The 288,358-nt window shown below is 41.6% G+C and overlaps 1 protein-coding gene across 1 annotated transcript; it reads left to right on the top strand.

The window, feature by feature from the left end:
- Positions 1-119,443: 119,443 nt before the first annotated feature.
- SDC2 (syndecan 2) lies at positions 119,444-288,059 on the top strand. The gene is made up of 5 exons (XM_033933326.1): positions 119,444-119,934; positions 268,400-268,511; positions 270,614-270,753; positions 284,149-284,290; positions 286,768-288,059. Exons 1-5 carry the CDS (start codon positions 119,875-119,877, stop codon positions 286,929-286,931), a joined length of 618 nt encoding a protein of 205 aa, XP_033789217.1. The 5' UTR covers positions 119,444-119,874; the 3' UTR covers positions 286,932-288,059.
- Positions 288,060-288,358: the final 299 nt, after the last annotated feature.

Here is a 288,358-nt window from a genome sequence, read left to right as displayed (position 1 = left end):
AAGGTAATGGTGTAAGTGCTGGTCGCTTATTTGTATGTGTTTTTAATGTACTTTTATTGTGCGTGTTTAAATTGTGAGCTGCCTTGGGAAAGGCGGGTTATAAATAAAATAAAACAAAACGAAAAACAAAGGTGACACCCAGGATTTTCATAGATGTGGTGCAGGGGAGAGAGGCCCCTTTAATAGTGAATTGTGGAAAGATATTATCAGATGGTTGAGAATTGAATATTATAACAACAGTTTTAATTGGATTGAGCACCAACACTGAATCCAGCAGTGCTATGTTGGTCAGAGAATAGTCAGTGGTTAAGTGCATATGAACAAGAGAATAGCCATACTGGGTCAGACCAATGATCCATATAGCCCAGTATCCTGTTTCCACAATGGCCAATCCTGGTCACAAACCTGGCAGAAACCCAAATAGTAGCAACATTTCACAAGTACCTGGCAAAAACCTATATAGTATCAATAGTGCATAAGAATTGCCATTCAAGGATTGACTGAAGGTCCATCAAGCCCGCCCAGCATCCTGTTTCCGACAGTAGCCAACCCAGGTTCCAAATACCTAGAGAGGTCCCGAGTAGTAAAACAGATTTTATGCTGCTTATTCTAGGAATAAGCATGGGTTTCTCCAGTTACTGGTAAGTGTTGCTGAATATCCAGGGACTGACTGCAGAGTGGTGTTTAAGTGGATTGAAGCCTCTCATGCCTACTTAAACCTTGTTGAATATTTACCCCAAAGAATACTTACCCCCAAATTAAAAAATATAATGAAAAAATACAAACATCTTAAATAGAAAAATGAAGGCAGAAAATTACCATACGGCCTATCTAGTCTGCCTATACAGCATGCCATCTACTGTATTATCCCTTCCTCTCCCTTAGAGATCCACATGAAGGGCTTTTTTGGAGGGGTGACTGTTCTTAAGTTCAGTTCATCCGTGGCATTCTTGAAGGGCTTTAAGTCTTCTATAGCCCAAATCATAGTTGTCCAATTCTAATGCCTCAGGGTGCTTTCAAAACACCGATTTTTATATCTAGGACTGCTGAGAGACAGAACTGGGCTGGAGGCAAACAATCTTAAAGGGCCACAATCCCTAGGCCCTCCACACAAACCCCAGACCCCCAGACCCCCATACCTTTGTTCCTTCTATTTGGGGGGGTTTCCCCCGCAATAAGACACCCTCCTACTCTGTGTGCCTTTCAGGTTATAACATTAGCGCATTACTGCTGTTCTGCTGCCAGCCATGGGACCTCCTCACTCCTCCGCCTTCCTGCCACATTCCTTTCTTCCATGTGAAGTTATTCCTGTTTCCACATAAGTCAGAGGGGACATGGCAGGAAGAAGGAGGAGCAACAAAAAGAGTGGCCAGTGGCAAAATAGCTTTAATGTGCTAACTGCACAGCAGTTGGAGATCAAGCAGTAGCAAGTTTCTGCCTGTGTTGGCCAGGCCAGGATTTAAAGTTGTCACAGGGAAAAAGTGCTCTTCTATTGCTGGTGCCACTGGGCCCCAGGAAATCTTGCTCCCCCTCTCAGCAGCCATGTCTGTATATGATGCAAATTTGCCCTTTGCTCTGCTAACCTCTCTAGCATCAGATAGGATGCTGGCATCAAGTGGAATCCCATCCGAATAAAGAGATGCTGTGGTGCCCCTACTGCTTCCTGCTTCTAAAAGAGTCTATGCCCACCTTTCATGCTCTGGTAAAAACACCCTGCTATTTTTCTGATCTTATTGATCAGTAGTTTTTTTTAAAAGGCTACGATATTATAAAGACTGTTAAAACAAATTTGTCGTATATATTATCATCTGCCCCTGCAATCGATTATATGTGGGTAAAACCATTAGAAATTTACATACATGGATGATGGAACATAAATTCTGCATTACCCATTTGAAGTTACTTAATCATATTAACTTTGTTTTTTCTTTATTAAGTTTCAGTTCATGAGTTAAGACTAATTTCCTACCAACCTGATACATTCATAAGATAATCATTGTGGATGAAATCATCAGCTGGAATCATGATTAGTATATCATCAGCATAAGAATATACTCTAGGTCCTGAAATCTTCTCCCAAAACTGCTCATATAAACATTAAAAAGAATAAGGGATAGAGGAGACCCCTGCAGTTCTCCGAATAATGACTTCAAACTAGATGTATCTTTCATTTTCACCCTATATTACCTGTTACACAAAAATTCTCCAAATGTTTCAGAACATTCTTGAAACACCAAGTTCACTAAGTTTAATTAACAAAACAGTATATTCTGTAGTGGCAAATGCAGGCAAAGTCAGTTTGTACAAGAATTACTTCAATGCCTCCAGATAAAAATCTTTTATCTCCCGAGATTAGCATAAGGCAGGGGTGTCCAATGTCGGTCCTCGAGGGCCGCAATCCAGTCGGGTTTTCAGGATTTCCCAAATGAATATGCATGAGATCTATTAGCATACAATGAAAGCAGTGCATGCAAATAGACCTCATGTATATTCATTGGGGAAATCCTGAAAATCCGACTGGACTGCGGCCCTCGAGGACCGACATTGGACACCCCTGGCATAAGGAGTAAAGTCTGCTATACCAAGGGGTGCAGAAAAGTTCTCAGCCCAGTCAACCAACTTCCTAAATTCTGAGCATTATTTTGCCACTGTAGCTGAAAAGAATGTTATCTTACTTCGTTAAGTGCCAATTTGCAGAAATGAAATTCTGTGTTTTGACATTATTTCAGATCGTTGATTAAACTATTTCCAAGTCATTCTCTTCTTGGTTGGACTGAGAACTTTTCAGCACCCCCTTATATTCCAGGTGTGGCTGCACCATGGTGTGAAGAAAGGTCATTATAATATTCTCATCTTTATTTTCCATTCCTTTCCTGATAATTCCAATCATTCTATTTGCTTTCTTAGCTGCCGCTGTACACTGAGCTGAGGTTTTCAATGTATCTTCAACAATGACACCTAGGGCCTTTTCCTGGACAGTAACTCCTAACATGGAACCTTGCACCATGTAGCTGTTTCCACTTTGTTGTTCAGTGATTGACCACATACCAGTAGGTTGATCTGGCAGCGACAAGAAAGCCACTTTATTGCAGCGTGAACATGAATGGATATTTCGAATGGGCTTAAAGGAACTCTTAGAATTAAACTCTGAGATAGAGTGGCACCAGTTTTTTTTTTTTACACTAATTTCAAGTGTTTTTAACAATCAGTTGAGTAGCATGTTTTTGTGTTTCAATTACAGGTTTAAAAAAAATCTCAGAAAGTTCCTTATTTGTTAAAACAATGCAGGTATCGCAAATACAAATAGTGAGTTTGATTCAATAACAGCCATCTTTGAGATTCCAGTAGCACTAGAGAGAAGTGCTGACACTGTAAAGTAAGTACTATTCTTGCAGAGAACATTAAGAACATAAGAATTCCCATTGCTGGGTCAGACTAGTGGTCCATTGTGCCCAGCAGTCCGCTCACGCGGCGGCCCTTAGGTCAAAGACCAATGCCCTATCAGAGTCTAATCTTACCTGCATATGTTCTGGTCCAGCAGGAACTTATCTAACCTTTCTTGAATCCCTGAAGGATGCTTTTCCCTATAATAGCCTCTGGAAGAGCGTTCCAGATTTCTACCACTCTCTGGGTAAAGAGGAACTTCCTTACGTTTGTACAGAATTTATCCCCTTTTAACTTTAGCGAGTGCCCTCTCATTCTCTTCACCTCAGAAAAGGTGAACAATCTCTCTTTCTTTACTAAGTCAATTCCCTTCAATATCTTGAATGTTTTGATCATGTCCCCTCTCAGTCTCCTCTTTTCAAGGGAGAAGAGACCCAGTTTCTCTAATCTCTCACTGTATGGCAACTCCTCTAGTCCCTTAACCATTTTTGTCACTCTCCTCTGGACCCTTTCGAGTAGTACCATGTCCTTTTTCATGTACGGCGACCAGTGTTGGGCACAGTATTCCAAGTGGGGGCATACCATGGCTCGGCACAGCGGCATGATAACCTTCTCAGATCTGTTTGTAATCCCCTTCTTAATCATTCCTAGCATTCTGTTTGCCCTTTTCATCGCCGCTGCACATTGCGCGGACGGTTTCATTGACTTGTCTACAAGTACTCCCAAGTCTCTTTCCTAGGGGCTCTCTCCGTGTATTGCATCAGACATCCTATATTCGTGCATGTGATTTTTGTTCTCGACATGAATCACCTTGCATTTATCCACATTGAACCTCATTTGCCATTTCGCGGCCCATTCCTCAAGTGTGTTTTTGTCTCATTGTAGGTCTTCGCAATCCTTCTGTGTCCTTACTATTCTGAATAACTCTGTATCGTCCACAAATTTAATCACCTCACTCGTTGTGCCAATTTCTAGGTCATTTATAAATATGTTGAAGAGCAAAGGCCCGAGCATCGAACCCTGCGGCACTCTACTCGTGACGCTTTTCCAGTCTGAGCATTGTCCATTTATCCCCACTCTCTGTTTCCTATCCGCCAACCAGTTTATAATCCACATGAGTATTTTACCCTTGATTCCATGGCTCACAATTTTTCAAAGTAGACATTCATGCGGGACCTTGTCGAACGCCTTCTGAAAATCTAGATATACGATGTCGACTGGGTCACCCTTGTCTATCTGTCTATCTCCCTCGAAGAAGTGTAGTAAGTTTGTCAAGCAAGATCTTTCTTTGCTGAAGCTATGCTGGCTGGTCCTCATCAATTTGTGTCCATCAATGATGTGGTCCTTTATCATCGCCTCTACCATCTTTTCCGGTACAGACTCACTGGTCTGTAGTTTCTTGGATCTCCCCTCGAACCTTTCTTGAAGATTGGTGTAACATTCGCCACTTTCCAGTCTTCTGGAATCTTTCCTGATTTATCGACAGATTGGCTATTAGTTGAAGCAGTTCAGCTGTAACCCCTTTCAGTTCCTTGATTACCCACGGGTGGATGACATCTGGTCCCGGGGATTTATCATTTTTAAGCCTATCAAGCCTTCTAGACTGACTGTTGACCCTGTCAGATTCCTATCTTCATTTCCTGTGTATAGCCTGTTGGCTTCTGGTATATTGGATATATCCTCTTCGGTAAATACAGACGCAAAAAATATGTTCAGTTTGTCGGCGATGGCTTTGTCCTCCTTTAGTACTTCCTTTATTCCATGATCATCTAACAGCCCCACTGCTTCCTTTGCAGGTCGTTTCCCCTTAATATATCGAAAGAACGGCTTAAAATTTTTTGCCTCCTTGGCTATTTTTTCCTCTTAGTCTCTTTTGGCCCCTCTTACTGCCTTATGGCACTTGCTTTGATGTTCTTTGTGCTTTTACCAGTTTTTGTCCGTTGTTGTCCTTTTCATTCCTTAAACAAAGTCTTCTTGTCTCTGATCACTTCCTTCACTGTTACAGTGAGCAACACCGGTTCCTTGTTCTTTTTCCTCTTGGAACCCTTGTTGATACATGGTATATATAGATTTTGTGCCTCAGTGACTGTGTCCTTAAAAAGGGACCATGCTTGCTCTAGTGTATTTACAGTGCTAATCCTCTTCCTAAACTTCTTCCTCACTATGACTCTCATCCCTTCGTAGTTCCCTTTTCGGAAGTTCAGTGCCATGGCAGTCGTTCTGGATCGATTTTTTGTTCCTGTGTCTAGGTTGAAATGGATCATGTTGTGATCACTGTTTCCCAATACTAAACGCTCAAACAATAGATATATGGGAGTTCAGATTCCACCATTTCTTTCAAAATTGGTAGCAGTGGTACTCTTCATTATTCCCCTCATAACAATTATGGCATATGTTTTTATAACTTTTATAATTTTATATTTTTATATAGTTTCTTCTTAAAGTCAGCGTTGTTAAATTTTGAAATCAAAAGGACTTATCTTTTGTCATGGTGGAATCTGAACTACCATATAGCTATTGTTTGAGCGTTTAGTATTGGATGATTTGTCTATATTAGTGAGTCACTGAAGTTTGGAAGATCACTGTTTCCCAGCATCTCATCTACTTCTATACCTTGTGCTGGTCCTCGTAGTCCATTTAGAATTAAGTCCAGAATTGCATTTCCTCTCGTATTTTCCTTGACAAGTTGTTCCAGGAAGCAATCGCCTACAGCATCCAGGAACTTGGTCTCCCTACTGCAGCTGGAGTTGCCTAGGTTCCAGTCTATCCCCAGATAATTGAAGTCGCCCATGATAACTATGTTACCTCCCATGCATTCGTGTTTAATCTTGTCCATCATTTCTCCATCAGTCTCTATGGACTGCCCTGGAGGTTGGTAGTAGATATCGATTTTCGTATCCATTCTATTTGCTCCTGATATTTTGGCCCATAGACCCTCTACCTTATTGTTCATTTCCGGCATATTCTCTCTAGTAGACTCAATTCCTTCTTTTATGTATAGGGCAATACCCCACCTTTTTGTCCTACTCTGTCTCTGCGGTATAGCTTGTATCCCGGTAGCTTATTGTCCTCGTTTCACCATGTTTCCTTGATGCTGATGATGTCTAGATTATCTTTTTGTGCCATAGCTTCCAATTCCCCCATTTTATTCCTTAGGCTCCTTGCGTTTGTGTACATACACTTAAGTGTACAGCCTTTTACTTTCTTGCATTTCCTTCCTCCTTCTGTCTCTCTCGCTTCCGTCCCTTTCGATCCATTGGGATTTCTATCTTGCCTGTGATCCGGTGAGTCTTCCCTGCAATCTTCTTGCATGGTATCCTCTGAGTATACCGTTTCCCAAACCATCGACTCTTGGTCGACGGTCGGCTTTCCCCTCCTTCTAGTTTAAAAACTTCTCAATTTCTCGCTTGATGTTGTTTGCAAAAGCCTTGTTCCGTCTCCGCTGAGGTGGAGTCCATCTTTCCTGTATTGCTTGCTCTTCCCCCAGAATGCCGTCCAGTTGCGCACAAAGCGGAATCCTTCTTCCTCACACCAGCGTCTCATCCATGCGTTGACTGCTTGCAGTTCCGTCTGCCTCTTCCCATCAGCCCTGGGTACTGCCAAGATCTCTAAGAACGCTACCTTCGGCGTTCTGATCTTCAGCTTCCTTCCTAGCATCCGGAACTGGTCTTTCAGTGTTTCCCTGCTGTAATTCATGTTGCTCACATTATTTGTCCCAACATGGATCACCACCGCCATATCTACCCCTTCCACACTGTCGATGATCCTGTCAATGCGGCTCACTATATCCTCCACCTTGGCTCCTGGTAGGCAGGTCATCAGCCAATCCTTTATTCCTCCTGCAATATGGCTGTTGACTTGCTGGATGATGGAGTCCCCCCTGACGATTGCTGCCTTCTCTATCATCTCTTGTCTCTCTAGCCGCAGGTCCGTGTCCTCAGTGTACGTCCATCTCTCTGTGTCCTCGGTGCACTTCCATCTTTCCTCATCCCAGCGTTGGCTTGCACTGGACTTGTCTTCTTGTGGGTTCCCTCCGCTGTTTCCAGGTCCTGCTGCTGTGTCATCTATTCCTTTCTTGTGATTGTCCTCCAGGTGGTCCTCACTCACTGTAGGGTGTGTCTTGGCATATCCTCTGTTGTTGGTGATTTTCCACGGCCTCTCTGTATGCCTCTTCGATAAACTTCTCTAACCCCCTGATGTCTTCTTCAATGTTCCTCTCTTTCATGAAGTTTTCTGTCTCTCTGATCTCCTCCTGAACTGCTCGAAGTGCTTCTAGTTCTAGTACTCTGCCCTCCGGTAGTCTGACTTGCTTCTTCAGGCCCTCCAGTTCCTTGCATCGAGTGCATACATAATACTGCCTCCCAGAGGGGAGTCATACATATGACAAACAGTGCAGAAAACTGGGTAGCTCAACATCCTGCTTCTATCTGCTGCTTCCATTGCTGTCAGCTTGCCAGTCTATTGTCTGAAGTGGCTTCTCCTTGTGTAGGAATCTGTGTAGCGTCCTTGGTGTTGTTTCTGTGCAGTCCCTCTCCTAATTATATACCTGCTACCCCTGCTGCTTTTGTGTATGTCCTCTGCGTCTGCTGTGTATGTCCTCTGCGACTGCTGTGTTTATTTATCTGCGGTTTGTGTCTGTCCTGTTGCCTTTGTGGTACTTGCCTGCGTAGGTGTCCTTCCCTGGTGTTTCTTCAGTGCAGTGACTTGTCCCTTCTTAAGGCCCTTCGCAAAGGCACTCTCGCTAAGGCGAGAGCCTTTGAACTGCGCCGAACGGCTGAGCACCTTTGGCCCCTCCCCTTTTAAGGGGGAGCACTGGATCTGTTGTAGATGATGGAGGGGTGGCGGAGCTACCTCCCGCCGCAGCCTCTCACTTTCTGCTGCTTTCTCTTACTCTTTTTCACTTTCTCTTGACTCTTCTCTTCGCCTGACTCACTCCTGCTCGCCTGCCTCCTCTTCCTGTCCAACTCTCTGTCTGCCCTGCTCTCAGAGGATGAAAACAAGTATTTTTGTAATATCAGGTCCTTTCCCTGGTGCAGCATTGAACGAAATGCTGGCTGGTCATTGTCGGTGGGACCATTCAGATAATTGATTCTTTCATTTTAGATTAGAGACTGTAAGGAGTACTTTACATTATTATGATACTTTTGCTCACTTGGAAGTTTTTGACAAGCTATTGAAGATTATAGCACAGGGTTTTTTTTAACTGATGAAGTTAGCTACCCTATCCAGTCTGTAAGTAGAAGTTTATTACTGCAGATGAGATTATGAGGTGTTTTTCCCCCTGATTGTTGCAAGTTAACATATTTTTACTTCACTAAGGTCTAATTCATTAAACTCTGCAGGAACAAATTTGCTTTTTTTTGATAGGAATTGTTTCTTGTGGAGTTGTTTTTTTTTTTTTTTAAAAACCAAATCCAGTTCCCCAGGTTCTCAGGCCACTGCAGGGTTACATGGAGAAGGGTAGATGGTGGGGTTTCACTGGGACCAATGCTTTTTTTTTTTTTTTTTTTACATATTTATAAATGTTCTAGAGATGGGAATAACTAGTCAGGCAATTAAATTTGCTGATAATACAAAACTTTTAAATCAAAAGAGGATTGTGAACAATTGCAAGAGGACCATACAGGACTGGTAGACTGGACATCCAAATGGAAGATGACATTTGATGTGAACAAGTGCAAAGTGATACATGTGGGAAAGGAACCCAAACTATAGCTCCAAGTTACAAGGTTCTACATTAGGATTCACTGCCCAGAAAAAGAATCTAGGTGTCATCGTTGATAATCCATTGAAATTCTGCTTAGTGTGTAGTGTTGGCTATGAAAGCAAATAGAATGTTAGGAATTATTAGGAAAGGAATGGAGAACAAAAATGAGAATGTTATAATGCCTTTGTATCTTTCCATGGTGCTACCACACTTTAATACTGTGTAATTCTGGTCACCGCATCTCAAAAAAGATATAATGGAATTAGAAAAGGTACAGAGAAGGGCAACAAAAATGATAAAAGGGGTTGGACGATTCCCTATGAGGAAAAGCTAAAGAGACTAGGGCTCTTCAGCTTAGAGAAGAGACAGCTAAGAGGAGATTTGATAGAGGGCTATAAAATACACAGTGGAGTTGAATGGGTAGAAGTCAGGGCAGGATTAACCAATATGCCAAGTAGGCACGTGCCTAGGGCCCAAAATGATCAAGGGGGCCCGATGAAGGAGAGCATCAACATTGTTTTTCCAAACGGCGATGGGTCCCTCCAGCATCGATTGTTAACACGGGCCCCCCCCCCCCGATCGGCAACACAGGCCCCCCCCGATCAGCAACATGGCCCCCCCATTGACGAAAAGTAAGACAAGCAAGAAACGCAGGTAAGAAAGGCAACAGGAACTGTAATTTTGCAAGCGGTGCTGCTTGCCCAAAGCTTCCCTCTGATGTAGCTTCCTGTTTCCGCCTGGGCGCATGGTGGGGTGGGGCGGGGCATGGGGCCCAGTGTACTTGTGTGCCTAGGAGCCCTCGACGAATTAATCCTGCCCTGGTAGAAGTGAATCATTTGTTTTACTCTTTCCAAAAATACAAAGACTGGGAGGCATGCAGTGAAGCTACTAAGTATTATGGCATGGTTTATGTTCTTAAAGCAATTCTAAATCTAAACAGATTCATGCAGGATCTTAAATAGGTACTGATTCAATGTTAGTGGTGGAAATACCAGGAACAAGAGTCTTAGAAACTATAACTTATATGGGAACATGATTTAAGTGGTGGAGAGTATAAAAGTAAAATCTAAATCTGTTGGATGGTATAATCTTCAGGGATCCTCCAGATGGTTTTGATTTGAAACTAGAATGCTGTTTTTAAATTATTATTATTATGTGTAATGTCTAAAGGAATTTTAAAATCTCCACCCATAATGATAAAATGATGATCAGCTAAATAGATTTATGAGATAATGGGAGAATATTCTCAAGAAATTCTCTTTGGCTTTAGTGATATTAATAATACAAACAGCTAAGAAGGAAGAAAAAGTAATCCGTTCTGGGCTCTTTGGGGACAACGGGATAGAAATATAAATAAATAAATAAATAAATAAATAAAAGAAGAATTAGACAGAAAAAAATGCTTGTTTTGACATCCTATATGATGATTATTAAAAAAAAAAAAAGTAGATTGTTTTCATAAAGAATTGAAAGCTATGGGATGAAACTGATTACAGACCAGGCATAAAAGATAGATATTAAGGGAGGTTTAATTACCAGGACATGAGAAGCTCTACGCCCACACTAGAAAACAGATAATGAAAGAAATAGAAAAGGAGAGTGTAGCAATTCAATGGATTGATATGACCCCTCTGCGTTGATACTTTCCCATCTTGCACTAATATTAACACACAAGTGAAGAGAGAGGTTTTTCAGCTAGGATAACTATGACAGAAGAATTCTACCATGGACAGTCCAGTACAGAGAATGAACTCAAAATCATTCAGAGGAGGAGGGAGGGGAGGGAAAGAAGGAGAGGAAGAGACTTCAAAGCATATTAAATTCAGAACTTCTTACAATCAGCAACATAGGTGGCAGACAAATCCTCTAATGTAGTGAATATATCTAATCACATTCGGACAGAGGCAGAAGACAGGCTATCTGGTAAAAGTCTATCAAGTATACTAACATCAGAATACAATCTAATCTAATCTAATCCTTGATCTTATATACCGGATCATTCCCCAAAGGGTAGAACTATCTAAGGGCTCCTTTTACAAAGCCAAGGTAGCAGCTGCTGCTGTGGTAACCACTACTGCGGCTTTGTAAAAAGGGGGGGGGGAGGGGGAGTTCATTAGACATCTTAAAATTATGGATTATTTTTCTTCTAAGCAAACTATCTGTAGTACCGATCAATCTATTATTAGGGGTGTTTGCTCTGAATAACTACATAAATAGGTTTCATACTCCTCAGCTCTTCCTTCCATCTCTGGTGGAGGCCAAGGAAAAGACTGCCAGACACAATTTGTAGTTGAAACATTCAAGGCCTTGGAAGTTCTTGACATCCTACTAACTGGTAGAATACCAACCAAGAATCTCTCTGGATTACAAGTGACTGGCCATTTTATTGGGTTTATGACATCACTTAATTCATTAGTAAACATCTTAGTACATCTTTCAATTGAATTACAATTGCTTCATTAAGATCCAATGATAAATTGCATACTCCAGCAATGTTCTTTTGGTTAATTTCAATCACATGATTTCTTATCAATCTTATTTCATTAGTAATTTCCCCTAGCAACAATAATGACTTAGTTATCACATGCTACTTAATTTCACTCCTGTCGGCAATAGAAGGGGTGTTTTATTTCAGTACATTGCTCTTCTTGTAACAACATGTTCATTTAGGTCACACTGACCTTAGGCACTTCCTCTGTTCTGTTAATGGAACATCATGTAGCTCGGTCAAACATCTAACCAAGCAATATTCTTTTTACTGTAACTCTGAAGCATTTCTATATCCTTCACCTTCATCTTTTATTTATATATATACTGGTGTCTTTTCAGGTTTCCCAGGCAAGGGGTGTCTTACACATATTGGTTTATTCCCCCCCTTCCTTATATCTTGCTTAATACTATTCTTGCCATCAGGGGTAAAAGTATGTAGAATCTACTGGTTACAACAAATCCTCTCATACATATGCATGAAACTCTTGTTTTAAAAGACATCTTGAAGAGAAGAAATGGATACATTCTATCATGCGCAAAAAAATATATTTTGGAAATCTGAAACTACCTCTAGTCATCATTTTCAATATAACTCATGTGTTCCTGCTACATGTTATGCATAGGGAGGACTTCAAGATCTAAGAAAGTAAGTAAAACTGAACACAGGCATCGACTAGCTACTAAGGGGCTCATTTTCAAAAGAAAAAAAATTCTAAAAATGGCATAAAGTGCAGTGGCATAGCAAGGGTGAGAGACGCCTGGGTAGTGGCACCTGTCCCCATCCTCATCTCCGTCCCTGCTCCTTCCCCAATCCTCCCTGTCACGTGCGTGCCCCCTTCCCTTCTCCCATACCTCTAGTTGTTCACTGCCATGAGCAACAAGAACTTTAATGTGGCTCCATTGGCTCTCCCTCTGATGTCACTTCCTATGCGGGGCACCTGGAAGTGACATCAGCGGGAGAGATTACGTGGTGGCGAGGAGTACAAAGTTGTTGTTTATGGTGGTGAACAACTAGAGGTATGGAGAAGGGAGGGTGTGTACGCATATGGCGAGGGGAGGAGTGGGAAGAGATGGGGTGGAGAGGAGGAGGAGTGCTGGTGCCCCCTCCAACATACCACTTGGGGTGAACTGCTCCCACTGCTCCCCTTACTATGCCTCTGATAAAGTGCCATTTGGACATTTTGTTTGCTAAAACATCCAAATTGCCATTTTTGGAACATATTGTTTAGACAGTTTTCAATGCTGTTTATCTGCAGTTCATCTATATCTCAAGGAGGGGTGATTAGGGTGGACTTATGATTTGGCCATTTTTCTGCAGTAATGAAATGTTGCAAAAAAAAATGTAAAGGGCAAAACTTGGACGTTTAAGACTAGACTTCTTTCAATAATGCAGTGTCCCACAAACTTTTTTTTTTTTTTTACTCCGGCACATCAATGGAGCAAATGTTTTTATGTGAAACATGCACAATTCCGCTCCACTCCACTCCCAGCCTCGCCACACACAAACCTCGTCTCATTTTCCCTGAGCTCAGGGCTGTGTTTGGAGGGCCTCTGAGTATACACAGACATCGACATGGGTATAACATCATCATGTCGACTTCCGCGAATGCTCGGAGGCCCTCCAGACACGGCCCCAAGCTCAGGGAAAATGAGACAAGGTTCATGTGGGGACAGAGAGGAGAGGCACCAACACCAATTCATATGTCCTTCAATCCCTGGCGGTACACCTGGAATCTCACCATGGCACACAGTTTGCGATTCACTGCAATAACTAGTAAGTACCAAAAAGGTGGCTAAACTGACCAGATGACCACTTGCAAAATGAAGACATGGCCTCCCTTACTCCTTCAGTGGTCAATGACCCCCGTATCACCTCCCCAAAAATTTGAATGAAACAGTACATAGCCTGTACAACAGCTTTAGATGTTAAGACCAGTCCTATTAGAGCAGCAAGCAGATTCCTGGAGTAGCCTAGTGGTCATTGCAGTGGACCATATGGGAGGGAACCTAGGCTCATATCCCACTCTAACTAGTACACTTGTGGTGGAAAATGTTAAGTCCTCCAAAAACCACCCAAAACTACTATACCTATATATATATGTGACACCTGCAGGCATAAGGGCTATTGGAGTAGTATACAGTAGGTTTGGGGTACGTTTTGGAGGGCTCCCCATACAACATAAGGGGGTTATGGTACCTGGAACTTTTTAACTTTAGATGTTAAGACCAGTCCTATTAGAGCAGCAAGCAGATTCCTGGAGTAGCCTAGTGGTCATTGCAGTGGACCATATGGGAGGGAACCTAGGCTCATATCCCACTCTAACTAGTACACTTGTGGTGGAAAATGTTAAGTCCTCCAAAAACCACCCAAAACTACTATACCTATATATATATGTGACACCTGCAGGCATAAGGGCTATTGGAGTAGTATACAGTAGGTTTGGGGTACGTTTTGGAGGGCTCCCCATACAACATAAGGGGGTTATGGTACCTGGAACTTTTTATGTGAAGTTAATTGCAATGCCCCACTGCTCTGCTGGGAAGTCTGTGTAGTCAGTTTTCTAAGAATGATGGCATCTCCTATAGCCCAATGTCAGTTTTTTGCATTTTTCATCTGTCATGGTGAGGGAGAGTAAAGACGGTAAAAATGATGACTTTGCCTGTAGTATGCTACCAAATGGGTATGTTGCCAGTTTATTTTCAGGGGTCTTTTTATAAGAAATTAAATAGCATTCTTACCAAATTTATTTGGCTGGGTAAAAATGCGAGAATTGCTTTAGTATTTTTACAAAAAACAATTACGGCGGGTGGGGTAAATTTTCCTAACTTTTATAGGTACCATCAAGCCTATATAATGCATCAGGGTATGTATTGGAACCTCCCTGAGCTCATGGAACATCTCCCAGATTGGTTATATTTAGAATGGAAACTTATGTCCCCTACGCGACTATCTCATGTGTTGAGTATCAAAATACCTAGATATGCTAAGGACAATATTATTCTATTGGACACATGGAAATCTTTGAAATTTATTGATAAATTAACAGATGTACCAATGGAGAAATCTACTTTTCATTCCTTATGGCTAAACTCCAAGATTCAAATAGGCGGTTCTCAGATCTTCTGGAAGAATTGGATGCAGGCAGGCATTCATACATTAGATGATGTTATATCTAAGAGAAAACTGCTTGATTTTTCATGATTGCAACAATTTTTCGGTATTTTGAAGTCTCAAAATTATAGGTGGTTGCAGTTGAAGCAGGCCATTCAGAGTGGGTTCCCTGATTGGCAAAATTTAAAAACTTACTATAGCTTGCAGATCCTATGCTTCCAGATAGATCTTTTAGGACATCAGGCTGACCGGTGATATAAATTAATATCTGATTTCTTGAATAAAAAAACAAAAAATAGTCTAAGGGACATTTGGTGCAGTTCTGTGTCTCGTCGGCCACAAATTTGGACTTGGAGGATGAAATGTACAGCGTCAGCATCTATGAGACAAACTTGTTTTTTCTTGTTGCATAGGATTTTCTGGACCCAGTGTGTTTGCAAAAGTTAGACAGTTCTAAATCTAATAGATGCTGGAATTGTCATATTGATGCAGGGACTTTGGATCATCTGTTGTTCTATTGTCCATTTATACTTAATTTTTGGAAGTCAATATGGGGCCAAATTAATATTGTACTTGGGTCATCAATTCCATTGACTTATGAAGCCATAATTTGTGATACTCTACTACAGTGGTTTCAAACTCGCAGCCCGCCAAGTACTATTTTGCGGCCCGCAGTCTGTACTAGTGTTGCCCGCTCTTTGCCCGCTCCGGCTTCCCCCCTGGCCTCCCACTCTTACCTTCAGATAATTACCGCAGCCTGCAGAGGGGATTGCCGGTGCTGTAGCAAGTTTCAGGCTGCCGTCGTCCTCAGCAGCACGTTCCCTCTGCCATGATCCTGCCCCTGACGTCAGAGGAGGGTCAGGATCACGGCAGAGGGAACGTGCTGCAGAGGCTGATGGTAGCCTGCAAGGAACGCTATAGCACTGGTGATCGTCTCTGCAGGCTGCGGTAATTAGGTGAAACTAAGACTGGAAGGCCAGGGGGAAGATGGAGGACGCTGCAAAGAGAGGGGAACATGCAGGCCTTCGGGGAGGGGGGGAGCAAGAAGGTTATAAACTATAAAGAGTTTTACCTCATGCAAAATTGTCATTTCTTTAATAAGATATTAACTATTTTTTTTCTGCGGCCCTCCAGGTACCTACAAATCCAAAATGTGGCCCTGCAAAGGGTTTGAGTTTGAGACCACTGCTCTACTACATGTTAAACCTTCTTTGGATTGTTATAAAAGCCGGATTTTCTTAATAATGATAGGAATAGCCATGCAGATGATAACGCAATTGGAAGAGTTATGATCGACTTAATTATACTTTCTGGTGGGCGAACTTATGTTCCAGTTAGAAGTATGATAGAATGAACGCTGAATTTTTGGGATATAATAATGCATTTAAAATGGTGTGGAGCCCATTGACATCATTTATTGCATCACATTAGCTGTCATGTACCTTTTCTTTTTAGTTGATTTCCTTGCGCATCCAGGGTGGGAGGGAGGGGGGAAAGCATTATTATTTATTGAAATTATATATGTGTTTTTATTTTTATTGGTGAAAAGGAGAGGAGAAAATTATTGTTTTCAAAATGTTTATATATTTAAAGTGTTTTAATTCTTTGTAATGCACTGTTAATATTTGAAAAATAATAAAGATTAAAAAAAAAAAAAAGATAGAAAAATAAAGTTATTATTATTATGCTATACAGTTAATTTGAAGGTTTTCCAGGATCAATAAAAGAAACTCCCATCCACAAATAAGCCTTTGAAATTGTAATGTTCTTTGGTGTGGACTTCTGAGATCCTTTTCCTTTAATTTTTGAGCCTTTCTTAATTTTACCCCCCTCTTCTATGAAACTGCGCTGAATGGCCCACGCTACTTCCGATGCTCATAGGAACTCTATGAGCATCGGGAGCAGCGCGGGCCATTCAGCGCAGCTCCCCGCGCTAGAAACTGCTAGCGTAGTTTAATAGAAGAGGCTCTTAGTAAACCCCAGTAGAGTATCTACTCAGATCAGCTAGGGTCATCTTTTTCCTAGGAAAAGCAGCATAAAATCTGTTTTTCTCTTTGGGATCTTGCCAGGTACTTGTGGCCTTGATTGGCCACTGCTGGAAACAGGATACTGGGCTTGATGGACCTTCAGTCTGTTCCAATATGGCAATTCTTATGTTCTAATATTGGATTTTTCAATTGTGATAATCAGTAAAGCTCATGAAGTGAAATGAAATTTTATTACTTAAAGAGCATGACATCAGTCTTATATATCTTTATCTCTGTGTCTAATATTTCTGTAGTTTAAGATATTTTACTATTATTGAGAGAGCTTTCTGGTGTTATACAATGTTGCCCTTAAATGCAAAGTTTACCAGACAACTCGGTAAGATGGCATCTTGAATTTTCAATACCAAACATGGGAGCTTGAGTCAATAGTCATGCCAGTCCCTGATTTAGATTATTCAAAAGCTGTTGCCAAGTCAGGCTAAGAGAATGACATCATTGGGAGCACCGAGTAATAATGCATGAGATAAGTAGAAAATGAAAAAAGATTCTTTTTGCTTAGGAATCTTTTTTGCTAGGTCTGGGGCAGTGTGGAAAGAATAGTTGAGAGGAGTGGGTATTTAACAGCATCCTGACCATCTTCCACAGTCTTCCGGAGTCTGTTATAGGGGAAAACACCCTCCAGGGTTTCAAGACAAAGTTAGACAAGTTCCTGCTGAACCAGAACGTACGCAGGTAGGGCTAGTCTCAGTTAGGGTGCTGGTCTTTGACCAGAGGGCCGCCGCGTGAGCGGATTGCTGGGTACGATGGACCACTGGTCTGACCCAACAGCGGCAATTCTGCATCAGTCCAGTGGCCCCTCCATCTGATCCCCAACCCCCCATATATCCTTGGTCTCCTCTCTGTCTCACCCCCTCCCCAACTTGACTGACTCATAAAAGGTCCTGAAGTCTAGTAGAGACTCACCCTCTGCCTACACTTCACCCAGGCTCCCCAGGCTCCATACATTAAATGAGGCAGGAGTGATGCCTACTCGCTCCTTCATCTTCACGATGGTGAATCCCAACTCCACTCTGATCAGGGTCAATCTACCATTTAAAGGATAAATTCCCTTATATGGCAGAGTGACTCTGCCCAGTGCATCCATGGATAGGCAGCCTGGAGCTGGAAGATACCATTTTGAAGATGATAGCATTTGAGGCAGGAGTGAGTGGGCATCACTCCTGCCTCATTTAAGGTATGGGGCCTGGGAAAGCATGAGGGAGGGGTGGTGGGGTATCCATTAGATAAGAGGATCTTTTTTGCATCAGTTAAGGTGTGAGGGAGTGTTGCCTCTAGACACTTAGGATATGTTTAGGGAGTTGGGACAGGAGAGAGCTGGTAATGGGGGGGGGGAGGGGGTGCCTTGAGACACCAGGGATATTTGCCTATAGATTTGTGGGGTTTTTTTTAATGTCTCCTTTCCTTCCAGTGCTTCTGCCAATCACTACTCAAACACAGTGCCTGAACCAATCACCACTCAGTTGACATTTAGCAAATGAACTGTGGATTACTGCTGCAATTTTAATGATTATAGCATGCTGCAATATATTTGTAGTGCTAATTTCCAGGAAGAATGCAGGCTTTACCATGAGGTTTTCTGCATGACTCCTCAGTTACTAAACTGTAGATTGAATATTCACTTTCTTTAGTGACACGAGGAGAGAAAAAAATGTCTTCTTAGCCTAAACATTTTCTATATTGTGCATCAAAAGTGAAATATCTGGGTGGACAAAGGTGACACTACCAATATGTGCTTACAAAAATGATTTTACGTTAGAGAGATACTGGACCACAATTTTGTCACTGTGGTGCACATTAGAATATACGTGACACACTGCACATCACAGCCATCCAGTGCTATGAATGAAGGGCCAACTTCTAACCTTACGCACACTTTTATTGAAGACATTTCAAATGTTCCAATCAGAATGAAAGGAACCTACTTTTTGGGATGCCAGTGTGTGCACACCTGTGATCTGCATATATCTGTGTTATTCTGGGTCTTGTAAATGGCAAAAACAGATCAGGATCAAGGTGGAGTAAGCTTAAATGGCAACTCCAGTAGTTGGGAAGTAGGACTGGTGCCAGATAGACTTTTGTGGACTGTGCCTCCAAATTGGCAGGGAGAGACAGTGGAACAGAGTGCCAGATTCAACTGGATGCACTGTGCAGCTCTTTATTATGTTACTATACTTCATGGTTCCCCCTATCCCAGTGGCTTTTTTTTTTCTCCAATATAAAACAAAGATGAAACCAGATTAAATAAAGGGAATGGTTAAATGTTCATTTTTCTCAATGGAGGAGAGCAAACAGTGGAGTGCCGCAGGGGTCTGTACTGGGACCGGTGCTATTTAACTTATTTATAAATGATCTGGAAATTGGAACGACGAGCGAGGTGATGAAATTTGCGGATGACACTAAACTGTTCAAAGTTATTAAAACGCAAGCAGATTGTGAAGAATTGCAGGTGGACCTTAGGAAATTGGAAGACTGGGCGTCCAAATGGCAGATGAAATTTAATGTGGACAAATGCAAAGTCATGCACATTGGGAAGAATAACCTGAATCACAGTTACCGGATGCTAGGGTTCACCTTGGGAAATAGCGCCCAAGAAAAGGATCTGGGTATCATCGTAGACAATACAATGAAACCTTCTACCCAATGTGTGGCGGCGGCCAAAAAAGCAAACAGGATGCTAGGAATTATTTAAAAAGGGATGGTGAACAAAACTAAGAATGTTATAATGCCCCTATATCACTCCATGGTGCGACCTCATCTGGAGTATTGCGTTCAATTCTGGTCTCCTTATCGCAAGAAATTTATAGGGCTAGATTCACTAAGCAAACCAATCAAGTATCGATTGGTTTGCGACCCGATTTCCCTCTGACTCGATTATCTAACCTCTCCTCCGATCCACTTCCAATCCGTGCATGCAAATGAGGGGAAATGGCATGCAAAGTAGGCACTAAACATATCTGGGACACCGACTAGACTGGCTGATCAACAGAAGAAGCGACTGCTGGGGACCAGTCGCACACATCTCTCCGACTCTCCTTCTCCATTACTGCCCTGCTCTCTGCCCCGAGCTCTGGATCTCTGCCGCCTTCCCTGCAGTGCAAGCCCGTGGGTTTAAAGTGGGGCTGCACGCCACAATGCAGTCCCGCTTTAAACCCGCGGGCTCGCACTGCAGGGAAGGCAGCAGAGAGTAGGAGAGTCGGGCGGGTTAAGGCCTAATGTGTTCTGGCTGATTGCCCCCTTCCCTGCCTGCAAGTGTCTTCCTTGCGTGAAGAGAGCATGCGCAGACCATCGACAGGCAAAGAGATGGTCTGCGCATGCATCGGGATCGCTCAGTAGTGATCCATGCGGTCAGTGGGGGGGGGGGGGTGTTCCTCCGATTGCCCCCATTTAAATATTAGCCTGTAGTGAATTGATCGGCCTACCATGGATTGGACACAGATCGGTCACGATCGTGCAGGTTAGTGAATCTAGCCTATAGTGGTACTAGAAAAGGTTCAAAGAAGAGCGACCAAGATGGTAAAGGGGATGGAACTCCTCCCATATGAGGAAAGACTAAAACAGTTAGGGCTCTTCAGCTTGGAAAAGAGATGGCTAAGGAGAGATCTGATTGAAGCCTACAAAATACTGAGTGGAGTAGAACGGGTACAAGTGGATCGATTTTTCACTCCATCAAAAATTACAAAGACTAGGGGACACTCAATGAAGTTGCAGGGAAATACTTTTAAAACTAATGGGAGGAAATTTTTTTCACTCAGAGAATAGTTAAGCTCTGGAACGTGTTGCCAGAGGATGTGGTAAGAGCGGATAGCGTAGCTGGTTTTAAGAAAGGTTTGGACAAGTTCCTGGAGGAAAAGTGCATAGTCTGTTATTGAGAAAGACATGGGGGAAGCCACTGCTTGCCCTGTATCGGTAGCATGGAATATTGCAACTCCTTGGGTTTTGGCCAGGTACTAGTGACCTGGATTGGCCACCATGAGAACGGGCTACTGGGCTTGATGGACCATTGGTCTGACCCAGTAAGGCTATTCTTATGTTCTTAAAGGCTTTCATGGGGTTAATATTACTGGAAATTATCATGCTCAGAAAAACAAGGGCAGAATAACTCACTGGGAAATTCCTTCCTAGAGTCTGTTTTTATTTTACCAAAACTTTCAGGAGACATGCCATGAAAAGTAACTGCTTGTGCAGCAAATTGAGAATTCTAAGAAAAATCTAGTCTCAAAAACTAACACTTGCTTTTCTCTCTGCTTAGCATGCTCCATGTTAGGGCTCAGAACAACAGGAAACGTCCTGTGTGTTATTCCTCTTCCTTTATGGTACATTTCTCACCCACCAAGCTACATAAACGGTAATTTAATAAAGGCATCTCCATGTGTATATGCCCATATTCAACTCAAAATATTAAATATATGGGATAATCCATATAAATATACAAAATAAATGAATAAAACAAAACAAAAATTTCAAATAATATATATGTGAAGTGTTCAGAGCCCAAATCTCCTGCAAACTAAAGAGATTATTTGGGGACCATCACCACAATTCTGTGTTCCCATGCATCAAGTACGAGGGTCATTTCATAAATAATGCAAATTAATTAAAAAAAATTTATATATTTTATTTTTTTTCAAGTATTTCTTTACAATCCTTCAGTATAGTCTCCCTGCTTTGCAGTGACTAAGTCCCAACATCCGGGAAGCTTCATTATTCCATCCAAGACACCGTTTTTGTTCAGTTGCTGAATGGCTCAGGTAACGGCGGAAGAAAGCTCTTCCAGAGATGCAAAACGAAGTCCACGCATAGGTTGTTTCAACTTTGGAAAAAAGTCAAAGTCTGGTGGATTCATGTCTGGACTGTAGGGAGCATGAGGTAACACCTCCCAGCTGTATTTGCGTAGTTTTTCAATGACGACATTTCCTAGGTGCGGGCGAGTGTTGTCAGGAAGAATGAGTGGCCCAGTCAAGAGCAAGTGCGGTCAGGTTTTGTGCATTTTTCTCTGCATATTTTGCAAAAAAATCAAGATAATACACTGCTGTGACACTTCTTCCACATGGAGCTTTGTCTGTAAAGATGATGCCTTCATGATCATAAGCAAAAATCATCATTTGTTTGACTTTTGATTGAGCTCGTCAAAATTTTATGGGCCGTGGGGAAGATGGAGCTCTCCGCTCGTCATTGAAAAACTACGCAAATACGGCTGGGAGATGTTACCTCATGCTCCCTACAGTCCATACATGAATCCATCAGACTTTGACTTTTTTCCAAAGTAGAAACAACCTATGCGTGGACATCGTTTTGCATCTCTGGAAGAGCTTTCTTCCGCCGTTACCTGAGCCATTCGGCAACTGAACAAAAACGGTGTCTTGGATGGAATAATGAAGCTTCCCGGACGTTGGGACTCGGTCGTTGCAAAGCAGGGAGACAATGGGCTCCTTTTACGAAGGTGCGCTAAGCGTTTTAGCACACGCACTGGATTAGCGCGCGCTAGCCATAAATGCTCAATAGGAGGCAGGAGCGGCTAGCGCACGGGGCAATTTAGTGTGCGCTATTCCACGTGTTAGGGCTCTAGCGCGCCTTCGTAAAAGGAGCTTCATATTGGAGGATTGTAAAGAAATACTTGAAAAAAAATAAAACATGTAAAAAAAAATAAATAAATAATGTGCATTATTTATGAAATGACCCTTGTATATTAACTGTATAAACAATATAAAACTGGATCTAGGCGGAACATTCAGAACCTTTTCAAATGAGCACAGGGTGTGTTTCTCATCATTGAGGTTCTCCTGCTGAGCCGCTTTGAGAACTGATCTTCAAATTAAGCTGGGGGCGTTCAAGTGCCTCCAGTTTTATATTGTTTAGACTGTTAATACTTGATGCATGGGGACACAGAAGTGTGGTGATCGTCCCCAAATAATCTCTTTATCAGCTTGTTTGCAGGAGATTTGGGCTATGAACCCTTCACATATACACTTTATCGTTTGGAATTTTTGTTTTGTTTTATTCATATTATTTTGCATATTTATGTGGAGTATCCTATATATTTTTTGATATTTTGAGTTGGTCAATTCATACAGGGTTTTTTAAAATTTAAACTCCTTGATTTGAAAGATTGTATGCCCATATACAAATGCCATTTATTAAAAAGTATGAGTACCTTCTCGATTGGCTGCTGTGGGATATTTGCTCTCTCTTTGCCTTTCCTGTTACTTGCTGTCCTTTTCCTTGTTACCGATATTGTATGGGGGGGGGGTTACAATTGTATTTTGAACAAATACTGTACCTTTTGCTGCATTTATTGTTCTTTTATCTTTCTGTTCAATAAAAGTTGTTTTCAAGTAAAAAAAAAAAAAGTACGAGTACTTTAAACAAGACTGATGAAGACATGTCTGGGGACAGAGTCTGGGTGGCGTGCAGGCCCCATCACAATTTATATGCATATTTTATTCAAATGACCTATATGCGTCAAGATTTAAGTCTGCTTCTGAGTTTTGCAGCTTTTCTGGGGTAATTTTATGTTTGCCTTTATGCTCATTAAATTACCTTTCAATAACAGTTCAGCAAAGCGGTGGCCCAGGAATAACAACGAAAAAAGACATTTTAATTTAATCATGAAATTGTAAAACATGTAATTTTTAGGGCAGACTGGATGGACCATTCAGGTAAATTTTATCTGCTGTCATTTACTATGTTACTATATGTAAACGCTGGGATAGGAACTAGAGATGAGCAGTGAGGAAAAGAGCAAACAGATTTTCCACTGAGAACCAACCTACACAACCACACCACTGCCAAGCAGCTAAATTTAGCTACTCAGATTCAGGGCAGAGTTAGATCAGAGCTGGAGATGACTTAGCTGGCTTGTGGTGAAACATCAGTGTTTTCTGACAAAGTGCTACTACTATCTTTTGCAGGGACAATAGAGATAGAAACATAAATGCCAAATGGCCCATCTAGTCGGCCCATGCATAGTAACCATTATCTCTTTCTCTCTCCGAGAGATCTCACGTGCCTATCTCAGGCCCTCTTGAATTCAGACACAGCCTCTGTCTCCACCACCTCTTCCGAGAGACTATTCCATACATCTACCACCCTTTCTGTAACCAGCTATTCCAATGATTCTCTAACCCAGTCCTGGAGGCACCCCAGCCAGTCAGGGGCTCATGCTATCCATAATGAATATTCCTGAGAATATTTGCATGCAAATCTCTCCCATGGATATTCATTGTGATATACTGAAACCCTGACTGGCTGGCGTGCCACCAGGACCAAGTTTGAGTAGCACTGAGCTTTGCTATTACCAGTCAATTAAAGACCATTACCAGTTACAGCCTTGCCTGGCTAGTTTGCTGTTCCAAGAGTAACTGAAAATCTCCCTCTAAATAAGAGCAGAAATTGTCACTGTAGAACAGGACTGTCAAAGTCCCTCCTCGAGGGCCACAATCCAGTCGGGTTTTCAGGATTTCCCCACTGAATATGCATGAGATCTATTAGCATACAATGAAAGCAGTGCATTCAAATTAATCTCATGCATATTCAGTGGGGAAATCCTGAAAACCCAACTGGATTGCGGCCCTCAAGGAGAGACTTTGACACCCCTGCTGTAGAGTGAGTGATCTAAGACTTGATTTACTTGCCTTGGCAAATCTAAGTTCAAGTACATATAAAAGGTATAAAAGGCATGGAGAGGCTAGGGCTCATAATAAAAAAATATAAACGTCCAAAAAGCATCCTCAATCAGCACTTGGACATCCTAATTGACTGGATGTCCAAGTGCCGATAATTGAAACTACTGTTCTGGACATCTAGTGAGGTGTCTCAGCCTCTTTGCATCCTGAGCTAGAGATGGGCATGGTGGAGGCGTGTTAAGGGCAGGCTTTGGGTGTGAATAAGAGCGGGCTGGACTTGGACGTCTTGCAACGATAATCAAATGTTTCGCAAGATATTCTGGACAGAACTTAGACGTTCGGAGCTAGACCTGTTTTAGAAGGGTCTAAGTGCCACAAAGGTGCCCAAACTGACCAGACGACCACTGCGTAATCAAGATAAGACACCCCCACACTCCCCGTGCTCACTGACTCCCTTCCACCACGCAAAAATGAGAACAAAAAGGTACATACCTGGCTCTAGAACAGCAGCATCTAGAATGGAAAAACCTAGCAGAGCAGCACATAGGTGCCTTAAGTAGCCTTGTAGGTTGGCTAGTGAGCCATAGAGAGAAGAAGCCAGGCTCATAAGGCATTCTAGCCACAACATCTATGGTATTAAGTATGAGTCCATCGAAACCCACCCAAACCCTACTATACTGCCATTTATGTGCCATCTGTAGCCATAAGAGCTATTGGGGTGGTACACAGGTGGGTGTATTAGGTTTTGGGGGGCTCACCATAAATTATAAGGGAGTTATGGTGAGTTATGGTAACATCCTTCTCCAAATCTTGGATGCAATAGGTATCTCAGATACAGTATATTCTTGGTTTGAAGGCTTCCTAAAATCCAGAACCTACAGAGTAAAATCAAACAAAGAAAAATCTGATCCTTGGTCAAACCCTTGCGGCGTACCACAGGGATCCCCACTATCCCCTACTCTCTTCAACCTATACACTGCCTCTCTCGGGGCATACCTGGATAACCTAGGCATTACCACCTATAGTTATGCGGATGACATCACCATCCTCATACCATATGATCAGCCAAAGACCACCATGACAAACATAATACACCAAACAATAGAAACAGTTACAACCTGGATGAAAGAACACAAACTAAAACTCAACCCAGATAAAACTAAATTCATCCTCCTCGAAAATGACAAAGTCCCAACTATAACCAATTTAGAACTTAACTCAATCAACTATCCAATCCAAACCACCATAAAACTACTAGGAATGACAATAGACAGATGCTGCACTATGCAACTGCAAATAAATAAAACCATACAGAAATCCTTTGCAATAATGAGAAACCTGAGACAAGTCCGGAAATTCTTTGAAAGATCACAATTCCAGCTCATAGTGCAATCCCTAATCCTAGGAGTGCTAGACTACTGCAACATCCTCTACCTCCCCTGCCCTGCCACGATGACCAAGCAACTACAAACAATCCAAAACACTGCTCTGAGACTCATCTACTCACTGAGGAAACATGATCATATCACAGAAGCCTACATCAACTCACACTGGCTACCAATCCAAGAAAGAATATTATTTAAATTCTACTGCATGATATTCAAAACCCTAAATGGAAACAGCCCAGCCTACCTAAACAATCGCCTCATCCAAGCAACCTCAACCAGACATAGAAAAACGCACTCCCCTTTCACACCTCCCCCGATCAAGGAAGTAAAACGGTCAAAACAATACGACGGCCTCCTAGCCACTCAAGCTGCAAGAATGGATAACCAAATCTCCAACCTACTGTTAACCACCCCAGACTACAAGATTTTCAGAAAACAAATAAAAACTATACTCTTCAAGAAAGCCCTGAAACAGTCCTAACCACACCCACCCTTAAAACCTCTTACTCTTAACAACACTTTTACCTATCAAATGCTATCAAAAACCCATAATTTCATCATATTCTTACCTCCTAAAGACCTCCACTTCCCTTTGGTAACTCTTTATCCAATGTTTATTACCTTAAAAAATTCTATGTCATCGCTTATTCTACTCCTTTTAATTTGTATGTAATTCCCGTTTTTTAGTTGGAATGTAATCCGCCTTGAACCGCAAGGTAATGGCGGAATAGAAATCACTAATGTAATGTAATGTAATGTAATATACATCTGATACCTTTTATGTGACATTCACAGCAGTGTCTTCTAAGGTGCCCCACTGCTCTATTGGGATGTCTATGTGGCCAATCTATTACTATGCTGGCCCCTCCCATGTCCAAATGGTCTCGATTAGGACATTTTGAACATGGATATTTTGCTATTTGAAAATGGCCCAAAAAGTTAGATGTCCTTAAGGGTCAAGATATCCAAACAGGTCATTTTCAAAAAGAATTTGGATGTCTAGCAGTTTCAAAAATGGATGTTTCCCTGTACCACTATTTGGACATCTTGCGGGATATGTCCAAAGTTGGACTTAGATGCACTATCAATAATGCCCCCTATGCCTTTCCAAAAACAAACAAACAAAAAAAATGATTGTAGCAAGTTAGAGAAAGCATGGTTATAAATTAATGAGGAGGACTTAGGGGCAATTCAAGAAGGCAAATAAGGACGTATAAAGAAAAATTTTGAGAAAAATCAGTTTATTCATCTAAAAGAGTAGAAAGTTCCCAGTCCTCTAAAGAGCTTTTTAAGAAAGTAAAAAAGAAAACCCAAATATATTAGGATTTTCAGCTCAGGATTTTTTTCCAAACTAACCTTTTACAAAGCTGCAGTAACTTCCCCAAAACCAATAGAGATTTAAAGGGATTTGGGACTTTTGCCACATGGCAGCAGCTAGTGTGGCTTTGTAGAAGGGGGGGGGGGGAGGAGGAGTAAAGCAAAAACATCAAGAGAGAATTTACCACCTGTTATCCAAGGGAAAATAGAGCCCTAGAATTTGAAATTCCAGAATGGTATGGGAGGAGGTTTTGGAGATCACTGTTAGTCATCATTTTCATTAGTATCTCAGCAGACAGTAAAAGGATTAATAAACATGTTTGTCAAGGTTGGTTGTTCTTTAGATCTTCGTTAAGCATATTTATTACAGGGTTTATCTGAGGTTCTGTTAGAAAAAATGTGCTTAATGGTAAACCAATCACTACAGGAAGGGTGCTTTCCTAAAAATATTAGTAATTCTGCATTAAATCCATTAGTGAAGGGAAAGGATTTGGATGAAACCAAATGTAATAATTAGTGCTCTGTGGTTCTCTCTCCAACTCTGACTAAAATGATTAAGGCTGCAATTACAGGATTATTTGGATCACATTCAAATTTTGGACCCTATGCTAATGGGGTATAGGCAAGTATGAGACTTTATTGGCAGTGTTACTTTCAGATCTCAGGTTGACATTAGATAAAAGAAATCAGATCTTTATTATACAACTGGATTTATCAGCTGTATTTGATCTTGTGGACCATGACATATTGATTGGACAACTGAATGAAATGAGCTTGGTGGAGAATGTGTTATCTTGGTTCATAGGATTTTTAAAGAACAGAAAACTTGGTAGACAGATTTATCCTCAACTTGTCTTATAAAACATGGTGTTCCTCAGGGTTCCCCACTGGGTGGATTGAGACATCTTTTAACATCATTGAGTATAAATATTTTTCCTACACTGATGGTATAGTTGTATTGTTTCCAGTTACAACTGACCTCGCTGCATTCTATGTTCAGATGAATGAAACTATTGATTTACTTCTACAATTAGATGGCTTTTCATAAATTCAAAAAACAAATCCAAATAAATCTAATGGTCTGTTCTTGCCTCTTCAGAGACCCCCTCCCCAGATCCTAGAGCTCGCCACAACAAACGGGGGTGGGGGGGGGTGGGGGGGGGGCAGCTGCACTTAAGATGACACAGCTTCTTCTTGCAGGCTTGCCTGCTGGCCTCTGCATTCCCTTGTGCTCTGGGTCCCTGACTACTGAGTGGAAAATTTCCACTGGCTAGGCACCCCTGCTGGCCTGTGCCTTACAGGTTGCTATGGTGGCCCACCACACAACTATTGTGTTCCCTGCCTTCTTCTTCATGTTTTTCTAACCCTTTTGTGTCTAACCATCCCACTCCGTTTCCCCCCTTTAGCTGCAAATATTGACATTAAGAGATCTATCTGTTTGCATACCCTGTTACCTATGAGCTTAATTTCTTCATGTCTATATTGCTTAGCTAAAAGCGTTATCTGTTCGCATTACGTTTGCCATGCTTTGTGATGTCACAGTAGTCACAGCTGTCTGTATTCTTGGAAACAGTTGTATATCTCCTGACAATTGATGTACTGATGTTGATAATTGTATTATGCAGAATATAAGGGGGGGGGGGCATAACCAATATGTATTAGATCCAATTTTAGTTACGACTTTGAAAGACACTAATATTATATGAAAGATGTAGCTGAATAATAGAAATCCTTCGGAAACTTGTGACACAGCAAAGACAGCACGCAGAGTACATATTTTCCTTAACAGAACAAAATATTTTTATTTAATGTCTGGAACAAGATGTTGAAGCCATAACATAACAGGTCCCTGAAAATAAGCTAAAAGTTACACTAACAATGCACATGTTTGTTAACCTCTTCTAGTGCTGACATAGGGGAACCTATAGCGAGTGATAAGTGCATCATCATTGTTTCTAGGGAAACAGACTAAAACATAGGCTGGGGGACCAGGCTGACCAAGAATATCATTAGTTGTTTAGATGGTTTAGAGAGAAAACATATCTGTTTATATGAACATATTTTTCTTCCACTTACGTAGTTAGGGCAAATATTGATGAACTTGTAGTTATAGCATGTGATGAGTTAAGTCATTGTTGCTAAGGAAATGTACTAACGAAGTAAAATTAATAGGAAATCATGTGATTTCAACAGAACCAATAGAATATTGTTGAAGTATGCAATTTGTAAATAGATTGTAATTGGAAGATATACCACCTACGTATGTTTAATAATGAATGAATTAATTACATTACATTAGTGTCTTCTATTCTGCCTATACCTTGCAGTTCAAGGCGGATTACAAAAGAGCTAACTGGACATTTGATGTCAATTCCCAATAAAATGGCCAGTCGCTGATAATACGAGGAGACTTTGACTGTGAGCTCACTAACTTCAATAAGAAGTCAAATACTCCTCAAAGCTTTGACTATGAACCATATTTTTTGTGTGAGATTTCTTTCTTGATCTCCTCTGAGAGAGAATTAAGAACTGAGGAATATATGGAACAATGGGGGGAGGGGCATGTATGTAGCCTGCCAACATAGTTATTTCAACCAAACAGTACCAACTCTTTGCAGTTGGTAACCTGTTTTTCACAACATGACCTTGTCATGTTTGGATTGAGAAACATTCTTAACAGGTCCCTTCTGTCACATGTCCTTCACTGTTACATGGATTTGGGAAATGCATGATTCTGCTGGTTGCATGGTCATGGTCTCTAATAGCTACACAGTGCATTGTTCTTCCTCTTTGGCCAGTATGCTGTTTCAATTGCCTGCTCTGTACTCTCAGGTTCAAGTATTTGAAACTACATGAGTGATGAAAAATAGTCCGTGAAGACATTTGGAATGCCAAGTTTGTATTAATAATAATAGTGATATTTATTATACTGTTTTCATTGTTTAAGTATATAATAATGTTTCCACATTTTGGGGACATACAAATACATTTTGACATGCTAGAATACTTATTAATAGTGTCTCACCTGTTTAAAGAATTTCCTTTCTGACCCTTAAAAAGTTAATTTCTCTTTGGTTGGCACTATTCAGTGAGAATTTTCTCACTGTCATTAATTACTGAGTCATCACATTCCATTCTATGAGGTAACGAATAGCTGTTATTATTTTAGGAGACTTCAGACCTGCTGATAGCCTATAGGTCTATGTAGCTCTGTTTCATAACTCAGGGGAGAGTACCCTACCTTTGTGGGGAACATAGGCCCAGCAAAACCATAGCTTCGTACTGTAGTCATGGGATTGGGACAGATATGTTTTCAAAAAACCATTGCAAATTACAGTCACCTTAAACATCACCTTGTAATTAGCTTTTCAACAGGCAGCAATTATTGGCAGAGAATGTGCAGCATTTAGCATAGCAGCCAGTAACATCACGTAGGCCGATAATGTCCCATCACATATATCTAAATGTCCTGGTGAAATGCACTTGGTAAAGTCCAAAGAATATGGGAAGGATAGGCCTTATAATGTCCTTTTCAGACACTGGCATGTTGCCAGCGACTTAGGAGCTAACAGGGTAAATTTAGGACTGCTTTTGGGCAGCCCTAAATGTACCTGGTTAGCCATTTGGATGCTGGCACTAAGTATCAGCCAGCAGCTACATAAAACACAAGTATGCCTTGTGCTCCTCTGATCACCCCTCCCACTTACAAAACAGATGACAGTAAATGTTCATGTGTTAATTTGTTTTAATAGCACCATTAGCACATGGCCATTAAATTTTTTATTTTTTTTTAAAGGGAAGTTAGCCATTTTACTGCTAAGACCCCACACCTTTGCAAAAGTACCCCTTAAAAGATAGACATAGACACCCCATGTATTTCTAATAATGCCCTAGTCCACCTTGGCACATTAAGTGGCACATTAATAAACACAAGATGGGGCATAATCAAAAGAAATGTCTAAGTCCATTTTTGGCCTAAGTCGCTAATCCAAAGTCAGCTAAGTAAAATGTCCATTCCTGAAAAATACATCTAAAAAAATTTTTTTTTCCCGAAAATCATTTAGTTGGATGACTAGTCGTATATTGTTATACCCCATTCTCATCCAAAAATTTGTCCGTCAAAAACACCCAGAACAAGACCTGGGTGGGGTCAGCAAAGTGATGGACTGGACACCCAAACATTGTACCAGAGTAGCGGGGTACCTTACAGGGCACTGCTGTGAACTTTACAAAAAGGGTGCCACAAACATATCTCATCACATCAACCTTATAGGTCATGGTGAGCCCCCCAAAACTCCCCCAGAACCTACTAGACCACCTGTCTACCACCCCAATAGCCCATATGGTTGCAGGTGCTACTTATATGGCAGTACATAAGGGTTTTGGTGGGTGCACATGCTCACCATGCATGCAGTGGTTAGAGTGGCTTATGGGTCTGGGTCCTCCTTTCCATGGTTCACTAGCCACCCCCCAGACCACTTAAGCCATCTGTGTGCAATTCCACTAGGCCAGGCTGCCAGGTGCTGATGTTCTGGAGGCATATATGTGACGTTTTTATAATGATTTATATGGCTGGGGTGGGGGGGGGGTGTCGGTGATTACTGGGGGAATATGTAGGGGTCTGTATTTTGTCCCTACAGTGGTTATCTGGTCACTTTGGATGCCTTCTTGTGACTTAGACCTGGTTTTAGACGGCCTAAGTCACAACGTCCAAGTTCCATCTAGGACTAGGCAGTGTTGTTAAACTTTCGGTTATATATGCAGTATGACTAAGTCAAGGACGGCCCACGTCCCGCCCAAATCTCGCCCTTGCAACTCCTCCTGAAATGCCCCTTTTAGCTCTGGGCGTTCTGCAGCACTGTGAAGGCCCTGTTCGATTATCGGCACTTGGATGACTTGTCTCACTGATCGTCCAAGTGCCGATTTAGGCCGGTTTTTAAACGTATTTCTGTTTCGATTATGAGTCCCAAATTGTTTAATTGGAAATTCCCATCCTTACTAAATAGGTCAAAATGTATTTGTTCACATTTCTTTAAAGCAAAATGGACTGAACATACAATAAATAATGAAACACACTGGTTGTAAAACTCATTTATATTCTGGAATGTGGCCAAAGCAGTCATTAGAGGTAGGATACTGTTTTATGCTAAACTACTTAATTTATAGAAGGAGCTATTACAAGCTCAAAAATATCAGAGAGAACAGATGATGACATATGAAGGGTCTAAGATGATTTTTGATATTGTGTAAGAAGATAATGCAATGTTGGCATTGTACAAAATGAAACACAGATTCCATTTATATGGTAATAAATTCAGTAAAATGATGGGCAGATTTAGTGACAAGAGCCAGTATATCTAATTATATTCCCATTATCAAGAGTAAGGAAGGGTTGAGAGTTAGCAGAAATATATAAATGAATTGTGTTTTTCAGAATATTATCAGAAATTATACAAAAAGGAAAGTTAAGATAACCATTCAAGAATGAATTTATTTAAAACATGATCTCTAACTGGCAGATTGAGTGGACCATTCAGGTGTTTATCTGACATCATCTAATATGTTACTAAAGGGTCATGGATTTGATATGCTACTTTTCTGTAGGTACAAACAAAACATTATGGGGCTCATAATTGAAACAGAAATATGTCTAAAAACTTGCCCAAATTGGCACTTGGATGACCTAGAAGACAGGTCGTCCAAGTGCCGATAATCAAAATGGGTTTTTAGATGTATCCAGAGACTTTTTAGGTCTCTGAATCCCGCTGTGCACCCAGAGTTGAAAGGGACATTTTTGAAGGAGTGATTAGGGTGGGATGTGGGCGGGATGTCATCCAACCTAGACTTAGTCATACTGCAGGGATAATCGAAAGTTTTACGAGGCTGCCTGGATGGAACATATACGTTGTTACTTAGGCGATCTAAAAACAGGTCTAAGTGCCCAGAAGGTATCCAAAGTGACCAGATAACCACTGTAGACACAAAGTACAGACACCCCCCCACACACTTCCCCAGTGATCACTGACCCCCCCCCCCCCCCCACACACACACACAAATTGGAATAAAAACATACGTACCTGCCTCCAGAACATCAGCACCTGGCAAAGGAAAGCCTAGCAGAGCTGCACAGAGGTGGCTTAAGTAGTCTGGGGGGGGGGGGGTCTAGTGAACCATAGAGAGGAGGACCCAGGCCCATAAGCCATTCTAACCACTGCATTCATGATGGAAAATGTAAGTCCATCAAAACCCCCTATCCCTACTGTACTGCCATATAGGTGGCACCTGCAGCCATAAGGGCTATTGGGGTTTTAGACAGGTGGGTATAATAGGTTTTGGGTGGTTTACCATGACCTGCAAGGGAGTTGTGGTGAGATGTTTATGCAGTACCCTTTTTGTGAAGTTCACAGCAGTTCACTGTAAGGTGCCACCCTACTCTGTTGCCATGTCTGGGTGGCCAGTCCATAACATGGCTGGCCCCTCCCATATCCAAAAGGTCTGGTTCTAGGCATTTGGGACTTGGATGATTTTGTGGTCGAGAATGTAGTATAAAGATAGATTGCACTGACCTGCTATAAAGTATTTAAATATGTGGTCTATACCTCTGTATTATTTCTAATATTATGTAAGCCGCAATGATTCCTAGTCGACATTTGTGGGATACAAGAATCAGTATGGTATAGTACTAGTGGTCTGGATGTAGAAGTAGATGATTTTTGGGATGTATTTTTCGAGAATGGATTTTGGACGCTGATGACTTTGGGCAGGGGTGCACACACTTTTTTGGCTTGCGAGCTACCAAGTCAAAATGATCTACCAACAATAAAATTTAAAAAAAACACAAAGCACACTGTATGCAGAGAAAATGTTAATTATTTGTATTTGGGTTTTTTTTCCAGAGGTCAAGGCAGATGACTTTAAAATATGCAATGTCACCTCAGTAACAACTGTACAAAAATAGACAAATATACCCCCTCCCCTTTTACTAAACCGCGATAGTGGTTTTTAGGTGAATGCCCCTCGCAGCTCTCGACGCTCATAGGCTCCCTGCGCTAAAAACCACTATCGTGGTTTAGTAAAAGGAGGGCCATAGTGCAAAATATAGACAGCAGATATAAATTCTCAAAATGGACACATTTTGATCACAAAATTGAAAATATAATCATTTTGCCTACCTTTTTGTCTGATAATTTCATGAGTTTCTGGTTGCACTTCCTTCTTCTGACTGTAAATCTTTCTTTCTGCCCCCCTTTTCTTTCTGTCTCTCTTTCTTTCTCTCTTCTCCTGCCTGCCTGTCTTTCTTTCTCTCTCCTACTGCCTGCCTGTCTTTCAAACTCTCTTCCCCCCAAGCCATTAAGCCGATTTCTCCACATCCCCAATTCTTTCTTTCCCAGCCTCCCCCAAGCCACCACGCTGATTTCTCCCTGCTTCCCCGAGCCAGGCCTGGCGTGTAGAAGTGCCGGACCCACAAGCCTTCACCTCTGATGTCAATTCTGACATCAGAGAGGAAGTTCCAGGCCAGCCAGGCAGCGATTGGCTGGCCCATAACTTCCTATCCGACATCAGAATTGACTTGTATGCACCTGGCCTGGCTCAGGGAGGCAGGAAGAGCAAGATCGCAAAGGCAATGCAATCGACTCGCATTGCCTTTGTGATCTACTGGTCGATCGCAATCGACCATTTGGGCACCCTTGACTTTGGGCAACTAGCACCCTAGGTCCAAAATGGACTTAGACGTTTGTTTTGATTATGCCCCTCCACATATATATATTAAAGGCAGGCTTTTTTTTTGTCCCTAGTGAGTTCACAATCTCAACACCCCTTTTACAAAACCTTGGTAGTGATTCCCAGCATGGCATATGTAACAGAGCTCATTCAATTCCTATGGGCTGTATATTCCTATGGGCTGTACCACACTAACCGCACTGGGAGTCACTACTGCAGCTTCAGGGCTTGAGGGAGGGAGGAGGGCATTGAAGCTCAGGACTGCTGCCACACTGGTGCTTTGTGGCAGGAGTGGGGAGGGGAAATGAGAATGTGTTAAACAAGGTTTCAAAAAACAAAAAAGAAACTGCAGATTGATATGTACATGATGCAGGCAATGTTTATTTTACCCAATATTAAATGCAGTAACCAATACCACCTTTTTACAAACCAAAAGACCCAACACGGTCTGTGTTTCGGAAAACAAGGTTTCAAACACACTCTCAATTAACCAGAAAAACAGTTATCCGGTATCCACCAATTTCCGTGGGTCCCAGATAACTGAGTACTTTTTTATATTTGTCACTGTTATGTATATTCAGCAAGTAAGGTACAAAAGAATGTCCACAGGTGTTTCCAAACCAAATGGTTCAAAGGCAGTAAGACAGCTCAGGCCTGACCAACCAAACATCCTGACTGATAAAATCCCACTTGTTCAAACAGGAATAGGAAATTTTACTTGAACATAGTTTCCACAGTATTCAAAGGGGAAATCAGTCATTTTTACAGCTGTGAAAGTGAGGACTATTCAGTCTTCAAGTATTCTTTGTATATTTTACGATCCTTCCACAGCTGCTATTAAATATTTAAATTGTCCTACAAGATATGTGTAACCACTTAAAGGGGCATAATCGAAAGGGACGTCTAAGCCCGTTTACGTCCATCTCGCAAGTCGTCCAAAGTTAAAAAGAGCCTAAGACACATTTTCGAAAGAGACGTCCAACTTTTTTTTTACTTTCGAAAATCGTCTATTATACGTCCTGCCGATCTGATCGTCCAAGCCACTAAATCGTCCATCTTTAAACCACATTTCTGTCCAACTTTCCGTCAAAGTCCAAACACCTAGAACAAGCCCTGTTGGACGTGAGAGGGGTCTGTAAAGTGATGGACTGCACACCCAGACATGCCACCTAAATAGTGGGGTACCTTACAGGGCACTGCTGTGAACTTCACAAAAAGGGTACCATGGCTTCTCCTCATTACAGCTCCCTTATAGGTGATGGGGAGCCCCCCCAAACCACCTCCAGAATCCCCTAGACCCACTTATCTACCACCCCAATAGCCCTTATGGCTTCAGGAGCCACTTATATGCCAGTAAAAAAGGGTTTTGGGGGTGTATAGGGGAGTGCACATGTTTAAGTATCAATGCAGTCGTTACAGGGGCTTATGGGCATGGGTCCTCTTCTCTATGGGTCCCTAACCCACCCCCAAGATGACTTAAGCTGCTTCTGGGCTGGACGACTAGGCTTTCCTATGCCAGGCGGCCAGGTGATGATGGTCTGGAGGCTGAAATTTAAAGTTGTGAATAAAATTTTTATGGGGTGGGGGGGTTGGTGATCACTGGGGTAGTGCGTGGGGGTCTGTGTTATGTGTTTGAAGTGCTTATCTGGTGAGTTTAGGTGGGTTTTTGTGACTTAGACCATGTTTTACATGGTCTAAGTCACAACGTCCAAGTTCCATCTAAGCTCTGTTGTAAAACTTTCGGTTTTACATGCTGTACGACTAAGTCTAAGCCAGCCCACGTCCCGCCCAACTCCCGCCTTCGACACACCTCCTAAACCGCCCCATTTAGCTTTGGATGTTGAGTGGCACTATGAAGACCTAGGTCATTTAGAAATACGTCCAAAACCCGTTTTTATTTTCGGCGCTTGGACGTTTTTGAGAAATGTTCATCCAAGTGCCGACTTAGGCTGGTTTTTGGATGTTTTTCTCTTTCGATTATGAGCTCCTTAGGCTATAAGTGGTGTATAAATACTAAAAAACTAAATACTATGTAATACTTTACAGACTTGTACAAAAGATAACTCCTCAGTGGAGCTTCCAGTCAGACCCTGAATAGAGATAAAGACTGTGGACACATGGTTGATAAGAAGAAACATGGATCCTGAAGTGTAGTTAGTGTTATATCAGTGAAACCTCCCTGGGTGTAGGGGGGGTGAGAAAAGGAGAGCATCTCTAACTAAAATGAACTTCAAGCACCAAAGGACAGAACTCACAAATTCCTACAACTTACTATGAGCCATTAGTATTGATGATTAGCAGTGACGTACCTAGCATATGTGACACCCGGGGACCATCATTTTTTGACACCACCCCCCCCATCTATATGAAAAATATGATTTTTAGTAACAATCTACATATCGCACAACAAGAGTGTACCTAGGAAAAGGCAGCATCTTAAACATTGCAGTGAGCACTAGAACACCAACACATACATTGTAAAACAAAACAAGCCAGATCCCGCACAAATAGAAATATGTAGACAAAAGTTAAACTGAACTGCCAAGAAACCAGACTCTGCATACAATGCAACACCACAAAACCAGTAACACATGTCCTCTAATACTGTGCAAAATATAAAGACAGTAGATGTAAATTTGAAAAAAACTGATACATAACAATCACCACTTTACAAACTAACAAATAAAAATAAAACAAATAATGAGAAATAAGAAAATACCATTTTATTGGACTAATACATTTCTCACTTGGCTTTCAGAGATTAAAACCTCTTTCTTCAGGTCAGTAAACTATACTGCTGTTAGAGTATCCCTGTCGTGACCTGAGGAAAGGAGTTATGATCTCTGAATTAGTAATAAAATGTATTAAAATTAGTTCAATAAACAGGATCACCTTATTTCAATTTTCTATTAATAAACGATTATCAACACAGCTACAATAATACTTTATCCTAAAGCAAAAATAAATAAATAAAACAAATAGAAATTTTTTTCTACCTTGGTTGTCTGGTTTCTGCTTTCCTCATCTTCTTATCATTCTCTTCCTTCCATCCATTGTCTGCCCTCTCTCTGCCTCTTCCATACGGCATCTGCTCACTTTCTATGCGTCTTCCAGAAACTGTCTGCCTCTCCCTTCCATCTCTCCCAGCAGATTTTAGCATCTCTCTCTCTCTTTCTTTCCTCCCCTCAGATCTCGTATCTGTCTCCTTCCTCCTTTACTCCTCCCAGGTCTGGTATCAGTCTACTCCCCTTCACCTCTGCTCTGGCATCTCCTTTCCTTCCTTTTCCCTTGGTCTGGCATACCTTCTTCTTTCCCTCCATGCACTTGCATATCCTTTCATTCCTTCCTTTCCCTCCTTTCATTCCTTCCTCATCTTCTTTCTCCCTCTATCTCTCTCCCTCCAGTTGGGTGCAGCAATTCTCTCCCCCTCTGCTCCCTTTCCTTTTTCTGTCACCCCCATCCCCGTTCAGCAGTGCAGCACCTAAGCGGGTGCTCCAAGGCCTGGCGTCATGAACTTTCTCAGGCAGCAGCATTCACAATTTGCTGCTGTTGCAGGCTTCAGGCCTTCTTCTCCGTCGGGTTCTGCCTTCATGGAAACAGAAAGTAGGCAGGATCCGGCAGAGAGGAAGGCCTGAAGCCGGCAACAGCAGCGAATTGTAAACGCTGTTGCTGCTGGAAGAAGTTAATGACACCAGGCCTTGGAGCACCCGGGGCAGACTGCTTCTCCTCCTCTCTCTCCCATCCCCCCAGTATGCCACTTCCCAAATGTTACTTTTCAGCTGCCCCAAAGTTTTCCCTCTGCTGCAACTTTCCATTTCCATCAGGGCAGATTGCCGCAGAGGGAAAGCTTCAGGGCAGCTACCGGCAGCTTGCGAGAGATGGCTGCCATGTCTGGGCCCCAGTGAAAAGTAACAGATTGTGAAGCGAGGGAGATAGAGAGAAGAGGAAAAGAAGTTCAGACTGCGGGGTCCCCTGGATCTGTACATAAGAATAGCATACAGGGTCAGACCAATGGTCCATCTAGCCCAGTATCCTGCCTCCACAGTGGCCAAACCAGGTCACAAGTACCAGTCAGAAACCCAAATAGTAGTTATTTTTCTCAGACTTTCAACTCTACCTCTTTATTTTTTCCTCTTATCTGTTTATAATGTATTCTCTTTATTCTATTTATGTATCTTCCCATTAGAAGTTTGCTCTCCAATTCTTCCTTCCTAACCTGTTACCTTAATTTCCCTCTCCCCCTTACCTCCACTGCCCAACACATTTCTCCTCCTCTCTCCATCCACTGGGGAAGTGAATTGGTATTGTTTTCTACATTAGAACGTAAATATGCACCTGCTTTGATGCCACCTCCCATCAGTAAAAAAACTGGACAGCAGGAGTATCAGGAAACAAAAATTTCTGCTTACCACTGTGAAACTACCCCAACACGTGCTTACACTGACATCGTGGGCAATAAAACTGGACTGTCTGATACAACTGTACTTAATTCTCCATCTTGCTTTTCCCATTCCTTTTATTCGTTTTCTTTGCCTCACCTCTCTTTCCTGTCACCCCTTACTTTTGCTCTGAAGAACCCGGTGGCAAGGCTGAACCCTCAGCCTGTTTTGTCCATTCTGGGGGAAACAACTGCAACAAGAGAATAAAGCACAACTACCGAGATTGAAAGGCATGAAATTAGTGGAAAAACGGAGAGCCCAGGAAAGCTGTTCAGTTTGCCTTCCCCTAACGCTGGCCCGGAGGGGAGGGGGGAGGAAGAGAGTCCTCGCCGTTCTCAGAACTTCTGTCTTTGGCTGTCCGGCATGCACTGCACTGTGTATGCACGAGGTGGGAGGGTGAAGAGGAGAGAGGAGGCTCCAGCGCAGCATCAGGTGACCAGCCGGCATGTGCTGACAAGGCTGTGCATCTGCGCAATGACTGCTATAGCTGGGTCCTCCGAAGCAGCGCAGTGCTGATTTTTAATTTTTGCTCTCCTGCTGCTCCCCCCCCACGTTAAAACCCAGACAAATGAGACCTTCTGAGGGCAAATTCAAAATCTGCCCCAACGTCCTGAGTCATCCGGACATACGGTAACCCCTACGCATTGGGCCCCCCTGAACTCCTTTAATCTGGCCCTGGCCAGCTGTGCACCCCCTTGGACCATGCACCAGGGGTGGACCGCCTCCCCTTGGTATGCCACTGATGATTAGATACCTGCTGAGGGTGTATAGGAAGTGAGAGCAAGAAATGCTAATTCCTGATTACACATATATAGAGTTAGCATACCTCTAGGGTTGAAATGAAAAGAGACGTATGCAGAAGGAAATGACTAGGTATTAGGAAATACATTCATCAGGCAGGTAGACATATTCCATGTATTAAAAAAGGAGGAAGAAAGATCAAACAGTTGGCATGGTTAGCGAGTGAGGTGAAGGAAGCTATTAGAGCTAAAAAGAATCCTTCAGAATGTGGAAGAAGGATCTGACTGAAAATAATTGTAAACAGCACAAGGAATGTCAAGTCAAGCTAATAAGAAAGGTAAAGAGAGATCTTGGAAAGAAGATTGCACTGGAAGCAAAAACACACAAACACATTAAAAACTTTTTTAGATATATTAAAAGCAAGAAGCCAGGAAGAGAATCGGTTGAACTGCTAGATGACCGAGGGATAAAAGAGGCTCTCAAGGAAGACAAGGTCAAAGCAGAGAGATTAAATGAATTCTTTGCTTCGATCTTCACTGAGGAAGACATGGGGCAGTTATCGAAGCCAGAAATTATATTCAATTCTGATGAATCAGAGAAACTCATACAAATATCTGTATCAGTGGATGATGTAATGGGTCAAACTGAACAGTAGCAAATCACCTGGACCAGATGGTATACATCCCAGAGTGCTGATAGAATTGAAAAACGAACTTGCAGAGCTAAGCAGCAGGGAAAGAGAGCTGCTGGCGCCTTGTGATGCCCAGAACCTGTGGTTTCAGGTCCGATTGAGAACTTTTTGAGAAGACTACAAACAGAGACCTTATCTGAGAGTGGCCCGCTGGAGATACCGGCATGGAGTGGAGACTTGGCTGATCTCCCTTGGCTGGATATGATGCTAAGCCCCAATTACAGAGCTCCTCCCCCTCAGCCGCGGATTGCCAACTCACTGCAGCAGGCTCAGGAAAAACCAAGGCTCAAGTAAAATCATCTGCGGGTGTAGAGTTTTCTCTATTGCAGGATATTGTTTCACCTGTGGAATCTGCGAAGTCTTAAACATCCAAGGGGGAAATGGGGGATTCTATTGGTAGTATTCGGGAAGAGTTGCAGGGCAGTGAGCAAATAACAACTTTACAACTGCCAACATTTTCCTTGACTACACCTTCAGAAATAACACTAGGTTCATTATGGGATTTAGTTGCAAATCTGAGGAAATCTTTGTGTCCCTAAATTCAATGTCTGGAGGAAAGAATAAAAAAGCATGAAGAAGATTTAAGCGCAATGAAATTTGAAATAAGATCTTTAAAATCTCAAATTGACAATGTTAGTAAAGATTTAAGAGAGACATATTAGATTCAAGAAGTTATGGTAAAAGATAATACTAACTTGAGGAGAAAAGTAGAATCATTAGAAAATAGTTCTCCAAATAATAATTTACGTTTCCTGAATTTTCCTCAGGTGTTCTCAACAAAGCCTAGAGAAACGTTGAAAAGATATTTCTCAGAAATTCTTTTAGTTCCTGAAGAAACAATTCCTTCTTTTTCTCAAGTTTATTACCTACCAGTAGAAAGCTTGCAAGAACAACAAAATCCTAATCAAGATGAAACATCTCTTGAAATTTCAACTATTTTGGAAACTTCTGATAGAGAGGTGGCTATATCCTTAACATTAGTGGCTTCTGTGGCACTTTTGCCGGACAAGATGTGTATTTTAAAAATGTTCTTTAAAATCAGACAAAAACAATTTTGGGTTATAAGATCCAGATAGTCCCAGATGTGTCTTAAGATACACAAAAATGAAGATATCAGTTTTTGCTTTTGAAACCGGGAGTTACTCAGATTGGTGGAACTTTTTGTTTAAGATATCCATGCAAATGTATAGTGAAATATTAATCTTTGAAATATGTTTTCTTTGAACCATCTCACCTAACTGTGTTGCTATTCACAAAACGTCTTGAAGGAGTACGATAGATGAGCTCTTAGAATTAGATGTTTGTTTTCTCTCTGTTTTTCAGGCATCAGATGATATTTTTCCTCTTTTCCTTTTCTAGATAATCTAGTAATTTCCTTAAATTCTCTACTCTTTGTAATCTTGGATCCAAAATGGAGGATTTGAGACTATTTACCCCCTTTTTTATGAAATTGTGATAGCAGTTTCTAGCGTGGAGAGCCGCGCTGAATGGCCCGCACAGCTCCTGACGCTCATAGGAACTCAATGAGCATCGAGAGCAGTGCGGGCCATTCAGTGCGGCTCTCCATGCTAGAAACTGCTATTGTAGTTTCGTAAAAGAAAGCCTTAGTCTTTTATTTTCCTAAACATTTTTTTTGTTTGTTTTTTCCTGATATGTATTTGACTACAGTGCTCCCCCGGTCATTTGCAGTTGGCGACTCGCAGTCCCAGTCATTCACGGTATTTTACAACTGCGAATGACTGGGCAGGAGAGGGCAGCTGGAGAGGCAAGAGAGAGCAGATGGAGCGCCGGTGAGTGAAGGAAATCACTCGCGGTATGCTCTGACCACCTCTTCCTGCACTAAAGTCGGCCCGCAAGTGATTTCCTTCACTTGCCGGCGCTCCAGCTGCTCTCTTCTGCCTCTCCGGCTGCCCTCTCCTGTCTCCCCCACTAAAAACCGTATTCACGATTTTTCAACATTCGTGGGAGTTCCTGGAACGGAACCCCCGTGAATATCGGGGGAGTACTGTATATTATTCTTTTCTGTGTGAGTGTTTTGCTTGATATAAAGAATGAAAATTTTAATAAATAATAGATACAAAGAATAAAATTTAGCATAAAAAAGAGATGAAGTGGGATTTGAACCTGGTCCCTCAGACCTGCTGTATGGTTTCTTAAGAATGCCTATAATACCTGAAGCTATCATAGGGTCAGATATCACCTTCTGGTTTAATTTTCAGGAGAAAGAAAAGAGGACAACAAGGGGCTTAAGGAGGTATAATGTCTTAATCCCTCAGTGGACATCTGCTCAATCAGAACATTTTTCTGTAACCTAGATGTGCTAAACACCAGATCTAAATAAGGACAACTTTTTTAGACATGGATGTTTCTTTCCCATTTGGTAATTGCTGTTGAATCTCCAGATTTTCAGGCCCTCTCTAGTCCCACCCAAAATACAGCCAGAATATGCCCCCTTTCTATTTGGACATACTACAGTGTTGGATGTCTTTATTCTGCATTTGCAAAGTTAGTATTTGGACATTTCAGCCTTTGGAGGCATCCATATGCCAATAAACCAATAAAATAAATAAAATTATAAAACAAAATATAAAAAATAAATTAAACGTGCAAGGGCTCCTTTTACTAAGGTGCGCTAGCAGTTTTAGCGTGCATGCTAGATGCTAACGCCTCCAAAGAGCTTGCGTTAGTATTTTTCGTTTAGTGCGTGGTTTGCGCACACTAATCTTCAGCATGCGCTAAAAACGCTAGCGCACCTCAGTAAAAGGAGCCCTAAGTGTATCGCATATGGCAGATATTCAAAACAATGAGAAATCTAACTGGTGCTTTATGCTGCATATCTCTAGGCAAGAAAATGTCCCGCCCCCTTGAGTCTTCCAGCACAGTATGTAAGTTCTCCTTGTGTCATTAAAAGAAACAGCTCCTACAAGTCAGTGAGGACAGCCTGAGTGTGACACATTTGTACTAGGCAACCCTTGTGTTTCTTTGGAAAAACATCTTCTACCATTTTTTTTTCTCTGACAGTGTAGCTGTTCTAATGCCTCTTAATCTTCCATCTCCAAGCCTGCTCTCTGGACTAGTGATCTGTCCATTGTGCCAAAGACATGGCGATTTTTTTTTTTTTTAAATGACTATGCTCCCTTTCTTTCACACAACTGTTTTAAATAAACTTCATGCACAATCAGTTTGCAAAGCAATTTTTGAGTTGATTTTCTAAAATCTTTTTTTTTAACCTTGCAAGATAGATATTATAAAAGCTAGAGACCCCAGATACTGAGAATTTCCCACTGAAACAGGAAAAAAAAAGAAACCTCTTACGAAGTCAGACACCAGATGTTTTGTCTTTAATGTCAAGCTACTCCAAGTAGGATGATCCGTGTCTAAAACCAGTGATCTAATTACTTATGGATTCTGGTTTCCTCCCATCTTATTTTTAAACACAGCAAATCCCTTAATGTAATTATTATGGCAACAAATGAATAAATATTCACAAAAGATAATTTTGAAAGTTAAAATGAAAATCCTTCCACTGAATCATTCATTACCTTATCCGCTGGCAGAGTAATCTTGCCTCCCAGATTCTCATGTATCACTTATCTTTAGCTAACAGTTCATTTGCAGTACACATAGAGGGTAATCTTTTAATAGGTCACCTAGGTTAATAGGGCAAGATGGCACCATTCTTAAGTCTATTTTATAAAGACATGAGGAGGGGCATTTTTGATATGACATCTAAGTTAAAATTGGGACATTTTGCTGAAAATGTCTCAATCTAATGTCTGATAGTAGATCAAAAACACCAGTCCAGCATCTCAAAATCACTCAATAATGGTTATACATATCAAGCTGCTCTCTCTATAAATACTTATAAATGTTTACAGGTATATTCTTTAAACTCAATAGAGCCTCAGAAGTGATTTGTTTTTTGGGAAAAATTACCCGATAAATTTTTTAAAAGCCGCAAGCTTCCTCACTGGCTCACCAACAACAAAGTTTCTCAATAAATATATAAAGTGCTCAAATACTATAATACTAGAAAAAATATTTTTACTCATCTTAAATGCCAGATAATGGCGTAGTGCCAAATCCCTTGCCAACATGCATGTTTTGCAATCTGCGTCAGGGCTGGGTTTCAAAAAATTTTCACCATGGCTGTTTTCTTAGATTCATTCTTACAAAATGAAAGTGGACTTGACTTTCATCAGACATTAGTTAATCATCCTTTGCCTGTCTCTGGCTTGGTTTCTGGACTCCAGTAAGTCGACCAGAATGGAGTCCAAGGTCCGTGATACTTTGCAATGCCTCTTAGACATCGGGATGCTGGAACCTGTTCTAGAACATGAATTGGGGATTAGGCATATACTCCTTATACTTCATCGTACCAGAAAGGCTCAGTGGATTGGAGACCCATTCTGGATCTGAAGTCGGTCACCCGCTTCTTGCGAATTCATTTTTTCCAAAAGGCAACGGAGTGCACGATGATAGCTGCTGTCTCTCCAGGAGAGTTTCTAGTATCCTTGGATCTCTCAGGGGCTTACCTCCATATTACAATCTACCCGGAGCATCGGAGGTTTCTGCATTTCCATGTTCTGCAACAGAATTTCCAATTTGCAGCTCTGCCTTTTGGCCTCGCGATGGCACCCACACTTTCATAAAAATGATGGTATTTGTGGCAGCTGGTTGATCTGGGCTCCATCTCATCGGGTATATGAAAGTGCAGTGGAGATGATAGTGTCTGTGCTGCAGACATGGATAAGTTCAGAAAGAGACGCTTGGTGTCCTCCCAGTCCCTGGAGTTTCTGAGGCTTCTCTTTGTCTCCAGATAGGGTTGTGTATTTCTTCTCAAGGCACGTAGACAGAACCTTTGACAACAGATCAGAATTCTCCTGGACCTGGTTTTATCTGAAGGTTCTGGGGTCTCGGTCATCCTCCGTACAGGCGATCCCATGGGCCAGAGCACCCATGAGTCTCCACAGAGTTTTCCCATTCAGATGTAACTCCCCTGGATGGAGCCAGCTAGCAGCAACTCTAGCTGGTGGCTTCAGGGGGAGGCTCTTTGCCAGGGCTGGCTTCTTTGGATTTCCGAGTGGATGATTTTTAGGATGGATGCCAGCCTGTTGGGTTGCAGACTCACTGCGGGGCCCGCTCCAATCAGGAGAAGTGGACTTGTGGTCCAAAATGTTGGTTGACCAATCATCTGGAGCTCTGGGCAATTTGGCTGGCGCCACTCACTTTCCAGCCCTTTCTGAAAAAACCAGCAGTGCAAGTTTCTCTGACGACGCCACAGTGGTGGCGTAAGTACATCACGAGGGAACTCTAGTGCTCTCTCTCTCTCTTAGGCCAGAGAGAGTTTTGTTTTAAACTTTAAAGTACAAGCCACAAGCAGCCATTTTGTTTTGGGATCTGGGGAGGGGATCTTCTAAGCTGATCCATTGAAGGAATTATTGAAGTGGATCCTACCCTTGGGGGCATTAAGCCTATAACCCCCAGGAATTTGGCCTGTCAAAGAAAAACTTTCATTTTTGTTGGAATAAGGCTTTTATGTTTTGGCTTGATCTTGAATTGTTTGACTTGGTTTTGTGTGTGTGGAAAATAAGCACATGAAGATACAAACCTGAGAAAACAACTTATTGAAGTTATGTTTGTGGTGTTTGAACAATAAATTTTACCAAATACATTGCACCAGGTTTTTGAACTCTTTATTAAAGCAGTACCAAGCTACCAAACAACCTTGCATGAATATAGGATGTCCGGTGCTTTAATTGGAGAGAGCCCCCAGGAAAGAGACTTAGGAGTACTTGTAGACAAGTCAATGAAACCGTCCATGCAATGTGTGGTGGCGGCAAAAAGGGCAAACACAATGCTAGGAATGATTTAAGAAGAGGATCACAAACAGATCTGAAAAGGTTATCATGCCGTTGTACCGGGCCAAGTTACGCCCCCACCTGGAATACTGCGTCCAACACTGGTCGCCATACATGAAAAAGGACATAGTACTACTCGAAAGGGTCCAGAGAAAAGCAACAAAAATGGTTAAGGGACTGGAGGAGTTGCCGTACAATGAGAGGCTAGAGAAACTGGGCCTCTTCTCCCTTGAAAAGAGGAGACTGAGAGGGGACATGATCGAAACATTCAAGATATTGAAGGGAATTGATTTAGTAGAGAAAGAGAGATTGTTCACCATCTCTGAGGTGAAAAGAACCAGAGGGCACTCGCTAAAGTTAAAAGGGAATAGATTCCATACAAATGTAAGGAAGTTCTTCTTCACCCAGAGAGTGGAAGAAATCTGGAACATTCTTCCAGAGGCTGTTATAGGGGAAAGCACCCTGGCCTTCAGGGATTCAAGAAAAGGTTGGATAAGTTCCTGGTTGAACAGAACATACGCAGGTAATGCTAGTCTCAAATAGAGCACTGGTCTTTGAGCTAAGGGCCACTGCATGAGCGGACTGCTAGGCATGATGGACCACTGGTCTGACCCAGCAGTGGCAAATCTTATGTTCTTAACCCCTATTCCCTTTCATACCCACCATCTGCAGCATATCCCTTCAACATGCATTTAGTCATGCACACTAAACAACTGCCCACCCAAAACTACACCTACACAATTAACAAAGAATTACTCAATGTTGCTCTTTTAAATACTGTACTACAAAAACAGTACTGAAGTTGCAGCAAATATTAACAGAGAACAATTGTAAGAACGCAGTTGTACTCATCACGTGAGATGCAGACTCCAGTATGAGCTAACCCAGAGTCAGGACGAGGGCATCAGTTTCTGAAATGGATGCCTTTAGTAAAGCTGGATCCTCAAAATTTTGTGTTTGATTAGCATAAGGCACCAGCATGTGAGCAGAGTAAAACATTCCATACTGTGCATCAAGTTGCATAAGTTGACCTCAAAAGCAGAAGGGTTGAATCTTTTCTGTGATGTGGCTAGAGCCAAGTTCTGCAAAACAATTAAAAGAGAACCTTGCCAGGAGATATTAGACATGCTTTTAGCCTTAGCTATGATCTCCATTATCTGGGATAGCTTAAGAACTTTCAGTACTAATGGCCAAGGGTCTGCAGTGTCTCAGGTCTTCTGGGTAGGATTTCATGACCGTTGTACCTCAAAAATCCAGCACATCAGAAGAAATTGTTCAATAAAGCTATGGGGTCCACATCCTTGGTCCACATGTATTATTTCTTCTGCTACGATTATTAGCATCTTCCAAGTCTTGCTGCAGGATTTTTAATATAATATGATGACACTGCCTGTTTTGGGTGCTTTTCTCCATAGTAACATAGTAAATGACGGCAGATAAAGACCTGACTGGTCCATCCAGTCTGCCCAAACATACAGTCTCTATAATCTAATGATTGAATTTAAATTGTCCTTTATCTTAGATATTTCTGGGCCAGAAACCCAGAGCTCTGCCCAGTACTGTGCCTAGGTTCCATCTACTGGAGTCACCATCAAAGCTCATTCCAGCCCATCTAAATCAACCCAGCCCATCCTGAACTGAATAGCCATATATGGAACACAGACCGTGCAAATCTGCCCAGTACTAGCCATTATTTTTTGATTAGAGATCCTCTGTTCTCTTCCCACGCTTGTTTGAACTCTGTCACTGTTTTCTTCTCTACCACCTCCCTCAGAAGTGCATTCCAGGCATCAATTATCCTCTCTGTAAAGAAGAATTTCCTAACATTACTCTTGAGTCTACTACCCCTCAACCTCAGATTATGCCCTTTGGTTTTATTATTTTCCTTTCTCTGGAAAATATTTTGTTCTTTCAAGTATTTGAACGTCTGAATCATATTTTCCCTGTCCCTCCTTTCCTCTAGGGTATACATATTCAGGTCTTCCAGTCTCTCCACACACATCTTTTGGCGCAAACCACCTACCATTTTTGTCGCCTTTCTCTGAACTACTTCAAGTCTTCTTATGTCCTTTGCCAGATACGGTCTCCAAAATTCAACACAATACTCCAAGTGGGGCCTCACCAAAGACCTGTACAGGGGCATCAACATCTTCTTTATTCTTCTGGTTACACCTCTCTCTATACAGCCTTGGATCCTGTAACCCATTAGATTCTAGGAATTTCACTATCCTTTCTTTCAGCAATGTTTCCAATAACTGAAGTGAGGCTTACCAGTCTGTAGTTTCCCACTTCATCTCTATGACCACTTTTGTGAATTGGCACCACATCTACTCTTCTCCAATCCCCAGGAACCACTCCTGTCTCCAAAGATTTGTTGAACAAATCTTTAATAGGACTCACCAGAACCTCTCTGAGCTCCCTCAATATCCTGGGATGGATCCTGCTCAGTCCCATTGCTTTGTCCACTTTCAATTTTTCAAGTTGTTCATAAACTACTACTATTTATTATTTATATAGTGCTGAAAGGCATGCACAGTGCTGTACATTTTAACATACAGTAGACAGTCCCTGCTCAGAAGAGCTTACAATGTAATTTAGACAGGACATTTCAGGGTTGGGGAGGTTATAGTTGGTATAGGTATCCAACAGCAGCAGGGTTGGGGAGATTATAGTGGGTATAGGTATCTGACAGCAGTATGGGGAGTTTAAGAGTTAAAAGCAGTTTCAAAAAGTTGGCCTTTAGCTTGGATTTGAACACTGCAAGGGACGGAGCACGACGTATTGATTCAGGCAACCTGTTCCAGGCATATGGCGTTGCAAGAAAGAAGGGACAGAGTCTGGAGTTGGTAGTGGAAGAGAAGGGTACAGATAAGAGGGGCTTGCCCGATGAGCAGAGATCACGGGGGGGGGGGGAGGGCATAGGGGGAGATGAGTGAGGAGAGATATTGGGGGGGGGTGGGGGGGGGCTTCAGAGCGAACAAGCAAGAAGGGTTCAGAGCAAGAAGGGTTTAAACTGTATTCATAACAGTGAACAATGCGGCATCTACTTCATTCTCGTGTGTAACTTTGCCAGACAATCTCGGTCCTTCTCCAAGATTTTCTTCCGTGAACACAGAACAGAAGTATTTGTTTAGTATGCTTGCTTTTTCTGCATCACTCCCCACATATGGGTTCATAGCAACTTTTAGTCTCGCAGTTCCATTTTTCATCTTCCTCCTTTCATTAATATATCTGAAATTTTTTTTTGTTTCCCTTTTTTACATTTTTAATCATTTACTCTTCCACTTTTGCCAGATGTATCACTCTCTTGACTTCTTTCAATTTCACCTGGTAGTCCTTTCTTTACACTTTATATTTCACAAATGTCAACTCTTATGCCTTTATTTTCTCCGCCACTAGTTTAGAGAACCATATCGGTTTCCTTTTGGTTTTATTTATTCTCTTCACATAAAGGTCAGTAGCCATTTTTATTGCTCCTTTCAGCTTAGACCTGCTGTTCACCAAAAGACTGCACACGGCCAGTCGAAGTTTCTAGATCTGATTTTAGTTCTGCAATATTCTGCACACTAACTTGGAGCAGGGATTTAGTCTGGGGGAGTTCTGCCATGATAGGCTCCAGGAGCTCCATCATCTCCCTCAGTGTTGCCATTTTGTTTGGGGTGGGCAGATCTTGCTTGATGTGTTTGTTGCCTATAGCAGGAGGAAAAACTGTCGATTTTTCTTCTCTTTCAATCCTGACACAATGAAAGCTGCCTCCTACATTTTGTAGGTATGCCAGAAGCTGCAAATCAGCAATTATAGGGCAATGAATCAAGTGATATATGGGGGCTCCATTTCAGGCAGCCAGGTAGATGAAAGACCAGACCAGAAATCCTGCTTTGCACATATTTAATTGATTCTGTCAAAGAAGAATTTAGATAAAGACTGAAATGGCTTATGGATAACTATGTCCTGAAATCGATTATGGATAACAATTGAAGCCATATATGAAGAAAACATTTATAAATTAGAAATAATTTGCTTTTAGAAGCATTTATAGTAAACAGCAACTTGTGTAGTAATGAAGACTTGTAGTCGGGGATAATTTCAACAGCCAGGCTATCAACACAATTACCTTACCTTAATTTGAACAATATTATTTACAAAATGGAGAACCACGTCTCTGATTCTCTAACAACATGTTTTTATTCCAGAACAAATCTGTCTTTGAATGTTGTGCTATCTATTCTAGTTTAGGATGGATTTTTTTTTTTAGGTTTTAAGTATTTTTTAAATAATATATGGTGGTGGGTGGGGGTGTTTCATTTTGCAGTCTTAGTCAGAAATTGGTATTCTTTTCTATTTTCAAGTTAGTCTGAAAACTACTTTGACCTACTTGTCAGAGTGGTATAGCAAATCTAAATAAAATATAAATTAAAAGACAATTTGGAAAGTAATCCAGGAAGCTTAGGCTTCTTATCTTATGATTATATTGTTCCTGTGCTTTGACTGTATAGGAAAGATTTTGAATATTGAAATGTAGAACTAAGACAAGAATAAATGAAGATGATGGAGATTTTTGTTACTCTTTAGTTTCTTAGAGCATTTTCAAAAATACATTTTCCACATTGTTATTAACTCCATTGTTTTGTGCTAGTCATGCCGTCCACATCTGCATCCAGTGAAAGGAGCTTTTCAGTTGTCTACCAAATAAAAGACCATTTGCAGGGCACCATGAGTCATGAGACTTGCTGATTTGACAGTAGCAATCTGACATTCAGAAAGGGTGTTAAGGGCTCAATATGAATGAAACGGTTGACAGATTTGCATCATTATGCAAAACTAGATGAATTATGCTTGTTTCAGTTTTTGTTTTTTATTTATTGATTGATTTTCATTTAAGTACAAAAATGTGCTTAATAGGAAATTAACAGAAATTGATACATCCAATTCACTAATGGATTTAGAAATTAAATTAAGCCAAAATGGCAGTGAAATAATATACCTTGGATACATAGTCCTCAAATTTTGGAGAGAGAAGGCAAGAAAGAAATTCTTCCAGGAAAGAAAACAACTTTTCAATATTAAGGAAATTAGAGCATTAACTTCGGCTTTAATTACAGACGAGTTACTTTATCCTTCACTGGGGTGCAAAAGAAATCCCTTTCCCTTCTAAAAAGAAACGTAGCTGATCGGGATCATAAAATATATACTTATTATCCTGATACAATAGGAAACACTTACATGGAAACTTTAACTGAAAAGAAGCACCCAATGAAATCACTTTATCACGATAACCTAAAAATTATTTTCTTCTTAATTGTGTCCATTTGGAAACATCAGGATATACAAATATTCTTTCTCCTAGATAGGTAACTTGTTTTAAATTATAATAAAGCCTCAAAATTGAGTCTTTATCCTGGTGAAAAACCAAAGAAACTATTAATGTAGCCCGTCCTGTTAATTCAATATCTGATGATTCCAATATTGATGAAATTTCTTTATCTGTAGTTACGTGTAGCTCTCTTAGTGTTCTTTTCAAAAAATAAATCTTCTGTAAAGGGGGCAGATGCCCATCCGGTATTTTCAATGTTGAAGTTAGAAAATCATTAAAAATCTACCTAGGTGTTTTGAATAATTTAAGCTCCTATTTTGATTTTCCAGATTTTCTATTTTACGCAGAAGAAAAGTTTTATCCAATACTTGCTGTTTGGTTGAGGATTTTATATCCGCCATAGTCTTCTGGATCTCTCCCATCTTCTCTTTTTGATCCTGTATATCAGTCTCAAGTTGTTTAACTTTAGTTGAAACATTAGCCATAAGGGAAATGAACCCGGAACATACCAATTGCAAGTTTTCTATGGCTCCCCACTGTGAGTCCAAAGTAACCACTGCCAGTTTGACAAGAGGCTTGAGCTCTGGCAACTGAGGAAGTTCTTGCTTGGGTGTCCTCCTGACTTCCCAGATCGCTCCTCCCCTGAGCTCACCACCGGTTGTCTGCAGTGCTATCTCCTCCAAAGATGCTCCCCCCGGAGTTACCGGCAATGGTATCGCTTCCACACTCAGTTGCTCCTGAGTTCCCTCATCACGGGAGTCGATCACCGCTGCCATAACCGGGGGTGGAGGAGAGTCAGGTCCCAAAGGGCTCAGCGATATCTTGCTGTCCATGCTGAGTCGCTCCTGGGGCTCAGCTAAGGAAACGCCCGACGCCGAAGATAATGAGACTGCATAAGATGTAATAGCAGTTTGTCGCGGTGTTGAAGACGCTGACAGAGAGAGGGATACTTCTCTGCCTTCCCCTTCTCTTAGGCATCAGTATATCGCAGGTAATTATTGTTTTTAGAAAAAAGTTCGCTGCCGAAACAGGAGCTTAAACACACACGTCTGCTCTGGTCGCCATCTTGCCTCCTCAAATGCTCCATGCTTGTTTCAGTTTTGAGACACCTCATCAGGCATACGCTAAAGGTGTGGTCAAATGACACACCTAGCTTGTATTAGAAGGCTTTCTAGAAACACATACTTCCCCTCAGACAAAATGTTGATAGTTTGCATTTTCTGAAATCTGACTGTTAGCTCCAAATGTAGAAAAATGTAGTAGTTTGTACTAAAATTTGTTTAAGCTAAAGAGGGCAGTTTTCACCTGAATAACTATGCAGTCACCTGGGTAAGTGTCAAATTACTCCCTCTGCATCAGACATAAGGGAGCAGTACTAATTGGTGAATGTCACGATGGCCAGAGCTGATTTTCAGCTGCTGCCCACATGAGTTAACCAGGTACAAGCCTCTCTTGTCTGGTTAAATGGCTTTCAATATTAAGGGATACCTGTAGATTGTGACTAGTGAAATCTGACCTAGAAAAATATTTATCATGATCTCCCTTCTCTGAGCTGGAGCACTAGTTAGATTCTTTGCCAGACTTCTGCTTTGGATGAAATCGGTAAAATCTTAAACATAAAGGCCTTAAGATGCTCTCTAAAACCGAGATCACCTGTTTTCTTTCACATATTTTTCCACACAATTCTGTCTTCGGATAAAAAAAAAGCCGAGTTGTACACAGGGCCATAGAGAGCTATGTGTGGGCAGTGTAGCTGCACAGGGTGCAAGGGAGGTAAGGGCTTCAAAATTACTACTACTACCATGTTTCCCCAAAAATAAGAGTGTCATATTAATTTTGGGTCCAAAAAACGCATTAGGGCTTACTTTGGGGGGGGGGGGGTTGTCTTATTTTCACCAGCAGGGACAGCAATTCAAACAGAGCACCAGTTTGCAACAGACCACAGGTATGCAGAATTGCAATGATCCCCACTCAACTCCTACTCTAGCTGAATAATCCTATATAATAAAACGCTAGCCGCGCATGCGCACTCCTACCTGCGTGTTCCGTGATCCGTAGGTCAATGGCAGGCAGGAGAGCGGATGCGCGGTTAGGGCCCACACTCGAGCGCTGTGGCCGACTCAGGATCGTGGGAGGATGCACCACGCAAAGTGCTGCACAGGTACTGGAGGGGGAGGGACATACTGCTTCTGCACATACCGGCACAAACCTCCCTCCAGCATTGGCAGCCGCAGCACGCTAAACAGGCTGCTTCGCGGCTTTCTCCTGCAGTTGAGTCCCTCTGCCGCGTCACTGATGACATCATCAATGACGCGACAGAGGGACTCAACGGCAGAAGAAAGCCACGAAGCAGCCTGTTTAACGTGCTGCAGCTGCCAACGCTGGAGGGAGGTTTGTTATTAAAGTCATCTCACTGGGAGGGTCGCAGAGTCAGCGGGGGTTGGGCTGGGACGGGAGAGAAGCTTCTGCCTCGGGTGCTTCAGGCAGCAGCAGCGTTTACAATTCGCTGCTGTTGCCGGCTTCAGGCCTTCCTCTCTGGCCGGTCCTGCCTACTTCCTGTTTTCATGAAGACAGGATCCGCCAGAGAGGAAGACCTGAAGCCAGCAACAGCAATGAATTGTGAATGCTGCTGCTGTCCGATGAAGTAGTTCAAGGAGGAAAGGGAGCAGAGGGGGAGAGAATGGCTTGGAGGGAAGAAGAGATGGTAGGGCATGGAGGGAAGTAGGAAGGTATGCCAGACCAAGGGAAAAGGAAGGAGGAGATGGAGAGAGGCCATATGGAACAGGGAGAGAGAGGGCGGACACTGGATGGAAAGAGAAGAGAGGGCAGTGAATGGAAGGGGCAAGACAGAGGGTGAACAGTAGATGGAATGGGTAGAGAGAGGGAGACAGACACTGAATGGAAGTGTGGAGGACGGGGGGAGCAGACGTTGAAAGGAAGTGGGGAGGAGAAAGAAAAAGGGCACATGCAGGATTGAGGGAAGAGGATAGAGTTAGAAATACAGATAGACAGACAGGGGGCCAGGGAAAGACACAGACAGAAAGAATGACAGCGTCCAAGGAGAGAGAGACAAATTAAAAAACAAACAAACAAACTGACAGACAGACAGACATCTACTCTAGCACCCGTTAATGTAACGGGCTAAAACACTAGTAATAATCATAATAACTTTATTCTTCTATACCGCCACAGTTGAAAAGACTTTTAGGCGGTTCACATCGAAGAAGGCTGGACAATCAGCGAACTACAGAATGCAAGAAGAGGGGTTACAGCACACTACATAAGAAAGATAAAAGGACAAACATATTACACCTGCTACTAGATCTCAAAGGAACTCAGGAGCTAGGAAACTACAGCTCCCTGAAGGCCAGAGTCATAGCAGGAAGTTTTCACATAGGCAGACACAGCTGCAGAGAGTTTTCTCCCTTCCTCTTCTTCAGAGCAGGGAGGGGCGAATTGGAGGCTGTTAAAAGAAGGCAGCTGAGACCCAGAGATTTCCTTGCCTGACTTCACTGTGAACATTTGACCTATTGTTTTTACCCTAGGCTGTGGCCTAGATAGCCTGAAGGATTCCCTAGTTGAAGGGAACGCGCTGGGAGCAGTAATGGTCGCGGTGAACCTGGCTCGCTGCAGTGATCAGGAGCCCGCGTGTTGCGACACCAGTCAGGATTCTGAGTTACGTATCTTGTTTGCTTCTTCAGGCTCCTATCTACATTTCTGAAAACATCTTTCTTTGTAAGATTTTTGGGACATTAACGATTAAGTCACAAATTCTGTAATTTGCTGTTTTTTTACAGTCTCTTGCTTATGTAAACCGCATCGTTCTGGAAGGTTTTGCGGTCTATAAATGCACTGTAATGTATCCATTCCCCACGTTCCTGTTTCTTCCTTATAAAGGTTTTATTAATAATAATAATAATAATTTTATTTCTTATATACCGCCAAAGCCATAGTAGTTCTAGGCGGTTTACAACGAAGAAGGGCTGGACAATCAGCGAAAATGGTACAATGTTACAATCAGAGAAAATTAGGTGGCAGAGAAAAAATGGATGGATGGCAATTATTCCTTCATCAGTGTTATATCTAACCCCCCCCCCCCTTGAACTGGAGCATCATTACCATGAAGCGACACAGTCCTACACTCCAGCTCAAAGAGATTAGGTGCTAAGCAATGAAGGAAGGAAAATTACTGAACCTATTTTATAATCTTTATTTTGTTTAGTTTCAGAAAACATAAGTTACGCTTGGATTGTGCACACAGAGTATACAGGGAAAACAGATGACAGGTCATAGGTTGCATTAAGCCTGTCGGAAAGCTAGTGTATTATCTCCTCTAAAAATGGTGCCTGAATAATTGGGCATCTTGCCACAAGTTATATTGTTTGTCTGAATCAAAACAAGAGCTTTCAAGGATGTTGTTCTTCTCACAATGTTATGTTACCCTGGGTCCCCTGTGAATCGAACCATTATTATTGAAAAAAAACTAAAGTTCTGCTTATTTGCTCATTTCAGAGTGACTGTGAGTCACTGAGATGAGATACCTACAGAAGTTTTATATTTATTAAAAAAAATACAGTATGGTTTTACGAAGAATACAATATGAAATAAATGTTGTTACAAAGCAAAAAATGGTCCCCAAATACCTTTGACCAGGGGGTTTGAATAGTTAGGGATAATTTTATAAAGCAATTTGGCCCTGATTCTATAAAGTGTCTAACTCCTAGGCACCAATTGGCCACTAGATGCCATTTAAAGAAGCACACCTAATGGCACCTAAGAATTCTTAGATGCTGGTAGGCGGGACATTCTTAGATGCACTCCATTTAGGCCATGGTTTTCTTGGCCATGCCCACCAGTGCCTAATTCAATACATACCCAAACTCCGCCCCAAAACCACTCCTAACAAAGCCTACTTGCCAGTAGGCACCTCAGTGTAGACGCCTAAATTGAAGTGGTAGGGCTTTTACTGAGTTAGGTGCAAATTAAGTTTTTAAATTGGTTTTTAATGGCGTTTTCAGTTATCAGCACTGATTAAGCCAGTGTAACACAAACTGTGTGCCGTTCCAGCAGATTCCAGGTGTGCCGCGAGATGCCCGAGGAGGCATCTCTGCTATCCGCACCTCTCCTTCCTCTCCAGAACATCACCTTAGGCACAAATAGGAGTCTCAGGACTGTGGCTGTGCATGCGCAGACATCTACGTGATGTCACACATCCACATGATGTCATCGCATTGGCATCTGTGCACTTCCAGGTGCCCTCCAGCCGCAGCCCTGCATTTAATGTGCCGCGGCTTTAAAAAGTTTGTGGCATACTGGATTAAGCCAATTAAATAAATGTAATTAGGCGCCTACATTGGCTTGGCGTGCCAATCTAGGCACCTAACTATAGGCGTCTTTTATTGAATCAGGGCCTTTCTCTCTGTGAAACCATGCTGAATATATGTGTATAGGCGAGTGTTCAGACACGATGGTGCATAGCTTACAAAGGGGGGCTGAAAAGTTCTCAGCCCAACCAAAAAGGGAATGATGTGGAACCATGACACTTACAAGTTATTCCACATTTTCACCCCTAAGTTCAACACACTTGGCACATCGTGCCTGAAGTTTCTATTACCCTTCCAAAAAATATTCTATCTGGTCACTGAAATACTGCTCCACCGCTGCAGGCACCTCTGAATGACTCAAAAAATTGTCACCCTTTCAATCTATCTTTAAGGTCTGGAAACAGAAAATAGTCAGATGGAGTCAGATCTGGTGAGTAGGGTAGATGGTCTATGTACTGAAACCCCAACTGCGTCAAAACATCCAGCATTTTGCCAGCCTTGTAAGCAGGTACATTGTCTTGCAAAAAAGAGAATTTCCATTCCGCAGCTTCCCGTTCCTTTGTTCTTTCAATGCCTCCTTTAATCGGCAATTCTGCATTAACTGTTTGTCTCCTTGGAAGATAGTCAGTTATTACAACATCTTCCAGATCCCAAAACCCTGTGACTCTGACCTTTCCTAATGGCTTTTGGGTTTTGAATTTCCGTGGCCTTGGAGAACCTTAGTGCTGCCATTGCATGACCTGTGTTGTCTCAGGTTCATAGTGGCGTAACGATGTTTCATCAACAGTAACTAGTCATTCCAAAATGTTGGCACCAGCTCTCTGAAAATGCTGCAAAATCAAGATGGAAGTGTCCACTTGATGTCATTTCTCATCAGCATTCAAACATTTGAACACTCACTTGGCTGACAGCTACTGCATATCCTGCTTGTGAATTATTCCCCCAAACATGTTCCCTGGATATCTGTAGTATCTCAGGAATTGTTTTAGCTGATATTTTCAGACCTGCCAAAATCAGGTCATGGACATGTTCAACAATTTTGGAAGTTGACACCGTTTGAAGCCTCCCAGACCTTTCTGCATATTTGGTTTCAAAATCTCTGTGCTGAAAGTTTGCACACTATTTCTTCACTGTGGAGTATGATAGGCATTTGTTACTCAATGTTTGCATCATACATTCATGGATTTTCTTTGGAGTTTTCTTCTGCAGGAATAGGAACTTCATGACAGCCAGAGTTTCACACTTAAATTGCACACTTTTCATTGACATGGTTCAACCAGTGATCTGAAACAATGTCATTATTCTGCAAATTGGCACTTTGCAAATAAAATAACACTCTTCAGCTACAGTGGCAAAATAACGCTCAGAATTTAGGAAGTTGGTTGGGTTGAGAACTTTTCAGCACTCCCTCGTATACTTGTGGCATTTATGAACATTGCAGGAAACATACTTTAGGTGGAGCAGAAGATTAACACACATTTTAACCTTATTTTATAAAATCAAATATGTGCCTGCTTATAAAATAGTAGAATACGCGTGATGTAATGCTCATTCATGTAGATGCTAGCATGAAAGAGAAGAACCATCCGCCATAGACATAATAGAAAATGAAGAAAGCAGAGATGGCCAAGTAGTAGAGGAAGAGACCAACAATACAAACTAATGACCCTTGATTAGAAACCAATGGTTTTTTTTCTGATAAAAGTTAATTTATTTGATAGATAATCTTGTCTTCTACTCCTTCACCATCTCTACTCTCTTAGGATGCTAGCACTGACACCACCTCTATGGCTGGTGTAAATATTAGTAAATCAAAAAAGGAACCAAAACCTTCTTGATAAAATCATCTAAGACTTTCAAGTTTCAAGTTTGAGATTTGATAAAATCGCTTTTTCATAGATTACAAAGTGATGAACAATAAAAAGTAAAAATGGGGGAGACAAACAATTATGGGGAATCACAGACGTACTTTCGACGAGAGGAAAAAGAAGGGAGGAACTACAACTTGGTATAGGAAAGACAACTGAGAAAGGATAAAACAGAGGGGCATTTATTTGATCAATGCTTGCCTGCTTCGAGTGGGAATATTGAGTGGACTCCAAAGGCAAATTAATTAAAGGTGTAACTTAACTACTGTTTGAGGAGAAAAAGACTACAGAAGTCAATGACAACACTTTCCCATTTTTCACTGCTGTTCAAAAATTTGACTTCATTTTTATTAATTAATCAAAAAACTCCTCCCTTTTTTGTGCAAAAAGTGAGTGAATGTGATAACAGAATATTTTTTAAATTTTATGAATAATTCCCAATAAAAAATTGTTTACTGTTAGAGCCTACCATATGTCAAAAATATCCCATTACATCTTACCCTGAAGAAGCTTATGGGTGAAATGGTGACCCTGTTAGGATTTTTGAAAAAGTTTATCAAAGATAAGTGCTCATTTTGGATTATGTTAATTTGTGTGTGTGTGTGTGTGTACTGGGGTATTCCAGAAATTGAAAGAGAGGACAATGGGTATAGGAAAATGCCAGAGGGAGTGAAGGAGAAAATGGGCACAGTTGTGTTCTTTTAGCAGGGCACATAGAACCAAACTTAAATATATATATATAAATATATATATATATATATATATAAATATATATATATATATATATATAAATAAATTCAGCCTATAGAGAGGTTCCAGGATCTAGCACAGATGATGGTTGATATTAAAAGAAAACAACTGTGCCCATTTTCTCCTTCACTCCTGTGTCCCTCTGGAGGTGTACAGTCATTTTCCTATTCCCATTCTCACCAATATAGAACAGAGCCTAAGTTGCTATTGTCCCCTCTTTCAATTTCTGGAATACCCCAGCTAAGGCGGCCAGGTATCTCTATCTATTCTGGTTGCTAGGCCTAGATGACTAGGCTAGGGGATTGGGGCTTAATGGGACTTTCTCCTCATATGTATGTCAACCGCTGGAAAGGCAGGATCTAGGATAATAATTGAAGTGTGCTGAGAATTTTTTTACCCTTTGTCAAGTTCCATCCCAAAATAATCTCCTCTGTTTATAATACTGGCTAAGGAGAACCTCCATTTTAGAAGCTAAGTGAAAGTCAAGTCAATCATTCAGTACTCTTGTGGAACCACTAGAGTTTACAGTGGGAATACAATTTATTTAGTTAAAAAAATTATATACAGCTTACAAATCTAAGCAGTTTACAGTCAACATACAAAGTATTTAAAAACGATGCATCTTATATCTAACAAAAAGCTGCTGTTACCCACATTGCTAACCATATTCATACTTATTCACATAATGTCACCAAAACACTGTATCCTCTACTTTGTAAAGATATCACAGATCCCATACAACTATCAATCATACATAATCTTTTCACATAAACACATCAATGAATAATTGTGTTTTGAAAAGCCTCTTAAAGATATCTCTGGATCTACATAAATGCAACTGACCTGGCAGTGTGTTCCAATGACCTGGACCCTAGAGTCACTGTATAATACTTCAGCTGTGGCGGAAAAAAAAACAATGAGTTATTTTATCAAGTCATTTGTTAACTTCCAAAAGATAAGAAGCTTTTCTAGTGTTATGTCATCTGTGAATGGATTCAGATTAGAACTAATATATTATCAAAATTCAGCTACTCACCAAATATTAAAGAGAAATAAAATTCTTAAAACTTGAAATGCAATTGCAAATTTACCAAGATGTATGCAGTATAAGCACAAATCTCTAAAAATGTTTTATTTTTTTTTAACAATAGGAATTTTTATAAAGTGCATTTAAAAATTGAAATGTTTAAAAAGTGCATTTTTTCCAAAAATAGTTTATTACATTTTTTTTTAACAAGCCATAAAACAAACATCTTAAGTTATACCACATAGACCTTGGCAAACTTGCTATTGTGATTCATGGCTATGTGTGTTCTGAGCCCCTTTTTTTTCCTCCTTAGTACTTGGGTTTGTGTTATTTGAGTAGGTAAATTGTAATATTGTATTGATTTTGTTATTCTGATTCACTGTCACTGTATGGATTGTTATGTCCAATTTGGAAAGAATCACAAATAGTACGGTTTTGAAATATCTAAGAATATTCTACAATACTGGAAAGTGTTTACAGTAATATAGATGGTGAAAACTTGTAAATACTGTGTTTCCCCGAAAATAAGACACTGTCTTATATTAATTTTGGTCCCAAAAAAGGCCCTAGGTCTTATGTTTGGGGATGTCTTTTTTTTTTCTTCTTCATATACAATGATTCTCTCCCTTCCTCTCCTCCACCCCAGTTCTTCCTATTTCCTTTCTCTCCCCCACATGTGCATCATCATCCCTCTCACCCATCCCCTTATGTAGTATCTTTTTATCCCTTCCCTTCCCTCCCATTCTCCTGTGCAGCAGAACCCTTGCAGCCTATATCCCTCCTTCCCCTTGTGCAGCAGAACCCTTACATCCTATATCCCTCCCTTCCTCCCATCCCCCAGTGGAATATTTTTAAAATCCCTCCCATCCCCCCTACCACCGCCATGCACCCCCTCTCCCTGCTGACCCTTCCATCAGAACCCCGACTATGAGACCGAAATATAGTACCTTATAACCAGTGGCGTACCTAGGGTATGTGGCACCCGGGGCCCATCATTTTTTGACACCCCCCCCCCCCCCCATGTAAAAAAAATTTTTTTTTTTTTTTTGCAATAACCATGAAATGGAATAAATGGTCAGAATAGAAACAGGCAGTGAAAATTTTCTTTTATTGAACCTCATATATGTAACCATTATTCCAAACATAACATAACATAAATTATGTCTAAATTGTCATGACATTAGAAGTACATATGGAGTAGTTGCAGGTGATGCTTGGGACAGTTCTGATTGTGTTAGTTCGGTTTTATGTGTTTTTTGAATAGAAGGGTTTTTATTTCTTTTTGAAGGTTTTGTAGTCTGTGGTCGATGTCAATTGGTTGTAGAGTTGGGGGTCGAGTGTTGCAGCTCGAATGGCTAGGAGGTTGTCGAACAGTTTTTTTCTTTTGACGTTTTTGGTTGGAGGGTGTGTGAATGGTGCACAAGTTCTCCTATGTCTGTTTGAAGTGGATTGAATTATTTAGCTGAAGAAATTAGTTACCCCCCATTCCACACACATTAATTCTCTTCCATTTTTGTTCCCATTATAAAAAACACTGATAAGTTCCCAGAAAAAAAATACATTAAAATAAGAAGTGAAAACAAAGGCCCCTACAGATGAGAACATAACATAAGAATAGCCTAACTGGGTCAGACCAATGGTCCATCATGCCCAGTAGCCCATTCTCATGGTAGCCAATCCAGGACACTAATACCTGGTCAAAACCCAAAGAGTAGCAACATTCCATGCTACCGATCCAGGGCAAGCAGACACTTCCCCCATGTCTTAATAACAGATTATGGACTTTTCCTCCAGGAATTTGTCCAAATCTTTCTTAAAACCAGCTACACTATCTGCTTTTACCATAACTTCTGGCCACTTCATTTTTAAGTTTAGATCTTTCCTTTCAAACAGAGACCTTGCTAGATGTCAAATACAGCACAAGGTAACTTCACATGGACTTAGCTGTGCAGGAAATGTGAATCTCCTCATACACCCACCATATAGTGCAAAAATGTGCAAAGGTCTGTTTTTTTCTTTCGATCACTACATAGCCTAATGCCACACAAGCAGCGCTGTTACAAACATATTCTGTAGGTCAATGCTAAGGATAACAAAGTTTCCTTCCTTGGACCAGAAGGAGATAAACCACTGGAAGAGATCCCAAAACAACACCCAAAGACCCACTCAGTGTGTGAATCAGTTGAGTGGAGTGGACTAACTGGGGGGGTGGAAATGGGCCCGGAGTTTGCTCAGCAGAATTTCCCAGACCACCTCTTCCTCTCAACACATTGACACAGCTGCCACCATCACCACTAGGAACACCTCACTGGGTAGGCCAGCTATGCTATAAACTTTATAAAACACATTATTATATTTTCTTATAAAGCACATATTTTAACTGACCTCTCTGACATCCTCAGCCTTTCCATTCACAAAAATAGAAGGAAGAAAAGTTCCCATTTCCTGCTGTCTCATGTCCCCGGCCTATACAATATTTTTTTTCTGCAGACCCTTCAAAAGTCTGACCAAATCCTCGTTTCACTTGCATTATAAAGTACTGAGGATGCCATCTCTCCCCAATCCCAGGTCCTAAAGTCTAAGACAGTAGCGCAAACTAATGCTGCCAGATACAGGAAAAAAAAAATTTTGATTCGATTCAGCCCTATTGAATTGGTTTTTCAATTCGATTTTCCTGCCCAGTTGGGTGATTTTTTTCAAAACTCCTGGTGGGTTTTATAGCTTTTTCACCCCCTTTGGCTTCTCCTAACCACACTGGCGCTGTGGTGTAAATAAAATAAAGAAACAAAAAGGACTTTTCCTCTTTCTGTTAAATCCTAGCTCACGTTTGCAGTCCAACACCAGCTCTGGCAGGATACACATTTCAAATCTGACATGTTATAATCACAAAACAGAAAATAAAATTAATTTTTCTACCTTTTGTTGTCTGGTTATATTTCAAATCTTGTTGGTCCAAGGCTCTGGTTTTCTTCTGATAACTTGCTTGCCAGGGTCTCCTTCTTTCTGCATGCTAACCATCCATCTGCCAACTCTGTCCTCCCTTTCCATTTCCCTTCCCTTCCCAGGAAGTCTGGTATCTTTCCTTTTTTTCATCTCCCTCCACAGATCCACCTTTTCTTAAATACCCTTTCATCCGGCATCTCTCCCTCCTTCCCCACCATCCCAGAGTCCACCATCTCTCCGTTTCTTTTCCTAATTACCCTCCTATCCAGTATCTCTATCCCTCCTCCACACCATCCCTTGTGTCCAATTTCTCTCCCTTTCTGTTCCTTCCCTCCCTAAATCCCATGGTCCATCATCTCTCTCCCTCTCCTCTATTTTCAGACCCATTATTTCTTCCCCCCCCCCAAAGTTTGGCATATGCATGTCTCTTTGAACACCCCCTTCCCTCCGTGTACTTCTAAATCATGGTCCCCCCCCAAAGGCCTGTCCCCCCTTAAAGGTCTGCCTGTCCCACCTTGAAGGCCTGCACCCCCCTTGAAGGCCTGTCCCTTCCCCTTGTAGGCCTGTCCCCCCCTTGAAGGCCTGCCTGCCTGTCCCCCCCTTGAAGGTCTGCACCCCCCGAAGGCCTGCACCCCCCGAAGGCCTGTCCCCCCACTTGAAGGCCTGTCCCACCCCCTTGTAGCTTCTCCCCCCCCCCTTGTAGGCCTGTCCCCCCTTGAAGGCCTGCCTGCCTGCCTTTCCCCCCTTGAAGGCCTGTCCCCCCTTGAAGGCCTGCACCCCCTTGAAGGCCTGCACCACCCCCCTCGAAGGCCTGCACTCCCTTGAAGGTTTGCACCCCCCCCCGAAGGCCTGTCCCCCACTTGAAGGCTTGTACCACCCCCTTGTAGCTTCTCCCCCCCTTGTAGGCCTGTCCCCCCCTTGAAGGCCTGCCTGCCTGCCTTTCCCCCCCTTGAAGGCCTGCACCCCCTTGAAGGACTGCACCCCCCCCCCCCGAAGGCCTGCACTCCCTTGAAGGTCTGCACCCCCCCGAAGGCCTGTCCCCCCCTTGAAGGCCTGCCTGCCTGCCTTTCCCCCCCTTGAAGGCCTGCACCCCCTTGAAGGACTGCACCCCCCCCCGAAGGCCTGCACTCCCTTGAAGGTCTGCACCCCCCCGAAGGCCTGTCCCCCCCTTGAAGGCCTGTCCCACCCCCTTGTAGGCCTGTCCCCCCCTTGTAGGCCTGTCCCCCCTTTAAGGCCTGCCTGCCTGCCTTTCCCCCCCTTGAAGGCCTGTCTCCCCCTTGAAGGCCTGCACCCCCCTTGAAGGCCTGCACCCCCCCTTGAAGGCCTGTCCCCCCCCTTGTAGGCCTGTCCCCCCCCTTGTAGGCCTGTCCCCCCCCCTTGTAGGCCTGTCCCCCCCTTGAAGGCCTGCCTGCCTTTCCCCCCTTGAAGGCCTGCACCCCCTTGAAGGTCTGCCCCCCCCCAAAGGCCTACACCCCCCCCCCGAAGGCCTGCACCCCCCTGAAGGCCTGCCTGTCCCCCTTGAAGGCCTGCACCCCTTGAAGGTCTGCACCCCCCCCGAAGGCCTGTCCCCCCTTGAAGGCCTGCCTGCCTGCCTGTCACCCCCCTCCCCCTTGAAAGCCTGCTTGCCTGCCCGCCCGCCCCACCCTGAAGGCCTGATGCCCCGACCCACCCCGAAGGACCGCTCGCCCCCCTGGCTTCCCCGCACCACCTATGAACAGCCGCAGCAGGATCGCGAAGTCAGCGTCAGCGATCCCTGCGCTGCTTCCTGCGCCACGGTCCCGCCCCTCCTCTGACGTCAGAGGAGGGGCGGGATCGCGGCGCAGGGATGCTGACGCTGACTTCGCGATCCTGCTGCGGGCTGCTTCACAGGTGGTGCAGGAAGGTCAGTGGGGCGAGCGGTCCTTCGGGGGTGGCGGGGGACTGAACGGCAAGGCCGGGAACACCCCCTTAGGGCTGGTACCCGGGACGGCCCGCCCCCCCCGCCCCCCCCCTAGGTACGCCACTGCTTATAACAAACCACATCGTCGGCAGCACAGGCCCTATCGAGGCTTTCTCACGCACGGGCGTTCCTCTGCCGTGTTGCTGATGATGTCATCAGCAATGTGGCAGAAGAACACCCATGTGTGAGAGCCATGATGGGGCCTGTGTTGCTGACGATGCGGTTTGTTATAAGGTACTGTATTTCAGTCTCGCGGTCAGGGTTCCGATGGGTGGGAGAGATGGAAAGGTCGTGAAGGGAGCGCTGCTGCCGCCGGTGGACTAAGGCTTATTTTCAGGGAAACACGGTATGTATAGGGCTCCCCTGGTATCTTACTTTGGGGTCATTTTATTAAGATGCGTTAACTGATGTAGCGTGTGCTAAATACTAAGGGCTCCTTTTACCAAGGTGCGGTAGGGGTTTAATGCATGGAATACCGTGCATTAAACCGCCTGCTGCGCTAGCCGCTAACGCCTCCATTGATGAGGCGTTAGTTTTTTGGCTTGCTGCGGGGGTTAGCGTGTGATGAAATGTCCGAAGCGCTAACCCCCATAGCGCGCCTTGATAAAAGGAGACCTAAGGCACCCATATAATATAATGGATGCCTTAGCATTTAGGGCACCTTAATAAAAGGACTCCTTTATGATGTATTAATAGGGGTGTGCAGATGACAGGAAAAATACTTTTCTTACCTTCTGGGCTCATATAGAACTGGGAGGTGGGGGAACAATTCCTTCAGCTTCAAGGTCCTAAGTTCAGTGGATAGTCTCCACATTCCACCCAGCAAATTGAATCTCTCAATCATTTCCAAAGGACTCTAGAATCAAGTCAGAACAAAGCTAGGGCTCTTTATTGGAACAAAAATTAAAAGGTAGTCAGTGTAGTAGAGAATGAAACTCACAATAGCACTCTTAGGTAGACTAGAAGATAAACAGCAGAACACACAGTTGAGAAGGATGCCGGAGATACTACTGCTACTACTAATCATTTCTATAGCACTGCTAGCACTGTACATTAAACAACAGAGCTTACAATCTAATCAAAACAGACAACAGGACAAATAGAGGTTATGGAATGTCTCCTCTTTTGGGCTTATTGGGCTCCTGGGAAGAAGGTCCCAATTCCTCTTAGTTTTTCTCACTTCTCCTCTTATACTTGATCTTGACTTGAGCCATTTTGGCACTCATAACCCTCTCTTGTAATTCAAGAGATTCTGACCTTAAGTCCTGACTTTTCCCAGGAAATACCTAGGTGCATCTCAGTCCAGGGAATACAGCTGTTTGCTCTGAATATCTGCTTATAAACATAGCAACTCCAGCATTGATCTCTAGTCATTAGGACAATACATCTTTTGCCTTTTTCCAAGACCTCTTCTATGCTTTGTCCTAACTCTTTAAATGTAATACTTTTTACTTCTATATAATATTGTCAACATTTCTGTTCAAAATATTTGGAATATTTGATACTTGATTATTTGTTAAGAGTATTTTTTCTTTCTGCTAAACTTTGTATTGCACAAAAATGGAAAGATTCTAGAGAATGGCAAGGGGATAAATTTGTCCCCGTCCCTGCGGGATCTATCTCCCACTGGGTGGGCCTGAGCAAACAATGGGTGGGTTTGTGCCCACCCAGGCCCACCCGCAGGTGTGTGGAGGCTATTTTGCTTAAAGGTAAAATTTGGCTTTTCATTATATAAGGAAAACAAAAAAAAAACCTGAAGGCTATGTACAAGGTGCAGGCAAAATTTATTGTTCTAATATTTAAATGCAGTAATATACAACCTTATTACCAACCAAAGGACCCGACACGGGCCGTGTTTCGGACAACACCTTCCTCAGGGGTCCATGGTAAATAAGGTGTGAAGCAAACCACATGAAAATAAATGATAAACAATTGCCTGTGTAAAACAATCAAAAAAAGAGGTAAATCAAAATCTCAAAAGTGAAAACCGTCTGCGGGATGATCGAAAAACAACCCAAAACTCATGTTCAAATGTGAATGCCTTAGAGCGCTGATACCACATAAGGGACCTTTCGGATCCCTGAGGAAAATGTGCTAATCGAAACACGAACCATGATGGGTCCTTGTTCCTTTATCACAATGGTGGACCACATTAAAACAACGTTTATTGATTGTAATAAAGACTTGGTATCAAGTACATCGTCTCTGCAGTATTTCTCTTTGGTTCTCTGTTGCTCAACGTCTACTGCAGTCTTGTTGGATTCTTTTCCTTGTGCCATAATTTAGGGGCCAGGATGACGCAAGCTAAGTGTGAATTCTATGAGAGTTGTAAGTGCAACCGCTGTTAAAAAAAATACTAGCATAAGCCTGCATTTATACTCCTATGTTTACGTGCAAGCACTTATGCTAGCTCAATGGCTAGCGTAAACGCTTACATTTAATTGTAGTCAAAAGCACAAGAACTTTTAAGCAGATCTCAGAGGATGTCAGTGTCAGACCAAACAACGGGACAAGGCCAAATGTTTGAATGGCTGTATCTTAATTCTTAATCTTCGCACTTGCGTTATAAAAGTTTGAAAAGGTCAACTATAAATTTGTATGATTAGAATACCCTAAGCCAGCTGGAAGCTAAAGAAGCACTGCCTAGATTTTGCAGTCCCCAGTTATGTCTAACACCAGCTCTAGCAGGATATATATTTCAAATCTGATATATTCTAATCACAAAATAGAAATAAAATTATTTTTTTCTACCTTTTGTCGTCTCTGGTTTCTGCTTTCAATCTTCTTTTCACTCTCTTCCTTCCAGCGTCTGCCCTCTCTGTCTCTTCAATCCAGCATACTGTTGTCCTTTGAGTTCTGACGTGTTTCACGGCTGCTGCCTCGGAAAACCTGTAACAGATGCCTCTGACTTTCAAAAGGAATGGTCTGTGAAAAAACATATAAACTGCAAATTACAATCTGCTACATACAAAATTTGCGATAATACAAAAAATAAAAAATAAAAAACCAACAACATAGACAAAGTCATGGGAACTTCAGGAGGTACCTGTCCATCAAACCACCATCACTTCAAAGTTGCAAACAAATGGTAAAAAACTGTTGTCGGCCTTTATAGGGTGCATACCGGAAATGACATCACCCGCTAAGCACGGGACTTTTAACTGTAGGCTTAAATGATAGCATTCTACAACTTGTTCATGTAACTGCCATGGCCCACCTCTTTCTTCTGCCTCTGAACATTAGGAAAGGATTTATACTGATTCTTATAAGTAGGCAAGTTTTTATTATTGTTATTTCTTTGTTAAAGGGTACAATATAAACCACTTTCACATACACACAGTGGCGTACCTAGGGGGGAGCGGGGGGGGCGGGCCGCCCCGGGTGCCAGCCCTAAGGGGGTGTTCCCGGCCTTGCCGTTCAGTCCCCCGCCACCCCCGAAGGACCGCTCGCCCCACTGACCTTCCTGCACCACCTGTGAAGCAGCCCGCAGCAGGATCGCGAAGTCAGCGTCAGCATCCCTGCGCTGCTTCCTGCGCCGCGATCCCGCCCCTCCTCTGACGTCAGAGGAGGGGCGGGACCGTGGCGCAGGAAGCAGCGCAGGGATCGCTGACGCTGACTTCGCGATCCTGCTGCGGCTGCTTCATAGGTGGTGCGGGGAGGCCAGGGGGGCGAGCGGTCCTTCGGGGTGGGTCGGGGCATCAGGCCTTCAGGGTGGGGCGGGCGGGCAGGCAAGCAGGCTTTCAAGGGGGAGGGGGTGACAGGCAGGCAGGCAGGCAGGCCTTCAAGGGGGGACAGGCCTTCGGGGGGGGGTGCAGACCTTCAAATGGTGCAGGCCTTCAAGGGGGGCAGGCAGGCCTTCAGGGGGGTGCAGGCCTTCGGGGGGGGTGTAGGCCTTTGGGGTGGTGCAGACCTTCAAGGGGGTGCAGGCCTTCAAGGGGGGGAACAGGCCTTCAAGGGGGGAAAGGCAGGCAGGCCTTCAAGGGGGGGACAGGCCTACAAGGGGGGGGGACAGGCCTACAAGGGGGGGGGGACAGGCCTACAAGGGGGGGGACAGGCCTTCAAGGGGGGGTGCAGGCCTTCAAGGGAGGTGCAGGCCTTCAAGGGGGAGACAGGCCTTCAAGGGGGGGAAAGGCAGGCAGGCAGGCCTTAAAGGGGGGACAGGCCTACAAGGGGGGGACAGGCCTACAAGGGGGTGGGACAGGCCTTCAAGGGGGGGACAGGCCTTCGGGGGGGTGCAGACCTTCAAGGGAGTGCAGGCCTTCGGGGGGGGGTGCAGTCCTTCAAGGGGGTGCAGGCCTTCAAGGGGGGGAAAGGCAGGCAGGCAGGCCTTCAAGGGAGGACAGGCCTACAAGGGGGGGAGAAGCTACAAGGGGGTGGTACAAGCCTTCAAGTGGGGGACAGGCCTTCGGGGGGGGGGTGCAGACCTTCAAGGGAGTGCAGGCCGTCGAGGGGGGTGGTGCAGGCCTTCAAGGGGGTGCAGGCCTTCAAGGGGGGACAGGCCTTCAAGGGGGGAAAGGCAGGCAGGCAGGCCTTCAAGGGGGGACAGGCCTACAAGGGGGGGGAGAAGCTACAAGGGGGTGGGACAGGCCTTCAAGTGGGGGACAGGCCTTCGGGGGGGTGCAGGCCTTCGGGGGGTGCAGACCTTCAAGGGGGGGGGACAGGCAGGCAGGCCTTCAAGGGGGGGACAGGCCTACAAGGGGAAGGGACAGGCATTCAAGGGGGGTGCAGGCCTTCAAGGTGGGACAGGCAGACCTTTAAGGGGGGACAGGCCTTTGGGGGGGGACCATGATTTAGAAGTACACGGAGGGAAGGGGGTGTTCAAAGAGACATGCATATGCCAAACTTTGGGGGGGGGGAAGAAATAATGGGTCTGAAAATAGAGGAGAGGGAGAGAGATGATGGACCATGGGATTTAGGGAGGGAAGGAACAGAAAGGGAGAGAAATTGGACACAAGGGATGGTGTGGAGGAGGGATAGAGATACTGGATAGGAGGGTAATTAGGAAAAGAAAGGGAGAGATGGTGGACTCTGGGATGGTGAGGAAGGAGGGAGAGATGCCGGATGAAAGGGTATTTAAGAAAAGGTGGATCTGTGGAGGGAGATGAAAAAAAGGAAAGATACCAGACTTCCTGGGAAGGGAAGGGAAGGGAAATGGAAAGGGAGGACAGAGTTGGCAGATGGATGGTTAGCATGCAGAAAGAAGGAGACCCTGGCAAGCAAGTTATCAGAAGAAAACCAGAGCCTTGGACCAACAAGATTTGAAATATAACCAGACAACAAAAGGTAGAAAAATTAATTTTATTTTCTGTTTTGTGATTATAACATGTCAGATTTGAAATGTGTATCCTGCCAGAGCTGGTGTTGGACTGCAAACGTGAGCTAGGATTTAACAGAAAGAGGAAAAGTCCTTTTTGTTTCTTTATTTTATTTACACCACAGCGCCAGTGTGGTTAGGAGAAGCCAAAGGGGGTGAAAAAGCTATAAAACCCACCAGGAGTTTTGAAAAAAATCACCCAACTGGGCAGGAAAATCGAATTGAAAAACCAATTCAATAGGGCTGAATCGAATCAAAATTTTTTTTTCCTGTATCTGGCAGCATTAGTTTGCGCTACTGTCTTAGACTTTAGGACCTGGGATTGGGGAGAGATGGCATCCTCAGTACTTTATAATGCAAGTGAAATGAGGATTTGGTCAGACTTTTGAAGGGTCTGCAGAAAAAAAATATTGTATAGGCCGGGGACATGAGACAGCAGGAAATGGGAACTTTTCTTCCTTCTATTTTTGTGAATGGAAAGGCTGAGGATGTCAGAGAGGTCAGTTAAAATATGTGCTTTATAAGAAAATATAATAATGTGTTTTATAAAGTTTATAGCATAGCTGGCCTACCCAGTGAGGTGTTCCTAGTGGTGATGGTGGTAGCGTGTCAATGTGTTGAGAGGAAGAGGTGGTCTGGGAAATTCTGCTGAGCAAACTCCGGGCCCATTTCCACCCCCCAGTTAGTCCACTCCACTCAACTGATTCACACACTGAGTGGGTCTTTGGGTGTTGTTTTGGGATCTCTTCCAGTGGTTTATCTTCTTCTGGTCCAAGGAAGGAAACTTTGTTATCCTTAGCATTGACCTACAGAATATGTTTGTAACAGCGCTGCTTGTGTGGCATTAGGCTATGTAGTGATCGAAAGAAAAAAACAGACCTTTGCACATTTTTGCACTATATGGTGGGTGTATGAGGAGATTCACATTTCCTGCACAGCTAAGTCCATGTGAAGTTACCTTGTGCTGTATTTGACATCTAGCAAGGTCTCTGTTTGAAAGGAAAGATCTAAACTTAAAAATGAAGTGGCCAGAAGTTATGGTAAAAGCAGATAGTGTAGCTGGTTTTAAGAAAGATTTGGACAAATTCCTGGAGGAAAAGTCCATAATCTGTTATTAAGACATGGGGGAAGTGTCTGCTTGCCCTGGATCGGTAGCATGGAATGTTGCTACTCTTTGGGTTTTGACCAGGTATTAGTGTCCTGGATTGGCTACCATGAGAATGGGCTACTGGGCATGATGGACCATTGGTCTGACCCAGTTAGGCTATTCTTATGTTATGTTCTCATCTGTAGGGGCCTTTGTTTTCACTTCTTATTTTAATGTATTTTTTTTCTGGGAACTTATCAGTGTTTTTTATAATGGGAACAAAAATGGAAGAGAATTAATGTGTGTGGAATGGGGGGGTAACTAATTTCTTCAGCTAAATAATTCAATCCACTTCAAACAGACATAGGAGAACTTGTGCACCATTCACACACCCTCCAACCAAAAACGTCAAAAGAAAAAAACTGTTCGACAACCTCCTAGCCATTCGAGCTGCAACACCCGACCCCCAACTCTACAACCAATTGATATCAACCACAGACTGCAAAACCTTCAAAAAGAAATAAAAACCCTTCTATTCAAAAAACACATAAAACCGAACTAACACAATCAGAACTGTCCCAAGCATCACCTGCAACTACTCCATATGTACTTCTAATGTCATGACAATTTAGACATAATTTATGTTATGTTATGTTTGGAATAATGGTTACATATATGAGGTTCAATAAAAGAAAATTTTCACTGCCTGTTTCTATTCTGACCATTTATTCCATTTCATGGTTATTGCAAAAAAAAAAAAAAAATAAAAATAAATTTTTTACATGGGGGGGGGGGGGGGTGTCAAAAAATGATGGGCCCCGGGTGCCACATACCCTAGGTACGCCACTGCATACACACACACATCTGCATGAAATAATAAGATATTCAGACTAGTATCTGACATAAAAGGATGTGCCTCCAAATTAGAGCTTGTTATACGAGAATACAGTATAGTATTACAGGGTAAAGTGTCATGGATTTGATAAACTGCGTTTCTGTGGTACAACCAAAGTGTTTTACATATTATATACCTGTACAGCTACTTTCACTGTTCCTTGTGGGCTCACAATCTGTTTTGTACTTAGGGTAATGGAGGTTTAGAAACTTGTCCAGGGTCACAAAGGAAAGGGGATGGGCTTTGATATACTGGAAAGGGGTCACGAGTGGTGTCCCACAGGGGTCTGTGCTGGGACCGCTGCTGTTCAATACATTCATTAACGATCTGGAAACGGGCACGAAGTGTGAAGTTATCAAGTTCGCGGACGATACAAAACTCTCCAACAGAGTAGAAACTGTTGAGGAATGCAAAGAATTACAGAGCGACCTGAACAAACTGTGTGAATGGGCAAAAAGATGGCAGATGAGCTTAACGTGGAGAAATGTAAGGTCTTGCACATGGGGAAAGGGATCCCCATGTACAGCTATACGATGGGAGGTAGGGTGCTGGGGAAAGGCACCCTAGAAAAAGACCTAGGGGTATTGGTGGATACAACAATGAAGCCAGCGGCGCAATGTGCAGCGGCCTCAAAGAAAGCAAACAGAATGCTGGGCATTATCAAAAAAGGTATCACTACCAGAATGAAGGAAGTTATCCTGCCATTGTATCGAGCAATGGTGCAACCACATCTGGAATACTGTGTCCAATACTGGTCACCGTACCTTAAGAAAGACATGGCGATGCTTGAGAGGGTCCAGAGGAGAGCAACTAGGATGATAAAAGGAATGGAGAACCTTTCATATTCCGAAAGGTTAGACAAACTGGGGCTCTTTACCCTGGAAAAGCGGAGACTGAGAGGAGACATGATACAGACGTATAAAATCATGAAAGGCATAGAGAAGGTGGAGAGGGGCAGATTCTTCAGACTAGCGGGGACAACAAAAACAAGAGGTCATTCAGAAAAACTGAGAGGGGACAGATTCAAAACGAATGCAAGGAAGTTTTTCTTCACTCAGAGGGTGGTGGACACCTGGAACACGCTTCCAAATGAGGTAATAGGACAGAGTACAATACTGGGTTTCAAAATGGGGCTGGATGACTTCATGGAAGCGAAGGGGATTACAGGGTATAGATAGAAGGTTACTCTACAGGTCATTAGCGAAAAGCGTATGACAGTTTTAGGGTATGAGCACTATCAGGTCTTGGACCTGAGGGGCCGACGCGTGAGCGGACTGCCGGGCACGATGGACCTCCGGTCTGACCCGACAGGGCAATTCTTATGTTCTTATGTACTGCTTTTCTGTGGTTACAATCAAAGTGGTTTTACATATTACTATATAAATAGATACATATTTTGTACCTGGGGCACTGGAGGGTTAAGTGACTTGCCCAGAGTCACAAGGAGCGGCAGTGGAAACCAAATCCGATTCTCCAGAGTCTCAGCACACTGTAACAAAACATAATACAGTATAACATAAATCTTTATTTATATACCGGACAAGCCTTTCGGTTTGAGGTGGCTGAGGAGAGTCAACGAGCTACAGTAATGGAGAAAGAACTGAAAATTGTATAGATTGGATAGAGGGAGGTTAAGCAGCATTATATAAAGAGGGAGATAACAAAACAGGTAGGAATGTTCATCGTCTTAGAGCAACAACGTGGGATAGTCAGTGGGTTGGGAGTCTTTTCATGGAAAATTTGCTAACCATTAGTCTACTTCTCCACTCCACTGTAGATCCTGCTTCATCAAGATCCTTTCCCAAAGAGCCTGATCCAGTAAGAGCGGATAGCGTAGCTGGTTTTAAGAAAGGTTTGGACAAGTTCCTGGAGGAAAAGTCCATAGTCTGTTATTGAGAAAGACATGGGGGAAGCCACTGCTTGCCCTGAATAGGTAGCATGGAATAATGCTACACCTTGGGTTTTGGCCAGGTACTAGTGACCTGGATTGGCCACTGTGAGAATGGGCTACTGAGCTTGATGGACCATTGGTCTGACCCAGTAAGGTTATTCTTACGTTATTAAGACTGCTATTTATGTATTTAGCCATTCTTTCTAAGGTAAAAAAAAAAAAAAAAAGCACAGTGAATCCAACCCAGAGAAAAAGAATGGGAGAAAAATCTTGATGAATCAGGTTTTTAGTGATGAATCATAAAGATGAAAATACATAGCTGGGAATAATTTTGTTTATTTTCAAATGTTACAGTAACCTCCTCCACTTACTTGTATGCCCAGAATCCAATCCAACCAATACAGAATTGCGGTAAACTTTCAGAAACCAAGACAACCAGGAGCAACAAGAATACACAAAACAGAGATTTATTTGCCATAAAACACAATTCAGTGTTAATAATTATGTGCATCCTTTAAGTTGGGGATTAGTAGCAGTAAATCAGACATCATATTTGCACTGAGCTTGAGACAAATTTGTAAAACAGAATACAGTGTAAATTGTTTTAGCCTTTTGCTTTGTATGGCTCTGCCTCTAAACTAGGTTTTTAAATTCCCTCACTCATTCAGATGCATAATATGTTATCTTCTTTAAAATGCTTTCCTGTTTGAAAGAGAGGAAGAGTGATAATTTTGCTACTAAATAGATGCAAATTTATTGTCGTAAGTATAAGATGAGGCGATAGGGAGAGCAAATTTCAAAAGCCTATTTACACATGTAGTGGCTATTTGCCTGAGTGCCAAACTTTTTTGAAAATAGCCTGCTCTCTATATCAGTGGGTTTTTTTTTTAGTTCTTAATCTCTACTAATGTAACTTTACCCCTCTCCCTGTCTTTTCTTTATCATCAACTTTCCAGTTCGTCCTGTCAGCGTCTTCATTGTACACTTCCCTTCCTCTCTTTAAACATTATTCCCTACTAGTATTATTTTTATTCTTATTTTAACATTTTATTGTAAACCGGCTAGATTCACGTAGATGGTCGGTATATTAAAAATTAATAAACTTGAAACTTTCTCAACTTCTTCAAGCCAACTACCCCTTAAGTCTAACAAATATCAACCGAGTACCCCCACTCAAGCTCCGCCCCAGGCTTGCCCAAGCTCCGCCCCTGACCCCACCCCATAATAGTACTAATTGTAATGCAATTTCTTCTATCAATTTTTTCATATACACACAGTATAATCTATACATAATGGTAACCACAAAATAAAAAAAACCCACAAAGCACACTGTACGCAGAGAAAATCTTAATTATAATTTATATTCGGGAGGGTTTCAAAGAGGTCTAGGCAGATGACTTTAAAATATGCAATGTCACCTCAGAAACAACTGTAGAAAAATAAACAAATACAATGCAAAATATAGACAGCAGATATAAATTCACAAAACTGACACATTTTGATCACTAAATTGAAAATAAAATCATTTTTCCTTCCTTTGTTGTCTGGTGATTTAATGAGCCTCTGGTTGCACTTCCTTCTGACTGTGCATCCAATATTTCTTTCTCTTTCTGCCTCCTGCATGCTTCCTCTCCTCTGGACCTCATTCCCTTCCCCAACCAACATCTCTCTATCCCTCCATGAGTCCAACTTTTCTTCCTCTTTCCTCCACCCCCATTGGCAACATGTCTCCCTCTCTCTATCATTATCCTTCTCTCATTCTCTCCCGTGCTGCAAAGGGGGTAGGGGAAAAGAGAGAGAAAGATGCACCCTGGATCTTTCCCACTCCTTCTACTGCCACATTCAACACTTCTCCCTCCTTTCCACCAGTCCAACATTTCTCTCTCTCTGCTTCCTGCACACTTCCTTTCCTGCAGTCTTCATTCTCTCCCCCTCCATGAGTCCAACTTTTTACTCTCTGCCCTCCCCCTTCCCCTGAGTGTGAAATTTATCCTTCCCACCCCCAGTCCATCTCTCCCCAACCCCACTCACAACATGATATTTCCCCATGCCTCATTTCTCCCTCTCCTCCACACCATGTTCATTTCTCCCTCTCTCATCACTCTCACTCATCCTGCAACAATTTTCCTTCTTTCCCTCCCCCCTTCCCACTCACAACTAATATGCTGTCTCCCCATGAACCATCTCACCCTCCCCTCCAGCACCTTTCCTTTCACTCCCCTTCAAGTTAAGCAGCACCTTTCCTTTCCCCTTCCCTTCTGCCAGGTCCAGCAGCACCTCTTCTCCATTCCCTCTCCTTTTCCTCATGTCCAGCAGCACCTCTTCTCCCTAGCGGCAGTTCACTGCATGCTTTTTAACTTCCCCATGCAGCTGCTGCTAGCATTAGTTTAGCCACGACTCCATCAGGCTGCCTCGGGGCCTTTGCTAGGACAAACCGTCTTCAATGATGCAACTTCCTCTTTTATTGGAGGCAGTCCGGCCTAGCAAAGGCCCCGAGGCTGCCTGATGGAACCGCGCCTAAACTAACGCTTGCGGCAGCTGCATAGGAAAATTAAAAACATGCAATGAGCTGCTGCTAGGGAGAGGAGAGGTACTGATGAGCCGGCAATTCCATTAGGCAGCCTCTGGGACTTTGCTAGTCTGGCTCACCTCCGATGATGCAACTTCCTCTTTCATCGGAGGAGAGTTGGCCTAGCAAAGGTCACACAGTGAGCTGCTGTTTGGGGGGAAGGCCAGGGAGAAAAGATGAGTAAGGCGGGAGATACGTGACAGCAGGAGGAAGGGAGACATACAACGCTGGTGCCGCATACTCCCTACAAGCGGCTCACGTACCCCCAAGGGTACACGTACCATGTGCTGAGAAATACTACACTATATGGGTAAATTTTTAGCTGCTGTTTCACAACTTGCATTTTCTCATTAGTGTGTTTTACATTTTTACTGATTTTTTTTTTTTTACATCATTTTTGCTGATTTTCAACAACATAGTAACTCCCATATTATAACAAATTTCTAATGGTCCAAGAATAATAAAGTGCTAAACTCTGTAAACAAAAATGTTACATAGAAACATGATGGGAGATAAAGACCAAATGGCCCATTTAGTCTGCCCATCCACAGCATCTACTATCTCCACCTCTCCTTAAGAGATCCCAAGTGCCTGTCCCATGCCTTCTTGAACTCAGACACAGTCTGTGTGCACCACCTGTACCGGGAGACTATTCCATGCATCTACCACCCTTTCTGTAAAAAAGTATTTCCTTAGATTACTCCTGAACCTATCACCTCTCAACTTCATCCTATGCCCTCTCATTCTGGAGCTTTCTTTCAAATGAAAGAGACTTGCCTCATGTGAATTTATGCCATGTAGATATTTAAACGTCTCTTATCATATCTTCCCTCTCCCACCTTTCCTCCAAAGTATACATATTGAGATCTTTAAGTCTGTCCTCATATGACTTACCATCTGGACTGACTCCATCCCATTTATATATTTTTTTGAAGGTGCAGTCTCCAGAATTGTACACAATATTCTAAATGAGGTCTCACCAGAGTCTTATACAGGGGCATCAATACCTACTTTTTCCTACTAGCCATACCTCTCCCAATGCAATTAAGCATCCTCCTAGCTTTTGCCATCCTCTTTTCAACCTGTTTGGCTACCTTAAGATCATCGCATACTATCACACCCAAGTCCCGTTCCTTTCATACACAAAAGATCTTCATCCCCTAAACTACACCGTTGTCTCAGGGTTTTGCAACCCAAATGTGTGATTTTGCATTGCTTAGCATTAAATCTTAGCTTCTAAATTTCAGACTATTCTTCAAGCTTTGCTTGGTCCTTCCTCATGTTATTCACACAAGGGTGTCTATTGCCGACTTTATCATCCTCAAAGAGGCAAATCTTACCTGAAAGCCCTTCAGCAATATTGCTTACAAAAATGTTAAAAACAGGCCCAAGAACTGAACCTTGAGGCACACCACAGGTAATATCCCTTTCCTCTGAGAGATCTCCGTTGATCACTACCCTCTGTTGCCTTCCACTCAACCAGTTCCTGACTCAGTCCATCATTGTGGAGCCCATCCTGAGGGCATTCAGCTTATTTATTTGATGCATGTGTGGAACACTGTCAAAGGTTTTGTTAAAATCTAAAAATACTACATCTAGCACACTGCTTTTATCCAATTGCCTGGTCACCTGCCTTTAATGAATCCATGTTGCCTAATACCAATTACTTGATATACAGTTTATAGGTTACAGTATGTCAGTCATCCTTACAGTTCAACCTTTTCAATATGTTATTATTCTAACTTGATATACTACTAGGAATATAATACCAATATACATAATGTACAATTTGCAGGTTAAATTTCCATAGTTACTGTAGAAGAATTTCAATTCAAGTTTTTACCCATATACATTTATTTGTAATCCATTGGTCATGGTCAGTGGAGTTAGGTGAAGAAGTATGTTAATTGCTTTCTTAAAATTGAGGAGATCTGATCTGTGGGGGCAGTGGATTCCAGTGGCTCGGTATGAAGTGGGAGTAGGCACGTCTGGCCATAGAAGTCAGCCATACTGGCCTGTAGTTCCCTACTTCTTACTTTCTTCCACTTTTGTGGAGAGGGACCACACACACTCTCTCTTGTCCTCCAGTACCATTTCCAATTCTAGAGAAGCATTGAAATGGTCAGCAAGCAGATTCACCATAACTTTCCTAGGTTCCTTCAGTACCCTTGGATGTACACCATCTGGCCCCAGCACTTTGTTCACCTTTAGTTTAGCTAGTTCACGAACACAATCCTGTGAAAAGTGATCAGGGTCTACCACACCTCCATCCCTACTTGCGTTTTGTCTTCTGTAGTCTTCTTGGCGCTCCAGCCGAGAACACAGAACAGAAATATTTATTAAGCAATTCAACCTTATCTTTATCAACTTCTACATATTTCTCCCATTCACCTTTGAGTCTCACAATGCCACTTTTGCACTTTTTCCTATCACTAATATATCTAAAAAATGTCTTGTTCCTCCATTTTAGCATGTCGACTGCTTTTTCTTCCATTTGCATCTTTTCTTTCTTGACTACTTGAACAGACTCTCTTAACTTTTCCAGATATTTTAGCCTGTCGTCCTCATTCTGTGATCTTTTGTAGTTTATAAAAGCTATCTTCTTTTCCCTTACCTTTTCAGCTATTACTTTTGAGAAATAAAATGGCCTTCTTTTTCTCTTACTTTTACTTACTTTCCTTACAAAATGTTTTTTTGCCCTTACAATAGCTCCTTCCAGTTTTGCTCACTGCTTTCCTACTTCTTCCAGATGTTCCCATCCAGATAATAATTTCTTCACATAATTCCCCATCTGAACAAAGTTAGATTTTTAAAGTCTATAACATTTACTTTTGAATGAGCCCTCTCTACACCCGTCTTAATATTAAACCACACCTTGTGGTGATCACTGGATGGCTGATGATCACCCACTATAATATCAAAAACACTTTCTACATTTGTAAGCACTAAGCCCAGTAGGGTCCCATCCCACATGGGTTCCATTACTAACTGCTAGAACAGTTTTATTGTACAGAATCCACAATAGGGATTCCCCAATCAATATCTGGCATGTTAAAATCACCTATTAGTAATACTTCCCCTTTTACATCTATATTCTATATGTCTACTATTAAATCTCTGTCTACTTCTTCTGTCTTTGAAGAAAGCCTGTATATCACACCAATGTAAACACATTTACCATTCCCTCTTTCCGGATTGTCCCGCAGTACCTCTTCTTTACCTTGCAGATCCTGCAATTGTGTGGCTTTAATATGATCTTTAACATATAACGCTACCCCTCCTTTTCTTCTTACCCTGTCTTTCTTGAACAGATTATAACCCAGTATAAATACATCCCAGTCATGGTTCTCCATGAACCACATTTCTGTGATTGCCACTATATCCAACTCATCTTCTTCCATCACAGCTTCTAGAGCCAGAATCTTGTTTCCCATACTTCAAGCATTAGTATATACTGTTTTTCAGACATTGCCCCCTTTTCCCATCCATGTAATGGTATTCAGTGATTTGCTTACTTGAACAATACTAGTGATGTATAGGAGTGGCCAATATTATGAACTATCTCTGTCTAAGAAGACACACAGGGTTCTATTTGCCAAAAAAAAGAAGAGAAACTCATCATAACCCAATTTCTTGGAGTTGTGTGAAAAGAAAATCAAGTAGTCTAAAGTATCAATGATATATCAGGTAGTGGACTTACCAAGAGAGATTACCATTACTGCCTCTTAGTTGAAATATCTTATACGATATTAAATAATAAGGCTTTTTGAAGCTTAAAGTGTCAAAATATCTCCCACAATGCAGTGCTCCTTTCAGATTTATATTGTCACGTAGAAGTAAAAATTCCTGAAAGCTTCTTTTCCTGCATTCACCAAATCTTTTTCAAACTATTCCTTCTTGTCAAATATATCCCACATATGTGCTTTTCCAACAGTCACATCTCTGTTTCTTTTCCCTCATTCACTTTCTACAGACCAAAAACAATTTGATTGAATTGAGCCATTTTTGAAGTAAGGAAATCTCTGACTGTGTTTAAAGGTTTATTCCATGTAAACAAAAAATTCCCAGGGAAAAACCTGAGGACCCATAACAGAGTTACATGGTCTCCTGGACCACATAAAAGCAAAAAATGTCTGTGCCATCGCTGTGCTATTTAAAGAGGTGTCACAGGTTGTAACAATTGATGATCTACTTTGTCGAAAGAGTTTCTGGACAGTTCTGCATGAAACTACAGGGAAGAAAAGAAAACTGGATTGTAGCAGGTGGTGTTATTCAATGAAAGGAATTAGATTTTAATAAATATTGTTAATGCTATGAAACAGATGTTCATTTTGCACCAAATGTTTTTGAAAGGGCTGGGGAAATGCCAAAGAGGTGCACATGTAGCTTGAGGATGTTGAAAAACAACACACAGCTGGGTCCCATGTCGCAGACTTCTAGAGCAGATGCTTTTGTAAACTATCAAATACTTTGTAGGAAGAAGTGAAAAGAAGCTCTTCAAGGAGCCACCTTTTGTTATTTACAGGGACATATATTCAAACAGAGTAAAGATGACACCAATTGCAGCAGGGCTCCTAAATAAATTATTAACCTTAATATTTATGTAGAAAAAGCATTGAAAATGCTGGGGGGAGGGCAGGGACAGTATCAAATGATGGCATAATTAAAGGGGATGAACATTCAATACGGTGAAACATCATGAAATGCATTCTAAATTAAATGCTTGTAATTAAGCAGAACACTACAGGGCAAATTTTCAAGCTGTATGCACTGGGACAAAAAACATGTGTACCTGTTATCCACAGACCTTGTGGTAGCTCTGAAAATGAAAGTGTGTGCATACTTTCACTTTGAAACTTGCCTCAAGTGCAAGGTACATAATGTAACCTGCATCTGCTTTTCCCGCCACTGGATGTTTCCTGGAAATGGATGCTTAAAGAAATTGAAATGGCATCTACATGAATATTTTTCTTCCCCTGATGTAGAATGTCTCCAGGAGCACCTCCTCTCACTATGGCTGACAGTTCAATGACTGTGAGACACGGCATAGATTGATAGCTGAATTGAGAGAGGGCAATTTTTAGAAAATAGGGGGCGGGAAGATTAAGATGTTGTTTTACTGCTAACTCCGGTTATTAATAACTAGGACTCATTGCATACAATGGAACCTATGCTATAACAGCATGAGTTGGTGATAAAACATGTCTTAATGGTAGCCCATGTTAATGACTGCATCCTGAAATTAATTTGGGAAAACATAGAAATTATTTTAAAAACTAAATTGTACACTGCTTTATTTCCCTGAAAGGTGGTATATCAAGTTTTAACCAACATAAACCTACAAAGGGCCAGTGAAACAATTCGCTCTAAGATACATTGGAGTCTAGCCATCTTCTTAATATTGAATATGATACAGCAATGGGACTCCCTGGGGAATGTGCCTACTTCATATCATTGAAATCACAAGATTGCTGCACCTCCTTCACTAGTAAGAACATGGGTGGTAGGCTCCTGCACAACTTAGAGGGCACATTCAGCTGAAATTAGCCCCTCATCGCTGTCAGTAAAAGTTGAAGATTGTGAAAAGAATGATGCACCCATGTCTCGTCACCAGTGGCAGTTCTCGCCAGCATACTCAGATCTTCCTCATATTGTCTCAGGAACTGGGTTGCAACCTCCACACGCTGTTGCTTGCACAGATCAGTAAGCTGTTTGGGCACTCATCGTGCACAGACTTTCCTAGATCCCAAGTCATCATGCATTATGGCAAATGCAGATCCATAGCTGATATCCAAATAAGTAGCCAATTGAGACACTGTTATCCATCGGTCTTCTCTAATCAAGGCATCTGCCCTGTCAATGTGCTCTGGTATACTTGATGCTGATGGGCGACCTGAACGACCTTCGATGGTTACACCTGTTCTTCCCACTGTAAACCTTTTTACCCATTCATAAACCTTTTGTTGATTCATGGTGCTATGCCCATACTAAGTTAATAGCCAATGGTAAATTTCCCCAGGCTTCATTCACTCACCCAAAGAACGAGCAATACTGCAGGTTGTTCTTCAATAGTGCAATCTTGCAATGGAGTATCTGTTTCTGACCTCGTGGCTCTCACATGACTAAAGGTCAAGCGCTGCACTGTGCATGGACAAACTATCCAACAGGTAATATACGAGTACATATGTTATATTTTTCTAGCTCCATTCCGGTTATTACGTAATTTAACAATTGCTGGGCAAGATGGACCACTGGTCTGACCCAGAAGCGGCAATTCTTATGTAATTTTTGATTCACCTTCGTATTAGCTAGTTCTAAAGTTTGCCTTCCTCTTTGTAATGAAGACTAAGCCAGACTCTGCACTGACTCCCAGAGACTATCTCTAGCAGAAACTTCAAGTTTAAACAAGAAATAAATGCATATATATAAAATGTGAAAAAAGGCAATCTGGTAAATATCTCCAAGCAGCACAATCACATGTAACATGAATAAATGTGACAATCACTACTGCTGCAAATATACAGTATGTTTAATAAAGTGAATTGATTTAATTGGAAATTGTGCTTGGTTGATAGTTTGGGTTTTAAAAAAACAGCTTGGCTATAAGCATCTCCAGTTCGCTTGCTCCTCTTTCTATCTACCTCTTTATGCAGGGAGCCAGTTCTTCTGATGTTTTACTTTAAAATTAATAAATATATGAAAAATACGTGTTTGTAAAATCCGGTTATTAGCAGGGAGACATCCAGGCCATGTATACCAGAAACAAAGCTGACAACACATAAACCAAAAATTGAAACGGAGAAAAAATAAACCTCAATTGAGGGAGGTTGAGACTACACAAGTACCCAGCCCTCCACTCATCATCACGGGTTTATAAAAAAACTCCGCAAACATATATATGAGTCACCGCTTCACTCGTTTTCATACATACAAAATCATATTTTGGTCACTTTTTTTCAAAGTCTTTTTTATGTATAAGCGTCAGTATATAGCAATACAGGCCAGAATCCCAAACTTAACTCAATTAGTTAGCAAGGGCTACAGCTTAATTAAATTAGTGTAAGAGCTCTTGGAGATATGAAGCACACAGTCAAAAACAATATGGAAAAAATGCACTCATCTGGAAAAAGGAGATTTTCACCAAAGGCTTCCAACTCATAATCCCGACAGAAAAGACTTTCTGTTTCGCCCGGCAAGGGCTACTTCAGGGGAAAAAAGCCATCTTCTACTGTCTCCATGTTTCTTACAACTTGTTGGTAGTGAAGCCGACTCCTCTCAGGAAGGTACTTTAAAATTACACAGAATTATTACAAAATACAAAACAGAATATTTTCATTGGTTCAAGCTATCTCAAGAGCAGCTTGTATTTATTAAGATTCACATTCAGCTTTAAGTAAGAAAATCTCTATACTGTGAACCGAAAAACCCACACCAAAATGGTTTTTTTTCATGTCTTCCACAGAACTCAGTCAATTCTTATGAAAGTTAGTGCATCATGTCCTGAATGAAATATGTTGTACATATTTCCCACTGCATCACAACTCTACCTTGTGAAACTGAACTGTGAACTGAATAAAAACACATCATAAAGTTTTATGGCATATCTTGTAGAAAAATGTAAAGTCAAAAAGTAATGTTTCAATTAAGCAGATGTTTGAAATGCACTCCCTTTGCACAAATGCATGCCCTCAGCCTTGGCCGCCACTGATCTATGGATATGTCAATGACTTTCTGCTTCAGCTCAGTCCAAACAGAGATGAGGCGCTATTTAAGGTCTTCGATGTCAGATAGCACTGTCCGGTAGACTTGTTCCTGTATCAGCCTCCAGATCGAGTAGTCAACTGGGTTTAAGTCTGGTGAATTCACAGGCCAGAGTTCTGGACCAATGAAGTCTAAGGTCTCCCGATATAGCAGTTCTGTGGTGTCCTTTGCCCAGTGCTCTGAGGCATTCTCCTGTTGGAAGATAAAGTAGTCTCCTGACATGTGAAGGATCACTGGCAACAGCTTCTGCATCAAGATGACGTCCTGGTATTATGTACCAATGATCTTAACCCCAGGATCAATGAAGAACAGATCTGTGAATCTGAGTTTCGAGATTGCGACCGAAACCGTGACTGGCTGAAGGTAGGGCAGGTCCGTAGAAGGCGTTTGGCATTAACCTCATGCACGTACAGGCAATCATTCTGCATGTTAATCAGTGGAGCTACTGTAAATATCTTTTCATCTGTAAACCAGATGAAGCTGACACTGTGCTCTGGGTACTTGGTAACATAGTAACATAGTAGATGACGGCAGATAAAGACCCGAATGGTCCATCCAGTCTGCCCAATCTGATTCAATTTAAATTATTATTTTTATTTTTATTTTTTTCTTCTTAGCTATTTCTGGGCGAGAATCCAAAGCTTTACCCAGTACTGTGCTTGGGTTCCAACTGCCGAAATCTCTGTTAAGACTTACTCCAGCCCATCTACACCCTCCCAGCCATTGAAGCCCTCCCCTGCCCATCCTCCTCCAAACGGCCATGCACAGACACAGACCGTACAAGTCTGCCCAGTAACTGGCCTAGTTCAATCTTTAATATTATTTTCTGATTCTAAATCTTCTGTGTTCATCCCACGCTTCTTTGAACTCAGTCACAGTTTTACTCTCCACCACCTCTCTCGGGAGCGCATTCCAGGCATCCACCACCCTCTCCGTAAAGTAGAATTTCCTAACATTGCCCCTGAATCTACCACCCCTCAACCTCAAATTATGTCCTCTGGTTTTACCATTTTCCTTTCTCTGGAAAAGATTTTGCTCTACGTTAATACCCTTTAAGTATTTGAACGTCTGAATCATATCTCCCCTGTCTCTCCTTTCCTCTAGGGTATACATATTCAGGGCTTCCAGTCTCTCCTCATACGTCTTCTGGCGCAAGCCTCCTATCATTTTCGTCGCCCTCCTCTGGACCGCAAGTTTCAAGTTTCAAGTTTTATTTAAATTTGATGATTCGCTTAATATTTCTAAGCGAATTACATAAATATATAATTGGGATAAAACATTAAAATTAAATTAACATTACTACATTAAATCAGTAAACAGGGGAATATTAAACTGACAATACAGACATTATAGACAGTACTGGAATACTTTGGTAAAAACGTAAGGGAAAAAGTTACAATATTTTATATCTTAAAAAAAGAAAAAAGAACGTTGGTGGGGGAGGGATAAAACACTAGGGTTGGGTTAAAATACTGTAGTTTTAAATGATCATGAAAAAGGAAAAATTTTAGAGGCTAAATGAAGCTTTGAAGAGGAATGTTTTTAAATTGGTTTTAAATAGATTAAGATCTTTAATGTTTCTAATGTACAAAGGAAGGGTATTCCAGATAAGTGGTGCCTTAACTGAGAAGATATCATGGCGTCTGGTTCCTATTATTTTTAAAGATGGGACCATTAATAATTCTTGTGTATTAGACCGAAGAGAACGATTTGAAGTAAGTGGAATTAGAAGACGGTTAATAAACTGTGGTTCATTAGTAGTAATTGTTTTAAATACAAGTAAAGCTATTTTATAAGTTATTCTTTGATTGATAGGTAGCCAATGTGAGTCTATTAGATAGGGCGTTACATGATCATATTTCTTTCCGTGGTGAATTAATTTAATAGCAATGTTTTGTATTATTTGTAGTCGTCTTTGTTCCTTGCATGTAATATTTAATAACAATGAGTTACAGTAATCTAATCTAGAAATTATGAGAGAATGAACTAAAATATTCAAGGATTTTGACTCTAGATATTTAGACATTGAGCATATTAAACGTAAACGATAAAAACAACTTTTAACAGTATTATTGATGTGCTCCTGATAAGACAATTTTGCATCAATTGTTACTCCTAAGATCTTGAGTGATGTTACTAGTTCAATTGTAGTGTTTTCAATGGAGAAAGGGGTGGAAAGTTTTATGTCCTGTCTAAAAGGAAAAAATAATGCCCTTGTCTTAGATATATTTAAAGCTAATTTATTTTGAGTAAGCCAGTTTTTAATTTTTTCCAATTTTTGATTAATTTGATTTATATCATTAGAATTTTCTGGGTTGAAAGCATGAATTAATTGGATGTCGTCTGCATATGCGTAGGTGGTAAAACCTATGGATTGACTTAAGTTAAGTAATGGAGTCTTCTTACGTCTTTTGCCAGATACGGTCTCCAAAACTGAACACAATACTCCAAGTGGGGCCTCACCAATGACCTGTACAGGGGCATCAACACCTTCTTCCTTCTACTGACTACGCCTCTCTTTATACAGCCCAGAATCCTTCTGGCAGCAGCCACTGCCTTGTCACACTGTTTTTTCGCCTTTAGATCTTCGGACACTATCACCCCAAGGTCCCTCTCCCCGTCCGTGCATATCAGCTTCTCTCCTCCCAGCATATACGGTTCCTTCCTATTATTAATCCCCAAATGCATTACTCTGCATTTCTTTGCTGTTTACACTATTTCAGGCATGTGTCTTTGTTGTGTAAAGTTAACTCTTGGGCATGATGCTTTTTAAGACACTTTAATTTTAGATGGTCATGAATTATCCTAACCACAGTTGTCTCACTTGTGTTTTTTGGGGTTTATTTTCATTTCACAGTGTGTAATATTTTTTCTCACTCATTGAAAACCAAACATAGAAAACTATGGTTCTAACCTTTCCATTGGTCTTTTCACTTCTGGGCAAACTATTGCAGGCCTATTTTTACATCTGACTGTTTGATGAATGACCCAATAAATTATAGGCCTGGGGATACTGGAGGCATGTGTTGTTACTGTTTGAAATTCACCAGGGAGGTATGTTTTAACAGACCAAGTATTGTTAATAACTTTGAGGTCTTCATTTTATTTGTCGAGGCAAATCACATTATTATTGCTTAATAAACTCAATCAATACCCTAAATATCTCTGTGGCTGCAAAGAAATAAATCTTTGTCTTACATGCACATTGTAATCTTTCATTAAAACATTTCTAATAATTTAATACTAATTTTAAGCATAATTAGACATCTTTTGTCATTGCAGTTGGTTTTCATAACAGCACCATTAGCTTACAGATTAAGGGCACTGTGTTATCACAGACTTACTGCTCTAAAGAACCCTAGAGGATTTCCAACAGCACCTCAGATTATATGTTTCCATTAATTTCTGCATTATGCCTACTAAAAATAAGTACCAAAATAGTTGGTAATTTAAGGCCGATGCATAACTGTCCTTTCAATGCTATTAGTTATTCTCTTTGCAAAGTAGATGCTGAATGGACTTTGATTGTTTGTTGATTGACAATCTAGTATAACAGCTTGATAGCTGAAAGACACTTGCATTATATGAAGAAAAGGAAGATCAGATTATATGTCTGAACCTGTATCATAATTACCACAGTGCTGTTGATTCACAGTATGGGATAAACCTGAAACATAGTATTCTGTGCAAAGCAGAGTAACCTGTAACATTGGCTCCTGACTGATGAGGTTTGGAATAAGGTTATGCCACAGTCAGGGCTATATTGTAAAGTGTAGGCACCTATAGGGAATGGGGGGTGGGCGGGCAGAGCAAGGAGTATAACCTTCATCTATGCCAGTGGTCTCAAACTCAAACTCTTTGCAGGGCCACATTTTGGATTTGTAGGTACTTGGAGGGCCTTAGAAAAAATAGTTAATATCTTATTAAAGAAATGACAATTTTGCATGAGGTAAAACTCTTTATAGTTTATCAATCTTTCCTTTTAGCTAAGTCTTAATAATAATATTGTCATTTATAGCTAAAGAGACTTATGATCAAAGAAACTGTTTTATTTTACTTTTGTGATTATGCTAAACATACCGAGGGCCTCAAAATAGTGCCTGGCGGGCCACATGTGGCCCCCGGGCCGCATGTTTGAGACCACTGATCTATGCCATACTGAATCACCCTTGACCAGCTCCTCCTCCCTCTGGGTGATCCCATCTCTGATAAGCGTCCTGGCTCTGATTGTGCTGAAGAATTATGTGAGTCTTCAGTAGCAAATCCAGCAATGAAAATCATCATGAAGTCTGCAACGTCTCATGCACTGACAGACCTTGTAACGCCCTACTTCTCCTCTCACATGGGCTTTCTGTTACCACAGAAAACCATGTAAGTGGTGGGTCAAAGGATCACAGGGCCTGTCAGCACTCAAGGACTTGCAGGCCCTACATTAAATTTCATTGTTGGTGTTACCTTTAGGGCCTGCATTGCTCCAGAGGACAAGCACTGTTACAGCAGCAGGTTTAGACTGAGGCAGCAAACAAGGTGCACCGAAGAGAAGCAGACTGATTGCATTAATTTAAGCACCATACTATGCAAAGGGAGTAGTACTGAATATATGTATAGTGTAGTCACCACACTGGCACTATCCATTTTGCTTAAGCTGAAGAATAGGTCTAGGTTTGTGAGAAATCTTAAGAAATCTAAATATTCCAATGCCTATTGTCCAAAATGGACTAATGGGAAAACCCAACCCCTCCTTTTGCACAGTCAACACAGACCTTCTATATCCCATCATACCTAATCCGAACTCTCACACATACTACAAAATAAAATAAATCCAGTCATACTAATAACAAGTTCACAAATGGTATGTTTCTCCTCCCTCCATTTATAAACTTATGCATGTATGTCTATGGGACTCAACGGGAACAGACAGTTATACCTTCTCTGTTCTGCCCTGCCTGTTTGACCTTGGCACTAGGAACAGACGTCTAATAAATAAACTGTGTGGCTTCTGGATGGGCCGCAAAGTGACGGGCTGGGTCAAGAACTGGTTGAGTGGAAGACAACAGAGGGTGTCCATCAAACAGAAGTTGGGTCTAGACTGAAAAAGGGGCCCACTAACACCAAGCTTTGGGCTTTTGGAGAAAAGTATAAGATGCTGAGTTAAGGAAGAAGCTTGGTCTATCCTCTCCAAAAGAGAGTCCAGTAAGGAGGAAAAGCTGTAACATAAGAGCAAAAGAATAGCCATAGTGGGTCAGACCAATGATCCATCTAGCCCAGTATACTGTTTCTAGTAGTTGCCAATGCAGATCACAAGTACCTGGCAGAAACCCAAATAGTAGAAATATTCCATGCTATCAATCCCAAGGCAAGCAGTGGCTTCCCCCATGTCTATGTCAGCACTCAGACTTAATGGGGTGGGTCAGTAGAGTGGGCAGACTTGATGGGCTGTAGCCCTTTTCTGCCGTCATCTTTCTATGTTTCGATCTCAATACTGAGTGAGTATCTCACTCTGGGGCCCACAGGAGCTTTAGCTCACTGCTCTATGCGCTGAGGAGAAGGAGAGAAAAACACAGTTGTTGTCAGTCTAGTCCACAACAGCTATTCCCTGAGGTTATGAATGCCCTAAAGGAGGAAAGAAATAAGGGAGAGAAAACCAGAGCAAACTGATACCATAAGACAGTCATTTTTAAGAAAAGGGCATGAAAGCTGGAACCAATGGAACCAGCAAGTGCAAATTGTAACACCTTTACTGAAGCTGATGCAAACCACTCAGAACTGACTCCCCAGTAATTAGTAGCGGTATAGAAGTTTCCAATAAACAAACAAATACCTTAAAGCAGGGGTCTCAAAGTCCCTCCTTGAGGGCCGCAATCCAATCGGGTTTTCAGGATTTCCCCAATGAATATGCATTGAAAGCAGTGCATACACATAGATCTCATGCATATTCATTAGGGAAATCCTGAAAATCCGATTGCATTGCGGCCCTCAAGGAGGGACATTGAGATCCCTGCCTTAAAGGAACGGGAGATAGAAACCACCATAGTAACATAATACATGACAGCAGATAAAGACCTGAGCAGTCCATCCAGTCTGCCTTGGAACTACTTGCTTTTCAATGTGATTAAATTGTCTTTTTTTCTTTGTTTCTTCTGGGACACAGACCTTAGAAGTCCACCTGGTACTTTCCTTAGGTTCCAACTACTGGAGCTGCTGTTGAAGCTCACTCATAGAAACATAGAAATAGACGGCAGATAAGGGCCACGACCCATCTAGTCTGCCCACCCCAATGACCCTCCCCTACCTTTCTCTGTGAATAGATCCCACGTGTCTATCCCATTTGGCCTTAAAATCAGGCACGCTGCTGGCCTCAATAACCTGAAGTGGAAGACTATTCCAGCGATCAACCACCCTTTCAGTGAAAAAGAATTTCCTGGTGTCCCTATGCAGTTTCCCGCCCCTGATTTTCCACAGATGCCCCCTTGTTGCCGCGGGACCCTTGAAAAAGAAGATATCTTCTTCCACCTCGATGCGGCCCGTGAGATACTTGAATGTCTCGATCATGTCACCCCTCTCTCTGCGTTCCTCGAGTGAGTACAGCTGCAACTTATCCAGCCATTCCTCGTACGGGAGATCCTTGAGTCCCGAGACCATCCGGAGTGGGCAACTCCAGTCCTCGAGGGCCGGAATCCAATCGGATTTTTAGGATTTCTCCAATGAATATGCCTTGAAAGCAGTGCATGCAAATAAATATAAAATTCACTGGGGAAATCCTGAAAACCCAATTGGATTCTGGCCCTCAAGGACCGGAGTTGCCCATGTCTGCTCTAGCCTATTCAAATCATCTTCTTTGTAGGATTCAGATTGTGAAAGTTTGCCCATTCATATTTTAGCTAGAGATCCTCTGTGTTTATACCAGACTATTAAAAAAACTGTCATCGTTTTTCTCTGCACTACCTCTTTCGGGAGGGCATTCCAGGCATCTGCTACCCTCTCTGTGAAAAACAATTTCCTAACATTACTCCTAAGTCTATCACCCCTCAACCTCAATTTATGTCCTCTAGTTTTACCAATTTCCTTTCTCTGGAAAAGATTTGGTCCTATATTAATACCTTTCAAATATTTAAATGTCTGTATCATATAACCCATGCCCATCCTCTCCTCCAGCATATACATGTTGAGGTTCTCTAGTCTCCTCTTGTACTTCTTTTGGCGCAGAGCTCCTACAATTTTAATCGCTTACCTCTGAACCATTTCAAGTTTTCATATATCCTTGGCCAGATGCAGCCTCTAAAACACAATACTCCAAGTGAGGCCTCACCAAGGACTGTTACAGGGGCATCAACACCTCCACCCAGAATCATAACCACTATCATGTCCCTAACAAAGAAATATAGAGCCACAAAGGAGTGATAGATTGAACACAAAGGAATTATAGTACAGAGAAACTGTTGCTACCCACAAGAGAGAGAGGAAGCGAGAGAGATTTTAGAGAAACTGGGGTCTGTGAAGACATATGAATAATGCTTTAGCTGGAAGTAAATAACACAGTTCAGATGAGACCAAGAGCTATTATTCTGATGAAATTATTTGATTCTTTTTGCAGCTACCTCACCTTAATTTTATGGACAATTTGCCTTATTGTTTTGATATTCCCTGTCTTGCATAGACTTGTACATTATTGGAGAGCCTATTGAAAGGGACTTTTTATTATAAACTTAGAATGATCTTCCTGTTGTCTTTATGCCTTTGACTTACTTTACCTAGTTACTGTTACATCCAACAGTTTAAGATCATTATCAAGAGACCTTTCATCTGTCAGTATGTGGTGAGAAAGAAGGCTGGGAGTGCTGGAGTGCAAATTTGCCTATAGACAATGCTGAAATTGTTATGTATCAGTCTCTGGGATATCCCTCAGCTTTCTCAGTCTGAGAGGATATGCATTTTTCAACCTGGGGAATTTACTCAGCTACCTATTTAGTTATTTGTGCAAATTCCATTGAAAACTGCCCTTCACCCTTTCTTTATATCCTTTCAGAAAGAAAGCTAAGTGGTCGATATTCAAAGCTATTTATCAGTCCAGAAATGACTCCTTGTCCGTAAAATCGCTTGTTCAGGGCTAACCGTTCATATTCCTTGGCGCTTAACCAGTTAGAGCTGCTGAAAATGTTCTGTTAGCACCAAACTCAAAGTCAGCATTTTTTTTTTGGCGGGGGGGAGGGAGGGGGGCCTTCTGGGGGTGGAGTCAGAAGTTGGCCAGTTAAATGCCAATATTCAACAGTTAACTGTCCAAGGTCATTGTATAAATAGGACCGCAAAAAAAGTTATTCTTATCTTTATGCGGTACATCTTAGCTGGTTAATCCCACCCCCCTTTACTAAGCTGCGATAGAGGTTTTTACCACGGCCTGCAGTTCTAAATGCTCCAATGCTCATTGAATTCCTATGAGCATAAGAGCAACGTCGGAACATATAGTGCCCCAGGCTGCGATAAAAACCTCTTTCGTGGCTTAGTAAAAGGGGGGCCTAAGTGATGAATATAGCATTTAACCAGCTATGCATTAGCCTGCTCTGCAAACCTAAAATTTCAATGCTGAAGCCTGGATATGGCCCAGCATTGAATTTCTGGGGATAACATTGACAGCAGTCAACAAAACGCTGAGTGCTGCTGGCTGAGTATTGACCCCCAAATATTTTCTTATATCTCTTTATTTTGTGAAGCTTTTTTCACATATACAGTACAGTAAATAAACTTATTCTCAAATGTTTTGCCTGTAAGTTTCACTTTTTGGGGCTGTCTACCTGTGGCATCTCTTGTTTGTACCAGAGGCAATAAAGGGTGTAAATGACTCACCCTGCTTCCCTTATTCTGATATAACATAACATAACATAACATTGTGCTTTATTAACCGCATAACCGTAAATTCAACACGGTTTATTGCTATCCTGACTAGTAGACCATGCAGATCCACAGGACCGCTCATGTGGAAGGGCATTTTTGAAAGGATGTCCAATTCAGAATAGGGATGTACATGTCAGAATGCCCCAAATGTGTCAAGATTTCCTGTTCAAAAATACGTGACCTGGACATTTGTGTGCAGGGGGCATCCAGCATGAACAGCCATTTTACAAACTGGAATGTCCAATATATGAACAAGGGAAACAAGGGACATGGAAGTCTGTATAGCAGCATTCATAGACAATGACCATATTGATAACCAAACAGAGCAGATGGGCAGCCAAGTGGTTGATGTAGTGGACTGTAATATAAGGGATCCAGGTTCAAACCCTATTTTAACTCTTTTATTTTTTGTAATTATGAGCCCTCCAGGGACAGAAAAAATACCTACTGTACCTGAATGTACATCATTTCAATAGCCCTCAGGCTTGCAGGTGGCTTATATATTTTGGTACAGATATTTTTTCCGTTTCTGGAGCGTACACAAGGTTACTCTTCAGATCTACTTGCTACTTTGTTCAGAATGCCCATAATACCTGAAGCTGTCACAGAGTCCGGTATTCTTTTCCAGTTTCACTTTAAGAGGAGAGGGAGGGGGACAGCAACCATTGGGGGATTAAGGAGATGTCATGCTTTAACCTCTCCAATGACCAGCTGCTCAATCAGAGCACTTTTTTGTACCTTAGATGTGATTGAAAGAGGTCTAACTTTTTAGACTTGGTTGTTTCCTTTCCTTCAGTAATCACTGTTGGATGTCCTAGCAGTGGCGTAGTAAAGGAAGATGGCACTCAGGGTGGGTGGTCCATTCCCTACAGCCTCACCAGCCCCTTACATGCTGCTACCACCAGATCATAGATGCAGGGGCAATGGTAATGATCAGAAGACAGCAGGACCTCCTAGTTGCATGCTAATGACTCTGCAGCATCCTGTCTTTCACAGAAAGTCTATGTCTTAGGGGAGTGGGATGATGCAGAGTCATCAGCATGCACACAGCTGGGAGGTCTTGCGTTGTCTTTTACTGACTTCAGGTCCCCAAGAGTCTAGCTGCTTGCTGCAGCTAGGGTGATCAGGTGACCCATTCCAGAAGGGAGACGTTTTGGCCCATCCTGAATTTCTGCCAACCTCATCCTGGTGCATTATGGGACCTACAGCACTGATTTCAATGGATAGAATCGTGGATTACAAATACTAAACTGTTTTGGGGTGTAATTTTAAAACCAGAACAGGCCAAAAATCTCCCTTCTGGAATGGCAAACCTGGTCACCTTAGCTTTAGCTAAGTCAGAGGGAGTGCACCTACATCCAGTGGCCATCATTAAAACTGGCCCATGATAAGATGGCTGGTTTTCTGTTCTGGGGTTCTCAGGGAGCGGGGCCAGAAGCAGTATATCAGCCAAAGTCAGCATCGCCAGCACCCTTGCAAGGGGAAACCCACCCCCTTACAATGCTACTGCTCTGTAGTCCCTCCTGTAACATCCAAATCCTGCCTTTGCAAAATTGTGATTTGAATGTTTCAAGCACACTGACATCCTTATCAGCATTTCGGGATATTCATATACTTCGAAAATAAGCTCCATAGTAACATAATAAATGATGGCAGATGAAGACCCACAACTTAAGGTCCATCCAGTCTACCAACAATTTGGCTGCAGCATAGATTGATCATAAAATATTATGTGAAATCAACTTATAAAACAACGTGTCATTCTATTCACCCCTACATTGTGCCTAATTATCATCCCTATACAGTTACAAAAACTAAATAATAATAATTTATTTTTATATTCTGCCTAACCAGCAGTTCATAGCGGTTTACACAATAGGTACTCAGCATACAATAGAATAATAACATCATACATAATAAAATTCTATGTAACTAATACAAGCATTAAAACAAATGAATAAAAAAACACAATATAAACTAAAATAAGTATAGATAAAAAGATTAAAAGTACATTATAACTAAATGATAATATGAAAATCAATAATGTATATTATATTGTTTAAATAAGTGGGTTTTAAGATCTTTTCGAAATTGATAGTAAGTAAGAAATGGAGAAACAAGAAGATTCAAACATGAATTCATTAATCCTGCTTGGAATTCTAAGGTCCTATCCAAAATTTTTTTGTAACGACATGCATTTGCTGAAGGAAAATAAAACTAACCAAATCTACAAATATTTTTCTTAGAAATAAAAAACTAAAATGAGAAACAAGGTAAGCTGGCGCTAAGCCAAATAAAACTTTAAAACAAATGCATCCAAATTTAAATAACACCCTAGCCTCAAACAGTAGCCAGTGAAGCTTTTGATAATATACACTGATATGATTGTGTTTTTTCAGATTAAAAATCAAATGAATAGCTGTATTTTGTATGATTTTTAGTCGGCTAGTAGTTACTTTATACGATCCCAGATAAATAACATTACAATAATCCAATATTGAAAGGATTGAAGATTGAACCAGGATTTTAAATGATATAAAATCAAAATATTTCCTAATAGTACAGTTTCCAGAAGACAATAAAACATATCTTAACCAGAGAATCTGTATGGACCTTAAAAGATAAGGACCGATCTAAAATAACCCCTAAAAATTTCAGCGTAGGAGATATCGAATAAGTTTGACCATTTAAAAGTAAAGTTGTTTCAGTAATTTTTTCATTAGGACTAGCTAGAAAAAATTTTTATTTGCCCGGATTTAATTTCAATCTAAATGTAGATGTCCAAATTTCCACTTGTGTATGAATAAAAGCTATATGATTTAACACTTCTGAAGTGATTTTGGTTAAAGGGATGAGTATTGAAATGTAATCTGCGTAAACATAAAATTTTACTTATGTAATAAATAACATAAAGGTGCTAGGTAACAATAAATTGGTAGTCCATGCTGAATGTCACTAGAAAAAGATATACAAGAAGTAGTAGAAGAGAGAATAATCATTACATTTGTACTATGCATTCCTTGATCTTGTTGTATGCCTTTTTGCTTTATTACAAAACCAATAAAAAAATTTTGAACTGAAAAAAAAGGTGCTAGGTAAACATGAAATAAAGGCTGCTAATATAAATGTACTGTCTTCAAGCTATTGAAGTGGTGGTATACATTCAGGTACAGGAAACAGTTTGTATCATGTTAGTCCTATTACTGGGTTTCAATTTGCCATCTTCAGTGTTATCTCACTGATTATATTTGTTTAATGTTATCTTAAACTGTACCTGCTGTACACCTCCTTCATTAAAACTTCATTAAAGCAGTTAATAAATCCCAATAAATCAATAGCTAAAGCAATGGAGGGTTAGGTGGGGGGTGGGGATATATGTGTGGGAGTGGGGGGATGATAAAAGAAGTAAATGAAGATCCATGGTAGGGGCCCACAAATGTATATTTGCTTAGGCCCCAATATGATCATTCCAGCCCTGGAAATGGTGGTGGGATTATTTTCAAAGCAAGTACAAAATGCATTTCAAGAAAGAAGTGTGAATGAACCCCTATAAATTATCAATAAAGTGGAGAAAAAGACCTCAGTGTCACGTTGGATTTTTTTTTTTTTTTTTTTTAAATCTTTATTCATTTTTAAACTTATAATAAGTGTGATAACATATCCATACAAATAACCATAAATATATCACTTAATAATCAACAATGATACATATAATATTCTCTTATCTCCCCCTTCCCCACCCTTATCTATCATATAATCAATACTTATACAACATGTAACAACGTTAATCCTCCGGACAAGTCAGCTTCAAATATCCATTTGAAAGTGAAGAAACATCCTCGGTCGGCAAAAAACTCCACCGCTTCTTTTATGCTTTGCTTGAGTCAAACAATTTCTTAATTATATCACTAGCTTTCCCTTCTCCCAAAGGATGCAAATTCAAAAGATTCCTCAACAGAACACTCTCCTTTCAAGCAGGGGTCTGGAACAACACTTTAAGTGATCTAATCCTGAACTCTCTTAACATACCACTCTTTCAGAAAATCACTAAAAACCCACCTATTCGATAAATTTACCTGATCCTCCAAATCTATGCGATACCTACCTAATCTTACACTCCTCTTCCTCCTATCCTATGCCACCTCATCACACTTTTGTGTTTCTACCCCTCCCCAATTCTAATTGATGTTATCTTACTGTCCTTACAGCACCTCTTGTTGTACACTGTCTTGAACTGAAAAGGTATGACGGGATATAAATAAAGCTATTATTATTATTTTAGACAAATTCAAAAACTCAAAATAAAGAAACACAATAAAGACCTTATCTGCCCCTGGGGTCTTCTTCACACAGCTCTTTAACTCGCTAAGATTTTTTTGAATATTTCTACTGTACACGATGTGAATAGAAAACCGGTATCTCTGGCTACTTTCTGTTAAAGAAGTGTGTGAAGAAGGCCCCAGAGGCAGATAAGGTCTTTATTTTGTTTCTTTGAGTTTTTAAATTTGTCTAAAATCACTGTATCGTTTTTGCTAGTGATATAATTAAGAAATTGTTTGACTCCGAGTAAAGAACAAAAGAAGCAGCGGAGTTTTTTGCAGACCGAGGATGTGTCTTCACCTTCACATGGATATTTGAAGCTGACTTGCCTGGAGGATTAACGTTGTTACATGAAATCCAACGTGACACTGAGGTCTTTTTCTCCATTTTATTGATAATTTATATGGGGTTCATTCACATTTCTTTCTTGAATTCATTTTGTGCTTGCTTTAATTATATAGCATTCAATTGGGTAGGAATATTTTGCCATTTATCTGATACACATATTTAATTCATTACACTGTTTTCTTGGAGCTGATCAGTTGAAACCGAAAAACAGAGGCTCCATTTATACTTCTTTGGCCCCAACAGGGCGTACATCTTTTTGTCTAACTTGGCTGGCATTATTCACCACTGAGCCACCTTTTGTTTAAATAATAATAAATACAGTAGTAATAAAAAATGCTTCCAAGACAAATTCTCATACTGTTTCCATTTCCTTCTTCTCTCTCCTCTGCCTTCAGGGAAGTTGCAGCAGACTATTGGTAAAATGATCCTGAGGGTCAAAACTATATGTTCTCTGTCAAAAACCTTTTCCTGCTTAGACCTGTTTATGCAAGGTAAAAATTATTACTAGTATCAGAGAGCTGGAAACAATAGTGCAATTCTTGATATAACAAGCATGTAACATATAACAATCTGCAGTCTACCCTGATCATTGTATAAAAGCAAGGAATCCATACAGCAAAAATACATAAATTAATAAAAATGAACCACATACACATACTAGATATGAAGTAATGCAGCTGGATGGTTAGGTTTTATTTGTATTTCCTTTGAACTGGAGAAGGGTAGTAGACCTTTACAGCTGGGCTGGGGGTTCAACTGCAGGAACAAATGAGGTGAGAAGTGGGCCCCAAGTAAGCCACATCGGGCCATGGCAATGGCAGTGAAAACTAGGAGAATAGTCCAGCAGCAAGAGGGTTGCTATTCAGTCTTTTTCACTGAGTGTCACATGTATGATTTTCTCCTAATTGGCAAGAAGTTATATGTGTGTGCTCACTGCAAAGAGCTCCTTGCTCTCAAAGAACGAGTATGTTCCCTTGAGGCTAGAGTAGCAGACTTGGAGGAGCTGAGGGAGACAGAGAAGTACATAAAGGAGACCTACAGAGATGTTGTAGAGAAGTCCCACCTCCAGTCTGGTAGCCCCTGTGCTGCCTTGGAGGACAGAGGTCTCCTAGAAGGAGAGCGTCACCCTGGTGAAGTAGGAAATAATCCTGTAGCTCGGACCTGCCCACCAGGGGATGCAATATCCTCTCACACCAAGGATGTGTCTCCAGGGGCTTCTGACCAGGAGGAAAGGGTTAGGACAGCTGCTGTAATTGGTGATTCGATCATTAGGCATATAGATAGCTGGGTGACTCTGGGAGCGAGGATCACTTGGTCACTGCCTGCCTGGTGCGAAGGTGGCGGACCTCACACGTCACATAAATAGGATTTTAGATAGTACTGGGAAGGAGCCAGCTGTCTTGGTACACGTAGGTACCAATGACATAGGAAAATGTGGGAAGGAGGTTCTGGAAACCAAATTTAGGCTCTTAGGTAGAAAGCTGATATCCAGATCCTCCAGGGTAGCATTTTCAGAATGCTTCCAGTTCCACATGCAGGACCCAAGAGGCAGGCAGAGCTCTGAAGTCTCAATGCGTGGTTGAAACAATGGTGCAGGGATGAGGGATTTAGATTTGTTAGGAACTAGGCAACCTTCTGGGAAAGGGAGAGCTTGTTCCGAAGGATGGACTCCACCTTAACCGGGATGGAAACAGGCTACTGGCACTAACATTTAAAAAGGAGATAGAGCAGCTTTTAAACTGAGATGCGGGGAAAGCTGACAGTCATCCAGGAGTGGATGGTTTGGTGGGAGGTATCTTTAAAGTATACTATTGAAACAGGATATTTAGAGAGTCCCAGTAGAGAGGTTTCAATAATGGTGATAGAAAACCAGGAGGATTTAAGAGGAAGGTAGAGTAAAAGACTAAATTTTCCCTGTCTTCTCAGCAGCCGGTGGTTACAAGGAAAAAACACAATTTGAAGTGTCTGTATGCAAATGCTAGAAGCCTAAAAATTAAAATAGGAGAGTTAGAGCAGTGTTTCTCAACTTCTTCAATCCAAGTACCCCCTAGGTCTAATAAATATCAACCGAGTACCCCAGTCCAAGCTCTGCCCCAGACATGTCCAGGCTCTGCCTCAAACCTGACCAAGCACTGCCCCAGACTCCACCCCCATAATAATAGTGCTAATTTTAATGCAATTTCTTCCATCCATTTTTCATATACACACAATATAATCTTAATAAATAATGGCAACCACATAATTAAAAAAACACAAAGCACACAATATGCAGATAAAATGTTAATTATCATTTACATTCGGAGTTTTTTCAAAGATGTCAAGGCAGATGACTTTAAAATATGCAATGTCACCTCAGAAACAACTATAGAAAAATAGACAAATATAGTGCAAAATATAGACAGCAGATATAAATTCTCAAAACTGACACATTTCGATCACTAAATTGAAAATAAAATCATTTTTTCTACCTCTGCTGTCTGGTGATTTCATGAGTCTCTGGTTGCACTTCCTTCTGACTGCGCACCCAATATTTCTTTTTTTCTTTCTGCCTCCTGCATGCTTCCTCTCCTCCAGACCTCATTCCATTCCCCAACCAACATCTCTCTCTGTCCCTCCATGAGTCCAACTTTACTTCCTCTCTCCTCCACCCCCATTGGCAACATGTCCCCATCTCTCTCACATTGTCCTGCTCTCATTCCCTCCCTTGCTGCAAAGGGAGTGGGGAAAGAGAGATCCAGGGTGCATCTCTCCCACTCCATCAACTGCCACGTCCAGTATTTCTCCCTCTTTCCACCAGTCCAACATCTTTCTCTCTGCCTCCTCCAGTCCTCATTCCCTCTCCCAACCAACATCTCTCTCTCCCTTCATAAGTTCAACTTTTTACTCTCTGCCCTCTCCTCCTTCGTCTTAGTGTTACATTTCTCCTTCCCTCCATGAGTCCAACTTTTCTTCTTCTCTCCTCTACTCCAATTGGCAACAAGTATCTCCCCCCCTCTCTCTTTCTCTCAGTGTCCAACTGTCTTGAGAGATCCAGGCATCTCTCCCACCCCCTCTACTGTCACATCTAACATTTCTCCCTCTCTCATCCTCCGGCTCATGCAACATAGAAACATGATGGCAGATAAAGGCCAAATGGTTCATCTAGTCTGCCCACAAGCCCCATGCCCTTCACTGTCCAATTGTCTTGAAAGATCCAGGCATCTGTCACATTCAACATTTCTCCCTCTCTCATCCTCCTGATCATGTAACATAGAAACATGATGGCAGATAAAGGCCAAATGGCCCATCTTGTCTGCCCACCAGCCCCATGCCCTTTTCTCCTTCTATCATCCCTTTCCAGCACAATGCCACATCTCTCCCTCCATCACTATGTCCAACATTTCTCCTCTTCAATCTGTCCCTTTGTTCCCTCTCCACCACCATATCCAACATTTCTCCCTTTCATCCTTTTGTCCTCCATGCATCGCTCTCTCCTCTATGACCAATTTTCCTGTTTCTTCTTTCCCCATGTGCCACCAACTTTCCCTCTCACTCACACACTCATACCCAACAATTTTCCCTTTCTATTCTCTCCCTCCTATGTCCCAAGTTGGTGCCCCCTTCCTCCCTCCCTTTTGTGTCCCATGTTCATGCCCTCTCCCTTCCATCTGGGTCGAGTTTGTGCCCCCTCCCTGCACATAAATAGCTGCAAGTAGCCGCCCATTTATAGAAGCAGCCGCTGCCTCTGTGGATCCCGCCTTTCTGCCCACCCCCTGCCGGGTCCAGAATGGGGTCGGATTAGCCCAGGCAGCAGAAACCTGGGTGTCACATATGCTAGATATGCCACTGGGTGAGATATTCTAAACAAGTGGGACTGAAGAATCAGACAGCTTTAGAGTCCATTGCTGTTGCCATAAGGTCAAAGGGAGGCTACCCCCAGCACCACACAATGGTCTGAAACATTGCCAAGGACTGCGCCCACTCCCCAGATCCAAGATATATCTGCTGAGGAAGTCTGCTTGAACATTGTCGACTCCCACCACATGTGCTGCTGAAAGGGCCTAGAGATGACACTCCACCCAGAGAAAGAGCAGGTGGGTTTCCTGAGCCAGAGAAGCACATTTATAAGATTTGCATATTTTGGCTTTTTAACCCTTTTCCTCATGTCTCCATATCTCCCTTGACTGCATCATACTGGTATATTGTCTTCTTGGGCTTTTCTGAAGCACATCTTTACGAAGTAGTCTATACCCTTTTCTCTGTGTGAGTAGAGATCTCTTGTTTTTAGATGTAGTTCCCTGGGGGTCTATTAGTTGGTTTCTGGTCTGTTGGTCGTATTGTTGATGTAGAATTTATTCTTAGCTTGGTTTCGAACTGCGCAAAGAACTGCGCTGTGAAGCACACCTTTGGCGTGCGCCTTGTCTTGCCAAGTAGCAGCGCACCACTAGGTACACTGGCCTTTAAGCATGCATGTAGCAGAGAAAATTGGGGTGGGGTGGCTCTCCCACGCCGGCTCAACTCTTTCCCCTCCTCCAATGCGGCTGGGCTCAGAGAATCAGCTCCAGGTGGAAATGGAGCTGCCTTGTAGTTTAAATATGGTGTCTTCTGGCTTCTGTTGGTGCCTACATGTAGCAGGGAGTGTCGGGGGAGAGAGAGGCAGAGTGACTCTCCCACACTGGCCCAGTTCTCCTCCCTCCTCTGATGTGGCTTGGCCCAGAGAGGCAGTTCCAGATGAAATCCTTTGCTATAATAGCACACTTGTGATAAAATAACCAATCTTAGCAGTAGCCCACATTGATAATGCCCCCCCCCCTTATGTACTTTGATCCCTGGGTTGATTTGATTATTATAATTCATTGTTTATGAATCATAAACATTTACGGCTTATTCAGACTACTGCAGGCCAAATGATGTTAGGTTTAAAATTATACCGTCATATTTCTCCTGCTCTGTGTAATTTGCATTGGTTGCCTGTTAATGCATGAATTAAATCTAAAGGCTTAAATTATGCTTTAAAATTTTATCTAATAGTGCTTCTCATTATCTGGCAAAGAAAATTACATGCTGTGTACTGAGTTGTATGCTTCATCTTCTTAAGACTGTTCCTTCTCCTCTGGAGGTTAAATACATTGAAATGTAGAAAAGAACATTTTCTTAGGCACTTAATCTGTGGAAATAGTTACCCAAAAGCCTTAGGTCATGTAGGGATAATTTCCAATTTAGAAAGTGTAAAAATCTTAGCTTCTGATGTCAATTAGATGTGATATGAGCCCTTTTAAAGATACTTATGGATATGGTACTTTTCTGTCCTAGTTTTTCAGAATAAGATTTTATAATTTTATGATTGTACATTGCCCGGAGCAATTTTGAACAAGGTGACTTATAAATAAAATGAATTAAGTATATAACTAATAATTAAACAATGCTTTAAAAGATGTGCTGTTAAGACACATATATCTGAGCACAAGAAGCAACACAGGGTAAGATTGATTGAATATGAGTCACTTCTCAGTATATTTAGGGTTACCAGATTTACCTGGACATGTCCCCCTTTTCGAGGACATATCCAGGCGTCCAGACGGCTTTTCAAAACCCGGCACTTTCTCCGGGTTTTGAAAAGCATCTAGCAACGAGCGACGTCAAGACGGCATCTGCGCACGCATGCATGCAACGCGGTGATGTCACATGCATGTGTGTGATGTCAGTGTGTCACACCAGTGCATGCATAGATGCTGTCTCAATGAGCAAACAGGTCAAGGGGCGTGGCTGGGGGGCAGAACAGGGCATGACTCAAGCATAATGGGGCATGGCTGGGTGAAACAGGGAGGGCTTGAGGGCGGGGCCATGGGTCCAGATTTTTGTTCTGAAAATCTGGTAACCCTAAGTATATTTGTATTTTAGCAGCATAGGTGCCCTTTAACTAAAGGTTGTTGCGCCCTTACAGGTGTGAGAAAAGGCATTAAAGAGTTTTGCAGTGTTTTGTTCGTTTTTCCATGCTAATTGCACATTATCTATTTTTTAAAAAAATGTTTTTCAAAAGGGGCATATTACATAGGCAGAGAGCGAGCATTCTCATGTTATCCATTTGCCCCCAAATTCTATATACATTGCCATATGTTGTGCGCACAAATTAGTGGACAAAGCTGATATGCGTGCAAAACTTAATTGTTTAACAAGACCAATCAATGCTGATTGGCAAGTAACACCTCATAATTGATTCTAATTGGCACTAATTAGAAGATAGACAAACAACTAGGTTGGTGCTTTCTATAAAGTGGTGTGCATCAGTTCTAATGTGGATATCGCGAAAGGGGACGTTGCCAGGAGAGGAGCATGGGTGGATCATGGGAGTCCCTAAAAGTTAAGCACACTGCTACAGAATATGCCCGATTCACGCACAACATAGGCACAAGTATTTAGGCCTGGTTTCTCTTGGCCTAAATGGGTGTGTCTAAATGTTAGCGATACGTATGGCCCCTAAGAACAATTTTATATATGGTGCATGCCTTTTATAGAATTGCACTAAGCGCCATTCTAGTCAGTACCAAATATTTGGGCACTATATATAGAATCAATTTTCTTTAGGACGGCGATCTTGGCCTAAAAGGCAACAGCTAATCGCATGTCAATCAGCGTCCTAAAGAGAATTGTGTCTACATTGCTGAACAGATGCCTTAAATATAGGCCAGCATTTTGCAGGTCTACACTTAAGGCATATGTCTCGCACTTATGGAGACATGTTGGGATGCTTAAGCATGCCAAAGGCCACTTCCGGGCAAAACCACGCCCATGCCCCCCCCCCTTGGGTGTCTCCATAGATGTGCTGTGGACAACTACAATGTAGGCATCCTTCCTTGAACAATTAAAAAAAAAACAAACAACGTGCATCCTGATTGGCTGCCAGATGGCGGTAGGATGCCTACCACCACCTGAAATCGGGATGCACATTTTATTGTGATTAGTGTTCACTAACTGGATAATGCAGACTTAACATGTGAGAACTTATCACCTCCTAAATTTGTTGCAGGTCTTATGTGCTTATGGGAACATTAGTGCAGTACCTGCACACAAATGCCCTATTAAGCAACCAGGCTAAATCTGGGCTTAGCGTGTGAGAAAGTCCCACGGTAGAACATGCTCAGCCCAGTTTTGGTGCATTTTAGAAAAAGAGTCCCACAGTGGAACAGTCCACCAGGAATGAGGACATAGGATCTGATAGGGTGGGACAAACCCCCAGGGGAGTTTTGAGCCCTGTACCCATGTCTTCAACACTCAGCCACTACTCTGCTCTACTTCTTCTTTAAGCAACCATTATGAAGTCAAGTTACCATATTCAAAGTGCTGTTGTGTTGGTAGTTAGCAGAACCCTACGCAGTTGTCACAGTAATCCTATAAAGCATGGGTATAGTGCAAACAGCTAAAACATTAGGGTTAGATAGATTGTGAGCCCTCCGGGACAGAGAGGGAAAATGCTTGAAGTAACTGTACAGTATATAAATCGCTTTGAGTAGGATTGTAAAACTACACAAAGGTGGTATACAAATCCCAAGCCCCCTTTCCCTTCTATTTACTAAATGCATTACGATTTTGCAGTTAACCCATGCTAATTGGCAAAGTTAACATTTGCAAACTGCAAAGACCCCTGGGTTAACTGTTGAAACATTATCAACAGTTTCCCATTCAATTAATGCAGAAGAATGATTTTTTTTAAAGCACATATTAACTGCAGGTGGCGTAAACTGTACTAGGTTATTTGCTGTACTGATAGTTAACGTGTGGTAATGTACCATGCATTATCTGTAAGACACAATCTCTGCCCATTTTCCACATTAGCATGAATTAAGTGCAACAACACAGTCAAATAAATAGGCCCCCTTATATGATTAATTCTCCCAAGAGGGCTGGCCTCTGTTGAAACAGCAGTCAAATTATGCGCTGGCACAATTGAAGATGTGGTTTTAATTCACCTCCAAAAGCCCCTACTTTAAGCAGTAGTAAATCTGAGCAGACTGTCTTTTGCCAGCAGACCTCACATTATTTTATGAATGGACAATGCAATTTGGTTTTCTTTCTTTCCCATGGAGCTGGCCTGGGCCAACCTTTTTTTTTTACTCCAGCTGAATCCACTGAAATGGAATTGAAAATAGTCTTGCAGAAGAGCTGAAAAAGGCAGAATAATGGTAAACTGGGTGATAATGAGCATATAATGAAACATTTTGAGCTTGACCTGCTCAAAGCTAAAGAATGCATTATTAGTCTCATTACCCTATGCATGAGCCTAATTATCCTTTTTCAGACATAGAAAGTTGCTCTAGTGATGTTGATGCCATATATGAAAAGGCAGTTGGACCACAAAGAGCATCCTTGAACTTTGATGTCAGCTAAATCTAAGGGCAGGGGGGCATAAAACGCTACCTCATTTGTATATCCTGAATTACTTATTTGCCATGGCCATATAGGAATTAATGGGTGAAACCTAATACTCTTCAGACAGAAAAAATGCCTATTACAGTCAGCAAAACAACACCATTGCCATAACATGTTGTAGAGCATGAGGGACAGCTGGCATGCAACAAACATGCTTGTGTTAAAACACAACACTTTTCACCCCATCTATAACATCTTCATTCTGCTTTGCTTTCTCACCCATTGCTGTCCTTTCCATAAAGAGACAGATATCACAGGTCACTAGCTGCATGTTTTGCACTGCAGTCAAGGTCTCACAAGCCTCTTCCACATAGTCCAGAAAAGTTGGGATGTGGGACACGCGAGCCTCAATCTGTCACATCCAAGGACTCCTTCACTGCATCACCTGCCCTGCATTCTCAGCAGTTACTCTTCCTTCGGCCATTCCGCACCTCGGGCACCTTGTACACTACAGCCATCACAGCTTTTGGCCTGCCATAGAGTCTTCTAGGTCAGGATGCTCTGCAGACATCCTCCTGTCACTACTCTGAGTGGAGATGTGTGTTAGAACATATGGAGATACCTAAGCCATTTAGAAATAAATGGACACACTGAAAGGACAGTGACTTACCACTCATAAATACCTAAGTATTGCCCTAGTGGGGCAGACTGAAGGTCCATCAAGCCCAGTGTCCTATTGCCACAAGTGGTCAATCTGGATCACAAATACCTGGCAAGATTCCAAAAAGGTAAAACACATTTATGCTGTTTATCCCAGAAATATGCAGTGGATTTTCCCCAAGTCTATCTTAATAATGGCTTACAGACTTTTCTTTTTGGAACTTGTCCAAACCTTTTTTAAACCTTGCTACACTAACCTTTTTTTAACACATTTTCTGGCAGCGAATTCCAGAACTTAATTACATATTGAGTGAAGAAATATTTTCTCTGATTTGTTCCAAATGTATTACCTAGTAGCTTCATTGAATGTTCCCTAGTCCTTGTTCTTTTAGAAAGAGTAAACAAACAAATCACATCTACCTGTCCCACTTTAGCCTTTCCTCATAGAAACATGATGGCAGATAAAAGCCAAGTGGCCCATCCAGTCTGCCCATCTGCAGCATCCACTATCTCCTCCTCTTCCTAAGAGATCTCAAGTGCATGTCCCATGCTTTCTTAAATTCAGTAACATAGTAGATGATGGCAGATAAAGACCCGAATGGTCCATCCAGGCTGCCCAATCTGATTCAATTTAAATTTTTTCTTCTTAGCTATTTCTGGGCAAGAATCCAAAGCTCTACTCGGTACTGTGCTTGGGTTCCAACTGCCGAAATCTCTGTCAAAACCTACTCCAGCCCATCTACACCCTCCCAGCCATTGAAGCCCTCTCCAGCCCACCCTCCCCCAAATGGCCATATATAGACACAGACTGTGCAAGTCTGCCCAGTACTAGCTTTAGTTCAATATTTAATATTATTTTCTGATTCTAGATCCTCTGTGTTCATCCCACGCTTCTTTGAACTCAGTCACCGTTTTCCTCTCCACCACATCTCTCGGGAGTGCATTCCAGGCATCCACCACTCTCTCCGTAAAGTAGAATTTCCTATCATTGCTCTTGAATCTACCACCCCTCAACCTCAAATTATGTCCTCTGGGTTTACCATTTTCCTTTCTCTGGAAAAGATTTTGTTCTACGTTAATACCCTTTGTCTCTACCACCTCTACCAGGAGACTATTCCATGCATCCACCCTTTCAGTAAAAAAGTATTTCCTTAGATTACTCCAGAGCAGACATGGGCAATTCTGCTCCTTGAGGGCTGGAATCTAATTGGGTTTTCAGGATTTCTCCAATGAATATGTATGAGATCTATTTGCATGCCTTGCTTTCAATGCATATTCATTGTGGAAATCCTGAAAACCCGATTGGATTCCAGCCTTCAAGGACCAGAGTTGCCCATGTCTGCTCCAGAGCCTATCACCTCTTTGCTTCATTCCTCATAGGGAAGTCACTATTATTGCTTCTGCTCTAAACTCTGCTGTTTTGCCTCTCAGGACAAACACACTCTCTACTCTGTACACAAGCTGTGCTAGTTACTGTAGAAAAATAACTACCGTAGTTACTATTACTTTTTATCCCATGTAACTAGTTACTGATTTCAGTTATTCTTCACTAAATGTAGTTACTTTATAAGTTACTAAAAAAGTTAACTAGGTAGTTAATAGTTACTTTGTTTATTAAATATAACTATATGAATTATATGAACATTACGAGTACTTTATTTTCAAATGAATTTCTTATTGGCTCTGAGCATTAAAAGCATTTCAAAATGCTCGTCGGTTAAACTGCTCCTGCGTGGCAAAAGTCTATCCATTGATGCTGAAGAGTCTCTCTACTGGTGTGCTTGATGGAAGGCTCATATTTTTCAGAATTAACACTTCTTTCACAGTTGGATAGCACTGGAGGCTGCATATATCGTGTGCAGCATCATTCAAAAAGAGGTCTATTTCTGACTGCACAGCATTGTTACCTTTATTTGATTCACAGAAGCAGAAGAAGTTGGTGTCTTCACTGGAAGTTGGTGCTGCATTAGCAGTTGTGTTTGCAGCGTCTGCCTTGTATCAACAAGTATTTGGCATTAGCTCTGGCAGAATCTGACTGAATCCAGCACAGCTTGAATTGTGGATGTGAAACACTTGCTACTATCAAATCATTTCTTAGCTTCAAGTGGATCAAAGCGCTTGAAGTGGGCTGACAAATATGAGCGATCTCATGGAGGTAAAATGTGCATGCAGGGAAGAAATCATTGGCAAAAGAACTCCCATGAAACACTGGTCTTCAGCCTGCGGTGTGCCTAGTGCCATAGCAATTGGTTTCATCACCTTAATGTACTCTGCCATGAAAGCAATTTAATTTGAGAGCAAAGCTGTTGGGGAAAGCTTCTCACAATAGAATACACTTTGCCAACAGCATAATAGAATGAATTCCATCTAGTAACATTTGGTACAGTAAGTGTGGTTTCTGAAGTTTTGTACACTATTTCAGCTGCCTGTGGACTTTTACTGAACTTGTTCCAGAGGGCACTGCATTTCACCAATGATCCTTGACCCAACAAAAGCTAAATAAAACTTTAAAATGAATGTTTTAAACTTTCTAAATTATGTTACTATGTTACTATGATGAATTAAATTTATTTTGTAATCATTTTTATTAGTAAGGGTACAACAACAGAGCAACATGAAGAACAGAAAAGCCAAAGGTTCAAATACAAATACACAGGAAAAATACAAGAAAAATACACTCTCTGCTGATAGTTACTGAATTAAATTAAACTGTTAAAAGAAATTAAAATTAATATTGAAGAGTAAAATTAAAAATTAAATATTTGGAGTCAGCGACGAAAGAGGTGTATAATCCACAGCGGTTATGAAAATCTTGAACCGCAACAAGTGAAACTGCTGAGACTCCTGAAGAGATCAAAGGATTTATAACTGGGTTTTTTTTTTTGCTAGTTAATGAGTGACCGTGCTGTTTAACCAGTTTTAAGAAAAAATCTTTTTGAATAGGCAGCTTGTTGTGGTTGGCAAGTATGGCATAGGAGAAAGAAACTGTCAATCATGAATACACATTTCCAACACTACAAACATCACCAGTACATATGGACCTCTCCAAATGGCATGTATTGAAATCAAATTGAGTACATCGGCATAGGACAGAGATGGAAATCTGCAGTTTTGAATGCAAGAACTAAACCACAAGCTGACTGTGGATGCAACATGAGCTTTTGACATGCAAGATCAAGGTAAAGCTTTACAAGAAGATTATTAGAGACTTCCCAAAACACTAAAAATATTCCATCTGACTATTGGATAAAAATAGATAACAGCTTTACCTTTCTTGATACAGGAGATAGAGAGCCCTAAGAATTATGGAATGACATCAAAACTCTAATTTGTGATGAAGCTAAAAAAACCCCAACAACACTCCAGAAGAAAAGAAATCAAATAAATCACCTTGGATCTCAGAAGAAACCATAAAAGTAGCAGAAGAAAGAAGACAACAAAACTATCTGGCAACAGAGAAAAAGTATCACAAATGAGCCGAGTGTTTCAACATCAAGTTCGGCAAGACAAAGAACTATATCTCAAGAATATTTGTCAGAAACTTGAATAAAAACATGTAAATGGAAAACCAGATTAGCTTTTCAGGAGATTGAGATTGCAGTAGAAATTCCAACCTTGACTGGAGATGCTTAAAGATGCCAATGGATGATCCAGAAAGCTTTAAAAACAAAAGGAAAGAATATACAGAAAATTTATCCAAAAATGAAATGAGGATAACATTGGGGACATTGAACTGGAAACTGATGGTGAAGAAGAACAGATATTTTAAAAGAAGAAGTCATAGCAGTAATTAGAGCTTTATTAAAAAACAATTCATTTGGTATTGACGGTATTCCAATTGAATTAATCAAAGGTTCAGAAGGTACTATCATGGCCCTCACTCAACTATGTCAATTGATTTGGAAGGGAAAAAAACATGGCCAACCTATTGAAGATGATTACTGTTCATACCTATACCGAAGAAAGGTAATGCCAAGGCTGTAATAACTACAGAATGATTGCATTAATTCCACATGCCAGCAAAATATTACTGAAAATAATACAACAAAGGCTACAATCATACATTGAGTAAGAACTACCCGAAGTTCAAGCTGGTTTCAGAAAAGGTTGAGGAACAAGACATTATTGCCAATGTTAGATGGATATTGGAGAAGAGCAAAGCTTTTGACTGTGTGGATCACAAAAAAGTATAGAGAACTCTAGTGTAAATGGGAATATCCAAACATATAACTCATCTGATAAGCCTCTATGAAAATCAAGAAGCAGTGGCGTACCAAGGGGGGAGGCAGTTTGCCCCGAGTGCACACCCTAAGGGGGTGCACAGCCAACATACTGGGTCTAGAACTTCCCATCCTACTCTGCACTGCTTTCCTGAACCAGTTCAGCAGCAGCGGCAGTAAACTTTAAATTCAGTTATCACGGGATCTTCCTGCGCTTCCCCGAGGCTACCGGACCACCCCCTCTAACATTACTTCCTTGTACTGGAGCAGAGCCAGCAGCTGCGTGGAGGTGCAGCAAGGCCCTGTGATGACCACATTTAAGTTTACAGCTGCTGCTGCTGGTTCAAGAAGCATACAGAAGTGGTGGAGAGGTGAGGGGGCAAGATACTGGATGGCATTGGAGTGGAGGGAGAGAGAAGGGAGCAGGATACTTTTATGGAAGGGTGATAGAGGGAGGAAGTGGGCAGATGCTGATGGATTTGGTGTGCAGCGAGAGAGACAGAAAGGGGAAGGATATTGGATGGAATTGGGTTGGAGAGAGCGAAAGGGGGCAGATTCTGATGGAAGAGGGGTGGATGGAGAGAAAGAAAGGGTAGGCATTGGCTATTAGTGGGGAGGAGAGAGGGGGCCTAAGCTGGATGGAAGTGGGGATGGGCGAGAGAAGGGAGCAGCTGCTGGATGGAAATGGGCAGGAGAGAGAGAAAGAGGAGATCAGAAGCAGGAAGGAAGTGGGGAGGAGAGAAAAAGGGGAGCAGACACTGGTTGGAAGTGGACAGAGAGGATAAAATGCTGGATGGAAAGGGTAGAGAAAGAGGGCACATGCTGGAAGGAGGGGATAAATAAAGGGCACATGCTGGATGGGGAAGGAGTTAGTGAAATACTGGAGGGGTGAGGGAAAGACGTGGCAAACTGTAGGTAGACACAGTGAAAAGGGAAATTGAGGACTGGGTAATAATTTATAATTTAATTTAGACAGATGCAGAAAATAAATTGAGAAGGATGACAAAGGAAGAAAAAGAAAGGGAAGGGAGAGGAGAGGAGAGAGTGAAATGCCTGACGATGGGGGTGGGGTGTGGAGAGGAAAGGAAAGGAGAGGGTGACATGCAGTGTTCCCTCTAAGCGGGCGGGTGTTGTGAGCAAACTTTTTTCACTGTGAGCTAAAAATATCGGGCGCCAGCAAGTTATGAGCCAAATAAATATGTTGCTTTCTACCACAGAACTTCCTTACGTTTGTATGGAATCTATCCCCTTTCAACTTTAGAGAGTGCCCTCTCGTTCTCCCTGCCTTAGCTACTAAGTCTATTCCCTTCAGTACCTTGAATGTTTCTATCATGTCCCCTCTCAATCTCCTCTGCTCAAGGGAGAAGAGGCCCAGTTTCTCTAATCTTTCGCTGTACGGCAACTCCTCCAGCCCCTTAACCATACGTGACAAAAAATCAATTCATGTAGCAAATGCTACATTTATCTTTTGGCATGGCCCATCATGTAGCAAATGCTATAACTGATGGGCCATGCCAAAAGATAAATATATATATACTAAAAAATAAAAAATAAAAATAAATATATACTAGGAGTAAAGGGGCATGCAATAAAGCTTTTAAGTAGTAGATTTAAAACAAACCTGGGAAAATATTTTTCATTCAACATGTAATTAAAAAAAGATTTGGATAATTTCCTTAAAAAATCTGCATGACATTATTAAGATGGACTTAGGAAAGCCCACTGCTTATTCCTAGAATAAACAGCATAAAATCTGTTTTACTCTTTTGCACTGTTGTGCTTTCAGCAAAATGTTTTAAACACAAAAACAGAAAATCACATGCACAGGCATTAGGTCACCCAGGCATCTAGAATTAGCAATCTTGCACAGCCAGCCTATGATTGACAGGAGCTGCCAAATCACATTGAAAAGGATGATAAGGAAGGCAGATAAGAGATGGTGGAAGGAAGACAAAACGAAAAGGCAAGAACAAAACTGAAGTAGAAACGAGCCAAACATACAGTATAGCATACAAAAAATGTATGTTTTCCTTTGGCTTCCAAAAACTGATTGGCATCCAAGTTCCCTAAAGTTTCACACAGTCATCTTCTAATAATGTCACCATATACAGTTGGCTTGCCAGAAATATGTTTAGGATGCCACTGCAACTCTACCAACAGCATATTAACTTAACAGTGTAGCTTCAAAATAACTGCATCTCTATCCTTCCCTCCCCCCTGTGGTTTTTAGCATATCTCTCTTCTCATTTCCTCCACTCAGATCTGATCATTCTCTGCTCTCTCTTCCCTTTTCTTCTCTGGTCTTCCTTCTCTATTTTCTGCCTCCATCTAAATTAAATTCTTTCTTACTATTTAGTCCCGTTTCCCTCTTTTCACTGTGTCTACACACAGCTTGTCACCCCTTTCCCTCACCCCTCCATTATCTTACTATTTTCTTCCCCCTTTATTTATCTCCTCCTTCCATCCAGTATGTGTTCTTTCCCCACTTCCATTCAGCATCTGCTCTCCCTTCTCAACTGACATCCATCTGCCTTCTGCTCTCTCTCCCTTCTTCTCACTTCCATCATCTGTCCCCTTCTCTCTCTCTCTCATCTCCTCCATTCCATCATCTGCCCCTTCTCTCTCTCTCTCCCCCCCCCAACTTCCATCATCTGCCCCCCTTCCCCTCACCTTTGTGGGTCACTTTCTTTCCCCTGAGGGTGGCTCATGTCACAGGGGAAGCTTTGGCCGAGCAGAACCGCTTGATTGACAGTGGAACTTACTTGATTGATGTCGATGCTGGGGCCCGTTGCCGTTTGAAGGAAAAAAAAAAAGGTGGAAAAAAGGAACCTGTAAAGGCGAGAGGAAGGGAAACCTCCAGGACAGCTGCTTTTTGCCCTCCTTCAGCGGCCCAAGAGTTCAGACCAGCAGCGGCAGCTGTGTATGCTTTTAACTTCGGCACAGAGCTGCCCCTAATCAATAGTTTAGCGCGGTTTCATGAGGCAGCCTCGGGGCCTTTGATAGCCGGCCCGCTTCGATGATGCGATGTGGGCCGGCCTAGCAAAGGCCCCGCGGCTGCCTTATGAAACCGCGCTAAACTATTGATTAGGGGCAGCTCTGTGCCGAAGTTAAAAGCATACACAGCTGCCGCTGCTGGTCTGGAGGTGCGGAGACAAGGCAGGAGGCAAACGCGGTGGAAGGCAGGAGTCCCGGCACAGCGACTGCAACAGGAAGTTGCAAGTCAGCTGACGCCGGCCTTTCGTTGCGGCGGGGACCGAATCCTTCGCGGACCGGCAAGATTTTGTTTGCGGACCGGCGGTTGAAGAACTGTGCTCTACACTGTGTGCGCTGTGACGAGAAACATGTGCGCTGCGAGGTAATATTTTGTGCGCCAGCGCACCCCAGCGCAGCTTAGCGGGAACACCGTTTTTGGAAGGGGCATAGAAGGAGAGAAGATGCCATATAGAAGGGGCAGAGAGAGGGCAGACAGTGGATGAAAGGAAGAAAGTGATGAGAAGATGAGGAAAGCAGAAACCAGAGAAGACAAAAGTAGAAAAAAAATCTATTAATTTTTTTTCTTTAGGATAAAGTAGTATTGTAGCTGTGTTGATAAATATTTATAAATAGAAAATGGAAATAAGGTGATCCTTTTATTGGACTAATTGTAATACATTTTTGACTAATTCAGAGACCAAAACTCCCTTCCTCAGGTCAGGACAGGCAAAAATATCTAGAAAAGTTAAGAGAGGATGGTCATTTAATGAGGAAAGCAAAGATGCAAAGGGAAGAAAAATTAGTTGACATGGTAAAATGGAGAGACAAGTCATATACCGGTTCCCGAACCATCGACTCTCTCTCTCGGTCAACTGTTTAATAAAATGCATTTTTTTCTCTGTAATGGTAAACCTTTTTCTTTTTGGCATTTGGCTTCCTTACTAGTTTGGATCCGAGAGACGAAATATAAATCCATGTGTACAGGGTAGGTCCAGCTAGCTTCAGATAGTCTTGAGAGTGAATGTGAACAGGATGTATGAATGGAGATTGGATATAGGAGAGGAGTGTAGGGACAGTGTAGCAAAATCCTTGTGCAGTGGACAGGGTCTAGCAAAGCCACTTTTCAAGAAATAACTGCTACAATATCCTGTGGCCGTTGTCTTGCTGATTCTTTAAAAGCAGGCAGAAATGGCTCCAAACAGAACTCTGTAACTTTCTTCTGAGATGTTTTTCCCAACTCTGAATGGAAATGGATAACGTAAAGGGCATGGGCGAGCTTCCATAATTTTCCTGCCATAGCAAATACCAAAAACCAGACAAGCAAAGTGAGGCCGCCCAGACCTACATCTGCTCTGATTTAAAATAAATATATTCAGGGCAGAGGCCCATGGAAGGCAAACAAAACTGCATATCTAACATAAAAACATAAGGTTTGAGAGAGGGAGTGGAGGTGGAGAGGAATCTGCCAATGAAAAATATGGTTCGGCTATGTCTCCTTCTGAGCTATCTTTATTTGGGTCCTTTTGGGACGTCTGAAATCAAATAAAAGAATAAGCAGAATGAAATCTGATTTACTACTTGGGATCTAGTTAGGTACCTGGGACCTGGTTTGGAAACAGGATACTGGCTTGATGGACCTTTGGTCTGTCCCAGTATGGTAATTCTTATGTTTTTATACAATATTACCCATGGCTTCAAGGAAATGCCCAGCATCAAATAATTACCAATAAATTCTGAACACCGTTAGAGGTATACACGGGGATGGGTCAAAAAAATCTTTATTACCATGGAGATGGAGGAGGAGGAATGGCTAGAAAGGGAACAGGAATGGGAACTAAATTATGTCACTAACCAGATAAGGAAGATGGTAAAGTAGAATCAACTGGAAACAATCCACAAATACAAATTATCCCACTTTTGCCCCTAAATTAGGAAGGACACTCAAAAATAGCATCTTTAGAACCCTTGACAAAGCCATTCCATGGCAAAACGGGTCCTGTCGGGGTAGGCTAGTGACTCTGCACATTAAAGATAAGTGAGATTACTTACTGTTAAAATTCTTTGAAAAATTGGAGTAAATATATTGATTACAGTAAGACTTTTAAGTAAAACACTGGTGAGGAGGTGGAGATAAGGGTCAATGATTGAGACTCTAACTCATCTAGTTTTGATATCACATATTTATATGTTAAATCAAGCGGGTTTCTGAGACCCTTTACCCTCCTTTCCTATATCTGACACTCCAAAAGTGGGATTATCACTAAATTATGTCCCTGTGCATACCGCAACCTCGCAACCTCCCTGCCTGCCCACCACCTATATCAAATCCATTACCCTTTACCTTTAAAGCCAGTCTTTGGCCCTGCAGGCCAGCAGCAACCATATAGAAAGGAAAATGATGAAGATTTTGAGCTTGAAAATGATAGAAGCTACAAAGGATTTCCATCTCCTGGGCTCTTTCGTAAATAAAGAAGCAACTAGCAGAGAAGAAATACTCCGCAGAATAGGACTTGGTCACTCTTCAATGAAGGCTCTCGACAAAGTACTCAAGGGCAAGGAAATAACACTCCAAATGAAAATCAGGCTTATCCACACACTCATTTTCTCAGTGGTCAATTATGGATGTGAAAGCTGGCCCACCACTTATGACATGACTTCCTGTTTCAGAAGGGGAGGGGCTGGGTTACAGGGATAGACCATTACCAAGGGTGCTTGTTGCAAGGTTAGTGGTCACCCTTGCAGAGGGGTTGGTCAATCAACTGCTTGGAGCTGACAGGGATCAGGCTAGCCTTTTGGGAACTGGAGAGCATCTAGGAGGGCAAGGTGGTCCATGTCTTCTCAGACAATGTCACAGCGGTAGCCTTCGTCAACTGGCAGGGAGGCACCAGGAGTGCTCCGCTGAGATTGGGGGGGGGCTCAAATGCTGTTCCAGTGGGCCGAGACCGATCTATTGGCTCTCTGTGGCACATGTAGCAGGAGTGGACAATGTGCAAGCAGATTTCCTGAATCGTTGGACACTGGATCCAGGAAAGTGATCTCTGTCTCAGGAGGCCTTGTGTGGTGCAGGGATTAGAGCTCCAGCGTCAGCACCCTGAGGCTGTGGGTTCAAATCCCTCGCTGCTCCTTCTGACCCTGGGCAACTCATTTAATCCCCTCATTGCCCCAGGTACAGTAAATAGAGCTTGATCCCACCGGGACAGATAGGGAAATATGATAAAAGTACGTAAATGTAAAACTACTTAGGATATAAGTGGTATATAAATAATAAAATAAATAAATATAAGGAGTTTTTTGGAGGGGGGCGGGGTCAGGAGGTGTTCACTGGACTACCAAGGAATTTTTTTTTAGGTCTGGTGGTATTGGAAGGGGGGGTCTGAGGTATTTCTAAGGTCAGGAGGAGTCCACTGGGGAATTGTCTTTTAGGTTTAGGGCATGTCGGAAGGGGGTCCACTCACTGGACATATGCACAAGAGCTGTGCTTATCGAACAACTCTTGTAAACATGGCCAGTTAGGTTTAGACCCGTTTACTGACCAATGATCACCAATAATAGCATGCATATAATTTGCATGCTGTTAGTTTTGAGCATTGGTTAGTAATTCCAACTCGGTGCTGAAGCAGGTGTTTTCTGGTGTTGTTTCTGGCTCGGTAGGAATTATGTGCATCTCCCCCTTGGTTTGGAAAATGTGAGAAATAAAAAGAACTTTTGATTGACAACTGGATTTATGTGCATCAGTTTGTCTGAAAATTTTACCATGGAACATATCTACTGCCTACATTTACAAATTTGCCTTAATGATTTACAAAGCCATGCTCTTTGAGTAAATAAAGGAATGGTAAGTAAACCCCCCCCCCCCAATTTTTTTTTTATGAATTGGATGTCGAATTAAAAAAAAAATTGTTAAAAAAGGAGAATTTATCTTCTTTTAATCGTTTCTATCATCTGTACTTCTCACATTTCTACAAACATTTAGGAATCCCTTTTTTATCTTTAATGTGATGACCAACTATTTTTTTACATTGCAAAGTAAGATAGTTTATAGTTTAGTAAAGCAACCAACAGGAAAGTTACATTGACTGTGCAGTGTATATATTTATGGGGAAAAAAAAAATCCTAATTCAACGTAAGAATGCAGAAGCAATTCCTTATCACCATGTGATTTTGGTAAATATGTTCCATATAAAGAAGACTTTAAAGAAATATACTAAGTTGGGTTTGAGGAGGGAAGAGGTGCGGATCGAGAATAACAGTAAGTACTGTATAAGCAAAATGATTTCCTTCAGTGGTGGGATGAGCAGCCAGTCCTGTCGTGTAATCCTGCTAAAGGAATTTGAGCATGCTTTTAAATCAGAGAGGCCCCAGTGTTGGGTTTGGCTACGTTTAGGGAGGGAGGAAAAGAAAGATGAAAGGAGCCTGAGTGGAGCTTGCTGGAGAGAGGGAGGGAACGAGGGAGGGGAAGGGAGCTGGGAACTGGGTTGCAAACTGATCTTCAGAGCGAGGCACTGGGAGCGGGAGTAAGGCTGCTCTTCTGCTACCGGGACAGCTCCACATTCCCTAGCAGTTTCTGCAAAGGTGCAGCAGCCCCTCGTCTGTCAAGCTGCTCAACAGTTCACTAATTCTTATCATTAGAAAAAAAAAAAAAAATACTCTCCTTGCTGGTTGTATTTTTTCTGGAATTTTTTTTTTTTTTTTAATAATTGGGTAGAGGGGCTGTCAAAGAAAAAAAAAAAAAAAAAGAAAGCCCTTGGAGGGAGCGAGGGGCAAAAGAAGGAGCCTGTGTGCGGTGGAGCGCGTGAACCAATAAGTGAGAAGGCGCGAAGAGCTGCTCCGGCTCAGGAGGACGAGGAAAGAGCTGTGTTTGGGGGCTGCTCGTAGCAAAGAAACTGGGATTGTACGGGAGCGTCCCTGGGAATAATGAGGACCGTGTGGATACTTTTTACCTTTGGCTTGGCCGCCTGCGTGTCCGGGGAGTCGGTAAGTTTGTTACTGGGCTGCAAGTCCCGGCAGCCAGCGCTATTGGAAAGTGGGTGAGCGTATTTGGGAGGGGGGGGGGGAGGAGAGACGCACCATAGCTCCCCCCTCCCCACCTATTCCGCTTGGTTTGGCTCACCCAGGGTTATCTCCCCCCCTCCCATCTTGTGTCTGTGCTTGGAGACTGCAGTGAGGTTTCCCCAGCGTTTGCACTGGTTTTATTGCTCTCGCTTTTGTTGCTGCTTGACTTCGATCAAAGCCGCTGTCTGTTGCTGTTATTATCACTATTATTAGCAGTAGTATGTTCCCTCTGGTGACGCTTGGTACGTGACGGTAGGCTGCGGGAAAGCAATTTTCAGAGCTTCCCCTGAACCAAGCAGCAAGCTTCTGGCGTACAGGAAAAGTCGCCTGCTGAAGTCATTAACTTCTTGTTGTTGTTTTTTCCTGAGGTCTTCACCAAGGGCAGCCGCTAGTCCCAGGAAATTAATGTTGACCGTCGAAAAGGGTTTATATTGTTATGAATCTGCGCTACGTCTTTATCTTCCACAGAATGATAACTTACCAGTTCGTATCTGTATTGAACTCCAAGCGCGCGAGCCAACTTTACAAAAATGATTGGGGGGGGGGGGGGCAGTACTGAGCCCATCAGACATTCTCTCTCCCTGAGCGCAGGCAAGGAATTTGTTCAATACTGGGGGTGCTCAAAGGCACACAGAGCTGGCTCCTATGACTGCAAAGTTGCTTTAAGGCGCTTTCTTATAAGTATAAGGGGGAAAATAGTGGTGGAATTCTAACTCTCTTATCCTGCTCACACTATGGGCTCCTTTTATCAAGCCGCGCTAGCGGTTTAACGCGCATAATACCGCGCGCTAAACCGCTAGCTGCTACCGCCTCCCTTGAGCAGGCGGGAGTTTTTAGGCGTGGGGGTGGGGGTTAACGCGTGATCAAACGTCGCGCGTGTTAACCCCGCTGGCGCGGCTTGATAAAAGGAGCCCTATATGTGAAAGGAAGTTTCTTAGAACAAAATAATATACGAGTAAAGTAGTAGAATAATATACTAATATAAAGTTGTAGAATAACCCTGTTGGGACAGTGCTTGTATTGTACAATGAAATTATGCTGTTGCTATTTTGGGTAAATCTGCGTTATTTGACAAGTTGCATTATCTAAGTAAGTGAAATGTACAAAAGACTGGATTGAACCTGAGGGCATGTGTCTGTCCCTTCCAGGACAGCTGGGAAAGAGCAAATACCTTGAATTTTGCCGTGTGGAACGTCTTATTGATGGGAGAAACTTTAAACCGCAGTTGAAGGAATCTTCTCTGGCTCTGAATAGGTTTTGTGTGTCACCTTGTACAATTGTTGCTTCTATGCTTAGGAAACACAAGAGTGAACTGGGTCCCAAAGTTGAACCCTCTTCACCACAGCTCCTGCTGGATTTAAGTATCTCTATTTATTCCTACTCTATAGTCTATAGTTTTAACTCTTGTTTTCCCAGATGAAACCTCTTCAAGCTGTTAAAAAACACCGCTCACTTTCAAATAATTAGCTACAGCAGATCCAGGGCAGGGATGTTGAACAAAAAAATCTTTATGGTGAAGAACGAAGCTGTCTGTGATATAGTCCATGCAGCTTTCCATTTGTAAACACAAGCAGAGAGTACAAAAGTTCTTCTGTCCTACAGAAGGAATCCTTTCCCTCCCTTAAGACCACTTTGATTGTACCAAAGAGCTGTCTAAAATAACTTCTGATGGATTTTAGAAATCATTTTTTGATGTGTTCAGGGAGAGGTTAGGCTGAAAAAGTGTAATTGAAAACAAATTAGTTAGGCAGTTTTTAAAAGATGTACTTTTTAGTTGAACTGTTTATAAATCGTGTTCATTAACTGAAATCCTTGTATCCTTACAGTTTTAGTTTTTAAGGTTGGTTTTTTTTTTAATGTGTATGCTTTTTCTGTTCCTGTTGAGGGAGAGGTTCCCTCCCTGCCTCCCCACTGGACTTTTGCCACTTCTTAATAAAGCTAGTGGAAATATCTGCTCCAGTACAGCAATGCTGGTCTTCTGCCAGAGTAATAATACAGTTGATCCAATATTTAAATGAATGTCAAAATAGGAAACCAGCTGTTAACCAGATCCTCAGATTAACTAAAATCCATCTGTTTTAAGGTTCTGTGTAATATACTGTATATCTTTTTTTTTTTTTTTTAACAATCCATTTGTCAGCCCTATAGGGCCTAGTGCTATTGTGTAACCATTGTGACACATAGCCTTGGTCACAAGGAACATGTGGTGTTTTTTCCTTTCTCTTAAAACACAAGCAAATTAAGACTCCTTAACTGCTGAAAGAGGGTGAAACTGGATGTCTTTCAATAAATGTGGTGCAACAGTAAATATTGTTTCTGTAAATCAGTTTTTGAGGCCCCTTCAATTCATATTTTTCTTCCATAAGATGGATAAGGCCCTTGGAGACGAGGATTACTTTAACCTATGTTCCCTCTAAGTCAGGGGTGTCAAAGTCCCTCCTCGAGGGCCGAAATCCAGTCGGGTTTTCAGGATTTCCCCAATGAATATGCATGAGATCTATTTGCATGCACTGCTTTCGTTGTATGCTAATAGATCTCATGCATATTCATTGGGGAAATCCTGAAAACCCGACTGGATTGCGGCCCTCAAGGAGGGACTTGACATACCTGCTCTAAGTGGAGTGCACGGGCAATTGCTCATACATTCCAGGATTGTCACTCACAAAAATACATGCAAATCTGTTTTTTTTTATTTTTCTATACTGTTCTCCCAAGGGAGCTTAGAATGGTTTACATGAATCTATTCAGGTACTCAAGTATTTTTTTCATTCTCTATCCCAGTGGGCTCACAATGAGGGGGGGGGGGGGGGAGGAATTAAGCGACTTGCCCAGGGTCACAGGGAGCAGTGTGGGTTTGAACCCACAATTTCAGGGTGCTGAGGATGTTGCTTTAACTATCTGTATGCCATACTCTCCCCTCATTAGTTGCTCATATATATAAAAAATAATTAGAACTTGTTGCTTAAATGAAAAAAAAAAAAGTTGCTTGCACCTGGACAATCCTTAGAGGGAGTATTGACTGTAACTGTTTGAAAAATCAATGGTATAGCCAGAACTGATTTTTTTGGCTAGGCATGATTTTAACTTGGGTAGGCATAAGCAGTGCAAATATTGATATCACCTCTAGTTTTCCTCTCATTTGTCTATGATGTTTCAGTTATGGAAGGATTATGGCCCACCCATCACTAAGCTTCTGTTAAAAAAAGAAAAGAAAAAAAATGGTTGGTTGAATTGTAAATTTCTTTATAAATTGGGCTCAGATTTCTGAAAAACAATTTTCAGTTTTCACTTTTTAGGAGCTTTGTATTGGATGTGTAGGAGGATACTAAATTAAATAACATATAATGATCAGAATAAATTTATTTGACTTTTTCAAAGGTTTTGTATGCCTAGTCCATCTCTCATCTTTGGTCCCATACAGCACTATCAAGCTATTATACAGTGATTTACTCCCACAGTGGGAAGTGAAAGACAGTAAAAGGTGAAACAGTCTTCTGATGGCATATCAAGATTTTGGTGTAAATGGTAGCCTTGCCATGGATTATATGATTCTAAGTAATTAATGGTTGATTAGATGATGTAATGGTGTGGGGGGTGACATTTACTGGGTAATTGTGATTTAAGGCACTTTCAAGCTGGACAAAATTCCTTTTCTTGGTATAGTCATGGAGTAGATTCATGGAAACTACCCATTATGCTCCAACTCAGATACTTTGATATGGGAATAAGTTCATGTAACTCCTCCTTCCCTTTTTCTAGTACAGGTACAAAATCCTTTATCCAAAATCCTCAGGCCTTTTTGTTTTTTTGGAACAAAAAAGTCAGAAAAGCACAGAGTAGAAGATTGAAAACTGCACCCAGGTGTAAGAGCGGATAGCGTAGCTGGTTTTAAGAAAGGTTTGGACAAGTTCCTGGAGGAAAAGTCTATAGTCTGTTATTGAGAAAGACATGGGGGAAGAAGCCACTGCTTGCCCTGTATTGATAGCATGGAATATTGCTACACCTTGGGTTTTGGCCATGTATTATTGACCTGGATTTGCTACCGTGAGAACGGGCTACTGGGCTTGATGGACCATTGGTCTGACCCAGTTAGGCTATTCTTTTTTTTTTCTTAAATTTTCACTCAAAAACAATGCACTAAAAAATACAAATATATATAATTAACATCAAAATTGCATTTTCATCAATCATAAAAATCCTTCAAAAAACATTCCCCCCCTCCCATCCCAATATGAGTATAAAGACAAACTGCATTACTCCAGTAAATGAACTTATTTATTAATGATTACCTCAAAAAATACCCCTCTACCCACCCACCCACCTAGATGTGTAACTCTAATGAGAAATCAGGAGAAAAATCTAGCTAATCATCTTTAACAAAATTTCTCAATGGACTCCAAGTTAATTTAAATAACTTATTATTACCCAAAATTTCTGAGTTCATTTTCTCATACTTGTAACATAAGCATAGAGACTCCCACTAAAAGGAGAAAGTAAGCCGATCCCAATTTTTCCAGTTTTTAGTAAGTAACTGCATGGCTATCCCAGTCATAGTAGAAAATAATCTACTTTTATATTTATCCAAAGGAGGATTGGGTGATAATGCACCACAAACAACCACTTTATAAGACAGCAGAATAGAGGATTCCAAAATCAGATTGATTTGTCCCTATATTGATCTCCAAAAGTTGAGTATCAAAGGACAATAGAACAGCAAATGATCCAGTGTCCCTATTTCGAGATGACAATGCCAGAACCTATTAGATTTGGAACTATCTAACTTCTGCAAACGAACAGGGGTCCAAAAAGCTCTATGTAACAAGAAAAGCCAAGTTTGTCTCGTAGATGCTGACGCTGTACATCTCATCCTCCAAGTCCAAATCCGTGGCCACTGAGAAGCAGAAATCTGCTGCTTAATCTCAATGCTCCAAATGCCTTTCAGACTAGTTTTTGGTTTCTTGTTCAAATATTCCCATATTAATTTATACCACTTGGCAGCCTGATGCCCTAGCTATTCTTATGTTTTTATGGTCTAGTTGTAAAGCCACTACCCCTGCACTCAGAGACCATAGGATCAAATCCCAGTGCCGTTTCCCAGGTGGAAACCAAGCACACCTTTGCTAGTCCCTTCCCCCTTCCCTTTTATTTTATTTTTTAATTGCAAAATAAGGCAAACACCGAACATGGCAAGACAGGCATCCTGGACCTCTTGCTCGTTTATGGAGCGAGGGTCTCACACCCCCTCTCAAGATTTCCAGGCACAGGGCCCTGAGATTTTAGCATACCTGGCAGGCACCACCTGAGAGGCAGATTTTCAGCCGGCACTCCTGGAACTCTTGCTTGGATACAGGGAGAGGGTCTCGCACACCTAGGGTTAGCAGATTTTACGTACATAAAATCTGGACCCATAGACCCGCCCTCAGGCCCGCCCAGATCTACTCATCCTCCCGTTATGCCCACACCCTGCCCCTCACTCCGCCCCCCTCAGCCTGCTCATCGGGAGGGAGGGCATCCACACATGTGCAGATGCCCCTCCCGAGGCGATCTGCTTTGAAAACCTGGAGTTTTGAAATGCTGTATAGACGCCCAGACATGCCCTGATAAATCTGGACATCTGGTAACCCTGCGCACACCCCTATTCTGACCTCCAGGTACAGGGCCCTCTTGTGGCCCTCAGCAATAACTGCGCCTAAAAAATCCCCAGCTGGTCTCATTCACACTTCCGGAGCCCAGTCGTTTTCAGAACAGTAATGTGTAAAGGACCCTTTTTTCCTAGTCCCATTCCACTTCCTCTTTTATTGCAAAATAAGGCAAACAGCTGGTTTCATAGATGGACTCTCAGGGGGGGGGGGCATCGGGCCACTCGTCATGCAGTCCTCTCACAGAAAAAAACCCGAAGTAAGGGAGGAACCACCTTGCAAGAGCACCGGACTTGCAGGCCTGCAAGGGCACTCGCCATTCAGGTACAGAATGCCAAATTGGTGTGAGACGATAAGGAGGCCCTCTATGAGTGGAGACCTGTAGTCAGAGAGGCACCTTCTACACCCTGTCTACATCCCGTGGCTTCCATCTTCAGTCCGTGCTCCTGGAACTGCTCAACTGTGACCTTATTCAGACTTCCAGAGCCCTGCTGGTTTCAGAACAGTAATGTGAAAAGGACAAGCTAGAAAACTGAATCAGTGCAAGTGTTTTCACACCAAGGTTTAGACCCCTGAGGCAGGTCTTAGGGCTGAAACACGTACATGTTCGGGTCTTGTACGTGAATAAAAGATTAAGCACCATAGTTCGCCTCTTTTGTTTTTCCTGTGTTCTACCTTGAAGAGGTAGAATCTCCTGTTTGGGTGCAAAGTTTGCGCCAAGCATTTTTTTTTAAGACTGATCTGGTTACCTCTTTCTAGGCATTGGCAAGTGCATACATGGCATCCTTAAGACTGAACTTCTTGAGAACGTCTTGAATTCTTATGCATCTGTTAAGTGCATCAAGCATACTATTTAGAAAACAGTCTTTATACTTGGTCTTCATGGAACTTATAATTCCTTAGTCACAAGGCTGTAGTAAGGATGAGACATTGGGGTGGGAGGGTAAATGGCAGAAACATTATTGTTCACAAGACGTCCTTGAGGTGGATGTGCAGAGCAGTTGTCTAGAACCAGCAAAACTTCACAGTTCTCTCCCAGTTCAGCCTCTCTACAATGGGCTGTTGCTGCTGGCACAAAGTGGCTAGGGAACCAATCGGTAAATGTTTCTTGGGTTATCCATGCTTTCCTGTTAGCATAACAGTGCGCAGGTAGATGACGTACACCCTTTAAACATCTGGATGTTGACTTTTTCCAATCACTGTCAGCTTTAATTTGTGTATTCCAGCAGCAGGTGAGGACGGTAACCCTGTCCTTTATGTCCTTAAGACCAGCGGGTGCTCGTTCATCAGCTGTGGCCAGCGTTTTTCTCAGATCATAGTGCCAGAAGAGGAGAGCTGTTTCATTAGCATTGTAAATTTGCTCAGGACCTAGGTTTCTGTCGGATACCCCCTTAGCAAATTCAGCAATATACCTTTCAGCTGCCTCACGATCGGCGGAACCTTTTTTTTTTAACCACAGATTTTGAGACATTTAATACCAAGGCGCTTCTTAAATTTCTGTAGCCAACCTTCTGAATATACACAGTCATTGCCAATGTTCAGTTCTTGATGGTTCCTTTTTGCCTTGCTTCATTTATTGAGATTTGATTATATTAGAGTTTTATGATTAGAATTGTTATTATTAAGATGTTCATTGTTTATAGTATTTTATGACCCCCCCCCCCTTTTGCTCTTAATCTTTCCTTTCCTATTTTTAAATGGAGTTCTTTTCTTAATGAATGTGAACTATATATTGTAAACTGCTTGAATCCTTTTTAGGCTGTTATGCGGTATATAAAGTTTTTAATAAACATAAACATTACAATCATACCAGTCAAGGGTATGCATTCATATCTTTTTTTCATGAACCAACACAATCAGCACCCGGTCTAAATCTTCATTTTTTGCTCTAAGCAATCTTTTACTGGTTGCCATTAGTCTCTGGTCCTCACTCTCACGGTAAATATTCAGCAATTTATCTTTCTGTTTTTTAAAGTCATATATGGTTGTAGTTCTGACACCATATTCTTCAATCAGCTGGCATACAGGCACACACACCTTCATCAAGCATCTTCAATAGCTCAACTTTCTTTACTATTGACAGAGATTATTTATTCATTCATTTTTCTATACTGTTCTCCCAGGAGAGCTCAGAATAATTTACATGAATTTTTTCAGCTACTCAAGCATTTTTCCCTGTCTGTCCTGGTGGGCTCACAATCTATCTAAATGCTTCCTTTTCTGCCCCTAAGTGGACCCTGCATTTCTCTCTGCCATTTTCCAGCCCTACACCTTTTCTGCTTCATGCTTCCACCCTGAGTGGAATCTTCAGCTTTTCTTTGATGCTCTACAGCTATCCAAATGTTGGTTTCAGTGGGTGCTGCTTCTTATACGTGCCCCACTTCACCACATCTGCGCATAAAATACCATAATGCCCCTGCAGAATACAATAGATCTGATCTTCGCACCACCCTCCTAGAACTGCGTGGAGCACATTTGGACTTCCAAGGATAGCATCAAGAGTGTGGTGTAGTGGTTAGAGTTACAGCCTCAACTCCCTGAGGTTGAGAGTTCAAATCCCATACTGCTGCTTGTGACCCTGGGCAAGAAGAGACAGAGAGAGACAAAATAGTGGGCATAATCCAACTCCAAGTCAAAGCATACAAGCAAGTAGAGAGGGCAGCAGCTCCAGTCCTCATCTACAAAGAAAGCAGGGACCATCCCAGTTTTTGGTACATCCTCTTGGAACTCAGATGCAGGCAGCAGAACAGACCCAAACCCCTTAGGACTCAAAGGGTGGGCAAGGGGTCTCCCCATCCTGGTCAAATTGATCTGTGGCAGTCAGGAAGGAGCCCAGTTTTTTTTCCACTTTCCAGAGGGGCACAGAATCCAACTCTGAGTAAGAGGAGACGAGTAGGCAGAGGCAGGCAGGAAGTGTCAGGAGGGGTTCAGTGGACCACCAAGGAATATTTTTTTAGGTTTGGTGGTGTCGGGAGGGGTCTGGGGAATTTGTAAGGTCCACTGGGGAAGTCTTTTAGGTTTGGAGTATGTCGGAAGGGGTCCACTTATTGGACTTACGCACAGGAGCTGTGCTTATCACACAACTCTTGTGAGCATGCCCAAGTTAGGTTTGGACCACTTTACTGACCAATGATCCACCAATAACAGCATGCATATAATTTGTATGCTATAAGTTTTGAGCATTGGTTAGTAATTTCAACTTGGTGCTGGAGCCGGTGTTTTCTGGTGTTGATTTTGGCACAGTAGGAATTCTGTGCATCTCCCTCTTGGTTTGGAAAATGTGAGACAACTGATTGACAACTGAATTTATGTCTGAAAATTTTACCATGGCGCACATCTACTGCCTACCTTTACAAATTTGCCTTAAAGATTTACAAAGCCATGTTCTGTGAGTAAATAAAGGAATGGTAAGTAAAAACCAAAATAAAAATAATGAATCGGATGTTGAATTTTGAAAAAATAAATATTTGTTATAAAAGGATGAATTCATCTTTTAATTGTTCCTATAATTTCTCAGTATTTCTACAAACCTGATGCCAACTATTTTTTACATTGCAAGTGAGATAGTTTATAGTTTAGCAAAGAAACGAATGGGAAAGTTCAAAAAGAACAAGGAAGGAAAGGGCATGTTACATTGACAGTGTAGTGTATATATTTTTTGCAAAAAAAAAAATAAATCCCAATTTAAAGAAAGAATGCTGGATCAATTCCTTATCACCATGTGATTTTTGTAAATATGTTCCATTTAAAGAAATATATTGGATAAAAGATATTTTACCCTTACTTTGGGTTTGGGGACGGAAGAGACGTGGGTCAAGAATAACAGTAATTTTAAGCAAAATGATTTCCTTCAGTGGTGGGATGAGTTGCCAGTCCTGTCATGCAATCCTGCTAAAGGAATTTGAGCATGCTTTTAAATCAGAGAGGCCCTAGTGTTGGGTTTGGCTATGTTCAGGGAGGGAGGAAAAGAGAGAAAGATTTAAGGAGCCTGAGTGGGTCTGGCTGGAGAGAGGGAGGGGAAAGAGGCTGGGAACTGGTTTGCAAACTGATCTTCAGAGTGAGGCACTGGGAGCGGGAGTGAGGTTGCTCTTCTGCTACTGGGACAACTCCACAACCTATAGCAGTTTCTGCAAAGGTGCAGCAGCCCCTCGTCTGTCAAGCTTCTCAATAGTTCACTAAATTCCTATCATTAGAAAAAAATACTCTCCTTGCTGGTTGTATTTTCTCTGGATTTGAGCAGTGGGGAGAGGGACTGTCAAAGAAAAAAAAAAAAAAAAGCCTAAGAAAGGAGCAAGAGGCAAAAGAAGGAGCCTATATGCGGTGGAGAGTGTGAACCAAGAAGTGAGAAGGAGCTGCTGCTGCCCATCCACTCTGACTCAGGAGGACGTGGAGACAGAGCTGCAGTTAGGGGCTGCTCATAGAAAATAAGTTTTTATTGTAAGGGAGCATCCCTGGGAATAATGAGGACCGTGTGGATACTTTTTACCTTTGGCTTGGTCACCTGTGTGTCTGGGGAGTCGGTAAGTTTGTTACTGGGCTGGCACCCCAGCAGCCAGCACTGGTTTAAAGTAATGGAAAGTGAGTGAGCAAATGGAGGGGGGTGGGGAGTGAGACAAACTCACCATAGCCTTTCCCCACCCCTTAGTTCAGCTCACCCAAGGTTAGTTAAGTGCTGGTTAGATCGCTTTCCAGAGAACCCAGATGCACTGAAGTCAGTAATCATCTAACGATCGTCGCTAAACCAGTTTTGATTGGTTCAGCGATGATCAATTTGCCAACCCAGTGCATAAAATGACTCGAGTGGTTTTCTGCACGATCACCCATTCTCCGATCCAGCCATGCAAATAAGGTCTTTAATATTGAAATGCTATGCATACTAGCCAAGCGAATGATGTTCTAACATTGCTTCACAATGCACAAAAAAAGTGATTACTTTTAACGATCCAAAAAAACATGACTGATCAAAAACAGTCACTTACCTGTCCTACCGATAGTTCAGCCCTGAAATTAATATATTTATAACATTTATAATATCTTAAAAAAAAAAATGGGCACAGATGCTGTGCGTGTCTTACACATGCACAATATCTGCCACATAAAAAAAAAAAAGCAAGTTAAGCCCCCCCTCGATGACAACCGTGGGCCCCGAACTCCCAATGATAGCCATCCCCATGACAGCAACACACTCAGAGAGACAGGATGGATGCCTGCCCCTTCCTGCCTCAGCAACCCAGTTGTGCATCTTGGCCACCTGGACCCCCTGACACCACTCCCCCCAATTCTCCCACTGGTACTCCCTCATGCTCCTGACCCCTACACCCTACACAAAGATCCCCTCAACTACCATCCCACCAACAAGACCCCAAAAGACAGTCCTATGGGAGAGGCCTTAGGTATCCAGGCCAGTCAGTGTCTTAGGCCCCTCCCCTGTGTATCCCTGAGGTGCACTGGGGAGGGGCCTTAGGTCTTGATTGGCCTGGATACCTTAAGCCCCTCCTATCTAAGAATCTAGAGCTGATGTGGTCTAGCCAATGCAGTTTTCTGAATCAGTGCCCAAAATAACCATGAGAATTTAAAAAATCCAAGGCACCAAGAAATTATTATTTTTTGTAGGTCTGTGATATAGTTACGCCCCTTGCTAAGAAAGCATCTATTAGTGTTAGCACTTTTGTAAACAATATGAAATAACTCAAATTTGAGCAAATTAAAAAAAAAGTCAATCCATGTACCATAGTAACTGATGTCCACAAACTGAAAAGAAAAGCATGAAATCTTGGTTTCCAAACCATTCAGAAATGCACCATGATATTCCTCCAACAATTATGGTAAATTGGAACTATATGTGCATATTCTGTATGGCCTGCCTTCCCCCTCCCCCCTTTTACTCAACAGAATTTCAGAAGTTGTTTTTTTTTACAGTAGTTGTGTGACAACTACTCTGCCTAATAAACAACAAGGTAGTGAAAGCCATATCCCTGTACAGTAAAACCTTGGTTTGCGAGCATAATTTGTTCCAGAAGCATGCTTGTAATCCAAAGCACTCGTATATCAAAGTGAATTTCCCCATAGGAAATAATGGAAACTACGATGATTCGTTCCACAGCCCAAAAACTTTAATACAAAATACTATACGTACTTGTATTGCAAGATCTCGCTCATTTAAAACAGTTACTACACTCCCGCAACATCAGAGAGAGAAGAACCATCGGTTCAGTTGTGATGATATGACGTGTGTATACTGTATGTACTCGTATTGCAAGACTCTGCTCGTTTAGAACAGTCACTACACTCTTGCAGCGTCAGACAGAAGAACCATCAGCTCAGTTGTGATGCGTATATACTGTATGTACTTGCATTGCAAGACATTGCTTGTATATCAAGTTAAAATTTAATAAAATGTTTTGCTTGTCTTGCAAAACACTTGTAAACCAAGTCGCTTGTAATCCAAGGTTTTACTATATAGATTTTGTGGCTGTTTTGGTAGGGTAAATTCTTAGTCTGATTGGCCTCCACACAGCCCAGTAGTGCATAGCAACGTGCACTCTGTAGCATGGGTTCCGTTTTTATGCAGGATATATAACTGCATGTTGCCATGCAGCAGCTCACTTCATATCAACCCAAAAGTTTGGGCCTGAAAGTTATGTCGTGGATAGATTGACCATTAGGCACATTGATTTGTGAAGGCCTTTTTGGAGAGATGAAATTCCAGTTGATTGAGCCAAATAGTTAAGAGGCTACAAAACAAGCAGCACAACTCACAAGACTACAATGTAGGCTGGTGTCATGTGACTTTTATGTTATTATATTTAAGACAGCCAAGGACCCTATAAGAACCCTGAGGAAGGCATTTTTATTTTGCTGAAACATGGCCCATGTTGGGTCATTTTTATTGTATACATTATTTATTCAATTTCCTATACCAACAGTTTACATTAATTGATTCAGGTACTCAAGCATTTTTCCCCATCTGTCCCGGTGGGCTCACCTGAGGAAACGGGAGGATTAAGTGACTTGCCCAAGGTCACAAGGAGCAGCACCCTGGGGCTGTAGCTTTAACCACTGCGCCACACACTCCCCATTATTTGGTTTCTATCCTATGGGTCACTTGTGACTGTATATACCCTTTGTGGATTGTTTTTATGATTATTGTTTTTAAGTTATTTGGTCGCTTATTAAACTTCCAAACTGCAGGTTAAAACAGCAAATTAGCAAGTAATACATAACTTTTCTTTATATATTAAGTGCTTACATTCTATTATATTCCTACCTTTATACAAACTTTCAAACTACCAGCATTTCCCACAAAAAAAAAAATGACATCAGCCTCTTTTTTTTATCTGTTATATGGGAGTATGTCAAACCAATTGTATTTAGTTACTCATCTCAGAATCTCGTATATATTGTATATATAAAGTTTCATTAGTGTTTTGAAATATCCTCTCACCCATAAAAGAAAAAGAGTAACATGCACCGTTGCACTCATAGCCAAAGGCAAAATCAAGCCAGCTTGGAACTCGCAGAATATTAGTAAATGTGCAAAAAGGTATTTTTTAAAATAGTGGAATTAAAATAATCTAGTTGTTTATATGTGTTAAGCCAGCCTCAGTCTTTTACAATACAAAGTGATCTTATATTCTGCTTATACTCACCCCCCCTTTTAAAAAACTGCAATCGTGGTTTTTAGCGCAGGCCGGCATGCTGAATGCTCTGCACTGCTCCCGACACTCATAGAGTTCTTACGAGTGTTGGGAGCAGCGTAGAGCATTCAGTATGCCGGCCTGTGCTAAAAAACGCTATCGCGGTTTTGTAAAAGGGGGGACTTTAAGGTTCAGTGCAGATTACATAAAGATCATTCAAATTTTCAATGAAGAATATACAAAATAAATCAAAAGAAAGCAACTACTTAAAATTACATAATCAACCGAGATATTTTTTTAAAAGTACGGTATGCCTTTAGAATTTTTCAAAAGATAACACTTGGGGCTCCTTTTACTAAACTGCGATAGCGGTTTTAGTGCGCGCTGAATTGCTGCAGGCGCTAGACCTTAACGCCAGCATTGAGCTGGCGTTGCTGCTAGCCGCGTAGTGCGGGTTTAGCATGTGCTGAAATCCTGCGTGCGCTAAAAACACTATCGCAGCTTAATAAAAGGAGCCCTTGAACTTTTGTATCCCGAAAGTGAAAAAGTCCACTGTATCTTGTAGATTGCTGATTTTAATCTTTTTAACCATTGTGGGTTTAAAATTTTTTTTTTTTTCTGTTTTCACAGTGATATGCACCGCATTAAAGGCCCCTTTTACAAAGCTGCAGTAGCGAGTCTGATGCGGCAAATGCACCGAAGCCCATTTAATTCCTATGGGCTTCGGTGCATTTGCTGCACCAGACTCGCTACCGCGGCTTTGTAAAAGGGGCCAAAAGGTTGCAGAAGTTGGAGCTATTACAGTAGTAATAGTCAAAATGGCTCTTCAAATATCGCAGCTGCACCATTTCTTACCAATTACTAATATTAAGTGCAATTATTAGGAAGGAAAATAACATATAATTCTGCTCATGTGACTGTTCTGAGGAATTTGAGAAGGGCCCATCGACTGGAAATTGTACATAAACGCTCCTACAGCCACTTCCTCCCCAAGCTATGGAATCATCTACCCACACAAATCAGATCCCTAGACTCCTTGACAACCTTCCGGAAGGCAGTAAAGACTTTCCTCTTCTGCTAACTGCCTCGGACTAGAAAGAGATTGTGAGGAACTGTGTCAATGAAATCCTCAAACTTTATGAACAGAGATTTGAACAGTTAGATGGACAAGACTACTCCACTGCTTGTCTTCATCTCTTTATGCCTCCATTGATCCCCATGCTACCTAAATCCCTTCCTCGTAATTATACATATGCTCATTCCACCTCGGCGAAAAGGGTGAACAGGATGCTAGGAATAATAAAGAAAGGGATCACGAACAGATCGGAGAAGGTTATCATGCCGATGTACTGGGCCATGGTGTGCCCTCACCTGGAGTACTGCGTCCAGTACTGGTCGCCATACATGAAGAAGGACACGGTACTACTCGAAATGGTCCAGAGAAGAGCGACTAAGATGGTTAAGGGGCTGGAGGAGTTGCCGTACAGCAAAAGAATAGAGAAACTGGGTCTCTTCTCCCTCGACCAGAGGAGATTGAGAGGGGATATGATTGAAACATTCAAGGTACTGAAGAGAATAGACTTAGTAGATAAGGACAGGTTGTTCACTCTCTCCAAGGTAGGGAGAACCGAGAGGGAACTCTCTAAAATTGAAAGGAGATAGATTCCGTCCGAACACAAGGAAGTTCTTCACCCAGAGAGTGGTAGAAAACTGGAATGCTCTTCCGGAGTCTTGTCATAGAGGAAAACACCCTCCAGGGATTCAAGACAAAGTTAGACAAGTTCTGTTGAACCAGAACGTACGCAGGTAGGGCTACTCTCAGTTAGGGCGCTGGTCTTTGACCGGAGGGCGACCACGTGAGCGGACTGGGCATGATGGACCTCTGGTCTGACCCAGCAGCAGCAATTCTTATGTTCTTAGATACACTGCCACGAAATCTGAATATTTTATATTTCCCTGCTCTTCTATTACCCTGCTCTCTGAATCTATGCCCCCTCCTTTACATAACCACACTAGCGTTTTTAGTGCCAGCTGCCGTGGTAACAGCTCTGACGGTAATAGAATTCCTATGAGTGTCCGAGCTGTTACCGCTGCGGCCGGCGCTAAAAATGCTAGCGTGGCTTTGTAAAGGAAGGGGCTATGTTTGTTCTACTGATATCTGCCCTGAGCAATATAAATCAAAATAAATAAATACAAAATAAACTGTGCTTCTAGTTAACACATAGACTAAGAGTTATGCAGTGTTCCCTCTAAGCGGGCGGGTGTTGTGAGCAAACTTTTTTCACTGTGAGCTAAAAATATCGGGCGCCAGCAAGTTATGAGCCAAATAAATATGTTGCTTTCTACCACAGAACTTCCTTACGTTTGTATGGAATCTATCCCCTTTCAACTTTAGAGAGTGCCCTCTCGTTCTCCCTGCCTTAGCTACTAAGTCTATTCCCTTCAGTACCTTGAATGTTTCTATCATGTCCCCTCTCAATCTCCTCTGCTCAAGGGAGAAGAGGCCCAGTTTCTCTAATCTTTCGCTGTACGGCAACTCCTCCAGCCCCTTAACCATTTTAGTTGCTCTTCTCTGGATCCTTTCGAGTAGTACCGTGTCCTTCTTAAAGTACCAGTGCTGGACGCAGTACTCCAGGTGAGGGCGTACCATGGCCCGGTACAGCAGCATGATAACCTTCTCTGTCTCTTCAGTCCAGCATCTGCCCCTTCCATTCACTGTCTGTCTTTCCCTGCCATCTCTCCTCCTGCCCCCCCCACCCCCCAATTTGGTCTAGCATCCATCATCTTCCTTCTGTTCCCCTCATGGTCTGGCATCTCTATCCTTCCCTCCCCCCTGTGGTTTTTAGCATATCTCTCTTCTCATTTCCTCCACTCAGATCTGATCATTCTCTGCTCTCTCTTCCCTTTTCTTCTCTGGTCTTCCTTCTCTATTTTCTGCCTCCATCTAAATTAAATTCTTTCTTACTATTTAGTCCCGTTTCCCTCTTTTCACTGTGTTTACACACAGCTTGTCACCCCTTTCCCTCACCCCTCCATTATCTTACTATTTTCTTCCCCCTTTATTTATCTCCTCCTTCCATCCAGTATGTGTTCTTTCCCCACTTCCATTCAGCATCTGCTCTCCCTTCTCAACTGACATCCATCTGCCTTCTGCTCTCTCTCCCTTCTTCTCACTTCCATCATCTGTCCCCTTCTCTCTCTCTCTCATCTCCTCCATTCCATCATCTGCCCCTTCTCTCTCTCTCTCCCCCCCCCCCAACTTCCATCATCTGCCCCCCTTCCCCTCACCTTTGTGGGTCACTTTCTTTCCCCTGAGGGTGGCTCATGTCACAGGGGAAGCTTTGGCCGAGCAGAACCGCTTGATTGACAGTGGAACTTACTTGATTGATGTCGATGCTGGGGCCCGTTGCCGTTTGAAGGAAAAAAAAAAAGGTGGAAAAAAGGAACCTGTAAAGGCGAGAGGAAGGGAAACCTCCAGGACAGCTGCTTTTTGCCCTCCTTCAGCGGCCCAAGAGTTCAGACCAGCAGCGGCAGCTCTGTATGCTTTTAACTTCGGCACAGAGCTGCCCCTAATCAATAGTTTAGCGCGGTTTCATGAGGCAGCCTCGGGGCCTTTGATAGCCGGCCCGCTTCGATGATGCGATGTGGGCCGGCCTAGCAAAGGCCCCGAGGCTGCCTTATGAAACCGCGCTAAACTATTGATTAGGGGCAGCTCTGTGCCGAAGTTAAAAGCATACACAGCTGCCGCTGCTGGTCTGGAGGTGCGGAGACAAGGCAGGAGGCAAACGCGGTGGAAGGCAGGAGTCCCGGCACAGCGACTGCAACAGGAAGTTGCAAGTCAGCTGACGCCGGCCTTTCGTTGCGGCGGGGACCGAATCCTTTGCGGACCGGCAAGATTTTGTTTGCGGACCGGCGGTTGAAGAACTGTGCTCTACACTGTGTGCGCTGTGACGAGAAACTTGTGCGCTGCGAGGTAATATTTTGTGCGCCAGCGCACCCCAGCGCAGCTTAGCGGGAACGTTCTGTTACCACCAACAGTTGGTCACGCAACTTTCTTAGGGCTCCTTTTACAAAGCCATGGTATCAATTCCCAGTGTGGCAAATGTCTTGAACAACTAAGCAAGCTGGTTAAGCTCCTTCACAGTGCGGGTGCGAAAGGAGCTCGCCCAGCTTGCTTAGTTGCTCAAGACATCGCTGTCTCCAGTTGTTATCCATAAGATTCCCCAGTATATGACATCCTTTTTTTGGACCCCTGAAGAAGGAGTGTGTTTTCAAAACACGGACTATGACGGGTCCGGGTTCTCGAACCTTCTTGGATACAAACTGTTTTATGTTCATTTTTAATGTGAGTATATTAAAGACTTGGCGTCTTGTACACCATTCCTGCAGTAATAGCTGATGTACACTGGAGAAATGTGAAATGAATACGCCCTCCAAAACCCCCCCCCAAACATTATTTGATCTAACAATAAATTATAGGGTCCTTTTACTAAACTGTGGTAAGTGCTAGTGTGCGTACCATACATTAAAAAAAGATTTACCATGTGACGTGTACTAGCATCCTGCTGTAAATTTGCCAATTTGCATGTGTACATCGCCACTAAAAAATATTTTTTATTTTCATTAATGGGAGCACGCTAGGGGGTGGAGAATGGATGTGATGGGGCTAAACAGCTCGTTGGGGCAGTGCTGCATGCTAATTGATTAGTGTAGGGTTAGATTGGGGGTCCTTACTGTTTTAAAAATAGGTTGTGGTAGGGGCTCACATGGTAAGTTATTTTATTTTATTTTTATTAATGGCCGTGCACTAATGCCATCATTAGTGCATGAAGCAGTCTATAAGTCCTGGATATGTAGTGGTATATTGAATTCTTCCTTAAGTACATGCAGAAGCCTCAGCCCCACCACTCCACCGCTAAAGTACTTTCTAACAGCGGGAAGAATTATATGGTGCTCATCATAGGCTTCCACATTTGATTTGTTTTTATCTTTAATAAATAACATTAAATATTTTTAAATATTTTATGGTATATAAACCTCCACTATTTCATTTTATATAAATTTTGGCACTTATCTTTATAGAAGCCTAACTCGGGAGCTGTGACCCTACATGTTTCGCACTCCCGTGCTTTATCAAGCGTCTGAGGCTTCTGCATGTACTTAAGGAAGAATTCAATATACCACTACATATCCAGGACTTATAGACTGCTTCTTGTCATAAAGTTTGTTCTGGAGTGAGAAATATATAGTATTGCCATACAATTTTTGTGCTACAAGTGAAATATCATTGGTGCATGGCCATTAATTTGGAAAATGGGAAAAATCTGCCATTTTTTTTAGCCACAGCATAAGTGCAAGAAGCACATTAAGGCCACTTTTGTCACGGCTTTAGTAAAAGGCCCCAATGTGAGATGTTTGATTATTTTTTCCATATTGAAAAAAATTATGAAGAGAAGTGAGGCTGATTAGCCAATTTTAAAAAAATCTATGTTCAATGTTTACGTGCTGTTGCTATAAAATGGCCATTTTTAGGGAAGATTAAGATACTTTTTCTGGTTTCTGTAGGTACATGCTTCTCTATGTATACAAAGGTAATTTAATATCGTATAGGAAACAAAAAAATAACATAGTATTGGCTTGTTCTAAGGAAAGATTTGATGCAAGAGAATACAGAAAAACAGGCTAGTGCAGATCATTAGTTAAATGCACGGAAGTTTGAAAGAAATAAATTCTATTTGTTATTGATAATTGTAGAATATAGCTTGAACTGTGGGACATAGGTAATAATAATAATAATTTTATTTTTGTATATACTGCTATACCAAAGAAGGTTCAAAGTGGTTCACAATAAAAGAAAAATTACGTACAATCAATTAAGTTAAAAGATGACATAATAAAACTGATCAGTTAAAAATTGGAAGACATCTATTAAGAGACAATAATGAGTTAAAGTGCCACAGTTCTTCAACCGCCGGTCCGCGGACCGGTGCCGGTTCGCAAAAAAATCTTGCCGGTTCGCAAAGAATTCGGGTCCCCGCCGCAGCAAAAGGTGCTGGCGTCAGCTGACATGCAACTTCCTGTTGCCATCGCTATGCCGGCACTCCTGCCTTCCACCTCTGACTCCTGCCGCGTATGTCTCTGCACCCCCAGACAAGCAGCGGCAGCTCTGTGTGCTTTTAACTTCAGCACACAGCTACCCCTAAGCAATATTTTAGCGCAGTTTCATGAGGCAGCCTCGGGGCCTTTGGTAGGCTGGCCCACATCACATCATCGAAGCGGGCCAGCCTACCAAAGGCCCCGAGGCTGCCTCATGAAACCGCGGCTAAAATACTGCTTAGGGGCAGCTGTGTGCCGAAGTTAAAAGCACACAGAGCTGCCGCTAGCCTACATAGAGGAAACATTTGCTGGAGAGGGAAGGAGAGAAGGGAGTAGGGGTGCTCCCTGGACAAGGGAGGGGAAGGGGCTACTGCTGACAGGGGAGAACGGAAAGGGAAGGGACGAGAATTACTGTTGGATAAGGGGAGGAGGAAAGGGAGAAGGGGTACTCCTGGACAAGGGAGGGGAAGGGGCTACTGCTGACAGGGGAGAAGGGAAAGGGAAGGGGTGAGAATTACTGTTGGATAAGGGGAGGAGGAAAGGGAGAAGGGGTACTCCTGGACAAGGGAGGGGAAGGGGATACTGCTGACAGGGGAGAAGGGGAAGGGACGAGAATTACTGTTGGATAAGGGGAGGAAGAAAGGGAGAAGGTACTGCTGGACAGGGGAGGAGGAGCATTGGAAGGAAACAGCTGGCAGGGAGATTATAGGAGGGGAAGGAGTCAGGATGGAATGGAGAGATCAGATGAGGGAAAGGGGAGAGACAGAGGAATGACAAAGTAGAGAGAGATTAATGCTGGGAAGGGGATTCAGATGAAAAATAAGGAAAGAGGGACAAAGATGCTAGATCTGGTGTAGGAGAGAGGGGCATAGAAAGAACGCAGATACCATATGGGAGGGGGAGGGGTAGAGGGCAGACAGTGGATGGAAGAGATGCTGGATTGAAGAGACAGAGGGCAGACGCTGGATGGAAGAGAGTGAAAAGACGATGAAAGCAGAAACCAGAGACGACAAAAGGTAGAAAAAAATAATTTGATTTCTATCTTGTGATTAGAATATATCAGATTTAAAATATGTATCCTGCTAGAGCTGATGTTAGACATAACTGGGGAGTGCAAAGCCCAGGCAGTGCGTCTTTAGGCTTAGGGCTTTCTCTGACCAGGAGGCAGTTGCCCTAGTTGCACTCCCCCTAACACCATTCCTGCCATGTGTGACTGCAGTATTCTGTTAGCCTGATATTTGTGTAGCATTCTGTAATAATTTGGCTTATTCAGTTTTCTTGATAATAGAGGGGATATATGTGAAGGGGAGGGGAGATGGGGGTGTTGTTGATCCTTGCCCTGTATTATTTATATTTATAAAATGACAATTGTACAGAATATTGTTTCTTTTTATACTTTAATAAAATGCGTTCAATATAAAATCATAACTATTTGAGGCTTGTGCGGATGGGATCAGATGGTTAACGGGACCGAGCTCAAGGGGACGGGGCGGCAATGGGGTTTTTAAAAATTTCAGTCTTATTAGTTTGCCGGTCCACGAAATAATTATTTTATTTCCGCCGGTCCATAGGTGTAAAAAGGTTGAAGAACACTGAGTTAAACAGTAACACAGCTAAGATATAATCATGTCATACAGACGTGTCTTTAACAATTTTCTAAAATCGGAATAGGAAGTAGCTTCTAATATTGGTTTTCCAAGCCACGTATTCAGTTTAGCGGCCTGGAATGAAAGAATTCTGTCAAAGAACTTCTTGTATTGACAGGATTTTATAGAAGGGTAATTGAATAGACTTGTTCTACGTGTGCTCTTGTTGGAATAGTTAAAAAAAAAAGTGAGAGCAAGATAGTTTTGTAGTATCCCAAAAACTGCTTTGTATCAAAAACAGGAAAACTTAAATAAAACTCTGTACTCTACCGGCAACCAATGAAGTTTTTGATAGTAGGGAGAAATATGCTCCCATTTTTTTTTAATCCAAAAATGGGGCGAACAGCAGTGTAGGTTTTTCTCGATAACCACGCCGCAAACTTGGAATCCTTTGCCTTCCACGATTAGACAAATTTAAAAGCTCTCTCAAAAGTTTCCTTTTCAATGATGCATTCGAAAGCTAAAACTACTGACTAACATTGGGCCCGTACACCAAAGTAATTAACATTTAACTTTTTTAGGCTGTTTACCCTTCCTACGTGTTTTCCCATTTAATGTTTCTTTCCTATTACAATTGTATTTCTACCCTCCTTCCATTTTGTTCATGTCAGTGACTGTCTTGTATGACTTGAATGTTTATGCCCTGGTTTTTAATTGTAAATCACTTGTAAATTGTGAGCCCTTCAGGGACAGAGCAATATCTATTGTACCTCATGCTTAGTGTGACCATATGGCTCCAGAAAAAAGAGGACGGATTGAGACATCCGGGTTTTACTGGAGCCATATGGTCACACTACTCACGCTTCATTTAATAACCTTCAGGCTTGCATGTTTCTTATACATTCAGATACAGTAGGTATTTTTCTGTCCCAGGAGGGCTGAATTAAAAAAGAAAAAATTACAAAGAGATGAAGTGGGATTTTAACCTGGCATCCCTGGTTCTTAGCCTGCTGCATTAACCATAGGCTGCTCCAACTCTGCACAGCAGTCTCTTAAGAAGTTAATTTTAAACACACCATGAATGATTCATAATAGAGATGTACCAAATAGCATTTTCTACTATTTGGCTGAAAACGAATAATGGGCACTGAGCTATAACAACAAATAATAAATTGAGAAGCAATGTGAAATTGGAGATCAAGTGGGGTTTTTTTTTTTTGGTAGGATTTAGCACAGTAGAGCCCCAGATTATTTGTATTCAAACTTAAATCACTATTTGTTCCAGGAGCATGCTCGTAATCCAAAATGCTCGTTTATTAAAGCGAGTTTCCCCATAGGAAATAATGGAAACTCGCTTTGATAGGTTCCCCCCCCGAGGCCAGCAGCGCTGCTCCCCCCCCATGAGAACCGGCATTGCTCCCCCCGAAGGAGTACCCCCCCGTCGCGACCTGAGGTCCCCCCAACCCACCCGAACTCTCTTCTTACTTTGCTGTAGCCTCCGCAGCGGCACCGGCACCAGCATGTCCTGTGCGTGGTGCCGGTGCCTGAAGATCTGCTTCCTGTGCTGGGCCTTGAGAGTTCACGTTCGACGTGAGAGTTCACGTTGCACCGGCACCACGTACAGGACATGCAAAGTAAGAAGAGGGTTTGGGCGGGTTGGGGGGACCTCAGGTCGCGGCGGGGGGGTGCCCGATGGCGGCGGGGGGGGGTGCCGGATCGTGGGGGGGAGGGTGCCGGTTCTCAGGGGGGAGGGTGCTAGTTCGCAGGGGGGGGGGGGCGCTTGCAAATCGAAGCGCGCTCGGTTTCCGAGGCGCCGATTTTGCGAATGTTTTGCTCGACTTGCAAAACACTCGCAAACCGGTGCACTCGTAAACCGAGGTACCACTGTAATGTATTTGGGGCACCATCTGGGGCTACATCAAACTAGTACAGATATTCAGTACAACCCTAGCCCATAGTTTTGAAGCTATCATATAGCCCCTTGTTCCTTGCTAGTTTCACATTTAGGGGAGGGAGGGGGACAGTAACCACTAAGGAATTAAGGAGCTGACATGTCCTATTGCTAGGATTATTATATTTCAATTGGATTATTGTGGAATTATGGAAAGCCTTGATGTGGACTATTGTGCATTTTATTTGCATGAAATGTGTACGAGAATATAAAATGCAAAAAAAAATAAAATTCTCAAGTAACTCCTGTTGTAGCTAGGGATAGTTTTCCATCTTGTGATTGATTTGTAGATTTCCTGTCAAAGTCAATTGCTTTGGGCAATGGGTTTCCTGTATATAAGCAAGAGGAAATATCCTATAACACAGCAGTTTGGACTGAGTTTGCAAAAGTCCGTATGGAAGATGTGCTTCAGGCCATTGATTCTGAGCAATTATAATCGTCCTTTTGAATGTATGTGCGCCTGCTAAAATCTTTAAAGACAGACATTGCTCTATCTGTGGTTGCGATTGTAAATCAGTCTCTTGCAGATGGTTTGGTACCTGAAATGTTGAAGCCGGTTGCAGTGTGTCCAATCCTTAAGAGCTCAAATTTAGATGTAACAAAGGTTGGAACATTTTCATTCTATTTCAAATTTACGTTTCTGTCTAAAGCAGAGGTGCCAAAAAGGTTGATCACGAAGGCAATGAGAGTCGATTGCGGAGCCCATCCCGGGCTCTGTGATAGTCTCACGTTGCCTTTGCGCTAAAAACTATCACGGTTTAGTAAAATGGGAGGGGGGTATATTTGTCTATTTTTGTATAGTTGTTACTGAGGTGACATTGTATAGAGTCATCTGCCTTGACTTCTTTGAAAAAAACCCAGAATAGAAATGATAATTAACATTTTCTCTGCATACAGTGTGCTTTGTGTTTTGGGTTTTTTTTTTTTTTAATTATATTGTTGGTAGATCATTTTGATTTGGTCATTTTAAAAGTAGCTCGCAAGCCCAAAACATGTCTAAAGTATTGGAGAAGGTTGTGTCACGGCACTTGGAGGACTTTGTGAGAACTCAAGGATGGCCAGATGACTTCTAATGTGGATTCCGCTTGGGACATAGTACGGAGTTGCTTTTGTTATCTCTCTGTGATGAGATCAGGAAAGGATTTGATGAGGGGAAGCAATTTCTATTGATATCACTTGATGTGGCCTCTGCATTTCACTCTGTAAATCATGGAGTGGTATTGGACCAGTTGCGGTCATTTGGTATATGGAGAATAGTGCTCAAAAGGTTTTAGTCATTTCTTACAAATTGGAGCTTCTGTATTTTAAGAGGGAGTGAAAGATTGTCATTCTTCCCTTTATCTGCTGGTGTGCTTCAGGGTCCTTCTTTCCAGCTGTGCTCTTTAATCTTGGTATGTCACCAATAGGTAAGATATTAGCAAGTTTTAGAGTTGAATATCAATTGTACTCTGATGATTTGCTGTTTCTATTTGAATTTCCGGATGATTATGGTCAGGGTTTCCGGTTGTGAATTTATTTAGCTGCTGTTTTTAATTGGATGATGTCAAACTGTTTGAGCTTGAATGTGCTAAAGACAAAGATTTTATGGTTGTTTGTATCTGGAATGCTGGGAGCTCCTTCATTGTTTTTGTATGATGGGGTGCAGATTCCTGTTCAATCTGTGGTTAGGAGCCTGGGGGTGTTATTTGATTTCTATCTGCCATTCCAAAATCACATTGCTACAGTAATAACTGTTTTTTTGTTTTTTTAAAAAAATTTATTGGTACTGAGACTTCAAGATTGCTTTCACCTTCTAATTTTCGTTGGGTTATGTAATGTTTTGTGCTGCCTCATTTGGACTACTACAACTCTCTTATGTGTGGGTCGTCTCAGAAGGATTTAAGGGCCTTGCAGAAAGCCCAGAATGTAATGGTACATGTGATCAGTGGTATTTCTCGAACAGAACATGTGTCTCCGCTATTAGCTGATATGCATTGGCTGCCAGTAGTTTGGAGAATTCCTTTTAAAAAAAAAAAAAAATAAATAATATATCTTTATTAATTTTGAAGCCAAAAATAAGTGCAACAATATTATACAATCATTTTACACTATAATAGCACCTAAATTCAATCAAAATTGTAATCCATGACAAATACATATATCACCCCCCCAAATTAAAAATATTTTCCAGCCCCCCTCCCACCCACCCACCCTGGACGTGCATGATCAATGGCCAAATTCAACAATCACTCTGCAAAATTTTGTCAATGGCTCCCAAATATCCAGAAACTTCTTATAATGCCCCCGTTCTATAGCCATAATACGTTCCATTTTAAAGACGTGACACAGAGACTCCCACCAAAAGGTATAGTTTAACCGATCCCAGTTTTTCCAATTCCTTAAAATAAGTTGTATGGCAACCCCTGTCATAATAAAGAGAAGTTTGTTATTGTGAGATGATATTTGACTTTTAGCTCCCATTAAAGTGCCAAATAGCACAGTGTCGTATGTTAGTGCCACTGGATTTTCCAGTATTTTGTTCACCTGATCCCAAATGGATCTCCAAAATTGAAGTATCAAGGGACAATAATAATAATAATAACTTTATTTTTCTATACCGCCATAGTCAAAAGACTTCTAGGCGGTTTACATTGAAAGAAGGCTGGACAATCAGCGAATTACAGTATAATAGATGATCTAACGTCCCACCCAGGTTCAAGATGACATTGCCAGCATCTATTAGACTTGGAACTAGTTTGAAGAATTCCATTCAAAATCCTGATGATTGTTTACAAGGCTTTACATCAGGGACTGCCTCTTGTTGTGGCTAAGTCAATTATATATTATGGGACAGATTTTCTAAATTGGACCATTAGCAGTGGCTGCTCAGAAAAGCACTGCCAATCATGTGTCAATCACGCAACATACCATTTAGAGAATCGCGGCCATGTCGAAAGTAGGAGCTAGAAATTTAGGCCAGGATTTTGCAAGCCTACATTTCCAGCACCTACTTTCAATGAGAATTGTGTCCATAGAGGCACCTACATTCACTTTCAGCATAAACCACACCTACTTTAGATGTAGGCGCTGGTAGGCGCCTCTATGAATGGAAGTTGGATGCTTTTATTTGTAGGCGCTTGCAAGCACATACGTGTTTAAAGTCAGATTTTAATTGTTTTTAAATGACATGGTCAATTACCGCGTTGTTTATCACCAATTAAAAATAAGTTAGGAAGTGGTAGAGCACCTACCGCAGCCTAATTTATGGTGCACTATAAAGAATTTGGGCCTATGTGCCCTTCCATCTTTTAAGGTCACAATCTAAACAGTTGTTGGAAGTCCCTTTGTTACAGCAGATACACACATTTTCAGTTTGCTCGAGAGTGTTTTGTATTGCGTGTCCTCAATTGTGGAACGCCTTGCCTGAATCAGTTCATTCTGTAGACTCATTTCTAATGTTTCTCCTTTTTTTTGAAGCAGCCTGTTCTAATATGTGATGGGGGGTTGTTTTCTGCTTTGTGAAAATTGTATTTTGTGTTATGATTTATGTGTGTTTTTATGTAACCCGCTCAGATTTTGGGATGTCCAGGATATAAATATTTTAAATAAAATAACTATTTCAATTGGATTATTGTTACAGTTACCTCTCATTGATGTGTTCTATTATTTCTTTTTATATTTCATTTGTGTGAAATATGTATAATATAAAATGCACTCATATGCGTGTCGGACCAGTTACCACCACGGACAGCGCTAAAAACCACATTACGGTTTTGTAAAAGGGGGGGAGGGTAAGTTAGGTACCTACACTGGCAAGGCGCATGCATAACTTTAGGTACACTTTATAGAATTTGCCCCTTTGGTTTTTTTAACCAGTGACCATTCACCAAATTGGATTGTTGGCATGGCTCTTGCTAGAAGTATGCATTGAGATTAGTGAATGTTTTTTGTGCTGCATTCAGTGGTACAAATTCCTATAGACATTCAGTATATTTTGGGTCAGCTGCACCAAGTTATCAAGTTGATCGTAAATTGTTAGACAGAGATATAATCCTTAGGCATGTAGACAGCCACATAACAGGTGGGAGAGAGGATCGACTGGTGACCTGCTTCCCAGGAGCGAGAACAAAGGACATCGTGGATAAAATTGGAAAGATCCTAGAAGGAGCAGAGACGGAAGAGACTACAGTAATGATCCACATCGGGACAAATGATATCAGCAGGAGGGACTACAGTAGATGTGCACTGATAGAACAGTTCAAGATTCTGGGAAGGAAGTTGAAGTTGAGGACTCAGAAGATAGCATTTTCAGAGATTCTACCAGTATCGAGGGCAGATATGAAGAGGCAGACGGAACTATAAGCAATAAATGCATGGATGAGGAGATGGTGTGAGGAAGAGGGGTTCAACTTCGTGAGGAACTGGACAACGTTTTGGGGCAAGAGCAAACTCTTTAGGAGAGATGGACTGCACCTGAGCGCGGCGGGAACGTCAGCAAACAACGTCAGGAGAGGAATAGAACAGGCTTTAAACTAAGAAGAAGGGGAAATCCGATAGTCGACCAAGTGTTGACAATTCAGAAGAAGGTATCCCGTGAAGATACTAAGTGGGAAAAATGCTGGGAAGAAACAACGGGCAAAACACAGGAGTTGACTGATCCAGAAAAGGAGGATAAGAGGATTGTAGCACAGGAGAAGAATATTAAGATCAAAGCACAGGGAAAGGAAACGAAGACCAAAAAATACCAGGACTTAAATTGCATATATACTAATGCAAGGAGCCTAAGGAACAAAATGGGGAAATTAGAAGTTATGGCCAAAACTGAGAACCTAGACATCATTGGGGTCTCCGAAACATGGTGGAATGAAGAAAACAAATTGGACATAGCACTGCTGGGGTACAAACTCTATCATGAGGTCAGGTCAGAAAGGAGGAGGAATAGCCCTATACATAAAAGAAAGCATACACTCGACCAGAGTGGATACAGCAGCGACGACCAACAAATTGGAATTGCTATGAATTAAAATACCGGGATGGAAAGGGCCCGAGATAAAGATGGGCCTGTACTATCGTCCACCTGGGCAAACCGAAGCTACCAATGAAGAAATGGAAGCTGAGATGAAACGAGAATGCAAAAGCGGTAACATGATTATTATGGGAGATTTCAACTATTCCGGGATAGACTGGAGTCTTGGAAATTCAAAATGCGCTAGTGAGACCGGATTCATGGAGGCTATACAGGACTGCTTCATGGATCAGCTTGTCAGAAAACCAACGAGAGGGAATGCCACTTTGGATCTAATCCTTAATGGGCTAAGAGGACCTGCAAAGGAAGTGGAAGTAGTGGGACCATTGGGAAACAGCGATCACAATATGATCAAGTTCAAAGTTGAAGTAGGAATACCGAAGGGAAAGAGAACCACAGCGACAATTTTTAACTTCAAGAAAGGAAACTACGAAGCGATGAGGGTAATGGTAAGGAAAAAACTTAGAAACAGCTCAAAGAAATGGCAGTCTGTAGATCAAGCCTGGTCTTTATTCAAGGACACAGTGAGCGAGGCACAAAATCTGTATATCCCCAGATTCAGAAAAGGGTGCAAAAAGAGCTGAACAAAAGACCCGGCGTGGATAACTAAAGAAGTGAAGAAAACGATAGGTGATAAGAATTCATTCAAGAAAAAGGGCAAAACCGAGGAGGACTGGAAAGAACACAGGAAGTATCAAAAAGAATGTCACCTCGTGGTTAGAAAAGCAAAAAGAGAATATGAAGAGAGGCTAGCCAGGGAAGCACAAAATTTCAAATTGTTCTTCAGATATGTTAAAGGGAAGCAGCCGGCTAGGGAGGAGGTGAGACTGCTGGATGATGGAGATAGGAAGGGAGTGGTGAAAGAGGAGAAAGAAATGGCGGAAAGACTAAACATGTTCTTTTCGTTAGTATTTACAAAAGAGCACACATCCAACATACCGGAACTCGAACAAATCTTCAAAGGAGACCAAGCAGAAAAATTAACATCCATGGAAGTAAGGCTCGAAGACATACACAGGTGGATAGAAAAATTAAAATCTGACAAATCACCGGGCCCAGACAGAATCCACCCTAGGGTACTGAAAGAACTGAAGAAGGAAATAGCGGAACTACTACAGCAAGTCTGTAATCTATCCCTGAAAACAGGCGTGATCCCGGACGATTGGAAGATAGCCAATGTTACGCCCATCTTTAAAAAGGAATCAAGAGGTGATCCGGGGAACTACAGACCGGTAAGTCTAACCTCGGTTCCGGGGATAATGGCGGAAGCGCTGATAAAAGATAGCATCGAGGAGCATCTAGAAAGGAATAAACTTATGATAACAAGCCAACATGGCTTCTGCAAGGGAAGATCGTGCCTGACGAACTTATTGCACTTCTTCGAAGGAATTAACAAACGGATGGACAAAGGGGACCCCATAGACATCATATACTTAGACTTCCAAAAAGCCATGACCGCCTACTTTGGAAACTGAAGAACCATGGGGTGGAAGGGGACGTACACAGATGGATCCGGAATTAGTTGGCAGGTAGGAAGCAGAGGGTAGGAGTGAAGGGTCACTACTCGGACTGGAGGAGGGTCACGAGTGGTGTTCCACAGGGGTCAGTGCTTGGACCGCTGTTATTCAATATATTTATAAATTATCTAGAAACAGGGACGAAGTGCGAAGAAATAAAATTCACAGATGACACCAAACTATTTAATGGGGCCAGGACTAAAGAAGACTGCAAAGATTTACAAAGAGACTTGAACAAACTAGGGGAGTGGGCGACGAGATGGCAGATGAAGTTTAATGTAGAGAAATGTAAAGTCTTGCATGTAGGAAACAGAAATCCGAGGTAGAGCTACACGATGGGAGGGTTATCTTTGAGGACTTGGGGGTAATAGTGGACAAGACAATGAAGCCATCGGCACAGTGCGCAACGGCCATTAAGAAAGCAAATAGAATGCTAGGTATAATCAAGAAGGGTATTACAAACAGAACGAAAGAAGTTATCCTGCTGTTGTATCGGGCGATGGTATGCCCGCATCTGGAGTACTGCGTCTAATATTGGTCGCCGTACCTAAAGAAGGATATGGCGATACTCAAGAGGGTTCAGAAGAGAGCGACACGTTTGATAAAAGGTATGGGAAACCTTTCATATGCTGAAAGATTGGAGAAACTGGGGCTCTTTTCCCTGGAGAAGCGGAGTCTTAGAGGGGATATGCTAGAGACTTACAAGATCATGAAGGGCATAGAGAAAGTGGAGAGGCACAGATTCTTCAAACTTTTGAAAACTACAGGAACGAGAGGGCATTTGAAAAAATTAAAAGGGGACAGATTCAGAACCAATGCCAAGAAGTTCTTCACCCAACGGGTGGTGGACACCTGGAATGCGCTTCCAGAGGGCGTGATAGGACAGGGTACGGTATTGGAGTTCAAGAAGGGATTGGACAATTTTCTGAAGGAAAGGAGGATAGAAGGGTATAGATAGAGGGTTACTATACAGGTCCTGGACCTGATGGGCCGCCACGTGAGCAGACTGCTGGGCGTGATGGACCTCTGGTCTGACCCAGCAGAGGCACTGCTTATGTTCTTATGACTTTTCCAGTGGGAAATACTGTATAAGCTATTATAGATATTTGGTCTATAAAAGTGTAGTTTTAAAATCTAAATAAACTTGGTGTCTGTGGGCATAGTCCTGCTTGGAGGTAGCAGGAAATATCTTTTTCCAAGTGTGCAGTAATTCAGGGGGAAATAGTTACTGATATTACCATTCCATAAACTTACTTCTCAATTACAACATTGCAAATGCCCTATAGATACAGTATTACAAGACTGGTTTTCTAGGATCCTCAGATAAATTTTTTTTTTTACATATTATCTGAATTTTTATTTGACAGTGAGGCTTGTTGGAAGAAGAGCATGCAATGAAAAGGTGATAAGGGTCATAAGAACAGCCTTACTGGGTCACACCAACGTTCCATTTAGCCCAGTATCCCATCTCCACGCTAGCCAATCCAGGTCACTAGTACCTTGCAAAAACCCAAATAGTAGCAACATTCCATGCTACTGATCCAGGACAAGCAGTGGCTTCCCCCAAGTCTGTCTCAATAACAGATTATGGATTTTTCCTCCAGAAAATTGTCCAAACCTTTCTTAAAACCAGCTATCATTAACTGATCATACCACAACCTTTTTCAACGCGTTCCAGAGCTTAACTATTCTCTGAGTGAAAAAATATTTCCTCCTGTTGGTTTTAAAAGTATTTCCCTATAACTTCATAGAGTGTCCCCTAGTCTTTGTCATTTTTGATGGAGTAAAAAATTGTTCCACTTGTACTCATTCTATACCACTTGGGATTATGTAGACTTCAATCATATCTCCCCTCGGCTGTCTCCAAGTTGAAGGACCCTAACTTTTTTTTAGACTTTTCTCACACAAGAGGGGTTTGGTCGCTCTTCAGATAAGGGAACCAGAATTGAATGCAATACCCAAGGTGAGGTTGCACCATGTAGCGATACATAGGCATTATAACATTCTTAGTCTTGCTAACCATTCCTTTTTAAAATAATTCCTAGCATCTTGTTTGCTTTTTTTTGGCCGCTGTTGCACATTGGATACTGGGCACATTGGGTTTCTTGGGCACTGACCTCCAAAGTGGACCCTAGCATTTGGTATCTATGATTTGAGTTATTCTTCCCAGTGTGCATCACTTTGCATTTGTGCACATTAAATTTCATCTGCTACTTGGATGCCCAGTCTTCCAATTTCCTAAGGTCTGCCTGCAATTTTTCACAATCCGCATGTGTTTTAACAACTTTTAACAGTTTAGTGTAATTTACAAATTTAATCACCTCACTTGTCATTCCAATACAAGATCATTTATAAATAAGTTAAATAGCACCAGTCCCAGTACAGATCCCTGTGGCATCCTGCTATTTACCCTCCTCCATTGAGAAAAATGGCCATTTAACCCTACCCGTCGGGGAGAGGAAGGCTGATTGGCCCAGAGCTTCTGCATCTTGTTTACAGCCTTGGGATGCAGGTAGAATGTGAAGGCAACATGAGACTATCACAGAGCCCAGAATAGGCTCCGCGATCGACTCGCATTGCCTTCGCACCCCTGCTTTAGACAGAAACGTAAATTTGAAATATCTTATAACCAATTTCTAATCCACAACTGAATATTGCCTCCTATCCCCTGACTCTTTAATTTTCTCAGGAGCCTATCATGAGGAGCTTTGTCAAATGCTTTCTGAAAATCTAGATACACGACATCAACTGGCTCACCTTTATCCACATGTTTATTTGCATATTCAAAGAAGTCAAGCAAATTGATAAGGCAAGATCTTCCTCGGCTGAACCCATGCTGTCTCTGTCCCATGACTCTGGGTCATTTTTAACTTCCATAGAGGAGCAAATCCTGCTCTTCTTACTGTAAGAACTAGAGGAGTATAATGTAAAAAAAACATTCCCTTTCTTCATTGTATGCCAATGCAATTGAGCTGCATTACTGGGAGCATTCTTGTTTTTACTTATTTGCTACTGTAGCTATATAGAAAAAAACACTCTTGGAACCTGCAGAAGAAATAATTTTGATGAGGCAGGCTGTTAAACTACCTTCCCAGAACTAGACCAGAGAGCCCTCAGACTGGTTCTATTTCAGGCCTGTGATGAATTTAAGAGCAAAATGCTTTCTGGCTTTCAGGATGGATTAGAGCAAACGGCTTAAGAGAGGAATGGATATCTCACTATCATTTTTCTTCCTACAGCCTACGTATCCTTGCTGGAATTCTGCTGTCTCATTCTTTCTTCGCTCTGTGAATCAGGGGGCAAGAAAGAGCAATGCACATTAACACTAAGCTAAAACTACACAGCTTTCTCTATTTGACATATAGGCTGCATTGGAGAAAAGTGTGCTGCCATTAAGCGCTCAAAAAACAGTTTTTCCTGAAAACTTAAAATTTATCAGCTAAAATAATGGCTGCTGTTTTTGTGTGCAGAATGTTTGCCAGTGTTAGGTTGGTATAGAGGAGATTACTGGGAACCAGTACGACCGTAGAACTTGAAGGCAGCTTGTCTTTAATATAGGATACACTTCCACCACACTTTCAGAGGGCCAATAGATTATTGCCGTTGTAAACTATTTACTCTTGATTTAATGCGAATTTGTTTAAAATTAGGGCTACACATGTAACACATTATTAAGTTTCAAGTTTATTAAAAGTTTGTTGTACACGCAATGTCAAGTACTTCAATGCGTATGACAATTTAAAATTAGGAGACAAAAAATGACACAATTTTATACAAATAAATGTACAGTGTAACATACAAATAATTACCGATATAAAGGAGAAAGGGATGAACTACAATCTTTAAAGAAGATAAAGGTACATTTAGGGAAAAAACATCTGGAGGGTAACAAAGAATAATTTTGAACCATGGCTAAGCATAAAGGAGAAGGTAAGGGAAATTGCGACCTATACATAAGGTCTGATTAAAAGTAGGAATTAGAGCATAAGAATTAATGATAGATGAATTATCATAGCTATATCTCAAATGCGTCCTTATACAAGTAACTTTTTAATGAGCTTTTAAATTTTTCTAGTGATGATTTACCACGTAAGTAAATTGGTAAATTGTTCCAGAGCTGGGGTGCTATAACCGAAAAAATTAACAAAATGAATGCCATCCTTCCCCTCTTCCCCCATACATTATGCTTCAGCATCTCTTTCACACCATTTGGCAGCCCTCTGAATGTACCTTTAAGGAGATAGAGAAATGTTGGATATCACTGGAGGGAAAGAGAAGGGAAAATAAGTCACTTCATTGGCTCCCCATCCATTTCCAAATACAGTTCAAGCTCCTCTTACTGACTTACAAATGCATTCACTCAGTTGCCCCTCAATATTTCTCCTCACTATCTCCCCCTATGCTTTCCCCCCCTGTGAACTCCATCCATTGGGTAAGTCCCTCTTATCCTTACCTTTCTCCTCCACTGTCAACTCCAGACTCTGTCCCTTCTATCCTGCTGTATGTAACCTATGCTTGGAACAGACTACCTGAGTCAGAACATTAAGCTCTGTCTCAAGCAGTATTCAAATCCAAGCCAAAAGCCCACTTTTTTGAGATTGCTATCAACTCCTAACTCCCATTCATCGCATGATACCTATCATTCTCTACCCCAACCCCTATCTGTCCCATTTATTCTGTCTGTCCTGATTAGACTGTAAGCTCTTCAGAGCAGGAGTTGCCTATGATATGTTGATTGTACAGTATTGAGCACGCCTGTCAGTTCTATAGAAATGATAAATAGTAGCAGTACCGTATTTTCACGCAGATAACGCGCACCCGTGTAAAACGCGCACACGGGTATAGCGTGCAGAAACCACGATTTTATGTACAAAAACTTTTGTATACCGCGCTCACGGGTATACCGCGCATGCAGCCCGACTGTCCTTTCGCCCGCCCCGACTCTCCTCTGGCCACCCCGACTCTCCTTGAAAGTCCTGTCCCCCCTTGAAGGTCTGCCTGTCCCCCTTGAAGGTCTGTCCCCATCCTGAAAGCCTGATGCCCCCCCCGACGTCCGATACATCCCCCCCCGGCAGGACCACTCGCACCCCCACCCCGAAGGACCGCCGACTCCCTGACAATATCGGGCCAGAAGGGAGCCCAAACCCTCCTCGCCACGGCGACCCCCTACCCCCACCCCGCACTACATTACGGGCAGGAGGGATCCCAGGCCCTCCTGCCCTCGACGCAAACCCCCCTCCCTCCAACGACCGCCCCCCCCAAGAACCTCCGACCGCCCCCCCAGCCGACCCGCGACCCCCCTGGCCGACCCCCATGACACCCCCACCCCCCTTCCCCGTACCTTTGGTAGTTGGCCGGACAGACGGGAGCCAAACCCGCCTGTCCGGCAGGCAGCCAACGACGGAATGAGGCCGGATTGGCCCATCCGTCCCAAAGCTCCGCCTACTGGTGGGGCCTAAGGCGTGTGGGCCAATCAGAATAGGCCCTGGAGCCTTAGGTCCTTACCTCAAGAAAGATATAGTGGTGCTAGAAAAGGTTCAGAGAAGAGTGACCAAGATGATAAATCGGATGGAACTCCTCTCGTATGAGGAAAGACTAAAAAGATTAGGGCTCTTCAGCTTGGAAAAAAGATGGATGAGCGGAGATATGATTTAAGTCTACAAAATCCTGAGTGGAGTAGAACGGGTACATGTGGATCGATTTTTCACTCTTGTCAAAAATTACAAAGGCGATTTTTCATTCTGTCGAAAGTTACAAAGACTAAGGGACACACGATGAAGTTACAGGGAAATTCTTTTAAAACCAATAGGAGGAAATATTTTTTTCACTCGGAGAATAGTTAAGTTCTGGAATGCATTGCCAGAAGTTGTGGTGAGAGTGGATAGCGTAGCTGGTTTTAAGAAAGGTTTGGACAATTTGCTGGAGAAAAATCCATAGTCTGTTATTGAGAAAGAAATGGAGGAAGACACTGCTTGCCCTGGATCGGTAGCATGAAATGTTGGTACTCTTTGGGTTTTGGCAAGGTACTAGTGACCTGGATTGGTCACCGTGAGAACCATTGGTCTGACCCAGTAAGGCTATTCTTATGTTCTTATGTAAGAAAGGAGGAGGGGAAATAGTGAATGAGCAGCAGGAGGCTCTGGAAGCAGAGTTCATAGCATAGAAGAAAGCAGAGTCAGAGACTGGGAACAAGCTGATTTAGAAAAATAAAATCACCAGATGCCAAAGGTAAAAAAATGATTTTATTTCCAATTCAGTACAGTCAAACCTTGGATAGCGAGTAACGTGGCTTGGGAGTGTTTTGCTTGATGAGCAAAACATTTTATTAAATTTTAACTCGATAAACGAGCATTGTCTTGCAGTACGAGCATATATGCACACGTCATGTCATCAGGACCCACAGTTGAAGCATGCACATCTTACGCTGAGCGTGGCTGAATGTAACAGTTCAGGCATGCACTTCATACACGCATCTTAGACCAAGCGTGGCTGAACGTAATAGAAGAGTCATGCCCAATTTACCCATAGCTTAAGCACTCACAGCATACAGTATTTTGTATTAGTTTTTAGGTTGTGGAACAAATCGTCTGAGTTTCCATTATTTCCTATGGGAAAATTTGCTTTGATATACGAGTGCTTTGGATTATAAGCATGCTTCTGGAACGAATTATGCTTGCAAACCAAGGTTTTACTATAATTTAAATATGTCAGGTTTTGGAATTTATGACTGCTATCTATATTGTGCATTGTGCAGGGAGAAATGTGAGAGGGATGCTTTATGCAATTAAAATGTTTTATCAATGCACATCCCTGTTTAAAATCTGTATGTTGTAGTGTGGTGACACGTAGAATACAGAGCTCAGCCATGTATCCAGGTTCCAGAGCATATGACCCCAATCAACCTAAGCCTGCTGCCAAATGCTTTCTCTGGGATAGATGGAAGGAAGAGCCTTACAGCAGAACTGTTCGAGGATTATCTCTGGCTCAGCAGCTGTTGGCTAAGAGTTTCATTATATTCAATTCACTCCACTGGCTGTCCTTCAACTCTCAGGCCTCCATGGGGCATTGTATAGCTGTTTGTACCAAAATATTTTGGCTGTCAGGAATTGAAAGGCAATGGGTGTTATAGAGTTAGAAGAGGTTCTTTCCAAAGTATGATAATCCTGATGGTCTAGTGAAGAGCTTGTTTGTTACTTTTTATGTATTCATTTTAAAATCTAGAAACTTTGGCCCATATTCTCTAAACGGCGCTGTTGTCAGTGGACATCTTTAAAGCAGCCACTGATCGCGTGCCACCCAATGGCGCCTTTTAGGAGAATTGCACCTCCAGAAAAGGTAGGTGCTGGAAATGTAGGCGAGGGTTGTCAAGGCCTACATTTCCGGTGTCTACCTTTTACATGAATCGTGTTTATGTAGGCACTTTAAGGCTCCTAACACCACTTTTGGCATTAGCCTTGCCTACAGTGGTGTTAGGCACCCTAAAGCTCCTCCAGCGGCACGATTCTGGCACTGTTTTTTTAGGCACCAGTAGACGCCTTTAATTTTCTTTTAAGTCTGCTTTTAAATGGTGTTTTGGACTTGACTTAGGTGCCGATAGCATGCCTACTAGTGCCTAAGTTAAGGCGTAATATATAGAATATGGGCCTTTGTGTCCGTTGACATAGTTCTATGGGAGAGTGTGGCGCAGTGGTTAAAGTTATAGCTAAACCCACACTATTCCTTATGACCCTGGGCAAGTCACTTAATCCCCCATTGCCCCAGATAGATTGGATAGATTGTGAGCCCACTGGGACAGACAAGGACAAATGCTTGAGTACCTGAATAAATTCAGTAAACCGATCTGGAGCTCAGAAAATTGAATAAATGAATAAATATGCCTCATGACATATAGATTAGTTTGAAGAATAAGCCTTGAATGGACATGTATAACAACAGACATTATAAGTTAAAAAAAAAAAAATCAGGTGAGATGTAAGCATATTAAATAAAACTTATAACTAAGATCACGTTTTATATGAGTGCATCATGATTTTATACAATAATATTTAATCATAGGTTTGTAAAAGTTTTTACATAGGAAGGATAATTTTCAAAACTATTTCTTCCAGAGATGTAAATAATTATATGCACAGGTCGAGGAAGTGTTGGTGAGGTGGAGACGAGGCAAGGTTTGCATTTAAGTGCATGGTTTGGGGTCAAAAAGTTTGTATTTTATCTTGGATAGGGAATAAACATCTGTGCATATTTTTGGGGGGGGTAATTTTCAGAGTGAAAATAAGGGAGTACTTGGTGTGCTTTTCACTAATGCAGGTAGTTAGAAAGTTAGCCCCTGTTTTTATGATATGCAAATAAAGAGATGAGCATTGTTATTCTTACCCACCATACCTTATGTTGCTTCGTGGCTCATATCTTCCTTTGATATACTGAGCAGGTATATGCTCAGCAAGATGCTCAAAACCAGAAAAAGACAGAAATTCCTGAAAAACCTACTGCTAAAACAGAAAGTAGCAGACATCAGCTCCCACTTCCAGTCTAAGGCTGGATACGTTCCACTCTAAACAGAAAACACAAGCCAACAAAAAAAAAATGTTCTTGGTGCCTTGGGTTTTTTGACCTGTTCTGGTTGTTATTTGAGGTGCTGATTCAGAAAATTGCCTTGGATAGACTGCATCAGCTCTAGATTCTTAGATATGGTTGAATTTATGGTTCTATTCCAATCGGTCACTCCACCAGGATGAAAGAAGAGTACAAGGCCATCTATTTAGTCTTGGAAAAGATAAATTACCAAGAACATCAATGGATGATTTGTGTAGACTTGAAGATGGTTAATTTTCTTCTTGGACAACAACGTGGCTACACAAGGTAACCTTGCTTTTTATGCCTTTGGGATAGTAGAGCCAAACATGAACATTGGGCAAAAAAAGATTGGCTTCTCGGAATATATTGTGGTTAGAGGACAAAATGTAATCAATGAACCTTTGGGTGGCATGAGGATAGAATCATACTGCCACCACTGCATATAAAGCTAGGCTTGATGAAACAATTGGTAAAGGCTTTGGATAAATATGGTTCGTGCATTGAATATGTGGAGGGGTATAATCAAAACATACATCTAAGTCTGATTTGGGTGGATGGCATTAGAAGCCCAAAGTCAGCAGTAGGAAAATGCCCATTTTCAAAAAATACATCTAAAATAAATTTATATATATTTTGAAAATCACCTATTTAGACATCCAGGCTATTGTTCATCCAGACCTCCAGGACATCTATCTTTATATCACATTTTTGATCAAAATTTCATTCAAGTCCCAAACACCCAGAATAAGACCATTTAGACATAGGAGAGGCCAATCTTATAATGGACTGGCCATCCAGACATGTCAACAGAGCAGTGGGGCACCTTACAGGGCACTGCTGTGAACTTCAGAAAGAGGGTGATACATAAACATCTCGCTAGAACTCCCTTATTGGTTATGGTGAATCCCCAAAACACCCCTAAAACCCACCTGTCTACAACCCCTCTCTCTGTCATTAGTCTATACCCTCAATCTGTATTCTCCAATGTCATGTACCCTCCTGGAAATGTCCAGCTCTCTTCTTATGTAATCCGCTTTGAACCGCAAGGCACAAGCGGAATAAAAATCACTAATGTAATGTAATGTAACCCCAATAGCCCTTATGGCTGCAGGTGGCACCTATAGTATATGGCAATAGTGTAGGATTTTGGGGAGTTATGGTGGGTGCATATGTTCCACCAAAAATGTAGTGGGTAGAGTGGCTTATGGGCCTGGGTCCTCTTCTCTATAGTTCACTAGTCTCCCCCCCCCCCTCCGACTATTTAAGACACCTGTGTGCAGCTCTACTAGGCTTTCCTATACCAGGTGCTGATGTTCTGGAGACAGGTATGTAATTTTTTATTTTGATCTTTGTGGGGATATGAGCGAGTCGGTGAACACTGTGTGTGGGTCCTTACTTTGTCTCTGCAGTGGTTATCCCGCCCACATACTGCCCTAACCACTCCTCCAGATACGCTCCTTTCAGCTCTGTGTGCACAGAGGCATTCAGAGGTAATATGTCCAGAAAGTCAGTTTGATTATCATTACTTGGACGACCTGTCTTTAGGTCATTCAAGTGCTGACGGGTAGGTTTTTAGACGTGTTTAAGTTTTGATTATGAGCCCCATAGCACAAATGTTAACTGGACTTACCATAGAAAAACTGAAGGCAGGTATTTTCGATGGTCCACAGATCAGATAACTTATATATGATCCACATTTCATAGCATCAGTGAATGAAATTGAATCAACGTGTCTGGTCTTTATTTGTTCTTGTTGTGAAAAACTTTCTTGGCAACAAGAAGGTAGAGAACTACACACAATTAGTAGAGGATATGCTCTTTCATTTCAACAGGCTTGGCTGTAACATGAGTGTTAAAGTCCATTATATGCACAGTCACTTGGATCGCTTTCAAGAAAACCTTGGTGACTTACGCGAAGAGCAAGGTGAAAGATTTAACCAAGACATAAAAACAATGGAAGCCAGATACCAAGGAAGATCTGATGCACACATGATGGCAGACTAGAGTATTGTTGGAATCTTATGCTGGATTGTGCTGGCAGATTCCAGTCCTTCGCGCATAAGAAGCTCCTTTTGTAAGACTTTCGAGAGTGTAAAATTTATATCATAAACTTGTGCTCTTGGTATGAAATAAGTAGATTTTCATCTTGTACACTTTTCTTTTAGTTTTTAATGTTTTCTTCATGCTTAAAAATATTAATTTAAACACTACATTAAAATATCCTGATTTTTTTTTAATGGGTGAAGAGTGGTATATGGCACATGTTCTGTCTCTAAAAAACTAGAGTTGATAGGAGAAAACTGGTGCCATTTTTGGAATCAACAGGTCACATATACCCAGAAACAGGTCTAACATTTGAGGCACCAAAATGAGTGTTGGCCAGTATAATCATCCATATACTTCTGACATTTTCGTAGCTATTTTCACGTAAATCAGCTGCAGAATATTTCTCTGCACTGCATTTGGATGACATTATATAGTTATTGTATATTAGTGGTATTATAGCTGTTTGAGGTCTAAAATTGTGTTTTTCTTCTGTAGAGGTGTACAGTATCTCTGACTGGTGTATGCAAGAAAGAATGAGATCTGTAAGAATGTGACTGTGGCAATATATGAAGAAGCTATCGCATGCCAACATACATAGGGAGTTATTTTTGTTTGCGTGCATATGCCTGTTTGTAAAATTACCACACCTTTTCATTTAAAATTACATCAAAAACAATTCAACAGTGTGACATCATGGCATCAGAACTACTTCAAAGTGTTAATATATAAAAGGGTGTCTGCGATAATGGCATTAGATGATTTCTAATGTCATGAGACCTACAGAAGCACTTCAGATGTTCTAGGTCTGTTTGTATGAACTCACATATGTACCCCTTAAAACACAGCAACAGTGCTCCTAAAACAAAAACAAGTTATTGTGCACCCACCAACCCCTCCCCCCCAAAAAAACCCAACAACAACAAAAAACCAAAAAACAAACCCTACTCTACTGCCATAAGGGCTATTGGAGTTATAGACAGGTGGGTATAGTAGGTTTGGGGGGTACTTTGGGGAGCTCATATGCCTATGCAATTTTATAAAAAAGCATTAATCATGCAGAAATTGCAGATAAAACAAATCTTAAGGGATCAGTGGAAAAATAGCTTGTTCAGCTAATCATACCACATGTAACTTGTCAGTTTGTTTATATCAAGATAAAACAAATCCACATATATTTACACCAGCTGGAATGCAAGTGTACAAAAAAAAAAAGAAGTGCCAGTACATTCATTATGCATTGTGTTAACGACTTACACAGGTCACCCAGTCTGTTCAACAAAGTTGGGCTTCACCTTTATGAAAAACAAATCAATGTCACATTTTAAAACCAGAGCTCTTCAAGTATATACACAGATTGAAAACCAAACCTGGCTTTCAGTAAGGAGTGAAAAACAAAACAAAAAGCAAGGACCAATTTTATCATGTTTCTTTCCATTAATTTGTCAAAAGAAGAGGGTATTTATTTGACTATCTACTTTTTTTTTTTTTTTTTTGCTTTGCCCTCACCTGCAGCTGTGGTTACTACCACTTCCACCGCTTCTAATTCATTGTCTGTCATTGCACCCCTTTTGACCTTGATAGGCTGATATTCCCTCCCCTCCCCCAGTCTGCCTATTCAACCAATAATTTCACATTGTATCAGCAGTGCTTCTAATGTTTGCAATATTAAAATAATAATTTGATTGATTTTGCTTATTCGTCGCTTCCAAAGTCATCATCCATTCAATGCAGCTTACAATAACCACCAAACAATTTTGCGATAAATGCACAGTGATAATGCAAATACAGCATATTTATCATCACAGTCACAATTTTATAGCAACTGACAATTGTTTTTTTTTTTTTTTTTAATTAAGTTGCTATCATCCAAGGAACTGTAGATAAGGAACAACCATAGCAACACAGTAATATAGAGGGCCATTTCTGAACCAGAAAAAGTCTATCTTTTTGGTTGAAAAATCATCCTATTTTATTTATTTATTTAATCATTTATTTAGCCCGTCCTTCCAAAGAAGCCCAAAACGAGTCACAAGAGTACATTTTCACAGTATAAGCAGAATAAACTTTAGTGAGAAATACAGACTTGACGGACATAGAGGGGTTTAAATTTCAGCATTTACAGTATAGACATAACATATTCTTGAAAATCCAGACTTAGTGGACATAGGGTGGTTTAAATTACAGCATTTTCCTTATAGACATAGCATAACATAGAGGTAAAATAGCTTTTGCTTTGCAGGTATGGGCAAAATTGAAGTATGGCGATTTTTGATCCGGTGGGTATCACAGATAATGAGGAATGAGGTTGGTTTTTAGAATATAGTACAATTTGATTTTGTTTGGAGTGAATTCTAAATTTGGTATTAGTTCAAGTTATGCCAGCAGTCGCATACAAGTTTTAGTGAGAGTCTGTTTGGTGTATTAGGTGATGCTTTTGAGATCCATCAGTCAGGGGTGCAGACGCAGGTCGTTAAGGAGCTGGGTTTGTAAAGAGGAAGGTTTTCATGGCCTTCCTGAAGTTCCATAGACTATCTAACAATCTAATGGATGGGGAAGGGATGATGTGCCATAGTCTGGGTATGTAACCAATTCAGCACCGAGACAGTAATTGCGGCTATCCTGGATAATTTACATCTCCTGTTTAGTAAGGGCCTTAATGCCCTGATCATACAATTCGATATGAGCTCTGCGTTTGACTTAGTGGACCATGGGAAACTGCTACAATGCTTAGATGCAATTGGTATCAGAGAAGAGGTGCTAGACTGGTTTCGAGGTTTCCTTATGTCCCACACCTATCAAGTATGTTTTAATTACGAACTCTCTGATACCTGGAGCAATCCATCTGGCGTGCCGCAGGGGTCACCACTATCCCCATTGCTTTTCAATGTCTATATGTCTTCATTAGGTGTGCAATTGACTTCACTTAGGTATGCAGATGACATCACGATCATAATCCCATTTTCTAACTCTTTCTTGGAAGTTATTCCCAAGGCAACAGAAGTACTAAATTTGATGGAGCAATGGATGACTGAATTCAGATTGAAACTTAATTCAGAAAAAACAAATTTTTTTATAGCTTCGCCACACCCGCTTGATACCAAAGCATCACTAACCTATATAATAAAAGGCTAGCCGCGCATGCGCACTCCTATTTGCATGCTTCCGAGATCAGTAGGTCTGTGGTCGCAGGAGTACGCATGCGCGCTAATACGTCACCAGCCACCGATCGCCTCCTCAAGCCGGGACTGCAGCTAGCCGCCGATCTACGTTCCTCCAGCGGGGGGGGGGGGAGTCTGGGAAGAGAGGGATTGCGGCCGCTCAGCGCCCCCACCGAGGAGCCCAGCAACTTTCCGCTGCCCGGGACCCGAGTCCTTTGTCGCCCCCCACCCTTCCCTTCCCGCGGGCCCGACTGGCGATTTAAGCAGCGTGTGCAGCAGTCTTCACATGCTGCTTCGGGCTCTTCTACTGCCCTGATTTGCTCTGCCGCATCTCTGATGATGTCATCAGGGACATGCCAGAGTAAATCAGGGCAGTAGAAGGACCCGAAGCAGTGTGTGAAGACTGCTGCACACACTGCTTGAATCGCCATGTGTAGTCGGCCCGCGGAAAGGGAAGGGGGGGCAGCAAAGGACTTGGGACCGCGGGAAGGGAAAGGGAGTAGAGGAAGCGCTTATGCTGCTGCACAGGGAACTGGTGTGGGGGAGGGAAATGGAGGGGGAGGAAATGCTGCTTTGGACAGACAGACAGAGGGAGGAAGGGAGACAGAAAGAAAAGAAGAAAGACACAGGGGCAGGTGCACAGGGAACTGGTGTGGGGGGAGGGAAATGGAGGAGGAGGGAATACTGCTTCGCACAGACAGACAGAGGAAGGAAGGGAGACAGAAAGAAAAGAAGAAAGACACAGGGGCAGGGAGATACACAGAAAGACAGGCAGAAAAAGGGGGCCAGGGACAGAGACAGACAGAAAGAAAGACAGTGGAAGTTGTGTCAGAAGGGGTGCGGGATGCGGCAGAGGAAACTTTTCCAATGGGTGCAACTGGGCAGCTGTCGGGAACCTCTGATCAGGGGCAGAGCAAGGTAAGTGTATCATAGGGATAAGAAGGAGGAGGGGAGGAGAAAAAGGAAGGGACACCTACTGCTGGACAGAGGGAGAAGGAAAGAGGTGCTGATGGACAGGGGGTGAAGAAAAAGGAACGGAGGCCTAATGTTGGACAGGGGGAGAAGGAAAGAGGTGCTGCTAGACAGGGGAAAAAGTAAAACAAAGGGAGAAGGGCTGCTGCTGCATAAGGAGAGCAGTGAAGGGGTGATGGTGGACACAGGGAAGGTAAAAGGAAGGGACAATGGACAGGGGGAGCAGGCAAGGGGTGGTGATGGACAGCCAAGGAAAAAGAAAGACAGAAAGAAAGAAAGCGGCTAAGGAGAGAGAGAGAGAGAAAGAAATAAAGACACAAACGCATATATTCTAGCACCCGTTAATATAACGGGCTATAAGACTAGTGCATCAATAAACTTAGTTATCCTATTCAATCCACTATAAAGGTATTGGGTGTAACATTGGACCAGAGCCTAACCATGAAAGACCAAGTGGACTCCATAATCGGAAAGGGTTTTTTTCACTCTCTGGAAGCTTCAGTCCATTAGAACATATTTTGATGTGTCGTCATTCAGAATTCTGGTACAATCCCTCATACTGAGTCAACTTGATTACTGTAATAACGCCTATTTGGCAATTTCCCATAAGAATATGCGGCGACTACAACTGGTGCAAAACGCAGCGATCAAACTGATTTTCGGGTTGAAGAAGTTCGATCATGTAACACCTTCCTACCGACTTCTGCATTGGCTGCTGATGGAGGTGCATGTGAAGTTTAAGTTTGGTTGTTTTTGCTTTAAGGTACTATTCAGTCTAGCCCAGGGGTCTCAAAGTCCCTCCTTGAGGGCCGCAATCCAGTCGGGTTTTCAGGATTTCCCCAATGAATATGCATGAGATCTATGTGCTTGCACTGCTTTCAATGCATATTCATTGGGGAAATCCTGAAAACCCGACTGGATTGCGGCCCTCGAGGAGGGACTTTGAGATCCCTGGTCTAGCCCCTAAATATATATCTGACCTTTTCTCTTTCTCAGCCAACAAACATAAAAGAAGCTCACACTTGAATTTTGTTTCCCCTCCGGTTAGGGGATGCAAATTTAAAAGACTTCATCAACATCTTTTCTCACATCAAGCAGCATTATGGGGTAAAGATCTGGAACAATTGCTTACGCCTACTACTTATGGGGAATTTAGGAAACGCCTAAAAACATATCCGTTCCTGAAGTATCTAGGCAACTAACCTGCACAATCTTTTTCCACAATAACTGATCCCTAGAAATGTTAATCACTACCTTTAACTTTAATTCCACTCAATTTGTAGCATCTTTTAGCCATTGTAAACCGCATAGAACTTCACTGTCATGCGGTATATAAACTGTTGTTATTATTATTATTAATATGAATAAGAGCATTTTTGGGTTGTTTCAGAGGTGAATAAGAGTACGGTTTTGTACTCGATGTGTCTTTCTTTAAGGGCCATTTTCAAACAAAATATGTCTAAGAGAAAAGTGAACAAAAATGAGTCATTTGGATGTCTGGGCGCCAGCAGTCTTACTAGACTGACCATGCAGACATCCCAGCAGAGCCTAGGGGGTTACTGCACATAAAAAGTCCCAGGTACACATCACTTCATAACCTCCTTATATCGTATGGCAAGCCCTCCAGGAATAGCGCAAAAAAAAAAAAAGTATTGTACCCAACTGTACCCCAAATGACTCAGATATCGTGAACAATCAATGATAATAAATGATAATACTTTCACATAAAGTGATGCACGATGCCAAATTGTATCATACTAGAACAACACAGGCTCCACAACACATAAGAACATAAGCATCGCCTTTGCTGAGTCAGACCACAGGTCCATCATGCCCAGCAGTCCGCTCCCGCGGCGGCCCTCCCAAATCAATGACCTGTAAGTGATCTTTTACTTAAAAACGTTTTGCTCTGTATAGTATCCCTCTAATTGTACCCTTCAATCCCCTTTTCCTTTAGGAAATCGTCCAATCCCATTTTGAAAAGCAAAATCGTACTCTGCTCTACCACCTCCTCTGGAAGCGCATTCCTGGTGTCTACCACCCTCTGAGTGAAGAAGAATTTCCTAGCATTTGTTCTGAATCTGTCTCCTTTCAATTTTTTTGAATGCCCTCTTGTTTTAGTTGCCCCCGCCAGTCTGAAGAATCTGTCCTTCTCTACCTTTCATGATCTTTTAAGTTTCTATCATGTCCCCTCTGAGTCTCCGCTTCTCCAGGGAAAAGAGCCCCAGCTTCTCTAGTCTTTCAGCATATGAAAGGTTTTCCATGCCTTTTATCATTCTTGTTGCTCTTCTCTGGACCCTCTTGAGTATCGCCATATCCTTCTTAAGGTACGGCGACCAGTATTGAACGCAGTTCTCTAGATGTGGGCGCACCATCGCCCGATACAGTGGCAGGATAACTTCCTTCGTTCTGATAGTGATACCTTTTTTGATTATGCCCAACATTCTTTTCGCTTTCTTTGAGGCTGCCCTGCATTGTGCCGCTGGCTTCATTGTTTTATCCACCAAAGTCCTTTTCTAAGTTGCCAACCCCCCATCGTATAGTTGTACATCGGGTTTCCTTTCCCTATGTGCAAGACTTTACATTTCTCTACATTGAAGCTCATCTGCCATTTATTTGCCCACTCACTCAGTTTATTCAGGTCCCTTTGCAGTTCTTTACATTCCTCAACAGTACTAACCCTACTGGAGAGTTTTGTGTTGTCAGTGAATTTTATAACTTTGCACTTCGTCCCTGATTCCAGGTCATTAATAAATATATTAAACAGCAACGGTCCCAGCACTGACCCCTGCGGGACGCCACTCATGATCCCTTTCCAGTCAGAGTAGTGTCCCTTTATTCCTACCCTCTGTTTTCTGTCCGCCAGCCAATTTCTGATCCATCTGTGCACATCCCCTTCCACCCCGTGGTTCCACAGTTTCCTTAGTAGGCGCTCGTGGGGTCACCTTTGTCCAATTGTTCGTTTATCCCCTCAAAGAAGTGCAGTAGGTTCGTTTGGCATGATCTTCCTTTACATAAACCATGCTGGCTTGTTCTCATCAGATTATTTTTTTCTATATGCTCATTGATACTGTCCTTGATTAATGATTCAGCCATCTTCCCCGGAACTGAGGTTAAGCTCACCAGTCTGTAGTTCCACGGGTCGCCTCTTGATCCTTTTTTGAAGATAGGTGTAACATTCACTATCCTCCAGTCCTCCGGGAAAACCCATGTTTTAAAGGATAGGTTGCAAATCTGCTATAGTAACTCCACTGTTTCGTTTCTGAGCTCTTTCAGTATTCTCGGGTGGATTCCGTCTGGGTCCGGAGATTTGTCAGTTTTTAATCTATCTATCTGTTTGAGTACATCCTCGAGGCTTACCTCCATGCATGATAATTTTTCCTCTTGATCCCCCTTGAAGAATTTTTCCGGTTCCGGCATGTTGGGTGTGTTCTCTTTTGTGAAGACCGACGAGAAGATTGTGTTTAATCTGTCTGCCACCTCCTTTTCCTCCTTTACCACTCCCTTCCTGTCTTCCTCATCCAGGGGTCCCACCTCCTCCCTCACCGGCTATTTTCCTTTCACATATCGAAAGAATGGTTTAAAATTCTGTGCCTCCTTGGTAAGTCTCTCTTCATACTCTTTTTTTGCTTTTCTGACCACGCGGTGACATTCTTTTTGATGCTCCCTGTGCTCTTTCCAATTTTCCTTGGTTTTATCCTTTTTCCACTTCCTGAATGATTTTTTCTTGTCTCCTATCACCTTCTTAACTTCATTGGTTATCCATGCTGGGTCTTTTGCTTGATTCTTTTTGCACCCTTTTCTAAGTCTAGGTATATACAGGCTTTGCGCTTCATTTACTGTGTCTTTGAATAAGGTCCAGGCTTGCTCCACCGTCTGCGTTTTCCTGGAGCTGTTCCTGAGTTTCCTTTTCACCAATAGTCTCATGGCATCATAGTTCCCTTTCTTGAAGTTAAACGTTGTTGCAATGGTTCTCTTTCCCTTTGGCATTCCTACTTTCACTTTGAACTGGATCATGTTGTGATCACTGTTTCCTAATGGTCCCACTACTTCCACTTCCTGGGCAGGTCCTTTCAGCCCATTGAGGATTAAATCCAGAATAGCTGTCCCTCTCGTTGGTTCCTTGGAAAGCTGTTCCAAGAAGCAGTCCCGTACAGCCTCCAGGAATTCTGTTTCCTTTGAACATTTTGAAACTCCATTGCTCCAGTCTATCCCAGAATAGTTGAAATCTCCCATAACTATGGTGTTTGCCTCAACTCGGCTCTTAGTTCTTCATCCCTTGCTTCTTTTTGCCCGGGTGGGCGGTAGTACAGTCCCATCTTTATCTCGGCTCCCTTTCTTCCTGGTATTTTAACCCATAGTGATTCCAGTTGGTCATTTGTCACTGCTGCGTCCACTCCGGTCGAGTGAATGGTATCCTTTATGTAAAGTGCTACTCCTCCTTTCTGGTGTGTCCTGTCTCTTCGGTAGAGCTTATACCCTGGCAGTACTATGTCCCATTTGTTTTCCTCGTTCCACCATGTTTCCATGATCACTGTGTTCTCATCCTTGGCCATAATTTCTTGTTCTCCCATTTTGTTCTTCAGGCTTCTTGCATTAGTGTACAAGCAATTTAGGTCTTGATATTTTTTTCTTCTTGTTCCATTCCCTTGCGATTCATTTTTTTTTCCGTCCCCTTCCTGTTCTGCAGACTCCTGATTATTGTCTCTCCTGTCATTCCCTTGTGGTACGCTCTTATTTGCCTCCTTTTGTTCTTTCCCTTCCTCTTGTTCAAATTTGTCTTCTTGTATTACACTCCTCCTAACCTCCTCTTGATTTGTCTGGTTTTTCAGCTCCTGTTTTGTGTCATTTGTATCTTCCTAGCACTTCTCCACTCAGTATCTTTTTGGGATACTGTCTTCCAAAACATCGACGCCTGGTCGACTGTTGGCATTCCCCATCTTCCTAGTTTAAAGCTTGCTCTATTCCTCTCCTGATGTTGTTTGCTAGTAGTCTAGTTCCCGCCATGCTCAGGTATAGTTCATCTCTCCTGAAGAGCTTGTTCTTGCCCCAGAACGTTGTCCAGTTCCTCACGAAGTGAAATCCCTCTTCCTCACACCATTAAATGGAAGGCAAAGGCCTCGGAAAAGGGCCATCCCACCTCCACAAAGGTGGCTAATAAAGGCAGTTGAGCAGTCACCTCATCAGTAAAAACCTTCCTTAAAATTGAAAAGCTCTGTGCTGTGCTGTGAAAACTCAAAAAGATAGGTGAAATAAATCTTATCTTATCTTCAGCTGATTGGTACACTGACTGTGGGCCAGCATTTCACAAATCTGCTGCCTTGTGGTGTAACATGACCGATCAGACTTTAAAGTGGGACACTAAACGCGTTTCCTGCATCCTGCCCAACTGTACACCATTACAATAGCCCTTAAGCCTGCAGGGTTACCTATATGTGGGTTCAGTAGGTATTGTGTTTTTTGGAATGTTCATACTTTCCACCACAAGTGTACCAATTATAGTGGAACATGGGGCCTGGATCCACTACTGGACTACTCCAGGGACCAGCTTGCTGCAAGTTTATTATTTTCCCCCCTCTTCCCTATGTGTGGATATATTTCCTATTATGATTGTAGTTCCTTTCCTGCCAGCAGCAGCGGTAAGTGTTCTGGCGCTCATAGGAATTCTGAGCGTCAGAGCAGTTACTGCTGCTGCTGGCGCTAAAACCCACACTACGCATTAGTAAAGGGGGGAGGGGGGTTAGATTGTGGGCCACCTTGATGTTCTTATGAGAGGGCGGTATATAAGAATTCAATAAACATAAACACATATTTGCAACTGTCGTAGAGCCTGGTATGTGTTGTCACGTGGGGGTGGTTGGTAAGCAGTCAGTGACCACTGGGGGATTAAGGAGGGTTCGCTCATTTATCTCTCTAGTGGTTACCTGGTCATTCTGGAGCATCTTTTTAGCACTTAGGGCATTTTGAGATAGACCTATTTCAATAACAATTATACTATTTTTTGCTCTGGACGTTTTTAGTGTTTTCCATTATTGCAGAAAAATGTACAAACTGTAAACCTGCCTTAGTTCCTACCAAAATATGCCTCCAAAATGCCCCATGAGATGAACTGTATAGAAAATGTCTTAAAAATGAAAATAGAAATTTGGATGATTTTATAAAATAAAAAAAAGTTCAGCTGCTTTGCGCCATTTTTGGGATGTTTTACTTTTTCAAAAATGTGCCCCATAGTAAATTACAGTAGAAAAAGGCCAGCATGCCCCATCCAGTCTGTCCAGAAAAGCTGACAGGGTTGTACTTGCATCTCAATGTGGCCCCCCCCCCCCATTTTCTTTAACCCTTTAATTGGCAGATGGTGAAACGACTGTTTTACATAACTTGCTGTTGAACGAGAGCAACAGTGCCAAGTAACAGGCATATGCAGATCTCCAATAAGAGCCATGTTGCTTCTGAGCAACAATGCCAAATAAAGGGCTATAGCTGTAACTGATGCCTGATGCAGTCTGCCACCCATATATTTATTTATTTATTTTTTAAACGTCTAACCTTGACTAATGCAACACTGTATATGCAAATCTCACGCTATATCGGATTAAATGGTTCAAACTTTACAAAACTGTGGTGCTTGTATTTTAATTTTGTCTGGACATTGATCAAGTATTTAGCAATAAAATATATTCAATAAGGCTTTCTGGAATAAGACCAGGAAAAGCTTTAGAAATATTACAAGCAACCATACAATCTTACAAATCTTACAAGCACCCGCATAGAATTGTTGGATATGTGGGATATAAATTTTTTAATAAATAAAATAAATAAATTCTACCCTCTTAATGGACTGGGAGCCAATGCAACTTCACCAACAATGGAGAAATTTGCCCAGAGAAAAGATTAACCTAGAGGCTGTATTATGTAAAGGTTGAAGCCTTCCCAATGGTTTAAGTGAATTGATCCATATAAAGAGTTACAATAATCTAATTGTGGCAATAATATAGACTGGGCAAACATTCTAAAACCATGTTCACTCAGATGGTACTCTAGATCAAAGTTGACACAGCAATAATTTTTTTTTTAAATCAAACTTTTCACTTGCATTTCAAAAGTTAAACCAGAATCAAGATAAACCCCCACTGCTTTAGATTCTCTTGAAATTTGTAAAGCTTCCCCAGATGGTAAACTAATTCCTTAAAAGAAACAGAATCGTAGATCCCAAACCGAAGTAGTACTTGGAGGTCCAATTATCTATCAACAAAATATACATGGGGCTTCTTTTACAAAGGTGCGTTAGGGCCTTAACGCGCGGAATAGCGCATGCTAAAATGCCGCTACCGCCTCCTCTTGAGCAGGCGGTAGTTTTTCGGCTAATGCACGCTATAGCGCATGCTGATCTGGTGTGTGCGCTAAAACCGCTAGCGCACCTTCGTAAAAGGAGCCCATAATATCTCAATTTCTGCATAGTCTCCTTGTAGGAGACTTTTCTGGGCATAGTAAAAAAAAAAATAATCAGCATTTTAGTTAATATTTTACCCAGTAAACAAACTCTGTGAGAGTGGGGAACCATGAGGAAACCACATTCAGCTCTCCTAGGAGGTGATACTTCTCCATTCTTCTTGAATTTATAAGTACATTTTTTTTAACAAATTCACCAAGCCATTTCAGTACATCTGATTCCCAGTTGCTAAGCCTAGACAAATGAACAGAACATAAGAATAGCCTTACTGGGTCAGACTAATGGTCCATCAAGCCCATTCTCATGGTGGCCAATCCAGATCACTAGTACCTGGCCAAAAACCCAAGGAGTAGCAACAGTCCATGCTACCGATCCATGCTTCAGATCCCCATGTCTTTCTCATTAACAGACTATGGACTTTTCCTTCAGGAAATCATCCAAACCTTTCTTAAAACCAGCTATGCCATCCGCTCTTACCACAACCTCTGGCAGTATCAAAAGCTTCAGAGATATCAAACTGAAGCAGAATTACTCTGCTCAAACAGTTCCTTACTTTGGATGTTAATGCCAGTAAAAGTATTTCCGTGCTGTGCATGGATCTAAAACCATTTTGTGTATAGTGCAAAACATAACAATTTGAGAAAAACTTGGTCAGTTGATTACGATTTTTGATAACCATTGAATACTCGCCACTGGCCTGAAGCTTTCTATAAGGTCAGGTCTAACCCGACCGTTTTATGTACAGGTGTAAGAATGATATCAGCTAATTCCTCTAGGTAATAAACCATTTTGCAAAATAATGTTAATAAAACTGGTAAGCCAAGACAATGCATTTTCATAAACTGTATTTTAACATATGTCAAGCAAACACACCTTGTTAGTTAGTCTAGATAATAATCACCTAATCTCATATGATGATATCTGCATAAAAGCATTTCAGCACCTATGCCCAGGTACACATGCTCCTATTTGACCTTCAAATGGGAGTTCAAAAAGGGATTTCTCTCAGCCTATTGTTGGCAAGTTGTCATTGGCTTCCATGCGAACAGATTTGACTAATTATTTTAACCTTACTTTGAAAGGATTCTTGGTACATAGGGAGAGAAATAGTTAACAAGAAAAAAAGAGAAGGCAGTGATTCAGTGGTGATAGTAAGACCTCAGAGTACTGTGCACAGTTTTGGAAATCGCATCTTCAAATGGATGTAAACAGGATAGTCAGTCCATACGACTCCAGCTCAACCTACCACAAACGACTCCACTGGCTACCCATCACAGCTCATATAAAATTCAAAACAGCCAGTATCATGCATCACATTATCTACGGCAACTCAGCTGCCCCACTCATCAAACTCTTAACTGATGCATGGTCCACCTCATGCAGAATTCTCAACAGGATTCAATTGAACCTCCCCTCGCCAAAAAATCTCAAGTACAGAAGAATCTTCCAGTCCATGTTCACCTTCCTTGGAGTCAAAATCTGGAATGATCTCACAGAGACTATAAGAACTGAAACCAACCACACCCTATTCTGGAAGAAACTGAAATCTCACTCTTCGACAATTAATTCTTCTAAGATTGTCATAAGTGCCTGTCCTTTACTTAATTTGCCTCGGTTTTTCATTTCCTGTCCCCTTTCCGCTCCATCCTCCCTCCCTACTTCCCTTCCTTCCTCAAGTCATCTAGAGCCTGTTTAGGTATGCATGACACCCAAATATTAGATTAGATTAGAGCATGGCTACTAAAATGATCAGGGGTCTTCAACTAAAGTATATGGACCAGTCTTAGGGAAGGCAAAGGGATTTTTGGCGTGGACTTCACAACTTTTTCAGTAGTAACCTAAGGTGAATTACACGTTCAGGTATAGTAAGTATTCTTCTGTCCCTGGAGGGCTTACAATCTAGATTTATATCTAAGCCAATGGAGGGTTAAATGACTTCAAGGATGAACTTAAGATCAAAATCTGTGGTATGCTTTTGGAAGAAGTATGAAAGAGGGGGGAGATATGATAGAAACTGAAATATTTTCATGGTATAAATACTAATGTGGGCCTCTTTCAATTGACAGGAAGCTCTGGATTGAGAGTTCATAGGACAAGATTGAAAGGGGATAGATTTGGGGTAATCTAAGGAAATATTTCTTTACAGAAAGGATGGGGGAAGTATGGAACAGTCTCCTTGATGAAGTGGTAGAAAGGGGTATGGTATCTGAATGTAGAGAAAGTATAGAGAATCTTTAGTTGTAGAGCTTAGTAGTTGCTATGAATGGGCAGAATGGTTAGGCCATATGGCTATTTATTTATTCATCCATTCAGTTTTCTATTCTGTTCTCTCAGGTGAGCTCAGAACGGTTTACATGAATTTACTCAGGTACTTGAACATTTTACCCTGTCTGTCCTGGTACTCAGTCTATCTATTTTATCTGCTGTAAATTTCTCTGTTCAATCTTTGAGTAGTAGTCGAAGGCGTAAGCTTGCCTTTTTGTAGACCAATACGTTTTCCTCCTCCCCCTCAAGCAAAAGCCATACAAACTCTGAAACATAAGAGGGTGTGGCTAGAATTTGGAATTGGAAATTCTATGTGGAAAGATTCATGATTGTTAATGGTTGTGAAGCCTCTGTTGCCCCTGGCAGCAAGCAGTTTTCTTCTTTTTTGTTAATCTGAAGACCCTGCAGGTCAGGTATTTCCTGTTTTGCTAATGTCTGAGCTGTAACACACTCACCAAGACATTAATAGGATTGAGGTTTTCTCTAGCAGTGATTATTTAAATAATAGTATGAACGGCGGAATAGCTGTAGGGGGGAAGAGGTATGTGGGAGGACATTTGTCTGAAACAATGATGCATTTATTTTCCCAAGCATGATCATTCACTGACAGTGTCATGCTTGAATGTGTTTAAGTAGAATAAAAGTTCCTATGATCGGCCTAGTAAAATTGAGTTACCAAAACCTTATTTGTATATCTTTTGATTTTATGACTTTGCTTATCACTCTGAAGGTTTAATTGATGATTATTTAAGAGAAGGGGAGCATATCATACACTAGTTTCAAACTGCACGATTTTTTTTCCTATCGGGCTAAATAGCTTCCAAGAGTAGCATTTCGACAATGTAGCTAAAAAATTCCTTTGCCCCCAGCTTTTCAGGCAGAGTATCTGTTCATGGATTAGTTCGTCGTAAACGAGAAATCCCCCCCCCCCGCCCCCCACCTGCTGCTTTTGCCTGGGGTTGGAATGTCAGCTTTTCTCTGCTTGTCACTTTGAGTTTGGATGGAGAGCTGGCTATCCTAGCATTCTGCCAACAGTCAGAAGCTGTGCAAGCTCCTCAAAGACAAATCCTCTTAAGCAATGTGAATTCAATTGCTGGGATTGAAATGGATCAGCCACTGAACCAACTGAAATCATTTTTCATCCCTTGAGTTTCACATATAGGCAGTAGTTCATTGGTATTTTTTTTCACTGGGGCTTTGTAGTAACTGCCTAGAATAGATGCTGCTTTTCTGAAGCACATTTTGTATTCTATGAAATTCTACCCATGTTGGTTGGAAAGAATATTTAGCTACAGATTATGGTTTTATTGTGTAAGAACTTTTAGTTGAAAGAATTAATTAGTTTAATCAGGCATTACCAACCTAAGATGAGTCTCAGCATGACAGCGGTTTTTTTTTGTTTTTTTAACTCCAATTGACTGATCCATGCATAAGCCTCAGAGGCTCAGTAATTCTCCTTTTCCCAATCCCCATCTCAGCAGCTTTGTGCAAGGGAAACATCTGTGTGGTGGGATTTTTCATGGAGTCCTGGTGTTCCATGATCATTTTTTTCAGTAGCGCATGGGACATCCAAAAAATTAATGTAGGAGCACCTACTGCCTCCCTGGGTTATCTAAAAGTATCCTGTGCTGTTTTTAGTTTGTGGGTTTCCCATGTGCTGAGGCCACTTTTTAGCATGGTTTCAAAATGGACAATGTTGCCATTTTCCTATTAATGGCCAGGAATAAATTGTGACATTAGTACATCAGCCCTCATTGTCACCTATGTAGTAGAAATTAAGGGTTCCTGCATTAGTCGGCATGTGCCAATGCCCATGTGCTAACCGAGTAGCGCAGGGCACCCCTAGACATGCCCCCTGTGCCAAAATATAAAATGTATGCTTTAGCGCTCGGAAGTGTGCACAGCGCACGGCTTCTAAGCGCATGCCACCAGCGCTGTATATAAGCGGCGGTAAGTGCTTACTGCTGCTTATTGAAAGGGTTGTTAAATGTCTTTCAAAAATCTAGACATGCTATTTTGATTTGCCTTGTTCATATTGAAAAGCACCTTCAAAACATTTTTGTAGATCGGTAAGGAAAGATTTCTCTTTGCTAAATCCAAACTAATTTGACTGCATCCTTCTCTCACCTACTACTTGCTCATTGAAAGGATTTTGGTTATATACAAGGGTGAATCAAAAATTAAAGGCAATTGTTAAATTACGCGAGAACCGGAGCTGAGCTAGCGAAATGCGAAATATGTACTCGCACATTACCTGTTGGATAGTTTATCCATGCACAGTTCAACACTCGGCCTTTAGTCATGTGGCAGCCACGAGGTCAGAAACAGGGATGCTCCATTGCAAGATTGCAATATCAAAGAACGCGCAGTGGTGTGCTTTTTTTGGGCACAGGGAGATTCAGTATGGACATAGCACCATGAATCAACAAAAGGTTTATGGTGTGGATAAAAAGGTTTAAAGCAGGAAGAACAGGTGTAACCTACGAAGGTCATTCTAGTCACCCATCAACATCACACATACAAAAGCATGCTGACAGGGCAGATGTCTTGATTAGAGAAGACCGACACATAAAGTTGTCTCAATTGACTGCAAATTTGAATATCAGCTATCGATCTGCATTTGCCATAATGCATAATGACTTGGGATACAGGAAAGTCTGAGTATGATGGGTTCCCAAACAGCTTACTGATCTGTGCAAGCAGCAGCGTGTGGAGGTTGTGACCCAGTTACTGAGATGGTATGAAGAAGATCTGAGTATTCTGGAGAGAATTGTCCCCGGCGATGAGGCATGGGTGCATCACTGCAACCCGGAGAGCAAAAGACAAAGCATGATGAGATAAAGGAAGTGGTGCTGACCCGACTTCAAGAGCAGCCGAAAAACTTCTCTGCAGGAATGCAGAAGCTAGTTGAACGATACAACAAATGCATCGTCTTGCATGGAGACTATGTGGAAAAGTGATATGTTCAGTTGCTCACATTTACTTCTTTTTTTTTTAGTTTTTTTATTTTAAATCTTTATTAAGTTTTCAAACTAACATAAGTGCAAACAATATACATATAGTAATAATCACAATCAGCACTTATAATCCGTCAATTACAATACAGAAAGAATAAAAACCCCTCCCCCATCATATATTTTCAAACAGGGAATATAAAAGTGATATCCCCTCCTCCCACCCTCTCCTGGATGTGTGTTAAAACAATGGAAAATAAAGATAAAGATAAAGACAATTATAACGAAGCCACAAAAAGACATCAATGGACGAACCCCCAAACTAATTTGAATATCTATTATGCCCCAACATGTCAGAGTTCATCTTTTCATACTTATAACATAGACATAAATTTGCCCACTAAAAAGTATAACTAAGGCGGTCCTAATTTTTCCAATTACGAGTAACCATTTGCATGGCTATCCCCATCATAGTAAGGAAAAGCTGACATTTATATCTGTCCAATGAGACATATGGCATATGACAACATCATATGTCGATGGAATCGATGACTCCAATATGGTATTAATCTGTTCCCATATTGACTTCCAGAAGTTGAGTATCAAAGGACAATAAAACAACAGATGATCCAGTGTCCGTATGCCTAGATGACAGTGCCAAATTAATATCTTGCGTTTCGAAATATATAATATGATAGAAGGTATATATCAAACCAATGTTAAGAGATGATCTCCCTTCTGTCACCTCTTGATTACCTTCTATTGAATGTTAATCTTCAGGCCCTCAGAAATGCCACCAGATGTTCAACAACATCTCATAACACCTGGCTTTATGCATTCAATCTTCACCGGGTCTTGACATTAGTTGTTGGTTGGTTGCGTTGCGTGGAAAAAACTCTAGTTAAGGGATTGTAGCCCTGAGGAAACCCCCTAAGGGTGAAACATGTCTGCGTAGTTATCCCTTACCAGTTACCACCTAAGTTAAGTATTAATACAACAAATGTGTAAGCGGAAAGTTTAAACGCATTCTATTTATTTAAGTTAAGAAAATTATGGTTAAAAGTGACCCGGTGAAGATTGAATGCATAAAGCCAGGTGTTATGAGATGTTGTTGAACATCTGGTGGCATTTCTGAGGGCCTGAAGATTAACATTCAATAGAAGGTAATCAAGAGGTGACTGAAGGGAGATCATCTCTTAACATTGGTTTCATTAGATGACAGTGCCAGCACCTATTAGATTTAGAACTGTCTAACTTTTGTAACCTAAAAGGGGTCCAAAAAGATCTGTGTAACAAGACAAAACAAGTTTGTCTCATAGATGCTGACGCTGTACATCTCATCCTCCAAGTCCAAATCCATGGCCATTGAGAAGCAGAAATCTGCTGCTTAATCTCAATGCTCCAAATGTCTATCAGACTAGTTTTGGGTTTTTTGTTCAAATATTCCGATATTAATTTATACCACTTGGCAGCCTGATACCCTAGGAAATCTGTCTGGAAGCATAGGACTGGCAAGCTATACTGATTTTTTTAGATTACGCCACTCAGGGAACCCCTTCTGAATGGCCTGCTTCAACTGCAACCACTTTTATGTTTGAGACTGTGCAATGCCGAAAGATTGTTGCAGTTGTGAAAAATTAAGCATTTTCCTATTTGATATTATATCATCTAATGTGCATATGCCTGCATCCAATGCTTCCAGAGGATTTTAAAGTTGCCAATTTGTTTCTTGGAGTCCTACCATAAGGATTGACAAGTGGACTGTTGTAACGGTACAGATGTTAAGATGTTGATAAATTTTAAGGTTTTCCATGTATCTAATAAAATACTATTGTCCTTATAAATACGTGGTAATATGATACTCAAAATATGACACAATCTCAATGGGGACATAAGTTGCCATTCTAGGTAAAGCCAGTCCGGAAGATGTTTCATGAGCTCAGGAAGGATCTAATACATACCCTGACGCAGAATAAATGCTTGATGATACTATAAAAATTTGGAAAATTTACCCCACCCACCGCAATTGGTTTTTTGTAAAGATACTAAAGCTATTCTAGCAGTTTTACTCAGCCAAATAAATTTAGTAAGTATACCATTTAATTTTTTATAAAAGGACCCTTGAAAATAAACCTGTAGCATACTCATTCGGTAACAAACTACAGGCAACATCATCATTTTTACAGTTTGGATTCTCCCCCACCAAGAAAGACGTAATGGGTTCCAATGCTCACACATTTCTTTGACTTTCAGCAATAGAGATTTTTCATTTACTACCATTGTGTCTTCCACTGTTTTCCGAACCATAATGCCTAAATATTTTATACCCTCTTCCTTCCAAAAGAAATGGAATGAATCAAATATTTCTTTTGTACAGTGCACATTTCACGGAAGAACCTCCAATTTGCTCCAATTTATTTTATATCCAGATAATTTACCAAATTGGTCTATCGATTCCAGTAAATGTGGAATGGTGGATTCAGGATTTTCCAAATGAAGCAAGATATCATCTTCATAAGCAGAGATCTTATATTCCCGACCTGCATAAGGAATCCCCTTTATCTCCTTTGCCTGTTATATAGCCAACAACAAGGGTTCCAGAACAATATCAAAAAGCAAAGGAGACCAGAGACATCCTTGTCTAACTCCCCTTTCCAGTCGAAACCTCTCTGAAAAAGTATTATTAATATATAATCTGGCAAAAGGGGAACTATACAAGGTTTGAATCATTTGTATAAATCCAGAACCTATACCAAACCATTCCATTGTTTGATACATGAAAATCCATTCTACATGACCACAGTTACTTCTGTTAAACTCCATTTTCCCAGATGCCTCAAAAGAGGCCACATTACAGCCCCTGTATTGTATTAAATCTGTAAGAGGTATGTTGTCACTGGTGATAAATTAACTATAATTGCTGTTTTCATTTAATATCAAGAGTAACCAAAAAAATTGTTCTTGTTATTGATCAATAAAATGACTGATCCTAATAAAAATATTTATTTATTCATTGAATTTGGTTACATGCCTTGATTCCAAATGAAACTAATAGAACAATATGACAATTTGAAAGTTAAGTCATTTCCCCTCTACCCACTTCTAGTTAAAGCTTCTGTATACAAAACTAATTGAAATACTTTTGAAAGCAAAACTAGTCATTTTAAAAAGCCAGTCTCGTAACCATTTTTCAAAATATAGGGCTCCTTTTACAAAACTGCAGTTGCTATTCCCCTGTAGTAAATGCACCGAAGCCCATTCATTTTCTATGGGCTTCAATACATTTGCCATTTGAGCAGCTTTGTAAAATTTTAATGTAATTAATATATATTCAAATACCGTATATACTCTAATATAAACAGAGATTTTTGGGCCAAAAAAATGGGGGTCTTGGTTTATATTTGAGTCTACTACCGTAGTTTTTAAAAATATCCAAATTTAAGCCTACCAGCTGTGGGGAATGGAGTTGCGGATCAGGGGCAGGCCCAACATACAAGGCAGGCAGCTGATTCCTCCTGGCAGTGGTCACAGCAGACCTCCATGCTGTTTGCTGGTGCCAGGAAGAGGGGGAAGTGAGGAGTCGGCAGCGCATATAGATTGTGAGTTACTTCCTGATTTTGAGGGATAGGATCAAGATTGGCAGAGCCTATAGCGATTTAGCAAGAGGGAAGGCCCACACAGCATCTGGCTTCGTTATTGCCATCCAGTTTAGCAGGATCAGGACAGGATCGAAGGCAGGGTTGCTCACAATCCGGATGCGCCGCTGATTCCTCACTTCCCCCTTCCTCCCAGCAGCTGGCAAACAGCATGGAGGATTGCTGCTGTTCCTAGGAGGAATTAGCTGCCTGCCTCATATGTCGGGCTTGCCCCTGACCCACAACTCTGTTGGAAGAAGCAAAGGGTAAAAGCTGATGGGGAAAGATCTTGGATGTAGGTGGCGGGAGAGAGTGAGAGATGAGGTGTTGGAGGAAAGAGGGGAGATGGTATGCTGGATGAAGGGGGGCAAGATAGATACTGGTTAGAAGAGTGAAAATAAAAGGAGAAAGAGAAGATGCTGTAAGGGGGGGAGAGAAAAGGAAGAGTTAGCAATAAAAAAAAACAAACCCTAGAAAAATAGATGCAGATAGAGATGCAGAAAAATAAATGGAGGAAAACTGAAAGGAAAATGTTAGAGATGGATATAGGACGGATGTTCTTGAACTGCCTATCAGATTAGGTGGCATATCAAATACAACAAAGGTGAAATATATTTAATTTCCTCCAAAAGTATAAATGCACTGGAGGTGGGCCTCTTGCAATGGAAGCAAATTCTGGGAAAAGGATCATAGGATGAGACATAAGAGTAAACTAAAGAACTATTTCTTTCCAGAAACAGTAATGAACACATTAAACAGCTCCCCATTGAGCTGATGAAGATGAAACTTGTGTCTTTATGTAAGACAACATGGTCATGCAGATGATCTCCGGAGGAGAGGAAAGGATTATAGAGATGATCATTGTTGTTGATGGTCAGACTAGAGAAGTTTTATCTACATAGTAGATGATGGCAGATAAAGACCCGAATGGTCCATCCAGTCTGCCCAACCTGATTCATTTTAAATTTTTAAATTTTTTCTTCTTAGCTATTTCTGGGCAAGAATCCAAAGCTTTACCCTGTACTGTGCTTGGGTTCCAACTACCGAAATCTCTGTTAAGACTTACTCCAGCCCATCTACACCCTCCCAGCCATTGAAGCCCTCCCCAGCCCATCCCATCCTCCACCAAACAGCCATATACAGACACAGACCATGCAAGTCTGCCCAGTACTGGCCTTAGTTCAATATTTAATATTATTTTCTGATTCTAAATCCTCTGTGTTTATCCCACGCTTCTTTGAACTCAGTCACAGTTTTACTCTCCACCACCTCTCTCGGGAGCGCATTCCAGGCATCCACTACCCTCTCCGTAAAGTAGAATTTCCTAACATTGCCTTTGAATCTACCACCCCTCAACCTCAAATTATGTCCTCTGGTTTTACCATTTTCCTTTCTCTGGAAAAGATTTTGTTCTACGTTAATACCCTTCAAGTATTTGAATGTCTGAATCATATCTCCCCTGTCTCTCGTTTCCTCTAAGGTATACATATTCAGGGCTTCCAGTCTCTCCTCATACGTCTTCTGGCGTAAGCCTCCTATCATTTTCGTCGCCCTCCTCTGGACCGCCTCGAGTCTTCTTACGTCCTTCGCCAGATACGGTCTCCAAAATTGAACACAATACTCCAAGTGGGGCCTTACCAATGACCTGTACAGGGGCATCAACACCTTCTTCCTTCTACTAACTACGCCTCTCTTTATACAGCCCAGCATCCTTCTGGCAGCAGCCATTGCCTTGTCACACTGTTTTTTCACCTTTAGATCTTCGGACACTATCACCCCAAGGTCCCTCTCCCCGTCCGTGCATATCAGCTTCTCTCATCTGTGGGTTTTTTTTTTCATAATTATAGATTAGTCTGGTATTTAACACATGAAAGAATGCCCAAAGAGCTTTTAGAACTGAAATAAGACATGGCATGGCATGACAACCTATTGTGACCTGATTGGCTTTGAACACTGATGGAAAGTCCTTTCTACATTAGTTGATAGTCATTGCTTCTTGCCCTCTGTTGCCTAATCATCACAGACGGTCCATTTTAGACCTCCCTTCTCTACAGACATGCATTCTGAATCCCAACTGATGGGTGGGATTTCCTTCCTCTAGGAACCATGAATGCTACATAATCAGCTTTTACAAGTGTGATAAGCAGAAGTCTGAGAATCAAGCTCTCACTTTACAAATGATGATGTATTGCACGGTCACTGGACTATGGAGCTGACCCTCTCCATAATAACGCCGGACCTAAAAAGTTTCTAAACAGCTATTCTCAAAATTCTTTCAAGTAAAATATACTTGGAAAAATTCTGAAAATAAGTATAAAACAGATTGGAATCCACAAAAAACCACCAATGACTCATTGGGCTTAGAAATTTACTCTATTTTAAATGAAACATCCTTTCATTGACATTCCAGAAACCAAATCTCCGCACGAGGCTCCAGTTGCAGCCAGAGAAGCACAATAGGGATGACAGATACGGCAGCAGCAATACCAGCTACACATAACTGAAAGGTTTATTTCAGCACATAGCCTGTGCCTGACAGCTGCACCAAGCAAAGTGACACTTAAGGGCCAACGTGTGCAGCATAAGCTCAGCACCAGCAGAAAAGGTTTTACAGAACACTTTGTAATAAGTTCAGTCAGCTTTTATTGCCACCTGGTGTTATTGAAAATTCTTACAGAAACAAGCAGCCACGTCAATCAAAGCAAAAACAAAACTTAGATGTTGCTGATTTATACCTATCTTCTTTTATGGAAGTTACCTGAGAACGAAAACTGGATAGTTTACTAACAAAAAAAAAAAAGAAAAATGCCCAAATTAGTTAACCAAGGAAGGGGGAGAAGTGAGGGAAAGAGGCCTGATGGAATAGATTCAGTTTGTCTGTTGTGGTCAATTATGGAACAGAATACTGCACTATAGCATAGTTGCTCACCTGTAGCAGATGTTATCTGAGAACATCAGGCAGATCTGAAAGTCACATGCTGTTAGATGTAGGAAAAAAGGAAGATACAACAAAATCATCTTTTTCAGTGGCTGGTCCGGTTTTGTGAGAATGTGTTGAAGTTTAGGAAGCTGTTAAAAACTCATTTTTTTGTCCAAGCATTTAACTGAAATAAGGATTTTCTGTAATTTAGGTAGATTTCTATATTATGATTATTTAATGGGAGTATTGTCTATTTTTTTAATGTTTAATTGATTTTGAATGTTTTTATTGTAAGCTGCCTAGGTTTTTAGGCGGATAATAAATATTTTAAATAAATGTGGGTGAAATCATCCATGGAACCTGTTACAAACAGTCATGAAATATATTGTCATAAAATATACTGTCACTTTAAATCGTTCTTGCTCAGTGTCAGCTTGCAGGACCATCACTTCAGTAATAAAGCTAACTAGGGGAGAGGGAGGGTTGTGAGACTATCTACCTGCTGTCCTCAGATAACACCTGCTACAGGTGAGTAACTGTTTTATCCGAGGACAGCAGGTAGCATATTTTCACATGTAGAATGAAAACTGGGTAGCTGCCAGGATCATGCCTCTTGAGAAGAGGGTTATTGACAATTACTATGAACCTGGCAAAACCAAAAGAGTCGGAGAGAAGTTGGCATCTAAGTAAAGAATAAATTTTGTAGAACTGCTTGGCTGAACTGACTATCCCATCTGAAATGATTCGCTAAACAGTGGGATATGAAGGTATGAACTGAAGACCAGGCGCTAAGCATTTTAGTGTGCGTTAAATATTAGCACGCGCTAAACACTAACGTGTGCATGTTAGTCTATGGACGCATTAGTGGTTAGCGTGCACGTATATTTAGCGCGTGCTAAAACGCATAGCACACCACAGTAAAACAGGGGGTTAGTTTATTATATCCTGGTCTCCCCTTTTTCCTTCTTGGTAGGGTAGAACTGAGGCCATTAAAATGGTTTTAACTCCAAAACTTAACTATATTTTTAGCATGATACCATTTCCATTTTCAACTTGTTTATATAAGAGAGTGGATAACCTGCTACAGGTGAGTAACTGTTTTATCCGAGGACAAGTAGTATATTTTCACATGTAAAATGAAAACTGGATAGCTGCCAGGATCATGCCTTTTTTGTTTTTTTTAGGTCAAAGCCTCCTAGGATTGCGATTCACAAACTAAAACTACCTAAATTAAGGGGTGGATTAAATCTGCCGGACTTTAAAAGGTATCACTTATCATTCAGGCTTGCCCATGGATTATTGTAGTTTCAGGATTTGATAATTGGAATGCTGCTAGATGACTAGTATTTGAAAAAAAATTAATATTTCCAAAACCCATACATTTGCTACCATTCATGGATAAGTATCCATTTAATGACACTTTAAGAATACTTAAATCCTGAGCTCTAAAGATTTCTTTATTTACCAGAGCTATTAATGGAGGTCTCGGGGAAATGAGACATTACCTTTATGGTTTAGCAGCATCTTTGACTCTCAGATTTTGTCTCAAATAAAGGTAGTTTGTCAATCAAAGAATATTTGGGCTCTTTCTTAACTTACCATCAATGGTAGACTATTTTTGGTCAATGAGCTAGAATATACTCTGGATCATCCTAGTTTAGATATTAATTATTGGCAAAGGATTTCAATACCTCTTAATTCTTTAATGTCTTTATATAGGGAGACATTTGGTCTGTCCAAGTTTATAGGTTCCCTATTAGGAAATAAAAAAGCATCAAAACTTTATAAATGTAAAGAGAAATTGATGTAGAGAAGGAAATCTCCTTTCATGATATTTGCTCAGCAGAACTGAATGTAAATCCTAGGGAAATTGATTGGAAGTCCTTTTGGGCATTTTCAACAAGATCCACTATGTTGGCATCTATTGGTCAATCTACATATTTTATTTTGCGTAGAGCCCATTGGACCCCTACTAAAATTGCAAAGGTGTTACATTTATCCTCAGAGCTCTGCTGGTCTTGCCGTCAGCATTCCGGAACTCTTACACCTCCTTTATGCATGTCCTAACCTACAAATTTATTGGTCGGGCATTTGGTCCAGAATTCTCTCTCTAATACATATGAATAGAATAATAAGTTGCCTCTGTCTTATAAATCCATCATACTGCGTTCCTCTAACCCAGATATCTCAATACCACCATCATTCAAAATTTTTTATGATTTTATGATTGCTTTAGCTATTCATCATATCATCTGTAATTGGAAGGATAATTCTAGGCTTAACTTTCATGAGTGGTGGAATTACCTCTGTGTATTCAGGAAATATGAAGAAATAATAGCATTCAAGAAAAACAATATTGACAGGTTTACTGGGATTTGGGCTCCTCTTGGTGAGTTTTGTAAGGACTTAAATGTCAATCTCATATAACTCCATTATATATATATGTCTTAACATAGTAACATCCAATCTGCCCTTCCTGATTCAATTTAAATTTTTTCTTCTTAGCTATTTCTGCAGCTTATTGTATTGTTTTATTTGTACATTTATTGTATTTGAAAAAATTCAATAAAATGTTACTAAAAAAAAAATCATCTGGAATAGAAAGGAAGGTAATGGGAAGAGATTTTGGATTTAACTGAAGACTTTTTCAGTGTATATCCTGATGGACTAGTCTCCACCTTAGCTTTAGTTCATTTCTCTTTGTTCTTTGAGTCTCTATTGGCTCTCCCTGTGTGCTGCTCTTCATGGCATGACTTGACTTATGAACGTCCCTGAAGAAAGAACATGCAGGAAGTGAATAAGCAACTAAGGAAGGTCAGAGGGGCATAAGGTATAAAAATTAAAAAAGGAATGGATGTCTTGAGTTCTACTGGAGGTATTACTAATAGGATCATGATGAAATAGGGTTTCTGTTCCTCTTTTACAATACTAATCTTTCCATGATGGGTTAAAGATACAGCAAAAAGCATTAACTTGCTGTGAACAACTAGCTGTAGCTTGCTCAGAAACTTGCTTAAATAGGTAAACTAGGTGCAGATTTCAGATCTGAAGTGCTTGATGCTGAAAAATGACTGATCCAGAAGGATAATTCTTCAGAAGCATTTCTGTAGGTACAGCAATGCTTTACACCAGGGGTAGAGAACTCCGGTCCTTGAGAGCCGTATTCCAGTCGGGTTTTCAGGATTTCCCCAATGAATATGCATGAGATCTATTTGCATGCACTGCTTTCAATGCATATTCATTGGGGAAATCCTGAAAAACCCGACTGGAATACGGCTCTCGAGGACCGGAGTTCCCTACCCCTGCTTTACACCCAGAAATAGGCTTTTAGAATACTATTCATATTCACCAAGTATGTAGATACTCTTGGCCATTTGTACTGAAGTAATATAGAGTGTAATAAGGAAAATGACCATATAATCTATCCAGTCTACCCATTAACATCAACTGTATCCCTTCCTCTCTCAGAGATCCTTTATACTCGTACCATGTTCTCTTGAATTCAGTTACTGGCCTTGTATTTTACCCCATCCCCTAAAAGGTTTATTCCATGTATTCACTATCTTGCCTTTAAAGAAATACTTCCTTAAATTACCCCTGAATCTGCCGTATTTTCCCCTTATTTGAGTCATTTTTTAGTTGAATGAGGCCCACCTCGAGTGCATTTATGCCTAGGTAACTTGATACTTAAAACATGACACAAACATAATGGAGACACGAGTTGCCGTTCCAAGTAAAGCCAGTCCGGAAGACACTCCATGAGCACTGAAAGGATTCAATACATACCTTGATGCAGCATTGAAGTCCCTTAGAGTTGGATCCGCTCCAGGTGGTGATGGGTTCACTGTAGAGTTTTATAAATCATTCCAAATTACCTTATTACCTCATCTACTAAAATTAAATCAAGTTCAACTGACTAATGGTTGCATTACAAGTACTATGGCAGAATCCTTAATTATAGTTTTACCGAAGCCAAATAAAGATCTCATGTTGGTTTCAAATTACAGGCCTATTTCTTTGATTAATGTAGATGAAAAACTTATGGCTAAGTTATTGGCTTTACGTTTAGCCAAGGCTCTCCCTTATATTATTGGTATGCACCAAACAGGGTTCGTTGCTCAAAGACATTCTTCAAACAGCACTAGATTAGCTTTTCATATGTTAAATTTAACAAAAGCTATGGAAGATCCGGCCTTCTCTGTATCTTTGGATGCAGAGAAGGCCTTTGATCGTGTGGAATGGATCTTCATGTATCAAGCAATGGTTTGGTTTGGTATTGGTTCCAGATTCAAATGATTCAAACCTTGTATAGTTCCCCTTCTGCCAGATTATATATTAATAATACTTTTTTAGAACACTTTTGTCTGGAGAGGGGAGTTAGACAAGGGTGTCCGTTATCTCCTTTGCTTTTTGACATTATACTGGAACCCTTGCTATTGGCTATTCAATAGGCAAAGGAGATGCAGGGTATTCCTTATGCAGATCGGAAATATAAAGTCTCTGCGTATGCAAATGATATTTTGCTTCATTTGAGGAATCCTGAAACTACCATTCCACATTTACTAGATTTGATTGATAGATTCGGAAAATTTTCAAGGTATAAAATAAATTGGAGTAAATCAGAGGTTCTTCCGCTAAACGTACATTGTCCAAAAGGATTATTTGATTCATTCCCCTTTCTTTGGAAGGAAGAGGATATAAAATATTTAGGTATTTGGATTCATAAAACGCTGGAAGAGACGATGAAAGTAAATGAAAGATCTTTATTGCTGAAGGGCACAGAAATGTGTGAGCAATGGAACCCCTTACATCTGTCTTGGTGGGGGAGAGTTCACATAGTTAAGATGATGATTTTGCCTGTGGTTTGCTACCAAATGGGTATATTGCCAGTTTATTTTCAAGGGTCCTTTTACAAGAAATTAAATAGTATTCTTACTAAATTTATTTGGATGGGGAAAGCTGCGAGAATTGCTTTAGTATCTTTACAAAAACCAATTGTGGTTGGGGGGGGGGTGTGGTAAATTTTCCCAATTTTTATAGGTACCATCTAACCTATATTATGCATCAGGGTATGTATTGGATCCTCCCCGAGCTCATGGAAAATCTTCCAGACTGGTTATGGTTGGAATGGCAACTCCTGTCTCCACTGAGATTCTGTCACATTTTGAGTATCAAGTTACCTAGGTTGTATAAGGACAATAGAATTTTATTCACACCTATTCTGATTCATAAATCCACATTTCCTTAGCAACATCAGCAGATGAATCCAGAGACCAATGGGATAGCACACATCTCCAGCAGGCAGAGATAGAGAAACTGATTAACAGGTGGTCCTATTGGCTGGCACTCCTCCTGTATCTTCAGTATGCTCTATCTCCCAGTAGGTGATAGTCGCTATTCAACTAGCTCCTGAATTCTGGCTGTGACTGGATAATTATTTTCTCCTGTTAAGGTTTCTCTTCAGTGAGATGGCAATTTTATTTCTCCTGTTGAGGTTTCTTTTCAGTGAGATAGGGGTGTCCGACTGAACGTTGCCGGCTTTAGGGGTTACACCTGGGCCCCCTCAGGTCCCTGCCTCACCCTCCCTTCAATGATAGAGGGTATGACTGGATCTCCATTTTTTTCTTCTTTCCCTTTTCTGTTAAAAAAAAAAAAAGGAGACCACAGTTGTTACATTCTGCCCTGTTAGTGCTGCACAACCAGCTCTTACTGGCTTCAACCGGCCCTAACAACAAGCTTGTGAGTATGTATGTTTTTTTTTACTGTTGTTTGAACTTCAGGTCTGTTTGGGAGTCTTAGTACTGTGGGTTCAGTCAATGTATGTTTAAGGAATGGATATTTTATTGAGGCTAAGTTTTATGACTAGAAATCTGTGGTGGCGATATCCGAGACTTGGTTCACGGACTCCCATGGGTGGGATATGGCTATACCGGGATACAACTTACTTCGGTGTGACAGAGAGGGCAAAATGGGAGGAGGGGTAGCACTATACACTAAAGAGGACATCAAAGTGACCAAAATCGCAGATGTCAAGTACACCGGGGAATCCTTCTGGGTGAATTTGGCTAGGGGGAAGGACAAATGCCTGTATCCTGGTGTAGTATACAGACCTCCAAAACAACAGGAGGACATGGATATAGAATTAGTCGAAGACATTGAGAATATCACTTTGCGTGGAGACACAGTATTGTTAGGAGACTTCAATATGCCTGATGTGGATTGGAACAATCTTTCCGCTACGACCAGTGGCAGCAGGAAGCTATTAACCTCTATAAAGGGAGCGAGACTCAGACAAATGGTATTAGAGCCCACTAGGGATCGGGCGATACTAGACCTAATACTCACCAATGGAGAAAGTGTCACAGAGGTCTCGGTAGGTGATACGTTGGCCTCCAGTGACCACAACATGATATGGTTCAACCTAAGTCAAGCACATCAACCAAGATCCTCAACTTTAAGGGCACAAACTTCAAAAGCATGGGAGATTTCATCCATCGGGCACTGCAAAACCATGCCGAAAAAGATAATGTAGAGGTAATGTGGTCAACTCTGAAATCGACCTTACACGAAGCAACCAACCGCTACGTCAAATCAGTTAGAAACGGCGAAGAAACAATAGACCACAGTGGTTCTCTGCAGAGATCTCAGACCTCATAAAAAAGAAGAAAAGAGCGTTCATCATCTATAAACAATCAGGGAAGCGAGAATCCAAGGAAGACTATCTGGCCAAGTCAAAAGCGGTCAAAACGGCAGTCAGTGAGGCCAAACTCCGAATGGAGAACCTTGCGAAGAACTTCAAGAAGGGCGATAAATCCTTCTTCCGGTATATTAGTGACAGAAAAAGAAACACAGATGTGATAATACGCCTTAGGAAACCCGACGGGAACTGTGTAGAATCGGACTCCGACAAAGCCAAACTTTTAAACGAATACTTCTGCTCGGTCTTCACTTGCGAGGCACCGGGATCCGGCCCTCAGATGCCGACGAGGGAAAACTCTGAAGACCCGTTTTGAAATTTCGAGTTTACGCTCGGCAGTGTCTAAGAGGAGCTATCAAGACTCAAGGTGAACAAAGCTATGGGATCGGACAAACTACACCCCAGGGTGCTCAGGGAGTTGAGTGACGTCCTGGCGGCACCATTATCCGCGCTCTTCAATCTTTCCCTAAGTACAGGAAGAGTCCCGTTGGATTGGAAAATGGCTAACGTCATTCCACTCCACAAAAAGGGATGCAGGACGGAGGCTGAGCATTATAGACTGGTGAGTCTCACATTGATAGTGAGTAAACTTATAGAAACATTAATCAAACGCCAATTGGATATGATCCTGAATGAGGAGAATCTACGAGATCCCCATCAATATGATTTTATGAAGGGAAGGTCCTGCCAATCAAATCTGATCAGCTTCTTTGACTGGGTAACAAGAAAGCTGGATATAGGGGAGTCCCTGGACGTCGTGTACTTGGACTTCAGCAAAGCGTTTTGATAGCGTCCCACACCGCAGGTTATTGAGCAAGATGGGTTCGATGGGACGGGGTGAAACATTAACCGCATGGGTTAGGGACTGGCTTAGAGGTAGACTTCAGAGGGTAGTGGTAAATGGTACCCTCTCCGATACGACGGAGGTGATCAGCGGAGTGCCGCAGGGCTCGGTCTTGGGCCCGATCCTATTTAACATCTTCGTAAGAGACTTGGCTGAGGGGCTTCGAGGTAAAATTACATTATTCGCCAATGATGCCAAATTATGCAACATGGTAGGCAACCGCACAACAGATAAAAGCACTGTGCCCGACAAAAGCTCAATGCCCGACAGTATGATGCAGGACCTACTCCTGCTGGAGCATTGGTCAAAGACTTGGCAACTAAGTTTCAATGCCAAAAAATGCAAGGTCATGCACCTTGGTGGCAAAAATCCATGCAGTACTTACACCCTAAATGGTGAGATCCTAGCAAGGACTGTAGCAGAACGTGACTTGGGGGTGATCATTAGCGAAGACTTGAAGACTGCCAATCAAGTGGAGAAAGCTTCATCCAGGGCTAGACAAATCATGGGCTGTATCCGTAGAAGTTTCGTCAGCCGTAAGCCCAAGGTCATAATGTCATTGTACAGATCCATGGTGAGATCCCATCTGGAATACTGTGTACAATTCTTGAGGCCGTTTTATCAAAAAGATGTGCGGAGAGTTGAGTCGGTTCAGCGAATGGCCACCAGGATGGACTCAGGACTCAAGGATCTCCCGTATGAGGAACGACTGGGTAAGTTGCAGCTGTACTCACTCAAGGAACGCAGAGAGAGGGGAGACATGATTGAGACGTTCAAATATGTCACAGGCCGTATCGAGGTGGAAGAGAATCTCTTTTTCCTTTAAGGACCCATGGCAACAAGAGGGAAATTTCATGGCGACACCAGAAAATATTTCTTCTCCAAAATGGTGGTTGATCGCTGGAATAATCTTCCACAACAGGTAATTGAGGCAAGCAGCGTGCCAGATTTTAAGAAAAGATGGGATTGGTATGTGGGATCTCTTCATGGAGGTAGTTAGGGGGTGGGCCATTAGTGTGGGCAGACTAGATGGGCCGTGGCCCTTTTCTGCCGTTATGTTCTATGTTTCTATGTTTCTATGAGGAAGCCGGGACTTTCCCGCCCTTTGCATGCACGCGCTTGGTTCCCTTGTTGGTTACAGTGTGGCAGTAGCGGTGCGATTTCATGCTTGCACTTGTTCTCCTCGTTGGGTTTCAGTGCAGCAGTAGTAGTCCTGTTTATTCTGAGGCTCTCTTTCGTCGGTGTTTGTCGCGGCCATGTGCAGCTGATTGTGCAGGTGCCGGTTTATAGCAGCGCGCATGAGATGGGACATGTTTTTTCCGGCGCTGTGGGAAGCACCGCACCGTTCTTCTAGTTATTCCCCAAGTCTGATTTTCTTTCTATGCAGGCCGCGGTAGGGTAAATTTCGCGGGGCTTGAATCTGACTATGTTTCTAGGAATGTTGATGCAGCAGCCACGTGTCGGCGAGAATCAGGCGCGCGCTTGGGTCTCCGGCAATGGCGGGAAAGCTGCAGCATTCCGGTAGTTTATTTCCAGCTGACTTTGGTCAGGCTATGTCGCGGCTTCTCTCCTTTCCGGTTCATGACACAAACGCAATGGATACATGAATTGCCATTCCAAGAAAAGCCAGTCCGGAAGATGCTCCATGAGCTCAGGAAGGATCCAATACATACCCTGACGTAGTATATAGACCTGATGGTGCCTATAAAAGTTTGGGAAATTTACCCCACCCGCCGAAATTGGTTTTTGTAAAGATACTAAAGCAACTTAAGCAGTTTTACTCAGCCAAATAAATTTAGTGAGAATACTATTCAATTTCTTATAAAAGGACCCCTGAAAATACCCATTTGGTAGCAAACTGCAGGCAAAATCATCATTTTAACTGTTTGGACTCTCCCCCACCAAGACAGATGGAATGGGTTCCAGTGCTCACACATCTGATTTTGAACACAGCTATGCTTACAGCTTTGACCACATGTTCCACGGCTTAGCTGTTCTGTTGTTCCCTATTAACCTGTCCTATCCCACTCATGATTTCATAGACCTTTATCTTCTCTCAGCCCTCACTTTCTAAGGTGAAGAGCCCTAAATAATTATTCAGCCCTTCCTAATCCAGTGACTGTACCATCCCTTCACTATCTTACAATTGCTTTTCTCTGTACTTTTGTCCCCACTATTTCATATTTATATTTATACAAAATATATAATTTTTTGAGATGAAAAAGTTAGAATTGCACAATAGAGACATTACAATATTCTCCATTGTATTCTTCCTTTTTGAATAAATTCCTAACATTCTATTTGCTTTCTTGACTATTGTCTCTCATTGAGACAAGGATTTCATTGTATTATCCACAATAACTCATGGGGTTGTCATATCTTATTTGGAACCCAGCACTGTATACCCATAGTTATGCATATTGGGAAAAATAATCTCAATTTGCACTTGTCTGTATTAAATCTCTTTTGCTATTTAAACTCTTGTTCCCTCAGCCTCAGAGGGTCCTTTTGAAATTTGTGTCACTCTGCTTGATTTAACAAGTTGAATAATTGTGTCATCTGTAAACTATCACCTCACTCAGGACTAGATGTACAATACACAGTCGCTAAGACCGTGTGGGCCGCTGTTGACTGATTTTTTTTTTTAACCGATTTCTAAACAGCGATCAATGTACAAACGTTTGTCCATGCAAATGAGTTTTGCGGAGGGCAGTCATAATCCCAACCAATTGCGCACTTAGAAACAAACTGTCTCTCACACATGCACAGAGCCAGTTTATGGACGCCTAAACAGCTAAGCAGCAGGGGAAGCCCCAAAACACCTCCTGCCACTCAGTTGTTGGGGCTTTTTGTTTAATGGCACAGATGTGTTACACATGCACAATATCTGTCCCCATTTTAAAAAAAAATGTGAGACCCCTCCCCCACAGATGACACCCAGAATCAAAATAAAGGCAGGAGGGATGTCCGACCCCTCCCCACGCTGAGCTGAACATATATGCCCATAGAAAAAAATAAACAGGAAGATCTGTCAGTTTTTTCAGTCAGTATTTTTGTTCCGCATATGGCACTGCAAATGTTAGGCCATTGATTGAATGGCTCATTTTACTATTAATGACTTCATTCTAATAGTAATGAGGTCATTTGTATGCCCAAGTCGGACTTTTGTATGACTGCATGGAATACCATGCAGTGAGCCATTTTCATCATTGGGCTGGTAAATTCCACAGTCGCTAAACCTGATCAGAGTGCAGAGTTTTTAGTGCATCTAGCTGTCAATTGGTTTTGGCTTTTTGTCCCTAGTTTTTGGATGTTTTCTTTTTCCATTCTCACAAACAGTATTTATTTTAATAACATTCTTTTATGCATGTTAGAACTTTATAATGCACACAACAGTTCTAGACACATTTTAAATCAGATTTGTATGACTAGCATTTTCTAAAGCACTCAAATGAACTGAATGCAAGCTATGAATGCACATTTCCTATTTCTGATTGTTTGCATTCCTTACATTTCAAGGACTCTGTGTTCATTCAGAGCTCAGTTTATGCTACTTGTTAACCTGTATATCCCAACATAAGCATTATCTACCATTGGCATACTTTTAAGAAACATGCTGCAAAAATATCTTCTTTTTTTTTTTAAGAAACTTTGCCACAATAGACAGTTGAAGAATGGAAAAAATTCCCAGAATCTTAAAACAATATTCAAGCTCTTACTAGTCCTCATTAACGGGAGGCTATCCACAAATAGAGAGAGTGATTTAACTTAAACAATAGGCAAAAGTAAAGAAATAATATAGTAGTGTTGCATCTTCTTTTTTTAATTCAAAGTCCGTGCAAAAATATCTTGATTTGGACCCTTAAGCACTTGTGTGTTAGATCCCAAAGAAAGAGAGCCTTAGTATGCAATAATGACAGAAATATAAGGCTATGCAGAAAACCTTAAACAGAAGACCAGGCACCAAATCTGTCTGCGCATGTTTGTTTTAATAGCTAAATTGGCGTTCACTAAAACATCCTTCTTTCTGATTGGCAGCCAAAAGTTGAATTTGTTTCTCTTTTACTTGGATCAAGATTTCTAGGGTGTGCATTATTCGTGAGGAATGTGTGGTGTGCTCTGTACATAAGGAATGAGGACTATCGCAGAAAGTATTTTTCAAGAGTACAGTACTACTTTTAAAACACCAGAATCATTTTTTCTTTTTACCATAGAAGGCTTTGATTTGAGATTGGTACTGTATTGGAAACTTGGCTTTTAATGCTATTGTGGGGCCTGCATCAAAAGCCAACGTCCTCTGTTGTGCTACTGGTAGAACCAATCACAGTTGCCACATTCATGTAGCAAAAATTAAAGACTGAATTACAGTATAAACCAGTTGCTTTTGGTATTCTCACAAACTCCTTGGGAACAGATTAGCATTTATTCCCCCTAATCTAAAATAATAAAACGATAGCCGCGCATGAGCACTCATACCTGCGTGATCTGTGATCCCTGATCCGTGATCCGTAGGTCCGTGGCTAACGCTCCCTCTCTCACAGACCGCGGTCTTGCCGGCTCTGGCTCCCTTTCCCAATCGTGTGCCTCCATTGTCCAAACGTCTGTTCCAAATCCCCTCTCCAGACTTAAACTGCTGTTGTGAGACATGTCAGGCGGGGATCGACAGAGGAGCCGCGACACCTTTTCAAACCCTCCCCAGCACTGCCGCCATCGTTGGTAAGTTTTTAAAGTCCTGAAAAGCCGTCGGCCGTGAAGTATGCAGGTGGCATACTTCACGGCCAATGGCTTTTCAAACCCCCCCCCAGCACCGCCGCCATTGTTGGTAAGTTGTTGTTTTTTTTTTTTAACCTGGTGGTCCAGCGGTATCCCTACCTCGCTCTCGCAGTTGCCAACGCTGGAGGGAGCTTTGTTGTTAAGGCTTGGCTTCTTCGGGCAGCAGCAGTATTTAAAATTTGCTGCTGTTGCCGGCTTCAGGCCTTCCTCTCTGGCGGGTCCTGTCTTCATGAAAACAGGAAGTAGGCAGGACCCGCCAGAGAGGAAGGCCTGAAGCCGGCAACAGCAGTGAATTTTAAATGCTGCTGCCCGATGAAGTTCAAGGAGGAAAGGGAGCAGAGGGTAGAGAATGGCTTGGAAGGAAGAAGACATGGCAGGGCATGCAGGGAAGGAGGAAGGTATGCCAGACCAAGGGAAAAGGAAGGGGGAAAGGAAGGAGGAGATGCCATATGGAACAGAGAGAGAGAGAGGGCGGACACTGGATGGAAAGAGAAGAGAGGGCAGTGAATGGAAGGGGCAAAACAGAGGGTGAACAGTAGATAAAAGGGGTGAGAGAGGGAGACAGACACTGAATGGAAGTGTGGGGGAGAGGAGGGACAGCCACTGAATGGAAGTCTGAGGGACAGGGGGAGCAGACGTTGGAAAGAAGTGGGGAGAGAAAAAAAGGCAGATAGTGGGAGGGAGGGAGACAGAAAGGAAAGAAAAAAGAGACAGGGGCAGGGAGAGAGACAGAAAGAAAGAAAGACAGACAAACATACATATATTCTAGCACCCGTTAATGTAACGGGCTTAAAGACTAGTATAACATAAAAACATAAGAATAGCCTTACTGGGTCAGACCATTGGTCCATCTAGCCCAGTAGCCCATGGTGGCCAATCCAGGTCACTAGTACCTGGCAAAAACCCAAAGAGTAGCAACATTCCATGCTACCGATCCAGGGCAAGCAGTGGCTTCCCCCATGTCTTTTTCAATAACAGACTATGGACTTTTCCTCTAGGAAATAATCTAAACCTTTCTTAAAACCAGCTACGCTATCCGCTCTTACCACAACCTCTGGCAACATGTTCCAGAGCTTAACTATTCTCTTAGTAATATAATATTTCCTATTGGTTTTAAAAGTATTTCCCTGTAACTTCAGCGAGTGTCCCTTAGTCTTTGTAATTTTTGACAGAGTGAAATATCGATCCACTTGTACCCGTTCTACTCCACTCAGGATTTTGTAGGAGATGCCCATTCCCGCCGTTGTCAAGTGACCTCCCACCTCACCCCAGCAGCGGGAGAGTTGCCGACTCCCTCCCGCCGCCATGCAACGCAGAAGTGGGTCTTGTAAACACTCAAAGAGGCATGTCTCCCTGCTTGGATGGAAGGAAGGTTGAGTGGCCGAGTTCCTTGAATAGAGTGAAGAGAAGGCAGGGGCAGCTAGAACAGCACCCCCCAGCAGTAGGAGAGATGCCCACTCCCTCCCGCGGGCAAGTAACGCACTCCCTTGTGCGACGTGGCAGGAGATAGTGGGCATCTTTCCTGCCAATCTTTGGGATTTGTTTGGTTTCTTAATTTTTATTTGCTTGTGGGGGGGGGGGGGAGGAACTGAGCTGTCAAATCTTACTTTCCTGTCAGTACCTGAGCCAATCAGCGCTCAGGCACTGATCAGAAAGTAAGGCAATGACAGCTCAGACCTGTCGGTAAATTTTTGTTGCAAATATGGCACAAGGAGGTTAAGGAATCACTCAGCGTGCTCATTTTAATATTAATGACCTTGTACTACATTTGCATGGCAGTATCGGAGACTGCTAGAAAACTCAGAAAAGACCTCAGTAAGCCATTTTGATTATTGTGGGCTTCTATACTGCTACTAATGCCTGGGGAGTCAATTCAGAGTGATTTGCATGAGCTTCTGTAAAGGTGTTACAATACATGGGCTCTATACCAGTGGTCCTCAAACTATGGCCCAAGGGCCAGATGCAGCCCTCCAAGGTCATTTACCCGGCCCCCGCTCGAGAGTTTACTGCTCATTGCTGACCTGCTCCATTGTGGCTTTCTCACTATAGCGCTCTGTAGTTCTCACCACTCCTCACTGAGCACCGCCAGTAACCCCCTCACTTGAGCTGGATGGCCAGACACATAGCGCTAAAATACATGCATGCTAAGCCAGCTGGAACTGGTTTAGTGAGCACATTAAGGCAGATTTTAGTTTTGAGAATCTGCCCCCGAGTTCTGGATGAGGAGTGTAGGGAGAGAGAAGAATGAAGAGATACTGAAGAGCTGCAGAAAGAATGTACAGTACTTGTGTAAGTCAATAAGAGGAGCTTGAATTGTATGTGGAAATGGTTTGGTAGTCAATGAAGTGACTTGAGGAGAAAGAGCTAATATAAGTGTAGTGACACTGGCAGAATATGTCATACAGCAGAATTTTTTTTTTTTTATTTTATTTTATTTATTATCATTTAATTACAAACAAAGAATTAACTTTGAGAAGAAAATTAGAAAAAAATATATCATCAATATCATTGAAACACAAACTTTTCACAAACTTAATATATAGTCCACAACTGGGAGAACAAAGTAAGTAAATAATCCCTTCCAGGAAAAAGGGGAACAAATACAAATGTTTAAAGAATAGAGCAGTTAACCTCGGCTAATATTATTAACAGACATGAATAAACCTGTACTTCTTAAGAAGCATCGAAAATCCCTTTCCCTTCTAAGAAAAAACGCAACTGTTCTGGGTCAAAGAAAATATACTTATGTTGTTGGTAATTAATAAGACATTTACAGGGAAACCTCAACTGAAAGGAAGCTCCCAAAGAAGTAACCTTAGATCTATATTGAATAAATTCCTTCCTTCGGATCTGAGTCCATCGTGAGACATCAGGAAAAATATAAATTTTTTCACCCAGATAGAAAATCTGCTTCAAATTAAAATATAATTTCAAAATCATGTCCTTATCTTGGAGAAAAACAAAGGATACTATCAATGTAGCGCGACCCAGAATTTCAATTTCAGATGATTCCAGTAGCTCAGAGATTTCTAACTGTACTTGTTCTTCCTCTTCTTTCTTTTCCATCATAGTTCTTTTAAGGAAATAAAGTTTTTGTATAGGAGGGATATTAGACTCTGGAATTTTCAATATGGAAGTCAAAAAATTTTTAAAGATCTCTCTTGTAGTCATGAGTTTTGGTATAGGAAAATTCAATAGCCTTAAATTCAGGCTCCTATATTGATTTTCAAGATTTTCAATTTTCCGTAGATAAAAAGTTTTATCTGTAATTTGTTGTTTATTAAAAGTCTTGACTTCCAACACAGTTTGTTCAATCTCCCCAATTTTCTGGTTTTGCTGTTGAACTTGAGATTCCAGTTGATTAATTTTCAATGGGAGCCCAAGAGTTAGAGAAATAACGTTGCTACATACCAAATGAAGATTTTCAATTGCTGTCCAAAGAGAGTCCAGGGTTACCACCGATGGTCTGAGAAGCGGCTTGAGTTGGGTCAGCTGAGACAGATCTTGCTCCAGCCGCTGAACTCCATTGCGGCTTGTGTCTCCTCCCAACTCACCACCGCTCTCATTCGGTGCTCCTCCCTCAGTCGGCTTCAACAAAGTTGGAATTGTTGAAGAAATCGCCTCCAAACCTGCTAGCTGCAACGAATCCTCCCTCCCTTCTATTCCCAGGGAGCCCTCTGATCGGTAGGTCGACGCAGCTGCGTTTCCAGGCGCTGGGGGAGGGTCAGGTCCAGCTGGGCTCAGCGAAAAAACGCTGTCTAAGCTGAGCCTTTCCTGCGGCTCTGCAGCAGATAAGCCCGTCGCCAAAGGGACTGTAAATGAAGTCATTACAGTCTGTCGCGGCGTGGATGTTACAGACAGAGGTAGAGGGTTAATCCTCTGTCTTCCCCTTCTTTTTGGCATTGAAAAAAGGATGAAGAGAAACCGTAGTAAGTAAAAAATACACTCGCCAAATCAGGAGCTCACAACAACGCGTCCTGCTCTGTCGCCATCTTAGTTTGTTCTCCATACAGCAGAATTTTAAACAGAATGAAGGAGAGCGAAATAGATTAGTGGAAGATCTGTGAGAAGCAAGGTACAGTAATCTAAGCGTGAAGCGATACTTAAGAATGTGGATAAGGGTTTCAAAAAAGAAGGGATGAATTTTGATGATGTTATAGAGAAAGAAATGACAGATTTTAGCAGTTGAATATGTGCAGAGAGAGAATGAAAGAGGAGTCAAAGATGACCTCAAAGTTAAAAGCTGACAAGACAGGAAGGATGAGATTGTTATCCATAGAAGTAGAGAGTGGGCGAATAGGAGAGGTGGGTATAGGGAGAAAGATAAGCTCAGTCTCAGCCATGTTTAGTATCAGATAGCAGTGAAACATCCAGGCAGCAATGTCAGACAGGGAGGCTGAGACTTGGGCCTGGTTTAGACAACATTTCTGGTATGGAGAGGTACATCTGGGTGTCATCAGCATAGAGATGATACTGAAAACAATGGGAGGAGGCCAGAGCACCAAGGGCATAAGTATAGATAGAGAAAAGAAGAGGTTCCAAGACAGAGCCCTAAGGTACACTGACTGATAGTGGGATAGCAGTCGAGGAGGATCCACTAGAGAGGCCCTCGGTATGTTTATCATAATCACAAAAGTAAAATAAAACAGTTTCTTGACCATATGTCTCTTTAGCTATAAATTACAATATTATTATTAAGACTTAGGGCTCCTTTTACTAAGATGCGCTAGCTTTTTTAGCGCACGCTAAAGATTAGCACGCGCTAAATGAAAAATACTACCGCAAGCTCTATGGAGGCGTTAGCGTTTAGTGCGTGCGTACGCTAAAACTGCTAGCGCACCTTAGTAAAAGGAGCCCTTAGCCAAAAGGAAAGATTTATAAACTATAAAGAGTTTTACCTCATGCAAAATTGTCATTTCTTTAATAAGACATTAACTGTTTTTTTTTTCTGAGGCCCTCCAAGTACACTTCTCCCTCTGTATCAGCGGTTTCCGTATCTGCGGATTCGCTTATTCGTGATTTTTCGGCTGCTGACTCCGCCCCCTAATTTTCATCACTGAACCCGGTGTTTCACATTGGAAATCGCTGCTCCCAGTGGTTCCTGAAGGAAATCGCTGCTCCCGGCGTTGTAAGGAGCAAATCGCAGGTCGAGTTATTCACGGTTTATTATATTTTTCAGGTCTATTTTACAGAAAAACCGCAAATAACATGCAAAAAGTTATTCACGGTTTTTCGGTATTCATGGCTATGTTCTGCCCGCATCCCCCGCGAATACGGAGGGAGAAGTGTACCTACAAATCCAAAATGTGGCCCTGCAAAGGGTTTGAGACCACTGCACTAGAGCATACACTAAAAGTGTGATGGGAGAAATAAGAAGAAAACCAAGACAAAACAAAATGAGAATCCAAGAAGGAATCAACAGTGTTAAAAAACAAAAAACAAAACCTGCTCACAATTGACTCCCCAGTCATTAGTAGCAGTATAGAAGCTTCCAATAAACAATAAAAGCAAATGATAGATCATGAAGGAACAGGATTGAATAAAAGCCCTTGGATCTGGCCAGAATCAGGTCACTGGAGTCTTTAACACTGGCTATTTCTGTTGAATGTAGGTGGCAAATGCTGGATTGTAGTGGATATAAATGATTAAAGTTGTTTTGCTTCTGGTGACTTTAGTCATTTTCCCAAGAGAAAGTCACATAAAATAAGTACCTAGAACCAGCCCCAACAGTACACGTTAACTTGGTTAATTAGTAATAGAGACCCGAAGGCAAAGAGTTAATATTGGATAATAGTGATTGGGATTCATCTGGGAAGCTAAGGATCTATATAGAAAGGAACGTTTGCATCCATAGAGGAAAGGTATTGCAGCCACCTAGCTTAGATCAACATTTTAATTAAACCAAGTACAAGGGGCTGGTTCTAACTGTGCTTCCTTTTTAACAAAAAACATTCAAGATAAACAGGCTAAGCCCTGAAGGGACAAATGCCTGAAATCTACCGTGCAGTAAATAATGATAGACAGCAATCGGAAGTAGGAGAGAGAGCGCTGATGAAATTTTTACCAGAAAAAATGAGAGCAAAGGATGTCTGGGAGAGCCTCACTTTACAAAGACTTGTGTACAGCTTGAAGCCTTGTTAATGAAATAACTGACCTGGAGGTCGCCGTGATGAAGGCTGCAATCATGTAATAGAAACTAGAACTGAAAATTTCTTTACCTGCATATAAAAAGATACATGAGGGAAAGTGGGGAAGATGTAGCTATTTTTATATACAGTACTAAGGACACAATAGTGAAATCTGAAATATAGAGAGAACAGGGAAAGCAAATTACTATATGTTTTTACAGGAAAAATTAATTCTCCCTATATGAAAATAGCATACATACCTCTGGCAGAGAGAGAAGTGAAGTTAGACATGAAGAGACATTTATTTAAACCAAGATTTGATTTGATTTAAATCAAATTGATGAAAATCACTAGTCAGAAAGATGATTTAAATCATGGTTTTGTACAGAAAGACAAAAAAAAAAAGACAAAATCTTCTGCAAGAAAGTACAAACGAGCAGCACAGTGAGTGGTGGATGGCAAAATCTCAAAATGGATGTTTATTACATGGTGAGCAGATGACTCAACACAATTTGTGTTTCAGCTACTAGGCCTGTATCAGGAGTCTGAAAACAAAAATCAAAACTAAATAATACAATGTTAAAATTATAAACATATAAACAAAAAGTTTAAAAATTAGAGAAATAAAAGACAAGGTAGAGATGTAAAGATATTAGATCTCATAGCAACAAGGTAGTACAAACAGAAAAGGAGCAATATCATTAAATTTGTAGACTTATACCATATCGTGTTGATTTTGTTGTTCACCTTTTGTTTAAAACTGGTAAAATATAGAAGTAAGAAAAAAATAAATATAAGAAAGAGGTTGGAACCACAAAATGTATGATTATGATGCAAAGTGCTATATGCAAATGCAAATGAAAAAAGAGTGCACAATAAATTTTAAAGTGCTAGGTGACATAAAGTGAGAATATTACAGGTTGACTGCTTGAAAATAGCATAAACTAGGGCTTTATAACAGAAGCACAAAAACATCTGACTAAACAAATACCGAGATATAGGGCTCCTTTTACAAAGGGGCATTAGGGCCTTAACGTATGGAATAGCGCATGCACGCTAGCCGCTACTGCCTCCTCTTGAGCACTCTCTGGGTGAAGAAGAACTTCCTTATGTTTGTACAGAATCTATCCCCTTTCAATTTTAGAGAGTGCCTTCTCGTTCTCCCTACCTTGGAAAGGGTGAACAACCTGTCCTTATCTACTAAGTCTATTCCCTTCAGTACCTTGAATGTTTCGATCATGTCCCCTCTCAATCTCCTCTGTTCAAGGGAGAAGAGGCCGTTTCTCTAATCTTTTGCTGTATGGCAACTCCTCCAGCCCTTAACCTTCTTAGTTGCTCTTCTCTGAACCCTTTCAAGTAGTACAGTGTCCTTCTTCATGTACGGCGACCAGTGCTGGATGCAGTACTCCAGGTGAGGGTGCACAATGGCCCGGTACAGCAGCATGATAACCCTCTCAGGTCTGTTCATGATCCCCTTCTTTATCATTCCTAACATTCTGTTCGCCCTTTTCGGCGCCGACACACATTGCGTGGACAGCTTCATCAACTTGTCAATCAGAACTCCCAAGTCTTTCCTGGGAGGTCTCTCCAAGTACCATCCCGGACATCCTGTATTCATGCATGAGATTTTTGTTACCCACATGCATCACTTTACACTTATCCACTTTGAACCTCATCTGCCATGTCGATGCCCATTCCTCGAGCCTGAAAGAAAGAAATAGAAGTAGGGAGGGAGAAAGAAAGAAAAAAAGGGGAGGGAAACAGTGAGAGAGGAATGAGATCTGGAGGAGAGGAAGCATACAGGAGGTTGACAGAAAGGAAGAAATATTGGATGCACAGTCAGAAGAAGAAAGTGCAACCAGAGACTCATGAAATCACCAGACAGCAAAGGTAGGAAAAATGATTTTATTTTCAATTTAGTGATCAAAATGTGTCCATTTTGAGAATTTATATCTGCTGTCTATATTCAGGCCGGCTCTGACCTACCCCCTGCTTCCCACCAACATCCCTTAAGCCTTATCTGGTGGTCTAGCAGGTATTTGGGGCAAGAGCGATCTTCCTATTGTAACCAAGGTTTAATTTATAGATATATTTTTTTATTTACCTGGATGGATTTTATTTTATTTTGATATTTGGCTGGTTTAATGCTGTTTTTGCATGAGTAATTGTTGGAATTCCAGTTAATTTGTTGGCAGAGACAGGTGTCTGTTTTGTGTTGTCTCTGTGGAATTGGTTTTTAAGGATAAATAGGATATTTATTAGAGATTGGAATTTGGCTATTGATTGGCTATTGGATGTTTATTGATATTTGGATATTTATCAATTTAATTAAACATTGGTTTAATAAAAACTGGGTGGGATTAGTTTTTAGGGGTAGCAAGTAATTACAGTGTTTATTTTTTTTTAGCCATCAAATAGGGATATAGGGTTTTGCTTCCTTGGGGTTTTTTTAGTTAGGGAGTAGGTACACCATTTGTTGAAACTGAATCTCCTGGAAAAAAGAAGCGCTGGTACCCAATGGCCCTGCAGAGAAAAAAAAGGAAGAACACCTAAACCCTGTGAGGAAAAGAAGTTTACACCTGGACCCTGTGAGAAAAAAAAAATTATTACAAAGAACTAAATTCTTTGAGAAAGATTTTAGTTGGAAACTTATTCTAAAGCTGTATAGATATATACATTTTATTAGATTTGTATAAATAAACTAACAAAAACTTTTAAAATCACTTATTGTTCACCCGGTATCTTTTATTTAGGGTGAAATATTATATTTTATGCTATCTTTTCCCTCTTGTTAGAAAAATTCTCACTTTGACTTGTAAGGTAACCTGACTACAGAAGGTGAAGTAAGTGAGAATTGATAATCAAAGAGGGAGGGGTTACACTATGCTCCTGCCCCATGCAGATCACTCCTAGGAAATGGCTGCTGTGAGCTCCTGTCGTAGTCTCGAGAGACTACGGGAGCTCACGGCAGCCATTTCCTAGGAGTGATCTGCACGGGGCAGGAGCGTAGGAAGATTGTTCCTGCCCTGAATACCCGTTAGACTACCAGGTAAGGCTTAAGGGGTGTCTAAGAGGGCTTAAAAATAGCCCCAAAAATGAAAACGGATCTAAAAAAAAAAATCGTAGATGCTGAAACTGCGGATTCAGAGGGAGAAGTGTAGTTACTGAGGTGACACTGCATAAAGTCATCTACCTTGACCTCTTTGAAAAATCCCTGGAATATACCATATTTTTCGCTCCATAAGACGCACTTTTTTCCACCCAAAAGTGGGTGAAATCTCAGTGCGTCTTATGAAGCAAAGGTGTAAAATTTGAGTTCCCTGCACAGCTGCAACACCCCCCGCGCACCAGCTGCACCACCTTGTGAAACACTGCCCGCCGGTCCCCCGTACAATTGCAAAACACCCCCCGTGCCACACCACCTTTCAGCACCTCTCACCACTCCCCAGTACAATTACAAAACACTCCCCCACACTGCAGCTGCACTAACTTTTTAAAAAAACAACTCCCCGCCACTGTCGCCACCACCAAACCTTTTTCCAAGCCTGGTGGTTCAGCGTATAGCTCTGTATTTCCCGGCAGCAAGTGGTCAGGGCCAAGCTTTACACGCTCCCACATGGGCCCACGCCACTTTCCGAATGGCTGGCTGCAGTTCTCGTGGGACTCGGAAAGCGGCTCGGGCCCAAGCGGGAGCGTGTAAAGCTTGGCCCTTACCGCTGTGCTCCTGAATCGTGCGCCTGCTGCCCGGAAATAGTAAGGAGCCATCGAGGGAGGGAGGAAAGAATTAAAAAAGGTTTAAAAAAAAAAAGGTACGGGGGGTATGATTAAAAAAGGTACTTGGGGGTACGTGGAGGGGATAATTTAAGATACTGGGGGGCATGTGGGGGAATGGGGATGATTTAAAGTACTGGGGGGTACGTGGGGGGGGGGTATGGGGCCTGCCTGTCACTAGGCCACTAGGCCTGCCTGCCTGCCTGCCCTGTGCCTTGTCCCGGCCTACCACTAGACCGCCAGAGGTGGGGACAGGTTACAGAGCCTGGCAAGGAGTGTGGAGTTGGGTGTAGAGCCTGGCAGGGAGAATTTGGTTCAGAATTTTTTTTCTTGTTTACCTCCTCTAAATCTAGGGTGCGTCTTAAGGTCAGGTGCATCTTATGGAGCGAAAAATATAGTAAATGATAATTAACATTTTTTTCTGCGTACAGTGTGCTTTGCATTTTTTAAAATTTTATTGTTGATAGATTATTTTGATTTGGTCATTTTAAAAGTAGCTTGCAAGCCCAAAAAGTGGTTTAGCTAGTCCAACTTTAAGCTTTTCTCAACTCCTGTGCAGAATTGATCCCTACTGAAAAAGGAAATGAGCAATCAGTAGTAGGAAGGGAAATATCAAGATCTCTATCTCGGTTACAGTGTATGCTTTTTTTTTTTGTTTGTTTTTACTTATTGCTCATTTCCTATTTCAGCTTAAACCTCCTCCATAAGGTTTGAAAACATAAAACAGAGTAGTGAAATGCACTTATTGTCTGTCAGTTTCACTCAGTGTTTGTTTCCTTGATCCCTCCTCCTTCATATCTCTTTTGTACATTATAAACAACACACTTGTAGAGAAAATGAAATGAGGTGAAAATGAAATCAGTTTTAAATTAGGAAGAACAATTTGAGCTTTACCAATTTTCCTATATTTTGCTGGTCTCTATTTTTTTTTTTTTTTTGGAACTGAGTATAATTAATAATAGATTTGAGAAATAAAGGGTTAAAGCCTTTAAACACTGTTTTAGAACATTACCTTTGTCAGATGATAAAATCAGTTGTTTATGGGCAGTCGTTTCTAGCATGATTCACAAAAGGCAGGATCCTATCATCCGTGGGATGCGAGTTAGATTAATGACTCATCTGGATTTCATTTGACATATCTGTGACTCAGATTTTTTTTTTTTTTTAATCTTTAAGCTGAATGTCTTGTGCATTCATATGAGACTGGAGCAATTTTTTTTTCTATACTTCAGTTGTTTAATTCTTGCTAGATTTAAGAACCCTATGACTTTTAATAGCTTTTTGGCAATTGGTTATTCATTTAATTATATATTAACCTATGGTGCAGAATTAGTGTGAGTATGAAAGAATCATTGCTTAGGATTTTCTTTGCAAGGGTTGAATTGTAAAAGTCTGCTTAACATAAATCTCCAGCCTACAGATTAGGCTAAACAGGTTAAGGAAAGTCTGTTCATGTCTGGTCTGGTGGTTAGAATACTAGGCTGGGAACCAATTTTATTTGGATGCTAGTGAACTATCTAATTCCAGTTTCAAATTGGCCTTTTTGGGGAAAAACATTGAATGGGTGGTCTCTAAGCAACTGCATCACTTTCTATAAGATGGAATTGCCAGGATTTAAAGCTGGGACACAATAAGGAATGTTATAGTTGCACTCTTACAGTGTTTTTGTGTATGTAAGCTGCACCCAAGTATGAGCTGCTCATTTTCTATATGTGGGTACGCAAGTGAGGCTGGACTCATTTAGAACACTGGTCTTTGACTCAGGGCAGGATTAATTCTTCGAGAGCCCTAGGCACACAAGTATACTGGGCCCCCTTCCCCGTTCTGACGCGCCCCGGCGGAAACAGGAAGCTGCGTCAGAGGGAAGCTTTGGGCAAGCAGCACCGCTTGGAAAATTACAGCTGGTGTTGCCTTTCTTACCCGCGTTCCTTACTCATCTTACTTTCTGTCGATGGGGGGGGATCCGTTGCCAATCGGTCCGTCGATGGGGGGAGGGGCCCACGTTGCTGATTGGGGGGGCCGCATTGCCGATCTGCCATTGTTTCAGATCATCAATTGAACCATATCTACATCATTCTCTTCTTGGTTGGGCTGAGAACGTTTTGGTCTGCAGTTTGTTCTGCTGTGCTTGCGTCACAGATCTTTTGCCTCTCTCTTGCGTTCCCTACACAGAACAGTTTACAACTCATGTACAAGAATAATCTGCATATAAAATTAAATTTTAAAAAATACTTCAAGCATAATGCAGTAGAACCAGTTATTTATGAAATCACCAAAGAATACCCCAAGGGAGCTGGGGCTTGGCAATTGTTTATTTTGCTCCTTTGCAATAGAAACCTAACTCAGAACTGGGGCTGGCTTCCTGGTACCTTAAGCCTTCATGTGTAGTTGATGGGAATTTTTCCTATTTGCTATCCTTTCCTAAGTCTAGTGAAGTCTCTGCATGACTCTGCAATCATGATACTTAAATCTGGCCACAAGGTGTCCCCCAATGCACAATGACACTAACTCCCTCCCCTCCGGAGCTATGAATAGTTTGAATACTCTTCCAGGGCATTTATTTATTTAATTTTCTATACTGTTCTCCTAGAGGAGCTCAGAATGGTTTACATGAATTTATTCAGGTACTCAAGCATTTTTCCCTGTCTGTCCCAGTAGGCTCACAATTTATCTAATGTACCTGGGGCAATTAAGTGACTTGCCCAGGATCACAAGGAGCAGCATAGGCTGTAGCTTTAACCACTGTGCCACATTCACGTCCACAACTAACCTAAAGAATGGAAAATCTGAGCCAGAAATCAAACAAGCCTTTCACATTTTGATGTTAAATCTGGGTCATGGACACTACCTTCTACAACATGGTGTCTAAATATTTTTCTGCATTAAATAATATAAAGTTAATGTCAAGGTTTACTACATCTACTTCGGTATACACAAATTTTATAGAAAACATTTTATTTAATTTTTCAGCTTCTTAGTGTAGGAGGATTTTCATTATTGTAAAATAATAACTGAAAATTCCCCTGATTTCTTGAAGCATCTCATCTTTGTTCAACAGTTGGTTTCTTTTCAATTCATTAAGGATATAAGAGTCTCTTAGTAGTGAAAGAAAAGAATTGTAGGTATTCCAGGAATTTGTGAATAGCCATAATAGAATAAAGGACTAAGGGGGAGAAGCCTTTTATCTGAGTTTTTTTCAGAGACATGAACAATAAGGGCCGGATTCGCAAAAAAGCTGCCGAGTTAGGCGCTGGCAAGTGCCTAACGTAAGTATTTTAATTGATTTTAAGTGGCACAATAATTGATCGTGCCACTAAAAATGGATTTAAAATAAAATTATATGCCCTTAAGTGCTCTCTAGGACCAGTACCCGAATCCATGGTGCATAATTGCACCTAGTGACGCTGAATCCTAGACATGGGTACATTTAGGGGCTGTGCTGGACTTCGGCATCTCTAAGCGCTGCTGGCCATGATTCTACAGGACTCTAGATGCCAGAAATGTAGGTCTGTAAAACCCTGGCGTACATTTCCGGCATCCAGAGGCTTTGGTAGCTGTGATTCTGTAAGCAGCACCTGTCTTAATTGACATGTGGCAGGCGCTACTTTTCTAGGTGCCTGTCGCCTCAGCCCCTAAGAGCTCAGCAATTTATTGTATCCTGGTAGTAGCTGATGCTCTGTTAGTTTAAAGAGCAGGAAAGTTTATTGGGCTATTGTTTAAATGCATCAGCTCTTTAAAGTTTAATTGTTTTAAAATATGTATTTTGGATTTAGATAATACTTTGAAAGAGTACCAAAATTGAATTATAAATTTATTTATAAAGAAAGTGATTTAGAAGTACAAAAGTGTATTCTGTTTTACCCCTGAATTTAGGGTTACCATATTTTGCAAAAGAAAACCCTGGACATATAACCCTGTCCCATTCTGCCTCTGAATCCACCCTATTACGCCCCCCCCCCCCCCAGCCCCGTCCCTGGCAAGCCTCCTCTCTTCTATGACCAGCTCTGGCTGCGTCTGGAGGGCCCGGAGCATATGCGGATGTGTGTGATGTCATCTGCACATGCTCAGAGGCCCTCTAGATGTGGTTGGAACTGGTATGGGCTTTCTGAAACTCCGACGTCTGGTAACCCTACCTGAATTTCAGAAGTCACACCATGTTCTTGTTAGTATGGCCATGGCCTCCCCAAAAGTTGGCAGTCAGAAGTAGAGAATGACATGGGGAAAAAAATTTATCACTATCCCTGCTCTGTCCCCGCGAGCTCAGTCCCAATCCCCATGAGTTCAGTCCCCGTCCTCGCCCTGCGAACTGTCAGATCCCATCCGCATAAGCCTCAAATAGTTATGATTTTATACTGAACTTATGTTATTAAAGTATAAAAAGAGACAACATTCTGTACAATTCTCATTTTATAAACACAAATAATACAGAGCAAGGATCAACAAAACCCCTTTCTCCCCTCCCTTTCACAAATATCCCCTCCACTATTGTGAAAACTGAACAAACCAAATTACTACAGAATGCTACATAGAAAAATCAAGCTAACAGAATATTTCAGTCACACATGGCAGGAATAGTGTTAGGGGAGGGCAACTGCTCCCTGGTCAGAGAGAGAGCCCTAAGCCAGCTGGAAGCTAAAGAAACATAGCCTGGTCTTTGCAGACCCCAGTTATGTCTAATACCAGCTCTAACAGGATACATATTTCAAATCTGAACTATTCTAATCACAAAATATAAAATAAATTTATTTTTTTCTATCTTATGTTGTTTGGTAATTTTATTCTTCAAATCACATTTGTCTCAGGCTTTGGTTTTGGGTTCCTTCTGTTTTCATCGTGGCATGGCTGGCTCCTGAAGGTAAAATAGGCGCAAGAGGAGCTGGGGAGGAGATGCTGAGTCTGACATGGGTGCAATTTTTTTTACCACAGGAGCAAGACTTTTCACTGCTCCCATGGGGCGGTAAAAGGTCTTGTCCCCATTCCCGTGGAGCTGTAAAAGGTTTTGTCCCCGTTCCTGCGGTAAACCAGTTGTAAATGTCTCCATTCCTGCGGATTTACTGCGGTGCCTACGGTTTACCATGGTAAACGGTCCCCGTGTCATTCTCTAGTCAGAAGTATGGCTCTCCCGACTCCTCCACTTACCACCTCCCCAGTGCTGTAATTTAAAATCTTCGTGCAGCTGGCAGCACAACGAAGCAAGCCTCCTGCCGTCTGCTTGCCCCAGAAGTGTTCTTTCTGCAGTGTCCTGCTTACGCGTGAAGAGGAAGTGCTGCAGAAAGAACACTTCCGGGGTTTCTAGGAATAAGCATTGGATTTTCCCAAATCCATCTTAATAATGGCTTATGGACTTTTAGGAAATTATCCAAACCTTTTTTTTTTTTTTAACCCTGCTAAGCTAATTGCTTTCACCAGAACATTTGCTGTACTACTTTACACTTTTGAAGCAAATGAGGATAAGGGACTACATGTGCAGCAGTGGTCATTGATGAGTAGTGCGATATGTCATCATGTACACTTTCTGTAGTTTTGCTAGCTGTAAGGTCTTTGCTCCTATACCTGAAAAACTTGTCAGATTTTGGAATAAAGAAAACACTTTAAATGATCACTTTTTCACTTCTTTATGAAGATGATTTTCTTATTGTTCCACATGTATTGTGCCAGGATTTAAATTACAGTAACTTTTTCTCATCTGTTCATGAACTTATTACTGAACATTTCTTTCAAATTACCACATGTATTAGCATAAGCAGGACAACCAGGATTTGATTGAAGACAAAGTTGCTGTTCTCCAAGTATAAAATCCCAAAAGTTTCTTCCTTAGCAACAGCAGCAGATGAATCCAGAGACCAATGGGATAGCACACATCTACCAGCAGGTGGAGATAGAAAAACTGATTAACAGGTGGTCCTATTGGCTGGCATACCTCCTGCATCTTCAGTATGTTCTATCTCCCAGCAGGTGATGGTCGGTATTCAATTAGCTCCTGAATTCTGGCTGTGACTGGAAAATTATTTTCTCCTGTTGAGGTTTCTCTTCAGTGAGACAGGGCTGTCTGGCTGAATGGTGCCGGCTTTAGGGGTTACACCTGAGTCTATGTAGGTTTAGAGGTTTTCTTATTCTTTGTGCCTATGTGCAGCGCTGTGTGTGTCTGGTAGCACTAAAGCGCTATGTGTGTCTAGTAGCACTATAGAATTGATTCCTGAACTGTCTTTTCTATTTCTAGTGTGCCAGAGACTGCAAGTTTCAAAGCTTCTTGCACAGATTTCTCAGGTTGCCATCTTCTCATGGCACCTGCTAGTCAGTCCCTCAGACTGGCAGGAAGAGCTGTGTGGCTCCTTCTAACCAGGGACAAGTTACCTATTTTCCCAAACCCACAGAGTAGCAAATGCTATGTGGCTGTTGGAATCATCCCTGAAGCTCTCTTTAGGAATGTGAGTTTTATTTGATAACAATTAGGGTGCAGATTGTTTCCCACGGGGCAGTCAATGCAGCTTCTAGATTACGTCTTCACTTTAAAGGCAGTAAGTTTTTGGCTAACATTACATGGAGTTAGCACTGTTTTCGGAATTCCAACATACTCCATCTTACATCGCAAAGCTGGATTTTTCTGGGAAAGTTCCTTTCTTTTTCCAGAATTTACAGCTCTTGTCCAGCCGTTCCCCAACTGTCTGCTTTTCATTCTGAAGGGGTCTTCACTTCCTCTGGTAACTCTTTATGCTTTCTTGTGAGGGGGGAGACACTATGATGTCAGGTCAGGGGGCTTTGGCCATTTTTCAGGATGCTTGCAACTTTGAATCTTCTTCCCATTTCAGATTCTTTCTTGGAGTGACCATGTATTGAGTTTCCAAAAGTTACGTTCGTGCGAGACCCCTTTTAAGTGTTATTGGTACTCGGGGCAGTAGTTTTAGTTCTTCCGGAACTAAGGGAAGTTATTCCATTTACTTCATAGTGCCTAAGAGTTAGACATTTCTGGAGAAAAACTGTGGGAATATTTACAATTTCCCTATGGACACTGAATTTGCATTATCTTCACTTGGCTCTCATCGAGCAGCGCTATCAGTTTTGGCAGATGCCATTTCGCCTAGCCACGGCTCCATGAACATTTTTGAAAATGAGGGCAGTAGTGGTGTTTTAGCGCAAACAGGAGATTCAGGTACTTTCTTTCTTAGACGACTGCTTGATTCGGATGTCTTCCAGCCAGGTCAATTTTTCAGACACAAATGGGCGATTTCTTCTATTTGAACTTCTTTTCTTCAATTCTTTGGATGTGAATCTTCAAATTTCCAAAGAGCTCTTTTCTCCTGTACTAATTATTGGAATATCAGGGGATGTTGTTCACGTAGGAGAGGAATGTGTTTCTTCCCAGAGACTGGGGCGACAGCTTACAGTTTCAAGTTTGCCTTCTTTAGTCACCAAGAACAAGAGTACAGGTTCTAGGATCTATGGTGGTGACTCCACTGGGAACTTCGGCTTGCTTTCACATGAGAATGCTACAGCAGTTGCTTTTGTTCCAGTGGTTCCCGGTATCTCAAGGCTCCAAATGTAGTATTTAGTAGGCTTCTCAAGCATCGCTCAATATAATTTGGTGGCTCAGCAAGATTAATCTTTTCAAAGGCATACCTCGGTCTTTGCTGGACTAGCTCAGTCACCAAACATCCCAGGCTGTCGGGTTGTGGGGCTCAGTGCCTTCAATCCTCAGCGCAAGGAGTCTGGTATTAAGAGGAGACTCAATACTCGTTCATTCTTCTGGACTGAAGCATGGTCAGGCTACAGTTTCAGGAGTTTCAGACCATTCTTCAAGTACATGATGCACTCAATTGGTGAGTAAAGTAATGGTTCTACTTCAATGGGTGGAATCTCATCTTCCTCTTCTGTGAGCGCATCATTTTACAGGACAGGAAAAGGGTTTAGATAGACTTTCTCACCACAAAATCTGAGCATGGACCGTCTATTGTATGTTAAAATGTACAGTGCTGTGTACGCCTTTCAGCGCTTTAGAAATAATAAATAGTAGTAGTAGTAAAATCTTCTACATCCTGGAAATTGGGAACTATTTGCTCAGGTGTTCCAGCTCTTTGTATAAAGGTGAGATCTCCTAGATCTAGACCTCATGGCCTCGTCTCGAAATTCAAAGCTTCCTAGCTTCTTCAGCAGACGCAGTGAGTGGCAGTCAGAGGGGGTAGCAGCGTTGCTTCTCTCTCGCCTCTGGTTTCTCTTTTTAAGTGTTTTCCTCTGGCTGATGATTAGATGGATTTGCCATCTCAAGATCGCTTTCAGGGCACAGTAATTAGACAATCTCCGGATTGGCTGCACCATCCTTGCTATGCAGATCTGATGAGTCTTTCGACGGCTGAACTGTTGAGATTCCTGGTATCTCCAGATTTACTTACCTAGGGTCCGATCAACATGGATATTCATTCTATTTTGGTTTATGACCTAGCTTTTGAAAAGTCATGGCTGATGTGTAAGGTTTATGCGAAGCAGGTTATTTCTTCTTTTCTCCAAGCGATACAGACATCTTCACCTGTGGCTTATGCTTCCATTAGGAGGATTTTCCTTTCTTGGGTACTTCTCAACATTGGCACCCTTCCAGAGTTCTATGATTTATATTCTTTCTTTTTTGGCAAAAGCATATTGCCAAGGGCTTAGTGTTCAATTCCCTTCAGCTTCAAGTGGCAATCTTAGCTTGTTACAAAGGCTAGGTATCTCGCTCTTTGCTTACTTCTCAGCTTCATGTAATTCAGTTCCTAAAAGGAGTACAGTATATTCGTACACCTCTTAAGAAGCCCTGTCCGGAGTACAGTCTTAAGGTACTTCTTCGCAGTTTACAGAAGGCTTCGTTTCAACCTTGTCTTTTGAGACTCTAAAAGGCTGTGACATTGAACATGGTGTTTCTTGTGGCCATGGCTTCAGCTCGGCAGTTTTCTGAGTTGCAGGCCTTGTACAGCGGGGATTCTTATTTCTGATTTACAAATTCTGGGGTGTCAGTTCGGACAGTACCACAATTTCTTTCTAAGGTGGTGTCATCCTTTCTTTTATGCTGCTCTCACTTTTCCTTACTTCTTCCTGGGAGCAGGAATGGGGAGGCGAGCTTTTCATCACTGCATTTATTTTTAAAGTGCGTAGCATTCTCCACAATCTGTAGGTTACTAACGACTTTTAGTCATTTAGATCACCTCTATTTCAAGGGCTGCAACAAACATATGGCAGCGTCCAAAGCCTTCATCGCTTGAAGGATCCAGGAGGACATTCTTTACGCTTACTTGGCGGAAGAACTTCATGACCATTCAGCCAGAGCAATGGCGGCTACTTGGACATAGTCCACAGGTTTTTTCCTTGGAGGAGTTTTGTCATGCGGCTACTTAGTCTTCCAAGAATACTTTATCTCAGCATTACCGATTGGATGTAGGGGCGCATGTGGAGGCAGCATTTAGTGCTTCGGTTGTTGTGAAGGCAGCGTTTGCTTCCCACCCAGATTGAGGATTGCTTTGCTACATCCCATTGGTCTCTGGATTCATCTGCTGCTGTTGCTAAGGAAGGAAAAATTATGTTCTTACCTGTAAACCTCTGCCCTGTAAAATTTGAACTATGTTCCATATGCCTTGTGAAGTAACCAAGGTCTTGATTGGGCATCTAAATTGTAAATAATCCCTTACATAAACCTATGGGTAACATTCAAATTAGTTGGAAACTTGGAGCAGCTACAACAAAAGACTTACTTTGAGTCTGTTCCTCGCCTGCCTTTGATCTACTCAAAATTACCAATAATTCCCTAATCATAATATTCAAGTTGGAAGATAAGCTAATTTCGGCCATTATACAGTCTGTTTTGACCACAACCTTTGGCAAATTTCACAGCTTAATTAGCGCTGCTAGAAAATTAAATGGAGAAAGTAGTTTTATTTTTTTAAATTGCTGGTTGTTAAACATAGAAGCAGAATAAAACGAGGCAGATAAATACTATGGGCCTGTTTTAAAAAGCTTCTGTGCGGTAATGGCCCCAAAGCCCATAGAGATTTAAAGGGCTTTGGGGCTGTTGCCGCACGGCAGCCACTAACGCAGCTTTGCAAAACTGTCCGCCCTTCCATGCCATCTACTATCCCTTCCTCTTCTGTAGAGATCCTATGCATCTGTTCCGAGTCATTTTAGTAGCCTCCCTCTGAACTGACTCTTTTCCTGTAATATCTTTTTGAAGGTGCAATCTCCAGAATTGTACACCAGAGACATACAGAGGCACTATTACCTCCTATTCCCTACTTGCCATGCCTCTCCCTATACACCCAAGCATTCTTCTAGCTTTTGCCATCACCTTTTCCACCTGTTTGTCCACCTTAAAATCACATATGAACACACCCATGTCCTGCTCCTCTTTTGTGCACAGAAATACTTCACTCCCCCCCCCCCCCCAAACTGTACCATGCTTTGTAGCCCACATGCATTAAATCTTAGCTGCCATAGTAGCTATTAATTGCTTGTTTACTTATTTCAAAAGTACAAGGACTAGGGGACATGCAATGAAACGACTAAGTAGTACATTTAAAACAAGTCAGAGAAAATAGCTCTTTGTTCAACATGCAATTAAGATCTAGAATTCGTTGCCAGAGAATCTGATAAAAGAGGTTAGCATAGTACAGTTTAAAAAAGATTTGGACAAGTTCCTAAAAAGAATGTCCATAAATCATTATTAAGATAGTCTTGGGAAAATACACTGCTTATTCCTGGGATAAGCAGCATAAAAATCTGTTTTTCTCTTTTAGGATCTTGCCAGGTACTTGTGACTTGCATGGCCATGGTTTGAAGTTGGATGCTGAGCTTGATGGATTTTCGGTCTGTCCCAGTATGACAGTGCCAATGTACTTAGGTAAATTTAACAATCCATCTTTCCTGACTGATTTCTGTTCCCTGCCCCTTGGACCCAGAGAATTTAGATTTTTTAACATATTTGTAACTGACTGACTGAGTCTAATCATGTAATTTTACTTTGATGAAAAATAAACTTCTATTTTAATGAAAATGGCCTAACGACGTCTGGCCGAGCTGCAACACGTGTGCAGACACTGTGCATGGTACTTAAATCCAACCTATTGTACTATAATTACAGTTCTGTAACTAAAGCGCGCTGACAATTGCACGCAGGGCATATGCGTGCAGCCGGTCTCGCCACTTTAAACCGGTAACGTTAACCTCTGTGAGGGGGCATGGGGGAAGCCCCCCGGTACATGTAAAAGTCCTCGTGCTCCCGTTGGGGGGTGGTTTGGAGGGGTGAACCCCCCCATGTACACTTAAAACTTCCGTTTTCCATTAAGTTTTCAGAGTTCGGGAGCTATGGCAGTGATTCCCTCATAGCAAATGCACCAAAGCCCATTCAGTTCCTATGGGCTTCAGTGCATTTGCTGCGGGAGAATCACTACCACATCTTTGAAATAAAAAGGCCCAGTTTTCTAAGTTTTAACATGGTGGAAATCTTAGCTGTTTCAAAACCCAAAGAACTTCTGAAAAAGCTAAGTTCCCCTTGGAATCTGAAGAAGGAGTGCGTTTGCTTTTCTGATTTCTTATTCAGCAGCTTGCGAGTCGGATGTCATGGCTTGGCTTGAGTTAGTACTGAGAGCCTACTTGAGTTTCCTCTTCAGGAACATTCAGGAGCCCTCCCTCTCCTCATTCCCTTCTCCCCTTATCAGTGGCCACTAGTATATACCTGGATACCTAACCTACATTCTGCTATTTGAGAAATTCCTTTAGAAGTAAACTGACACACAGATATTATTGGTAAAAGCACAATTTTTCCTATAAATTTCTTCTATTTTTGAATGTTTATGCAATTACTGAGAAGGTGCAATTGGGTTAGCAGTGTTTTACAAAACAGGAAACCTGTTCAGTTTCCCATCCGGAGTGCACAGAGATTGTTTACTTCATTGTTTGGAGTAATAAAGCATGGGAAAGAATCAGAAGGGTTTTGCTTTGTCCCTGTTGTGTTCTATTGTTTAATGCAGAATGTTCTTTCCAAATTTACACTCTTGAATTATGGTTTTGTAGGTTTAGAGATGGTGAAGCAGTGGGTCCCTCAGCAGTATAGTCTGCTTCCTATGTCCATATACCAATGGTGAAAGTGTATTTCAGTACAACTGCATTCATGGGCTTTGGTTGTATTCTGATGCAAGTTTTAAAATTTGGGTTTAGTTCACATCTTTTACAGTAATAGTTCAAAGTGAATTATATTCAGGTACAATAGATGCGTCACTGTTACCAGAGGCTTTAAAATATGTAAAAGTGAAGGTGTTCCTGCTGACAGATGCTGGGATGAATTCTCAACGGTCACCTCACATGAAATCTCAAACTTACTAAGGAGACTCCCCCCAAAAAATCCTGTTGCTTAGATATCTGCCCAACAAAGATACTAGGACATTTTCCTCATGAGTTCTTGTTTTGGCTGACGGATTTCATTAACATCAGCCTAAAGAAAGGCATATACCCTAAATCATTATCAACCATTACTCTGATGTCTATACCCATGGCAGTGAGAAAGGACTTAACCGTTCTTTTTATAAAGATCTTGAAGCCCTACTTTCTAAATTTATTTGGCATAATAAGCCTCCTCACATTGCTCTCTCTATGTTAAAATTATCTAAGGTGCAAGGGGGATTGGGTTTTCTGGATTTTTATAAATATCATTTTGCTATGTTCTTGAGGTATGGTACAGTGCTCCCCCGCGAATTCGCGTTTGGCGGTCCCGATCATTTGCAGTATTTTCTGACCATGAATGACCGGGCAGGAGAGGACAGCTGGAGCACCGGCTAGTGAAGGATATCACTCGTGTATGCTCCGACCGCCTCTTCCTGTACTAAAGTCGGGCCTTACCAATCAGGAGCTGCGGCTGCCCTCTCCTGTCTCCCCTGCCTAAAAACCGTATTCGCGGTTTTTTTAATTTGCGAGGGTTCCTGGAACAGAACCACCGCGAATTTCGGAGGAGTACTATACTCTATGGTCAGTTGATCTTTATCTGCTTGGTATTCCATTGAAGCTCATCTTACTTCTCCAATTCCATTGAAATGTATTCCCATCCAGTTCAATTCTTTTGTATATTCCTTGTACATGGTAAACAAATCCATCTATACTCATGATTTATCTACTTTACCAGATTTCTGGTGATCTTTCTCCTGTGTTGTTTTTTTGGACAGCAAACCCTTTAGGTTAATGATGGTTTTTCTTTTTTTTCTTTTTGTTTTAATCAAACCCCATCTCTGTTCTGATAGATATTTGGTTTGGCAAGTCATTACTTCCCTCAGAAAAATATGCAGGCTATTAAGTCTATCCTTGCCTCCTGCCACACACTTTATGTATTCAGCAGTAATTGCTGTCCTAGATTAGATATGATAATTATCTTTGTAAGTCTGTAACAAATGAGTTTTTACAATAGTCTTTTTTTCTTAGTTAATTTTTTTTCTTAAAGTATTGGGATGATTAATTTGTTCATGAATCAGATAACTGGGTAATTGATATGATTTGTGTGAGTTCTTTGTAATTAATTCATTATAATTTTATGAAGAGCATAAAATTAATTTATATCACAGGATGCTACCACCATATTGTAAAGCATAGTTTAGCTACACAAAATATTTTCAACTTTTGGCCTTATTGGAACTAAATCCTCCCTGAATAAATGATATAATGTAAAATTGCCTTAAAATAAACTCTCAGCCCCATGAGCTGCATGCAGAAGATTTGAGCGGTAATGTCTCTAAAGGGATTAGCTTTGTGCATATTATGAAGTATGTTGCAGATGACCTTAGCCTCCCAATCTACTTCTAATGCTTGTCTGAAATTTTGCACTGTGCCAAAAAGCCACCTCCTTGAGTTTATAAGGTGCAAAATGGATAGACAACATATTGAGGTACATTAGTAAAATTTTTAATCAACCTGGTGGAACCAAACAAATAGGACAATTTTTGTATCCTGCCTCTGATTGCATTTGATATTGAGTTTCTTCTCTTTCTGTACTTACATAATTCAGAAGATTTGTGAGGGGAATCTGTGATTTCAGCCTTTTCTTCCTACTTCCTGCCTTACCCATGAAAGGCCTTACTTCCTTCCAATAGGTCTAAAATCAGCAATTTACTATAATATTACATATTAGAAACAATCATCAAGAAAGCAAATTGTGTTGTTAGGACTCCCAAAAATTTTAGTGAGACGGATATAATTGGTACAGAATGGAGCAACTGACTTTTATTGGATACCCCAAGACATCAGAGTGTGTCGCCTCCTTTGAGGAAACTTCATCGGTGCCACTTTTATTGAGAGTTTAAAATCTTGCTGCTGACTTTTAAACCCGCCCTCCAGCCTCCCTCATTTTTCTTTGTCGGGTTCATGGGTTCCTGAAGAAGGGTTCTTCCCCGAAACCAGCTCGGTTGAACCTGTTATCCGGACGCGCTTTAATTTTGTGCTTTAGAGATGAGTTTCTTCTTCATTCTTCAGTTAAGTTATCATTTTTCTGATTTTTTGCTGGGGTTTTGGCTGGTAGGGTTCATTTAGGGGTCGCTCAGGTCTCACCTGTTACTCGCTTTAGTTGATTCACTCGTTTTTTGATTTGTGAACGTTCTCACCTTGATTAACTGCACACCCTGGGTGCTCAGTGATGGTGTGCGGGTGGGGGTATATTACCTCTACCTGAGTTATGAAGTGTCGGAGCTTGTCTCCTGTTGCTGCTTGTTCACACTGAGAGCACCCTTAAAATTTGAGATCATCTCGTTAGTTTTCACGCGGTTTGCGTGGTGTGCACAGTTTTGATCCTGAGCGCCCCCTTTGTGAACCTTTTTGACTATTGTTGTATCGACTTTTAAAGTCCTGCAACTGAACAGATATATTCCAGGCAGGAATTCAAAATCCAGTCAAGACCTCTTGTTAGAAATCCCTACTGAAAAAGAAATGAAAGGAGTATGATTAAGATCAAGGATGGTTTCCATTATGGTACTTACCTGGTGGAACGTTCTCCCAAAATATCTCATGATGGAAACTAATTTGCAACAGTTCAAAAAAATTAAAAACCTAAATTTTTCAGGTTGAATAGTTAGTTTAGTGACGAGGAACTGCATATACCCCCCCCCCTCCTTTTTTGCAGAACTAAAGCATGGTTTTTAGCGCCGGCCACGGTGGTAACAGCTCCGACATCAGACCTGATACCACCACGGCCGGTGCTAAAAACCGCACTGCAGTTTTGTAAAAGGGAGGGTTAGTGATTTGATTGCATGTGTATATGGATTGTTTTTTTTATTATTATTTTTATTACATAATGTAATTATGAATGTATGCTTCTGTTAATTGCTTCAAACAAGTATTTGGTACTGGTATAAGCAGTATAAAAAAATTTAATAAAGAGAAACATAAAGAACAGTATATGTATATGCTCAAGTAAGAGCTTATAAAATTCCTGTGGTATATAGGCAGATGGACACACAGCCATCTCATTTTATCAGAAATAGGCATAGGTGTTCACAGAAACACAGAATACATGGAGTAAGGTGAGATTTCAATATAAGCATATTTTATAACATATACACATATACATATTCAATATAAGCATATTTTATAACATATACACAATGTGACTATTCTTTCTGGCATGTAAATAGTGACATCTGCTTCAGTACAGGTATAAAGGTGTGTATCTGCTTCCCCAGGGCAATTTTAGAGAGATGCACAGATGTATATGCTGTGTTTAGGTAGACACTCTTGTAAAATTAACGCTGTGTTATAAAATTAACTTACTTGACAGTGAAGCTGTATTCCATTTCATAAGAACATAAGAATTGCCGTACTGGAACAGACCCGGGAGTTCTCTCAAAGCTTTTACTCTTTGGCAAATAAACCTGATCTGTATTGAGAACTGTGCTCAGCACAGATTCACCAGTAATCAAGAACTGAAATAATATTGCATATAAACAGTTGAAAGCATTTCTTTGGGTTCCCTTTCCACACACCCCCACCCCTACCCCCATGTCATATAGGAGAGACCATCTCAATTACTGTCTTCTCATATCTTTATCTCCACAGTTAGGCCCCTCCCAATGCATCCCAGGATACACTGGAAAGGGGAAGGCCCGCCATTGTGAAGAGGTGGGCCTGCTGGCAGGAGGAAGTGGGTATCCCTCTTGCCGATCTTTGTGTAAAGGTTACGGGGGGGGGGGTGTGGGATGTCAAGGGGGGTCATTTAGGCTAAAGGAAATGGATTATGGAACTGGATTCTGTTATTCCTTATGGGCTAAATGAAAGCTTTGAATGGGATGCTCTTTTGTAAGGATGGTTGTGACTTTTGCCCCTGGATTTAGGTTTAGATTATGCTATTTGATGACATCGTTTCTGGTTGGGTTAAGTAGCAGCATTTTTCTGTTACTTGGCTCACTCACGGCTTCAAGTTCTTAGTCCAAGGCTGATCATGGTGACCGGAGTAAGGCTCCTGAGGAAGGGATTTACCCGAAACTAGGCTTAGTAGAGCCTTAATGGACTTTTTCCTGTTGGGACACTAGAATGATTTTGAAAAAAATCTTTGGATTGGAATGAATCACGGATGAAGTGGGACATTATATTGGAGATAAGTACTATTTTTTGAAATTTTGATTCTGTAATGGAGTCATTTATTGGATAAGATTCACTGGAGATTTTTTATATATTATATTTATGAAATTCACTTTAAGCACTTTACATTATTGCACTTCACACATGCCTATGATGGTGTGGGCGTGGCTTGAAAGATAGCCTGTCGATTGATTAAAGCTGGGACTTCTGCTTCGGCAGGTGCCAATGTCAGGGTTATTATTGCACTTGGCACTGCCATTTTGTGCTCAGCATTTTGGCTTCTTTATTTCTGGTAAGTGTTTTTTTCCTTTGATATTTTTTTGTTTAGATTTAGTACCTTTGCCTGCTCTCTCAGTTCGCTCGTTTGCTTTACATTATATTGAGATTTGATAGTTTAGGCTTCGTGTTCTCAGCTCTCATAGGTGGGTAGTGAGCCTCTTGCTACTCTGTGATTCAAGTTTCACATCGATTCTTACTTAGCCCAGTTACTTGCATTTTTTAATTTTCTCTTTTAGATATCTCTCAGCAAGGGTTTGTGAGTCAGTGTTTTACTTCTACTTTTTAGTCCTTAGATCATAATCGGGGTCACACCATGAAGAGTTTGGGCATTTTTTAGTTCATTTTTCTCTAGCTTATTAGCAGTCAAGCTGAGGCAGTCTTGTCAAGCCTTGATGGAAGTAGGGGACTGGAGAAGGGGGCAGATGATGGAAGTGGGGAGAACACAGAGAGAGAGAGAGAAGGGGACAGATGATGGAAGTGGGGAGAACTTGTGCCATCAGTGTCAGGGGCCCTCACCACTGCTGCTGCTTTCCCACATGCTGGATGTGGGGGCATATGCTGGAAGGGGGAAGAAGATAGAGTTAGTGAGATAGTGGAGGAGTGAAGGAAAGGGGTGGCAATCTGAGTATATATAGTGAAAAGAGGGAAACTGAGGACTGAATAGAAAGAAATAATTTAATTTAGAAGGAGGCAGAAAATAGAGAAGGAAGACCAGAGAAGAAAAGGAAAGGGAAGAGAGAGGAGAGAGAGATGCCAAAAACCGGGGAAGGAGACAGATATCAGATCTGAGTGGAGGGAATAAGAAGAGAGAGATGCTAAAAATCACAGGGGGGAGGGAAGGAGAGATGGAAGGAGAGAGATGCCAGACCAAAGGAGGGAATGGAAACAAAGGGAAGATGATGGATGCCAGATCAAAGGAGGGGGTGGGGGCAGGAGGAGAGATGGCAGGGGGAGACAGAGTTTTTGGAAGGGGCAGACAGTGGATGGAAGGAAGAGAATGAAAAGAAGATGAGGAAAGCAGAAACCAAATGACAAAGGTAGAAAAAAAATCTATTTTTTTATTTTATTGCTTTAGGATGAAGTAGTATTGTAGCTGTTTTGATATATGGTTAGAAATAGTGATCCTTTTATTGGACTAATTTTAATACATTTTTTACTAAATTTCAGAAAACAGGTAAATGGGTTGGGGCAGGGGGTGGGGTATAGGTGGGGTGTGGGTGGGGCATGGCGAGGCTAGGGGGCCCAGTGTACTTGTGTGCCTAGGGTCTTTGAAGAATTAATCATGCCCTGACTACATCCAGTGTGGTGGTTGTGACTGTTCTCCATAATCTCGCCATATCACTACTACCATGAGACTATGGAGAAAGCCGCCATATTGGATACAGTTACAGCTATAGGCAGGAGACTATCAAAATCCCTGTTGCCCCAATATTCTTCACTAGACCACCAGAGAGAGAGAGGCTCAAGTTGAGAGGGACCTTGGATCATTTGGTGGACGGGGGGTTGGGGTGGGGGGGTTGGAGGTACATGGATAGCCTTCATATTTGCAATTTAGAAAATTACTGAAATCAATTATTTTTGTTAAATTTATGGGTACCTGAAAATCTGGTAATTTTTTATTACTAGAATTTAGTCCTTCATAAATTTTGTAAATCAATGTTATTGTACAGCCTCTTTAATCTTTTGTATACTGCAATGAACTGAAAGGTACTTACGTTTTAGAAATGGAAATGTAAAATTGCCAGGCGTATTTTGTTTGTAAACCTGAAACCTGACATTTCTTTTGTCATTATAGATGATTGCCTCCCACTACAGTACAATTGTTTAAATACATTGCATATTTTTGTCCCTTTTCCTTGTGATTATTTATTCCCAACAAAGGACATCAATAGTAATTTGCTGTTAGCTATAATCTCAATTGTAACCCTAAGAGATTCCAGGGTTTTGCTCTCTTCTGGTTTTCTTCCTCTCTCTCCCATCGCACCTTCAGTATATGCAATGGTAGTTCCTTCTCCACAGCCTTCTCTCTATTGATTATAACAAACTTTCTGGTAGACAGTAATTTTTTTTTTCCAATAGTTGGTATGCAATTTGAAGGTATCTGTAAATTTTTGCCTTCATTGTGTGAACAAATCTAAATTAGATTGATTAGACATTTAAGGACAATTTATCAATTATTGGGGTTTTTTTTTAAAAAAAAGTTAATTTGCATTTATTATATACATATTTCACACAAAAAGAAATACAAAGTAATAGTAGTCCACATCAATAGGAAGCAGCTGGAAGAATTATCTAAGAAATACACTCATTGCAATTTAGACCCCTTACATTTCCTCAAACCTTCTAAAATATACTCATTTCCACTTTCATTTACCCCTCAACAGATCCTTCGTTATTAATAAGTAATCTCTCAAGCTGAGTAAGATAAAAGTAAATATATTGTGTAGAATTTAATGTTATCACACATTTACACAGGGGAATTGTAGGAAGAACATTCGTCCTAGACTGTTACCCTGTCTTTCAACTTCAAAAATTCTTTCCGATGCAGTTGTGTGGATCTAGCCACATCCAGAGAAATTTGGATAGGATGGCCACAAAACTGAATATTTATTTATTTATTTGGTTAGTTTTATATCCTGTCCTCACTAACAAGCTCAGAAAGGTAACAAGGTTGATATACATAAAGCATTCTTCCAGAAATACAGCTTCACTATATTATTTTTCTCCTGTTCAGTTGGGAAGGTGACCTGAAGGGTAGTACTTGTGGAGATTTCCTCTGAGAGGATTCCAAGAAATTACCATATTTTTCGCTCCATCAAGACGCACCCTAGGTTTAGAGGAGGAAAACAAGAAAAAAACCATTCTGAACCAAATTCTCCCTGCCAGGCTCTGCACCCAATGCCACACTCCTTGCCAAGCTCAGCACACGGCCCTGCTCCCTGCATGGCTCTGTACCCTGTCCCTCCTCTGGTGGTCTAGTAGTCAGGGCAGGTAGGGGCAGGGCACAGGGCAGGCAAGCAGGGCCCCCCCTTCAGCACTGAAGCTTCCTAAAGTTACCAGTTGATTCCAGTTCATAATCAGCTGAGCCAGTTCAGATTCTATTTCTACTATAGAGGGGGCAGTTAGTTCAGATTTTTTAAGATCTTGGGATAGTAATTTAAAACCTGCATAAACTCAAGCTGTCCCTCAGCACTGCCCCCAACAAAGTTATTTCCAACCTGAAGTCTCCAAAGAGCTTCCTGCGCTGCATCCCAAGCTGTCCTTGTCAAGACCAAGTTTACAAGTTTAATAAAAATTTGATTAATCGCTTTATCTGGATTCAAAGCGATATACATTTTGATAAAATTACATTATTAAAATTATTACTACAATAAATAAAACAAACTCAACTTAAGACAAATGCGACAAAATTGGAAACATAAGGAATTGGGGGGAGAATTTACATTGTATTAAAAGTCTGGAGAGACATATAGGGAAAGTACATAAGGGAGGGTAGGGTGATGGAAAAAAGAGAAAAAAATGATTACTGATTTTTGAAACTCAAGTTATAATTAATTTATAAATGCATCATTGAAAAGAAAGGTTTTCAATTTACTTTTGAATTTTTCTATATTAGTTTCTTCTCTTAAGTAACTAGGGAAAGAATTCCAAGTTTGGGGAGCAATAACGGAGAACATAAACTGACGGCGCGTGTTTATTATTTTTAAAGATGGGATAGATAATAAGACCCTGATAGAAGAGCTTGCGTTTGGCGGAAGGCTCCCGCGATGATGGAGCCCGGGTCTCAGCTTTCTCCTCTGGGGTTTGCGGCCAGGTGGTGCAGATCTCGGGCATGCTGCGCTTTTCAGGACCCTGATAGAGGAGTTTGCATTTGGCGGAAGGCTCCCACAGTGATGGAGCCCGGGTGTCGACCTTCTCTTCTGGGGCTTGCGGCCAGGTGGTGCCAATCTCGGGCAGGCCGCGCTTGATGACGACAAGGCTTTGTGTTTCTTGTGGACGGCAACAGCGGTGAGCCTTGTGCGCATCTCCTTCTGCAGTGCAGCAGTTCTGCGTGTGAGTATTGAGCAGGACCCTCATCCTGCCGCGGGGCCGATGCAGGGGCTCACGACGGAGGCTCCAGTGGCGGCGGGAGACTCTGTGTTTATGGAACGTGTAGCCTCCTTGCGCCCTGGTCTCTAGTGAAACAGAGGAGGGGGTGGGGAGAAGCACAAGGAAGGAGGGTAAAGAAGAGGGCAAAGGTTGTGCCGCAATTAAAAACAGAGACTGGGAGAGAAGGGGGTTGTGGTATTCACTCCATAAGATGCACCCTTATTTCTACCCACTTTTTTGGGGAAAAAAGTGTGTCTTATAGAGCGAAAAATACGGTAGTCAGATTTAAAGATTAATTGGCATCCTTCTCTTCAATTTCACCAACTGCCAAGATTGAGGAACAAAAATATAACAACGTTTAGAAATAATTATTTTCTCCACTGTAAAAGCAATATGTCTTATATGTATCTACACAACAATATCTTGGAAGACAACAAATGACAAATCCTCAGGATATTACTTGAGGGATATTTGGCAAGTGTTGGTTAGGATTGAAGAGTGTATAAAATCAACTATTCCACAGCTTTGTAGTTTTTCTCAGCAAACTGTTGATAAATTTCAAGATATGGACTCATAATTTAAACTTATGGGCACAAATTTCTTCTACTATGAATAATTTTCAGTCAGCTTCCTCAGCCTTTATTAAGGACAGTTTGCGGATCCATAGGCAATTGGAATTTCTAGACAATTGTATCTGTTCTAGGACATTACCTATTTTGGATTTTCCTTTGATCAATTATTTTGGTCAAGTTAGGACACACCACTCCTGTCAGAACACCACAAACAGCATGTGATTGTATTGAAGCAAGTGTATTTAATCTGTAGATACCTTTCCCTTAAGGACAACACTATCTTGGGAAGATAACCCATTGGAGCAAAAGGAGTTAAAAGAGGAGTGGAACGACCTCCCTCACTCAAATTGGACATGCTTGACCATAGGGCCTGTTGGTTTTGGAGTACTAGTACTCTTATTCTTTCTCTTGCGTTTCATCATTAAATAATATCAAAAGAAGAAATTGTACCTCAGGAAAAAAAAAGGTGAAAAAACTAAAGTCCCTGCTCTACCGACTCCATCCGGGCTCCTAAGGGGCTTCCAAGGGGCCTAATGTGCCCCTTGTGCCACGCTCCTTAGGACCCAATTTATCACATATTGGAACTTGGGAAGCAATCTTCTTTTGTTTCTTCTTTCGTTCTTTTTTACCAATACCACAGTTGGGGGTCCTTTTGCAAAGGCGCGCTAAGCATTTTAGCGCATGTTTAGCGTGCCATAAAACAACGCGTGTGCTAAATGCTAATGCGTCCATAGGATAACATGTTCAGCATGCAAAAGTATGGAAGGTCTCAAAACTTTTTCAAAGTAAACAGTAACTTGTATCTCACGGACCTCAGTGGTACCAACTGCATGCCACTAAACTTTAGAACATGCAGAATCAATGGCACCCCTAATCATCATTGGTCCCTTGTAAGTTTTATCATTTTAGACTCTAAGAGTAAACTAAACTATAGGGAGCAAAAATGGATCTATTCTCTAAATTCAGTGACTCCTACTGGCTTGAATGCCGAAATAGAATGGACTACTTTATTATAAGGCCAAAAAAGAGAAAAAGGGGGCGTTGCTTTACGCTAAGACTGATGTCATCACGTTTTGAAAAGGTTAGGGTATTTAAATGTGTGAACGCCGCGGCCATGTTTCCTGTCTTTAAACCTGACGTGGGGAGCATGAGCTGGTATATTTGAGGTAATCTAGAATTATGTTAAAACTATAATAGTGAATTGACACTACTATATATAATATAATATATTTTAATACTTTGCAGGGGGATTCCTTGATACAGCCCGGAGGGGCGAAACGTAGGCTACGTCAGAGTGCGTACCCCCACCCGCGTAGCTAAAGATAAGTAATATGCTTTTGAAATATAAATTTAAAACAAAATTATCTCTAAAAATGATAAAACTTACAAGGGACCAATGACGATTAGGGGTGCCATTGATTCTGCATGTTCTAAAGTGCATGCAGTTGGTACCACTGAGGTCCGTGAGATACAAGTTACTGTTTACTTTGAAAAAGTTTTGAGACCTTCCGTACTTTTGCATGCTGAACAAGATATTATAAGGGAAGGCTTTAAGAGTGTTATAGCCACAGTTGAAAATTTCCATAGGATAACATGCATTTTGCGCGTGGTTAGCGCGTGCTAAAAACCCTTGGTAAAAGGACCCCTTGGTTATGGTTAAAAAGTAGCCATTTTTTTTCAGAACCCAACAGGCTTTCAGAATATTATTTTAAAATTAGTTTCTTGTACCTAGTTTTCAGCTTGCTTCATGCATGTTGCTGCAAATCTGTTCCACCTCAGAAAATCCTTGTAGATTTGTGCTCATCATTCTACAGCACTAGTCTAGTTGCTCTCTTTCTGAAAACGGGACATTTAGGTGTCCCGAAGCTGTGCTTGGGGACAACGTGTAGGGATGCCCAAAAGGAGCCCAGTATTTCTCCCTGCTGGTGCAAGCGGCTGGCTGTGAGGGCCGAGAGAGAATGCGCGGAGAGCACTGAGCACCCTGGGGACCTCGGCTGTTGCACTGGTGGCTGCGCGCAGCATCAGATATTTCCCTTTTGATTTAACCTTTCCCAGTTTCTTTCTAGTGCCTGTAGCTGTTGAAATGCAGCTCATTGATGCTGGCCTCTTCCTCTTCAGAGGTACTCATGATGGCAACAGGGGTGTACACCGCTTCATCGCGCGTTGTAGTTGACTTTCCATTCTGCTGTGGTGTGAGGAGGCACCCCCCCCCCCGTCTGTGAGTTGGATGTGAGCAGCTCGGGCTTCAGCAGCGGTGGCCCTCGCCATGCTCAAGCGCATGCCCCTCTGGCGCTGCAACCAACATGTGGAGTCGGTGGACAAGCGGCACTGTTCCCTGCAGGCTGTGCCCGACAAGATCTACCGCTACAGCCGCAGCCTGGAGGAGCTGCTGCTCGACGACAACCAGTTGCGGGAGGTGCCCAAACCCCCTGCAAATAAGAAAGATGGCCCTGAATGCCAGCGGCAGCCCTGCTTTAGGCTTAACGTTCTTCAAAGATGCAACAGAGGAGAGATTTGTGGTTTGAAAGAAAGGGGGGGGGGCAGGAAAAGAGAACGAAAAGAGGAAGGACAGGGAGAGAGAAAGAAATAAAGAGGGGGGGGGGGGTCAGGGAGAGAGAAAGAAAGAACAAATGCACAGTCAGAAGGAAGTGCAACCAGAGACTCACCAGACAACAAAAAGGTAGGAAAAATGATTTTATTTTCAATTTAGTGATCAAAATGTATCAGTTTTGAGAATTTATATCTGCTGTCTATATTTTGCACTATATTTGTCTATTTTTCTATAGTTGTTAGAGGTGACATTCCATATTTTAAAGTTTTGAAAAACCCCCAAATATAAATGATAATTAACATTTTCTCTGTGCTTTGTGGGGATTTTTTAATTTTATGGTTACCATTATGAATTAATAAGATATTGTGTGAACTGTACATGAAAAATGAATGGAAAAAAATTAGGGTGGTGCTGGGGGGCGGGGCTGGGGCGGGATTGGGGGCAGGACTGAAAATTAGTAGATGTCCTGTTTTGAGGAAAAAAATTAATGGTCACGTTATTCATAACTCGCTGCTCTTGCTGGCTTCAGGCCTTCCTCACTGCCGGAAACAGGAAGTAGGTGGGACTCGACAGAGAGGAAGGCCCAATGCCAGCAAGAGCAGCCAATTGTGACTGTTGCCACTGCTGGAAGCTGTCGCTACGGGAGCGAATGGGCTGCTCCTAACATGTCCGTCTGCCACCCCTGGGAGCTCGAGGAGCTGCCCATGGTAAGAAGCCCCCTATGGGCTCATCTCTCTTTCCCTCACAAATTATTTTCTTCCTCCTGGGCCCCCGACTGCCTGCTGAGGTAAGGTCTGCTTCCCTCCGTTCCACTCCCTTGCTTGCCTCTCGCCCGCCGTGGGACTCTAACACTGTGTGCGCCGGCTTCCCTTCTCCTCTGAAACGCTGCTCTGGAGGGAGGTATGTAGGGTTCGCGGTCAGATGGGTTCGTATGGTCAGTGGGCCAGATTAAAAAATTAAACGGGCTGTAGTTTGCCCATGTCTGTTTTAGAGTTTAATAACCAGCCATTTTTTGTGATGATGGTAGCTCTGATTTAGACCCTATGACTGCATGATGACATGAAAGCTACTTCCATTTTGCAAAATAGTTGCCCTGATTAGTGTTCTTTTCTGTTAAGATAGGTATGTGGAAGAGATAGTTTTACTTGCAGAGTTGTTGAATTTGTTTTTTTCCTTCAGAGAGCAGATTTCACCGCTATTCAGCAGCATATTCCCTAGTATCTCTCCTCCACTCCCTCATATGATTAATGCTTAAGTATGTAACCACAGAATTGTAGAAGTACTTGGTTATTTTCTAACATTTGTTTGCTTGCTTGTATATTATGATTTATTTACTGCCTGTTTTAAAGAAATTTGTCCAAGGCAGTTCAGAGCAGGAATTGGTTTTAATCAATGGATCCTAATTTAAATGGAGAAAAAGGTAAAACAACTGCATAGTTTTTTGTGGGATAATGCAGTAAATATACATTTTATGAATATGCATAAGTTCCTCTCTGTCCAAATTGAGCTGTTTATAACTCTGAACTTGAAATTAATTCCATGAGTAATAATTTCTATTTTTAAGCCACTGTTATTTTGCAAGAATCTATTTCATTCTTAAAGGCTCTGTCCTAATGTAATGTTAAATCATTAAATTCAATCTTCAAAATTTATTTTCCTTGATTTGCCAACTGTCTCTCAGGCAGAGAAGCAAGTAATGTGTTTGTGCATGAGCCTAAGGGGGAAAGGAACCCTTGATGTTTCCAGTAGGCTATTGAACATGGCCCAAGGGTCTATATGATCTGAAGTGTTTATGTAATGTGAACTTTTATTTTAAGTGATTTGATGTCACATAAGTTCAGTGGGAGTCACTGCCAAGTCTGTGTTTCAAAGACTTCAAGTTATTGGCCTTCAAGCTATTTTGTTAAAGTTCTTACAAAGTCCTTTTGAATACTGTGTGTTTTGTTGACGTAAGAGTGGAAAGTTTTGATAGGAAAATGAAAGCCTTTGCTCTTAATAAAGACATCCCTTACATTGCTGTATGCCAGAATTGGCACATCTATGTAATTCTCCAACCCTGCTGCATTGTGTGGCTACTCTAGAAAAGGAGTAGAGACTATATAATTGTGGGGCAGGAATGATCTGGTTTTACTTTGATCCAGAAAAAAACCCATCCAAATTCTGCATGAATTGCAAGTAGAATTTAGATTATATGTGGATGATATTCAGTTATATCTAGTTTTATCCCCTTGTATTTATTTATTTTAAAAAATGTATTTCCTTCTACATCCAACAATTCTGAGTGGATTACAATAAAAACATAAATAATCGTAATACAATCTTTTCCATAACAGCCCCTCAGTCCTGGAATGATCTCCCACTCTATTTAAGACAAGAAAAAAACTTAGAAAAATTTAAGACTAAACTTAAAAGTTTTTTATTTACAGATGCTTTTAATGACTAAAATCTTCTGCATTGCAAATCTAATTTTCTTCGTTAATTGTCAGTGTCTCCCTTCCTAATGTACTTCCCTTGAATTATTGAACTTAACAATGAATGTAACCATTAAATAACTTCCCTTTTGTTTTATTATTATATGTAGAAATATCTCACCTAAATGTATTTATATTTATTTAAATAAGTTTACTTTTCTTACCCAAATTATTGTATGTTTAAATGATATGTTATCTTAATTTTTTAACAATTTTACTTCGCCTAGAATTTTGAATAGGCGATAAATCAAAATATTTAATAAACTTGGATAAACTTGGATCAAATTACATAAATTAAAAATAACGCACTAAACACATAACAAAAGTAATCTTCAAAGACTATAAAAAATAATCAGAAAGTCAGGTACTATCACATAACTCATTTGTATGTACATTAAAAAAGAAGTGTCTTAAGATGTTTTTCAAACTGCAAATTCCAAGGCAAAGTTCGGATTTTTCCTCTGGTTGTATGAAGTTAGGGGTGTGTATGTGTTTAAGAAAAATATAGATTTGTATGCAAATACTTTGACATTGAATGTTTTAAAAATTGAAATTATGATTGATGGCAGGGGCGTAGCCAGACACCCAATTCTGGATGGGCCTGGACTCAAGTCAGATAGGCAGATCTCTCCCTCATCTGCCTGGGTGATTCAGCTCCCGCCCCTGGCACTTTGGTTTTTCAGGCTACCTCTCTCCTACCTGGACGATCCGGCCCTGTACCACTCCAGCATGTTAAGCCTCTCCTATCCCATTTGTGTGTGATCTACTACACTCTCAGGCACTCGGGTGTCTCAAGCCTACTGCTGCATACTTTTTGGAGAGCCAATCTTTCCAGGCAGTGAGCAGGTCAACTGATACACCCTGCTCGCACCAGCCCCACACCCTTCCTTCTGACTAGAGAATGACACGGGACAAATTTGTCCCTGTCTCCACAGGAACTCAATTTCTCTGTCCCGTCCCCGCGAGTTTTGTCACTGTCATTGTCCCTGCCCCTTTCCTGTAAGCTCTACCTTAACCGCACAAGTCTCAAACACATAAGAACATAAGAATTGCCGCTGCTGGGTCAGACCAGTGGTCCATCGTGCCCAGCAGTGCGTTCCCGCAGCGGCCCCTAGGTCAAGAACCTGAGCCCTACCTGAGTAGCCTTACCTACGTATGTTCTGGTCTAGCAGGAACTTGTCTAACTTTGTCTTGAATCCCTGGAGGGTGTTTTCCCCTATGATAGCCTCCGGAAGAGCGTTCCAGTTTTCCACCACTCTCTGGATGAATAAGAATTTCCTTACATTTGTACGAAATCTATCCCCTTTCAACTTTAGAGAGTGCCCTCTCGTTCTCCCTACCTTGGAGAGGATGAACAACCTGTCTTTATCTACTAAGTCTATTCCCTTCATTATTTTGAACGTTTCAACCATGTCTCCTCTCAGTCTCCTCTTTTCAAGGGAAAAGAGACCCAGTTTTCTCTAATCTCTCGCTGTACGACAACTCCTCCAGCCTCTTAACCATTGAGGATGGAGCTTGCAGGAATGGGGCAGGGACAGGAAAAGAACTCGCCGGGACGGGAAAATGAGTTCCTATGGGGACAGGGAAATATTTGTCCCCATGTCATTCTCTAAGAATATAAGAATTGCAGCTGCTGGATCAGACCAGTGGTCCATCATGCCCAGCAGTCTGCTCACGCAGCAGCCCCCGGGTCAAAGACCAGTGCTCTAAAATGAGTCCGGCCTCACCTGTGTATGTCCCAGTTTAGCAGTAACTTGTCCAGCTTAGTCTTGAAACCCTGGAGGGTGTTTTCCCCTACAACAGACTCCGGAAGAGCATTCCAGCTCTCCACCACTCTCTGGGTGAAGGAGAACTTCCTTATATTTGTACGAAATCTATCCCCTTTCAACTTTAGAGAGTGCCCTCTCGTTCTCCCTACCTTGGAGAGTGTGAACAGTCTGTCTACTTCTGACATATTCCACCTATGCATAACAGAAAGCTACATCAGAAAGAAAGCTGTGGGGCCAAACCAAGCAGCGTGTATCAGTCACTCTGCTCGCTGCCGTCATAGATCGGCTCTCTAACAGACAGCCAATGTAGTTCACAAAAAAAGGGGTAACATAATCGGACCTCTTCAAATTAAAAATCAGACAAACAGCCGCATTCTGGATGATACGTAATCTATGAAGATTTTTTTGAATACCAGCAAAGTAAACAATATTGTAGTATCCAAGTAACTAATGATTGTACCAACAATTTAAAAGATGAAACATCAAAGTAGGTTCTCATGGTGCGCAGTTTCCATAACACGTGGAAACCCTTTTGCACCACAGCATCTACCTGATTTTGCATAGTTAAGTTCTGATCCAAAATCACTCCAAGAATCTTAATTGTAGACTGGACAGGATAGGTTACGGCATTTAAAATCAAGGCGGTCTCAGTGTAATTTTGACGTGGTAAAGCAAAGAAGAATTTTGTCTTCTTCAAATTAAGCTTCAATTTACATGCAATCATCCATTGTTCAATAATTTGGAATAATTCAGCAATTGACTGACTAGTATTTGAAATTGGAATTAAAATTGCGATGTCATCAGCGCAACTAAACAATTTAATCCCAAGATTAGATATCTAGAGTCCAGTGAAGATAAATATACATTGAAAAGTAAAGGGGAAAACGGAGAGCTCTGTGGGACACAACATGGGTTATTCCAGCTGCCACATGTTTGGATTTCATCATTTTGATCCTGAATCTTCTTCAATGAAGAAGTTTCATTGGCTTCCAGTTGCTTAGAGAGAGTGTTTTAAATTATTGTTGTTGACTTTGCATGATTTCATTCCTGCTTATTTTTCTCAGGTTTTGCAACCTTATGAACCTAATTGATTGAAGTGATCAGCTACTTCACAAAGCTGGTTTTGCCCTCATTGAGTCAGTTATATTATTTTGTTACTGCTATGGCGACATTTTCTTATATAAGACCTATAATGTGGCATGAACTGCCTGGCAGAAATTCAAACAACATTCCATGTTACTAATCCAGGGCAAGCAGTGGGATTCCCCATGTCTTTAAGACTGGTTTTTTGTTTCTTATTCAAATACTTCAATATTAATTTATACCACTTGGCTGCCTGATGCTCTAGCAAATCTTCCTGGAAGCATAGGCCTGGCAAACTATACTGATCCTTTAAATTCCGCCATTCAGGGAACCCCTTCTGAATAGCCTGCCTCAACAGCAACTATTTAAATGCTTTGGACTTTGAAATACCAAATAATTGTTGCAATCGTGAAAACTCAAGCATTTTTCCATTTGATACCACATCATCTAACGTGCGTATACCTGCCTGCAGCCAGTGCTTCCAGAGGATCTTAGACTCTCCTTGCTCGTCACTCACCATACCAAGATTTTCCGGGGAAAAATCAAGATGTGAGTGCAAAAAGTGTATTTTTAATGACATGTGACTGCCAAGTTTCTGATATGAGTTAAGGAGATTTTGAACTCCTTCCTTGTAAGAAGGAGACTTATAGTTGCCCAGAAAGTTTTCCACTAACCACCTGAATGTCTCCCAAGCTTCAAGCTCAGCTGCTGAGAGTGATTGCCTAAAATCTCCATCCTGCATAACGGATTTGATATGTGGGCCTATAAATATCCCTTCCTTCAGTTTTGTAGTGCTGATTTTTGGAAATTTCTTAACAAGATATTGAAAACCTGGCGAGTTTGCTTTACTCATGGCCTTTACCAGGTTCTTCATCAACCCCAGCTTGATATGAAAAGGTGGAAGAAATATTTTATGAGGCATAAATTTGGCATAAATTTCATACTGCATGTCCCTGGGTTATAGGTATCCCTCAGCTGCCAGACACACTTGACATAATGTTCAGCTGTAGATTTGCTATCCCACAAGCACAGGAAACAGCAGTATTTAGTGAATCCTCCTTGCATTCCCATTAGTATGCCAATGACCTTCAGATCACCACAGATGTTCCACTGGTGTGTTTTATAACTGATTGCTTCTAGTAAATTCTTCATATTCTCATAAGGCTCCTTTAGATGAGCAGAATGGGCAATTGGTATACTTGGTTAAGAATTCCCGTTGTGCAGTAACACTGCCTTCAAGCTTCTCTGTGAAGAATCAATGAAGAGACGTCATTCATCTTAACAATGCACTTATGACAAATTGTTGATGAACATAAGAACATAAGCAATGCCTCTGCTGGGTCAGACTTAAAGTCCATCGTGCCAAGCAGTCCGCTCACGCGGCGGCCCAACAGGTCCAGGACCTGTACAGTAGTCCTCTATCCCCTTTTCCAGCAGGAAGTTGTCCAATCCTTTCTTAAACCCCAGTACCGTACTCTGCCCTAATACGTCCTCTGGAAGCGCATTCCAGGTGTCCACCACACGTTGGGTAAAGAAGAACTTCCTAGCATTCGTTTTGAATCTGTCCCCTTTCAACTTTTCCGAATGCCCTCTTGTTCTTTTACTTTTTGAAAGTTTGAAGAATCTGTCCCTCTCTATTCTCTCTATGCCCTTCATGATCTTGTAAGTCTCTATCATATCCCCTCTAAGTCTCTTCTCCAGGGAAAAGAGACCCAGTTTCTCCAATCTCTCAGCATATGAAAGGTTTTCCATACCTTTTATCAGACGTGTTGCTCTCCTCTGAACCCTCTTGAGTAACGCCATATGCTTCTTAAGGTACAGCGACCAATATTGGACTCAGTACTCCAGATGCGGACGCACCATCACCCGATACAATGGCAGGATAACTTCTTTCGTTCTGGTTGTAATACCCTTCTTGATTATACCTAGCATTCTATTTGCTCTCTTAGCGGCCGCGGCACACTGTGCCGTCGGCTTCATTGTCATACCAACCATTACCCTCAAGTCCCTTTCTTGGGTACTCTCATTCAATATCATCCCTCCCATTGTATAGCTGTACCTCGGGTTTCTGCTTCCCACATGTAATACTTTACATTTCTCAACGTTGAACTTCATCTGCCATTTCGTCGCCCATTCCCTTAGTTTGTTCAAGTCCCTTTGTAATTCTTCACAGTCCTGTTGATGTCATAATAAAAGCATAATGAGCCGTTTACAGTGAAGAATGTTGTTAAGTTACGATTTATTTTTCTATAATGAGTTATATTAGCATCTTTTGCAAGCAAGTGCTTTTGCTTAAGCCTAGAACCAAGAAGTTTTGCTTTTTCTTTTGAAAGATTTTAGATCACAAATAAGATCATTGAGCTCAGCTTGTGTAAAGGTTTGCTTCTGAATCTTCATCATTCACATAATCAGGATCAGATAATTCTGGATTGTGACCAGCTACTGCATCATCATCACATTTCTCAGGTCAACACAGAAGCAAGTCCATCTTGTGGAGGTACAGAGATAGGCAGTGAGTCATCATGAGGAACAGGCCTAATAGCAGAATCCAGAGTAGGATATATGGTTTTGTGCTTAGATTTAGCTGAAAATCCACTTGTGTTCACAAGGCAAAAGTAGTAATCTTTCATATGGTCTCACAGTTTCCTCCATATTATTGGGATTGCAAATGACTGCTTGATTATCCTGGTCACCCAGTCGACAGCCAAAGTACAATTTGTATGCCTTCTTCAGATCTACGGTAATTGGGTGACATTATGTTTTCGTCGTGAATGAACCACAGATGTAACAGAAACTATCTGGCATGATAAAGACTGATATTAATCACCATCTGTAGCATTAAAAAACAGACAACTGTCGTTAACCCTCCTTATAAGTTTATCCTATAAACGCATGATATATCGTCCAATTAACATTTATAATTATATATAATGAGCCTCATTACAAAAATGTGACGTGCTAGTGAAAAACTAAACACAGATTTGAAATCGGCATGAAAAATACTACAAAACCCACCCAACATTAACTCTGATGAAAATGATGTGTTGACCTGTGTAATCTTTAGGGCCAGCCCAATCATTATGCAAGACTAGGCAGTCACCTAGGGCAGCAGCTTCTGGGGGAAGCGGGCAGTATGTATGTTTGTTGGAATCTGCCTAGGAATGTTGATAGAATAGAATATAAATTTTTTTAAAATTAAATAAATAAATAAAAACTGCAGTTAAAGCAAAACAAGTTCTTTTAGCCAGACAAACTCAAAATAGCCATCAGCATAGTTTAAAAGAATGATGCGAAATTATGAATTTTATAGAATCTTTATAGACTGTAGAGTTTAATTATCAAAATCTTGGAGGGGGAGTGACACTAGAAACCTGAAAACTAATGGAGGGGGGAAGAGGACATAAGACCATAAGTTCACCTAGAGCAGTGTTTCTCAACTCAGGCCAGGAGTACCCCCTTGCCAGTCAAGTTTTCAGGATATCCACAGTGAATATGCATGAAATAAATTTGCATATAATGGAGGCATTGTATGCAAATTTCTTTCATGCATATTTCATTGTGGATATCCTGGAAATCTGACTGGCAAGGGGGTCCAGCACCGAGTTGAGAAACACTGACCTACAGCACCCAGTACTCTTCCATTGACCTTGTTCAACTCCCAGAGAAGCCCTAAAGAGAGAGAGAAATTGAGCGAGCAGGTGAACAAAGTAGGCTGCAATGAAACAATAGAAGAAATAAGATTAAATGGAATAACTGAAAGCAGACAACGTAATCTGAAATTCATTTGTGTTATAGGATGAAATGGAAAGCTTGTAACTCTTCATAATAATGTTCTATCTGAGTAAGTCCCTCTTCAGTAATGATGGTAACAGAGAATACTGAACTGAAGCAAATTGCTACTTGAATGCAATGTGGGGGTTTCAAGCTTCAAGCCTTAAAAGCATTTAAAAAAAAAAGGACCAAGAGGGAAATTCTATAAACAGCGCCTAAACTTAGGGGCCAATAGGCCATTTAAAATAACAAGCAATCGTAGGGCTACAGATTTTACTAGACCCATCCCCCAGGCCCACCCGGTCTCACCCATCCCTGTCCCATTATGCCCCAATCCCACCCCCAAAGTGCCAGGTTTTGAAAAGCATTTGGATCCTTGAAATGTAGTGGTTAGAGTAGTTTATGGGCCTGGGTCCTCTATGGTTCACTATTCCACCCCCACCCACCCCCCAGGCTATTTAAGACACTTGTGGGCAGCTCTACTAGGCTTTCCTATACCCGGTGCTGATGTTCTGGAGATAGGTATGTACTTTTTTAGATGGATTTTTGTGGGTGTGTGATGGGGTCAGTGAACACTGGGAGAGTGGGGAGGGGGGGTCTTTACATTGTCTCTGCAATGGTTTTATGGTCACTTTGGATACCTTTTTGGAACTTATACCTGTTTTTATATTGTCTAACTCACAATGTTTACGTTTCACCCAAGATGTCTAGTAAAACATTCAATTATCCTTGCAGAACAGCTAAGTCTAGGTTGGCCCCCATCCCACCCACCCTGACCACTCCTCCAGATATGCTCCTTTTAGCTCTGGGCGCACAGCGGGATTCAGAGGCCTAAAAAGTCCCGCAACAAGCCCAGAAAGTTGGTTTATTGGCACTTGGAAGACCTCTGTCTTTTAGATTGTCCAAGTGGATTTAGCATGCACTATGCTTTAGTAAAAGGGCCCATTTATTTTTAATTTATTGGGATTTATTAACCGCCTCATGAAGACATTCACCCAAGGCGGTATACAGCTTCACATGTGTGTGCATGAAAGCATGTGGATTCACACTTGCAGATATGTGCACCCACAGAGGCAGGGCAGGACTAGCAGTACCCCTCCTCCCCCACTCACACACACATAGAATAATTGTAATCATTGCTAAATGTCATACATCATAATTGCTGGAACCTCCTAGAACAGGGGTGCCCAACGCGTCGATCGCGATCGACCAGTAGCTCAGGAAGGCAACTCGAGTCGATCGCACTCGTGTTGCCGTCCTGATCTAAGGGCCGATCAGCCTTCCTCTCCAGTGTTCTCCCTAGGGCCTTTTAGCTGGGCGGTCCGCCCAGCTGTCATCTGCCGCTGCTGAACATTAAAAAAAAAAACCCAAAAAAAACGGTTTGGAGATTTCAGTCCCTAGCGAACTTATGCTCCGGGCTATAACGTGTGCGTGCAGGCTTCTCTTCTCTTTCCTCCGAAACCGGAAGTTATGTCCAGGGAGGGGGGGGGGGAGAAGGGAAGCCTGCACGCACATGTTGAGAGTCCTGAAGCAAGCGTTCGCTACGGGCTAATGCGGGAGACAGGTTAGTGAAGCATTTGTTCTTGTTCCTGTCGGGTCCTGCCTACTTTCTGTTTCCGCGAAGGCAGGACCCAGCAGCATTTCCCCCAATAGGTTGATCACGATCTTGGGCTGATCAGCCTTCCTCTTCCCGACGGCAGAATTGACGTCGGGGAGAGGAATGCTGGTTGGCCGAAGCAGGGAGAGCTTGGGGCCTGTTATTGGTGGCGTTTGGGTCCTGGTCCCCGATGGTAATGGCAGTGGCAGTGGCAGTGGCTTGGGGGAGGGCAGGGAGAAAGAAAGAAAAAGGGCAGGCAGGGAGACAGAAGGAAAGAAGAGAAACAGAAAAAAATGAAAGGGAGGCAGAGAGAAAGAAAGGGCAGGGAAGAGGAAGGAAAAGTTGGGGGAAGGAATGAGGTCTGGAGGAGAAGAAGCATACAGGCTAAAAGAAGGGAAGAAAGATTGTATGCACAGTCAGAAGAAGAAAGTGCAACCAGAGACTCATGAAATCACCAGACAAGGTAGGGAAAATGATTTTATTTTAAATTTAGTGATCAAAATGTGTCTGAATTTATATCTGCTGTCTATATTTTACACTAAGGTCTCCTTTTACTAAACCGCAATAGAGGTTTTTAGCGCAGGAAGCCTATGAGTGTCGAGAGCAGCGCTGGGCATTCAGCGCAGCTCCCTGCGCTTAAAAACTGCTATCATGGTTTAGTAAAAAGGGAGGGGGTATATTTGTCTATTTTTGTATGGTTGTTACTGAGGTGATAGTGCTTAGAGTCATCTGCTTTGACCTCTTTGAAAAACCCTGGAATGGGAATGATGATTAACATTTTCTATGCATACAGTGTGCTTTGTGTTTTTTTAAAATTTTATTGTTGGTAGATCATTTTGACTTGGTCATTTAAAAAGTAGCTCGCAAGCCCAAAAAGTGTGGGCACCCCTGTCCTAGAACAACTGGAGATGAATCCTGGAATGATATGCAGAATGTACTAGCCTCTCTATTATACCAGTGCCATTTGTCTGGCTTTGCCAGCCTTGATCTGAAAAATAAAGTAAAAGCACTATAGTCAATCAACAAATAGTAAAAGAAAGGAACAGGAAGACACAAGGCTATGTTGGATCAGATCAACAGTCTCTCAAGCCATGCATCCTGTGTATGATCGTGGCTAGTCTGTCACTTGAAATCTATCCCCAAAAGAGGAAAATCCATTTCATATTCCCAGAAACAGGAGGTGACTGCATATAAAGCTTATTAGTTGAGGGACCAGATTCAATTCCTAGTGCATCCCCTTGTGACTCTGGGCATGTCATTCCCTTCTGCAAGGGAAGATCTTGCCTAACGAACTTATTACACTTCTTCGAAGGAATAAACAAACGGATGGACAAAGGGGACCCCATAGACATCGTATACTTAGATTTCTAAAAAACCTTTGACAAGGTACCCCGTGAACGCCTACTAAGGAAACTGAAGAACCATGGGGTGGAAGGAGATATGCACAGATGGATCAAAAATTGGTTGGCAGGTAGAAAGCAAAGGGTAGGAGTGAAGGGTCACTACTTGGACAGGAGGAGGGTCACGAGTGGTGTTCCGCAGGGGTTGGTACTCGGGCCGCTGCTGTTCATTGTATTTATAAATGATCTAGAAACAGGGACGAAGTGTGAAATAATAAAATTCGCAGACGACACCAAACTATTTAGTGGAGTTAGGAGTAAAGAGGACTGTGAAGATTTACAAAGGGACCTGAATAAACTAGGAGAGTGGGCGACGAGATGGCAGATGAAGTTTAATGTAGAGAAATGTAAAGTCTTGCATGTAGGAAACAGAAACCCGAGGTACAGCTATACGATGGGAGGGCTGGTAATGGGTGAAAGTACCCAAGAAAAGGACCTGGGAGTAATAGTGGACAAGACAATGAAGCCGTCGGCACAGTGCGCAGCGGCCTCTAAGAAGATGAATAGAATGCTAGGTATTATCAAGAAAGGTATTATAACCAGAACGAAATAAGTTATCCTGCCATTGTATCGGGCGATGGTGCGCCCGCATCTGGAGTACTGCATCTAATATTGGTTGCCATACCTTAAGAAGGATATGGCGATACTCGAGAGGGTTCAGAAAAGAGCGACATGACTGATAAAAGGTATGGAAAACCTTTCATATGCTGAAAGATTAGAGAAACTGGGTCTTTTCCCTAGAAAAACAGAGACTTAGAGGGGACCTGACCTCGCCCAACTCCTCTACGCATATGTCCTCTCCAGAATGGATTACTGTGACTCCCTATTTAATGGACTAACCAAAAATAATCTCAAACGCCTCCAACGTGTCCAAAATGCAGCTATCCGCCTCCTACACAACCTCAACTACCATGATCCCGTCTCCCCAGCACTCCGCGCTGAACACTGGCTCCCAATTAGCCAGCGCTGTGCTTTCAAGGCCCTAGCAGTAGCCCACAAGAGAGTTTATGCCACCACCCCCTCCTACATAAAATCCAAGCTTCCCATCTACACCCCCACTCGCACCCTCCGCTCAAAATCGGAAATACGCCTATGCATTCCCCCTGGAAGGTCCCTCCTCTCAGAAACTGCCCGCAAACGATCCTACAGCCACTTCATCCCACATCTCTGGAATAAACTCCCCCCCCAACTTAGGCAACAGAACTCTTTATTGACATTCCGTAAAATGGTAAAGACCCTCCTCTTCAACTAAAGATCTCCCTCAGTCTACACCCCCCCTTAAACCCCACCTCTCTCTTCTCTCCCCTTTTTAACTTCTCCCTAAATTTCTGTATAGTCCTCTCTTAGTCTGTACTCTGAAAAATTGTTTGTACTCTGATAAATACTGCACAATCTTGTATGTCCAAGCATCTAAACCTATTGTACATCTTATTTGTCTAATTACTTCTACTGTGTATGTTTACTTGTAGACTGTTCTGAGCTACTGGGAGAACGGGATATAAATCTAAATAAATAAATAAATAAATGATAGAGACTTACAAGATCATGAAGGGCATAGAGAAAATGGAGAGAGACAGATTCTTCAAACTTTCGAAAACTACAAGAACGAGAGGGCATTCGGAAAAGTTAAGAGGGGACAGATTGAGAACCAATGCTAGGAAGTTCTTCTTTACCCAGAGAGTGGTGGACACCTGGAATGCGCTTCCAGAGGGTGTGATAGGACAGAGTACGGTATTGGGGTTCAAGAAGGGATTAGACAATTGTACTGAAGAAAAAGGGGATAGAAGGGAATAGATAGAGGATTACTATATCTGGACCTGATGGGCCGCTGCGTGAGCGGACTGCTGGGCATGATGGACCTCTGGTCTGACCCAGCTGAGGCACTACTTATGTTCTTATGTTCTTATGTTCTTAACCCTTTATTGCCCCAGGTACAAAATAAGTAGCTGTATATAAAATATAAACCATTTTGATTGTAATTCCCTTTTCCTTAATGGTTAATGAACCTGCTCTCTGAAACTTATCCAAATCTTTAAAAAAAAAAAAAAAATCTGCTAAATTACAAGCCTTGACCACACTACACTCTGGCAGCAAATCCTGTCATTTGTATTGATGGAAGAAACAGTTATTACAAGGAGAATTTTTATACTGCTGCAAAGCCATAATTTTTATACCGCTCCTTGACCATTTATTTATTTAAAAAATTTATATTCTGCATATCCTGCAATTCTATGCAAAATACAATGAAACATCCAAATAAAAAAAATAACAAATTACAGCCTTCTCGTGCAACACATATTTCAATAAACTCTGTAAAGTGAAAGTATGCACCCACTTTCCGTTTGAAAATTGCTGAAGGAAAAAGTGGCCATAGACACTCATGCCTCCTTTTTCTGCATATTCTTTTAATGACCAAAACTGTATGTGTGCTTTAGTGAAAAAGGACACATATGTTTCATGTTCCTTTAGGCTTCCACTGCTGGCATCATGCTTGCAGTTTTCACGATATGATCTGGAAAACTGCAAAAAAGCGAAATTCTTCAGTCCCTGTTTCTAGAAATGGCTCTAGCAAATACAGATAAAAGCATGCACATTTTGATTATCAGCACTTGGGCGGACCTGTCTTTTTAGATCGTACTAGTGCTAACTTGGCTGGGTTTTTAGACGTATTTAAGTTTATGAGCCCCTTACCTTGTAATTTTGTGCTGGAAAAAAAACAAATCGTTGTCATTTGGCCACACAGAAAACAAATAAGGAATGTCTTGCTGTTTTGATTTTTATCAGAGCCTTGTCAGTGTACGAAGAATTCTTAATATCTCAACTGTTATATTTCCATTTATTCTCCTTAAATTCTTTATATAGAATAGTCATTTCCTTGTGTATGCGCAGTTCTCTTTCATGTAAACTGCGTTGAGCTGTGAGGTTGAAGCAGTATATAAGATTACTGTTATGTTAAACAGGAATGTTTCCAAAAAATTCAATCTGAATCAGATGGTCTGAAAGATTCTATATCTTCAATCATAAAAGATCAAAATTTCCCTCAGAGGATGATTGAACAGATAGAAAACTTCAACAGATGTTTGAATTTGAAGATTCTAAATTGCCCAAAGATTCCACTTTTGTCACCAATTGAAATATTCAAAAAGTTCCTTCTAGAGAATTTGAATTTCCCACCAGTGTCATTTCCACCTATCAATAAAGTCTACTTTCTACCATCTACTGCGGGGAAAAAATAGTCCCTCTACAAATGCTTTACCTCAAAGTTCTGATGTTGTACGCCAAAATCAGGGGTGGGAGATTTCATAGCGACACCAGGAAGTATTTCTTCACCGAAAGAGTGGTTGATCATTGGAATGATCTTCCACTGCAGGTAATTGAGGCCAGCAGCGTACTAGATTTTAAGAAAAAATGGGATAAGCATGTGGGATCACTTCAAGGAAGAACTTAGGGGGGTGGGTCATTAGAGTGAGCAGACTTGTTGGGCCGTGGCCCTTTTCTGCCATCATATTCTATGTTTCTATGGTTTTTGGAAGATTCCTCATCAGATGTAAAAGAACGTTCCACCCTATTAGTGAGTTTTTTTTATTTAAACAAGACCTTGCGTCTGTGATCTAGATTTTCTTTAAGAAGGGAGCAGTTCCTCTCTGTGGTCAGAAAATATGGATATACCCAGACCCAGATCTACTAAGGGGAGAAGAAGAGAATTTCTTTATTGCGAGATGAAACAAGAGCACTGGGTGCCTCTTTTCTGTTTGCATATCCCTGTAAATGCATTGTCAGATATATGACTTTAAAATATATGTTTTTCCTTCCTGAACATCTCAGGTCTTTTATAGACCTTAAGAAGTTGACTGGTGCTACCGGATTAAAAAAACAACTTTATATTAGCTGAGAGAGTCCATCCAAGCTTTTCCTATGGTTTAAATTTGTAATTACTCCCTTAAATTTTTGGGTTTCTCTCTTATTTATGGAGGTCTAAGGAGGAGAAGTATTCCAAAGTTTTTTTGTTTCTCGCTGTTTAATTTTCTTTTTATTTCAGACAATTTCAGTTTGGTATATACTTAAACAAGTGTATAACTTGCAAGATTTAATAAATGAATCCAGTGTACATTACTGTTATGTACGCTGGATGATGATATCCACAGCTGACAATAGCAGAAGATACTGCTGAAGGACTGTGACATGAGTAGCAACTCCGTCTGTTATTCCATTCTGCCTGGCAGCTTTTACATGGTCAGCAAGTTCAAAGATTAAGGTTATAATTTAGCATTTGGTCCACTCAATGACATGCCTGCAGTGTCAAATTTCACGGTTGCTTAGCCAGCCTCTACTTTAAAGGCCTACATACAGATACAAGCACAATATCCAAACCTTAACATGTGCAGTTAAAAGTCTAGGTTGGTAAAGGAATCTATTATTGTACCACCAAAAGCAAAAATGGAAAGCTGAGCATGGAATCTCCTTTGTATCTTAATGCTGACCTATATTTAAGTGAAAGGCCTCACATTACAGAGAGCTGCACCTAGTAATTTATGGTTCCGTGCAGCTTGGTCTCTTGTAAGTTTGCAGTGACACAGTAGAGCCACAAGCAGCTTGTCACTAAACATAAATTGTCACTATGTAATTATCTGGCTGTCTTCCAGAGTTCCCGTGGAATCATCAGTCACATGATACATGATCTAATCCAGTGGTTCTTTAACGTGTCCTGAGGGACCCCCAGCCAATCGGGTTTTGAAAGTACTGTATATGTTTTAACACTACACCACAGAGGAGAGTGTGGTGTAGTGGTTAGAGCTACAGCCTCTGCACTCTAAGGTTATGGATTCAAACCCTGCACTGCTCCCTGTGACCCTGGGCAAGTCACTTAATCCTCCACTGCCCCAGGTACATTAGATAGATTGTGAGCCCACCAGGACAGACAGGGAAAATGCTTCATTACCTGTATGTAAACCCCTAATCCTAACGCTCAGGCCTGTGCAATAAAAAAATTTTTTAAAAAAAGCAAAACATGAAAATATCCTTTACTTGGCGAGGGGATAGTGGTTTTATTACACTTCTTATTTCAGTAGCCATGTTAGGAAAATAATTGAGTACTTCTTGCTGGAAGAACTTTGAAACCAAGCTTGTAATCAGGTCGAGCTTAGTAATGGAGAAAAGCAAAGGAGTAGGAGTGGACCAATGGTTTTCTACTGCAAAACATAAAAGGCACTAGAGCAGGGGTGTCAAAGTCCCTCCTCGAGGGCCACAATCCAGTCGGGTTTTAAGGATTTCCCCAATGAATATGCATGAGATCTATTAGCATACAATGAAAGCAGTGCATGCAAATAGATCTCATGCATATTCATTGGGGAAATCCTGAAAACCCGACTGGATTGCGGCCCTCGAGGAGGGACTTTGACACCCATGCACTAGAGGATAAAACTAGCAATTTATTAATGTAAACAAAAGTCCACATTAAAAAAGCCACTGGTAACAATGCAGGCACTAAAGCCAACCAGTGAACACAGATGTAATCAAATGGACTCAATATTATATACCCATATTTTGGCAAGAAACACCTGCATCAGGAGTCTAAATGATGTTTCATGTAGTTAAAAGGGGTGTGAAATCACCACATCATACAACAGGTTCAGGGACCATAAGTGTGTCTTGTAAAAAGGATCAAAGCACTTCAGTGTGGTAAGGGAAGTAGCTATAAATTAAACAACACTGCAGAAAGTGCTGATCCTTGTGGGACACCTGTATTCACTTGTCTGCATCAAGAAAGATGACCTCCCACACATACTTCCTGCATCCTGTCCTTCAAAAATTATTCAAACCACTGCAGCACTGTATCTCGAAGCCACATTCAACAAGCCAGCTTATCAAAATACAGTGGTACAGTACCTCGGTTTACGAGTGCACCGGTTTGCGAGTGTTTTGCAAGACGAGCAAAACATTCGCAAAATCGGCGCTTCGGAAACCGAGCGCGCTTCAATTTGCGAGCACCCCCCCCCCCCTGCGAACCGGCACCCTCCCCCCCACGATCCGGCACACACCCCCGCCGCCATCGGGCCCCCCCCTGCCATCGGACACCCTCCCGCCGCGACCTGAGATCCACCCGAACCCTCTTCTTACTTTTCTGTAGCCTCCGCAGCGGCACCGGCACTAGCATATCCTGTGCGTGGTGCCGGTGCCTGAAGATATGCTTCCTGTGCAGGCCTGAGAGTTCACGTCGAACATGAACTCTCAAGGCCCAGCACAGGAAACGTATCTTCAGGCACCGGCACCATGCACAGGACATGCTAGTGCCGGTGCCGTTGCAGAGGCTACAGAAAAGTAAGAAGAGGGTTTGGGTGGGTTGGGGGGACCTCAGGTTGCGGCAGGGGGGGTGTCCGATGGCGGCGGGGGGTTGCGGATCGCGGGGGAGGGTGCCGGTTCGCGGGGGGGGGGTTTCGGGGGGAGCAATGCCGGTTCTCGTGGGGGGGGGGGAGCAGCGCTGCTGGCCTTGGGGGAGGGGGGGGTTGGGAACCTATCAAAGCGAGTTTCCATTATTTCCTATGGGGAAACTCGCTTTGATAAACGAGCATTTTGGATTACGAGCATGCTCCTGGAACGGATTATGCTCGTAATCCAAGGTACCACTGTACCATGATTTAATGTATCAAATGCTGCTGCAATATCAAGAAAAATCATTAGGTACTTACTGTCAAACTAGAGCAGAGTTCATTTAATAGTCATCAATAGAGTCTCCGTGCTATGAGCCATATGAAAGCAAATTGATAAACATCCAACACAGAGCAACGTTGCAAATGTCTACTACCTCTGTTGCATACAAATCTTATAGATTAAGCACCAGGGGCAAACCTGATCAAAGTCTCTATGACAAGTGAAAATCCAAACATTAGAGTCGTAAGTAAGAGGTGTAGACAACCAGGGAATCATACATCACAGTGGCTCTTTATTAGGTCAATGATTAGACTAGACCAGTGGTTCCCAACCCTGTCCTGGAGGACCACCAGGCCAGTCGGGTTTTAGGGATAGCCCTAATGAATATGCAGGGGCAGATCTGTATGCCTGTGACTTCCATTATATGCAAATCTCTCTCATGCATATTCATTAGGGCTAGCCTGAAAACCCGATTAGCCTGGTGGCCCTCCAGGATAGGATTGGGGACCACTGGTCTAGGCCAGGGGTAGGCAATTCCGGTCCTCGAGAGCCAGAGCCGGGTCAGGTTTTCAGGATATCCACAATTAATATATATGAGATGGATTTGCATGCACTGCCTCCTTGAGATGCAAATCTATCTCATGCATATTTATTGTGGATATCTTGAAAACCTGACCTGGCTCCAGCCTTGAGGCCTGGAATTGCTTACCACTGGTCTAGACAGAACACAGCCAATGTTTTGGTAACTCGTGCCTTTCTCAAAAGTCAGTTATTTGTCAGTTAGAACCAACGATGAGCAAACAATAGCTCCTTCATACTTGTAAAGGTGGCTGTTGCTCAGAGCTGTTCCTCTGAACACAAAATACTGGCATGTCATGTCTAGACCAATCATTATAAGAACATAAGAAGTGCTGCTGCTGGGTCCATCATGCCCAGCAGTCCACTCACGCGGCAGCTCTTTTGGTCAAAGAACAGCGCCCTAACTGAGACTAGCCCTACCAGCGTACATCCTTGTTCAGTAGGAACTTGTCTAACTTTGTCTTGAATCCCTGGAGAGTGTTTTCCCCTATGACAGCCTCTGGGAAAGCGTTCCAATTTTCTACCACTCTCTGGGTGAAGAAGAACTTCCTTACATTTGTATGGAATCTATCCCCTTTCAACTTTAAAGAGTGCCCTCTTGTTCTCCTTGCCTTGGAGAGGGTGAACAACCTGTCATCTACTAAGTCTATCCCCTTCAGTACCTTGAATGTTTCGATCATGTCCTCTTTCAATCTCCTCTGTTCGAGGGAGAAGAGGCCCAGTTTCTCTTATCTTTCGCTGTACGGCAGCTCCTCCAATCCCTTAACCATCTTAGTCGCTCTTCTTTGGACCCTCTCGAGTAGTACCATGTCCTTCTTCATGTATGGCGACCAGTGCTGTACACAGTACTCCAGGTGAGGGCGCACCATGGCCCGGTACAGCGGCATGATAACCTTCTCCAATCTGTTCGTGATCCCCTTCTTTATCATTCCTAGCATTCTGTTCGCCCTTTTCGCCCGCTACACATTGCGTAGATGGCTTCATCGACTTGTCGATCAGAACTCCCAAGTCCCTTTCCTGGGAGGTTTCTCCAAGTACCGCCCCAGACATCCTGTACTCGTGCTTAATATTTTTGTTACCGGCATGCATCACTTTACACTTATCCACGTTGAACCTTATCCACGTTGAACCTCATCTGCCATGTTGATGCCCATTCCTCGAGCCTAATAAAGAGCCACTGTGATGTACGATTCCCTGGTTGTCTACATCTCTTTCTTACGACTCTAGTGTTTGGACATACAAATCTTTCTCATGCATATTCATTAGAGGTATCCTGAAAACTTGACTTGTTGGTAGATCTCAAGGATTAGGAATGAAGGCTATTGCCTTAGCCAACCTGATTTTCAGGATAACCTCAATAAATATGCAAGACAGATCTGCAAGCTTTGCCTTTATGACATGCAGATCTGTCTCTTACATATTCATTGTGATTATCCTGAAAACCAGTCTGCCTAAGAGGTTTGCCAGGAACAGCTTGCAAAACACTGCTTAAGTAATTTCTGTGGAAAATAAGGCCCATCTTTTAATGAAGTAATTCATTTTCACGTGTTTTCGCTGAGCTATAGTTTTTTTTTTTTTTGGGGGGGATGGAGGTTAGAGAGAGAATACACCTCTCTGAAGAGAGCACCATGGAGATTTTGTGGCTAGCCATTTAAAGTGTGAATGACAGATTCTTTTCTGGTTTGATCGCTTCAGGGCATAATATCTGTTAGATTAAAAATTAACTCTCGCTACAACTTAAGCTAATAAGATACTGTGCAGAATGCAGTCGTTGTTGAAGAAAGTATGTTTAGGCTACAAGATTTAAGCAAGCCCTGAGGAAAGGCAGCCTAGCTCTGTGTGATGTTAATCAGATAATCTGGAAAATTGGGTTAAAAAGACGAATTTAGGTTTAACTAATTTCCCCCCTGTTAGACTACTACTCCTGCTGATTTATTTTACCTTTTATTTGTTTAGAAGTGCTTAAAGTTGCCTGAGTGGGCAATTTGCGAGGGCTTAGCATGCTATATCCCCTCTCGGGTCGTTGGGGGCCCTAGCTGGGGAGGAAGCTGAGAGACATTCCTGGATCTGCCCTGTTCAGAGGAAAGAATGCTGTTAAGAGTCCTTAAGGAGATTAGACTGCAGCCACTCAATAGCCCAATGTTCAAATCGGATCATTTTTCACATTAGAACCAGGGTTCAGATCGGACCACTCTGCATATCAGAACCAGCTCTAACACAACCATATTAACTGGTTTAAAAGTTTCTCAGTGGTAATAATTTGTACTGCGTATTTTGGGGAGATTATTATATATTTTATGAGGATTTAGTTAGCCTTTTTAAAGAAATTCATTCAAGGCATAAACAGACAATTATAGCGGTAAAAAATATTTAAGTAAAGGTACACATTTACATTGTCAACACAATAAACATTTATTTATTTAAAGCATTTTTATCCAAGGCAGCTTACAGTATTTATTTATTTAAAACATTTGTATCTAAGGCGGCTCACAGTATTACATATTTCAGGACTTGCACAACATAAAAATCTCTCGTACATCAGCAAAAATCACAAGATTATACCATCTCAACCTATAAATTACATCTCAGCTGCTCATGTTCTACATTACTTCACTCAAGCAGCACAAATCTAATAACCTGCAAAAAAGATGATATTCAGAAAGTAAAATATTATCTCAAGGAGCAGAATATTAGCTTAAAAAAAAGCTTAAATAAACAAATGGGTCTTAAGCAACTTTCTAAATTGTAATAGATTTCTACAAAACCGTAAGGTACCAGACAATGCATTCCACATAAATGGTCCAGCTATAAAGAAACAAGAATTTTTGGTCCGTACATTAAAACATCTGAATAGACAACATCGATGTAAGAAAATTGAAACATAGAGAGACAAAGTAATATGAGTTAGACAGAAAATAACATTGCACTATGTTTACATGGAGTTGGAAAAAGTGCATGAAAATGATCTCAACCATAATAAGAGTGCGCAAGCAAGTCCTTACAATTGGTTTATTTCCGGTCTGACTCAATGCACCTGTCAAGTTCAATTTCAGTTTTCAAGAATCCTTTTCTAATACCCCACTCTTCCCCTAGTGGGGTCCCTGCAAGGTTTGATACTTGCCCCAATGCTCTTTATCACTTTCTTAGTTCTGCTTCTGACACTAGCACACTCCCTGGATTTACAGCATCCATCTATGCTGAAGATATTCAGCCCTTCCACCCGCTTGATCCAGAAAACATAACTGAAATTCTTGTGTGTGTGAGTAGCTTGTTAACTGCTTCTTCCATTAAAGGCTTGGAAGAAGAACCAAGCTTTCTCTTGCTTCTTGAAGCAGAGATAGGCTTTGCGCAATGCAAGACTTTCAGGGAGTACATTCCAGAGTGTAGAGGTTACTCTAGAGAAGGCTCGTTGGTAGGTGTCACATTGTGTGATGGTAGCATAACCATGGAAGGGCCCAGGTGAGCTCAGGCCCACCCAGTAGTTAAACATCGCTGATGTGGCGGCTGGCGGGGCTCTCCATTCCCTGACAGCTGAAAACTCTGAACATCTCTCCCTCCCATTTCATGCAGGCATTCTGGCATCTCTTGGTTCCACCTCCTCCATATCTTTTAAAACTTTTCAGTTCTTCACCAGCAACAATCAGGGACTCATACCAGCTGCTCGCATCAGGCCCTATCTTAGCCCTGAGCTTTTTCTCTGAGGCAATTTCCTGTTTCTGCATAGGTGGGACCACATCTGAGAAAAAGCTTGGAGCCAGCGCAGTCAGTATGAGTCCCTGCTTGCTGCCAACAAAGAACTGAAGCATTCAAAAGGTACAGAGAGGGAGGAGGGGGAAAGAATTGAGAGAAACCCAATTGCCCTGGGGGGAGGGGGTTCTCATGCCCACCCACTTTGGACTCTGACCCTCCCAAAATTAGCTATACCACTGTCACATGATTTCGTATGAAGAGGGTGTGGTTAGCGATACTTTTTAGGATGATCAGACAGCAACCTTGGAGGTGTATATTGGGATATCTTTATACTTAAGTAATCTGGCCCATTTCTTTGGTGTCAGGTCAAAAGCACGCCGGGACAAAGGCGTGCCCAGACAATTGAGCGCAGCGCACGCCGCTCTAAATTACTGTTTTTAGTGCTCCAACGGGGGGGGCGTGGGGGGAAACCCCCCACTTTACTTAATAGACATCGCGCCGCGTTGTGGGGGCGTTGTGGGGGGTGTGGGGGGTTGTAACCCCCCACATTTTACTGAAAACAACTTTTTCCCTGTTTTTAGGGAAAAAGTTCAGTTTACAGTAAAATATGGAGGGTTACAACCCCCCCAAACCCCCCATAACGCCGGAGCGATGTCTATTAAGTAAAGTGGGAGGCTCCCCAACAAAATCCCCCGTCGGAGCCCCTAAAAACTGTAATTTAGAGCGGCGCGCGCTGCGCTCAATTGTCAGCGCACGCTTTTGTCTTTCGCGCCGTTGTCTATGAACCATTTCTTTTAATGGCCTTGAAGAGAAGACAGTTTTAAATTTAGCCCTGCATTATACTGGTAGGCAGTGAAAGTACATATGCAGTGTATATGCAGGAATGGTGTGATGTATTTTATGTTGGCTACAACCCTCTAGCAGTCATATTGCTGCCTTCTGAATCAATCAATTGGAGCTAGTGCAAGTACTTTATAAACAGACTGATGTAGAGTGCATTACATTAATGTAGTCTTGATATTATCATGATATGAACCCCTACTACTACTACAGTATTTATAATTTCTAAAGTGCTGAAAGGCGTACACAGTGCTGTACATTTTACATTCAATAGATGGTCCCTCTCAGAAGAGCCTATAATCTAATTTGGACAGACAGACAGGACATCTCAGGGTTGGGGAGTTTCTAACAGAAGGAATGATACAATGGGTAAAGGTAACTGATGGTGAGTGGAAGTTAGTTGAAAGCGGCTGTGACAAGATTTACTTTCTTGATACATGGCAGATGAGAGAAGCTGATGCAGCTCCTGAAGGTTGTTTGTGCTGTACTTGGAGTATCATCATAAGTGTTGCGTAACTGTACCCAAGGTTCCTCACCTGTGATATAAGGGGAGTTTATAGCTCCCATAAGGGATTTTGAAGTCAGGTATGTGACTGCTTGTATTAGGGAAACATAGGAGCTCAGTTTTTCGTGAGTTCAGGTAGTCTGTTGTTTCTAGCTCATTTTTTTTAATCGCTGTTAAAAAACAACAAGTAGTCAGTTTATTCAAGACCACAGGGAAGTCTGGTTCAGCAGGTATGAGTTGGTGCATGGCAACTGCATATATGTAGAACTGAGTATCTGTCAACTGAATCAGCACTGCTAGTGGCTTAAGGTAAAAATTAAACAGATTAAAGTCTTCCCTCTCTCTTGTCAAATCCTACCAACTCTGTTGTCTTTAGAACTACTGCATACAGATGTCCCAGTGGGATTACAATCCTTTTAGATCATTTTATAAGAACAGAATAATATTGTGGACCAACAGAAGATGAACTTCAACGCTCTATAAGTTTCAAACCCAAACATGTTTGTCACCACACATTTAGGGGCATTTTCAAAATGCAAAAATGTCCAAAACTCGGCCCTTGGACGTTTTTCTCTGCAAAACGTCCAAGTGCCGATAATCGAAACAAAGGACTTAGACGTTTTGAGGGATGTACACCTTCCAAAACGTCCAACTCAGAGAGGGGCATGCTAGAGGCATGTTTTGGGTGGGAAAACACCCTCCAGAGATTCAAGACAAAGTTGGATAAGTTCCTGCTAAACCGGAACGTACGCAGGTGAGGCTGGACTCATTTAGAGCACTGGTCTTTGACCAAAGGGCCGCCGCGTGAGCGGACTGCTGGGCACGATGGACCACTGGTCTGACCCAGCAGCGGCAATTCTTATGTTCTTATGGGATAAGGATGAGCTGTGGGCTGGGTTAGACTTGGATGTTTTGCAGCGATAATCAAACCTTTTGCAGGATGTCCTAAATGGAACTTAGATGTTCCGAGCTAGGCTGATTTATAAGCATCTAAGTGTCAAAAAAGTACCCAAACTGACCAGATGACCACTGGAGGATTTAAGTAATGACCCACACACACACACTTCCCTAGTGGTCACACACACACCCCTACCACCCCACAAAACTCTGAATGAAAAAGTACGTATCTGTCTCTAGAACAGCACCACCAGGTATAGGAAAGCCTACTAGAGTAGCACACAGGCATCTTAAGTAGCCAATTGAGTAGGCTGGTGAACCATAGACAGGAGGAGCCAGGCCCATAAGCCACTCTAACCACTACATTATGGTGAAAAGTGTGAGACCACAGAAACATTCAAGTTAAAAATGTCCAAATAGGCACCATTTAGATGTAGGAGAGGCCAGCATTGTAATGGTCTGGCAAGCACAATCAGCATCGGTGCTTACACTATCTCCCTCTGTACCAGCCCAGCCTGAGCTTAACACATTGAGGCTGCATAGTACCGATCCTCTTTCTCTGGCTGTACCGAGGCATGCAAATCACCTACAAAGTCTACAGTCTACATCTCAGAGGGCATCGGCACCACATGTTTCCGGCTCCCATACTTCTTGATGCAAATTGAGATCTTCACACTCCAGGTGTTGAACACTGTCCTCCTCTTACGATGCCTTCAGTACCAATCTAAAGAATAGTTCTTCAAGACACTCTCATCATTGCTACACTCCATCCCATAACAGACACAAGTCTCCTACTCCTGTATCACACAGGAAGTCTCCTACGGTACGAACAGTCGACTCATACCTTTCAGTCCATGAGGATTCTGATCCTGAACTTTCTGCTTCAGAGCCATCTCCTCCTCCACCTCAGCACCAATCACCTCCTGAGGGACTATCTCTCACAAAGTTCATTTGGCAAATGGGAAAAGCTTTGTCAGTGAAGCTGGAGGCAGATTCTGAGCTCCTGGAGGCTCTAGATTTTGATGATGTACCATAGGACCTTCTTAAACTTCCCATACATTGTTTGCTTAAGGACACAATGTTCAAAAACTGGGAAACACTCTTATTCTGCCTATTGCGCCTAGGAGGATAGACTCTTTATATTAGCTTCAATACAGTCCTGGTTTTGATAAGCCTCAACTTCAATACCAGTCCTTACTAGTAGAAACTGGTCTCAAGAAATCATCGAGTTCAAGTCTATGCCAGTGCTCCCCTGGGCAGAGAAGAACGCACTTTAGATAAGTTTGGCTGCCAGCTTTATCAACATTCTATGTTAACCAGCAGGGTGCTGTTATAATTTTTTCATGACTTTCTATAGGAAACATCTTACCAAACATTTAACCAAGTTTGAGCATTTATTCCAGCTGATCATCTTTCAGATTTCCAGAAAACTACCCATAATCTTCAAACCCGTAGTTTATGGCTTGATCCGCTTTCGATGCCTTTGACATAACATCTAGAATATCAGCTATATTAATAGCTATGTGTCGATTAGCCTGGCTTCATGTTTCCGACCTTGATATTAATGTCCAAGATCGACTAGCCAATGTTCCCCATTTGGGAGAGGAATTGTTCCACGACAAAGTAGAGGAAACTACGCAAAAGCTCACTCGTCATCAGTAGAGCATGGAGAGAAGGATGGGAGCTGGTGCCTCCACCAGGATGGCACCCAGGGCAGACCGCCCCCTGCCCCCCCCCCAATTACTACACCACTGATCCTATTTATTAAAGTCGCTGAACTGTGGTGTAAATTGCCATTTTTAATCTCCTAAATCATTTAGGGGCCCTTTTCCTAAACTGCATTAAGCACTAATGCATGCTTAATGCAGAAAAAATGGCCTAAAGCAGGAATCAGAAAAGCATGTTGCAATTAGCTTTGTCATTTGTATGTGCCTAACTGTGAAGTATTAATTTTCCTTTAGAGGGGGGGGGAAGGTGTCAGGGATGGAGAATGGACATGAAAACACTAATCAGCTAATGTGCTGACATTGAGGCAAACTAAAGGCACTGGACAATTTTATAAAGGGTATTTTCCCACTTCCTAACTTTGGGTGCAGAACTCACACATACTGAAACCTGGTGTAAGTGCCGACCCATTATTTCGTAACGTTGCCTGCAATGTTTTCGAATGCCTGTGGCACAAACCCCTTTTGAGTTGTGCACCAGGGGATTTGGGCATCAAGCAGTATAGAACAGTGCCCAGCCGACATCCTAATTGATGCCAATTATCATCAATTGGTTGTTAGCCGCCAGTTATTGCTCGTGAGCTAATTAAGTTGTGTGCATATCTTGGGAACATGCCTAAAGTTAGAATCCCAAATCTGGGTGCCATTTATAGTATCCAGGGGTAACTGAATAACGCTGACTAAACATGGGAGTTCATAGTGCTTTCTAAATAGGAGGTGATCAGTGCTCCTGTATTCATTTTTTTCCCCAGTGGCCACGTGTTAATGTTTACATTAGTGCACAGCCAGAAAAAGATATAGGGCTCCTTTTACAAAGCCGCGCTAGTGGAATAACGCACGCTAAATTGTCACGTGCGCTAGCCGTTTCCACCTCCTTTAGAGCAGGCGGTAGATTTTCGGCTAGTGTGCGCTAATCCAGTGTGTGCGCTAAAACTGCTAGCATGGCTTTGTAAAAGGAGCCCATAATTTTTAAAGAATAAATTTATGACCGCACTAGGCGTAGCATTGGAAAAGTCCCATGCTAGGCTGTCCTAAGCCCATTTACTAGTGCAGCTTTTAAAAGGGCTCCTTAAATGGTATATAATTGTAACATACAGACTTATAAAAACATGGATGCCACTTTGTATGAATAAATATCACCTAAATAGCTTTGTAGTGGTATGCAGAGAATTGTGTCAAAGCACATGACTTTGTCTAGTCATTTTTCTATTTATTGTTTTGTTTTAATTTGTAGATAGCAATGCAATTTGTCAAATTGATTTTTGAATTAATTTGTGTTAACCAGATGGGGGCTAATTTTCAGAATTAACATGCTATAAGTATAAAATGAAAATATAAGAATATGTGGGAGGAAAAAGAACTGACAGGATGTAGGTGATATTTTCCTTCTTGTATTATTGTGTACAACATAATTGTGCTATAGATTTAAAATAAACTGGAGAAAATATTTCTTCATTCAATGGGTAATTAAACTCTGGAATTCATTGCTAGCGGGGTTTAAAAAAGGTTTGGATAATTTCATAATAACATAGTAACATAGTAGATGACGGCAGATAAAGACCCAGATGGTCCATCCAGTCTGCCCAACCTGATTCAGTTTAAAAAATTTTTTTAATTTTTTCTTCTTAGCTATTTCTGGGCAAGAATCCAAAGCTCTACCCGATACTGTGCTTGGGTTCCAACTGCCGAAATCTCTGTTAAAACCTACTCCAACCCATCTACACCCTCCCAGCCATTGAAGCCCTCCCCAGCCCATCCTCCACCAAATGGCCATATACAGACATAGACCATGCAAGTCTGCTCAGTGCTGGCCTTAGTTCAATTTTTAATATTATTTTCTGATTCTAGATCCTCTGTATTCATCCCACGCTTCTTTGAACTCAATCACAGTTTTACTCTCCACCACCTCTCTCGGGAGCTCATTCCAGGCATCCACCACCCTCTCCGTAAAGTAGAATTTCCTAAAATTGCCTTTGAATCTACCACCCCTCAACCTCAAATTATGTCCTCTGATTTTACCATTTTCCTTTCTCTGGAAAAGATTATGTTCTACAATAATACCCTTCAAGTATTTGAACGTCTGAATCATATCTCCCCTGTCTCTCCTTTCCTCTAGGGCAGGGGTGACCAACACGTCGATCGCGATCGACAGGTCGCTCGCTCAGGTGACCCCAGTCGATCGCAGAGCAGGTTCCCTTCTTCCCTTCTCTTTTTTCCCCTCCTGACTGGCCTGCTCCTGAATTCTGCTGCTGCCTCTGCTGCTCAACATTAAAAAAAAAAAAAAAAAACGGCTTGGAGAATTTATGCTCCGGGGGCTAACGTGTGCTTGTACCGCTTCCCTTCTCTTCCCTCTGAAACCGGAAGTTATGTCCGGGGAGGGGGGGGAGAGAAGGGAAGCCGGCATGCACATGTTAGAGCCCCATTCGAGGGCTAAAGCGGGAGGGAGACAGGTCAGTGTGAAGCTTGCGATTTGCTCTTCTTGCTGCCAGGTCCTGCTTACTTTCTGTTTCCTCAAAAGCAGGACCAGGCAGCATTTCTCCCAATAGGTCGATCTTGGGCCGATCAGCCTTCCTCTCCCCGACATCAATTCTGCAGTCGGAGAGGAAGTTATGGCCAGCGGAACTTCCTCTCCGACGGTAAAATTGACGTCGGGGAGAGGAATGCTGGTGGGCCCGAAGCAAGGAGAGCTTGGCCGGTGGCGGGCGGCTTTGGGGGCCTGTTATCCGATGGCAGCGGCAGTGGCAGTGGCTTGGGTGAGGGCAGAGAGGGAGAAAGAGGGCAGGCAGGGAGACAGAAGGAAAGAAGAGGAACAGAAAAAAAGAAAGGGGGCATGAAGAGAGAAAGAAAGAGAGGGCAGGGAGAGAAGAAGAAAACGTTGGGGGGGGGGGGAATGAGGTCAGGAGGAGAGGAAGCATACAGGCTAAAAGAAGGGAAGAAAGATTGGATGCACAGTCAGAAGAAGAAAGTGCAACCAGAGACTCATGAAATCACCAGACAAGGTAGGAAAAATGATTTTATTTTAAATTTAGTGATCAAAATGTGTCTGAATTTATATCTGCTCTCTATATTTTACAATATGGTCCCCTTTTACTAAACCGCAATAGAGGTTTTTAGCGCAGGGAGCCTATGAGCGTCGAGAGCAGTGCTGGGCATTCAGCGCAGCTCCCTGCGCTAAAAACTGCTATTGTGGTTTAGTAAAAAGGGAGGGGGTGGGTATTTGTCTATTTTTGTATGGTTGTTACTGAGGTGACAGTGCATAGAGTCATCTGCTTTGACCTCTTTGAAAAAACCCCGGAATAGGAATGATAATTAACAATTCTATGCGTACAGTGTGCGTTGTGTTTTTTTTTAATTTTATTGTTGGTAGATCATTTTGACTTGGTCATTTTAAAAGTAGCTCGCAAGCCCAAAAAGTGTGGGCACCCCTGCTCTAGGGTACACATATTCAGGGCTTCCAGTCTCTCCTCATACGTCTTCTGGCGCAAGCCTCCTATCATTTTTGTCGCCCTCCTCTGGACCACTTCAAGTCTTCTTACGTCCTTCGACAGATATGGTCTCCAAAACTGAACACAATACTCCAAGTGGGGTCTTACCAATGACCTGTACAGGGACATCAACACCTTCTTACTTCTACTGGCTATGCCTCTCTTTATACAGCCCAGCATTCTTCTGGCAGCAGCCACTGCCTTGTCACACTATTTTTTCGCCTTTAGATTTTCGGACACTATCACCCCAAGGTCCCTCTCCCCGTCCGTGCATATCAGCTTCTCTCCTCCCAGCATATACGGTTCCTTCCGATTATTAATCCCCAAATGCATTACTCTACATTTCTTTGCATTGAATTTTAGTTGCCAGGCATTAGGCCATTCCTCTAACTTTTGCAGATCCTTTTTCATATTTTCCACTCCCTCTTCGGTGTCTACTCTGTTACAAATCTTGGTATCATCTGCAAAAAGGCACACTTTTCTTTCTATCCCTTCAGCAATGTCACTCACAAACATATTGAACAGGATTGGCCCCAGTACTTAACCCTGAGGGACTCCAGTACCCACCTTTCCTTCCTCCGAGCGACTTCCATTAACCACCACCCTCTGGCATCTGTCCGAAAGCCAGTTTCTAACCCAGTTCACCACTTTGGGTCCTAAAAGAGAAATCCATAGGCCAATATTGAGATGGCTTGGGGAAATCCACTGCATATTCCTAGGATAAACAGCATAAAATCTGCTTTACTAATTGGGATCTAACTAGGTACTTGGAACCTGAGTTGGCCACTGTTGGCAATAGGATACTGGGCGTGATGGACCTTTGGTTTGTCCCAGTATGGCAATTCTTATGTTCTTATTCTAGCTTTTAGTTGTTCCAAACCTCATTTTCCAGCAAATGGAATAGCTGTGTCAATACAGAGTTTAAAAATTTTCACAAGGACCACACAGATTTTGAAGTTAAATAATTATTTTTTTTTTTTTGTTAAAACCCTAATTTACTAACATAGGTACCCTTTTTTTTTTTTTTTTTTATAGTGTATTTATCTCATTTACAGGACACGGAGGACAATATAATCAGTGTCTGATACTTTAAAGAACACATCTTTTAACCTGGATTCCTTTTCATGTTAGTAGAGTCTGGAAAATTGATTCTGGGCTCCTGGTATGGGGGCTATTTTCTTGAAACCCATGAACTGGAAAATAATCAATATAAGGCTTTTGGGAGCAGTGGAGTTCTAAGGAGCCCAGCACGATTGATTACAGCTGCTTTTTGTAAGGATTTAAAAAGAACAATCTGTATTAAAAAACATCATTCTTCGGCGTGAGCTTGAATAGCTCCAAATAGGTTTCCATGGGTGCTGCCCTGCAATTTGACCACTTGAAGGGATTGTGGCAATTACCAGCAGTCCAGGGCAGTGAGGCAGAGGAAGGGCTTGCATACCGGAGAAGTTGCCCAGGCAGCTTTAATCACTCTGGCACAATCTCTATGATTGCAAGGAAAACAGAAACATGCGCTTTAATGCAGTTAGGGAACACACAGAAAAAAAAAGTTGTGCATACCTTGGAGCACTTTTGGATTTTAGGGACACTGACTGGGTACATATACTAAAGGCCTCTTTTACAAAGCCGCGCTAGCGGCTGCGAAGCGCTAATGGCCCCGAAGCCCATAGAGATTTAAAGGGCTTCGGGGCTGTTGCCATGCGGCAGCCACTAGTGCAGCTTTGTAAAAGAGGCCGTATGTGTTCAGTTCAGCTGTAATTGCAGACACAAACAGAGTCCCTTGTAGTTAGTAGTTGGCTCTCGATGATTTAATTTATTTATTTAATTATATTTCACATATCCTACAATTCTATGTGGATTACAAATTATTCAAGTACTCAAGCTTTTTTCCCCATCTGTCCAGGTGGGCTCACACTCTGTCTAACGTACCTGGGGCATTGGGGGATTAAGTGACGTGCCCAGGGTCACAAGGAGCAGTGCAGGATTTGAACCCACAACCCCAGGGTGCTGGGGCTGTAGCGCTAACCACTGCACCACACACTCCCCACAGTGATGAAGGGAGAGATGAGAATAACTTCTTGCTTTAAATACTTAAGAAGAAAGAAATATGTCAAGACTTTTCTCCCCTCCTGCCTGCAAAAAAAGAGCTGTAATTGTAAAACATGTTAGAACATGGCTTGACACAGGTGCCAGATCACCATGGTGTTTAACAATTTCACATGTGCCTGGAATTTATGGCCCCCAGTGCACATTTTATTCTGAATTGTCCATCAAAGAAACAAGAGCCCTTCAAAAGTTTACATTCTTACACTGGTCTCATTGTCTCAAGTCTAATTTGGTTTGGGGCCTGTTGGCATCTTTTGTTACTTCAACATAGTTGTCTTTATTTTATTTTGTTTATTTTTATACATATCCAGGATGGGGGGGGGGGGTTATCTTTTTGGTTTGTTTCTTGATTAAATTGTTGGATGGGAGTGGAGGGATACTTTTCTTCTGCATTGTTATTGATGGAATTTAAGTGCTTATTTTGTTTATTAATGTCTGTATAATTCCTGGCACTTTGTATTAGTTTTGAAAATTAATAAAGATTTTTTTTTAAAAAGTATAATTTGAGAGTTCCTGTACTATTTGGCTCATAGTGACATAGTAAGTGACGGCAGATAAAGATATGAACGGTCCATCCAGTCTTCCCATTAGTTATTCTCATTAAAAATACATGATTAAATTAACTTTTCTCTTCTTTGATTTTTCTGGGTAATAGACTAATGTCCACCTGGTATTGTCCTAGGTTCCAACTGTTTAAGTTCCATTTAAGCTCACTCGAGCCTACCCAACCATCCTGTTGTTTGCAGGATATCTACTGTAAAGTCTGGCCAGCAGTGTCCTCATAAGAATAGCCTTACTGGGTCAGACCAATGGTCCATCAAGCCCAGTAACCCGTTCTCATGGTGGCCAATCCAGGTCACTAGTACATGGAAAAACCCAAAGAGCAACAACATTCCATGCTACCAATCCAGGGCAAGCGGTGGCTTCCCCCATGTATTTCTCAATAGCAGACTATGGACTTTTCCTCCAGGAAATTGTCCAAACCTTTCTTAAAACCAACTATGTTAATTGCTCTTACCACAATCTCTGGCTCCAGAGATTGTGGTAAGTTCCAGAGCTTAACAATTCTCTGAGTGAAAAAACATTTCCAACTATTGGTTTTAAAAGTATGTCTCTGTAACTTCATTGAGTGTCCCCTAGTCTTTGCAATTTTTGACGGAGTGAAAAATCAATCCACTTCTACCTGTTCTTCTCCACTCAGGAGTTTGTGGACTTCAATCATATCTCCCCTCAGCTGTCTCTTTTCCAAGCTGCCCTAACCTTTTTAGTCTTTCCTCATACGAAAGGAGTTCCATCCCCTTTATTATCTTGGTCGTTCTTCTTTAAACCTTTTCTAGTGCCACTATATCTTTCTTGAGATAAAGCGACCAGAATTGAATGCAATACTCCAGGTAAAGTTGCACCATGGAGCGTTAAAAAGGCATTATAGCATTCTTAGTCTTGTTAACCATCCCATTCTTAATAATTTCTAGCATCTTGTTTGTTTTTTTGGCTGCCACCGCACATTGGGTGGAAGGTTTCATTGTATTGTCTACAATGACAACCAGGTCTTTTTTCTTGAGTTCTAATCCCCAAGGTGGACCCTAGTATCTGGTAACTGTGATTTAGGATATTCTTCCCAATGTGCATCATTTTGCATTTATCCACATTAAATCTCATCTGCCACTTGGATGCCAAGTCTTCCAATTTCCTAAGGTCTGCCTGCAATTTTTCACAATCTGCATGCCTTTTAACAACTTTGAACAGTTTAGTATCATCTGCAAATTTAATCACCTCACTCGTTCCAATTTCCAGATAATTTATAAATAGGTTAAAAAGCACCAGGCCCAGTACAGATTCCTGTAGCACTCCACTGTTTACTGTCCTCCATTGAGATAAATGACCATTTAACCCTACCCTCTATTTTCTATCCTATAACCAATTCCTAATCCACAAGTGAACTTTGCCACGTATCCCATGGCTCTTTAGTTTTCTCAGGAACCTCTCATGAGGAACTTTGTCAAAAGCTTTCTGAAAATCTAGATACACTACATCAACCTTCATCCATATGCTTATTCACATCTTCAAAGAAGTCAAGCAAATTGGTGAGGCAAGATCTCCCTCAGCTGAGCCCGTGCTGACTCTATCTCATTAAATCATGTTTGTCTATGTGTTCCACAATTTTATTTTTTATAATTGTTTCTACCATGTTGCCCAGTACTGAAGTCAGGCTTATTGGTCTTTAATTTCCCAGATCTCCCCTGGAACCCTTTTAAAAAATCAGCGTAACATTGGCCACCCTCCAATATTCAGGTACTATAGATGATTTTAGTGACAAGTTACAGATCATTAACAGCAAGTCAGCAATTTCATGTTTGAGTTCTTTTAGCACCCTGGGATATATACCATCCCATCCAGGTGATTTATCACTTTTTAACTTGCCGATTTGGCTAAGTACATCTCCCAGATTCACCGAGATTTTTCATTTCCTCCACATCATCACATTCATCATCACCCACATCATTATTTCTGGTTCAGGTGATCTCTTACATCTTCTTCTGTAAAGACCGAAGCAAAGAATTCATTCAGTCTCTCCACTATTGCCTTATCCTCCTTGATTATCCCAACAGTCCCATGGATTCCCTCACAGGTTTTCTGCTTCTGATGTACCTATAAAAATTGTTATGAGTGTTTGCCTCTTTGCAAATTTCTCTTCATATTCCTCTCTTATCTTTCTTTATCAATGCTTTGCATCTAACTTGCCAGTGCTTGGGTGTCTTCATATTTTCTTCATTCGGATCCTTTTTCCATTCTTTAATAGCCTCTTTCACTTCACTTTTTAACCATACTGGCTCTCATTTCCTCTATCTTAATATGTGGAATACATCTGGTCTGGCTTCCACGATGGTATTTTTAAATAACATCCACACCTGGATTGTGTTCATGAGGAGCTAGCTGAACAAAGCAATGGGACCGGATGGTTATACATCCAAGGATACTGCTGGAAGTTAGGGAAGTTCTGATGGCTCTGCTGACTGACCTTTTCAATGCTTCTCTAGAGTCGCGAGTAGTACTAGAGGACTAGAGAAGGGTAGATGTGGTCCCTCTCCACAAAAGTGGAAGTAAGGAAGAAGTAGTGAACTACAGGCCGATAAATTTGATTTCTATGCTAAGTAAATTAAAACTTTTGAAACAGATAATAGTGAAGTTTCTGGAATGCAGTGGAATACAGGACCCAAGGCAACATTGATTCACTAGAGGCAGGTCTTGTCAGACAAATCTAATCAATTTTTTGACTGGGTGACAAGAGAATTGGATATTGGGAGTGCATTCGATGTGGTGTATTTAGATTTTAGCAAAGCCTTTTACAGTATACCACACAGATGTCTAATAAATAAACTGAGTGCCTTTGGTATAGACCCTAGAGTGGCATACTAGATCAAGAACTGGTTGAGTGGAAGGTGACAGAGGCTACTGTTCAATTGAGATCACTCTGAGGAAAGGGATGTTACCAGTGGTATGCTTCAGGATTTGGTTCTTAGGCCTGTTCTTTTTAGCTTTTTTGTAAGTGATATTGCTGAAGGGCTGTCTCTTTGCCTCTTTGAGGATGAAATCAAAATCTGAAATTTGGCAGCTAAAAATTCAAGGTCATGCATTTGGGCTGCAAAATCCAGTTTAGGGAGTGAAGAACTTATGCGCAAAAGAGGAGCAAGACTTGGGTGTGATAGTATATGATGATCTTAAGGTGGCCAAACAGGTTCAAAAGGTAGCAGCAAAAGTTAGAAGGATGCTAGTGTGCATAGGGAGAGGTATGGCCAGTAAGAAAAAGGAGTTATTGATGCCCCTACTATATAAGACTCTGGACTCATTTATAATATTCTGTACAATTCTGGAGACCAACCTTCAAAAAGATATACAGTCAAACCTCGGTTTGTGAGTGTTTTGCAAGACGAGCAAAACATTCTCGCAAATCGTGACTCGCAAACTGAGTGTTGACTCGATTTATGAGCATGCCCCCCCCGAGAACTGGCATCGCTCCCCCCCTTGAAACGGCACCCCCCGCCTGCCCGAACAGAAGCCTTACCGCATCTGGCACCGGTACGCAGCCCACAGGACGTGTCGATGAACGAAGATCCTTCCTGTCGCCTGGGCCTTGAGCTCAAGGCCTTCTGGTTCTCGCTCTCTCTGTTGTTAAAAAGGTACGGGGAAGGGAGGCGCACGGGGTGGGGGGGAAGAGGGTGGGAGAGGGGCACCACTGCCCTGGGTGCCGCTCACCCTCGTTACATCACTGAGTAAATTCATGCATTCAAGGAAATATGCAAGTCTGGAAAATCCTGTGGGCATAGTTCTGAGTAAAACAAGACACGTTCCTTTATTTAAACAGGGCTGGTACTCTGGAATAAGTTCCGAATGAGCTGAAAGATATCAGTGATCTATTGGATTTTTTCAAAGTGTAAGGGTTGGCTTTTTGTGGCTGCATATGGTTGGGCAGTAGGCTGATGTCAAGGAACATTTTGTTATGAAATTATATTCTTTGTTGTAATTTTATATTGTAAATAATGTTACAGCTTTTTTAAGAGAGCTAGTATATAAAAGTAATAGCTATACATTTAGCAGGACTCTTCTCTCTCCCCTCTATAGCGATTAACTTGTTCTATTGATCACTCTCTCCTCAAAAATGGATTTCCTGTCCTATTAACCCTCTTTCTTCCTCCCCTCTTAACCCTTTCAGGACCATAAGGATCGTAGGCCAATTTTTGTGGTTTTGACGACATTTTTATGGTAAAAAGGGCTTGCAGATGCCAAAAAATTGATTTTTTTTGTGAAATATCATTATTTTTATTTAAAAAATCAAACTTCTGGCTTATGGACAGTGTGGCAAGTGAATCTTCTCGTCAATCTGGCAACGACGCTAATGAATGAATGTCGGAACCAGTTTGTTTACATAAAGGCAGTATCATATGGAATCCGTACATATCAAATTTAGAACTGTAGACTATCCCAATCAAAATTTATAGGATTTTAAAGTTATGGGACAAATATGTCCCTTGGTCCTGAAAGGGTTAAAGTCAATCAATTCTACCTTTGCTTAATCTTTGTAAACCGCATAGAACTTCACGGTATTGCGGTATATAAGCTGTTATTATTATTTTATTTTTAAATAGCCTTTATGAATGCTGATATAATTTCAAGTTTGGAAATTCAAATATTTACTGTACAAATAATATGGTTTCTAGGCAAAATTTTTGGAAGTCACTTGTTATAAAACAGTAACTGCTGGATGTTTAAATCAGTTGCACTCATATCTGTTTACAAACCCCTGTTAATGTATAGCCTCCACTGATGATCATGGAGTCCGTATTAGATGATATTAGATGAAAAATACAGACCTATCTTATCTTTAGTAGATTGTAGCATGGTACATAGTAGAGAGTGACACAGGGACAAATTGTCGCCGTCCCCGCAGGAACTCAATGTCCGTATCCCGTCCTTGCAAGTTTTGTCGCTCTCCCTGTCCCCTTCCTGTAAGCTCTGCCTTAACAGCACAAGCCTTGGACACTTATGATTTTTAACATGATTGAATTTTGTGCAGATGAGGACGGAGCTTGCAAGAATGGGGAAGGGACAGAAAAAGAACTCGCGGTGTCGGGAAACTGAGTTCCCGCAGGGATGGAGAAAAATTTGTCTCTAGTACATAGCACACAGATTTCTTTCTGTTGGCATGGATTCACAGGGCTAAGTGTATGTTATCATAATTTGTTAATTTTTAGAATATGTAAAATATATTAGCATTTATTTTCCAGTAAATTGTGAATATGGTTATGTATTGGCAGTACGAGAACATTAGTGAAAACATTCTGCTTTAGTACAAAAGAAAATGGCTATTAATCTGTAGCTGAAAAGACATCTCATTGAGCCAGCATTGTTTGTCTAATTACTGACCTTCCGCAGTGGTTCCTTAAGAGCACCCTAGGACGGGATTTATTTTGAAGGAGGCATATTCTCGTAGAGTTCTATTAAGTTTCCAGTCCAAGCTACATGACAGCTGCTGGGTTTTCTGTTCCCTGAAAATGTAAAAATGCATATTGTAGGCCGAAGGTGCAAAAGAACTTTGTGCAACATCTACTTGAGTATTTACTACTTTTTTCCCTCTTTGTTTTCCAGAGAGTAGAGACAGCATCTGAAAGAGACTTATACCTTGATAACAGCTCTATTGAAGAAACATCAGGAGTTTACCCAGATGACGACGATGATTATTCTTCTGGTTCAGGATCAGGTAGGAGAACAAATAGGCCTACTTTAAGGAGTGTGGAATAATGAAAACATATCCACTAAACATAGAATCAGATGTAGTCCAATGAGATTGCTGAATAGTAAACCATTATTTACTGATAAGAGAGAGGGCAGTTTTCCCCCTCAGAATTTGTCACAGTGGGGTTTAATATGTACAGTAGTTTTTGTTGATGCTTTGGTTTCTTATGAAGTAGAACTGCAGTGTATCTGGACTTTGGAATTAGTGCAGACTCATTTTTGGATTTTCCTCTTTTTTTTTCTAATATATAATAATAATAATAATAACTTTATTCTTGTATACCGCCATACCCAGTGAGTTCTAGGCGGTTCACATTAATTAAACATGGTTACATGCAGTTAAGTATTAATTGAAAAGATTTACATTAATTAAACATAGTTACATGCGGTTCACATTAATTAAACATAGTTACATGCAGTTAAGTATTAATTGAACAGATTTGCATAGAGTTAAGTGTTAAATTGAACAGAGATGCAGGCAACAGAGTAGATGAAATTGGGGAGTAGGATAGGGTGGATCGGGGGGGTGGGGGTGGGGCGAGATGAAAAGAGGGGGGGAGGGGGGTTCTTTGAGGAGGGGGCAATTAAGTGTCGTGGCGTTGGAAGAGGTGTGTTTTGAGTAATTTTCTAAAACTGAGGTAGGTTGGAGCCTCGAGGATTGATTGGGCTATCCATGAGTTTAGTTTGGCGGCCTGGAAGGCGAGGGTTTTGTCGAAGAATTTATTGGAGTGACAGAGTTTTAGGGAGGGGTAAGCAAATAGCTGGATTATATACTTCAGAAGATTTGAAATATTGTTTGTTTGTTTTTTAAAACACATACCACACCCTCATTTAGCCAGTGGCAGGCAGTGCTGTTAAAGTTCACTGACAGAGTTGCACGTGGATATTCAGTATCCAGGTAGCAACATTGAATATCTTTTTTATTTTTTTTAAGCTAGCTAATGCATGCCTAGTTAATTCAATATTCAAAGCTAACTAGCCATTTGTTAGCATTTAAAGATAGGACTGTTATTTATGGGGGTCGTATTTATGCACTGACACTGGCTGGTTAGCTCGGAATATTGGGAGCTAACCACCCCCAGAATGCCCCCGATCTAGCCAGCATGTCAGCAAAGATAACCAGTTAAGTGCTGCTGAAAATGACTGGATAGGTTCTGATATGCAAGTTGAAACAGTCAGTCCCACTGAAAAAAGAAAGCTGTGATTTGGAAAGGCAACCACAAAGGGGAGAAATGCGCCAATAAGGGGAAGAGGTTGAGTGGTGCTTGAGCTTTATTATGTGCCATCAGGAGCATATGGGGGAAAGCAGCGGTGGGGAGGTGAGGGGGCAGGCTACTCAATGGAACTGGGGTGGAAGGAGGGGGCAGAATACTTGATGGAATTGGGGTAGAGAGAGAAGGAGGGGCAGGATATTTGATGGAATTGGGGTGGAGGGAGAGAGAGGGGACAGGATACTCAATGGAACTGAGGTGGAAGGAGAGAGAGGGAACAGATGGTGTAAGTGGAGTAAAGGGAGAGAGAGAAGAGGGCAGACATTGGATGTCAGTGGGGAGGGGAGAAAGGGGGAGCAGATGCTGAATAGAAGTGGAGAAAGAGGGCATATACTGGATGGAAGGAGAGGATAAAGAAAAAGACATGCTGGGGGGGGGAAGAGGATAGAGTTAGTGAGATTCTGGAGGGGTGAAGGAAAGGGGTTGCAAGCTGTAGGTAGACACAATGAAAAGATAATAATGAATTTACAATATTGTACGCACTAGGCTATACATAAAACTTTGCTATCATAAATAAAAACTTTGCAAAACTTTCACTGAATGGGGAATGCTAAAACTAGCAAAAGCTCAGAATTTGAATTTTCCATGTATTTTAGCATGCAAAGTCCTGTTTGTTGAAGTTTTTGCACTTTACAATTTTTCTTGTTACATACCAGATACAATTAACTTTCGTACAACTATAAAATATCCTCAAACTGGAGAATATTTTTATTATTTGTATAGCACCTGTGTTGTATGTGCATACTTACATTTACCCATAAATATGCTTTGATATTTTGTTTTATAATTATAATAGGGGTCCACTCTATAGATGAAAATGACCATTTATTGGTATCAACGCCTCACATATTTTCAAAGATATCTCCAACGAGCGATGTTCCAGTGTCTGAGACAACGTCCCTAAAAATGCAAACCAAGATACCAAGTCAGACAAAGGTATATTATACTTGCTTTCTTCTCAATGCCTTGAATCACCTTTCTTAGCAAAAGACAGAGGCCAGTCGCCATTCAAGAAAAAGTGATTTAATTCATTATTTTATAGGTGTCAGCTGGGGCTGTTTTGGTGCAAACATTTATACAGGTTGTTCTGTGTCAATGCTTGTGTAGCTCCCTAGTTTGGGTTCCAGGGCTTTCACTGTTTTAGCAGTCAACATATTTTGGGATCAGAAAAGGATATTGCAGCAAATGGTGATGGGAGATTATTTTATAAAGTCATTTTGCTAAGATATTTTCCACTCTGATCAATTTCTTTGACTGGGTGGCCAGATAGTTGGATAGAAAGAGAGCGCTAGATGTGGTGTATTTAGATTTTAGCAAAGCTTTTGACACTGTTCCACACAGGCATCTAATAAATAAACCAAATGCCCTCAGTATGAGCCCCAAAGTGATTAACTGGTTGAGTGGAAGGCGACAGAAGGTAGTGGTCAATGGAGCTTACTGTGAGGAAAGGGGTGTTACACGCAGTGCGCTGCAAGCATTTTTCTTGGCCTGGTTCTTTTTAACTTCTTTGTAAGTGATATTGGCTAGTAAGGTTTCCCTCTTTGTGGATGATATCAAAATCTGATGGTGTGAATAACATAAGGAAGAACCTGGCAAAACTTGAAAAATGGTCTTGAATTTGGCAGCTAGAATTTAATGCTAAGAAATGTAGGGTAATGCATTTGGGCTGCAAAAACCCAAAGGAATGGTACAGCGTAGGGGGTGAAGAACTTTTGTGCACGAAGGAGGAGCGGGACTTGGGTATGATCATAAGTGATGATCTTAAGGTGGCCAAACAGATAGAAAAGGCAACAGTGAAAGCTAGAAGGATGCTTGGGTGCATAGGGCGAGGACTAGCTAGTAGGAAAAAGGAGGTAATGATGCCCCTGTATAAGACTATGGTGAAATTTCATTCAGAATATTGTGTGAAATTCTGGAGATTGCACCTTCAAAAAGAAATACGATGGTGTCAGTCCAAAGTTAAGTCTACTAAAATGGTTGGTGCTCTTTATCATGAAGGATATGAGAAGAGACTTAAATATCTGAATATATAGAGGGGCATAATCAAAACATACATCTAAGTCCAATTTGAGCGTATAGTGCTAAGACGCCCAAAGTCAGCAGTGGTAAAATGCCCAATTTTCAAAAGATACGTCTAGAATATTTATTTTTTCCAGAAATCACCTATTTAGATATCCAGGCTATTGTTTGTCCAGACTGCCAGGTCGTCTATCTTTATATCACATTTTCAACCAAAATTTTATCCAAGTCCCAAACGCCCAGAACAAGACCATTTGGCCATGAGAGGGCCAATCTTATAATGGACTGGCCACCCAGACATGGCAACAGAGCAGTGGGGCACCTTACAGGGCACTGCTGTGAACTTCACAAAAAGGGTGCCACAAAAACATCTCACCAGAACTCCCTTATAGGCTATGATGAGCCCCCCCAAAAAAAACCCACTATACCCACCTGTCTACAATTCCAATAGCCCTTATGGCAGCAGGTGGCATCAATATGGCAGTAGAGTAGGATTTGGTGGGTGCACATGTACTACCATAAATGTAGTGGTTAGAGTGGCTTATGGGCCTTTGTCTTCCTCGCTATGGTTCACTAGCCCACCCCTAGGCTGTCTTTTAGGCTGTGCAAGAGCCGACTTTGGCTGGTTTATAGACGTGTTTAAGTTACGATTATGAGCCCCTTATACTTTGAAGGAAAGGTGGGATAGGGGCAACTATGACAGAGATGTTTAAATACTTACTTGGCATAAATGCACATGAGGAGATTCTCTTTCAATTGAAAGGAAGCTCTGGAATGAGGGGGCATACATAAGATAAAGATGAAAGGGGGTAGACTAAGTAACTTTAGAAAATACTTTTTCATGGAGAGGATGTCGAATGCGTGGAATGGCCTCCTTGTGGAGGTGGTGGAGGCAGAAAATGTATCTGAATTCAAGAAAGCATGGGATAAGTACATTGGATCTCTAAGGGAGAGAACAGAATAGTAGATAGCATGGATAGGCAGACTAGATAGAAAAATGAAGGTGTATAAAGACCATACGGCCTATGTTTTTATGTTAAAACACTGCTTCACACAATACAGGAACAACCCATTTCTCAGTCCAAAATTTTTGCAATTAAAACAAATGGAACTCCAATATTGAAATAGGAAAGACCTAACCACCATTCATTCCTTATACATCCCAGGAAACATAAAACAAAAAGCACACGTCATACTGAGAGCATTCTGCAGGTCTGCTAGTATATCTGGATCTGCTTCAGTCAGGCTTTTGTCCGCTGTATTCCACAGAAACTGCCCTTAGTAAAATTTCCAACGACCCATTCTTGGCCAGATCCAAATGCCTCTACTCTAAACTCATCCTTCTCGATCTTGATACTGTTGATCACCGCCTGCTCCTTGATATGCAAAATATCTTGTAGAATACCTTCAACCTTTGAAACAAAGTAACAGTTGAGGTCATCAGCGCTGAAAAAACACTCTGTTTTCTCAACTGCTTCATTACAAGTAAGCCGTTTCACAAGCTGAAACAATTCCCTTGGTTTAGTCATCACCCAGACGATTTCCTGTTGGTAATATCCCTGCCATGCAGTTTGAAGTAGAACCCTATACTCGTTCAAATTTACAATATGCTTTTCTTATAACCTCTCCGTCTTCCCTTTTCGCCACTTATGCTCAATCTTCCTTAATTGCCTACTTAGATCTACAAGATCACTGGTCATCCATTTCTTCTTTTCATTCACAACTTTCACAATCAATTTTCGCATCGGAGCAACCTTATCCAATGCAGCCCGAAGTGACCCTTGCCACTCTTCAAAAGCCACACCAGGACTCACCATCTCCACTTCATCTAAGCTCCTTAACCATTCCTGCCATAAAGTCTTCGGGTCAACCTTTGCTCGTACATTACGCCTCTCCCTCCCCATTATCACAGCACCTCCCATTTTCCCTTGGAAAATTATTTCTGCTGAAATAACTGTGTCATCTGTCCAGGACTTAAACTCGCAGCACAGATCAGTCTCTCTCATGTTCTCCTGTGGGGTAAACAATAGATCCAGAATGTTGCTTCTGCATGAGTTGATTCCTCTACCCATTGCTTAAACCCCAATGCCTCCATTGCTTCAAAAAAAACCACTACCACGCAATCTACACTGATTTGGAGGAATATTAAAATCACCCATATTAACAGTGCGACATAAATCCAGTCCTGCCCCCATTAACATGTTCACAAAACATGAGTAATCCCTTAACAGAAACCCTGGTGGCCCATAAACCAGACAAAGGGCAAAAGCAGCATTCCTCATCAATTAAAACATCTATGCCCATCTGCACTTCCCTGATGAACAACTGTGAATGCAAGGGAGCATCGAAAATACAATCCCTCCCCCCTTTCAAAAATCACGACATACCCATCTCCACTCATACTGAAACTGACAACACTCATTCACCACAGACACATCAGATTCTTCTAGCCAAGACTCAGTCACACCCAGCATGTCTAATCCATACTATATCAAATCCCATCCCCTTTACATATGCTGCCACCAGAGCAAGGAGTGTTGCTAGAGCCTCTCAAAACTACTTGTAGTTTTTGAGAGGTGGGGTTGAGCAGAAATGCAAGCACTGCTCACAAGGTACTGAAGACCAACAGAACAAATCCTAAGAGACTGTTTTATGAAAATTAAGGATATGCACTAATTCCCATATTAGCACATGTGTGCAAGCGGTTAATGCAGCAGCTTGAGAGCGCATGCTAATTCCAACGTTAACACATGGTAACTTACCCACCATTAACTATTAAGCAACAGAAAACATAGAGCAGTTAATCACACTGCAGTAGTAGCATTCAGCTGACACATGGTAAGTGTGTGCAGGTCTTTACCTGCTGACATGTACTATGTTACTATGTATTGTGTCCTTGTGTTAACTGTATGAGAAGATACTTTGCTTGCCAAATCCATTAGTGCAGAGGCTTTGCAGTTATCACACAACACTCTCCTAACACAAACTGGATGTGTGCCTTTCTCTTCTTTGTGAGTTTACATTACATTAGTGATTTCTATTCCGCCAATACCTTGCGGTTCAAGGCGGATTACAAAAGAAGTTATCTGGCCATTTCCAGAGGAATTGAAGAGAAGAGCGAGTTGTTTCAGAGAATTGGGAAGAGTCTTGTGGTGTTATTTTGTCTTCAAGGAGTTCTTAAATAAAAACCTTGCTATTCAAGAAATCCTTGAAGACGAACTAACACCGCAAGACTCTTCCCAATTCTCTGAAACAACTCGCTCTTCTCTTCAATTCCTCTGGAAATGGCCAGATAACTTCTTTTGTAATCCGCCTTGAACCGCAAGGTATTGGCGGAATAGAAATCACTAATGTAATGTAAACTCATAAAGAAGAGAAGGTTCATAGACAAAATTGCGCGAGACAACGGCGCGCCGACAACTGAGCGCAAGGTTGACGGCGTGCCGAAGAAAAGCACTATTTTAAAGGGTTCCGACGGGGGGTGTTGGTGGGGAACCCCCCTATTTTACTTAACAGACATCGCGCTGGCGTTGTGGGGGGTTTGGGGGGTTGTAACCCCCCTCATTATACTTAAAACCAAACTTTTTGCCTGTTTTTTAGGGAAAAAGTTCAGTTTTAAGTATAATGTGGGGGGTTACAACCCCCCAAACCCCCCACAACGGCAGCACAATGTCTGTTAAGTAAAGTGGGGGGGGTTCCCCCCCCACACCCCCCGTCGGAGCCCTTTAAAATAGTGCTTTTCTTCGGCGCGCCATCAACCTTGCGATCAGTTGTCGGCGCGCCGTTGTCTCGCGCGATTTAGTCCCGTCACTGAAGAGAAAGGCACACATCCTTGCAAAATACCAAACTGCAAACTTTGCCAGGACCCCATAGTCTCTCACATAGGAAAAACATTCAGCATAAGGAAATCCTTTACATGTTTATCTTCTAATGTGGTATATATATCATTCAATGCAAAAACATGTAAAGAACCATGCTATATTGGAGAAACAACCAGATGCTAAAAATTATGATTCATTTACACAGATATATTAAAAACTGCATTGCCAACCAGGATACAACTTCTGTGGGATGACCTTTCAACAAATCAGAACATTGCATTAATGATTTGATGGTGAGAATACTGAAAGGAAATTTTAAAACAATCCAGGAATGTAAGACCTTTGAAATAAAAATGATAACTATTTTGACACCCACAAAATAGGACTCAATAAGGACCTTGGCTTCCTTTCACATTACAGGCCATGAATTTTTATGACTGTCTCTCCTCAGTCACATCGCAAAACAAGAAAAACAGTCCGACTAGTCTGCAGTGAAAAATCAGGCAATGAAAAACAATGGAAAAAAACTGAAGAAACAATGTACAAAGTGCAGGATCTTTTATTGAAGGTAGATGCAATATCGTGATCCCAAAGTTGGTTCTCACATATGAAGATGCAGGACCCGACACTGCGGAGCAGCAGCATTGAATCTTTTGGCACTTACTGTTTTGACGCCTATGGTTCTCCATCTATGAGATTCTCTTCTGAAGAAGGAGTGTTTCTCCGAAACACGGACCTTGTCAGGTCCTGCATCTTCATACGTGAGAACCAACTTTGGGATCACTACATTGCATCAAGTTTCAAGTTTATTAATTCTTTTGATTAATCGCTTAATCATAATTCTAAGCGATGAACAATTTAAAATACATTCAATGGGACACAATACAATACAAACTTTGAACAATACAATAGGGTTAAAAATTAGCTCATCATATTCATAACATAAGGTAAAAAGGGGATGTGAAATACAATTTAATATAGAAAAGCAGAACAAAAAAAGGAAAGGTACATGAGGGAAAGAAATAAAAGCATATTAATAAAATAAAATCAATGGCCTTGGGGATACGAGATTAAATATCAAAGGCATCTTTAAAAAGAAATGTTTTTAAATTACTTTTGAATTTTCCCAGATCTTGCTCCTTTCGTAAATAAATTGGAAGAGCGTTCCAAGTCTGTGGAGCGGTTACTGAAAAAAATAAACTGCCGTCTTGTGTTGATAATCTTAAGCGAATAAAAGATCCTGCGCTTTGTACATCGTTTCTGCAGTTTCTTTCTTTGTTTTTCCTCAGTCACATTCCCATGTTTCTCTCTCTCTCACCCACTCTACCTACTCTACCCCCACCTCATCCTCACTGAAATGCTTCGATGTTTCACTTACATATACTGACAGTTGTCAAAATTTGCATATTTTTTAATCCAAGGAAGAAGGGTCACCTTCCAAAGCTAATCAAACAATGCACTAAATTAGTCCAATAAAAAAAGGTATTACCTTTATTCCTTTCTAATTCTATATATTATTTATTTACATATTTATAAACCACTCATAGCCTAAGTGGTTTACATTCAGGTACTCGAGTATTTCTCTCCATCTGTCCTGGGGCAATGAAGTGTTTAGTGACTTGCCCAGGGTCACAAGGGGCAGTGCTGGGCTTGAACCTGCAACCTCAGAGTGCTGAGACTACAGCCCTAACCACAAGACAGCTCCTCCACATTATCTTGCTACTGCACAAAATGTTACCTCATTTTATTAAAAGTATGCCTGTCTGTATCAAGACTGTATAGTGAAAAGTAGGTGCATACTTGTTTGAATCACTTTTAAAATTGGCCAACCCATTGTAATGAAACAGGATGCGCAATCACAGAATGGCAGCTAAATCTTCAGGAAAGTTTATTACTTGAGCAGAAAGTGTGTCCTTGCCATTAATCCTTGCCCAGACAAGTTCTTCCTTGGGTCCTTTGCCTAGCGAGGGTATCAGAATGCATCTACACGCTACATTGACTTTGGTTTAGTTTTATGAGCTAACATGTTTCCTGCTTCCATAATGTTCTTATTTATTTAGAGCACCACAGTGTTAATGAGTTTACAGTTGCAGTTCACTATTGGGATTTGGGAGCTATTAATGATCTCCCATGTAGCCAGTTGGAATGAAAGGCTGCCATTTACAGTCAGAACTCATTTTGCTTCGGTTTTGGCTCATTTCATTTTAAATATCCATCTGCTTTACATTATCGCAAATGGCAATATGGCAGGTAGTGATAAAGAAATGCAAATAACCTTTGCTTTCTGAAAGATATTCTGAGTCTATGTCCTCTGAACTCAGAGAAAGCTGTGTACCAAGAGGTTGAACTTGATGCATGTGACTTTCCAATACTCCATAACCTGACCACGAACCTTGACTGGCCTGTTTGAGGAATTTGCCTTAATGCTCAGGGAACCTGGAAATTATAGTTGGCTTTGGGCTGTCTGGATTCAAACATTTTAGATCAATTACTCATCATGACCAAACAATAAAATATATTCACCAAAATCACATCCCAGTCACATTTACATATTAGATTGTCATGGACCATCAAAATATTAGCGCATTCATGAAACAGCTCCAAGTCTAATATCAACCAGCACAGTAACATCATCGGTCAACTTTATCGCACATTCTTCATATAATATATCTCACTAGGGGTCCTTTTACTAAGGTGTATTAACTGATTTAACGTGGGCTAATCGATTTAGCACGTGCTAAATGCTAAGGCACCCATAAAATATAATGGGTGCCTTAGTATTTAGCGTGCGCTAAATCAGTTAACGCGCCTTAGTAAAAGGACCTCCTGGTGTATCTCAATTTATGTTATCAAAATTGTATATTTCCTAGCTTCATAGTTCAAAAATCAAAATAACTTTTATGCAAGCTTCCAATATATCATGTTTTCAATGAAAACATCTGCATCAAGGAAATCTCTTCCTCCATACAAAAATCTTATGGTCCAGCCAATTCTCAGCAGTCTTATGCATACTTTTGTGGGAATAAAAAGTCCGAGAGCTAGTCTCGACGGACGGCTCTAACGCGGAGCTGGGAGGCCCGCGGGGCCGTCCGTCGGGTAGGCTTTAGTGAAGGGGGGTGCTTAGGTAGGAAAAAGGTTTAAATCGGGAGGGTAGAGGCCTTCCCGCTAAGGGATTGGCCTCTGATAGGTTAAAGTTGCGGCTGTGGGGGTGGGAGGTGTATTTAAGGAGGGCTCTCGGAGGACCTTAACGGTTTCCGGTCCTCTGAGACAACTTTCCCGCCCTCCCGCCCGTTGGTACCTGGGGGTGAGGGTTTGCTTCGGTTGGCAGTATCCCGATCTATTGGCGGCTGGTCTCATCATGGGGATGAGCCGTGGGCCGGTTGGGAGCCGTGCCTGGTTGGTCGGATGACCTTGGACAATGGGGCATGTGGGGACATGCCACCCCTCAGACCCTTGCTTAGATGGCAGGGTTGGGGGCCATTTACATCTGAGTCAGTAGCTCGGGATCTGGGTGAAGGTTTTAATGGATAAACTGTTATTTATGGTTGTTTGTAATGTTATTTATAATATTTAAATGTTATTTAAATATGTTAATTTTTCAATAAACAGGGCTGCGGCCAGGTTTCTCCACGCAGGTTTTTGTGTTTTCTTGGGGATTTGTTTAAGGGTTTGATGGGCAGGAAGATGTTAGCATTAAGAAAGCGGGCCATTCCAGCTTCCGCTGTTAGAGGTGGGAGTCTAAGTACTGTTTAGTTTTGTAAAATCAAATGTTAAAGAGTAGCCCTGCAGTGGCTTAAAAATCTAGAAGAGAATTCAAACAAAAGCTGTCGATGTGTTTCCCTTGTACTTCTTCGGTTCTGTACACCAAACGAATCATGTTTGATTATCAGAATTAAAGCTCTTTGGGGGAGGGGAGGGGGTTTAATGTTTGTGGTTCACACAAGATTCAAGTTCTAGAAAGGGAACAGTGAGTATTTTTTATTTGCTGCTATTAAAAATCATCAGTCTGATGCAATTCACTTTCTAAGTGAAAAGCTTCAATAGCTTTTAAAGTGTCTAATCATTGAACCGTGTGTTTTGCTTTTTTTGCTTTGACTCTCACAGCAGTAAATTTCAGCACCCACAGTGCAGATTAAGTGGCGATTATGCCACCGAAAAACTATAGATAGAAACATACAAGCTGCTGGCGACGCCTTGAAATATTTTTAAAAAATTACTTGTATTGTCTTAACTGGATAAAGTACCTACAGAAGCAGGAGACGTAAGGGTCTAAGGGCATATTTTTTGTCTAAGGGCAGTTTTCAAAGGGAACATATGTTTGTTTATTGAAAGACATTATATACCACTCAAAGGCACCATAATGGTTTACAATTCATTTAGTTAACAACCAGGATGATATTTCCATGTAAAATAGCAAGCAGAGTCACTTAGCAAGAGTAGAATGGGGAGATCAGAAAGGAAAAAGCTTATTTTCTGTGTCTGGGAACAGGTCTCAATACCAACCTGTAGTCCCCAAACGGTTGGGGGAGTGGAGGGGATTAAGTTTTCAATCCAGTTTTAAATTTCAGAAAGGAACATTTGCCCCACTGCTGTGGAGTTCAATCCCTTGCCACCTGCAAGTAGAGATAGTAAAAAGCCAAGTTGTGCGAAAATATCAGGCATGCTTAGAATAGGCGATAGATGATCGCTTTGGGATCACAGTGCCCTAGTAAACTACAGGGAGCCAGTGCATCAAAAAGATAAACTGTCAGTTCAGAGTGAAGGGTTTTATCAGTTAAGGTTAATATCTTTCTTAGGGCGTTCAAAAGTTGAAGGATGCCCACTTGAAAAGGGAGCTGCCCCAAGGTTAGCCTGCAAAGCTTCATTAGGACTGGTGAAATAATTATCACTCTTCCTAGTATAACAAAGTAATCTAGCTGTCATATTCTGTACCAATCAGTCTTTTCTGAAAACTGGAAAACATTGTGCCATTAGTAATCAAGAATGATTTATGACTAATGCATGAAAAAGCATGCGCAGTGCATTGTTATCTAGAGTCTAATAATATAAATCTGTTCTAGATTGTCAACACAGGGTTTCACCATTGAATGAGAACTGGTAATTGGGATAGGTCGGGGAATGGTTTGGGAAATCTGCATGTCTTGGAATCCACATAGCCTGTGTTCTGAAAACATTAAGCTTGAGGTGGTCAGCTTCCAGACATTGAGCAATCAAGGAAAGAAAGTTATTTGAGTGGTGAGAAATCAGGGTCACTTTGCATTGACGTGGGCCAGCAGATGGATGCCATCAGCAAAGTAAAATTCACAAATACCTTGGGTTTTGATAAATGTGGCGAGAGGGCTCGAAAACAAATTGAGGCGCAGGAGCTAAAACTGATCCCGGAGGCGCTCCACAATCCAGCTGGTACCTAATCTAATCTAATCTAAACCTTAGGTTTGTATACCGCATCATCTCTGCATTCGTAAAGCTCGACACGGTTAACAAGAGTTAGGGTAGAAAGGAACTCCAGTGGAGGGAAGAGGCAAAATGAAGAGAAAATTTAGAGGACTAGAATAACCAGAGAGGGAGGAGGAGTTACATTTTTGAGAACAACCAGGTTTTCAGATGTTTACGGAAGAGTTGGAGGGAGCTCAGATTCCTAAGAGGGGAGGTAAGGTTGTTCCAGAGCTGAGTGATTCTGAAAAGATGGAAGTTCTGAGTAAGACAAAACAGTCCTTCTATGGAAAACTGCAAACCATTTCAGAACTATCCCACTATGATCGCCTCAACTTTCCTTTTTGGTGGGCGAACTTATGCTCCAGCTACAAGTATGAACAAATGAATGCTGAGATGTTGGGGCATAATAATAATAATAATATATTTAATGTATTTAAATTGGTGTGGGGCCCGTTGACATCTTTTATTGCTTCTATATAGTTGTCATTTCTCTTTAATTTCTGTTTGTTTGATTTCCTTACACATCCATGGTGGGAGGGAGGGGGTGGGAATGTATTACTACTTTAAATAAGAGTGGGTTATTGGAAGAATAAGTGCATTTATATTATTGATTAAGTAAAGGGGGTGGGGAGAAAATGATTACTTTGCATATCTGTAAGTTCAATGTGCTTTTCTTGATTTGTTATACGTTCAGATATATGTTTATTGCACTGTTAATACTTGAAAATCAATAAAGATTAAAAAAAAAAAAAAGCCCAACCCAAAAAACAGAACTATCCCACAATAAAAGGAACAAATTATGCGACTTGGAGCCCTAACGTGGCTTGCTAACTTCCTCCCTAACTTCCTCTTTTATAAATGGTTAGCACGGGTTTTAGCGCCAGCAGCGGCGGTAACTGCTCCGATGCTCATAAAAGATGATAGTGACTTGACCTAGAATCACAAGGAGTATCAGTGGAGTTTGAACTCTGGCTTGCCATGGTTTTTAGCCTGGTTCTCTAACCAGTAGGCTACTCTTCTGCACTAGTGGAATAGACTAAGTCAAAACAATACTGGGGAAACCAAAAATCCTTGGTCAAATCTCCCTGGGAGCGATTGAAGGAAGGTATTTGAAAATGACAAAAAAAATCACTCTTCTGTGCAATATTCAAACTTCTTAGAATGTTACATATATCTTCATATTTAGTCACAAGAAATGCTCAGAGACATGAAGGCTAAAAACAAGGGGCGAACCCCAAGAAAAAAACCTCACCACCCAATCATTGCATATAGTTGGATTCGCTTAAAGAATATATATTTTCTTCACTGCATAAGCAGTCTAAATGATTAATGACTGAAAGATAGTAGAAAAAACTGATCTTAACTGAACGTTCCGACGTGGCCCGTTTCGTTCCTGCGTCAGGGAACCGATATGCACGATTCAAACATTTAAAAGGTGGCGTCTGACTCAAAAAGAATTTAAACAGCTTCTTCAAAAATGCAGACTGCTTTCACTGCACTCCAGTGAATAGAGGCATTTTCTAGAGACTCTCTCATAGTTATGTATCACTTACTGAAAAACAGCTTCATAATCTCTAAGAAGAAGTAAGCTGTGTTGCGTTTTTGACCTGTGTTATTTGCCACAGTCCATCATATATCACTAAAAAGAATATTTTAGAGCAGAAGAGCCAAAAAACCTTTGGATCTAGTATTGGGCTGGTAGCAATCATAAACGCTGAACACAAAAAAGAAAAAAAACAAAAGATCTCAACAAAAACTCAAATAAAAGAAAATAGAGTGGAGTCTCAATGATGTTTCAGTAGTGGTGGTCAAGAGCACAACCGTCATATCTTTCCAATCTAGAGTTGTTTTATGCACCTAGGCGTTTATTGAGATCTTTGAACGATAATAGAGTAGCTGTTCCCCATATTTCGAAGGCTCATCTTGCCGTAACTAGAAATGGCGCATTTTTAAAATTTAGTTCCAATATTATGGAACAATATACCGGTAGATTTAAGAAAGGAAGAATCACTCCAAAATTTTAAAAGACACTTAGGGCTCCTTTTACTAAGGTACGCTAGCGTTTTTAGTGCGTGCTGCATTGGCCGCGCGTGCCAATCCTGCGTGACGTGCCAAGAACTAACACCCGCTCAATGCTGATGTTAGCGTCTAGCGTGCGCTAAAACCACTAGCGCAGCTTAGTAAAAGGAGCCCTTAGACACATTTTTTTCAAATGGCCTTTTTAAATTGAGTAATTGAATCTGGGACTGCAGTCTGCATTAATTAGTATCAGTTTGTATTCATTTGTATTTATTTATATAATTTTATATTTTATTAGCAATGTTATTTCTCTTTTCTCTTTTTCTTTCCTATTTTTAATGGAGTTCTTTTCACAAATTTGGTTGAGTTGTGCTGTAAACCGCTTTGATCCTTTTTGGCTGTATAGGCGGTATTTAAAGATTTTAATAAACATAAACATAAAATCTGTAGGAAGAGTTACTCTCATAAAATCTTTATTCTCATAAATCTAGCTTTAGTGAGATGTCACTTTGTTAATGGGTTTATGAGAGTGACTCTACCTATTGACTTATAGTGCTCTTGATCACCACGATTAAATCATAAACGCTGACCATTACTAGCTAAATTTAGACATAGATAGTGTGCCAGGTACATTCGTGAACTAGTGCTGAATATCCAATTCAGTTGTGGTACCTGGACAGTTACATGGGTACAACTAATATTCAGGATCATACCTATATGGCTAACCTGTTAGATATGCAGCAATGACACTGAATATAACAGATTCCTGCATAACTCCTGGCTTTGCCCAGAATCCACCCCTATACTGCCTTGGCACTGCCTAGACAGTGCCGCAGCAGTCTGAGGGGCTATTTAGTGACACTACCCAATTTTAATGCTGCTGACTATCCCCTATTGACCCGCTCAGTGCAGTTTAACCAAAGAAGCCTCTTCTGCCTGGTTAAATTGTTTTGAATATTAGCCCCTTTGCTTCTAGCTCTGATAGACAAGTTTGATTACGTTCAAGCTGCCTTCATTCTTTTATTTTTCCTCATAGTTGCCTGATGGAACCGAGAAAGACACGTCAGGGAAGACTGGCTCTGAAAATAAAAAAATGTATGTTGAAAATGGGGTGGATAATAATGTGCATACAGAGAAGCATTCGGAAAATCCTTTTGAGAGAAAAGAAGTACTGGCAGGTGAGTGGCAATGTGAAGGGAAGAGTTGCATGAGAGAGTTTATCCTGCAACCTTAGACACTAGTGGAAGGCACAGTATTATCTAACCATGGCTTTGGAAAAAAGAATTTAAAACATTTTTTTTTTAAATAATTCTTTATTCATTTTCAAAAATTACATTAAGTGTTAAATATTTTCATTCACCGTAACAATAAATACATCACTTATAAACAATCATTGGTATATTACATAAATTCTTATCCCTACCCCTCTCCCATCCCTCCCAACCATATACTCCATTATTGTATGATATATGTAATAATAAAATACCCCCCTCCCTACCTCATAAACTGATAAACATAAGGGAAATAATTTTACTTAATCCCGACAATAATCTTTTTGAACAACAAGGTGCAGTTATAAGATTTAAATAAGCTATGTACCATCTGGTGTTGCCTTTAGTGAAATGTAATAAAACAATGATACAACTTTTAAATTGTAATCACTTCCATTCATACAGATTGTAAGTATGGGTAGGTTTAGAATTATGGGGTAGAGAATGACTCAGGGACAAAATTTTCCCCGTCCCCTCGAGTTTTGTCGTTGTCCCTGCCCCTCTCCTGTAAGCTCTGCCTTAACCACACAAGCCTCGAACACTTTATGATTTTAAAGCGTTTGAGGTTTGTGCAGATGAGGATGGAGCTTGCAGGAATGGGGCAGAGACAGGAAAAGAACTCACAGGGACGGGATGGGAAAATGAGTTCCCGCGGGGATGGGGAAAAATTTGTCCCCGTGTCAGTCTGTAAAGCAAATAACAGTAGTGCAGGGTATCGCAAACTGTGTGCTGTGAGATGCTGGGGGAGGAGGAGAGGCGCCAGCACTGATTGACTGCCTACAGGTATGTGCTTCTTGCGGCAAAAGGCACATCCTGTAGGCAATCGGCCGCGCCAGTGCCTCTCCTCCTCTCTGCCCTTCTTCTTTTTCAGGACCCCCCCCCCCCTGACAGGTCAGGGCCCCGTCTGGAGTGCCTCCATGCATGTGCGTGACATCATCGTGGTGATGTTCGCGGTCCCGAGAGAGGTGGTGAAGAGTAAAACTGTGACTGAGTTCAAAGAAGCGTGGGATGAACACAGAGGATTTAGAATCAGAAAATAATATTAAATATTGAACTAAGGCCAGTACTGGGCAGACTTGCACGGTCTGTGTCTGTGTATGGCCGTTTGGTGGAGGATGGGCTGGGGAGGGCTTCAATTGCTGGGAGGGTGTAGATGGGCTGGAGTAGGTTTTAACGGAGATTTCGGCAGTTGGAACCCAAACACAGTACCGGGTAAAGCTTTGGATTCTTGCCCAGAAATAGCTAAGAAGAAAAATTTAAAAAATTTAAATTGAATCAGATTGGGCAGACTGGATGGACCATTCGGGTCTTTATCTGCCGTCATCTACTATGTTACTATGTTACACTTCCGGGTGCCCTCGAGCCGCAGCTGCCAATTTATGTTCCGCAGCTCGTAAAATTTGTGAGACTCTGCAGTAGTGACCAAATCAGTACAACTCAGGAAGTTTTCAGTTTGCAAAACAGAATATAACAAAACACAAACTACCTCACCTCTCCTCCCTCCATACCTCCTACCCTAATTTGTACTAAATCTGACCTTTGGATTGATAAAAATGAAAGTAATTATGTAGTGCAGCGTGAGCATATATATTCTGTCTGGGAGCTAATTTTCTTTTTTGTTTCATGTTGTATGTAATTCATAAAGCATTTCTGAATATATATTGCAATATTATACCCAGTCGATACATCTGATGATTAGGAGTACATCAGTTCTTTCTACACAGATGCAGCAAGACCCGGAATAATCATGACACCAGCTGCGGAAGCCTAAGAGAACCTTAGTGCATGCTAATTGCTGTGTATCCTATTTTATACTCAAGTCTTAGTACATGCTAGAAATCACCATTAGGTTTTTGGTGTTTTTTGTTACTAGCACTTGGTGGGAAAGGCATTCCATGTATTCTGTCTCAAAGACCTTCATAAAATGAAGTTTCAGATTCTTTGTCAGAAATGTCTCCATAAATTTAACTGAATCATCTTTTTCCATGCTCTGGAATTTCCCAAATTTTCAAGTTGCTAAAGTCCCCTTTCCAGTTGAACAATGATTCAACTGTTCCACTGTTTCATACCACTGGTTTGTGGCGCTGTGAAGGTCAGAAAATGGGGACAATTCAAACTGTACACCTCGCGTTGAAGTCAGCAATATTAACAGCAGGTTTTCAAATTGTCAGCAATGGATTTTCATCTGACATGTTTGCTTAGATGCCAGCCTAAGAATCATTTTAATCTACACTTGTTGGTACCCTTTCTAAGAGTGTTCTGGCAAGTCCTTTGCCCAGCAATGAAATCATGCCCTCCTGGGGTGCCCCTTGTTTTTCTGTACACTGCCATGTAACCTGTTCTGGCACCAAATTCTCAACTCTTTCTCTGTTTTTACATTGCAGCTGTCATTGCTGGTGGTGTTATTGGCTTCCTGTTTGCACTTTTCCTCATCTTGTTCCTGATATATCGTATGAGGAAGAAGGATGAAGGCAGTTATGATCTAGGTGAACGCAAGCCATCCAGTACTGCCTACCAAAAGGCGCCAACTAAGGAGTTTTATGCATAAAACTACAAACTAGTGTCTCTATTTATGAGATCACTGAACTTTTTTAAAATGAGATTAAAGCTTTTGCATAGAATAATGAAGATCTTTTGTTTTTCATAAAAGAGCCAATAAGGCAACTTTATGATAAAAAAAAAACAAAAACAAAAAACAAAATCACATTGTATTTAAAACTTTTCCTGTATTCCTTTTAAGATGATGTAAAATTAAAAAACAAAACAAAAATATAACATTTACATTGTTTTGTGAATAGCAGTGGTAAAACATTATTTTCTGAGACCATTGGTGTTCACCACATTGTTTAAAGAAAAAAAAAAAACACTTTATGCATAACTTTAAAAGAAATAATTGTTTTATCCTGTGCAGTTCTAAGAATGCTGTTTAATTTTGTCAGCATGTCTCAGATTGATCTTGCAAATTAGTTTTATTTCATTAATTTATCTGTTTTGAAAAACAAAACAAAAAGAAGAGAGAATTTTTTTTTTCTTTGTATGTGTGTGTACGTAGCTGTCTTGGTGCAGTTTGTCTCCGGGTTAAACCATATCACAGTATCTTGGTATAAATGTGATTTCTTTCAGCTGTGTGGACATAGTTTCCTGCTGCCACTTTGTACAAAATCTGTGTCCAGGTACATGTTTTGACCTTTTCTAATTTTACTCATATTGATTCGATTCTCCATGTAGTTTCAGACGTGTTTGCAATAATGATGTTTATTGCATACATTTGGACATGAATTACAAATTTACAGAGCAGTACTGATATAAAGTATTAACGAGCCAAAGCCAGCCCAAAGACTCTCTATAGCAGTATTCTAAAATCTTGCAGGTTTCTGTGGCCACTATATTTAATTTCTTACCATTGAAAAAGGTACGAGTAGGGGTTTAAAAAAATGACCTAAATTTTGTCCTTTAAACATGCATTTCAAGTTGTACAAGTCTTTCTAAGCCTTTAAAGTGCCTATTATTCTATGTATAATTTGTTGCAGATTGCATTATTGAAGCATATAACCATAAACAAAGTTGGTATTTTATAAGCACAGACAATTCTAATGCTAATTTTTGTAGAGTTGCATCAGTAGACATCAAATTGTAATTTGGGAACATGCACTACTGAATAAATCTTGTGGCCTAACACTGTGTTATGATGATCATTTTAACTGTTTTATTGTTTAGAGTTCATATGCTCTTCTTTATCTGTCACAGACTTTAAAGATGTAGGAATAAGTTGGTTGCTAAATGAAATAGAAGCCAATCCAATAAGGTTTTCCTCCTTCCTAGCTCACTTGTCAAATCATTGCAGCAATAGTCCTCAGTAACAGACCAGGACTCCTTCCAGAACATAGTAATGTGGAACCCCAAGTCTGGTGGTGTTAAAATAACGAATGGGTCTCCACTCAACTTTGTCATCCCTCAGGAGCTATGAATGCTACT

This window comes from Geotrypetes seraphini, chromosome 2, assembly GCF_902459505.1.
Source record: "Geotrypetes seraphini chromosome 2, aGeoSer1.1, whole genome shotgun sequence".
In the NCBI taxonomy this organism is placed as follows: domain Eukaryota; kingdom Metazoa; phylum Chordata; class Amphibia; order Gymnophiona; family Dermophiidae; genus Geotrypetes; species Geotrypetes seraphini.
Note: the sequence above shows the minus strand (reverse complement) of the source record. Positions and strands in the feature narration are given on the sequence as shown.

What these genes read in the sequence shown, in the direction of transcription:
- SDC2 (XM_033933326.1), top strand. Translation starts at nt 119,875, where the DNA reads ATGAGGACCGTGTGGATACTTTTTACCTTTGGCTTGGCCGCCTGCGTG. An exon ending in CCTGCGTGTCCGGGGAGTCG is followed by an intron (nt 119,935 to 268,399) that starts GTAAGTTTGTTA and finishes TTTGTTTTCCAG; the next exon opens with AGAGTAGAGACAGCATCTGA. An exon ending in GAGAAAAGAAGTACTGGCAG is followed by an intron (nt 284,291 to 286,767) that starts GTGAGTGGCAAT and finishes TTTACATTGCAG; the next exon opens with CTGTCATTGCTGGTGGTGTT.